Source organism: Chiloscyllium punctatum, chromosome 27, assembly GCF_047496795.1.
Source record: "Chiloscyllium punctatum isolate Juve2018m chromosome 27, sChiPun1.3, whole genome shotgun sequence".
Taxonomy (NCBI): Eukaryota; Metazoa; Chordata; class Chondrichthyes; order Orectolobiformes; family Hemiscylliidae; genus Chiloscyllium; species Chiloscyllium punctatum.
In genome coordinates this window covers 4,223,776-4,495,796 of record NC_092765.1, presented here as the reverse complement: position 1 = coordinate 4,495,796, position 272,021 = coordinate 4,223,776, and the positions used below count along the sequence as shown (strand labels likewise).

At 41.5% G+C, this 272,021-nt stretch overlaps 1 protein-coding gene across 1 annotated transcript; it reads right to left on the bottom strand.

Moving 5' to 3' along the window:
• Positions 1–49,036: 49,036 nt before the first annotated feature.
• Positions 49,037–256,697, bottom strand: ahdc1 (AT hook, DNA binding motif, containing 1). Its single transcript, XM_072547958.1, has 6 exons — positions 256,680–256,697; positions 205,652–205,719; positions 193,999–194,061; positions 96,662–96,699; positions 78,274–82,136; positions 49,037–57,063 (listed from the first exon to the last, which is right to left on the bottom strand). The coding sequence occupies exon 5, from the start codon at positions 82,072–82,074 to the stop codon at positions 78,310–78,312; it is 3,765 nt and encodes a 1,254-aa protein (XP_072404059.1). The 5' UTR covers positions 82,075–82,136; positions 96,662–96,699; positions 193,999–194,061; positions 205,652–205,719; positions 256,680–256,697; the 3' UTR covers positions 49,037–57,063; positions 78,274–78,309.
• Positions 256,698–272,021: the final 15,324 nt, after the last annotated feature.

Below are 272,021 nucleotides of genomic sequence, written 5' to 3'. Positions count from 1 at the left end.
ACAACAGCTCCCAAATCTTTTCATCATGAACTACAGAGCTGTGCATTTTGAACCTGAATTCCCCCATTTTCTAATCATCCTGTTCAGAGATGTTAAGGTGCAGGTGGAACTTAAGCCTGGGCCTCCTTCCTCAGAGGTACAGACACTGCCACCATGCCATAAGACCCCAAGAATGTCCATATTTGCTTTTTAAAACTATTTTTGAACCTCCACATTTAAAATTAGTTTCAGTGATTCCTTTCAGTTGCGTGCATCTAACATTGTCAATGTAAGTCGATCTTTGTGTTCTGATTTAGGACTTATCCAGATAGTGAAGTAACAACTTCACAATCCTCTCTGCCTCCTAATTCAAACTCAACAAACCTGAAGTAGAAACACAAACAAAAATTTGGTTTGAGTTAGTTCTTGGGACAGATTACTTGGCACGCAGATCCATTAATTATCACTTCTACTATTCACTCATCATCTCGTGCATAATGCTAAATTAGGGGGATTGTTCTGAAAATTTCAGGAATAATTATGTTAAGCTGCATTGCAAAAGTAGACATTAACCTTGACAGTGCTGAGTATCTCTGTATACTGTACCTCAAATCAGTATTACTTATTATCATTAAGGATCATTAATTAAACTATTCCTTGAATATTTCCCCAAATATCACTTGTATTTTTGCTTTGTACTGATATGTTACTCCCCCTCCCACAACTATTTAAGAGGTTACTTATCACTGAGAAAATCCAAAACTTTCAGTAGATGATAAGGAATCTGACACAAGTTTTGTATCAAATAAGTAGCACTGCACAGTATTAAGTGACTGTTCTACATTCGCGTTTGATCAGAAACGAAGTTAATTCAATTTACTCTGGTGTCATGATGGACTTAATAGAAGAAGCTGGAAGGTACAAAACCATGGCCCATTCTGAAGAGGGTAACTGAAGTGATGATTGATACTCCTAGAAAGACAAGAGTCATTGGCAAGATGCATCCAAACCTACATCCTGCTTGTATTCTGCTTGTATTTGGGAGTTGAATCTAGATATTATGGATTCCACAGTTAACTACTGTCAAGATAGGCTGTAATATTAACTCTTCGAGAAAAGTTACATAGAACTGAAGAATCAAAATATACTTGCTGAGCTGGAAGGTTTGTTTTCAGATGTTTCACTATACTACGTAACATCCTCAGTGAGCCTCCGAATGAAGCACTAGTGGTGTAGCCTGCTTTCTATTTGTAGGTTTGGGTTTCCTTGGGTTGGTACTGTCATTTCCTATGGTGACATCATTTCCTATGGTGATGTCATTTCCTGTTCTTTTTCTCAGGGGGTGAGAAATGGGATCCAAGTCAATGTGTTTGTTGATAGAGTTTCGGTTGGAATGCCATGCTTCTAGGAATTCTTGTGAATGTTTGAGGCTTGTCCTAAGATGGATGTGTTGTCCTAGTCGAAGTGATGTCTTTCCTCATCTGTATGCAATCAACCCAACATCCACTAATGAAGTTGCATTAGAACATCATTGCAACGAGCCAATGAGCCAACACACACTGCAGCACAGAGGAACTACGCAGAGCAGAGGAAAATCACTTATACAGTGTATTAAAAAAGAACGGATACCCAATGAACACAGTCTGCCATTTCTGAAGAACAAACCCAAACAAGCAGACAAAACATGTCCAGAAACCCCAGCCACTCTCCCCTACATCAAAGGCATCTTTGAAATGACTGCCAGACTACTCAAACCTCTTGGCAACATGGTAGCCCACAAACACACCAACACACTAAAATGGCAGCTAATGAACAGACCCTATACAGACAACAAACAACACTAATATCACATACAAAATACATGGCAAGAACTGTAACAAACACTACATTGGACAAACAAGCCAAAAACTAGCCACCAGGATACATGAACATCAACTGGCCACAAAAAAGACATGACACGCTTTCACGAGTATCCTTACATACAGATGAGGAAGGACACCACTTCGACTGGGACAACACATCCATCCTAAGACAAGCTGGAATTCCTGAAAGCCTGGCATTCCAACCGAAACTCTATCAACAAACACATTGACTTGGATCCCATTTATCACCCCTGAGAAAAAGAACAGCAAGTGGCATCACCATGGGAAATGGTATCACCACAGGAAACTACATCACCAACCTGATGAAACTCAAACATATAAACAGAAAGCAGACTACAATACCAGTGCTTCATCCAGAGACTCACTGAAGATGTTACCTAGTATGGTGAGAGTAGGAGTGGGAGGAGCGACTGTGAAGACCAGTGGCATGACGAGAAGGTAATATTTAAATATATAAACTTACGTCAGGAGTTTCAGGTACATACTTTGGCAGTGACCGAATTCCAAGACACTACCCGCCCTCCTCCTCTAATCAAAAAAAACTCGTGTGTTGCAAAGGTAAGGCACTTCAATTGATATTTCTTGGTGTTTCGTGTGATTGATTAAAAGTTTGCTACTAGTTGGTTAGTTGAATAAGACCATAGAGAAGTACTAACAATTGTTTAAATTAATTAAATAATTGAGATGGCTGGGCAGGTGATGTGCTGTAGCTGTATGATGTGGGAGCTGGCTGATCCCATTGTGAATGGCAGTGACCACATCTACAGCAAGTGTTGGTTGCTGGAAGAACTCCGGCTCAGAGTTGATGATCTGGAATCTGAGCTTCAAACACTGCGGCACATCCGGGAGGGGGAGAGTTACCTGGACGCTTTGTTTCAGGAGGCAGTCACACCTGGGAGATTAAGTAATTCACAATCAGTTAGTGATCAGGGACATCAGAATGTGACTGTAAGTGAGGCAGGTAGGGGATTCTGAGTTCAGGAGTGCAGGAGACTCAGCCCTTGACCTTGTCCAACAGGTATGAGATTTTAGCTCCCTGTATGGATGAGGAGAAGGACAGAATGAGCCAGCTGACCACTGCACCATGGTACAGAAGGCCATTCAAGAGGGCGTGAGCAAAAAGACAACTAGTTGTTATAGAAGATTCTATAATTCGGGGGACAGATATTATCCTTTGTGAGCCGGATTGGGAGTCCCACATGGTGTGCCGCCTACCTGGTGCCAGGGTGCAGGACATTTAGATTAGATTACTTACAGTGTGGAAACAGGCCCTTCAGCCCAACAAGTCCACACCGACCCGCCAAAGTGCAACCCACGCAGACCCATTCCCCTACATTTACCTCTGCACCTAACACTACAGGCAATTTAGCATGGCCAATTCACCTAACCTGCACATCTTTGGACTGTGGGAGGAAACCAGAGCACCCGGAGGAAACCCATGCAGACACGGGGAGAACGTGCAAACTCCACACAGTCAGTCGCCTGAGGCGGGAATTGAACCTGGGTCTCTGGCGCTGTGAGGCAGCAGTGCTAACCACTGTGCCATCGTGCCGCCCACTATTTCTGAACAGCTTGAAAGGATATTGGAGCGGGAGGGAGAGGATCCAGTTGTTGTGGTCAACATTGGCACTAACAACATAGGCAAGGCTAGGAAGGAGGACCTGTTTGGGGATTATCAAGCACTGGGAAGGACATTGAAGAACAGGTCCTCGAGGGTCACCATCTCTGGATTGCTGCCCGAGCCACGTGCCAATTGGCATAGGGATAAGAAAATTAGGGAAGTAAATACGTGGCTCAGAGATTGGTGTGGGAAAGAGGGATTCCACTTCATGGGACATTGGCATCAGTTTTGGAGTTGGGGGTGATCTGTACTGATGGGACGGTCTCCACCTGAACCGATCTGAAACCAGTGTTCTGGCAAAAAGGATAAATAGGGTGATCACTAGGACTTTAAACCTGTGAGTAGGGGGAAAGGGAAGGGAAAAGGAAAGCAACAGAGTATGGAGTCAAGTAGAAGGATAAGCAGCAGGTTAACGTGTGTGCAGGGTTTAAGTGCAAGGCAGACTAGGAACGAAGCAAAAAGGAAGGATAACTTAGGACATATTACTAGAGGTAATGGAAATCATGAGGTTAAGAAGATTAGCATTAAGATGCTTTACCTGAATGCTTGTAGTATTTGTAACAAAGTAGATGAATTAACAGCACAAATCATCGTGAATGATTATAATGTGGTAGACATCACAGAGACATGGTTGCAGGGGGTTCAGGACTGGCAGTTACACATCCAAGGATTTACAACTTATCGAAAAGACAGGGAAGTGGGTAGAGGGGGAGGGGTTGCCTTGTTAGTAAAGAATGAGATTAAATCTATGGCACTGAACGACATGGGGTCAGATGATGTGAAGTCTGTGTGAGTGGAACTGAGGAACCAGAAAGGCGAAAAAATCCATAAAGGGAGTTATGTACAGACCTCCCAGCAGTGGTCAGGACCAGGGGCACAAGTTGTACCAGGAAATAGATGGGCCATGTCGGAAAGGCAAGGTCACGGTGATCATGGGGGACTTCAATATGCAGGTGGACTGGGTGAATAATGTTGCTGGTGGATCCAAAGAAAAGGAATTCATGGAATGCTTACAGGATGGTTTTTTGCACAGGGGAGCAGGCTATTCTGGGCTTAGTGCAATGTAATAAATTGGACTTTATAAAAGATCTTAAAGTCAGGGAACACTTAGGAGGTAGCGATCATAATATGGTAGAGTTCAGTCTGCAGTTCAAAAGAGAGAAGGCAAAATCAGATGTAATGGTGTTACAGTTACATGAAGGTAATTACAGAGGCATGAGAGAGGAACTGACGAAAGTTAACAAGAAGCAGAGCCTAGTGGGAAAGACAGTAGAGCAACAATGGCAGGAGTTTCTGGGTATAATTGAGGACACAGTACAGAGGTACATCCTAAAGAAAAGAAAAATTATCTGGGGTGGTGGTGGTGGTGGTGGTGGGGGGGGGTGCGGGGAAGAAGGTGGTGGGAAGTTGGAATTGACAACCATGGCTGACGAAGGAACTCAGGAAATGTATCACAGAAAAAGAGAGAGCCTAGAGCACTGGGAAATCAGAAGGTTGGGAAGGCTACAAAACAAACAGAAAATAATAAAGAGAGAAATACAGGAGGAGAGAATCAAATATGAAGGTAAGCTAGCCAGTAATATTAGAAATGAGAGTAAAAGTTTCTTTCAATACATAAGAAACAAACGAGAGGCAAAAGTAGACATTGGGCTGCTCCAAATTGATGCTGGAAGGCTAGTGATGGGAGATAAGGAAATAGTTGAAGAACTTAATAAATACTTTGTGTTAGTGTTCACAGTGGAAGACGTGAGTAATATCCCAACAATTAAGAAGAGTCAAGGGGCAAAGTTGAGTATGGTACCCTTACAAAGTAGAAAGTACTTGATAAGCTACAAGGTCTAAAACTTGATAAATCTCCTGGCACCGATGGGCTACATCCTAGAGTTCTGAGGGAAGTGGCTGAGGAAATGGCGGAGGCGTTGGTTGTAATCTTTTGAAAATCACTGGAGTCAGGGAAAGTCCCAGATGATTGGAAAATCGCTGTTGTAACCCCCTTGTTCAAGAAAGGATCAAGACAAAAGATGGAAAATTATAGACCAATTAGCCCAACCTCGGTTGTTGGTAAAATTCTAGAATCCATTGTTAAGGACGAGATTTCTAAATTCTTGGAAGTGAAGGGTTGAATTAGAGGAAGTCAGCATGGATTTAGTAAGGCGAGGTCGTGCCTGACAAACCTGTTAGAATTCTTTGAAGAGGTAACAAGTAGGTTAGACCAGGGAACCCAGTAGATGTTATCTACCTAGATTTCCAAAAGGCCTTTAATAAGGTGCCTCACAGGAGGCTGCTGAGTAAGGTGAGGGCCCATGGTGTTCAAGGTGAGCTGCTGGGATGGATTGAGGATTGGCTGTCTGACAGAAGGCAGAGAGTTGGGATAAAAGGTTCTTTTTCAGAATGGTAGCTAGTGACAAGTGGTGTCCCACAGGATTCAGTGTTGGGGCTGCAGCTGTTCGCTTTATATATTAATGATCTAGATGAAGAGACTGGGGGCATTCTGGCAAAGTTCATCAATATTACAAAATTAGGTGGACAGGCAGTTAGTTCTGAGGAGATGGGGAGGCTGCAGAAAGATTTAGTTTAGGAGAATGGTCCAAGAAATGGCTGATGAAATTCAACGTGAGCAAATGCGAGGTCTTGCACTTTGGAAAAAAGAACACAGGCATGGACTGTTTTATAAACGGTGAGAAAAGTCATAAAGCCAAAGTACAAAGGGATCTGGGAGTGCTAGTACAGGATTCTCTAAAGGTTGACTTGCAGGTTGAGTCTGTGGTTAAGAAAGCAACAGTAATGTTGTCATTTATCTCAAGAGGGTTGGAATGTAAAAGCAGTGATGTGCTTCTGAGAGTTTAGCAAGCTCTAGTTAGGCCCCATTTAGAATACTGTGTCCAGTTTTGAGCCCCACACCTCAGGAAAGACATACCGGCACTGGAGCGTGTACAGTGGAGATTCACACAGATGATCCCCAGAATGGTCGGCCTAACATACGATGAATGGCTGAGGATCCTGGGATTGTATTCGTTAGAGTTTAGAAGGTTGACGGGAGATCTAATTAAAAAAACTTACAAGATAATACATGGCTCAGAAAGGGTGGACGCTGGGAAATTGTTTCTGTCAGGCGGGGATATTAGGACTCATGGGCACAGCCTTAGAACTGGAAGGAGTCAATTTAGAATGGAAATGAGACATTTCTTCAGCCAGAGAGTGGTGGGCCTGTGGAATTCATTGCCACGGAGCACAGTGGTGGCCGGGACGTTAAGTGTCTTCTAGGCAGAGATTGATAAATTCTTAATCTCGCAATGAATTAAGGGATAAGAGGAGAGTGCGGGTAAGTGGCGTCAAAATGCACATCAGCCATGATTGAATGGCAGAGTGGACTCTATGGGCTGAATGGCCTTACTTCCACTCCTATTTCTTATGGCGACGAAACATCTGAAAATAAACCTTCCAGCTCAGCGAGCAAACCTACATTCAGGACCTCAACCTGAGCTACAAATCTTCTTTAAAGTTGCTAATCAAAACATATATTTGTAGAAATGCTAGATAATATATAGATTCATACAACACAGTAAAATGTACATCCCCAAGTATAATGAATATATTTAAACACTTTTTTTGAAGACATACTTGTCTTTATTCTTGATCTGATCAAATCAGACTTGTCATTATAACTGCAATTTTAAGTGATCAAAGGTTTCAATGCTTCTCCTAAGACTGATGTTTTCGCTGATTATTTTTTCTTTTGTGCCTAATTGCCCTTGAACTGAATGGCTTGCTCAGCCATTTGTGGGGGCAGATGATCAACCACATTACTATGGGTCTAGAGTAACAGGTAGGCCAGACCAGGTGACAATGGCAGATTTCCTTCCATAAAGGCAGCACGGTGGCTTGGTGGTTAGCACTGCTGCCTCACAGCACCAGGGACTCGGTATTCCAGTCTCTTCCCCTCGTCCAGAGATCTACAGGTGAGGTGGATTAGCCATGGGAAATGCAGAGTTTACAAGAATAGGGTAGGGGCGGTGGGTTGCTCTTTGAAGGGTCACTGTGAACCCGATAGGCCGAATAGGCTGCTTCCACACTGTAGGGATTCGATAAAGTATAGCTAACCTTCTCAGCTGCTTCATTCATTACTAGCCTGCCTCATCTTTTATTGGAAGATTTGTTTTCATTGTCCTTTTTGACTTTCTCATCGATAGTGTTGCACCTCAGTGACAACAGAAGACAGATATGAGGAGTTTGTTTGCACTTACTGTACCTACTCGTCCTCAGCAGCTCTCAGCTTCTCCACTGCCTCTGTGTTTTTGGGTTTTTTGCCGAGTTCCTGAGCCAGTCATTGCTTCGGACTGAACCACGATTGGACAATCCTACTGGAACTTAGATCACCCACTTCCATCCAATCCTCTCCGTTTCTGTCCATCCTCTGCTGAAAGCCTGGTCCATGTTTCAATTCCCTCCAGAAGTGAAAACTCCAATCCTGCCCTGACCAAACCCATCCTCCACAAACTTGAACTCATTCAAATTTCTGCCACCTATTTCCTGCTCATTCATCAACATTTGAACAATGTTAGCTTTTCAGTCCTTCAAGGTTTCAATTTTAAAATTCTCTCAAGCTCATGCACCAGTTCTTCCATGGCCACGAGTCTCTTGTCTCTGTAATTTCCTTCAGCCCCACAAAAATCACACATCCATGTTCTCCTAATCTGACCACTTATGCATTCTCAAAATTCATCACCTCCACACTGAGTGTCATGTAGCCATCGATCTAAGATCTAAATAGTGGAATTCACTCCTTAAACCTGTCCACCTTTCTTTCTTTATTTAAGATGCTCCTTAAAACATTTTCAAAGAACAAAGAACATTACAGCATAGGAACAGGCCCTTCGGCCCTCCAAGCATGTGCCAATCCAGATCCTCTATCTCAAGCTGCCACCTATTTTATAAGGATCTGTATCCCCCTGCTCCCTGCCCATTCATGTATCTGTCTAGATACATCTTAAATGACACAATCATTCCCGCCTCTACCACCTCCACTGGCAACACATTCCATACATCCAACACCCTCTGCGTAAAGAACTTTCCACATATATCTCCCCTAAACTTTTCGCGTCTCGCTTTGAACTCGTGACCTCTAGTAAATGAGTCTCCACTCTGGGGAAAAAGTTTCTTGCTATCCACCCTGTCTACACTTCTCATGATTTTGTAGGCATCAATCACATCCCTCAATCAGTCATGCTTTGATCACCTTTTTTGACTTGGTGTTTTCTTGTCTGATGACATTCCTGTGAATTATCTTGCAATTTGTTTTTGCTTTTAAGGCACTATATGAATGTAAGTTGTTATTTTCTCTTTCATTCACTTATGATAGTGTTTGCCTTTCATTTTACCATTCCCTTTCTTCAGTAACGTTAGATTCCATCCATGTTGATCTCACACCCAGTTCTAGGCTTCATCTTACTTTGTGACATCTTTCCAAAGTCTTTCTGAAATTCAATTATAATGAATTGTACACTTGCTTCAGCTTCAGCCTGACTGAAAGCAAATGGTTCTGAGGTTGTGCCTAGAGTCCGGCTGAGCTCTGGGTAAGGTAGCTCAATGCCTGAGCTCCAGATTTTGGCTTTCTTCTGTGGTGTAAAGCAGAGCAAGCAGCAACTATCTGATCAGCCTGGCACTGATCCAAGAGCTGGACCCAGAGACTCATAATTAATAAATTATGATTGATATCAACGCAATCCTTGAAGGGATCGGGAAGATGGGAATGGAATTGGACACACAATAAAATATATTCAGAAACTCAGATGATAGCACAAGACCCATCTAGATCTAAGACTAATATTGAGATATAGTGATGAGAGAAATCAAAATCTGATGAGACTAAGAGTATGGGACATCCAACCCATTAGAGTCATACAGAGGTACAGCATGGAAACAGACCTTTTGGTCCAACCCGTCCATGCCGACCAGATATCCCAACCCAGTCTAGTCCCACCTGCCAGCACCCAGCCCATATCCCTCCAAACCCTTCCTATTCATATAACCATCTAGACGCCTTTTAAATGTTGCAATTGTACCAGCCTCCACCACTTCCTCTGGCAACCCGTACATGTACCACCCTCTGCATGAAAAAATTGCCCCTTAGGTCTCTTTTATATCTTTCCTCTCTCACTCTAAATCTATGCCCTCTAGTTCTGGACTCCCTCACCTCAGGGAAAAGATCTTGTCTATTTACCCTATCCATGCCCCTCATGATTTTATAAACGTCTATAAGGTCACCTCTCAGCCTCTGAGGCTCCAGGGAAAACAGCCCCAGCCTATTCAACCTCTCCCTATAGATCAAATCCTTCAATCCTGGCAACATCCTTGTAAATCTTTTCTGAACCCTATCAAGTTTCACAACATCTTTCCGATAGGAAGGAGACCAGAATTGCACATTATAAAAGGGAGAGGGGTAAGGAATTCTTTAGTTTGAGTTTAGATTAGATTAGATTCCTTACAGTATGGAAACAAGCCCTTCGGACTAACAAGTCCACACCGACCCTGCAAAGAGTAACCCACCCAGACTTATTCCCCTACCCCCTATATTTACCCCGACTAATGCACCTATCACTATGGGCAATTTAGCATGGTCAATTCACCTGACCTGCACGTCTTTGGATTGTGGGAGGAAACTGGAGTACCCCACACAGACACGGGGAGAATGTGCAAACTCCACACAGACAGTCGCCCAAGACGGGAATCGAACCCAGCTTCCTGGTGCTGTGAGGCAGCAGTGCTAACCACTGAGCCATCATGCCACCCTACCAATACTAACCAGATTAGATTAGATTCCCTCCAGAGTGGAAACAGGCCCTTCGGCCCAACCAGTCCACACCGACCCTCCGAAGAGTAACCCACCCAGACCCATTTCCCTCTGACTAATGTACCTAATACTATGGGCAAGTGCACCTTTGGGCATCTAAGCACTACGAGCCACCGTGCCACACTTCTTGCCACCATTCTTGGGAAAGAACGAGTTGGAGGTGATAGGTAACGTTGACACAGGGATGATGAAACAAATATGGAATAATGAACTGGTAAAATAACCCATACATGATAGATATTCTTTGCAAAAAGGTGGACACTCAAAAACTATAAAGCGATTGTTTCATGACCCAATGGTCCCAACAACGGACAAAAAGCATCAATAGTAATGGGGAGACCGTGTTTTCTTCAGCTAATTTTTAAATATAGATAATGGATAATAAAACAGAGGCATAACACCGTAGAAACAGATACCTGCTTCTCAACTCACAGTAAGAGGGGGATTGTGTCAGTAAATGGATGACCAAAGGCAATCAGCCTGTGCAATATGAAGTTTCAATCACCTATTAAATCATTGAAAGTACAGAAAACAGAAGAAATATTTATATGCAATAATCAATTAATAACAATTTTAAACACCAAACAGCAATGATTTTAATTCAGACTATACTTAACATTTGTTAAATGTTTCAAGACAAAAGCAATTTTAAAGATACAATATAAATGTTAGTTGGTATTTTAAATTTTCTTTTATGATATTGTATATCTTTCATTTTATGATTTAAAAGAATTTTCTAATATTAAAACCATTCCATTACAATAAAATGTTACTTGGCATATATTTAGTGTAATCACTTAAAGTGCCTCCAATGTAATATGTTGCTTGCAGAATTGCATTTTGCTCCTATAAGAAATTTTGTGTTAATTCACATGATCTTCAAGTCAGCCTTTGTAAGATATTCACAGAGCATAAGGTCAACATTTAATCATTCATGTTTTCTCATAATGCAATACACATGATAAAACATATGGTAAACACTGTAAAAATGTACCTAAAGTAATGACTCCTACAGTTGATCCATTTCATTAAATTCCTAATCAGAAAATTCAAAAAACTGTGATTCTTCTTGAAAATGTCAAACGATTCTTCTGCACTTAAACTCTCTAACCTCATGTAGATTTATAAGTCAACTTATTGATTCTGACATGAATGCTTTAACCTGAATTTGTTCCTTGTTCTTAACTCCAGCCACTGTTCAACCTTCAATTAAAAATAAATTTGGTTTCACTGAGGTTCACACTGTATAGTTGTTACATTTGCTTCACATCACTAATTGCTATTAAGGTGTGCTCAGTGTTCTATCATGTGAAGATGCTATTGTGATGATATTGTGCAAAGTAGGCTACATAGAGATTTCACCTGTTGATCAATCACCCCCCTCACCAAGACCTGCTTTCTTGGTCACAACTAGCCCATACCCTTCACCTCTCTGCAGTAATGTTTCCATTCCCTGGTCTGGTGCAATCCCAATGGTTACCACTGCTTCCAGTGGCACTGTTGTGAATGAACAGCTGCCTCTGATTGGTTAGCAGTTCTTGAAAGTGAGGTATCTTGCCTCAGGGTGGGAAAGGTTTATGGGGTGAGAAGTTACCACAACCTTGGGCAACTGATTGGTCCTTAGTCCCATTTCAAAGTCACAGTTTCCCACTCCCAGATAGTTGTCTCATGTTTCAGCTTTGTCTCCATTTAAAAACTAGTTTGAGGTTTGGATCAGAGTGGTGCTGGAAAAGCACAGCAGGTCAGGCAGAGTCCGAGGAGCAGGAAAATCTACATTTCGGGCAAAAGCCCTTCATCAGGAATAGAGGCAGGAAGCTTCCAGGTACCAGTCCAAGATATAAAAAGGGGTTTCAGTTTTGGGAGATGGCACTGAAAGTGCAAATTCATAGTCAAGACGCTGTCATCATGGAACACTTTGAATTAACACAATAAAAGTGTGTTCTAGTGATGAAAGTAATGTCACTATCTGCTGTGCAATTGCTGAAATTAATAGTTGACAAGAGGGGGGATCCAAGATGGCGGCGTCTGAGTCTATAGGGCTCCTCCCAAGACCTTGGAAAAGTGGGCCACCCACCTCCACCACACTCACCAAATCATTACTTAATTACTTAATGTAATTAGTGGCTCAGTACTAAATTTAAACAGTCTAGTCTCCTGTAAAAATGACTAGGGGGAAAGGAGCCCACAGTTCTCAGCAGGTAGGAACCCCTCCACCACCCTCTCTAGCTGCAGCAGAGACGCCCAGGGGACTTACCTACGATGGCGAGCCTCGTGGAAATAATCTCCAAACTCAATGAGAAGATCGACGCATTCAGCAAAGTGTCCCGGAGCCGATGGGACTCACTCTCGGTCGCGCTGGAAAAGCACGGCTGAGACATCGAAGAAATTGAGTGCCAAGTTGGAGGGGCGGAGCTAAAGGCCACGACCTCCAAGGTCATAGCAGAGTCGGTCATGGATCGGGTCCGGACTCTCCAACAGCGAGTCCGGACCTTACAGAATCACATTGACAACCTCGAGAATCGAGGTCGTCGAAAAAATATTCGTTTGCTGGGCCTTCCCGAACGGGAAGAGGAAGGCCAACTTACAGCGTTTCTCGAACAGTGGCTTCCACAGCTGTTAAATCTGGAGGCTGGATCAGGCCAGGTAAGGGTGGAATAGGGCCTACCGGGTTGCAGTGCAAGGGCCTGGCTCGAACCAGCGCCCCCGCCCGGTCCTGTTCCGGCAACAGAGCGACAAGGAGAGGCAGATGCTCTTGGAAGCTTCCAGAGATCTTGGGAAAGATCCCCAAGCCATGATTTGCAAAGGATCCAAGATTATGTTATTTCAGGACTTTTCCCCAGCTTTGGTCCAAAAGAGGGAGGCGTTTGATGAAGCGAAGAAGTGTTTAAGGGGCTTAAACATTCAATATTCCTTGTGTTACCCAACTACACTATGCTTCAGCCATGAAGGGTCCGTGTATAACTTTGGATCACCGGAGAAGGCCAAGGAATTTTTGGACTCTCTTAGATAAATTATAAGAGTTAATTGATGTTGATTTTCCCTCCCCCCGACCCCGGCTTACCCCCTTTTCTTTCCTTTCATTACCGTATTGTTTAATATTATCTCCGGGGGGGGGGGAAGAAGGATTTATTTATTTACTTAGCGATTTTCTTCCCTTTTTGTATATGTATATAAGCCAGGGGGTCTAGTTAATGTAGATGGGGGGATGATGGTTACCTTATCCTATTTTATCTTTGTCCTTAGGAGCGGGATTGTTTTGCCCTATTATTTTGTATTACTATATTTAATTATTATTTGCTGAGACTGTAATTTTATAGTCATATATGTTCATATATGGTATTAATATTACCAAATATATCCAGGTGTTGGTGTGGGTGGGGGATAGGGTACTCTCTGTTAGTTCTAGCTCAGTAGTGTACTTGAATTTTCTTTATCCTAGCGTGGGGTGCCTGGGTCAAGGGGGGGGCACTGGTTGGGAGAGGTTAGGATGGGTTTTTGGAAAGGAAGTGATGCCCCCTGGGAATAAGGGGGAAGATCTCCATTTAAATACTTTTTTTATTTAGGAATAGTTTTTTATTATATTGATCTGAATGTATTAAAGAGCCTTTATTTTTGTGAATTTTATATGCTCTATGCTTGGGATGTTTTGGATAGGGTTTCTTCTCCATGGGGGGGTCTCAGACTTACCCGGTGATTATGGGTGATCGGTTGATTAAATGGTGCGCCTGGAATGTCACGGGGAGTAATTCATCAATCAAAAGGAGGAGAATATTATCAAACCTCAAGAAAGAAAGGATCGATATAACTCTCCTATAGGAGACACATTTATTGGATAAAGAATACCTGAAATTACGGCAGGGAAGAGATTATTTTCCATTCTCTCTTTCTGTGCAAGGAAAAGCATTTTGGCAAACTGGGTGGCTGAGGGCCCTCATGGACTTTCGAGTTGGCACAGAATAATTATGACCTCCTTACAAATATGATGCACCAGGAGAAAAACCAAATTACTCCATAATTACTCAAGCCTTTCTTGAATTACACAAATGCAGATATCTCAGCCATCCTAACAAGGGCCTTTATTTAATTGAGAGGGTGAACCTGGCTGGTCCGGGGCCCCTTAGGAGAGGAATCCCACACGAATAGGGTTTTGTTGTATCTGATGTTAACACATTCCGAGCATGTATATCACTGCTCAATTTCTGTATTATCTGTTGGGGTTTTTTTTCTCTTGAATAATGTAAGAGTTTTAATCATACACTCTGGTTAGTTGTAGGTTAGATGAGTAGTTAGCTGAGTTTTGTTTTTTTTTCTCTTGGTATTTCTTTTTTTCTTGTTTGATAGATTTTGGTTATTATTTATTTAAGATTTAAGATTTAACTGTATATCAATGTTTATACTTGGGTTTTTTTTAGTTTTCTTTTGTAAATGTGTAAAAACATGTTAAATTTTCAATAAAAATATCTATTAAAAAAAATAGTTAACAAGAGAGTTAGTGACAATAATTGCATACCACGGCCTGAGACTTTGCTGTGATAACACTTGCAGAACTTTCAACCTGCCACTGAGACTGACAGCAATGTTTGGAACTCTGTACATACACGTGGAAATGGCTGTCAGTACTTCTGTGCTTCTCCAATGAAGAGCACTATTGAGGTCCCTTGTTCTGGACTGCAATTCTGAAGCAATCAGTAAAATTTACTGTAAAAATCTTCAAAAAGTCACTTTCAAGAATGAGATCTAACTGAATTTGATGCACCAACTCCACAATCATTGTTGAGTAGCCTTCCTGGTCCTGCAAACTATATCAAATGTTTCAATTATAATGCCATTTTAATAATCTATTTTGCAATCAGAAAGCCAATCAAAAAAAAATTAAATAAATTTAAATTCCTGGTTTGTTGGCTATGTAGTCAACTTTCTGATTTAACAGCTTCTAGGTACTGGATGATCCTCTTCACTTGCTGCTGGATTCAAATAGCTTTCAGGAGAGGGAAAATTCCACCTCAAGATGACCCATTCCTTGAGGAGAGTGTAACTTCTTTGCTGCTGATTACACCCACGGAAATAGACGTTCACTGTCACATGACATGTCCTCAGTGCAGAAAGAACAGTAGATATGGAAACAGTCAGGTGTCAGTTCCTGTGATATTGATCACCATAGCTTTAATTTTGCTGCCATTGTGTTGTGTGCTATATACACCCGAGAAGGAATTCTTCAAAACATCTGTGACCATTTTTATAATTAACAAGCAGCAATCCAGCTGTGACCTTATTTCAGAGTCATGTTCAATTTCTGGTCTTAACAGGGCAATTTTACACTTGTAATTGTGTACTTTGAACATTGATGGTAACAATTAGGTTACCAAGGCAGCACAAGGAAACAGAACTTTGTACTTCAGTGTTGTGCAACAGTTAGTTCTGATAGAGGTTTGCACAATCATTTCTCCTTCTGGTGAATCTTGATTTCTTTTGCTACCGCACATAATAGAGGTGTCAAAATAACCAACAGGGATTTAGGAAAGAAAATAGTACCATCTTGAGCAAGCTTTTGTGTATTTCATAACCTACCACCACCATTGTTCCTGAAAACTAATCGTTGGCCCTTCATATTTGCGGATCTCTCTATCCTGTGCTATTCTTGCAGTATCAATAAATTCCTTTCATTTTAAACTCACTTAACCTTGATATTCTTTTCCCTGGAAATCTTCCTCCTTAAAATGTGGCCCAAACTAGGTTTCCTACTTGAGTCGAACAAATGTAATTGTTCATTCACTTGCCTTAACACCATCATCTGTCCAGCTGATTCTTTCCATCCTTCTCAGCCCCATCATTTCGAAGATATCTTGTAACTGTCTCTGTGTTCTTCACACACATAGCTGAAAATGTGGTGCTGGAAAAGCGCAGCAGGTCAGGCAGCATCCAAGGAGCAGGAGAATTGACGTTTCGGGCACGAGCGAAGAAGGGCTGTCGATTCTCCTGCTCCTTGGATGCTGCCTGACCTGCTGCGCTTTTCCAGCAACACATTTTCAGCTCTGATCTCCAGCATCTGCAGTACTTACTTTCTTCACGTACATACACATGTATCACGTTAAATCATCAGGGAAACATTTACCTAATGGTATTATTGATAGGCTATAAGTTCTGGGGACTTGGTTTTGAATCCTGCCATGAAGAATCTGGAATTAAAAATCTACTGACGACTATGAAAAGCATTGTTGTAAAAAACCCAGCTGGTTCACCGATGTCCTACATGGAAGGAAATCTGCCATCCTGATCAGGTCTACATGTGACTCCAAACCCACAGCAATGTGGTTTGACTCTCCACTGCCCTCTGAAATGGCCAAGCAAGCCACTCAGTTTAAAGGTAACAAGAGATGGGCAATAAATGTTGGCCAACCTGCAACGCTCGCAGGTGAGTTTTTAAAACTAACTTTGTAAGATGACTGGCTACCTGTCTATAGACGAAGCCCCAAAAATGAAAATAAAAAGAGATTAGAGCAGCCAGAACATGGAAGCTTGAGGACAATGTGATAAAGTCCCAATGTGGTTAACCAATTGCCTGCTCTGGTGTTCAATCTCCAGCAAAAACAACAAACACGATGAAATGAATCGATAACCATGAGAGTCAAACAGAACCTGGGATGGAGAGATTGGGAGAGAACTAAATGGAGAGGAATGTTCATCATTATGTGGGTATTTTCCAACAGCCAGCCACATAAGCAACCTAAGCTAGCAATGAACGGTGAATCCTCATTTTTGTCAGAGGTTGCCTTTAGCCATGAGAAATGAGAACTGATAGGAGGACAACTTGAGGATCAATCCACCTTGTCCAAAAATCAAAATATCATAAAATATTTATTCTAATTTTGGAATCCCATGCCAGTGGGATTTTTTTAGAATGGGTTTCTGTAAACCATAATGTACTATTTGAGGAATCTATCAAAAAAATGTGCTTTTTTTGCAACATATTTCATGCTCCAATTACTTTAGCTGCTTTCACTTCATATTTGTGTTTCATTAGAGTACAGTAATAATGAGTTCAAACATTTTATTAACTAGTGGACAATGAAATTCCATAGCAGCTGGCTGGTTTGGGAGTAGCTGACATGTATTTTTTCTGGCAATATATTCAGTTTATCACGAAGCTACAGAAGAAGCTGTTGAAATGATTTTCAATATTTGCAAATTCATTTTGTTTTGTTCCAGTAAGTAAAACAATGCTGCGGAATATTTTGCCACAAGATGTCGGCAGTTTAGACAGTAAATGCTGCACTGCAGATAATTAGGGCATTGAAATTTGGTTAAACAAATTAAAATTTGACTCTAGTACTTTTTAATTCTTGAAGTCATCAATCCTGAAAGTGCTTCACATTGTGATGAAGAACAAATTTCACCGTCTTTAATACTTGCAATCAAACCAAAAAATTGGCATTAATTTTGATCATCTATTGTTTCTATTGCTATTTAATTTCTTGCATAATTTTTGTTTAATGTTGTGTGCTGATTGCACCACGAGGGACTGGCTTGGAAGAAATATTAATCTGTAATTTTGCACCACTGTTTAATGTGACTCATGTTTTTGATTCCTTTATGCCTCAACACATTGTGTTGCATGAAGTCAACCATTCCACTGGAGCAGAATATGACTGCATTAACACAAGATGAACTGTAAAGCTTCTTCATGCCATAGAGTCATGCAGTATAGAAACAGGCCCTTCAACCCACCATTTCTGTGCCAACCAACAAATGCCAAACAACATTAATCCCATTTATCTGCACTTGCTCCATAGCCTACTATGCCCTGGCATTTGAAGTGTTCATTCAGATGCTTCTTCTAGAGTCACGGGGCTGTGCAGCATGGAAACAGACCCTTCAGTCCAACTTGCACATGCTGACCAGATATCCTAAATCAATCTGGTCCCATTTGCCAGCATTTAGTTTAGTCCATATCCCTCTAAGCCTTTCTTATTTATGTATGACAGAGGAGGTAGTGCTGGACATCTTAAAATGCATAAAAGTGGATAAATCCCCAGGACCTGATCAGATATATCCTAGAACTTTGTGGGAAGCTGGGAAGTGATTGTTGGGCCCTTTGTCGAGATATTTGTATCATCAATAGCCACAGGTGAGGTGCCAAGACTGGAGGGTGGCTAATGTGTTGCCATTATTTAAGAAAAATGGTAAGGAAAAGCAAGGAAACTATAGACTGGTGAGCATGGGTCAGTGGTGGGGAAGTTGTTGTAGGGGATTCTGAGGGACAGGATTTACATGTATTTGGAAAGGCAAGGACTGATTAGGGATAGCCAACATGGGGGGAAATCATGTCTAACTTGATTGAGATGTTTTTGAAGAAGTGATAAAGAAGATTGATGAAGGCAGAATGGTGGACATCATCCATTTTGACTTCAGTAAGGTGTTCGACAAGGTTTTGGATGTAGACTGGTTAGCAAGATTAGATCATATAGGATCCAAGGAAAGCTAGCCATTTGGACTAGCTTGAAGGAAGGAGACAGGAGATGCAAGAATGCTTTTCAGCCGAGAGGTCTGTGACCAATGTTGTGCAGCAAGGATCAGTGCTTGGTCCACTGCTTTTTGTCATTTATAGAAATGATTTGGATATGAACATAGGAGGTATAGTTCGTAAGTTTGCAGAAGACAACAAAATTAGAGGTGTAGTGGACAGTGAAGAAGGTTATCTCAGAGCACAATGGGATCTTGATCTGATGGGCCAATGGGCTGAGGAGTGGCAGATGGAGTTCCATTTAGATAAATGTGAGGTGTTACACTTTGGAAAGGCAAATCAGGGCAGGACTGATACACTTAATGGTAAGGTCCTGGGTAATGCTGCCAAACAAAGAGACCTTGGAGTGCAGATTCACTAGATCACAAAAAAAGTTTTTTAAGATGAAATTTGAGCTCATCCTGCATTTTCCCAATCCAGCTTTTAGAATTCATAAATGAGCTGAACCATTGGTAATCCACCTCAGTTTCTGATCACTCACTGTGTAAAGAAATATTGTGTTGTTTATTCCACATTCATCTTTCAGAAGGTGAAGATATACTTGCTTGTCCTTTTTCTTTAGAATTCCTCATAGTTGACTTCACACTGCAAATTTATGTGTCACAATGATAGAAAATGCAGATTGTTAATAGTTAACTTCCATTGACTAATTCAAAAGTCATGGACTTTGAGAGGAAATAATTATAAATGAGATGGGACACATTAAAATTTCCTGACCTGAAAATAGCCAATCTCAACAGGAATCTACAAAGGAATATTTAAATACCATAGCTGAATAAAAAATAATGTGCAAGAGTTTGGGGAAATTGGCCCAGGTAATGATGCTTGTTTGATGAGCCAGTGTAAGCACGATGGGCTGAATGTCCTCCTTTTATGCTGTAATCCTTCCTGTAAAGGTTATCTAAGGTTAATTACCTGCACATTAAAAGTGATCTTCTGGAATGCATTGCTCAGAACAAGACGTTCAAATGTCTCTAGGATGTGAAATTCAACTCTAGTATTGTAAAAATATAAATCTCATACTTACCTGGCAGGGGAGATACCATGATCACCAAGGTGGTTCTCCCAGGTTGAGGCTAGGATCAGGAGTCTGTTCTTATCAGGACAGGTTGCGAGTCATCAGAGCTAGTGAAGAGATCATCGTTGGATCATAATTGGACGTTGGAGGATCGTTTGGCTGTGCTGACCTGCTCTTGGTGGATCTTCATGCTGGCTTCGGCCTAACGCCAATTCAGGGACCAGCCAACCTCAGAGCTATGGCCTCAACAGCTACCCACAGCCCTGGGCAGGGGGTTCGAAACACAGTCAGGGTGACTGTGAAGAAGATTGAGGATCGTACACCACTCGACCGCACCTTGTTTATTAAGAAGGTATTGTTGGGATGCTGTGGGTTCGCTGCAGCGGATGTGTACTGCCTGCAGGATTTCCCTGGGGTAGGCTACTTTGATGTGACCTTCAGAAGCGTGAAGCAGTGTGAACAGCTCCTGAAGGTCTTCAAGGAGAAGGAAGGGGAGCAGCTGTTTTCCATCTTGTCAGCGACCCCATTGTGTGTGCTTCCTGCACAGAGGAATCGGGTTGTTACAATCCATATGTACAACCCCTATGTTTCAGCGGCTGATGTCCTGACCTTCCTGGGAAGGTACGTCCAAGTTGAGGGAGAAGCCACTGATGTGATCGACCCCTTTGGGATCTGGACCAGTAAGCGGCAGGTCAGGGTAACTCTGAGGGCCGATGATAGTGGGAACATCCTCCACCCACCCTCGAGCTTCGCAATTGGAGGGAGCAGAGGCTACCTGACATATGCAGGGCAGCCGAAAGTGTGCCGAACCTGCGGGAAGTCGGGACACGTGGCGGTGGATTGCAAAGAGACCATCTGCAGGAACTGCAAACAGGAGGGTCACTTGACTAAGGACTGTCAGGAAGAAAAGAGCTGCAACCTGTGCGGAGAGGCGGGCCACATGTATAAGACCTGCCCAAGACAGGGGGGCCCCCACTTACGCACAGATGGCTGGAGGTGGCAATGTGAGCCGTGGACCCCCAAAGACCAGTAAGGTCCACCCCGAGAGCAGGGAAACGGAGTCTGGTGGCACCCAGAAAGAAGAACAGGCTGGAGTGGAGGAGGCAGCAACCAGCGGAGAGACACAGCAGCTGATCCTAGCTCTAGCCGAGCAGATGGAAGAAATGGAGGAGGAGGAGGAGGTAATCAAGCAGGCGGAGGAGTGGATACCTGTTAAAAACAGGAAGAGGAAATCTTGCCAGGCTCCCAAAGCCCCCCAGCAAAAGGGGAAAAGACAGCTGCACGAGGGAGGGACGGCCAGCTCTTCGGAGGGGGAAGATGGACGCACAGAAGGCCATCACCACCAGAAGAAGAGACAGAGCGCCGTCGGTAAAGAGGAGGGCATTTCCTCCCAACCAGGAAACAATGGACCCCCCGAAGTCCACCCTCCACCCAGTGCCCCACAACTACAGGCAACCCCCATTGTCAGACACAGAACTGGACAGTAAGGATCCTTGCCTTGGCTCAATGACACCAGAGCGGGTAAATGACCCCAGTGAGGAGCTGGATAGCTACCTCAGCCCAGCGAAGGTCCAGCAGTTCGTGCTCACCATGGGGATGTAGACAAGCTACCCCAGAGACAGGACAGTCAAATGGACAATGGTAACCCCATAAACTGGGGGTTAAAGAAGTTTCATTTGCTTTCATATAACAGGGCACCCACTCAGTAGGTGGGTTCCGCTGAAGCCACAGCCAAATACCAAGAGACTGGATAGTTAATAAAGGTAACTGTTAATAGGATAACTATATATTTGATTGATTCAATCTGTGCTTTGTAATGTTAAGACATGCAACGTATATAACTATGAATGACATGGAAAATTGTACAAGTACCAAAGATTTATTTATAAGAATAAAGTCTATTTTGAAATATAAAAAAAAATCTCAAACTCAATGTACATATGGGAGGATTCACATCCTCAGTCATCACCTCCCAACAAAAACTACATCAAAGTAGAACAGGGAACTCAGACAATAGACCATTGAGATTTAGTTAAAAATGGATTATCCACATTGTGGGCCAATAACCAGCAGTCACATGTAAAACAACTCCCCACCTGATAGAAGACATGATTAATATTTGTGGCATTTGCCACAGAAGACAGTAACATCAAGGACATTTTTGTAAATCTCTATTTAAATGTCGTGCCCACTTCTCCATTGAGAGAAAACCAACTGCAGAATTATTTCAAAATGTGGAGATCTGCTCCAACATGTACACCCAGAACAACTAAACCAGTTCAGGAACACAACACCCAACTAGAACCTCAAGACCAACACCAAAACATGTCATTCCTTCAGCTGGAAACTATTAGCTACTCAATTCCAACTCCCCTTACAAGGTTTCGGATGTAGACTGGTTAGCAAGATTAGATCATATAGGATCCAAGGAAAGCTAGCCATTTGGACTAGCTTGAAGGAAGGAGACAGGAGATGCAAGAATGCTTTTCAGCCGAGAGGTCTGTGACCAGTGTTGTGCAGCAAGGATCAGTGCTTGGTCCACTGCTTTTTGTCATTTATAGAAATGATTTGGATATGAACATAGGAGGTATAGTTCGTAAGTTTGCAGAAGACAACAAAATTAGAGGTGTAGTGGACAGTGAAGAAGGTTATCTCAGAGCACAATGGGATCTTGATCTGATGGGCCAATGGGCTGAGGAGTGGCAGATGGAGTTTCATTTAGATAAATGTGAGGTGTTACACTTTGGAAAGGCAAATCAGGGCAGGACTGATACACTTAATGGCAGATGGAGTTCTGCCATTAAATCTCTATTTAAATGTCGTGCCCACTTCTCCATTGAGAGAAAACCAACTGCAGAATTTGCTCTGTTTGCTTGTATGTGTGTATGTTGTGGGACTCAGGGTAGGTATCACCTTTTCTACAATACTTTACAATGAACAAACTTCCAATAAAACTAACTGTGTAATTGTGGTTACCTCCAGAAGTCTCTTTCTTCATTGTCCTAATTCTTGTCCAAGTGCAGATTGAATCAGTTTAAAATCTATTGCACCAACCTCAAGAGTGGAGAGGGAGGAGTTTCTTTACCCTGCCAGACAAAAATAAAATGTTTTTGACTGGAAGATTTCTGGCTTATTGAACTGTGCTTTCAACTGTTCTCTCTGCTATTAGATAGCCTCATTGTTCTTTGTTATATTGCATCTAAGAGTTGGACACCTTAATTTACCACAAGTAACATCATATATAATTACACAGAAACAGTCGGCCCAATTTTAATTCTTAAGTGAACGAGTTTCAGTGACTGAGATACAATTGGATCCATGCCAAACATTGACTTTGAACACAAGAAATCACAAGTTAATCCAACATGCTACTTGCTTTGATGATTCCCACCTGGAGTTTAGGTTCACAGTTCTCTGAAAGTGGAGTTCCAGGTAGACAGGGCAATGAAGAAGGCTTTTGGCACACTGGTCTTCATCAGTCAGGGCATTGAGTATAGAAGTTGGCATGTTGCAGTTGTACAGGACATTGGTGAGGTCGCACGAGTATTGTGTTCAGTTTTATCACTCTGCTATAGGAAGGATGTTATTAAACCAGAATGAGTGCATTAAAATTTACAAGGATGTTGCCAGGACTCAATGGTCTGAGTTACAGGGAGAGGTTGGACAAGCGAGAACATTTTTCTTTCTAAGGGGGGACCATGTCAAGGTGTATAATATCATGAGAGGAATGGATAAGTTAAACGCACTAAGTCTTTTTCCCAGGGTTGGAGGATCGAGGATTAGAGGGCATCTGCTTAAGGAAATAATAAAAGGGAACCTGAAAAGCAATTTTGTTAACACAGAGGGTGGTTCTTATATGGAATGAGCTGCAGCGGAAATGGTTGAGGTGGGTACGTTAACATTTAAAGGCATTTGGACAAATACATGGATAAGAAAGAATTAGAAGGATATATGCCAAGTGCAAGAAAATGGGGTTATTGTGGATGGGCATTTTGGTCGGCATGGTCCAGTTTGGGCTAAAGGACCTGTCTCCATGCTGTCGGACTCTGACTCTCACAGTTTAGAGGCATGGTGGGGTAGAACTTGAATTTGTCTAGAAGTGTACGTGATGATGGGTTGGTCGCTTGTTCAATACTTTTTCCAATTTTTAGTCACATTTGGATAAAGTAAAAGTCCAACGTGGAGAACAAGATAACTATGATTTGGGTTCGAATTTTATTCCATTCATAAAGTACATGTGAATTTATTGTAATTTTCCAAATTGTTGGTATTAAATTGTACTTGCCAAGGTACAATTCTAAGCTTTCACTGTAAGATCTTAGTTGATTAGTTGATGCACAGTTTCTGTGCAGCAGCACCCTCCTCCCTCTCCCCAGCCAACTGTAAAGGTGTTACATTGATCGATGTTAATGCTCTGCTTCCTAATCACAAGAATGATACTGATCTCAGGCAGAGCCCTGTCCACAGGCCCAATACCACCTCCTTCCCTCCTGACCAATTCATACTCTTGCTCTTTAGCCAATCTTGTGCTTATGACTAAATGCCTCCTTGGACACCCCTCACTCTTCTCAAAGTTCATACCTTCACATTTTAAGCAGTTCATTTATTTCTTCCAAAACTATCCATGCAGATGCTAACATTACTATGTCCCAAAGTTTTCACCCTCCTAATCTTGTCTTTACCTGTTATTTCATTCCCATCTCCCACACTGCTTTCAACAAACTCACTCTTTTCATGAAGCCAATCTCCTGCTCACTTTGTCCTCTCCCCATCAATTGTTGACTGTTCAATTCACTTCCGGGATTCCATTGCTAAATGTTAGTGTCAATGGTCCCACTGAAAACTCCACCCATTTCACCAGTCACAAGTAAAAATTAGACCAAACTTTGAATTCCACATCTTGAGGCTTATTTCCAGCTCTGAAACATTGCTCTGCTACTGAAATTCTTTTCAAAGCATTATTCACCCAAGACACAACTATCCCAATATTCTCTATCACAGGCCTTCCTAGCTCTCACTTCAGAAGTTCCAAAACTGCCCATATTCTCATGATCCTATCTTGTTGATCTATAGTGGTTCCTGTTCCAATTGCATTTGAAACCTGAATTTTTTGCCCACAGTCATGTGATTTACAAGGATGTTGCCAGGGTTGAAGGATTTAAGCTGAATAGGCTTGGGCTGTTTTCCCTGGAATGTTGGAGGCTGAGGGGTGTCTTTATAGAGGTTTATAAAATCATGAGGGGCATGGATAGGGCATATAGTCAAGGTCTTTTCCCAAGGATAGGGGAGTCCAAAACTACAGGTCATAGGTTTAAGGTGAGAAGAGAAAGATTTGAAATGGACCTAATGGGCAACTTTTTCACAAGGGTGGTGTGTGTGTGGAATGAGCTGCTGGAGGAAGTTGTGGAGGCTGGTACAATTACCACATTTTAAAAGGCATCTGGATGGGTATTTGAATAGGAAGGGTTTAGAGGGATATGGGCCAAATGCTGGCAAATGGGACCACATAAATTTAGAATATCTGGTCGGCATGAACAATTTGGACCAAAGGGTCTGTTTCTTTGCTGTACAGCTCTATGACTCTGACTTATTTTCTAGAGTTTCTCCTCTTCTCCCCCTACAGATGTTGCTTCTTCCTTGGAATATAAGTTCAAACCAATTCAATTATTTTTCTGTCAACCCGTCGAATGACTATTAAACAGCTTGGAAAAATGAATGTGGGGATTAACAATGTCAAAAGTCACATGACACCAGGTTTATTTGAAGTCACAAGCTTTCGGAGCACTGCCCCTTCGTCTGGTGAAGTGGAGGGAAATGCTTCCTTCCCTCAAGGACATTAGTGAACCAGATGAGTTTTCCTGATAATCTGCAGTAGTTTTGCGGTCATCAAATTCCACCACGGCAGAATTTGAACCCAGGTTCCCAGGACGTGACTGGGTCTCTGGATTAACAGTCCAGCAATAAGCCCACTAGGCCAAGATATCCTTGTCAATCCAGCTGCAATGAATACACTGGGTATTGAACTGAATAAATTAATTCATCATAGGTAAAGTTATAATCATTTCAGATGATGATAGGGCTGCTCTCTTATTGGACAGAGAGATGACTGGTGGTGGTTTAACCCGAGGGTAACTATGCCTCAGGCAAGGGGAAAGATTGAGAATGTGGGACTTTCATGATGCCCTCAGTCAGTGTGAGATGTTGTTTGTAAAAGGAGGGCCACTACAGAAACACTGAATAGCAAAGTCTTGTATGAAGTTCATGGAACTTGGCAGTTTCAACTCTACTGGATTGGACTAGTGAGACTGAACACTCTTGCATGTACCAGCCTGTGATTGAGTGTTGCTGTGTTGTGAAGGTCACAGTCAAAGAACTATTCTCTAGTTACCCTGTGTGGTAGGTAAAGACCCACTCTCAATTCAAGCACTGCGAAATAATCAAAATGAAATAACAGATTTAATTTCAAATTTGCAAGTATATCTACATAAAGCTCAATTTTAATTATTGTTGTATAACTATGAAGATAATGTAATTTAAGCTTAGAACCCAAACCATTGTAAGTGTGAAATTTTGTATGAGTATACATCAGACCAGAAATTAGGCCATTTGGCCCATCAAATCTGCTTTGCCATTCGATCATTGCTGATAGGTTTTTCAACCTCATTTGTGGTTAGTTGTGAGTTAGCTTCCAGCTATCTGACTCGATATAAATGTAAGTCTCTGTAGGCTTACATGTAGAAAACCACATGACATCAGTTATCTGTCTTAACTGTTTGTGGACAGTTGATAATCTCATTAAGATATTTGAATGTAGTTGTATTTTATGCTCCAAATTCCAAAAAAGTAACATGTTTATTGCCAGGATTACTTGGATAATAATACAATTCTGAATTTTGGCAATTGAACCTTCCAAAAATGTGTAACTATCCTTTTCCACAATGTCATCTTGAGTTATTGGAATCCTACTTACAAAGACCACAAGGAATAACTGGATTTGATGGTGGAACAGGGAACAAAGTTAACTAAAATATGATAGAACTGCAGAATTAGGTAGAAGTGTGTAAGGGTGAATCTGTTTGTTTGGATTGAGAATAAATAGAATGCACTGCCTGAGAATGTTCATAAGTTCACAAGATACAGGAGCAGAATTAGACCATTCGGTCCATCAAGTCTGCTCCACCATTCGATCATGGCCGATATGCTCCTCACCCCCATTTTCCTGCCTTCTCCCCATATCCCTTCAATCCATCACCAATTAAAAATGTCTAACTCCTCCTTAAATTTACTCACTGTCCCAGCATCCACTGCACTTTGGGAGTAGCAAATTCCACCGACTCACAACCCTTTGGGAGAAGTAGTTTCTCAACTCAGTTTTAAATTTGCTGCCCCTTATCCTCAGACTAGGATCTCTCAAACGTGGTGGAGGTACATTAAACAGTGAGTTCGACAGTTGCTTGAAGAGGAACAATGTACAAAAATTGGCAAGTAATTTGCTTTCCCAGTCAGGAACAATGGGCTGAATGGCCTCCTCTTGCACTGTAACAATTCTGTGATTAAAAAAACCTGCAACTGAGAGCTTTAATGTATACTACAATTGTGAACATAATTTGAAATTTATTTTGCAACATTAATTTGTCACTCTTAGATTGTGTGACTTTGCTGATCAATGCAGAGTGTGTGCCCAAAGGTTCAGAGAGAACTTTCACTGGGTTGAAGGGTGTTTGGAACATGTGCTGTAGGTGCAGCACACTCTGTTTTGATGATGGCTAATGTTCCAGACTGACTTTTAACAACTTTCACAGAGATCATTTAGCTCTCAATTTAAGGATAAGTGCCAAATGCTGGTAAACGGGACAATATGTATTTAGAATATCTGGTCGGTATGTAAGGCTCTGTTTCCATGCTGTACATCTCTCTGACTCTTAAATGCCTGAGCTTCACTTTTTAGCACGTGCTGGAACTGTGAGATGTTACAATGTCAAACAGGAAATCGCTGGAGATTATTCAGTGCATAGAAATTGGATTTTGAAAAGATTTGGGCACAGGAAAAATTTACAAACATCACTGGTGAGGCTAGCGTTTACTACGCATTCCTAATTACAACCACATAGGGGGTCTGAAGCCACATGTAGGCCAGACCAGGTTAGGGACATTAATGAATCAGGGGATGTTTTTCACAATTGGCTGTGGTTCCTCTGGGCAAGCTTTTCATTCTAGACTTTTCTTGAGCTGAAATTTCACCACCTGCCCTGGTGGGATTTGAACTCTGTGCCCAAAATGTTAATCTTGGCTTCTGGATTATTCAGTCAATCGTATTATCCCCTTCTATGTGGAATTAATGACTGCTGGTCAGCTAATTTGATAACCCTTTATTATTGGAAGTTACAATGAAGTTTCCATGCTGATCATTTTCTCATTTCGAGCACTTTGACCTTAGAGAGCCATCACAATGACAAATTCCAGAATGGCCTCAGTGCAACAGTCAGAATTTCACCAAACTCACAAAGGCCGCTCACAAACTCTTGGCTAAGTTGAGAAACAAAAAAATGAATAAAAGTTAGGAGTCACATTTCTGGTCAATTTGGACTACAAGAAAAAAGTATGTGGAGTGACTTGGTTGAGAAAAACGCCTCTTGCTTTTATATCATACATAGACCATTCCTGCTGAAGGGCTTTCCCCTGAAATGTTGATTCTCCTGCTCCTCGGAAGCTGCCTGACCTGCGCTGCTTTTCCACCACTACACTCTCACCATAGACCATTAAACGGTGGTACAGCACAGTACAGGCCCTTTGGCCCTCGATGTTGTGCCAACCTTTCATCCTACTCTAAGATCAAACTAAACTACATACCCTTCATTTTATTATCATTCATGTGCCTATCCAAGAGTCGCTTAAATGTCCCTAATGTATCTGTCTCTACTACCACAGCTGACAGTGCATTCCACACACCCACCACCCTCTGCTTAAAGAACCTACCTTTGACAACTCCCCTAAACCTTCCTCCAATAACCTTAAAATTATGCCCCCTCATGTGAGACTGGATAGCAAGGAAATCAAGCCGTCTCTCATCTTTCTTCATTCCAATGAGAAAAGCCCTAGCTCCCTCAACCTTTTTAAGACATGCCCTCCAGTCCAGGCACCATCCTGGTAAATCTCCTCTGCACCTTGTATAAAGCTTCCACCTCCTTCCTATAATGAGGCGACCAGAACTGAACACAATATTCCAATATTCCTGGTCTAACTAGGGCTGTGCAGAGCTGCAGCATTAGCTTGTGGCTCTTAAACCCAATCCCCCTGCAAATGAAAGCCATACACCATACACCTTCTTAACAACTCATCAATTTGGGTGGCAACTTTGAGGGATCTATGGATGTGGACCCCAAGATCCTTGTGTTCCTCCACACTGGCAAGAATCCTGCCTTTAACCCTGTAATCGGCATTCAAATTCAACATTCCAAAATGAATTGCTTCACACTTTTCCAGGTTGAACTCCACCTGCCATTTCTCAGCTCAGCTCTGCATCCTGCCAATGTCCCATTACAACTTACAACAGTCCTCCAGAGTATCCATAACTCCTCTGATCTTTGTGTCATTTGCAAACTGATTAACCCACCCTTCCAGGTCGTCATGCAAGTCATTTATAGAAATCACAAAAAGCAGAGGTCCCAGAACAGATCCCTGCAGAACACCACTGGTCATCCAACTCCAAGCTGAATATTTTCCATCTACTACAACCCTCTGTTTTCTACAGGCCAGCCAATTCTGTATCCAAACAGCCAAGTTTCCCTGTATCCCATGCCTCCTTACTTTCTGAATCATCCTACCATGGGGAACCTCATCAAATGCCTTGCTAAAATCCAAAACACCACATCCACTGCTCTATCTTCATCAATGTGTTTGTCACATCCTTTAATAATTAAATAAGGTTTGTGAGGCATAAACTACTCCTGACAAAGCCATGTTGATGATCTCTAATCAAACTATGGTTATCCAAGTAATCATAAATTCTGTCTCTCAGAATCCTCTACAATAATTTGTCCATCACTGATCTAAGACTGACTGAACTGTAATTCTCAGGATTATCCTTATTCCCTTTCTTGAACAAGGGAATAACATTTGTCACCCTCCAATCATCTGGCACTACTCCAGTGGACATTGAAGGCACAAAGATCATTGCCAAAGGTGCAGTAATCTCTTCCCTCACTTCCTGTACTAACCTTGGGCATATCCCATCTGGCCCTATAATATACCTTTCCCTATAATCAAATTTGGCAAAATGCTCTACAATTAATGCAATACTTTTGAAAAACAGTTAATATTTTAAGAAATTATTTGACTACCACCTGATGAAGGAGCGTCGCTCCGAAAGCTAGTGTGCTTCCAATTAAACCTGTTGGACTATAACCTGATGTTGTGTGATTTTTAACTTTGTTTCAAGAAAGGTGGTGGTTAATTTGCAAGCAAGCTCCCGCAATGTGATAATATCTGTATAATCCATTATTTCTGATGTTATTTGTGAGAGATAATTGTGAAGACCTCTTTGACTGGCTTCAAATAATGCCTGGAAACTTTCACATCCACCTGAGGGAGCAGATGAGACTCAATTTAGTGTCTCATCTGAGAGACAGCCCTTCTGGCAGTGCAGCATTCCCTCAGTACTGCAGTGAATATCAGTCTTGATCGTCATGCTCAGGTCCTGAAGCGGGACTTGACGCTATCATGTCCAACATAGGGCAAGAGCTGATACACCTAAAAGGTGCTGGGGAATTAAAGTCTTGGTCACAGTCCAGCCTCTGGCAGGTACTTGAAAGGGAGAAGGCAACAAGACTGAGATCCTGCAGAAAAGGCATAATTGGTTGAAGCAGCAGCTGCCCATTGGAGGGATTTGGGAATATTCTGTAATCACATATCAGAGGATGGGATGCAGGGCTAGTGCTGGTCACTGCAACTGAGTTGAGAAAAGCCATGGAAGGATTTGAAATTTTCCTCAAAGATCTCATAGCTGTAGAGACAAAGGATAGATGCAACACAAATCAGATTCTACCATCATTAAACAATCAATATGTTATACAATGGCTGGGCTAATTATCCAGAAACTCTACTCTCAACACTGCATCATCAGCATTACAGTAATAAACTATAAATATTGTATAAAAGAAAGATCAATTAAAAATGCCCACAAGATATTTCAACACAAGTGCATATTCTATACAACAGAGAGATACAGAAATTACATGTTAAACTTTCATGTTCCTTCTCTTCCTCCTCCTCTTTGCCACATTCCCCTACTGTCTCTCCCTCTCTCCCAGATTCCGTCTCTCTGCTCTCTCCCCCACATTCCCTCCATCCCACATGAAATATTCCTTTATTTTCCAACTTGTGCAACACTGATGATCCATCCAACCATCTGTCTTTTCCAGGAAGTCAAGATCTTGTTAAAGTTTGTTTTGTATTAGTTTATTTCATAAAGAATTTGAAAAATAGAAACAGACAAAATTGATCTGCCCACTTGGATACAAACCGCTTGTGTAAAGTATAGGTGTATTATGAAAAGAGTGTTGTGCCTGAAGCAGCAGTCCATCCTTACAGCCGGCCTGCTCAGTAGGAGGCATTCTGCTCTGATCCCTGAAGAAGGGTTTATGCCCGAAACGTCGATTCTCCTGCTCCTTTGATGCTGCCTGACCTGCTGCGCTTTTCCAGCAACACATTTTTAAGCCCTGATCCCCAGCATCTGCAGTCCTCACTTTCTCCTAGGCGTTCTGCTCTGGTCAGACACATTAGTTTGTACATGATGTCATCAATGAACCTCTGGAGGCTGAAACAAAAACTCCAGTCAGCGAAAACACAGCAATCTGGGCACACTGTAAACCTTCAGCATTATCGGTGCTAATTTTGACTCCCAGCCAGCATTCTTGTTTAAGTAGTGCAATCATTTTGTTTGTAGCAGTTGTGACCAAATTCACTTTGACAAGCTGCTGACGCTTTCTCTGATGCGGTTTCACCTATTACATAATTGTAAGAAAATGTGGACTACAATTTCTTGATTGTGTTATTTAATTTGCAGTAAAAAGTCCAATTGGCATGTATAATAACTCTGGAAGCCTGGCTGGGAAGGAATATGATTTAACATTGAACACTAAGGGGGGGCACGGTGGCTCAGTGATTAGCACTGCTGCCTCACAGTACCAGGGACCTGGGTTCAGTTCCACCCTCAGGCAACTGTCTGTGTGGAGTTTGCACATTCTCCCAGTCTCTGTGCGAGTCACCTCCAGGTGCTCTGGTTTCCTCCCGTGATCCAAAGATGTACAACTTAGGTGAATTGGCCAAGTTAAATTGCCATAGTGTTCAGCGATATGTAGGTTAGGTGCATTAGTAAGGGGAAAATTTAGGGGAATGAGTTTGGGCGGGAGACTCTCCGGAGGGTTGGTGTGGACCTGTAGGGCTGAAGAGCTTGTTTCCACACTGTAGGGATTATGAAACCAAAATAGAGCCACCAGTCGGGGACAGCTGCTTAGACCCATCTGCAGGTCTGCTTTATAAATTGTAGCATTTTGCCTTATTTCATGAGGCTTTGGAAAAATAGAAACAGAAGTAGGGTCACTTGACCTGAAAATGATAACTCTGCTTTCTCTCCACAGATGCTGCCAGACTGTTGAGTTTCTCCAGCAATTTCTGTTTTTGTTTTACCTTTCACCTTGTTAGATTGCAGAGCACCTTCTCCATGGCTAAGTTAATGATCTGCAGCTTGAATTACATGCAATTGTCAGGGAGGAAGTTTGTGTCTGGATTCATTTCAGGCTGAATAGCTGTCTTCTTGCCCTTGGTGGGAGACACAGCCAGAAAATCCCAACCTACAGGCTACTCTTGAAGAATATGAAAGCCAAGGCTGGGAGTTTGTGTATCCCCCAGGACCGTCACAAGCTTTTAAACTCAGGTCCATTCTCAACGTCATGTCAGATTACAGCTGTACCACTTGATGCTGCCGCTTTGGGATGAGTGTGTGACTATATTTGGCTGAGAAGGGATATTCAGAAGGAGAGTGGGGCTGAGGATCAATGGGGGAGCAATGAGAATCCTGATTTTTGGTGTATATTGGCCTGCACTTGAACAAGCTTCTACTGTCCTGACCAAAAACAAACAGCCAAAGAATAATTCAATAATCTGGCACATTGGTTCACCCACTGGACACTGAATTAACCACAGAGCAAATACAATTCTGTAATGTTGTATTGGATTTTGCTTCCAAAATGATGTCCTTTCCTTTTACTTAGAAGCAGTTTTATTAATGACTGTTGCGATTCATAGGTTGAAAAGTGAATTTTAAATATGCAAACTGCAACAGTAAGCGAGACGAATTAATAGAAACAATTATTTCAGAAAGAAAGAGTATATCCCTGATTTGGCAAAGAAAAATAGATTAATAATTAAGATACGTAGTTTAATAATTAATGCATTAAATAATGAAACAATTTATTGTTTTAAAGGCTTCAGAAGATTTCATTTTATGATATTTGAATTCTTTTTTACCAGTTCATGCCTCTAAATATTCCATTTAGTTTCAAATGTAAGAAATGCAGCTTTTACAATTATAATTAGCAAGAAGATGATGATTTAAGATAACTTGTGTAAATGTGTCTGGGGTAAAATTTCTTTACCCAAGCCCTTCAATTCTGCAGGGCATTCAAATTTGTCAAGATAAAAACATTAGATTCTAAAACTTTGTGCACCAATAAGAAAGATGGATATTCAGTTTATCCACAATCACTATGAAATTTATGAAGACACTTCATGACTGCATTTTTTTGAATGGAACATTTCAGGACATTAGATATACGTCACAGGTCAAACTTATTCTGGTTTTTAAAAAGTTGTTTTTATAAGTTACCATAACTTTGATTAGTTTTTTGTGATGAAGTTTAAAAACATGTCATTCTCCTTTCATAGAAATTGACTTTTTTCTCACAAAGAATCTCTGATCAGTCAATGCTTTGATACGAACTGGACGATAAGTAACTTGGAACAATTGATGTAAAACAGCCACTTCAGGACTGTCATCCAAATTCTTGAATGAATCTATATTCTACAAACGTACAAGCTGCCCAGAGTCAAATGAAAAAAGAAATCCATGATACTTACGTTTCTCCAATGACAGAGGTGCCGCCTGTGATCTTTCTTTCCTTGCAGTGTAATAGTTCAACTTGATGCTTCTCTGGCACAGAACAGCAGGAATCCTATTGGAAAAAGAAACCTCCAGAACACAGAGACATTGTCACATAAACAAAGCTAAATGTCATTTTCACTTTAAAAATGGAATGCCTACATTTTGAAAGGTGGCACATTTCCAAGATGAGGAACTCAAATCCTACAATCTCTGAAGGTAACAGGCTAAGAGCAATAAATGTATTTGAAAAAACACTTATATCTAAAGATGTGCAATTCATCATTTCTTTTGTATTCAATAATACACAGGTGGCCTATATATATGATTGTTTCTGGTGGAATATCTGGACCAGTTTGACTTGAATGATGAGGTAATGTTAGTACTGCAATGCCAAATTGTTGAACAATGAAGTTGTAACAACAATTCTGAATGAATGTGTGCAAATTGATGCATATTGTCAACACAGATACTCATTGCATCTTTGATGGTGCCCCAAATGAATGATTTCTGACTTTATTGGGCAACATAATCCATTAACTCATGTGTCTAACTGCCTGTTTCAAAACGTGAGGGGCTGAGAGCTTGGGAGAAATCCTACAATTATCCATCAGTTTAATAGTCAGTGACATCCGAATCACCCACTCATTGTTGTTATGAAACTTATCAAAAGTGTCCTTAAAATCCACATGTATAATATCAGTGCTATTTTTGTGTTCTTGCTGTGATATGTTTGAAAAAAAAACCTCTGGGCAAGTTAGGCATTGCTGATTCCTTCCAGAACCAAAAACAGACTTTTAAAAAAAAGAATTTTGAGAGGGTTTTGTCCACTAGAATGGCCAAAATCAGGTGATACAAAATAAAAGAAAATACAGAATTAGTAGCTAAGTGATATCTGTTTTAAGACAATCATATTTCAACTTAAAAGGGAATGGAAAAGAGAAACCAGTAATTTATTGCAACAGGCTGCAGTGTGATTTTTTTCTGTTTATTCATCAAACTAATTAGACCTCTGTACATCGTGAACTGCTGTCACAAAAGGGAAGGAGGAAATTGAGAGAAAGGAGATAGGGAGAAAGAGGGATAACAAAATAAGGAGGAAGAGAACTGTCAGACATGATTTATTCCATGCAGACTTTGTGGATGATTTTCTTTTGCTTTTGTGAGTCAGGCAACATCACACAGGGGACTGCAGTGCTCATAGCAACAGCAGGAAGGCTGGTTTCCTTGGCAGTGCACAACACAATTCACTGCATTCTTACAAGTCAGACAGGGTTGGAGGTCATTTCACTGCCTGTACTACTTAATGCAGTCTCAAAACGATGTAACATTCAACCATTCTGCATTGCATCATAAAAGTCTTTAATTAAAGTGCTGGTAAAAGACAGAAGAGTAACATGACCTATGTGTTTGCACATTGCAAAGGAACCACAGCTGAACAGCCATTATCAAACAGGATTGTACTGAATCACTAAAATTGAAGATATAGATTTGTGCCAATGATGTATTGTGGATCTAATATCAACAAACCCTTCAGCACTGGTTCTGTACATTTTTTGCAGCAACACAACAGGGTGCTGCTCATGCCACTGTATCTCCACCGATTCCAGAGCACTTGACCTCAATGCGCCAGTTGCACCCTGTCTACAGTTAGGCCTGAACTTAGTGCAGAGAAACAAGGAACTGCAGATACTGGAATTCTGAAACAAAGACAGAAAATGCTGGAGAAACTCAGCAGGTCTGGCAGCGTCTGTGGAGAGAGAAACAGTTAACATTTTGGGTCCAGTGATCCTTCTTTCACCAGACCTGAAACATTAACTCTGTTTCTCTCTCCACAGAGGCTGTCAGACCTGTTGAGTTTCCCCAGCACTTTCTGTCTTCGCTTTTGAATTTAATACAGCCTCATATGACAGGACGTATGGTGGCCAGGCCTGTGTCATCATGGGGGAGGATTCCATATTGGTCAGCCAGGGGCACTGGAGTCCCCTCTGATTACTGTCAGGTGGAAGAGACTGGTGAGCGACTCCCAGTCTCCGACTCAATGGAGACCTAACAGCCTTGACCCACTTCAAATTGGTGCTGGGCTCAGGGATTAAATGGGGGGTTTCTCACACTCTCTGAAACCCACCCAGCAAACCAATCCCCAGATGGGTGGAGGGATCTCTTACGGGCAGGAAATCTGACACTGGACTGGGGGGCTGGGGCTGGTACATGAAGGTGGGCAACTGTGCACTTACCTCCGCACTCAGTACCCGACTCCTGCCTTCACATCTCTGTCCCATTGTCCCTCAGAGATCCTGGGTCTCTAGTGGACACAGGCTATCTCACACGGTCAGCTCTCAGCATCTCGACCTCTATTGGCTGGGGCACCAATCAGAGGGAAAGAGATGATTCTGTCAGGGTTTCCTCACAGGCTGAGGTGAACTGACTGTGATTTTCCCAGTTGCTCCCTGATGGGTGTGATTGCTATCACCCTAACAGACTCGAGCTTCAGTGTCTCCCTGTGATGTCCATCGGACTGGGGTTTTGGACGAGTTGCTAGGTGTAGATCGGAACACAGAGAGACCGAGGCAGGCCACTAAATTCACAGGAAAGAACTGTAAGGAAAGTTTGAAAAACTTTGGGTTATCAACTTGATCGCATAAACCCTTTATGAGGTAATAAACGTTATGGAAAGGTAAATCTAGGGCAATAATCAAATGGCACTCACTGCAGCATAACCTCACATTAACAACACAAATCTGGAAATGTGCAGCTGAGAGGAGGCCATTCAGCCCACCATGCCTGTGCCAACCTTCTGGCAGAGCTTTCCAATTCATGTCCTGCACTTCACCACAGCCCTGAAATAAGTTTCATTTTCAAATATTTATCCATTTTCTTTTGAAACTTTTAATTAAATCTACTCCCACTGCCTTTCCAAGCAACACACTTCTGATGGTAACAGCTCTCTGTATAATCAAACGTTTCTGCAGCCTCTGGGGTTGAGAAACATATCAGCCATGATTGATGGGCCAAATGGCATAATTCTACTTCCAGATCTTATGGATAACCTTTGTTCCTTTTGCCAATTATCTGAATGTTGTTGCCTCTAATTACCCATCCTTCTATCAGTTGAAACAGTCTTTCCTTGTTTACTCTTAAAATTCTACAAGATCTTTAACAGTTATCAAACCTCCCTTTCATCTTCCCCATTCAAAGGAGAACAAGCTAGTCATTGTTCGTTCCGCCAAGTAACTTACCTGCTCGTCAAATTTCTCTCTTCCTTTCAATTCACTAAAATCTCCTCTTTCAAAACTCTGCATGTCCAAGGCGTGATGGGCATAAACAGAACAAATTCAACCGGGCTAAACCAATGCTTCATGAAGATTTAGCTTAAATTTTCTGACTTTGTACACTATTTAAAAAGTTAAAGGGCTTGCATGCCTTTTTAACAGGCAGGAGGCTGGAAGGACACAGCAAACCAGGCCGCACCAGGAGGTGCAGAAGTCAACGTTTCAGGTGTAGCCCTTCTTCAGGACTCGGAGTGGGTGTAGGGGCAGCTGAAGATGAAGTGGAGATATGGGGTTGGGTGATGAGGTGGGACTAACAGCCTTCTCAACCAGTCCTGCACCTTCACAAACTGTTTGATGTACCGCCCCAAGTTCCTGTTCTTACAACCTCCTTCAAAAATGCACTCATCAGATTATATCGCCACGCCCCAGCTTTTCCACTGAACTGAACGAGGTGGCACCTTACTTTCATCCTGAATTAATTTGCAGGATCTGTACCTACAGGGTTAGTGGGTAAAGTGGGATGCAATCTTTCATTCAGGCCGTCCTTTTGGACTGGGGTGAGTAACTCTGTACCTGAAACAGAAATTGCTGGTAAAGCTCAGCAGGTCTGGCAGCATCTATAGAATAAGGTAAAAACAATGACTGCAGATGCTGAAAATCAAATACTGGATTAGTGGTGCTGGAAGAGCACAGCAGTTCAGGCAGCATCCTCGTTGGATGCTGCCTGAACTGCTGTGCTCTTCCAGCACCACTAATCCAAGCATCTATAGAATCCCTACAGTGTGGAAACTGGCCCTTCAGCCCAACAGGTCCACACTGACCCTCCGAACACTAACCCACCATTCCCCTACCCTATTACTCTACACTTACTCCTGACTAATATACCTAACCTACACATCCCTGAACACTACGGGCAATTTAGCATGGCCAATTCACCTGACCTGCACATCTTTGTGATTGTGGGAGGAAACTGGAGCACCCGAAGGAAACTCCACACAGACACTGGGAGAATGTGCCAACTCCACATGGACAATCACCCGAGGCTGGAATCGAACCTGGGACCCTGGCGCTGTGAGGCAGCAGTGGTAACCACTGAGCCACCATGCCACCTGTGGACAGAAATCAGAATGAACATTTTGGGTTGAGTGACCCTTCGTCAGAACTGATGGTAGCTTGGAAAATGTCAATTTATATGCAGAAGATCGGGTGGGGCAGGGGGTTAAGGTGGGGATAAAGCTCAAAGAGAGAGAAGAGCAGTTGGATTCCCTGCCTGACCTTGGAGGTTCCTCAGAATTTCACTCACTGCAACAATAACTTGCCATTATTAAGACCAATCTGGAAATGTGCAGCAGAGAGGAGACCATTCAGCCCACCATGCCTGTGCCAGCTGTCTGGATTCAGAGGATAAAGGCAGTTACCTCCTGAAGCCGTTAACTAACGACAAATGTCACTAGATCACACTTCATTCAAGATCAAAAGGCATTATTTCTCCACCAAATGCTTATCCCAACTGGATGGTTTTCTTTCACATTCTTATTTTTATTTTGCTTGAAAAAAATGTCTGTTTTTATAAAAGCAAAATGCTGGCAATTTGAAATAAAGGCAGAAAGTATTGATGACTCTCAACAGGTCCACAGTGTCTATGGGGAGAGGAACAGAGTTCTGAAGCAATAGTCATGTCAGGCTGTTTCTCTACCCAGAGGCTGCTAAACCTGAGCAGTTTCCCCAAGACGTTTGGATTTTATTTTAAACAGCTTTTCTTTTGGCAATTTCTCCTTTTTTTCTGTGAGGGTCTAATTATAACTTATTTCTTGTTATAAATCTTCATTTGGGACAACTACAAGATGGTGAGATGGTGCGATTGTGGTAATGTCGCTGGACCATTCATCCAGATCCCTAGAATCAGGCTCTGGGAAAATGGGCCTCAACGCATAGTCAATGGTAATATTTAAATTTCGTACGATCATTGTTGTAAAAACCTATCTGGTTCACTAATGTCTTTCAGAAAAGGAAACTGCCTTCTTTACGTGGGCTCAACTTTGCATGACTCTAGACGCACTACATGGCCTTGACTTACTTGCTTGTCAATTTCTCTCTTCCTTTCAATTCACTGAAATCTCCTCTTTCAAAACTCTGCATGTCCAAGGGCATGCAGATGGGCATAAACATAACAAGTTCAACTGGGCTTTTCGTGAAGATTTAGCTTAAAATTTACCCTTTACTGCCCCGTGAAATGATCTAGCAAGCCACTCAAGGGCAATTAAGGATGGATAACAAATTCTGACCCAGGCACAGGTTCCATGAAAGAATGTTAAAAAAAATGATCAGCCAGTTTGAGAAACATCAGTAATAGTGGAAGGTCTACATACTCCCCCAGGGCTTTGAAAACCAGATTGAAGGCTGGTAAGTTCCAAATGTAGAACCACACTAAGATTCACAGCTCCATTACCGTCTCTTAAGTCTCACCTCAGCTCTTTTGATCAACTGCAACCTCTCCATCTTTGGGATTTATTCATGCCACAAAGGGGTGGGTCAAAGGCAGGGACAGTCTGCGCAACAGATTTCAAAGGATTTAACTCCTTGACTGATCCTAACCTGCCAACTTTATTTTAAAATCTTTAAAAATTCCTCTCAATTACTCTGAACGTCTTCCCATCCACACTGCAAGTTTCCCCTCACAGTGATTGAGATGTAGAATGAACATCAATGTCGGGGAAGGGAAGCAGAATTACTGGAATTATTTTTAAATACTAGTTGGAATTTGCAATGGGAAACGGAGAAAGATTATCTTGCACTGAAATGGATGCGGAGAAGTTCCCTTTCTGTACCTTGTGTTTTGATTCATTGGGAAGACAGAGAAAAAAACATCAATGCAGTCTAATTAGGGAAAATTATATCTCATGCATGAAGGCATAGTCCATAGTTTTTAAACTTTTGATAAGGCCATTCCTAGTTTTCCAATTCAGAAGACAGTTACAGATACAACAAATCTGCATGAATAAAGCTTTCAGCACTCACAAAATAAAAGCGCATTCAGAAAAGGGGGCCTGTAAATTATACAACAAAATTATCTTAGGAATCAAAATCTCCAAATATCATCACCAATCCTACACCTTAAAAAAAATTTGTTAATAAGGTAGGTGAATTTATTTACATAGATGTCGCAAGTCCATGTTAAATGGGCAATGGCCATTCCTGTTCAAATGTCTTCAAGGTAGTGCCTTTACCTACCAATAGATGTCACCAGGGCACATTTTAATCAAGATCAATAAACATCTCAATACAAATGCTAATCAGAAACAAATCTAATGGTCTTCTTTCATATTGCAAATTTTAATTTTGCAAACAACCTCTCTTTACTCTTTTTACATTTCACATCCTCCTGCAATTATCCCGGCTACACACTTTCAACAGGGCAGAGTACACGTTAACATCGTCCAACTGCAAAATGATCAACATTGGTTCCTCTTAGGGGGAATCGAAAATTTCATCCCTTTCCCAACCAAAGATATATAAAAACTTGCTTTACCTCTGAATTTCAATCATGGCACCTCACCAAGAACAAATTAAACCCTGTGATTGAGTAATAGGATCCCTGTGGCAAACTGATAACCGGGTAGCCCACATTCCAACACTTGAGCATTACTTCAGTTTAAACTTGATTTCTTAGATGACATTTCATATATTTGCTCATACAGCTGCTGTTTACATTATCCATAAACTGTTCTGTGGAGTGTATTGTTACACAGTTCAGCTGCTTGACCAGCCCTTTTGGATGACAGGTATTTTTGGCTTCTGTTTTTCACGTCATACTTACAGGTAAACAATATTCCCAGAAAGGGTTCCATTTTCTTACAACTAAGTAAATGTTAAATCATTAACACTATTTACTCTCTCTCTCTGTCTTTCTCTCTCTATATATATTAGGACAAGGAAAGTGAATGTACTATCACCAGGACTGCAGATGACCCAAAGGTAGATGGCAAGTGTTGAGTATGACACATCGAGTCTGCAGAGGGTGACAGACACGTTGAATGAGTAGGAAAAAATGGGGCAGATGAAATATAATGAAAGAAAATCTGACAATGAACACTTTGGCAGGGGTAGAAGAGCTGTGTTTTAATTAAATTGAGAAATAAAGCAAAAAGCCACCGTACGTAGGGATTTGCAGCCCCTTGTGCATTAATTATTAGAAGCTAGCATCCATGTTCAGTGGTTAATAGGGAAGGCTAATGGAATACTGGCTTTTATTTCAAAGGGAGTAGAGTATAAAACCTATCGAAGATACTAGTTAGACCACAGCTGCAATACTGCGAACTGGAATACTGGTCCCATTATGTAAGGAAAGATATCCTGGTATTGAAGGCAACTGAATGAAAGTTAATTAGATTGATCCTAGGTATGGAGGGATTGTCTTATGAGGAGAGGTTGAGTTGGCTGGGCCTGTACTCATTGAGTTTAGAAGAATGAGAAGCGACCTTATTGAAACATATAGGATTTTCAGTGGGACTTGACAAGGGAGATGTGGAAAGGTTCTGAAAGTGAGTCATTGGACCCAAAATGTTAACTCAGCTTTCTCTCCACAGATGCAGCCAGACCCACTGAGTTCTTCCAGCAATTTCTGTCTTGTTTCTGATTTCCAGCATCTGCAGGTCTTTGTTTTATTGTGGAAAGGTAGTTTCCTTTTGGAGGAGACCTTAGGACCAGAATAAGGAGTTGCCCCATTAGGACAGAGATAAGGAGGAATTTCTTCTCTGAGATGATAGTGAATCTGTGGAATTCTTTATGGCAGAGAGCTGTCGAGACTGGGTCAGTAAGTATATGCAAGACTGAAATATCAGATTTTAATCAGTAAGGGAATCAATGGTCATGGGGAAAATGCAGATAAGTGGGATTGAGGATTCAGATCAGTCACGATCTCACTGCATAGCAGAAGACTCGATGGGCTTAATAACCTACTTCGAGTCATACATCGAGAACACTGAGTCTGGACGAACCGATCTAGAGTCATACAGCATGGACACACACCCTTTGTCCAACTTGTCTGCGCTGACCACATATCCTAAATTAATCTAGTCCCATTTGCCAGCATTTGGCCCATATCCTTCTCGACCCTTCCTATTCATATACCCATCCAGATGCCTTTTATATGTCATAATTGTTCCCGCCTCCACTACCTCCTCTGTTCCACACACACACCAACCTCTGTGTGAAAACTGGTCCTCATTCCCTTTTTAAATCATTCCCTCCTCACCTTACAACTTTGCACTCGAGGTTTGGACTCCCCTACCTTGGGAGAAAGACCTTGGCTATTTGCCCTAGCCCTGATTGTATAAACCTCTAGAAGGTCACCCCTCAGCCTCTGACACTCCAGGGAAAACAGCCCCAGCCTATTCAGCCTCTCCCTGTAGCTCAAACCCTCCGATCATGGCAACATAGCATCATAGAGATATATAGCATGGAAACAGATCCTTCAGTCCAACTTGCCCATGCCAACCAGACATCCCAAATTAATGTAGTTCCATTTGCCAGCATTGGCCCATATCCCTCTAAACCTTTTCTCCTCATATACCCATCCAGACGCCTTTTAAATGTTGTAATTGTACCAAGTGCCACCACTTCCTCTGGCAGCTCATTCCATGCATGCATGAAAAAGTTGCCTCTTAGGTCCCTTTTAAATTTTTCCCTAAACCTGTGCCCTCTCGTTCTGGACTCCCCCACACCAGGCAAAAGACCTTGTCTATTTATCCTATTAATGCCTCTCATGATTTTATAATACTCTATAAGGTCACCCCTCAGTCTCCAACACTCCAGGGAAAAAAAGCCCCAGTCTATTCACCCTCTCGCTGTAGCTCAAATCTTCCAAACCTGGCAACATCATTGTAAAGCTTTTCTGAACCCTTTCAAGTTTCACAACATCCTTCCTTCAGGAGAGAGACCAGATTGCACACAATATTCCAAACATGGCCTAACCAATGTCCTGTACACCTGCAACATGACCTCCCAACTCCTGTACTCAATACTCTGACCAATTAAGGAAAGTAAAACAAACGCCTTCTTCACTATCCAGTCTACCTGTGACTCCACTTTAAAGGAACTATGAACCTGCACTCAAAGGTCTCTTTGTTCAGCAACACTGCCCAGGACCTGATCATTAAGTATATAAGTCCTGCTCTGATTTGCCTTTCCAAAACGCAGCACCTCACATTTATCTAAATTAAACTCCAACTCTCAGCCCATTGGCCCATCTGATCAAGAATCTGTTGTGATCTGAAGTAACCTTCTATGCTGTCCACTACACCTCCAATTTTGGTGTCATCTGCAAACTTACTAACTGTACCTTTTATGTTCACATCCAAATCATTTATATAAATGATGAAAAGTAGTGGACCCAGCACCAATCCTTGTGGCAATCCACTGGTCACAGGCCTCCAGTCTGAAAAGCAATCTTCCACCACCACCCTTCTAACCAGTTCTGTATCCAAACAGCTAGTTCTCTCTGTATTCCAGGAGATATAACCTTGTGAACCAGTCTCCCATGAGGAATCTTGTCTAACACCTTACTGAACAGCATCTGAAATCCATATAGATCACATCTACCGCTCTGCCCTCATCAATCCTCTTTGTTACTTCTTCAAAAAACTCAATCAAGTTTGTGAGACATGATTTCCCACGCACAAAGCCATGTTGACTATCCCGAATCAGTCTTTGCCTTTCCAAATGCATGTACATCCTGTTCCTCAGGATTCCCTCCAGCAACTTGCCCACTACTGATGTCAGTGTCATTGGTTATAGTTCCCTGGCTTGTCTTTACCGCCCTTCTTAAAACGTGGCACCACATTAGCCAACCTCCAGTTTCCGGCACCTCACCTGTGAATATCAATGATACAAATATCTCAGCAAGAGGCCCAGCAATCACTTCCCTAGCTTCCCACAGAGTTCTAAGGTACACCTGATCAGGTCCTGGGGATTTATCCACTTTTATGTGTTTCAAGACATCCAGTACCTTCTCCTCTGTAATATTTTTCAAAATGTCACCATCTATTACCCCACATTCTATATTTTCCATGTTCTTCTCCACAGTATACACGAATGCAAAATACTTGTTTAGTAGCTCCCCCATCTACTGTGGTTCCACACATAGGCTGCCTTGCTGATCTTTGAGGAGCCCTATTCTCTCCCTAGTTACCCTTTTGCCCTTAGTATATTTATAAAATCCCTTTGGATTCTTCTTAACCCTATTTGCTGGTGTGTTGGCCATAGGAAATGCAATGCTCCAGGGAAAAGGGTAGGGGGATGGGTCTTGGTCAGATGCTGTTCAGTGTGGACTTGTTGGGCTGAATGACCTGTTTGCACACTATAGAGATTTGATGGATCCCTCTGAGCTTCCTTGAGTCCTGTCAGTACTCCCTTACCTCGTTATTTCTTCGAAAGTTGTCACCACATTCTTTTTTAGGATTAATTTCTATGCACCACTGATCTGTCCATCTGATTTGTGTCTTCCTGTAATTAAGAGCTTCTGTCTCACCCAGCAAATATTTGTGTCATCTGCAAACTTACTCATCATCTCCCCATATTCTCATCCATATAAGGATAGGCACCAACACCTCCTCCACCATAATCCCCAACACCAGTGCTCCACTAGGCTGCGTACTCAGCACCCAATGGTATTCCTTATACACCCGTGACTGAATTCTGCTTTAACTCCATTCACATGTTTGCTGACGACACCATTCAGATTTCAAACAACGACAAAACAAAAAACAGCAAAGAGATTGAATGCTTAACAGCTGGGTGTACAGACAACAATCTCTCTGTCAACATTAGCAAAATGAAGGAGCTGGTCATTGACTTCAGGATGTGGAGTGGAGCGCACACCCCTGTTTGTATCAATGGAGCTGAGGTAGGGGTGGTTGAGAGTTTCAAGTTCTTGGGAGCTGGCAATCTGTCCTGGTTCACCCACATTAATGCTGTGGTCAAGAAAGCACAACAATGTCTCTCTTTCCTCAGGAGACTCAGGTAATTCAGCATGTCCACAAAGATACTTACCAATTTTTGTAGATGCATCACACAAAACATCCTACCTGGGTGCATCACAGCGTAGTTTGGCAACTGTTCCTCTCAAGGCTACAAGAAACTAAAGGGAGTTGTGAACACAGCCCAATCCATCACAGAAACCAGCCTTCCATCCATTGACTCTGTCTGTACTTGTTGCTGCCTCAGGAAAGCAGCCAACATCATCAAAGACCCCTCCCACCCCAGTTCAACTCTCTTCCACCCTCTTTCATCAGGCAGAAAATATACAAGGTTGAATACAGGTAAGAATAGTTTCAAGAGCAGCTTCTTCTCCATTAACAGACTTTTGACCAGACCTCTCAAATGTTAATTCTGATCTGTCTCTCTCTGCAGCTGTAATACTGTATCCTGCACTCTGTGCCGTTACCCTGATGCACTTTGTATGTTATGATCTGCCTGTATAGCACACAAGACAACGCTTTTCACTGGATGTCGATACATGTCACAACAATAAATCAATCAAGTTACATGATTTATATATAATTATGAACCTTGTGGTATCCCACTGCACACAGGGTTTCAGTCACAACTCCTTCGTTTATCTCCCTTTGTATCCTCCCACTAAAGTCAATTTTTGATCCAACTTGCGGAGTTACCTGAATCCCAGGTACTTTTACTTTTGTTGTCAGTCTCTTATGTGGGACCTTATCACATGATTTGCTGAAATCCATACTAACTACATGAACTACTTTATCCTTGGCATACCCACTCAAATAATTATTTCAAATTTGTTAGGCATGACCTCCTTCTGATAAAGACTTGCTGATCATTCCTGATCAAACCTTGCTCCTTCAAGTGGAGATTAATTCTCTCCTTCAGAATTTTCTTCAACAGTTTATCTACCACTGAAGTGAGACTCACTAGTCTGTAATTGTTTGGTCTATCTCTACCATCTTTCTTGAAAAGTGGAACCACACTAGCTGGTTTCCAGTTCTCTGGCACCTCCCCTTTGGCCAGAGAGAAATTAAAACATTGCTCTTATGTCTCATGGTCTTTTGATGAAATCAATAGTTTGCCTCAGTAATGAACACACATCTTGATTCATATTATTTTAACCAATTGTTCCATCTGATGTGTTCAAGGTTCTGTTTATTCTTTTGTAGGTTGCAATATGACATTACACCAGATGTTGTATTAGGATTTAACAACCAAGCAAGTTCATTAAACAATTAAATAATAAGTAAATAGTAACAGTATCAAACCATGCACATTTACAGAAGCCTTTTTAAGCCTGTAATAGAAAATAATAGATTACAACCACACCATTAAACTGAAAGCAGTGTATTTCTTTGACATGGAATGTTTTCCTCTCTTGTAAGTACAGAATTTATCTAGCCTAAACAGGGTCTCTTCAGAGACTTCTGGTAGACTAGATGGTCTGAAAAAGACAGACTAATACATTAACTTAGGATAACAAATGGGACTGCCTGACGATGAACAATATGGAAGGATCAGAAGCACATTTCAATTAATCACATCTAATGTTTATATTTGAATTACTTTACTTATCCATGAAAAACAGACTTCAGACCAACTGACAATACAAATGTATAAAGTTAAGCTCACTCAGAATTTGTGTTAAACTTGCTTTTAAATCCCCAATGCACCTTGTCAGAAGCGAATATTCCACTAAATTGCAAGATAAAAATCTTCATTTTGTCACTGCAGATGCTTGCTAACTTGCTGATGAAATCACCTAACTGGTCCAAGGGACTATTTTAAGAGACATTACTAGCAGCGAAAATAATGTAACAAAAATTGCTGAAGGACTCAGAGGTGCTCAAAAATTCTAATGCAGTGAGATGTCACAATACACAGTAACTAAAAAACAAGAATAGCCCAGATTCATTCAGCTCCTTTTGAACTATTAGATAAAGGAGACATTGACCCAAAACACGGAATCGATTCAAACATAGAGCTTTAAAGTGAAAAAAAATAAGTCTGGTTTCTGCATTTTCATCTGATTCACCAGGCACAGAATAACTAGTTTATTATGTATCTTATGCACATGCTGTAAAATAACCCCTTTTGATTCAGCACTCACAACAGTTAAATTATATCACATGCACGATAGTTCAGTTGTGTCCTTACTAGCAAAGAAGCAAAGATTCTGACGGAAGATCATAAACCAAGTGCAATCAACAATCAAACAATATCTTTCAGTCTGTTTTCAGATTTACCAGTCTTTCGTTATAACAAAAAAATGGTGATTATGGAAGAGTTTATTGATTGTTGTGTGACCATAAAGCCTGTTGATGTTTATCTTGCTGTAACAGGCGAGATAATTTAGTCATTTGCAGTTGGTTTAGCAATATGCAGAAGACAAAACATTCAGCAAACAGGTTTCTTTATTAACATGGTGAACATAATAGACATAAGGTACATATATATGAAGGCTAAACTGAATGATTTTGACCAAGAACAATTTATTGCTGTTTTGAGTTTTTACTTGATTGTCAAAGCATGAAGACTTTTAGCCAAGAATTACTTTTTTCAACAGATACTTATCCCATTTCTCTGATGGCTGGTAAAATGTGAGATTTGGATGGTGCTCATCTAAAACATCAATAATCCAAACCGCTTTGTCTCTAATAGCGAAGGGTTAAAAACAGCAGAGTAAAATGTTATCGTTGACCTCTTGTGTCTCTTTCCTTGTTACTTTTTGTCTGATAAAAAGGTATTCTGTTCTGTGCAAAATGGGATTCCAACCCCATAAATAAATAATATTTACAATTCCAAATCCCACAATGTTTGGCAACTTGCTCTAAGAACAATGATGCCATTTCAGAGATATTTTTAAATTTAGCTTAAAAAACGTTGTTAAATATGACTTGTTTCAATAATTTTGCTCTGTATACGATTAACTGTTTAACTTCAAGTCCTGGATGGCTTTAGAATTTTTATTTATTTTATACATTAAGAATGTAAACCATTTTGTTTTCAGAAAGAATACTTAGTAGCTTTACACTCAAAATTTCCCCATGTTTATTTTCATCGACACTAATCTTTTTATTGCATGGGCTTCCCATGAAATGTATTTTCCAATCCAAGGTACGATTTCTATTGCTGGAAAAGGCAATTCTTTTATCAAACAGAATTCAGCAAGTACAAACACAGAAAATCATTTAGCCATCTTTTCTTGTTTAGCCAGTGTTTTCACATAGAGATTTCTCTCATAGCTGCCACATTAACGTACCTTTACTCCTTTTAAGAGGCTGTTCAAACATTCCATGTTGATGTTCCTTGATGAAATTATGGTATATCTGGTTGAGATAGGGGTAAACTTTGCAGCAGTATCCACACAACATGTAATCAAGCCAATGGGTGACAGCATCTCCAAGAACTTTAAATCCAAAAAAAATTGTTATAACCCAGAGACCAACTTGCACTGTTGAATTTTCTATTCCTCTTGCCAGAAGCTGGAGTGGATTGAATGTTGGAACAGCACAGCAATTCCTCATTTAACTCTGTAGTTGCGTTCCTGGGAAATGCATCTTTAAGTGAAAAAATTTTAAGTGAATCAGATTTTCCCGGTAGAACCAAGGTAAAAGCTGTTAGATTAGTTCAGTAGGCTCTCTAGCCAGAAAAAAAATCAAAACATCGTACCTTGCAGATCTAAGTTGAAATACTTCACATTCCTAAATACCTATGTGAGTAAACAAAATGACATTTAAAATAATTTTTAAAATATAAAACAAATATGCTAGCCCCTTCTACCTACACCTCACTCATGACGTCTGCTGGTCCCTGCCTCCCTTTCCTGAACTCTCGCTGACTGAGGGCTCAGGGGGAGGAGCTGTGAGCATGTGGGTGAGGGAAGATGTGGTGTGGGACAGGAGACTGAGTTGGAAAATGGAACAGCAGTGGTGAACAGGTCATATGTCACTCTGTTGACACCAGACACAATCCACATTGAGGCAAAGGTACTGATGTTCAGTGCATGAACCAGCACTGTTACAGCCGCAAAGCTAGAGTGGAGGGTGGGTGAATGGGGTAACAACACACAACCGGGAGCAACCTTTGGAGCAGGTGTTGCAATGTAGTAATGTCGCTGTGCTAGTTATCCAGAGAGTCAAGTTAATGGGTCTGGAGACATTGGTTTACATTTAACCATGGCAGCAGGAATTTAAATTAAATCAATACAATTCCTTCCCTAAGGGAAGTGAGGGTCTACCTACAGCAGGTGGACTTCAGCGGTTCAAGAAGGCAGCTCACCCCCACCTTCCCAACAGGCAGCTAGGGATAGGCAATAAATACTGGACCCAGCCAGCAACACCCCTGATACACGAGTGAATTTAAGAAAAAGATCTGGAATTAAGAGCTTGTCTTGATTTTGTGAATATTCTCAATTGTCGTAAAAACCCAATTTGTTCACTGAAGCTCTTTAAAGAAGGAAATTTACCATCCTCACCCGGTCTGGCCTACATGTGACTCCAGGCCCAAAGTACTGGCTTTGCAAACAGCTCAGTTCAAGGGATGGGTGACAATGCCAACAATACCAGTGGAGTCTATAGGATACAAAAGAATACATGGAACCTACTGTATCTACATATAAAAAGAGCATTCTGCTGCTGTCTAAGTAATCTTCAGAGAGAATACAAGAGAACTACAGACGGTAGTTAGTGTGTGACGTACAGTTAATTGCATTGTATTATACCTTTGTTCAATGGGTCATTTCACCTGCAGCAAAAATCAGGAATGTGCTTTGTTGAAATAAACTAGTCTGGTGAGTAGACATTTCTCCCAAATGCTGTGAATAGCAGCATGTGTGGGGGACAGCATTAGTATTCTGCAGTATGTTATGCTTGGATTTTGTTAAACAATTTCAAGGGATTATAACTTGGATGTGAATCAAAAGCTGGAACCCTAGAGCACTGGGTCTGGGAGATGCAGGTCCATAGCTCCTTGAAAGTGGAGTCACAGGTAGATAGGATAGTGAAGAAGGCGTTTGGTATGCTTTCCTTTATTGGTCAGAGTACTGAGTACAGGAGTTGGGAGGTCATGTTGCAGCTGCACAGGACATTGATTAGGCCACTGTTGGAATATTGCGTGCAATTCTGGTCTCCTTCCTAACGGAAAGATGTTGTGAAACTTGAAAGGGTTCAGAGAAAACTTACAAGGATGTTGCCAGGGTTGGAGGATTTGAGCTGCAGGGAGAGGGTGAACAGGCTGGGGCTGTTTTCCCTGGAGCATCGGAGGCCGAGGGCTGACGTTATAGAGGTTTATAAAATCATAAGGGTCATGGACAGGATAAATAGACGAAGTCTTTTCCCAGGGGTGGGGGAGTCCAGAACTAGAGGGCATAGGTTTAGGGTGAGAGGGGAAAAATATAAGAGAGACCTACGGGGCAACATTTTTACGCAGAGGGTAGTGTGTGTATGGAATGATTTGCCAGAGGAAGTGGTGGAGGCTGGTACAATTGCAACATTTAAAAGGTGTCTGGATGGGTATATGGATAGGAAGGGTTTGGAGGGATATGGGCCCGATGCTGGCAGGTGGGACTAGATTGGGTTGGGATGTCATGAATAAGTTGGACTGAAGGGTCTGTTTCCGTGCTGAACACGAGTCTGACCCTATGACGTGGGGAGAATGTGCAAGCTCCACACAGTCACTTTGGGTTGCAATCGAACCCAGGTCCCTAGCGCTGAGAGGCAGGAGTGCTAACCACTGAGCTATCCTGCCTTACACAAGTTTATAACATCAGGAGGGGCACAGATAGGGTGAGTAGACAAGGTCTTTTTCCCAGGCTAAGGGAGTCCAAAGCTAACGGGCATAGCTTTAAGGTGAGATGGGGAAAGATTTAAAGGGACCAGAGGGGCAACATTTTCTCACAGTGGGTGGTGCGTGTATGGAATGAGCTGCCAGAGGAAGTGGTGGAGGTGGGTATAATTATAACATTTAAAGGCATCTGGATGTTTACACAAACACGAATGGCGATAAATAGGACTAGGGCAGTTTAGGATATCTGGGTGGCATGGAAGAGTTGGACCAAAGGTTCTGTTTGACTCTATATACACTGCACTCATGTGCAGGATTCATTCTCAATTAAATAAAAACGGGGGAGAATTATCAGTTCTTATCTTCACAGAATCACATTATTATCAGCAAAGCGATTATGTACACTTTCCCTCGATCACATGTGAACCTTAAAATTATGGCTTTTAATTGCAAACAGGAGTAGAGGAAGTTACTTCATTGCATCCACAAAAAAAAAGCAGTCTTCTCATTTAATAAGTTACTGACTGGATCGTGATGTGAATTTCGATTGCTTCCCAACCAAAGGAAGGTCTACGGGTAACAATCTGCATGTCTGAAACTTTACAATGAGTTTTAATAAGTTCTAGAAATGATTTTTAAAAATCGTTAGCCAATTAATACCATGAATAAATTTATAATTGAAATTATTTTCCTCAATTGTGAAATTAAAGAAACTGATTGCGAAAGGGCCTTGGGGTGTTTTAGTACATTCAAGGAGCTGTATAAGTGGCTTTTATTTTTCCTGGAAGTTGTTTTGCACCTGATGTAGAATTTTAAGAATAATTCTGTGCTCCTTTAATCATTAAAGGGAAAGCCATGTGCAGACAGATCCCATACAAATTAGCAATGAAACAAATCTCAACTTTAAAAGAATGTTTCATAGGAATCATGCATCAAAATTGAAGGGAGGACCTTAGTCAATGAAAGGCTGACATTTTCCTAAGTGGGAAACTTAAAAAAAAATCAACGTTATATCCTACAGTAACTCGTGGTGAGCAATGGCCTAACTCGCTCACCAGTCGCCCACAATTCTCTTTGACCCGTGATGAGACACTACTGATGGAGGAGGACTTGAACACAGCTAAATCCATTCCCTTAATTACTTGGCCTTGACCAAATGCAAACACCTTTTAGGAAAGTAACTGGTTCCTATTCCTTTGAGGAAACCAACAAGTTGGAGGTAAAAAGAAATCTGAAAGAAGTGGGATAATCATTGAAATTAATCAATTCAGGAATTGAAACTTGTGCCAATTTGAAAGGGCAAGAAAGAACTTTGTTTTGAAAGCTGAGAAAAAGAAACATTGCAATTCCAAGTGATGTACATTTTACAATCCATCTGTTATCATGATCACTTCTTCATTGCTGGCCCAAATGCAATTTAGATATAAGTTTTTGTGTCCTTAATGTCCAACATTCTTGGAAATCTGACAAGGTAACCAATGATTTTAATTTTTGGATCATGTATGCAGATAAGAAGCAGAAGTCCAAATATTGATCCCTGTCAGATATCACTCAACAGTTTTCATTTGTCGAAGAGTGTGGCGCTGGAAAAGCACAGCCGGTCAGCTAGCATCCAAAGCAGGAGAGCTGACATTTGAGCATAAGCTCTTCATCAGGAATGAGGCTTGTGGCCCAAGGGTGCTGAGTGATAAATGGGAGGGGTGAAGCTGGGGTGAAGGTAGCTGCAATGGGTAGATGAAGTTGGGAGTGATGGTGATAGGTCAGACAGGAGGGAGGAGTGGATAGGTGGGAAGGAAGATGGACAGGTAGAACAGATCAAGAGGGCAGTGCCGAGTTGGAAGGTTGGATTTGGGATAAGGTGTGGGGAGGGGAAATGAGGAAACTGATGAAATCCAAATTAATCCATGTGGCTGAAGGGCCCCAAGGTGGAAGAAGAGGAGTTCTTCCTCCAGGTGTCAGATGTTTAGGGTTTGGTGGTGGAGGAGGCAGAGGAGCTGTATGTCTCTGGGGAGTGGGAGGGGGAATTAAAGTGTTCAGCCACAGGGTAGTGGGGTTGTTTCATGCATGTGTCCAGAGATGTTCTCTGAAACGTTCCACAAATAAGTGTCCTGTCTCGGCAATGTAGAGACCACATCGGGAGCAACAGAGGCAGTAGATGACACGTGTGTGGAAGATTCTGAAACATTCTGCAAGTAGGTTCCATAAGTTATCATTTGTACCTAGTTTACAAGTTTCTAAGACTTTTTTTCTGTACCAAGGATGTTATATAAATGGAAGTTGATAGTTTTGTTGCCATCACCAGTTCCCTGCTCCAGGCAAGTTAAAAGCCTTTCAAATGGAACTTTGTCAAATATCTTCTGAGTCAAAGTTTGTAGCTCCGAAGCATCATATCAGACAAGAAATGTTAAGTTTCCCTCTCCACAGATGTTGCCAGACCTGTTGAATTCCCATTTATATTTCAGATTTCCAACATCTGCGGTATTTTGCTTTTATAAAATTCCACCATCTGGAGTTCCAATAGCCACATTATTTGGAACATCTTCAAAAGATGTTGAACGAGTTTACCTGGTGAGAGGTATTTTTAAATCACATCAATTAGGTTTTCCTTCATAATTACTTCTCCAACTGAATCTTTGGAATGGATTCCATTATTTTGTCTGGAAAGAACTGGCTTTTATATATTTCCATTCACAATCTCAGGATAAATGTTGGGACATCAAAGCAGCTAATTTGCCACAATTATTACTTGGTTGAGGAATAAACATCAGTTTGGACAGAGAAATCTCTTTGTTTCAAATAGTACTGTGGGATATTTTATATTTGTTGGAGATGGCAAATGGAACCTTGGTTTAATGTCTCATTCAAAGATGACATTTTTCACTGTGCAGCCTGCTCCTAGTAATAGACCATACAGTTAGGTTCAATTTTGTGTTCAAATCTCTGGCCTGAGTTTAAACCCAGTGCCTTCGGATTTGGAGGAAAAGTGACAACTATTGATCCAATACCGACACATTAGTTATTGATTTAGGGCTAAAGTTCCTTCATTAACAAATTTTTCACCTTTTTAAAAAATTGTCCGACAGGTTCAGAAGACAAGGTTCTTATGTTTTTAAATCAGCTAATGTACCCACTTTGAAAGTAGTTCAAATCAAAGAAAGTGATTTTGCTACAAGGGAGGTAAGGTACACTTCTCCCAACATTTGATTTTGCTAAGAAACATCAAATCATTAGCAAGAGGTACACAATGCTTGGAGGAGAATGGCCAAGGTGTAACATTTTGCAAACCAATGATTGACTGCCATGAAAAACACCTGCAGACTGCTCTATATCAGCACCAAGTAACAAGACCACAGAACAGTTACCGTCCTCTCAGTCGGCGAAATCTCATTCCCCATTAGTCAGACAGAGTGGCATACAGGTGGGATAATTTATAGTTCAGTAAAATGGAAGAAACATAACCTCCAAAACATTCCAGCAGCTGAGTTTCTGCTGTCACAGGACCAGGGTCTCCTGATTTCCACTTTAGAATCTCTCAATCTTGTAAAATTAAGAGTTCCATGGAGCAGAACTGACCAAGCCAATTGCAGAATTTTTGTCTGCAAACCACAAAAAGCCCTGAAAGTTTGACTCCTATAGATGTCTGTGGAATACTGAGGAATATCTTGCTCATCGAGCCAGTTTCACCATATAACTATAGCACAGCTGATCTTTAATCCTAACTTCATCTCTCCTGCCCTACCTCTTATTCCTCGATACTTTCATTGTCTAGAAATTTAATGAAGATGGTACTGAATAACTGAGCCCTCTCAGACTCTGTGGTGGAGAACTCCAAAGACCCTCTAAACTCTGAGTGAAGTCTTTCCTTCTCCTCTTGGTCCTAAATGGCCTGATCCACAGAGATTATATCCTCTGATTCTAACTAACCCAGCCAGGGGGAAACCCTCCATCTCTCCCCTGTTGAACCCAGAAAGACTTGTGTGGGCTTCAATGAAATCATCTCTCATTCTTATAAACTTAGAGAGTATAGGCTTAGTCTTCATCCTCAGAGGACAGTGGTGCCATTCCAGGGATCAGTATAACTCTTGAGAATTTAGGCTTTTTTTCCCGCCGGATGCTGATAAAGCTAATGATCAGACTTTATCTTAAGTAGGTCACAACAGCTGCAATGGTTTAATGATGAAGACTACTGCACAAGCTCAGTGACTGCAGCAAACACACAAGCCTCATATTCTACACCTGATGATCCTGACTTAGGTAAGCACATTATGTACCAATGAGAAAGCTGGAGAAAGGTGCGCTTCTCATCTTGGGTGCTGTTGGCAGTAGACCATGAATGAAGGTTATTTATTGTGTGTGTGTAAGCAAAAACGTAAATCTGAAAAAGATGAGGGAAGAAGGGGGGTGAAACAAGGAGAAAAGCTCATCTATGGTAATGCTGGTTCTGTATTTTATGTGGACTGAACTAAACACAATCAGGCAGTCACTGAGTACAACTTCAAGAACACGTAATGTGAAGACGATTTGTTTAAAAAATGGTTAAAAATGTTCATATTTTTCACACAAACCACTCAATAAACAGATCAAATCAGGCAAGTCAACAGAAATGACACCCTGAGCTTATTATCATCTGTACTCCAAAATTCATCGTATAATACTGCATCTTACAAATAAAAAGTCCATACGAAATTGTTTTACAAAGATATATCTTTGGGTGCACACTGCATGAAGGCAAAAAAATGTGCTAAAAACCAATCTTGCAACCTCACAACAATTACTACAGGTAGGTACAGAATACAATAAAAACACATCTTAAATAAAACATTATATACATTAAATACGTTATAACCTTTTCTGTCATTCCCCAGGCAAACATTTCAGTGCATATTTGAAGCACTAGCTATATCGATATAAAGAATTTACAGATACGTTTGTACAGTAACATAAACTGCTGGTGCCCTGATGACACATCTACTCCATCCTTGGTTAAATACTGTTTATAAAAACTGTACATTTTAATCTTTTAAAAAAAACATATGTATTTATAATAACACAACATGTATTGTCACTGCATAATGAGGTGACAAAAAATGGATCAAGAGCTGTTGACAGCATTGCAATTTCAGCGATCTTAGCTGACTCCAAGCAATTATAGAGCTGCCAAAATACACACTGTATGGCATATCAGTACCATGTTTCTTGTGCGATTCTTGTACTCTGAAGAAAAAATGAGTGAAGAATTAGTGTGATTCTTTTCCCTAATTATCCCTAATTTTGCCACTGCTGTCATCGAAAATGTACAGTGCATTTTGTTTCCTCCATCCAATACCCCATGTTAAGTACAAACCTTTCAAGTGGCATTTAGAATTTCTAACTTAGAGACAGCAAGCTCACTGATGCTTCATGGTAAAAAGTAAGCTCTAGAGACAATGAACAATGGCATTTTAGCAAAAGAAAATTCAGTGACAATTTTACAGTATCTTAAATGGAATACATGTTAGAAAGCTTTATACAGTGCAGTTTTAAATTTCCAAAGAGGAACCATACTGTTTTGAAAGCAATAAAATGAAATCACAAAATCAGAAGTTATATTTACACTGTACAAACATTATACGTACCAGCTGAGTAAGTGCATCCTAGAACCTCATTTTTGTAGCTGTCTAAAAGATGGATTGTGTATGAGAGAAGAGTCAGCATTTTGCAGCCAGTTTTTCATATTTTTTTTCAAATGTGAATATAGCAACAGCTTCTTCACTGCAGTTTTCAAAGTGCAATTCCTCTGTCTGCATCCTTCTGCTCACCTTCCCACAACTCTTTGTGATTGTCTCTGCAGGAGTCCATCTTAATATTACTCTTTAAAGCCGAAATGCAGTTTTCCTGAATAAGTCAGTTCACAACAAAACTCTCCAATGAATTCATGCAGACTATGTGCGTTCCTAATTGCTCCACAAAACCCTTGATCCAATCATCCTGAAAAAATTAATGATTTTACTGTATAGCATGGTGTCCCATGACAGGAAAAGCAGCAAAGATTAATTTTCAACAATTGCATGCATCCAATGTTGCATGCTACTATCACAATAACAGGCAAAACAGAACAGTAAAGCCAGACTTGCATTTATGTCATTCATGACTACTGGTCTCAGAAGCAGTCTACTAAAGTGCTTCTGATATGCAGCACCCAAATTGCACACAGGAAGCTCCACAAACTGCAACATTATATTAACCAGATGACCTGTTTTTATAATGTTAATAGAGAAATGAATATTGGCCAGGCTACAGGGAGAACTCATCTACTCTTACATGAAGTAGGACCATGGCGTCTTTAAAGACCTCTGGAGGATAAAGCCTGAGCCTTAGCTTAGCATCTCATCTGAAGGGCAACACCTCTGGCAGTGCAGAACTCACTCGGCAATGCAACAAAGAGTGAAACTTGGTTTTGATATTCAAATTCCTCAAGTAGTATTTAAATATGGACCTTTCTGACTGAGAAGTGAGAGTCTCATTAACTGAATCATAGCTGACACTTATTGCAACACACATATTGAACAGAAATACATTGACAGAAGTAACTTGAAATATTTAATGTCTCCTATTCTCTAAATAGGATCTAACTAGACACCAACAGTTCAACCCAAATTGTCTGGAATCACTTCAGGGTCAAGCTACAATTATTCAACATATATTTTTTTACATATTGAGTTAATTTCTGTCTCTCCTCCCATCAAGATTATAGAGATGTTAACTTAAAATCACTTCAACCCAGTAATTTTCCAATAACATTTCCTTGGTTCCAAAAATATACTGTCAACTCTGTGGAGCTCAACCTCACTGTCAACATCAAGTTAAATAGTTCCCAAAATGTCCAATTTTAACTGTCAGCAACAAAGCTGTACTTTATCATGGTTTAAACTAAAATTGCTACATTATTGATTTGAGAAGTTTGGAAATTTTGTTAAGATCGTTCTTGGCTCTACAGAGTGGAAAAAAGGTCATTCAAATAGTCCTAAAATGATGGCATAGCTAGTTACCATTTATTGAAAATATTCTTCTCCATTGGTTCTGAAATGAACTTGTCATTAAAAGAAAAATACATGGAAGCAGGAGGAAATAGATGTCAGAATGGAAAAAAATAGAAACACTAAATTTCCTTTCAGGATATGATTTTCTGTATAGTATCCTGATTTAGAATGTAGCCTCATTAATGTTGTTGCAATGGATGCAGTAATTTATATTCTAATTATAGTTGCCAGAATTCACTTTGCTGCACTTAATAATGACCAATGTTGCCTTACTACAGGCAACTAAAATGCCTGTTGCATAATCTCTTGTCTTTAACAACACACAAATTTTATCAGTCTCTTGTCTACAATAAATGCCCCTTCCTAAACACCCAGGAAAAGCTAGAGATTTACTGCACGGACAAATACAAGTTGTTATAGAAATGCCTTGTCCCTTTTTGATTCTGAATTATGAAGCAGTTTCAGCTTTCCAGCCATGGAGGTATCACTTTAAGAACACATAATTTTCTATTAGGTGTTTCATACCACACAGAAACATAATATGTTTCATTGCCACAGTAAAATTATATTGTCAGTCTTTCTTGAACAATTAAGCACTTTGATAACCGTGCTACACCAAACAAAATCAAGCTTTTATTAGAAATCTTGCTGTGTTCAGACAGCATTATGGAAAATAGTATAATATTATATTTAATAAGAAGTGTTTACTTGTTTATTGATTTAACTTTTGTGTTCAAGACAAATAGTCATATATCTTAATTTTAAAATGCTTAGTCTTTGAGAATTTGCTCAGAAAACTGTCAAGATAATTATTAGTGTAATAATAGACTAATTCTGTATCATGCAAAATTTATGTTTTGTTGTCATTGCTAAACTGAGTCTGTATTCTACCTTTAATCACGTATCAATCCAATTACAGCAGAGATTTAGTTATAAAGTTCTAAATAAATTAACTCTAACAGACAAGGGCTCTATAACATGCCAGCTTGAAAAAAAGAAAAATGGAAGATATTCAGGGACCATCTTTTGTAGTTACTTCAACACAACTGCAAGGTGTCACAGGGAAGGAATTGTATAGATTGTATTTTCCACTGAATGAAGCTGAACAAGAAACATCTGGACAAGAGAAACAGAGCAGGTCTGATGCAGTAATGGGCTTTGCCTTGATCTTGCTGCTAATTTTGGGTCTTGCTCCGATGCAAAAATGTATTTACAAAAATTACCTGAAATGAATGCCCACAGTTAAGAATGGAACCAAAGTTCTGTTCCAAAGTACAGCCACCTATAAGAAAATTCAGCAAGGACTAGCAGCAATTTACTACAGTACTCTCTACAAAGTGAACACTGCGACTATGTTTATGAATGCAAAAAAGGTAAAGTCACTACAGACTTACCAGACCACAGGGCTGCCCTCTTATTAGAGACAACTGGTGGTAGTTTAACCTGAAGGGCACCATGCCTCAGGCACAGAGAGAGATTGAGGAGGAGAATCTTTCATGGTCACCTCAGCTGGTGCAGGAACTGAACCCACACTGTTGTGCAACATTGCATTGCAAACCAGCTGTCCAGTGAATTGAGCTAACTGACCCTATGCCCCTATGAATGCAATCACTTATACACCAAACAGTTGTGCTGCATGCTTTAGTTTTATGTATTATTCTGATATGCAAATCTGCAACCATTATCAGAAAAGGAATGCACATCAAAACACATTTCAGGGGGGTTTAATCTTTGTTCTGGAGCAAGTAAACGTGAACAACTCATCTTGGATAATGGCCTTGTTCCCTGGAAAATACAAGTTAGATAGTGCGCCCAGAGGTGATACTGCTGTCACACAAAGCCCACACTGATGCAATGGATAGGTGATGCAATGAGTAATGCATCAGATATCAGGACTATCTTTGAGGATGGGAAATGTACAATCTGTTCCAGTGAAGCTGTGAAAAACTACAAGAGCATGGACATACTTTACAAACAGTAGATGGACAGAGACCTCATCACAGATTTGAGTATGGAAACACAACCTTGCCAGTGAATGCTGGGAGGGTGAAAATGTGCAAGTACGAGCAGATCTGGATGGATTGAGGCAGACAGCTCAAGAAGGAAACGGATATCATTTTGAAGGAGGTTGTGGGTTCCGACAGCTGCCACCATACTGGATATGTTGATAAACAGGAATCTGCTGGTTCATTTCCCTGTTCAATTTTGAAGAACTATATAATTGCAGTTTGGTCTACGTTTGGGAACAAAAAATAATTTCCTGTACAAGAGATAGAGATGAGATATAACTTTATTCAGTGAAAAAGTGCATGAGCTGTTAACCTCACACGTGTTTTCGGCAATGTTTGCATCTTCTTGGCTGATAATACATCTCTACACCATTTTTCGACATATTCTGCTGCTAACAGTGTAATTGTGGTAGATAGTTGTTCAGTCATTTGGTAAGTTGCCCGAGATTCAGAAAAGCCAGTACTTCTATCTTGGAATATCTCTGACGAATCCACAAGCGTGTCGGGAGTCTCGATGTGAGTTCACTGCTCTCTGAGACAATGCCTGGTGCTATTTCTACAGCTGGTGGCCCAGATCACGGTCATTCTCACCCTGTACTTTTGTCCTCCACATACATTATTGATGTATCCCAATTATTAACCATGTGCTCATGAAATCCCTCTTATAGGATAATCGTTTGTCAAGACATTTATGGATGTTATCTCCACCCCAACATCTACCTCTCTCACCGTTTGAGCTGTAAGGTAAATAAATATCAGTGTGTTCCCTGCTTACTGTCAGTGGAAATTCTTATAAAGACTGGACACTACACGGGCCACAAACTGGACACACTTCACAATGAGGTTTAGGAACTGTGCTGAAGGAGGAATCATCAATGAATGTCGATAAAGAGGAAAATAAAGGATGTGGGAGTTTCATTTTGTGGTGAGGATAAAGAGGAGTTCAAACATTAAAGAGGATAGAGTGAACGTTGTGGATATGGAATGGAGGAAGTGTAGGCTTGACTTAAAGAAAGAATAAGTGCCATCGAGCACTGAGCTGTCGAAGGCTATCAATTTAAATGACAGAAGTAGTGCAGCTTCAACTGGGGAAGGTGAGGAGAGCCAACGGAATTAACAAATGATGAATTTGAACAACGTTTTGAGAGAAAAAAAGAGTTCCAGCTTGAATTGTGAGGGGGAGAAATTCCAGTGAACATTGGAAGGATTGGAGTCAGAGTGTTTCCTGTGGAAGGGGCAGGGTGTTACACTGAGTACTTGCTATCAGACTGCAGGAGGGTTGATTTTAATTCTAACATAAAGCAAAGAACCGGAAATCTGAAACAAAAACAGAAACTGCTGCAGGAACTCAGCAGGTCTGGCACCAACTGTGCAAAGAAAGCAGAGTTAACATTTTGAGTCCGGTGACTTTGGACTGTACTGAACTGTCACCAGGTTCAAAATGTTAACTCTTGTTTCTCCCACAGATGCTGCCAAATCCGAAGAGTTTCACCAGAAATTTCTGATTTTATTTGATTTGAATCTGGCCTATCCAGTTGAAAGTGGGCACTTGGGCAGGTTAAAAGAAAGAGCAGGTAGCTTGCCCATTCCGACCTGAAGTGTATGTGAAACACACTGGGTGCAATAACAACTGATGCGATACTGATGTAACTGTAACGGGGCAATCATTGCGACACTTTGATCTGTAACTTGGGGCAACTCATAACCAGCGTTTTCCCCCAGACTCCAGCCCTGTATGAGCCGACTCCTGAATGACTGATAACTCTCCCCTGCCTACAATGCTAGTGCCTACTGCATCACTCTATACAGCACCCTCATTGCTAAATAATGTCTTAAGATGCTGCTTGGTCCAAGCAGGGATAATGATGCTCAGTTCTGAAGCTGCAGAATTAGATTCTTCACGCTCTGCAAAGACAGCAGATGGGATATTATTAGTAGTCCATTTAATTGGGCATTTTCAATATGGAACACTTGTGCATAGTTTGTATGAACACACCCATGCAACAGCAGATGACAAGTGTAAGATATACATACCTTGGAGCTAGTGATCATCCAATTTCTTGCAAATCATCAGCTTCTGCAGCCTCCCTCCCAGATACTGCCATTTATGTGCAATTAAAGGCTGCCGATGCTGGAATTAGGATCTTCCCTTTGCTGCCCTTCTGTTGTGTGCAAATATTACCTTTAAACATAAGAGCAGTTTAATTCAGAAGTGTTGGGAACCACAGGTCATTTTCCCAGCAGTAAGTTCTCTGCCATTCCGATTGTGAAATGCAATTCACAAAGATCCATTTTTAATTGTACATAACTCTCAACACGGTGAGATTACAGATCCTCCACCCCGCCAAAAAAAAAGTTAAACTGACGTATGTGACACGAACCAAATTATGAGGTGTTTAATGTCAAGGTCATTGATTCTGAAGTTGCTAACAAATCATTAAAATTATAACTGAACAGCTTATTTGATAGTAATTGACATCTTTGCTCAGGAACCAGTTTAGCTCTTGTAAAAGGATGTGTTGGCTTGTATTACCACATGATACCTAAAATGGCGATCAGTGAAAAATAAACACATTGCCACGTAGGAAGGAGAGATACAGGTAGCTCTTCTATAACACGATGGTTGTGTTCACGGGCAACCCCACGTTATAGAAAAATCATGCTTTAGAAACAGCACTTAAAATGTTGGTGATGTAATCGCGTTACATCCAACATGCGTTTTAAAAGGTCACGCTTTCGAAATGGTGTCCCCAATTTGTCAATTGCGTTACAGCGAATGCTCGGCAACGAAATGCGCATTATAGCAGAACGACCTATAATGTAGTTTTTGTACTGTTTTTTTAGAATCGAGAAAAGTGGAAGGACAGGTTTTATTTACTTGCTCCTGGGATGTGGGCATTGATGCTTAAACCAGCATTTATTTCCCATTCCTGCTTACCTGGGAGAAGGTGATAGTGTGCCCCTTTGTGAACTCTAGCAGCCCTTGAGGTGTAGGAATACCTGCAGTGTTGACAGGGAGGAAATTCTCTGATTTTGACTCAGCAACACTGAAGGAACAATGATATATTTCCATGTCAAAATGGCGTGAGCCTTGGAAGTGGACCTTTAGGAGATGGGGTTCCCATGTATGTGCAGCTCTTGTCCTTCTAAATGTTAGGGGTCATGGAAGGAGCACTGGTGGGTTGCTACAGTGCATCTGGCAGATGGCACACACAGGTAGCGATGGTCTAGTGGCATAATCTCCAGAATATTAATTCAGAGACCCAGGCTCAAATCCTGCCTTGGCAGATGGTACAATTTGAATTTAATAACTATCCAAAATTAAGAGTTTAATGACCATCATGAAATCATTATCATTTGTCAGGAAAAACCTATCTGGTTCACTAACGTCTGTTAGGGAATGAAATCTGCCGTCCTTACCTGGTCTGGTCTACATGTGACTCCAGACCCACTGCAATTTGGTTGACATTTAACAGCCCTCTGGGCAATTACAGATGGGCAATAAATGCTGGCCTGGCCAGTGATGCCCACATCTCGTGAGTGACTAAAATCAAAACACAACTGTCAGCGATGAAGAAAGTATATGTTGAAGGTGGCAGATGGGGTGCTCGTCAAGTGTGATGCTTTGTCCTGGTTGGTCATGAGCTTCTTCAGTGTTGCTGGAGATGGAAGACCCTCCTTCAAACGCCTGCCTTTATTGTTTTGAGAAGATTTGTAACTCAGGTTGAGGTTCTGGATGTAAGTTTGCTCGCTGAGCTGGAAGGTTCATTTCCAGACGTTTCATCAACCTACTAGGTAACATCTTCAGTGGGCCTCAGGTGAAGCACTGTACATGATTCCTGCTTCCTTTTTAAATGTCTGGGTTTCTTTGGGTTGGTGTTGTCATTTCCTGTGGTGATGTCACTTCCTGTTCTTTTTTTCAGTGACTAGTAGATGGGGTCTAACTCGATGTGTTTGTTGATAGAGTTCCGGTTGGAATGCCGTGCTTCTAGGAATTCTCGCGCATGTCTCTGTTTGGCTTGTCCTAAGATGGATGTGTTGTCCCAGTCAAAGTGGTGTCCTTCTTTATCTGTATGTCAGGATACTAGTGAGAGAGGGCCATATAGTTTTGTAGCTAGTTGGTGTTCATGTATCCTGATGGCTAGTTTTCTTCCTGTTTGTCTAATGTAGTGTTTGTTACAGTCCTTGCATGGTATTTTGTAAATGACATTTGTTTGGTGTCTGTATAGGGTCTTTCAAGTTCATTAGCTGCTGTTTTAGTGTGTTGGTGGGTTTGTGGGTTACCATGATGCCAAGGGGTCTGAGTAGTCTGGCAGTCATTTCCGAGATGTCTTTGATGTAGGAGAGAGTGGCTAGGGTTTCTGGATGTGTTTTGACTGCTTGTTTGGGTTTGTTGCTGAGAAATCGATATTGTGTTCATTGGGTACCCATTTATTTTTGAATACACGGTATAGGTGATTTTCCTCTGCGCTGCAGTGTGTGGTGGCTCATTGAAATAATGATCTGATGCAACTTCATTTGTGGGTGTTGGGATGATTGCTCCTGTAGTTCAATATTTGGTCTGTATATGTTGTTTTCCTGTATACACTGGTTTGAAGCTCCCCATTGGCTGTTCGCTCTACTGTGACATCTAGGAATGGCAGTTTGTTGTTGTTTTCCTCCTCTTTAGTGAAGTTTATGTCAGTAAGGGTATTATTGATGGTCTTGAAGGTTTCCTCTAATTTATTTTGCTTCGTGATGACAAAGGTGTCATCCACGTACTTGGATCCACAAATCTTGGGTTGGATGGTTGGCAGAGCTGTTTGTTCAAGTCTCTGCATTACTGCCTCTGCTAAGAACCCTGATATCGGAGATCCCATAGGTGTTCCGTTGGTGTGTCTGTAGGTTTTGTTGTTGAAGATGAAATGTGTGGTAAGGCACAGGTCCAGTAGCTTGACGATACTGTCCTTGCTGATGAAGTTAGTGGTGTTTGGTGTGTGTGTCGTTGGGTCTTCTAATAAATAGTCAGTGTTTTCTTGGCTAGGTTAATGTTGATTGATGTAAACAAGGCTGTTACATCAAAGGAGACCATTATTTTATCCTCTTCTATCTTAGTGTCTTTGATAGTCCTCAGGAATTCTTGGGTGGAGTGGATGGAGTGGTGTGAGTCTTCTACTGAATGTTTTAGTCTTTGTTGTAACTCCTTGGCTAATCTGTAAGTTGGTGTTCCAGGTAGCGAGACTATGGGTCTGAGGGGGGCTCCTGGTTTGTGAATTTTGGGTAATCTGTAGAAGCGTGGCGTGTTTGGATCTGTCTGGTTTCATTTTCGGAAGTTTTTTTGAGTAAGGCTCTGATTCGGTTCTCTAGTTGTGGGGTCGGGTCTATTACCACTTGTTGGTAAGTGTTGGTATCTGTAAGTAGTGCATTCACTTTATCAATGTAGTTTCTTCGATTATGAATGACTGTCAAGCGTCCTTTGTCTGCGAGTAGGATAACAATTTTTTTTTTAGTCTTTCCAGTGCTTTCCTTTCTTGTGTATTGAATGTGTTGCCTTCCTTTTTTCTGTGTAATGTTGGTGTGACTACTTGTCTGATGGTTTGCTGGGTTTCTTCTGTGAGTTGGCTGTCTTTTAGTGTTGTTTCTAATGTTGCTAAGAAATCTTTCTTGTCCGCATCCTGGCAGTTGTAATTTAATCCTCTTCCTAAGACGGCTTTTTCAGTATCTGTTAAGGGTCGGTCAGATAAGTTTTTTATCCATGCTTCTGTGTTGCCAGTTTTGTTATTTTATGTAAGTTTGTCTAGTTTCTTCTGCAGGTCTAGTTTTTTTCATTTTCTGTGTTTGTTGCTGTCTAATATCTATGGCTTGTTGTACTGTGCCTATACAACAGGAAATGACAACACCAACCCAAAGAAACCCAAACATCTAAATAGAAAGCAGGAATCATGTACAGTGCTTTGCCTGAGGCCCACTGAAGATGTTACCTAGTAGGGTGACAAAACGTCTGGAAATGAACCTTCCAGCTCAGCGAGCAAATTTACATCAAGAGCCTGACTTTGATCTTGGAGATGAGCTTCTTGCTGTAGAATTCCCAGCCTCTGACCTGTTCTTGAAGTGATAATTTTTATATGACTAGTCCAGTTCTGCCTCTGGTCAGTGGTAATCCCAGGATATTGACAGTAGGTATTTAGTGGTGGCTTTGTCAATGAATGTCAAGGAGACATGGTTAGATTGCCTCTTCCAACATACAGCAGTACAGCAGAAAAGCAGGACCTTCAATCCACCATGTCTGTGCTGATCATGATGTCATTCTGAACTAATCCCAACTGCCTGCACATGGTCCCTGTCTGTCTGTTTCCTGGCTGTTCATGTCCGTCTAAACGCCTCTAAAATATTGCAATTGTGTTTGCTTTTACCACCTTCCCTGGCAGCGCAATCCAAGCAACTTCTGTATATATAAAAAAGTTTCCTCACACATCTCCTTTACGACATTCCCCTCTCAGCTCTTAGTATTTGACATTTCCACCCTCGGGAAACGACTCTAACCACATACCCTATCCATGCCTCGCATAATTTTATATACTGCTTCTATCAGGTTGTCCCTGATAACCTCCAACTCTGCAGCATCTTCTGTGGTGGAGACAATCATTACCTGGTACGTGTGTAACGTGAACATTACTGTCACTTTGTCCCAGTTGGAATTATACCTGGCAGAGTTTTCTCGATGATTCCCATTGACTCGAGGTTTGCAAGGGCTCAATTATACCACACTGGATTAAAAACTGCTTTGAAGGGTGGTCATTATCACATCACCTCTGCAATCCAGTTCCTTCATCCATATTTGCACCAAAGCTGTAATGGCTGTAAACAACGTTGGGCAATTAAACAACTCACGGGAGGAGAAGGTGCTGCAGATATCCCCTTTCTTAACTGTGTGGGCTCAGCAGATTGTGCAAAAAACATGCCTGTAATGCTTGCAACGATCTTCAGCCAGAAACGCTGCGTGGATGGTCCAAGTTAGCCTCCTCCCATGCCAGTCTTCAACCAATTTACTTTGTTCCATGATATCAAGAAATGGCTTAAGGTACTGGATACTGAAAAAGGCTGTAAGTCCTGACAATATTCTGGCAAGAGTACTGAAGATTTTTCTCAAGAGCTAGGTGTACCTCTCCCCAAGCTGTTCTAGTACAATATCAGCAACAGCCTGATAATGTGGAAAACTGTCAAGGTAATGGCCTATCCATAAAATGCACAAATCCAACTCAGCCAATTACTGTCTTACCAGTTTGATCATCAGCAAAGTATTGGCAGGAGTCATTGACAATGCTGTCAATCATGATTGGCAAAGGAATAACCTGCTGACCAGAGCTGTTTGGGTATGTCATGGCTAGTGAACTCCTGATGTTATTTTTAGTTTTAGTTGTTCGTGGCATATAGGCATTGCTGGCTGTGCCAACATTGTTTTATATCCTTTATTACCCTGGAGGTGGCGGTAGTGAGCAGTCTCCTTCACAACTGGAAACCTTGGGGTGCAGTGCTCATGGAGAGGGAGTTCCACATTCTGACCCAGTGACAGGGAAGGGACGGTAATATATTCCCACGTCAGGATGGTGAGTGGCATGGAGTAGAATTTAACAGTGGTGGTATTCCCTTGTAGCCAATACTGTCCTCGTTCTTCTAGGAACCAGAGGCTGGAAGTTTGAAAGGTGCTGTTGGAGTAGCCTTGGTGAACTTCAGCCATGTACCATGTGGATGGTAAGGTAGCCCACTACTATTATTAAGGAGGGAGTGAATGGTCAAGTTGCTGCATGACATTCTAATCAATTGGCCTACTCCAACACTGATGGTGTTGAGCTTCTTGAATGTTGCTGGACCCTCAAGTGGAGAGTATTGGGTGGTAATTTTGCTCAGTGGTTAGTGCTGCTGCCTTACAGCGCCATGGACCTGGGTTCGATTCCACCCTCAGACGCAGACATCCAAGCATGTGGAGAGTATTGAGTGTACCGCTGCATCAGGGGAGCACGTGGGATTCACAGTGGAAGGTGACTGTTTAAATCACTAGCCACCACCACTTCAGTGGGATCTTGGGAACCAAAAAATGTGAAAATTCAGAGTTTACACAGTATAGCAGGTCAGATCTGATCAAAATTATGTGCATTTCTCTGGAGTCACGGTCCGCTTTTCATAGGATACATTTGGAAAAAGCTCAGGTACCCTTTAGGGAGCCCAGGTTCTCTCCAATGGTTTTATGGTGAGCATAAAAATGCACAAACTCAGTGCTGTCAACATGGGTATGAAGGTGATAGCACAGCTACAAAGGTTCATGGGCATGCATGCACAAGCATCCCTTAGTTTAACCATTCTCAATGGGGGCCAAACGGTCCCCTCAGGGGCCCTGGCACATTTGAAGGGGGCCACAGGGTGTTCAATAATAAATTATTTTCTGTCCACCTGTTCATGTTTGAAAGGGGGGCCCTGGAACTTGAGAAGAGTTCCTTAGGGGGCCATGGCTAAAAAAAGAGTTGGGAATCTTTCAAGGGTATGAGGTGCCATGGTTGGTGGAGACCATAGCTGGGCTTGTGGGAGTATGAGAGGCCATTAGGAGGGGTGGTGGAGGGGCACTGGTAAGGGGACAAGGACTGACAACTGAAGGGATATTCCATTTTTTTTATTTCTAAATTTCAGGTAAGGCACTAGACCCCAGGGTATAGCCTTGCATCCGGCCCTTCTCCACAACCAATAGCCCAATTTGGATCTTTCAGGATCTCCCAGTCACAAAACCCAAAGTCCAAGCAGGTATGTTTAAAGGTCCTGTTCATACAGTCAGAGCTCTCCTGTCTCAGCACAGCCAACAGGATTGAAAATCCAGACCAAACAGCTCAGAAGGCACTGGGGCTAGAAGCATGAGTAAATGTGCTGGAGAAATTCAACAGCTCTGGCAGCATCAGAGGAGAAAAAAAAACAGGGCTAATGTTCCAAAGAAAGGTTATGCTGGTCTTGAATCATTACTATGTTTCTCTCTCCACAGATGCTGCCAGACCTGTTGAGTTTCTCCAGCACATTCTTTGTTTCAGATCTCCAGCAGCTGTTGTATTTTGCTTTTACCTTCTAATTTAGAAGGGGTTGGATGGCTCCAGTTCAATTGCAAGGAGCGTTAAGTGACACAACACTAGGAAGACAGGAAAGAAAGTTTTTAACAAATCCGACTCCCTGTACAACTCAAACCAACACTCCTGGTACTCTAATTATCTGGTTTCCCACTAAAGCTGAGCCAACTCCCATTCCTCACATGTAAATAACTTCACTTGAGGTTGCTTTGTTTGTAGTTTGGTGTCACATTTGACCTTTGGGTGAGCATCCAATGACCTATCTGTGCCATCATTAAAACTGACTCGACTTATCCTTGTTAACATTTCCCAGTTTCAATCCTATTTCAGCTCATTGTTTGCTCAAGTTTTTCCTTGTCTCTCTGGCCTTGACTACTGCAATTCACCTCCTAGCAACTCTTCTGTATTTTACCCTCCACAGAATTTTGCATGACTCAAGTTTATGTCTTAATTGGCAGGTAGTCCTGCCTCCTACATCTCCCCCTGTGCTTATCCACCCACATGGCTCCCAGTCAGGTAACAGCTTGAATATAAAATTCTTATCCCTCCATGGCTTTGCCCTTGCATTTTTGTCATCGCCTCCAGTCCTACAAACCTCCTCTAATTCCAGCTTCCTGTGCATTCTCAATCATACACGCTTCACCACTGGTGATCCTGTCCTCAGGTGCCCTGATCCTAAGCTCTGGAATTGCCTCCCTGACTTTCCACATCACTTTCCTCCATTAAGATACTCTTTAAAACCTATATCTTTGACCAATCCGCCCAATATCTCATGAGCTTCGGCAGGACTTTTTCTGTTAATGCTCCTGTAAAATGTCTCAAGATGCTTCAAGAAGTTGAAGACAGTGTCCAAGTATAAGCTATCTGTTTTGCAGGATGCTCAGGAGTTGCAGCAAATGATGGCTCTTTAATCCAACAAGTGGCGCAGCCTGAGGTTCTGAGGAGAGACTAGGAAATATGGAGTTCTGTGTCTGAGGGAGTATGGTAGCTCAGTTGGGAATTGCAATATGAGTTTCAAGATGCAAATACACACAGGAGGCAATTCTAAAGTTGGAACATCTTTGTTAGGGGCTGTCATCGGCAAAATGGAAGGTGCTTTGGCCTAAAGTAGGACTGACGTGCAGTTAAAAACCAAAAGAACCAATCAGAAACAAAAACAGAAATTGCTGGAAAAGCTCAGCAGGTCTGGCAGCATCTGTGGAGAGAAAGCAGAGTTAATGTTTTGGGTCCGGTGACCCTTCCTCAGAACTCACCTGACCTGAAACGTTAACTTTGATTTCTCTTCACGGATGATGTCAGATCTGCTGAGTTTTTCCAGTAAGTAAACTGACAAAGTATCCCAGAGATGGATGCATTGCAAGTCACAGCAGCATAATGCATTTCACTCTCTCAGCTGCAGTCAGTGGAGATTGGGACTGTGGTAACTTTGTCAGGGGCTCAAGATCTGCCAATATGGATGTTGTAGTGAGGGCTTAGGATTTGGGAACACAGTGGACATCTAGATAGAGCAGACCCTCCCACTGTGTTCCCCATACCCTCCCTCCATCCTGATTAATGTCTTCCACATGTACACGTTCTCTTTCCAATCTCTGGCAGTGTCATCCAGAGCAGAACGACAGAATTGAGAATTTGTATTCACAGAGGAGACAGAAAAAGCTGGACAGTGGCAACCAAGTTTGGGAAGGCAGCAGGGAAATATTCTAAAAACTGTTGATTGTGGAAGGAGGTTTGGAGGGGCCACTGCAGTCTGATACTCTCCTTCAGCATCCCTCCACTACAGGGTTCAAACACGCTGAGCTGGGCAGCAAATGTTTGGCTTTTCAGGGTGTACATTATATTGAGATTTTATACATTTTTTAATGGGCCTTATTCTGCATCTTGTAGACAGAAATCAACAAATGGAAATGATCTTTGTCCATTAAAAGAATCACAAAATGGGCTCCAGTGAACCAGATATTAGAATTGAGGATTACGTTTGAGCACTGGGCATGCTGACTGGAAAAGAGCGACTTCCAGATCATTACCAGCTGGGTCAACTCATGGAACTTACATTTCTTCTGTGATGGCAGGATAGATTACTGGTAATTAGTCCACACTGTGGAGGTTACCATTATATAATGTGCACCTGAACCCAAGGACTGAAGGGGAACATAACATTGCAGACTCGAGAAACAGAGTTTATCTTTTTAGTGGCACATTTGGACTGGGACTCACTCTGTGCCAGCCATACCAGAGCAATCAGAGGAGGTCACTGAGCGGGGGCTGAAAACAAAGGGAATTTCACCTTTGCAAAAAGGTGCAAAGGATGTAGATTAGATTACTAACAGTGTGGAAACAGGCCCTTCGGCCCAACAAGTCCACACCGCCCCGCCGAAGCGTAACCCACCCCTACATCTACATCTACCCCTTACCTAACACTACGGGCAATTTAGCATGGCCAATTCACCTGACCTGCACATCTTTGGACTGTGGGAGGAAACCGGAGCACCCGGAGGAAACCCACGCAGACACGGGGAGAATGTGCAAACTCCACACAGTCAGTCGCCTGAGGCGGGAATTGAACCCGGGTCTCCGGCGCTGTGAGGCAACAGTGCTAACCACTGTGCCACCGTGCCGCCCACAGATTTGTACCTTGACAGATTTCTCTTTTACAGAAAACGTGAATTGAAAATGAGAAGGAATGGCAACTGGGAAGCACTTGTGACCTGAAGAGCCCACCTAACTATCATTCTGTGTTCTGCAGCGTGTCTTATCCCATTTCTCAGGTGGGTGGAAAGTAGCCTGATGGGTAACAGCTAAATGCATGAGATTTGTGAATAATATGCAGTTTAAAGATGGCACCTGTCCAGTCAGTCAACACATAGCAGAACTGCTTCTGTTGTCAAATTACCAACTCGAATGAAAAGTATTTGGAAGGGTCACATACAATTCCCTCCATAATCATATATCTTCAAATACAGATTTTACCCTAAATCAGGGCCTATTTTGCCCTTGGTTTGTTTTGCTGCCGATCTTCTAGTCTTCATACTCAAACATGTTTTCTGCCAAAATTTCCGAGTGGCAGAATTTGATTTGCTCCACTCAGAGTGGTGCGTTACCAAATTGTCTGTGTCTCTCAAAACATTATGCGCGGCAAACCATCCACGTGCCATATGGCTCCTGCTCTTTTTGAAGATGCTGTTATTCAGGTCTGTAAGAGTGCAGTGAAAGATGCAAATCCTCTGAAAAACAAGGTGCTGAACAAAACATGTCATCGACAATAATTCAGGAAGGAAACCTATGTAATACAGAAGTGTAATACCAATTTTCATTTATCAAAACTCTACACACAAATAAGATAACTCATTTTCGTAACGTTGGTAGGACATGACATGCTAGAACTCTGCTGTGCTCTCCTACTTTGTAACCAATAGTGCCACAGATTCTAACGCAATAGAGAGAATTGGTATGGACTTTGCTTTAACGTCTTGCCTGAAATGTATCAGCTCTGACCACACAGCACTCTCTCAGCAACGCAGTTGTAGCATCGGGCTAAATTACAAGCTCAGATTTCTGAATTGGGACTTTCAGACCCAGTTTACTGACCTACAGATGAATGTGCTACCACTAAGCAAATGTAAGCAGCTACACTGCTGGAGCAATTGAAAGCTAACATTATTTTTACACACCCATCCACTGGGCAGGTTGCCTTTGTGACTGGAACAGTGTAAGAGTTAGTACAGGGCAACATCATCCACAGCAAAATCATGCACATATGAAGATTTGATTTGATACACCGCAAGTTCAAACAGCTCACAAAAGAGGAAAATAAAGTCCCAAGTTTAATAAAGCCCCTCCCCATGTGGGATGAAAAGAAAGCACAAGTGTTGATTGCCAATTAATGGTCTTCCATTGTCCGTTTTGACAAATGACATTCCTTATCTGTGTCTTTTAAAGTATTTGTTTCCACACAGCTTTAAAAAGGAAAGAATTCAATATTTGGCATAATGCTCTTCAGCCTAAATAGTTAAAATCAACAACTAATACAGAGGAGGGCAGGGGGTTAAATGAGGGTTGTTCCAGGGGAAAGGAGAGAATTCCCAATGGCACACGACTTTAGAATTGTTTGTCCCAGTTAGAAGCAGACACTCCCTCTTATTACTCTCATAGATTTTATTCCAGAGAACACACAATGAACATTATCTTGGGATCAACTTCTTCCCTTTTTCCAGCAATAAAACGAAGAGTTGAAGAGAATTGCCATGACCAAGACATACTTGATCAATTTCAGCCAATTTGTTCACATAATTTACCAACTGATCATCTAGCGATCATTTTGCAATCAAATCATCCTCCATTAGAAGGGTCCTGAAAATGTACCGAGAGCCTCAGAGAAACCTCCCCAAACCATCTGCCAGAGTTCCTTCATTTGTTCACGTAAATCTTCTAAGTTAATCTGTGCCACCTTCAATGGGAGTGCCACCACTCACTTCCCTGTGCCCCCCCCAATCAATCCCACAGCTCCCCCAGCCCCACTCCCCCCTCCAACTCCACTCCCCACCTCCACAACCCTCCCACCCCCACACTCCACCCCCCCCCCCCCCCAACCCTGCTAGGCGTTGCCTTCTTCAAATAATTCTTCATCAGACAGGTGGCCTGGATCGGTCAGAATGTGATTTGATGAGATTATACCAGATACAACAATAATATTACATAGCATGTTTAATGTAACAACACTGCAAGGGACTTTGCGGGGGTTGGTGTGAAGCACATTACACGGGATGGTATCCAGGCAGATGACTAAAAGCTCAGTCAACGCAAGGGTCATAAAGGAGTGTCTGGAAGGAAGAATGGCTGACAGTTGGAGGTGGCCAAGGACAGTATTCCAGAGCTTCTGACCTCCCTCACTGACAGCCCATCACCAACTGGGCAGCAAGTAAAGTCAGGGACGCACACAGAGTTTCTCTACTGCAGAGGGCTGTCAAGGTTGAGTCAATAAGTACACTAGAGGCCAAAATCCATTCTTCATCATGATGGAAATCAAGGGTTATGGGGTAAAGTTGGAAAATGGAGTTGAGGATGATCAGATCAGCCAATGATCTCATTGAATGACAGAAGAAACCTGATGGACTGAATGGCCTACACCTGTTCCTCTGTCTTATGGTCTAAAAGGCAAGGATTAGACAAGTACAGAGATCTCAGAAGTTGAGAAACTAATGAGGATTACAGAGGTGTGGAGGTCTAAGGCCATGAAATGGTCCAGAAACAAAACACTGGACGTTGGTGATCCAGCACAGGTTGACGAGGACAGGGGTGAAAGGGAAGGAAATCAAGGTATGGGCAGCAATGCTCTGGCTAACCTCACGTTTACAGAGAGTAGGGTGTGATAGGCAGGGCAGGAGCACCCTGCAATGGTCAGGCTTACAGGGCAGCAGCATCTTGAGCTGAGACACTGATGAAGTTGGGTAACATTGAAATATTCAGCCTATGCCATGGCTCGAACATGTGGGTGGAATCACGTCAAGGTCAACCTCGTGATGATTGTGAACAGACTGATGTCATCGCGGGTAGGTGAGCTACAGAGGTGGTCACGACACAACAGAGTTCAATCTCAACTAGAGTATTCAGTCCAGTTGTTCAATATGTCATTTCAGCTGCATGACACTGACATCTTTTGCTATAAATGTGGTGTCTTATGATCCTACTCCACAGCAACCTGATGAAGGAGTGGTGCTCCAAAAGCTAGTGCTTCCAAATAAACCTGTTGGGACTATAATCTGGTGGTGTGTGATTCCTAACAGTGCACACCCCGTCCAACACTGGCTCCTCCACATCAGTGTGTCAGGAGGTGAAGGGAGTGAGTGAGTGAGTGTTAAAGAGGGCGGAGGGAGAGAGCATTTAAGGGGGCAGAGGGAGAGCGTTAAAGGTGGCGGAGGAAGAGAGCGTTTAAGGGGGCGGAGGAAGTGAGTGAGTGTTAAGGGGGTGGAGGGAGTGAATGTTAAAGGGGGCTGAGGGAGTGAGTGAGTGTTAAAGTGGGCAGAGGGAGTGAATGAGTGTTAAAGGGGGCTGAAGGAGACAGTATTAAAGGGGGATGAGGGAGTGAGCATTAAAGGGGACGGAGGGAGAGACCGTTAAAGGGGGCGGAGGGAGAGAGCGTTAAAAGGGACGGAGGGAGAGAGTGAGTGTTAAAGGGGACAGAGAGATTGAGTGAGTGGGCTGAGGGAGTGAGTGAGTTTTAAAGGGGGCTGAGGGAGTCAGAGAGTGTTAAAGGAGGTGGAGGGAATGAGTGAGTGTTAAAGGGACTGAGGGAGTGAGTGAGCATTAAAGGGGGCAGAGGGAGTGAGTGAGTGTTAAAGGGGGCTGAGGGTGAGAGTGTTATGGGGGCTGAGGGAGTGTGTGTTATGGGGGGGCAGAGGGAGAGAGCGTTAAAAGGGGCTGAGGGAATGAGTGAGTGTTAAAGGGGACGGAGGGTGTGAGCGCTAAAGGGGCGGAGGGAGTGAGCGTTAAAGGGGCGGAGGGAGTGAGCATTAAAGGGGCGGAGGGAGTGAGCGTTAAAGGGGTGGAGAGAGAGAGTGTTAAAGGGGATTGAGGGAGTGACCGTTAAACGGGACGGAGGGAGACAGCGTTAAAGGGGACGGAGGGAGTGAGTGTTAAAGGAGCCGGAGGGAGAGAGCGTTAATGGGGACAGAGGGAGTGAGCGTTAAAGGGACGGAGGGAATGAGCGACAAAGGGGACGGAGGGAGTGAGCGTTAATGGGGATGGAGGGAGTCACCATTAAAGGGGCGGAGGGAGACAGCGTTAAAGGGGACAGAGGGAGTGAGCATTAAAGGGGACGGAGGGAGTGAGCATTAAAGGGACGGAGGGAATGAGCGACAAAGGGGACGGAGGGAGTGAGCGTTAATGGGGATGGAGGGAGTCACCGTTAAAGGGGCGGAGGGAGACAGCGTTAAAGGGGACAGAGGGAGTGAGCGTTAAAGGGGACGGAGGGAGTGAGCATAAACGGGACGGAGGGAGTGAACGTTAAAGGGGCGGAGGGCGTGAGCGTTAAAGGGGCGGAAGGAGTGACCGTTAAATGGGACGAAGGGAGTGACCGTTAAACGGGACGGAGGGAGTGAGCTTTAAAGGGGGCATAGGGAGTGAGCGTTAAAGGGGACGGAGGGAGTGAGCGTTAATGGGGACGGAGGGAGTGACCGTTAAAGGGGACGGAGGGAGTGACCGTTAAAGGGGACGGAGGGAGTGACCATTAAAGGGGACGGAGGGAGTGACCGTTAAAGGGGACGGAGGGAGTGAGCATTAAAGGGGATGGAGGGAGTGAGCATTAAAGGGGACAGAGGGAGTGATTGTTAAAGGGGATGGAGGGAGTGAGCATTAAAGGGGACAGAGGGAGTGATTGTTAAAGGGGACGGAGGGAGAGAGTGTTGAAGAGGATGGAGGGAGTGAGCGACAAAGGGGACGGAGGGAGTGAGCATTAAAGGGGTGGAGGAAGTGAGCATTAAAGGGGCAGAGGGAGTGAGCATAAATGAGCGGACAGAGTGAGAGTTAAAGGGGACGGAGGGAGAGAGCGTTAAAGGGGCTGAGGGATTGCGTGTTAAAAGGGGTGGAGGGAGTGAGCGAGTGTTTAAGGGGGCAGAGGGTGAGAGTGTTAAAGGGGTTGGAGTGAGTGAGTGTTAAAGGGGCGGAGGGTGAGAGTGTTAAAAGGGGCGGAGTGAGGGAGTGTTCAAGGGGACAGAGGGTGAGAGTGATCATTAAAGGGTGCGGAGGGAGTGAATGTCTACCATCCCCTGGGCCAATTCTTGATTCAATTCAACTTTACAACGACAACTGATGCCAAACATTGTGAAATGACAACTTAACGTCAAGGACAGTTATTCAGAATACACTGTTGAAATTCAGCTCTTTCTTTCTTCCCCCTACGTTTAACTTATAAAGATGATGTGGAGGTGCCGATGTTGGACTTGGGGGGGGGGCAAGGTCAGAATTCACACAATACCAGTCTGCAGTTCAACTGGTTTATCTGAGAAGACAGACCTGACAAAGGGGCAGAGCTCCGACAGCTCATGATTTCAAATAAACCTGGTGGACTATCACCTGGCATCGTGTGACTTTGGACCCTAACTTAGAACCAGTAATCCGTAAAAATGGATGGAATCATTGGAGATGAAATTAATGGTCATTCAACTTATTTTCTTCTTTATTCTTCTTTTAGCATCTAAAATTTGTACCTAGATACTTTGTACTTAAGATGGTGCCTTGAGAGGTGACATTGTAAACATTTTACTGTACTCCTCTTCTTGAAAACACACGAGAATAAACCTTATTCTATTCTAAGTTAAACATTGACATGTCAACAAAAGCTCAGCATTCCTCCCTTAACACAGAGGAAGAGGATTTTCATTGAAGTCCTTTTCTCTTGCACCTTCTTCTTCGGTGGGGAATGAGAGAGCCTGTCTCTCCTTCCACGAAGATGGATGGGAGAATTAAAACAGGGATTCAATTTGGAATCTTCCTTGTAACTCAATTTCATGGTAAAAAAGACGACACTCACATGAACATTTCTTGTCAAGACTGAAAGTATAAGAGATCTTCCAGCTGACACTGATTATTTAGCCAGAATACAGCTCAAGTTGCTGTTTTTGATGGAATATCAAGTTGGAGTCAGTATTTTCCCATTAACTTTGAGAGACAAGAGGAACACAGCTGACAATGGAAGGCAAAATAATTAAAGTCAACAATTTTCTTTTGTTGACACAGTGAATGATTGGTGCTTTGTCAGATCAAGATAATTTCATCCAGATTCCTAAAAGAATGCCATATATATAGGTGATGGGGAAGAAGATAATGATTAGATTATAATTAAAACACATACATATATTCACATTCTGTGCTTAGAAAAAGAGAACTTTGCATCTTAAACTGGAATACAGAAGCATAATTCTTGAGGCATACAATAAACATAACCCCAATGCTAACCAGTAGTACAGTACATCATATATAAAATGTGCTGGCAGAACTGATAAACACTACATGAGCATAATCAGAAACAATTATCATCACTGGCTGAAGCTAGGAGAAGATCAATGTTCTTACCTAATTGCACTGAATGTTTTGCAATGTCATCAGAAGTCACTGTGAAGCATTTCCTGTGTACACCTCATCCTGATTTTGGTCCAGTAGTAAGCCCATTGGTGCCTGTCTACGGTTCCCTTGTTTGTCTGCGTAGTTATTGTCCACATGAATAGAAGAATCACTTGATGCAGGCGAAGCATTTGCTGTAGATAACATTGCATTAGCGTATACCGAACTGCTGTAATCTATCGCCATCTTCTGTGTTTCTTTGTCCATTTGTGCTACCATATTTAGAGGGATCATTTGGGGTGCAGAACTGGGTGGATTATGTCTTCCCTGCATTACAAACAGGGGCATGTCAGCTTCTTTCTTGCTCTCAACTAATGAACTGCAGCTGGTAGAATTCTGCAAATATCTGGTGCTTGTTTCCAGAGGTGGATTATCAGGATCAAACTGGAGCTGTGACACTGATAAATCTCTGTTGGCTGGTGTTGTCCTTGGAGCCACATTTGTTCCTGAGCTGTTTTCCAATGCATCGTAAAAAGCTGAATGTTTTTTCCCTTCACTTGACTCTAGATTGTCCACATACCCAGGGGTGCGCAAACTAAAAAAATCTTGGTTCTCAGACAGAAGCCCTTCATGATCAGGGTTGATTGAATGTTGCAGTGCTTGGGCAGATAGCTGCTGGTGAGGGCTTTGAAATGGTTCAGTTTCTAATGTAGACTGCTTTAGGTCTGAATACAGAGTCTCTTGAACATCACTGCCGGAAAATATTGGGGAATAATTTTCATCAGGCATTGGTGTCGAACAGCCTGAAGAGTATAAGCTACAGTATTCTTTCTGATCATTTTTTTGAACTTGAAAGTTTTGGGTGTTACAAAGTATTGGGGGCATACTGCTATCTGGACTGTAGCCATAATCTAAAGCACAGTCCGCACTTTCAGAGAATATAGGATTGGTTCCTTGAGTTCTCTGTAACAGCTTTGATTTGCGAATAAATTGTTCTCTCTTATTTGAAGCACAAAGTCCCCTGGTGTTCCTCATCTGTCTTGGTAATGCACCTTTTCTAGAAGGAAATGAGGGTGAAGCTGGAAAAATCAACTGAGAAGGGCTGGACATATCAACTCGTTTCCGTCTTCCATACACAGCTCTTGAATCAGTGGGGAATGGGACATGATGGTTCCACTGACGTTTGGAACCAGCTTTCGGTCCAGATCTTTCAATAGGTACTGTTTCGTCCCAGTCCATCATCAATTTTTCTAGACTTGAGAGACTAGATTTCTCTTCACTTGCCATATTACCACAAATGTTAACACCTCCTTCAGAATTCTCAAAAGATGTGTTAAAGTGGGATGAGGATTCACTGTAAGTCTCTGGAAAGGACCTTAGCTTTACTTTCTGGGGTGTATAGTTTGAAATATCCAAGATGTCTTTTGACTCATTCAGGTTGTAATCCAACACTGGTGTGTAATGGTGATTAAAATACGCCATATTCCCATCGCAAAGATTAAAACTGGATTTGCAGCTCAGTTGTAGACCTCTGGAAAACGCCATCCTGGAGGTATCAGCTGATAACTGCAATGAATTTAAATATTTCTGAGATGCGTGGTCCATGGAACAGGCTGCATCAGATTGATTCTCAGAAGTTAAAGACGTTTGTAAAGTCAGAGGACTGTGAACTGGCTTAAAAGCGTTAAATGAAGATGTCTTATTAAAATGTAGATTTGATCCAATTACATGATGACTGTATGTCTCAGTTGAATTGGCTTGTGAAGAAGTAACATTATTGCTTGTATCATAGCCAAACGTGCAATCTCTGTTACCAAGAAAGTCAAGGCCAGAATACTCTCGAGGTTGTGGCAGCACATCTGAATTACTGAAACTTTGAGCTTTCGGTCTGTAGTTACTATACTGAACAAAGCTATCTGCAGTCTGTTGGCATGAGAGTCCAGTCGGTCTCGAAAGAGGTGGCTGAGCAGCAACTCTTTGGAAAGTTTCTGAATCAGAAGGATGATACGAGGAGCCGAAATCAACATTATCTGAATTGTCTGCAATCATTTGTGGATAAGTCTGTCCTGTTTGATTTGTATGTTGCTGGCTGCCAATGCAACTAGGAGAATTAGTTTTATCAAATCCTTCCTGGTAATGAGTTAAGTGTCTTGATGGCTGCGCTGAATTGCTGACACCAAAGCTTCCACTCAGGTTACATGATTCTTGTCCAGTCTGCGAAAATGATAAATCCATCAAGTCTGACGAATCATCCGAATCAAGTAAGGACCGGAAATAGCCAGCAATGCAGCCTGGACTTTGTTGAGCGACACTGCTTTGGTTGGAGGATAAACAACCCATCAAATAGCCATTCCTTGACATAGAACCGGACTCCCAAATAGTATTGGGAAATGATTGTGTAGACATACCAGGGTAAGATGGATACAAACCATTTCTGATTGGTTGCTTCGAAGGATAACCTTGGCCCACAGGCCAAAAGTTTTCATTTTGTCTTGCCCATTCTGAATTTTCAGCATTCATATTCCGAAAAATTCCGTGTTCTGGAAATGGTAGTGCACGCTTATATGGTTTCCTCCTTTGAACAGGCTTCTCTTTCATTTCTGTGCCCCATTTGCATTTTCTGGCATACAGCTTGGTTTCACCCAAGAATATCCGCTTTCTCTTTCCAATGCCCTCAAAGAAATCACTGAAAGTAGAAGACGATTCTGCAAATTGCCCCAGTTGCCTTCCTCGTGAACACCCTGCTTTTCCACCTCTCCTTCGAGTACCTGCCAATGTACGGTAAAACTGAGACATGTCCTGATGCATAGAAGCTGATCTCTGAAATGATCCCGGATCACTAGGTGACCAACACCTGGGTGGTGAGCATCGACCCAGGATCAGACTCTGTTTAGTTAAAAAAGCCAATTTGGACAAAACATCTGCGTAGTCTGTTGTGTTATCATTGGATCCAGCAATATAAGTAGGTTGCGGTGGAGAAAGTTTGTGATGCCTGGGTTTTCTCTTCACATGATTGGTAGCTTCACTGCTACCTTCAGGTAATACTTTCCTTGGCCTACCTCTTTTCCTTTTGATAACGACAGGAATATCACTTGTCGGTAACACCATCACCTTGCTTCTCCTACCTTTCTTCACTGTTGGTAATGCAGCTGTGTTTTGCTCTGGCAGAGTAACGTGATGTGTTTTGACTCCTGCACTCACGTTATTGTGCAGTAAAAGCTTTTGGCACATTTTTGTTTTTCTTTCTGTGTACATCTGGTACTTCTGAGTATTGATTTTTGCTATTTTAACTAACATCTTCCGACTGCCTTTGCATTTAGTTTTTGGGTTCTTATTTAAAAGTGTCCTTTTAAGAGGCAAACGAGAGACTGCTCCATAATCTTGATACGCTTCTGCAGATGCTGAAGGAATGGAAAGACTCTTGCAGTATTTTTCAAACTCGATTTGTTCCAAACTATTTTCGCGATTATACTGAATCATTGGTTTTTTCCTCAAAGCGTATTTTTTACATGTAGTTTCAGTTAAAAGCAGTCCAGCATTTATTTCCTCTTCATTCTGACTGTTGTGTTTCAGAATCCCAGCTTTAGAACTTTCACACTTTACATGGTGTCTATGTTCCGGGACAGTGTACAATGATGACATATTTTCAAAAAAGCTATTGTTGTTCGGTGACACGGCAGATGAGATCAGAGCTTCGATTTTAGAATCTGGGTTGGCTGGATCAAATTTTTCAAATTCAACACGCCTGCATTCGCGATGGTCTGTATTTTCTTTCCTTTGCGTCCTATCCATTTCTTGCCTTCTGCTTGCCATCTGAGATTTAGATCCTATATGCAGGCTTTCTTCTGGACTTCTAATACTGCTAGCAAGCACAACTGAAGAAAAGAAACTATACTGTAATCCTGTCTTTTCATTTTTTGCTACTTTGCTTCCATTACTTTGAAAGGTGCTGGAGTCAATTTTAAATGCACCACAACTGAGCTGGATGCCATTATTTTGCACGTCATTAGACAAGAGATTTAAGTCTTTCATGATATCTCTTAAAGTTACTACAGGGTATAAATTACTTTTGCCATTGCCACATTTGTTTTTCAGCAATGCCACAATGTTGTTAATATTTCTTTTCCCAGTTCCCATTGTAGCATTTGGAAAACTTCTATGGAGTGAATCAGAGGACATTTTTTCTTTTGTAACTTCATTGGTTTCAGCTTTACCAATGCTGGATTTGTCTGATCCTATGTCTGACTTAAGACTTTCCTCGTTATAACAGCTTTTTGTTTTCCTAGTCTGACAAATACCAACTGAATCCATTTGAATCAGAGTATCTGCTTCATTATAAGTGTATGCATTTGAATACTGACCATCTTTTACATCTAGAGACCCATTGGCCAAAGGAACACCTTCGGTTTCTTCAGAGCCATTACAAAGTTCCTTAGGAGCTGACATTTTTATTATGGCTGGTGATTTGGTGATGTGTGTGTTCTCCTTTAGTACAGTTGAAATGGTTTACTCTCTGAATGTTAATGTTAGCAGCATTGGAATAGGTGTTGGGTTGTGAACTCCTACACTTTATAGAAGCACCTATAGTTAAAACAAATTTAAAAAGTAAAAACCATGATGGTTTATTTTAAACTGCCTACATATGATCTTGCTATTTATATCTGTAAACAGGCTTACACATAATATATTGAAGATTATAGTGTCATATAAACATTTGAAATCGGAGAAATGAAAATATTTTGTCAGATTAGCCAAAATAAGAGCACATAGTTAAATTTAAAAAGAAAGCATACTGTTGTTCTACTGAATTTAAGACTTGACGTTTGAAATTAATTTATTCGTTAGGGTGAGGAAAATGTGTAGTATGTTTGATCAAATATGATATTTTAGTTAATATCAAAATAAACCTCTTGTGTTAATTTGATGTGATTAGAGCTTCCATATGAAATATTTAATTTAGTAGAACAATTTTAAATGAATATGATATGTCACAGGTTATCTACCCCAGGCACAGCAATGTTCATTCTCCAAATGATTGTCTCTTTTACATCATGGGTCTATTTTTGATTCTGCCAATAGGGAAGATATGTGTGCTTTACTTATCCATTTTAGTATGAATGGATATTCTTTTGCAAGTTTCTCCAGTGATAAAGCACATAATTTAGTTGACATCATACTGTTTTACACAACTGCTTTACACTGATTTAAATTCTAAAAGTCCTAAAATTTGGAAAATGGGGATTGAGAGACTATTATTCAAAGCAACATCACAATGCCTTAGGTAACCATTCTCGCTTTTTCCTTCACTTCAAGTTTCCTTCACAAAAGGTTGGTCATCCTAGAGTTGTCCTAATAAGGAGGACTGGAGGATCATGACTCAAGTCATGAATTTCATAAAGAAAGGCTTACAGTGGTCTAAGAGTGAAAGGAGAAACCAAAATGTGTAAAGCAGGTTCTGACTTCATCTATCACTTTCCACTCAAAGATCTTGAACACTGACCCCAGAAATTGGGACACCAGCATCATCCAACTCATGATGCCAAGATATGTAGCAAGATAATCCCACCTCCATGAGGTCACTTGTTTTTCAACCATACCAGTGTGGACCAATCACTGCAAACCAACAGGTGCTTATTTAATTTAGGCTTCCTATTCTTTCAAAAGGACATTTCTCAAAACAGCAGTTGGAAGAGGAACTGGAAGAGGTGTTTTAACAAAATATTGGTGTGCTTTTCTCTAAGTTCAGAAGAAAAATCCTTCACTCTTGGGTTTTGTAACTTTTGAAAATTTCTCTCTTGCCCAATTTCTGTATTTTCAATCTCTAACTAGCCATTGGATAAAAGCTATAGATGTTCAGAATTTCAAGAGCAGTTTTTGAAGGGCAGAGAGACTTTGAAATCAGTCAACATCAAAATAAGGTCAATAGAAATGCAAAGGAACTGGGAAAGGGAAGAAACAGTCAAAATGATTCAACATGGCACCCAGCAGTGAGCCTCAAAGGAACATAAATTTGATGGGGATTAGTGAGATTGCCAAAAAATTAAAAATCGACAGTGGGCATTCTGATCACAGAAATGTGTTTGAAATTTATCACACATCTTTGCCTTCTGGGGAGAAACTATCCCTCACCAGATGTTAAAAATATTATAATTTTGCTTCCATTGGCACACAGGTCATATCGGAGTTCGGATCAATGTTTCCTACATCTGCATTTCCAGCTCAGCCAAACTTCTGCATTCAAGATGTCGAATAATCTGTTGTCTTTATTTACCTGTTCTTTTCTGGGTGACTTTCAACTCTGTTCAAAAAAGGAAGAGCATTCAAGAGGCATTTAATAAATGATCTAACTGAGTGATATGGAATCTCTGTCCTGATTTGTCAGCACTTTCAAGTTCAAATAGACACACCATGCTAGATCAGAAATGCAGAATGGAACATAAATCTTTCAAAAGCTTACTTCAAATCTGGGTTCCTAAGTATGCAAAATATAAAGAACAAACTCACTCTAGCTTTGTCAGGAGACCAGAAATGAAAGCTCTGCCTTGGCAAATTGTTTGTTGTGAAAAATACAAGATCTTCCCATTACTCAGAAGAAGGTCACAGCACTGGCAGAAATTAGATACTTCACGCTCGTACAAAACTTCAACAGTGACCCTCAAATTACTTGGGAGTGCAATGTGGGGCATCCAAAATCAAATGACATTTTAACCATTGCTTCCCTCCATTTTTAATCAACTGTTTATCTCCTTCATGTTTGAAAACTGGCTGCTAATCTGTGGAGGGGGTGCTGTGAACAAACATTAGAAGAGACATGACATTAATTGATATCATTTGCTCAGCAACCTTCTGTTCCAGGTGCAATTTCTCATGTATTGCAATTTCTCAGAATTTTAGACAATGCAGAAAGAGAAAGAGGATTTTACAAGATGATTAGAGGGTTAGATAGGGTTGACAGTGAGAACCTTTTTCCACGTATGGAGTCAGCTATTACAAGGGGGCATAGCTTTAAATTAAGGGGGGGTAGATATAGGACTGATGTTAGGGGTAGGTTCTTCACTCAGCGAGTCGTAAGTTCATGGAATGCCCTGCCAGTAGCAGTAGTGGACTCTCCCTCTTTATGGGTATTTAAGCGGGCATTGGATAGGTATATGGAGGATAGTGGGTTAGTGTAGGTTAGGTGGGCTTTGATCGGCGCAACATCGAGGGCCGAAGGGCCTGTACTGCGCTGTATTCTTCTATGTTCTATGATAAGAAGTGGGGAGTTATGGCATTTCCACTTTATAAATAATATCAATCTCTAAATAATAATAACTTCGTGGCTGTGGTGGTACTGTGGCCGTGATTGAAGTGGTGGTGGCTTGTTGGGCATAGTCTGTCCCTTCTGGAGAAAAGCCAGTGATGCAATGGCTTTGGTAGTGACAGCGCTGCCGATACAGTCCGGAAATCCTTGCAATGTTAGCCCTAGGGACAGCTTCAGCAACAGCATCCCATAACTACTCCATAAACCCAGGAGCCATGAAGGGAACAAAAGATGAACTTTGTCCTAACTTCATCTCAATAATTTATTTTAATAATTTCTCATTAAAACAATGCCGAATTGTGGTGACCTATACCCTTGTCTTAAATATAAGTGACAATAAATTGCTATTCTATTCAATCAATTTTCAGGAAATGCTCAAGTCTCATCTGCAGTTCAGTGCAGCAGTTCTGACGACTCAAAATTAGCTCAGAGCAGATACTAGCCTGCAAGAATGTGCTACTAACTCAAAAATCGAGCAAGAGGTCCTGGGTTCAGATCCCGGACGAGCCCCCAAACTGTTACGACAGGAGGTAAATCCTCCTGCTTAATTTAAACCAGCAACACAGAAAAGATTTACCCCGTGCAATAATCTTTGAAAATTCAATAGGCCAAGAACTATTTAAAGTTAAAAATTAACAACTTTATTTCTTAAAGTATAAATAAAGTATAAGAATAATTAACTAACAACTAACAACGACTCCTTCTTCTAACCTATCTTTTACTTTCCCTTTTATAATACTAGTCCGATAAAATCCCTGATTAAGATTTACTGAAAAATTCAAATTTCAAAACCAGCCTGCAGTCGAATCTTCTCTTTGCAGATTTGCAGGTCGGTGTTGATATTTTTCTCTGAGCAAACTCCTTCTCTAGACAGGTACCTCTCAGACAGTTCTGACTAGCAGTCTACATCTTGTGGCAGTTCTCTTCCAACTGTTCAATTTTTCCTGTCTTATACCCCAAATCATTAGACCTTTTCATTGGCTTTTAATATTGTCAATATACTAAATTCAAACTTAATTGGAGGTTGGCATTTTGGGGTATAATGTAAATTGATTGGCTAAACTGAAATCTGTTTTTGTCTCCAGGCAACTGCTGGATGACATACTACATTGTGTCTTGTTGAGAACATATGGCACTGTCAGGTAAGTTCTGCTAGCTTTTAACTTTCTTAAAGGTACTGTACACCCACACCTTCATAATACCAGCACATTCATTCTCTTATATGAGTCAAAACATCAAATAGTATTTGCAACAATTTTCCCTGAATTATTTCAAGGAGTGACTAAACTCTCTATCTTAAAGAAGGATGGTAGAGTTAAAATAGACTACAAAATAATTATGAGGCATTTTGATGCTGAATGATGATATCGGAGAGCAAAGCTTTACAACTGACTACGATTCACTTTTGTTGGAAAACCATACTGTGGACAAGATCAAACAACCTGCTCTTTGTCTCTTTTAGCTTCAGTGACAATGAGGAGCAGTTAGTTCAGTATGGAATGTCTGCCTGGAGGAATGAATACATTATATTACTTTGTTGGGATTCATCTTCCTCATGCAGGAGGTCTCGTTTTGTAGATAAGGGCATTGACCATCTACCCAAGCATTTTTATACATCACTATTGGTGATGTGATCACAGTATTAGCCAGCTCTTTGTAGTAGATTCAGCTCCTCGGAATCCGCCTCCAACTGGAATCTTTGTAAACAAAAACAGTTCATTGTTGCATTAAGTAATTGAAGGCGATTGATCAGGGCAGCATTGTGGCTCAGTGGTTAGCACTGCTGCCTCACAGCGCCAGAGACCTGGGTTCAATTCCAGTCTTGGACAACTGCCTATGTGAAGTTTGCACATTCTGTCTGTGTCTGCGTGGGTTTCATCCAGGTGCTCTGGCTTCCTCCCACAGCCCAAAGATGTGTAGGTTAGGGTGGATTAGCCGTGGGGGTTGCACCGTTAGGATTGGGTAAGGGGGTAAGTCTGGGTGAGATGCTATTCAGGGAGTGGGTGTGAACTTGTTGGGCCGAACGGCCTGTTTCCACACTGTAGGGATTCTAGGTAATGACCACGCCAACACTGCAACTTATTGGAATAGATGGAATAGTCTACTGTGCAAGTCAAAACTAAAAACCTGTATAATCTGAACTGCATGACATTGCTCAATGAATCCAGATTAGTGAGTATTTTCTTAAGTATCTTTGGTATATGAGGAGAGCTGGCAAAGAGGGGAGAAACTGTTCTTGAGGAAATGTGCGCAGGATTCTGGAAAACAGACCATTGGGCATTGTACAGTTATTCAGGGCAATGTCAATGAATGTTATTACCTTCAGGTTAGGCTTGGAGGGTGGTCAAGGGCTGTTCTGAGTTTGTCTCTAAAGGTTTTATTTGACCCAAATTGGTATTTCTATATGAGAATATAGAAAATGGTTAATATGAAGAAAAAAAACTTAGATTTCCACAAGGAATCTGATTCTTTTCTTTTATCTCTCATGATGGTGATAGATGCATTTTATTCCATCAAAAAAAAGTAATGACAAAGGGCCCTGGTGGGACATTGATAGTGCTCTTTCCTCTGAACGAGGAGGCCTGAATTCAAGTTCCACCACATCCACAGGTACACTGTAAGACACAAAAAATATTTATGTCATGAGAAATTCTACAGCAGAGTAGTGACCCATGCTGCTCAGTAAGGAGGCTTGGCTTCAAGACCCATGTGCTCCAGAAGTGTGTAATAAACCATAGAACATAAAACATTACAGCACAATACAGGCCCTTTGGCTGTCAATGCTGCGCCAACCTGTGGAACTAATCTGAAACCTATCTATGCTATACTATTTCATTTTCATCCATATGTTTATCCAATGACCATTTAAATGCCCTTAAAGTTGGCGAGCCTTCTGCTTTTGCCCTAAACGTCGATTTCGCTGCTCGTTGGATGCTGCCTGAACTGCTGTGCTCTTCCAGCACCACTAATCCAGTATTTGCTTTCCAGCATCTGCAGTCATTGTTTTTACCTCATTGATTTTAACCCGACTGCGAATCCTCTTGCAAGGATGCCTGCCTTGAAGAGGTTTTCCTCCTCTCTCTACAAGAATCTCAGGGAGTCCCTCTCCCACTGCAACTCCCAGGTCATTTCCTCTGCTCTGAAACTCTTCAACCATGTCGTCAAACAAACTCGGTACCACAGCCACATTTGCTTCCTCAGTGCCTGCCTCCGTAACCAACTTATTCCACATGGACTCCAGACCACCTTTAAACCAGCAGAGTTCGGACCTGAACAGGACAAACAGTACAGACTACAGATTCAAAAACACCAGCAACAGTTCTCCTTCAAGATCCTCCGCTCCACGCTTGCAGCAATGCGCCGGCACCTAACCTCTCTACAGTCAGCCCTGCCTCAGCTGAGGGCCACACTCTCTCAGAATTGCAAAGGACCCACTCTGTACTACATCCTCAGGAGAATTCATACTCTCAACAATCAGTATTTCAACTCCATCTCAAACATCAAAAACTGTAAGTACAACAAACTTTTATCCACCCACCTCCATAACCAGCGCTCCTCAAACATTCCAGAAGCTTCCCCTGGCCTCGGAAACGCCATTAGCCATGCGGCTGATGCAGCTACCACCCCCACGCTGAGTGATGATGTCACTTCCGCCCCCATCATGGCCACTCCCACAGCCACTTCCGGCCCTCACATCATCGCTGATGCCACACGCTCAGTGACTTCCACCACCCCTACTGCCATGATCACCACCACTTCCGCCCCCACCAGTGCCACTCACCTGCATTCTGCTGACATGCCCCCTACAGACCCCACTGTCACTATCCCCACGCCCCAGAACCCCGAGGGGAACATTACCCCTGCTCATGCCTCCACCCCCATTCCCCTCACCATCACACCCACTCCAGGTACTGGCTCCGACCCCACTCCCAGCTCCACACCCACACCAGATCCCAGCTCCCAGCCCTGCCGAGTTTTCACCATCCCCCAGACCTCCCCCTCACTGAGGACGAACGATCAGTCCTCAGCAAAGGACTCACCTTCATCCCCCTCCGTCCACGCATCAATGAATTTAATACACGACGTGACATCGAACAATTCTTCCGTTGCCTCCGCCTCCGAGCTTACTTTCACAATCAGGACTCCCACCCACCTTCCGAGGACCCCTTCGCCCACCTCCAACACACTGCATCCACCTGGACACCCCGCGCTGGCCTATTACCTGTCCTCGACCTCTTCATTTCCAACTGCCGCCGGGACATTAACCGCCTCAACCTGTCGATCCCCCTCCCCCACTCCAACCTCTCACCCTCACAACGTGCAGCCCTCCAATCCCTCTGCTCCAATCCTGACCTCACCATCAAGCCAGCGGATAAAGGGGGCGCAGTGGTAGTCTGGCGCACTGACCTCCACACCGCTGAAGCCAAACGCCAACTTGAGGACACCTCTTCCTACTGCCCCCTCAACCATGACCCCACCCCCCATCACCAAACCATCATCTCCCAGCCCATACAGAACCTCATCACCTCAGGAGATCTCCCACCCACAGCTTCCAACCTCATAGTCCGGGAACCCCGCACTGCCCGGTTCTACCTCCTTCCCAAGATCCACAAGCCTGACCACCCTGGCCGACCCATTGTCTCAGCATGCTCCTGCCCCACTGAACTCATCTCTACCTACCTTGACACTATCCTATCCCCCCTAGTCCAGAAACTCCCCACATACGTTCGAGACACCACCCACGCCCTCCACCTCCTCCAAGACTTCCATTTCCCCGGCCCCCAACGCCTCATCTTCACCATGGATATCCAATCCCTCTACACCTCCATCCGCCATGACCAGGGCCTCCAAGCCCTCCGTTTTTTCCTCTCTAGACGTCCCCAACAGTACCCTTCCACTGACACACTCATTCATTTGGCCGAACTGGTCCTCACCCTTAACAAGTACAACACCTTTCGTCTTATGTTGACTGCCTCCCTCTCATAGTTATCCCCTTACCTGCTGTGCCTGAAGTTAGATTCCTGACCCATTCCACACACTCTGCACCATTATTTGTTCTAGAAACCTTTATAACCTCTTCCCTGCTTGAACTTTCTCCATAATTTTCTAACCAACTGAACACCATCACCCAACTACCACCTCCCCTCACCCCCTGCCCCCAACCCACCCACCCAGAACTGGCACCAATTGTCTCATGAATTCAAACCCATTTCTCCCACACCAACCTGTGAGCCACATGTTTACCTCTTTCACCTTGTTGACTGTGTGCTGATTTGTTCATGGCTCAGGCAGCAATCCAGAGACTATTCCCTTTTTTGGTTCTGTTGTTGTTTAGCCCCTAAATACTCATTGTCCCTCAGCAGAACCTCTTTCTGCTTTCCGCATTGTTGGTACCTGGTAAATGCACCAGCTCCTACACCATGCAGTTACAACAGGCCACTTGTCTCAGCATACCCATCTTAATTACTTAGTTCATAATTTGATTTTTTTAAAATCATATTGTACTGGTCTTTTAGTTTGCCTGTAAATATTTCCTCTATTAACCTTCAGTCTGAAAGTAACCTATAATAGTCACTTTGTAGTTATCAACCAATGATCTTACAGTTTACCTATGATGTTACACTTTTGTGCTGGCCCCTGATCCTGGGTTTCAAATTATCCAGTTTCTTAAAAAAAGCAAGCAAAAAGCACCTCTTCCCCTGTGCACAGAGTTCCCACACTGCCTCCAAGTTCCTCAAACTATATACTATCTATTCACTCAGGCTATGATTCACTCCTGAAGTGACCTTCCTGACCAAGCGAAGCTTACTTAGTCTGTGGATTAAAGAGCCTACTCCTGTTCGTAAATCTTCTGTTCTCATGTTTTTGCCAAAACAATATAAAGGTAGCTCACCTATGGACATAAGACATTAGATATTTCAGGTGTTCCTTAAAGACACTGAAATCTATTTGGTAGGAAGGGCATTTCTGACCTTTTTTTTAACTGAAGCACAGTATTCAAATTGATATTGCCCAATTTGCATATGGATTAGGATGACTGCAATCAACACAGAGTTAATGTTTGAATTTTGAAATATTTAGTATCCTGCAGAGCTTTACATTCATGTCCCTTGTACAACTTCGAAGTTCAAAATGCTTCATATTTTGCCATCAAATGCCCACCTCATGGCTAACCAACAGAAGTTGCTACAACTCCAACAGTTCAAGACAAAAGCACAGTTTTGTTCATTTTGTTTCTTAGTCTCAAGTCTGTCTTAGGGGAGGTGTTAGTCCACTGGTATTATTGTTAGTCTATTAATCCAGCGACCCAGTATTATTCTGGTGACACAAATTCAAATCCCACCATAGTAAATGGTGGAATTTGAATTTTTTATTTAATTTGGAGTTAAGAGTCTGATGATGACCATGAAACCATTGTCAACTGTCAGAAAAACCCATTTGGTTCACTAATGTCCTTAATGAAGGAAATCTGCCATCCTTATCAAGTCTGATTTACATCCACCTCCACAGCAATGTGGTTGACTCTAACCGCTCTCTGGGCAATTAGGGATGGGCAATAAATGCTGGCCTAGCCAGCGACACCCACATCCCATGAATGACTGAACAAATTAAAGCAATGCCTCTAATTAAAAGTTCTAATTACAGGTTAGTGATGAACAGCTGAAATTTTCTGAAAGTGGAAGATCAAAAGACCATAGGCTGCTCCCTCACTGGAGAGGGGTGATTAGTGGGAAGTTTAACCCAAAAGGTCAGTATGTCTCAGGTGGGCACTTCATGGTAACCTGTGGCATAGCAATTAACCCCTACTGTTGGTGTCACACGACATCACAAACCATTCTACTAGTCAATCCCCCTCCTGATACTCACTCGAATTTAGTAGACAAGCTAACACATTCAACACACCACACAGTCAACTGGTGAGATAGTAAACAGATAAGACAATTTTAAGATCACTTCACATCTGCTGTCTTGGAACGACATTTATATATATACAACTCTAGGAGAAATCAAACAAAGACTGTTTAGAAAGACCCAAGCTCATACAAAATACTGAAAGGGGAGAGTCCTACGTCCTGTACAGAAGATTTTTGTGACTTAAAGTAAAAGTTCATCAGAAAGAGTTTAAATGATAGGATACCAATACATGGAGGAAACCTGAAGTGAAGGACAATAAATCTTCATTTTTATAATTACATTTATATCTTATAGTAAATAGGTATTTGTTGTTAATTTAGAATCATTAGATATTAAATAATAAACAGTTATTGGCCTGGTATAGTATATCTAATTCAAAATAATATTTAATTGTACTTTAGAAAGCTATGACTTGTAACAAAGGAAATCATATTTTAGTATAAAACAAATTAATTTAACTCCACACTACAATATAAAACTTGTGGCATTGTGGTAAGCTATGTACTTATGCCCACACCCAGCCCAATCAGGTACCCATTCTCTGCTATGGTATTATTACCAAGTGCCTAGTCAAAACAAAGCACTTGCCCCTTCTCCAAAGTGGTGGTCTTTCAATGGATTTGCTGTGTGGCTTCAGAGCACTGGCAGGTCCAGTTTACACTCTTCTGGTATAGGCCAAGCCTTCAACTCAAGTCCCACACAAGCCTCTGAAATGTCTGAGCAATTCAAATGTTGCAAAAGTTACTTGAAGGAGACAGCAAACTTCCACCTCCTCCAAGCAACTGGGGACATGCAATACAGACATGTCCACTTTACTCTATAACTGTATTAGCTGGGAGTGTGCATTCTCCTAAAGGCAGTAAGGAAGACATCCTCCATGCCCACACTGCAATGATGATTACTGGCACAGGCAGATAGAGGCCTTCAGGTTCCCATATTCAAATGGACAATCAACACCCCTTACTCTGCTCTCCCATTGCTTTAGTTTACACCACTCTGATTGTTAATGGAAAGTTGAAAAATATTTGGATTATCATGGTGACAGAACAAGAATACACAGCTTGCCACTATGTAGTGTCACCTCAAAGAATAATATATTAATTGGCCAAAATATTAAGTTATATATCATATCCTCCAAATTAGAATGACACAGGGCACTTCCACTCATTTTAATCCACTAGGATTAGGGTTTCCAATTGCCTTACAAGAAGAGTTACTTAAAGGAAAATATCATTTTTAGTATAAATGTAAATGTTTATGAAACCATTATCTATCTCAGTTTACTTGTATTATCTGAAGGATACTGTAAACTATATGTTTGATCTTAAAGAAAAAAACTGAACTAATAATATGAGACATGTATTGTTAAATTTGGTAAATGCAGTAGAAATGAAAGTTGAAATGTTAAACATTTACTTTTCTTAGATCAAAATAGATAGTAAAAATATCATGGATTTTACTCACATGGCTTGGTTATTCTCACATCATCATCACACAGCCCAAATATTACAATGTAGAGATGCCAGTGTTGGACTGGAATGGACAAGATCACAAATCACACAACACCAGGTCAACAGGTTTATTTGAAATCATAAACTTTTGGAGCACTGAGTCCACCTGATGAAGGAGCACCGCTCTAAAAGCTTGTGATTTTAAAAAAAACCTGTTGGACTATAACCTGGTGTTGTGTGACCTTTGACCTTACATATTATAAAATCATAGGGATGTCAAAATGGGTTTGTTATTAAACACTTAATGATTTAAAGTGTTGATCCGCAATGCCAAAGTGTGAAATCATTGTGACTCTTACAGCTGCCACTTGAGTTTTACTTAGAATTGGTTGAAGAAAGAACATACTTCAGAAGTGTAGAATTTGGCACATACAGATTGGACTAGTTCTGTTCGTAATGGCGTGAAGTGTCTGAATTATGATGTTCCTTTAAAATAAATTTTTTAATCCCTTTTCTGGTAAAATGCAAATTATGTCATGGTGACCACTTTCCCCAGCATGGCTGTCACTCACCAGGAAGGTGGCGGGAGGGTGATGTTTGGGAGGAGACATTAGGTAATCCCTCCCCATTGCAAACTTAGACTTTGAGCCCTCACTGTTGAGGACATCCTATCCTGGAGCTACTGGACAATCCAAAAGGCCAGCAGCACTAACTCTATAATGGGCTGCAGGGCAGGCCACTGATCCCAAATCAGCATGGTGGCTCAGTGGTTAGCAATGCTGCCTCACAGTACCAGGGACCCAGGTTCGATTCCTCCCTCTGGATAACTGTGTGTGTACAGTTTGCACATTCTCCCAGTGTTTGTGTGGTTTTCTCTGAGGATGTGCAAGTTAGGTGGATTGGCCATGCTAAATTGCCCACAGTGTCCAGGGGTGTGTAGGCTAGGTGGACTATGGTAAATGCAGGGACAGGATAGAAGGGTGGGTCTGGTTGGATGCTCCTCGTAGAGTTGATGTGGATTCTATGGGCTGAGTGGCCTGCTTCACACTGTATGGATTCTTTGATTCTGTTGAATGGCAGAGCAGGTTTAAGGCGTCTATCCCTTTTTTTTGGTCTTGTCCTGGATTGAGGGAAGTTGGGGCATTCAGAGAGGAGTGTTTGGTCAATTATTTTGTTTTTCGGGGGGAATGGGTTGGTCTTGGAAGGTTTTGGCGCTTGGGAAACAAAATGGTTGTCTACCTCCCACCCAGATCAACTGTTTCAGGGCATTGGGAAACGGGGACCCAGTAAACTGGAGTCAACTGAGCTCTCAAGATACTCAACACAACCCAACAGGATGTATTTCTGCCTAGTATAAATCAGGGTCCCTCACATTCCCTTCTCCCTAACCCTGTCTGTATAACCGCTTCCCATCAGCAGAAAAGAAAGGAAATGATCAGAATTACAGTCCAGACTTGGTAGTATTTCAGCTGACATGACAGCGAGGTCAGATAGAGGCTGGGAAACAAGCAGGGCAGCAGAACAAAGGCGAGTATTAGGAAGAAAGTTTGGCAAGTCAGTCAAAGCCAGACAGAGACCCTCAGTTGAGGGGGGATTGTGTAACTATCACACGGAGATGCTCACACTGTCCTGATACAGCTAACGGAGTCACGATTCCAGATCCAAGAGATATTAGGATGTGCATGCCTGGTGCAGCTCATGTTGGGGACCCCATATTAATTCTTTAATTACTTTATTTTGTTGTTCTCAACACGTGACTGAGTCTAAATGATGCATGCCGGGCTGAATAGCTGCATAGCTCCATTTTCTAGTCCTTCGCTCAAATTATCAACTGCAAAACCAGCATTTATTTTGCAGTTAGAAGGTTCTGCAACCGATTGAAGCCAATAACCACCTGCAATCCTAACCTGGTTACAATATGACTGTCAGAATAAAGAACCGATAACGAAGGGATTTGTTTCCTTGCATTGTTTTGAAGTTAACATTTCAGCCTTTTATTCACTTTCTTTTAACAGGAAGTCAATGGGGAACTCCAATAGTCTCCTTCCTTTTCCTTCTGGAAGTGTCAATACCTTTAATGTAAACACTCAAACTGTAATTGTTTGAAAAGCTTCTGGAATCAACTATTAATAGTAATGACATTTATGATTGAAAGAAAGCATCCCAATTTCACTCAATCTATATTTTGGTCTCTAACTTAATATCTTTCTAAATACAGTCAACTAAGTTAGGTTGTTGTATCTGTCAGAAACATCGCTTGTCTGAATTTACTATTAATATGTCACAAGCTTAGTACTTGACAAATGAAATGAGTGTTAAGTATGTTCATTCGATCTGTCTAAGCACAATTTCAGTAATTGTTTCCATTCGAAAAAAAAATTTAAACAGCAAGCAAGATTTGAGAATGTTCCTAGATTAAAATTCTTGGAAATGGCCTGTGAGTATTTATGTTTATTTTTGTCTTTGAAGTTATTTTACATATGTTGTCAGGTGTCAGGAGATTGCTGATGACAAACCTATAACCCAAATTGTTTTCCATATCATAATTTACCATATTTAATTCTGAACAGATTACATATCCAAATCACAATTTAAAATCAATTGGCATATGCAAATAAATGACTATTACAATCTATTTACCAAAATAAAGAAAACTCCTATGTGGCATTGGACAAATAAATTAAGAAAACTAGCAGTGTTTCAAGGCTTACATAAGTTGTAAAGAGACCCTTACCTTTAACTGTGACATTTCTGCTACTGGTCAGTAAGCTCCTATAAAACAGAAACAAAACAGGGTAGATAGTTTTAGTGCATTGAAACTTAAAATGTCAAAAGGCTATTCCATCAAAGGCTAAATTAACTTTTCCCAATTTACTTAGCCTCATCAGTGTTTTAGATTCGAATTAGATGCATTGTCTTTAGATTGGAAGATTGAAACTTTTCTGTCTCAGGGATGGACAAGTACAGAAATTCTCCAACTTAACTGCATACAATTTCAAATCTGGGCGATACATACACTTCAAAGATCCAAGTGACTAATCATGGCCCACAGTGAATGAAAGCAGAGAAGAGTAAGCAAGGAGGGATGTAAAAAAGATTTCACTTTAAAATAAATCTATTATTTCATGAGACACAGTGGCTCACACTGCTGCCTCACAGTGCCATGTACCTGGGTTCGATTCCAGCCTCAGGCAACTGTCTGTGTGAAATTTCTATGTTTTCCATGTGTCTGCATGGGTTTCCTCCGGGAGCTCTGGTTTCCTTCCATAGTCCAAAAATATGTAGGTTAGGTAGATTGACCATTCTAAATTGCCCTGTACTGTCCAGAAATGTGTAGGCTAGGTGGGTTAGCCATGTTTAATGTAGGGTTACAGGGATAGATCTGGGTGAGATATACTTCATAGCGTCAGTACGGACTCGATGGGCTGAATGGCCTGCTTCCGCACTGTAGGGATTCTATGATTCTAGGATTATCAATGTTATGAAAGATAATTAAATTGAACAAAAAAAAGCTAGCCAGAACATCTAACCCCACCATCCTTTGTAACATGAATTTGCAATTTATGAGAATTTCTGTTTCTGACTACTCTTCTGTTCAGCAAATGCCAGTAAAAAGAGGCAACCTGACCTGCCATAAGTTCCTTTATTATTTATGGCATCAAGCAACACAGGAAATAAGTAACTGCAAACCCCCACAACCCTGCAAACTCCAGCTGTGAAATCACCTGGAAACGATTTCATTAATTTATAACACAGCAACTACATTATTAGGTTTAACTGTCCATTTTCTGCCACATTGGAAAAAGTCTATTAGTTACTATTCCTATACATTTCCATGCTGAATACACATTTCTGAGCTCAACAAGTTAACGTCAAAATTCATCAGCCTCGATTGTTTTACACACTCCATCTCATATCATCTTTTTGTTAACAACCTTCCCACAAACATTCTACTAATGTGGCTGTCATTTTAATGTGCCATGTCTTCACAACAAGAATCGGTAATAACAATCAACACCTATTAGTGAGGTAAGACAAGTGTTCAATCAATGAGAAAAAGCCTTGATATTTGTTAGTCACACCCAGATGTGGTTGCGACGTATACATGAATTAGCTCATGTTCATTATGTTTTAAAGGAACCTCCTAACAAAATTTTTCTTTCATGCTATGACACAGAAACAACACATTACATCAGTGCACAGATAAACCTCTGAACTGCAAACAATTGAGACCCTAAATGACTGGCAGGTGATCTACAAATCTGATAAAAACGGAATAGAATGGAGGAGGAGGAGAATGTGGTTGACAATGAGCAGTATTTGCTTACAAAACTTTTCAAATGAAACCTTCACTTAAATATCACATATAAAACAGTTTAATATCAGTGGGTATAAAGAAAGGCCAACATTTATATAAACCTTTCAAACCAGAGATGGATCAAAGCACTTCACAGCCTATGAGGTACTACATGAAGTGTATAGGTTACTCTGCTGTAACACGCATTTCATCAATTCGCGATTAACGAATTGAGGATGCTATTTTTATGGTGCAAACTTTTAAAACATGGAGTTGGATGTAACGTGTTTACACAACCAACACTTGAAGTGCTGTTTCTAAAGGATGATTTCTCTGTGATGCGGGGTTGACTAAGAATGCAACCATTGAGTTACAGAAGAACTGGCTGTACTCACTTTTATATTGTACGGAATGCAGCAGGCTGTAATCTCCAGCAAACAGCAACGGGGTAACAACTTCATTAGCTAATCTGTACGATTGTTGAGGGATAAACATTGGCCCTGCGGATAATTCTTATCATTTTTTTTCTCAAGACAATGCTGTGGGATATTTCACATGCATGTGAGGGACTAGCTGGATCACTGGTTGAAAGATAGCACCTCTGACAGGGCAGCACTCTGTCAGTACCACACAGGAGTGCCAGCCTTGGGCTTTGAGCTTGTGTGGTGGAGGATGCCTTGCACGAAAACCTTGCGATTTATTAGTGTTGACCCTCAAAATGTTCAGTTTTGAGCTGTGCAGTTATTATGAATCAATAATAAACACTAATATTGGAAGTGAACAGAAACTGATGGTTGCATGATTTTTTTTTAAGGTGTGTCTACAATCTTTGAAAACTATTAGCAATGACAAGTAAATCCTATTACAGAATTTAATCTCATGCTGTTCAGATTATGATGAAAATACTGCACTTTATGTTTGCTTCATATTCTTGGGGCAATAATATTCTGTCTTCCTCAAACTTCAGCCCATCAAGACATCTGCTAACCACATTCTAACATTAACCAATTTCCCTTCATACATCATCCTTTGTGCTAAACTGCCTCCCTGTTAAACAAAGCCTTCATGTTAAAAATTCAATACATTTTCAAATACCTCTATCTCCTCCGTGTTCCCACTTGAATCTCAGCTATTTCTGGCAGTTTGAGTGCACTGATTTTAATTGCCCAATCAATGGCTGTTGTGCCTTTGGTGGCACAGGCCCTAACTTCTACTTCTTGCCTCAATCCTAGTTGACTCTCCACCTCTTTCTTCCTTTAGGGTACTCCATAGAATGCTAATAGGTGTGTTGAGAGATTGGCGCTGGAAAAGCACAGCAGGTCAGGTAGCATTCAAGGATCAGGAGAGTCAACATTTTGGGCCTGATGAAGGACTTGTGCCCAAAACGTCGATTCTCCTGCTCCTCGAATGCTGCCTGACCTGCTGTACTTTTCCAGCACCACTCTCTCGACTCTGATCTCCAGCATCTGCAGTCCTCACTTTCTCCTAGGTGTGGCACAGTGGCTAGTACTGCTGCCTCACAGTACCAGGGACCTACATTCGATTCCAGTTTTGGGATCTTGTCTGCATGGAGTTTGCACATTCTCCCTGTGTCTGTGTGGGTTTCCTCTGGGTACTCTGGCTTCCTCCCACAGTCCAAAGATGTGCAGGTTAAGTGGATTGGCCAGCTAAATTACCCACAGTTTGTAGCGATGTACAAGCTAGGTGAATTAGCCATGAGAAATGCACAGGTGCAGGGGTATGGTGCAGCAAGTCTGAGTGTGATACTCTTTTGAGGGTCAGTATGGGCTGAATGGCCTGATTCCACACAGCAGAGATTCTATGATTCAATAAAAACCCGCATCCTTGACTAAGGTTTTGCTGTAATGTTGCCTGAGACAGATTCAGAGAGTGTGTGCCCTGTATTTAAGAGAGCTCAACTTCAGAAGGACTCCATATGTTGTGTGCATACAACGCTGTGAGTCTGCCTGTCAATTAGTCTGTAACAGGTCTGCAAGCTACAAACACACAAATCAGTGGGTTTGTTAAAACATCTGCTCCAAAAACTTGCATTGTACTGTTTTAAATAAACTAACCCATGGAGTTAATCAGTCACCTATCATAGATTGATTATTAGAGCATTATCACGAGCAGAACATGGTGACCAGCTATGGAAAACAACATGCCGATGTGGTCAATCATAGAATCCCTACAAGTCCACACCAAACCTCCAAAGAGTAACCCATCCCCCTATTACTCTACATTTACCCCGACTAATGTCCCTAACATACACAATCCTGAACACCGTGGATAATTTAGCATGGCCAATTCACCTCACCTGCACATTTTTGGACTGTAGGAGGAAACCAGAGCACATGGAGGAAACCCACGCAGACACAGGGAGAATATGCAAACCCCACACAGACAGTCACCTGAGGCTAGCATTGAACCCGGGTCCCTGGCGCTGTGAGTCAGCAGTACTAACCACTGAGACCCCATGGCTCATGTGCTTGAACAGTTAATTAACTGCAATCAAGTTAATCAATAGGTGAAGTATATGGATAACAATCTTAAATCATGCTGAAGTGCATCAGACAATCCTCAATATCTTTGTTCATTATGACATGGAGAGAGTGGTGGAAACACAGCTTTCTGCTAAGTCGACAGATCACCATTGAGCAGCCAGTTTAACGCACTTGGGCAAGTGATCCAAACACAAGCCAGATGATAATATGCAACAGAAGGTCAAAAGCATGTTCTGAGAATATTCACAAAATTCCCTAGTTTAAATTGGTAAACAGAAAACCTCCTAACAAAATTTAAATTGTTTACGCAACATTCAGAGCAATACTTTATCGATTTGGATATGTATAATGCAGAAAAGCAAGGCATTCAGATTTGCTTAGCAATTGGGAATAAAGGTCTACACAAACCAGAAAACCATAAGACCAGGAGCAGAATTAAGCCATTTAGCCAATCAGGTCTAGTCTACCATTTCTCAACCCCATTCTCCTGCCTTCTCCCTGCAATTTCTCCTTACCAATCAAGGACCTGTCAATCTCAGTCTTAACAATAATCAATCACTTGGTCTCCACAGTGCTCTGAGACAATGGGTTCCACAGATTAAGCACTTTCTGGTTGAAGAAATTCCTCCTCACCTCAGTTCTAAATGGTCATGTCTTCACTCTGAAGCTGGGTCCTTGGATCCAAACCTCTCCTGCTAGTGGAAACATCTTCTCCATGCCCACTCTATCCAGGCCTCTCAGTATTCTGCAAGTTTCAATTAGATGCTTCCTCATCCTTCTAAACTCTGAGTACAGACACAGAGTCCTCAATTGCTCCTGATATGTGCGCATCACTGGCTTGACCAACATTTATTGCCCATGCTTAGTTGCCCTGGAGGTGGTGGTGAGCTGCCTTTTAAACCCCTTCAGTCCATATGCTGTAAGTAGACCCACAATGCCCACTTGGGGGGAATTACACGATTTTGACCCAGCAACAGTGAAGGAACGGTGATATATTTCCAAGTCAGGATGGTGAGTGGCTTGGAGGGGAACCTGCAGGGGATGGTGTTCCCAAGTATCTGCTGCCCTTGTCCTTCTAGTTTGGTTTGGAAGTGGTTTGGAAGGTACTGTCTCAGGATATATAGTGCACATTTCTGTAACTGAAGTGTGGATGCTTGTGGATGTGTGCCAATCAAGCAGGTTAGTTTGTCCTGGATGGTGTCAAGTTTTTTCAGTGTTGTTGGTGCTACACCTCTCCAAACAAGTGGGGAGTACTCCATAACATTCCTAAATTGTACCATGTGGATGGCAGACAGTCTCTGGGGAGTGAGGAAATGAACTACTCACTGGAGAACTTCTAGGGTCTGACCTGCTCTTGTATCCAATGTGTTCATGCGGCAAGTCCAGTTGAGTTTCTGATCAGTGGTAACCCCCAGGATGATGTTAGTGCAGGATTCAGTGATGGTAACATCATTGAATGACAAGGGGTACTGGATAGATTATCTCCTATTGGAGATGGTCGTAGCCTTGCATTTGTGTGGCACGAATGTTATTTGTCACTTGTCAGCCCAAACCTGGATTACTGTTCAGATCTTGTTGCATTTGAGCATGGACCGATTCAGTATTTGAGGTGGGTGAATCGTGCTGATGTTGCGCAATCATCAGCAAACATCCCCACTTCTGACCTTATTATGGAGGGAAGGTCATTGCTGAAACAGTTGAAGGTGGTTGGGCCTAGGTTACTACCCTGAGGAACTCCTACAGAGATGTCCTGGAGCTGAGATCACTGATCTCCACCAACCGCAACCTCTGTGCCAGGTATGACTCCAACCCTATTTCCATGATTCCAATTTTTTCCAGGCTCCTTCATGCCACACTCAATCAATTGTGGCTTTGATGTCAAGGTCTGTCACTCTCACTTCACCTCTGGAATTCAGCTCTTCCACAATCAATGGGGAAATCTTCCATGGGTGGGAGACAAAGAAATTGCCAGTCAAACTAAAGACTTAAAGCAGCAAAGGAGATTGAAGGAACAAACAGAAGTACATAGCAGGTAAAAACAATGATTGCAGATGCTAGAAACCAGATTCTGGATTAGTGATGCTGGAAGAGCACAGCAGTTCAGGCAGCATCCGTGGAGCAGTGAAATCGATGTTTCGGGCTGATGAAGGGCTTTTGCCCGAAACGTCGATTTTACTGCTCCTCGGATGCTGCCTGAACTGCTGTGCTCTTCCAGCACCACTAATCCAGAAGTACATAGCAGGTCAATCAAGCTTACAGCTCTGCAGTACAAAAGCGACATTTGACATAATCAATAGAACACTCAAACATGTGTGACCTTCTGCAAGCACTAAGGAAATGCCCAGTCTTTGATCAATTTTGTGAGACACATGGCAGAAACAGCCATTGGCAAAGTCAGTGCATTGGAACAAAGGCGATTCTGTTACAACGAGCTGTGCACTGACCCAGACTGCACTGACCTCAGGATACAACAAAGACCATCTGCTATCCTGCCATGAAGTAATCAGAGTCGAATAGTGTGGCACGAGAAAAGCACGGCTAGTCAGGAAGCATCTGAGCAGCAGGAGAATCGACGTTTCGGGCATAAGCCCTTCATCATCAAACAGGGACTTGATGATGTACATGGATTAGACAGAGATTCACACTCACAGCCTTCTGGAAAACATCACCATCAACAAATCATCCAAAATATTGATGAAACCTAAGTTATTTCTCCTCAGAAACTGGTGAAATTATTAATTATTGACGAATATTGACACAAGGACATGTGCCAAAATACTACCCCTGCAAATTCTAAAAAAAAATAGAAATGGGAAGCCACGATGAAACCAATGAGTGTGATGCTTTCAATGTACGACAGTTTACCAATTCCACTTGCAGGTCAATAGTATTGGAATGTAAGCACAGTCAATCCTCTCCGATATCGCTGATGCTCTGCATCATAGTCAATGCTGATCCAGCAATTCCAGGCATACAGCATGTTGTGAGCTAACACAAGCTACAATCCATGGGATCAGTGAGGCATCAGCAAAACAACAGAAACTGCAGTAGACCGTTTAAGAATAATTCATTTCTGCAAGTAAGAGGTACTAATATCTCCATGTTCTGATGTGGAGGAAAAGAAATAAAAGTTGAAGCAAAGAAATTGAAAAACTAGCTCAGAATACATTCAGATTTCAGAATACCATTGCAGAGATGAAGTCTTTCAGTGATACCTCTGTTCAGCTCACAAAAGAAATGAAGAGTTGAAAGATAAAGAAAGGAATTCAGATGAACTGTAACCTCTGTATCATCCATCTAATGAAAAGGCTGACTATTTACAGGAAGAGCTACAGATACTGCCTTTCTCCAAGCGATGCTGAAGAGAATGACAGTCCTGCAAAGGCAGCTAAAGATTCACATCCAACATACCAAGGAGCTGCGATTTTTGAGAAGATTTGAAGCTCAGGTTGAAGTTCTAGTTGTAGGTTTGCAGAAGAAAAATACCTACACAGCATATTCAGGAAGAATGGGAACCCAATAAACACAGTCCACCAACTGCTCAACAACAAACAAGCAGACACAATACGCCCAGAAACTCTAGCCACATTAGCATACATCAAAGAAATCTCGGAAATGACTTCCAGACTACTCAGACCCCTTGGCATCATGGTAGCCCACAAACCTACCAACAGCGGCTAATGAACTTAAAGGACCCTATACAAACGACCAGCGAAACAAATGTCATTTACAAAATCCATGCCAGGACTGTAACAAACACTATATTGGACAAACAGGCAGAAACCAAGCCACCAGGATACATGAACAACAACTAGCCACCAAACGACATGGCCCACTATCGCTTGTATCCTTACATGCAGACGAAGAAGGATACCACTTTGACTGGAACAACACATCAATTGTAAACAAGCTAAACAGAAACACGCATATGCATTCCAACCGGAAAGGCATCAATAAACACATCGATTTGGACCCCATCTACCATCCTCTGAGAAAAAGAACAGGAAATGATATCACCCACTTTTAGAAACCAAGACACATAAATAAAAAGTGGGACATAACACCAGCACTTCACTGGAGACTTACTACTGATGTTACCCAGTATGGTGATGCAATGTCTGAAATCAAACCTTCTAGCTCAGTGAGCAAACGTATAACCAGATACCAAGAAGCTACAAATCATTGACATACCTATTAGAAATAAACACAAGCAATGATACTCCAATGGAAGAACTCAAAAAGGGCACAGAGTAAACAAAATAACCACTGAAACAGAAGGAGGGGTTCTGGCTTCAATTAAAAAATTAAAAAGCATTAAGTTGAAACACTGGAGCAGAATGTCAAGGAGAAAAATATACTTGACCAAAAGGCTAAAATGTTGATGGAAAATTTCATGGCGTAAACCCAGAAGCTTCAAAATGAGCGAAACACTCGACGTCAATGCTAAGAGATCTGAACCACTCAAAATAGTTTGAAGAATAAGTGAGTAAGTGACTAAACTGGAACAAAAACCTGGATGCTGCACAAACATAAGCAAAAACAAATGAAAACTGCAGTTCACAGTAGAAAATCTTGAAACGGCAACAGGAATGACAGACAATATCATTGACAACTGTGGAAAGTAACGGAATGTCCAAAGTCAAGATCATGAGATTTGGATGCATCTGCAAATTACTTACAAATCAGATCACCTGCTTTTTTTAAAAAAAAAGTTAAATTATGTTTTGGAAAGGAAGAGAAATATTGTGTGTGCACGTTCCCTTTATTTAAGAGAGAGTTCACCCATAAGGATGGGTTGCATCTGAACTGGAGAAGCATCAATATCCTGGGTGGGAGGTTTGCTCGAGCTCTTTGGGATGGTTTAAACTAGATTAACAGGGCAACCTGAGCTAATGATGATGGAGTAGGTAGTGAACAGCCAGACACAGCATGCAGAGAGTCAGTGAGGAAGGACAGGCACTTGATAGGACAAAGGTGCAGTCAGGGTGATGGGTTGAAGTGTGACTATTTTCATGTAAGAAGTATTAGGAATAAGGGTGACGAACTCGAAGTATGGATCAGTACTTGGTCCTGTGGTGTTAGGCTATTTTGGAGACTTGGATATCACAGGGGCAGGGTGCCCCAGGGGTTGGACATTCCAGGGTTTAGATGTTTCAAAAGGAATGGAGGTGGTGGTGGGGGAATGGTATTGCTAATCAGGGGTAGTATAACAGCTGCAGAAAGGGAGGTTGGCGAAGAGGGTTTGTCTACTGAGTCATTATGGGCGGAAGTCAGGAACAGGAAATGAGCAGTCACACTTTATTGGGAGTTTTCTACAAGCCTCCCAACAGCACCAGAATTGGAGGAGCAGACTGGGAGGCAGATTTTGGAAAGGTGCAGAAATAACAGGGTTGTTGTCATCGGTGACTTTAACTTCCCTAATATCGATTGGAACGTTCTTAGTTCAAATAGTTTGGATGGAGCAGTTTTTGTCAGGTGTGTCCAGGGAAGATTCCTGACAGAATATGTAGATAGACCAACTAGAAGGGAGGCCATATTGGATTTGGTGCTTGGCAACAAACCATGCCAGGTGTCAGATGTCTCCGTGGGAGAGCATTTCAGTGATAGTGATCACAATTCCATGACCTGAACTATACTCATAGAGAGGGATAGGAGCAGACGGTATGAGAAAGTATTTAATTGAGGGAGGGGGAATTACAGTGCTATTAGGCAGGAACTGGGGAGCCTAAATTGGAAACAAATGTTCTCAGAGAAATGCACAACAGAAATATGAAGGTTTTTTAGGAAGCATTTGCTGATAGTGCAAGACAGGTTTGTCCCACTGAGGCAAGGAAGGGATGTTGGGGTAAAGGAACCTTGGGTGACAAGGGATGTAGAACATCTAGTCAAGAGAAAGATGAAAGCTTACTGAAGTTTGAGGAGACAAGGATCATACAGGAAGGAACTGAAGAATAGACTTAGCAGAGCTAGAAGGGGGCATGAAAAAGCTTTAGCGGGTAGGATTAAGGAAATCCCTAAGGCATCCTAGACTTATGTAAGGTACAAGAGGATGGTCAGAGTGAGGTTAGGGCTGATCAGGGATAGCGGAGGGAACTTGTGCCTAGAGTCAGAGGAAGTAGGGGTGGTCCTTAATGAATACTTTGCTTCAGTACTCACTACTGCGAGGGACCTTGAAGTTTCTGGGGACAGCATGAAACAGGCTGATATCCTCGAACAGGCTGATGTTAGGAAGGAGGATGTGCTGAAAACTTTCAAAAACATGAGGATAGGTAAGTCCCCCAAACCAGACAGGATATACCCTCGGTTACCACAGGAGGGAATGATCTTTTCATCCTCACTGTCCACTGGAGTAGTGCCAGATGATTGGAGGGAGGCAAATATTATTCCCTTTTTCAAGAAAGGGAGTAGAGATAATCCTGGGAATTACAGACTCTTACGTCAGTCATAGGCAAAGTATTGGAAAGGATTCTGAGAAAAAGGATTTATGATTGCTTGGAAAACCATAGTTTGATTAAAGATAGTCAGTATGGCTTTGTGAGGGACAAGTCATGCCCCACAAACCTTAATGAATTATTTGAGGGTGCGACAAAACACGTTGATGAAGCCATGATGTGGAGATGCCGGTGTTGGACTGGGGTGTACAAAGTTAGGAATCACACAATACCAGGTTATAGCCCAACAGGTTTATTTGGAAGCACTAGCTTTCAGAGCGCTGCTCCTTCATCAGGTAGCTCATCACAGTGCTCTAAGAGCCAGTGCTTCCAAATAAACCTGTTGGACTATAACCTGGTGTTGTGTGATTCTTCAGGTTGATGAAGATAGAACAGTGGATGTGGTGTACATGGATTTTAGCAAGGCATTTGATAAGGTTCCCCTTTAGAAAGTAAGGAGGCATGGGGTACAGGGAAGCCTGTCTGTCTGGATACGGAATTGACTGGCCCATCGAAGACAGAGGCTGATAGCAAATGGAAAGTATTCAGCCTGGAGCTCAGTGACCAGTGGTGTTCCGCAGGGATCAGTTCAGGGACCTTTGCTCTTTATGACTTTTATAAATGACTCGGATGAGGAAGTGGAAGCGTGGGTTAGTAGGTTTGCCGATGACATGAAGGTTGGTGGAGTTGTGGACAGTGTGGAGGGCTGTTGCAGGTTGCAATGGGACATGGACAGGTTGCAGAGCTGGACTGATAAGTGGCAGATGGAGTTTAACCTCGAAAAGTGTGAAGTGATTCACTTTGGATGGTCGAGTTTGAATGCAGGCTTAAAGACAGGATTCTTGGCAGTGTGGAGGAAGAGAGAGATCTTGAGGTCCATCTCCACAGATCCTTTGAAGTTGCCACCTTGGTTAATAGAGTTATTAAGGCGGCGGATGGGTGCTGGCTTTTACTGGCAGGGGGATTGAGTTTAAGAGCCGTGAAGTTATGCTGCTGCTACAGAGTCCTGGTGAGACCATACTTGGAATATTGTGTTCAGTTTTGGTCGCCTCATTATAGGAAGGACGTGGAAGTTTAGAGAGGAGATTTACTAGGATGAAGAAATGTTGAGGGAGCTATGGCTTTCCACATTGGAGCAAAGAAGGATGACAGGTGACTTGAAAGAGGTGTACAAGATCTTGAGAGGTATCGATAGAGTGGATAGCCAAAGAGTTTTTCCCAGTGTGTAAATGGCTATCATGAGGGGACATAATTTTAAGGTGATGAGAGGAAGGTTTGGGGAGACGTCAGAGATAGGTTCTTTACACAGAGAGTGGAATGTACTGCCAGCAGTGGCAGTAGAGTCAGAAACATTAGTGATTTATAAGCGACTCTTGGATAGGCACATGGAAGCTAGCACAATGAAGGATATGAAGCGGAGTCTGATCTTAGAGTAGAATAGAAGGCCAGCACAACATTGAGGACCAAAGGGCCTGTACTGTGTTGTACTGTTCTATGTTCCAATTCTATGTGTTTTGTCTATACAATTTGTAACTCTCCTTCGCAGTAATTCTACTGAGAGTCTGTGAGCTACTCAGAGATATCTGTTGGTTTGCAGCATTATGTGTTTCATACTTGAAATACATTTCACGGTTTTGAATAATCTAACTCAAAGTTCATTAATTCCTGATGAATCATTAGATCATTAACGTAACATATTTGGTTTGGAATTCTGCTTTATGATGCTCCCATGAAGTACCTTGAGATGTTACAAAATTAGAAACTGCTGGAAAAACTCATCAGGTCAGGCAGCATCTGAGGAGAGAAGGCAGAGTAGTAAGATGTCATGTTGCATGAAAATGCTCTATGAGTATAAATAGTTCGACAAATATGACAAATAATTTTTCCACAGTCAACTATGGACAGCAAGTCAAGCAGAATTGGCTACTTTTCCTTTTTCACAGTTTTTAAAACGTTAACTAAAAGTCTGAAAATTACAGTGGTTTGAATCGAGGTGAAAGAGAGCTTTCTGAGTGAGTCTAAGATTTGCAAGGAGCCACATCAGGGACAGGTAATGTAGCCTTGAGAGTTACACTGAGTAACAACTACTCCCTAATTATATCACAGACATGAGAGGTTGCTTCAGGAAACATGCAATAATAATGTTGAAAGATGTGTCATTTAACAGGCATTAATACACCCCAAAAAAGTGCAGGCAAGCTACAAATTGATAACAGCAATATTTGAAGGTATCAAATTCTCGATGCAGCATTCCAACCAATACATTTCAATATTGTTCAAACTTCACAGTATAAACAGTGCAACAATAGGTATTGAAATGACAGTTGCCATGGTTATATGAACCTTTACAGACTACAATCCTGGGACAAAGCATTGCAATATTATTTATTTTAACAGTTGGATAATTTCAGTTACAAATATAGGAAACAAAGCAATGAAAGCACTCAAGGTTAAATGAAGACTAGAGATGAATGAATTCCGTTTTGCATTACTCAAAGAATGAATTCAACCAATTATGTGTAGGTTTGAGGGCGTATGGCCATAATCACCTGATAACACCGTCACTATTCCAAAATCTCTCAGAATTTCTTGTATTATTCGTTCAAGGGGTGTGGGTGCTGCTGGAAAGTCTAGCATTTGTCATCCATCCTTAAGTACCCTCTGAGATATCTTAGCAAGTCACTCGGTTGATTAAGAATCAACCACACGGTGGTGGTCCTTCAATCACATTTCAAACAGCCTGATAAAATGGCAGATTTGCTTCCCGAAAGGGATTGATTTTACAATAATCTTGTAGTCCTATGGTCAGCATTCTTAATATCAGTTTGTTATTTGAAGTTTTCCATTTGCTGTGGCGGGCTTTGATCTTATGACTTTAGACAATTTAGATTACAAGTCAAGTCACATAACCACAATGCTACCATATCCATAATTCCGTCTCCAACCCCACCAATAAAGAAGTGGTACTGTGAATAAAATCCCAAGGCACCCAAGTTATAGAACATGGTCATGTGATAAAACAGAGAAGAGGAGAAAGAGAGTTCAATGGAGGTTGGTTTATCTCAACAATGTTTAATGTTCTATGCTTCTGGTATCTCTGTGTAAGCACTCTTTGAGACAGGTATCATTCTTCATGGCATTGAAGTTCCATATACCAATAAATGCAAAACAAAAATCCCAGGAACATTTATGACCTTAATTTTAACTAAATTCAAATGATGCATGAATCTTTTGTTCAAAACTGTTTTGTTATCCACCTGCTCCAAAACCAAATGTTTTTCCTGCAAGATCATTCTGTGAATTCTTACCATGGATTTTCATGTGTAATTAGATTGAAGTATCTGTGAGAAGTGATCAAAATGCCTTCCTATTCCTAAAAGGATTGCTTGTGAGCAATCTTACACAAATTACAAAGAAGGGAGTCCCCTACACAGTAACCCAATCTTCCACTAAAGCACGCACAAAAAATTAGGTTATTTTCAATGAATATTGCAAATATACATACTTCCCCCTTGTAATAATGATATACTAATGATGTACTGGAAGAACTGCCTCCTAACACAGGAATAAGCTGTATGTTTACACAGGTTTAAGGGAAATACATCAAAGGGTTAATGACCATACTTTCATAAACAGGTTAGTCAACATTTTCAAGTGTCTCGTGAAGGAAAGGATTCCAATTTCCAGCATGATGCTCTACACAGAATCAATTCTCAATTGAGATAAAAGATTAATTTGAAAAAAGGCAACACTCTTTAAATAATATTTCTGCTGTATGATTTTATATACGTATAACACATGATATATCACATATAAAAACCTATAAAATAAGGCAAATCTCATTTTACTAACCTTCTCTTAGTTGATTACATTTAAAACCTACGAGGGAAAAAAAAATCTAAAAAGAAACCGTGGCATCATACAGCCCGGAGATGAAATTTTTCACTCTGTACTTGCAGTTACTTTAGCTTTTTGCCCATTTTATCCATTTATTAGGTTTTATGTAAGTTCTCTTTGTCCTCTGGTGTACTGTAGGTGGTTCTTGTTATGTAAGTCTTGTCACTACACATTGCAGACATTTTCACAAAATGCAGACCCTATGGTCGAGCTTGCTTCAGTTGTTATTACCTTCTCCCGATCCATTTGTTATGCAAGTTAAAAATCCCAGCTCTGCAATATTTTGTGCCAGGGAACATCTTCTCCATCATCAGTACGGTGCTGGCACACCACAGATCACAAACACTTTCCATCCCTCAGAGCCGATGAATGACACTTTCTTGACTGTTATATCTTTAGGAACGGCACACCACGGAGCAGAGAAGCCTGGTAGGCTTTTTCCTTTGCAGGGAGTAATTTTTACTGAGCATGAAGATTAACAGGCAAACGTATTTGCGAAAATTTCCAGTGCCTACGCTCCTGGATGAGAAGGGTATAGAGGGACCCAATCGAGGGGACAAAAAAAAACCAAATGAAAATTTGGGAGAAATAAAAGACTCAGATGCACACAGAGTTTGGTTTAACAAGGAAATTTGGGAGGAAAAGCATTAATTTCAAGCACATCAGTGTGACATCTGAGATCAATTTCCTGCATTGCCTCACTCACCAAATGTAGAGTAAAATCCATTATTTATCTGTAAGACTACACTGGCCTGTTCTATTTATCCTCTTAACCCCCCACCCCCCCACCCTCACTTTTTGCTTCACAGCTTACACCATGTTTAAATGGCAAGATCCTCTTTACAGACACATCATGAGAATGTAATAATAATGAACTAGGCCCATTAACAAAGATATTGTAAAAATAAAGGTTTCATTACCTTCAGCCCCAGTACCATTTGTTCTCAAAACTGGCACAAAAAGATGCTCATTAAGCTTGAAGCCATCTGGCTGTAAGTGCTGTATTACGAAGGAGAATTCTGTAAAAAGAAGTATATATGATACAGATGGGAACGGCCACTTTTCTGTTTGTGGAGGACATTGTTAAAGCCCTTTCGGTGGAATAGAAAAACTTAAAACAGTGAATCGTTTGCATAAAAGACCAGTCTTTTGCAAATGTAAATTCTGAGTGTGGTGTAAACAAACGAAATCGCACTGCAGTCCTACATTTCAGCTGGAATATAACATTTATAGGTTCACTTGCTTAGCATAAGCCGGGGGCGGGGAAGGGGGTGCTCGTGGAGAGAGAGAGGGAGAGAGCAAGAGAGAGACAGAGAGAGAGATATGAACGTTTGTAATTTTTGTTGTGATCTATAGCCAGACACCAGGCAAAGACTGTACAATTAAGTTTGCCTCATCTTTCTCTCCTCCCCCCTCAGTCTCCCAGAGGTACCGCATGCTTTTAATTTAAGGCACCGAGCTCTGCCAGCATTTTAAACACCACAATTTTCCTGTTATTGTCCTCAGACACAGGGCACTAAAATGCGTGCACGATTAAAACAGACCACACAAATACAGAATCCTGTCTGTCAGTTTTCCCACATTGCAGTGGCATCTCAAGATACCTCTTTCACTATGGAGAGCTGGTTGGTGCTGATGGTGCTTTTTTTGGGATCAAATGCCTTCTAAATAATAAAGCAACTACAACTTGTCATAAAATATTTATTAATAACAAAACACTGATTGATGGAGTTATTTAAAAATTAGACACTTTGATTTACTTGCTGTTTGCAGAGATGAGGTGCTACAGTGTATATTCAAAGCAGCAAGACTGCAGGTCTCGACAAAAATAATTGGGTCAGGAGAGGTTGCACAATATGTCCCCCTAGCCAATTATTGGAAGAGCGTCACCACTTAAATTGAGCACAAGAAAAAAAATGGATGTAGTTAAGACAAACGCACTTAATTATTTGTTTTTCAATGACTGACTTAAACTACTGCAACTCCGAGCTCTTAAAGGAGTCTGCTCACCTCACATTGCAAAGACACAACATTCCAGCAGCCTACTCAAAGTAGTGAAGATTGCAACTGGTTGGGAAGCCTGTTGTAATTTTCAGAATGTTTATGAATAATTTCAAGGTTATGGTTCACTTCCAAAACCTCAATGACAAGTAGAGAAAATATTAGCACCAGCACACCCGATGCCCCAAGAAATTTCTCTTGTGCAATGTTCCTTTCCTCTCAGGCAATTTAACTTTTAGGAAATCATACACAGTAGACAGGACAGCTGTCAGCACTGGCTCTGCTGCCAGCACTCTTACTTGAGCCAGAGGGATGAATCTCTTCAAAATCCCATCAACTCAAGTACTGAGGACAAAAAAAATCGAGGCTGACTAGTCTCCAGCAATGCAGTGTTATGGGAGTGCTGCATTGTCAGAGCAGTCCTCTTTCCAATGCAATGTTAAACTGAGATCCATCTCCCCTCTCAGTGGACTGTAGATGTTGTTGTGAGACTGTTTTGAAGAGCTGGAGATGGGTTTCTCTGCCGATTCATGGCCAATATTTATCCTCAGCCAATATCACTGAACAGATGGTCATTATCGCATTGGTGTTGGTGGGAGATTGCTGTGCACAATTTAACCTATGCATTTCCAGCATCACAACAGTGACTGCACTCACTTCATTGATAACAACATACATTGGGATGTCTTGATGTCTTGAAAGGCATTGAACGAATTTGTATTTTTTGTGCTTTCACGTAACTCATTAATTCCTGGTATTTAACAGCTAAGGTAATACAGAAATCTAGAGCTTCCAGTGTGCAAATGACATCTCTTCACAAATAAACCATTGGTCACAGGATGCTGAGATGAAATATCTTTCATTTATGTTAATAGAGGCTAAAACGTTTTAGAAACATAGAGAACAGGAGCAAGGGTAGACCATTCAGCACATTGTACCTGCTGCACCATTCGATATAATCATGACTGATTCTCCAACTCAATGTCATACACCCAGCGCTGTGCCCCTATTCTCTCGACACCTTTTGGTCAAATACAAATGAGTTGATCAAAGAGGCTGAATTGCACAATACCATGACATCAACCAGGCAAACAAAGTCACAGAAAAATGTGACAAACTTAAGACCTGAATACAATCACTGAGGAACAAAACATCGAAAACTCCATGATCTTCAGCTGAAAGAAATGCCTTTTATCTCCTTTCAGGTATCTATTTCTATTATGAATCATTCGTCCACTTTACTGAATAAGTCTCCCATGATCAATTCAGTAATAGTTCAACAGAAAGAGTCAAAATGATGACAAGGCTTAATGGTGAAAGTTAAACTCAAACGGTAATTTATAAAGATTTATGATACTATGTACATAGTGAACAATCAATGTACCATCACAAACTTCTTTCATTAACAATCCTATAATACAGAAGCAGGAGATGTTGACTACAGGTATCGTAACAACACTGCTGAGATGCTCCCAAGTGTGGCAATCGCACAATTCACACAATGCTTCTGCTTTTCACTGCGATAATGTAGCTACCAAGTGCATCAATTTGTGGTCCCGATTTAGAATTCACTGCCTTGCAATCACATGTGAGAGCTCAAAGCAGTAATGATTGGTGGCCCCTCATCCTCCAGCCTCCAAGCAATGGGAAAGACATGAAATGCCAGTAATGCTAAACTACATTCCAGCAGACAGCTCCAATCCCCACTGCCTGGCTGAAAGCATGGCTGAGTTGATGTCATTGAAAATGACACAGAGAGCACACTGCACACAAAAGCTCAGCTCTCTAGTTGGAAGTGAGAAAACACACATGTTCATGAGCAAACCAATCTATTAATGCCTTAATATCTGTACACTATAAAAATAGCTGTGAATTAGGAACAGAAGTAGTACATTTGACCCTTCCAACCTGCTTGAATTCCATATACCTATCTCAAGTTAACTTTGGATTCTCTTACCTCTCAAGAATCTATTTCCATCTGCCTTAAAAAATATTCAATGACACTACATGAGGTGCAGAGTTCCAAAGTCCCTTAACCCCATGATAGAAAAATAATCTCCTTGTGCCTGTCCTGAAAAGTGCCTTCGAGATTCACCCATAAGAGGAATCATCATTTCCAAATCCATCTCGTCAAGATTATCCAGGGTCTTATACACTTCAATCAATCATTCCTTCACCTTTTGCAAACTGCAGTGGATGCTTGCCCAGTCTGTCTAATCTTCCCTCAAAAGTTACCTGAAATGAGTGGGTTATCAATCTGGTAAATCTCCCCTGAACCAACATAAATACATTTATATCCTTTCTTCAATAAGGAGACCAGAACTGCACAGTCTTAGAGATTTGGTTTCATCAAGCCCTCTACAACGAAAGCATTACGTTCTTACTCTTCAGTTCAATTCCTCTCAATCATAAAGGACAGCATTTCAATGGCCATCTTAGTCATGAGCTGTACCTACAAACTGAGTTTTTGTGACTCATACCAGATCATCTAGATCGCTCTGTCCATCAGAATTCTGCAGTCATTCTCTGTTTAAGTACTACTGTCCTTTATTTTCCTGCTAAAGTTATTAACTTCACATTTTCCCAAATTATACTCCATCTGCTAGATCTTTGCCCAATCATTCAACCTATTTATATCAATCTGCACGCTTGTTGTTATCTCATTCCAGTATGCTTTCCTATCTACCTTTGTGTCATCTGCAAATGTAGGTTCTAGCCTTTGCCCCACTCCAAGTCGTTGAAATAAATGGCAACATGTTGATGGAGCAACATGAACCCCTATAGGATACCACACATCATATATAACCAATCTAAAAAAGGGCTCATTTGTACATATATTCTATTTTCCACCATCCAGCCATGCTCTTATGTTACCAGACTAGATCATAAGCGGCTTTTTGGCACAATAACTTTAAGCACTGAACTTTGGCATATACCTTCTGTAAATCCAAATTTAGTAGGTCAATGGGCTCCCCTTTATCCACAGTGCGCATTACTCCTTCAGAGAGCATCAAAGACTGATTAAATCTAGTTTCCTTTTGTTAAATTTGCTATTCCATACACATTCCACAATACAGTGCAGGGATTCTTTCTTCATTGTTTCTTGTACAGGGAAAGGTGACTTTATTGCATACCTTTTTGCAATTCGTGGCAGAACAACTTGCTTTGTTTGATGGGAAACTTTAAAATTTAATCTAGGCCTTGAGGCTTCATTCATTGCTTTTGGGTTTGGAACTGGAAATTCAGCTTTTGACCCTCCTCTCATTCCCTCGTCATGCCTCCCTGACTCTCACCCTTCCACCTCCAATAAACAGTTACAGTTTTGCTCTCCCCGCTTATGAAATCCTTAACAACCAAATTACGAGCCAAGATTTGGAGATCATTCATTTCACACCTGCAGATTCAAGATAGCAGTGGAGTGGCAGGGCTGCATGTGGGCGCTTGCCTCCGGCTCATTCATACCCCCATCCCATGCTTGCTTTCTTTTTATCATGCTTTTTATTTCTGCCCTCTTTCTGTTGTTTCTCTTTCCTTTGGAGTCTTTTGTGGTGGGTTGGTCAGCAAAGGCAGCATGATGGCTGGAGCGGAATGGTGGCTCCTCCTGGTGGTCAGAGGCAGAGGTGGACACAGCTCCTCATGGCCACTGGAGGTGTTGGCGACGAGGATGTCTTCCCAGTGTTCGGGAAGGTAGCAACAGCACCTGGGCCTCTCCACTGATCGGGCACTGGTGGCACTGGCAGAGTGGCTGGATCAGGATTCTTGGCAAGATGGCAGTTGTAGCCTGGACTGGCAGCACAGCCAGTGACCAGGGGGTCACTGCAGTCGGTCCACAGCCAGGACTCCAGGTATCATCAGAGCAGCAGTGGACTCTGGCTAAGGGGCAAGTGTGGGTTCAGCGTGAGAACCGGTGGCATTGACGACATGTGCTCAGCGGTGAAGTGATGGCGCTTGAAGAGCTGTGACTCCCACGGTGTGGGCAACAACAAGGTGGTGGTGATGCAGGGCGAGCTAACTCAGCACTCTCTTTCAGTTTTATCTTTTATCCTTTTTATTCTTAACCTGTTCAAAATGGCACCGGATCATGATGACCGTTGAAGCTTTTTACTGTAATATTCACTGTAAAGTGCAAGTGACAATAAATAAATAAATAAATAAATACATCATTTCAAAGCTGCTACCCGAGTAAAAACAAATGCTTATTACAGGCTCACTAGATGCAAGATTTTGTAACTGAAAAATACAAAACTGACAAATCAAGAAGATGCTAAAATTCTGAACTCCTTACTAGTAACGTTACATCCCCAGCTACCATGCTGCTCCTTTCACAGGGCAATGTTTCACATTCCTGTCCGTCACTGACACATAACGTCAAACAGAAAAGAGTCAGCTAAAAAGTTAAATGGAGCTTTTTCAGAAACTTTCTCTGCTTCATTTTATAAGAGACTTATGTTTCGCAGGTTAATCAGTTATTGTGACATTAGTACATGCTTAATCCCCAAAGACCGGAAAGGTGCACAGACTGGTTACACCCAGACACGGTGAACCAATTATTTATTGGCACCGCATGGAGGTAGAGGCGCTTGGGCCTCACTGGAACCGTCTGGTGAGAGTCATCTCTGATGCAGTGCAAAACCGGAGGGGAGGAATATGGAATTGCCATTTTCCTGGTCCTTTTATTCATGGTGCTGCACCCTCTCTTGGAAAATTAAATACAATATTTGTTGTATAACAAGGGTACAGAATATCTGCATAAATAACTGCGTATGCCAAGATGCGATTGGCTGAGTAACATTTTCAACACAAGTACACACACAGAGAACTCTCCATGCCACTCACCATCCTGACCTGGATATATATATATATATATATATATATATGGGTGTTCCTTCACTGTTGCTACGTCAAAACCCTGAATCTTCCTCCCAAACAGCATCATGGACGTGCCTAAACCAAACAGACTGCAGCAGCTCTCCACCACCGTCTCAAAGTCAACTAGGGCTGGGCATCAAATAGTGGTCCAGCTTGCAGTACCCACCTCCAGTGAATGAACAAAAAACAATTGATCTATGTCAATTTTAGAATACTGCATATAATTGCGGTCACCCTTTTATAAGCAGAAAACATTTACAAGGGCATTGCCAGGATAGGAGGATTTGAGCTGCAGGGAGAGGCTCAATAGACTGGGGCTACTTTCCCTGCAGTTTCAGAGGCTGGTGGGGGAGGGGGGGGCACCTTATGGAACATTTATAAAATCATGAGAGGCATGGATAGGATGAACAGACAAGGTCTTTTTCCCAGGGTAGGGGAGTCCAAAACTAGACAGCATACATTTAAGGTGAGTGTGTGTATGGAATGAGCTACCAGTGGAAGTGGAGGAGGCTGGTACAATTACAACATTTAAAAGGCATCTGGACGGATATATGAATAGGAAGGGTTTAGAGGGATATGGGCAAAGTGGTGGCAAATGGGACTCGGTCAGGTTGGGATGCCTAGTTGGCGTGGACAAATCAGACCAAAGGCTCTGTTTCCCTGCTGTATGAATCTGTCTATTCTTGAAAACACAGAGTTGAGATAATAGTCTGTCTAAACCACAGGAAACACTAGTCTATCACAACTGCCAGTAACATTTCACAAAGAATCCAGAGTAATTTTCCAAGTGATGGGAACAAGAACACAATACTTTCCATACTGACGAGGGTTCCTGGAATACAGGTACCCCATAAAATGTTAGTTAGGTCTATGTTTGAATAACTTGGATGTATAATTGACATTGAGCAGTGATGGTCTACCCCTGAATGACAGGCTATGTTTGAAGCAGTGTATCCCCTACTCAGAATATTTTAGCAAAACATCCTTTCAGAGCTTTCCCAGGCCAAAAAGAATGGAGGATTTGCAGTTGCAGAAATTGGATTTAGTAAGAATTGTGGTCAGGGACTGAGGAAACTGCTGTTCCCTTGCTGTACATAACAGACAAAGCAACAAAACAAGTTTGATACGTTGCCACCGGGTCAGGACAAAGCTGTAGGTCTCACAACAAATGTGAGTTAACTGTGGCTAAAGCAAGGAAGTTAAAGATGGTACTAAATCGCAGAAGGAAGCTCAAAGTTACCAAAAAAAAAGTAAGCCTGAGGATTGAGTTCATTTTATAATTCAGAGGAAGACTAAGAAACTGATGAAGGTCGGAAGAATTTCATATAAATGTGGAGCAAGATACATAAAAATGGGCTACAAAAGCGTTTACATGTATGCAAAAAGCAAAAGATTAACAAAGCCAAATGTCCATCCATTACAGGTAGAGACAGAGGAATTTATATATGGGAAATACAGAAATAAAATTAGATGATTATTTTCTGTGGTGAAGGTAGACACAATATAAAAAGTCCCTCAGAAATAATAGTCATCCGAGGAACTAGTGAGAAAGTGAAGCAGGAAGAAACATTAGCAAAACAGTAGTTTGGGAGAAATTAATTCGACTGAAAGTTGACGATGTCTAGGTCCAGATGACCTACATAAATGATTATCTTTCAAAATTCTATAGATTCTAAATTCTGTAGACTAAATTTTCAACTTGCATCATCTGATTACAATATTGGAGACATTCAGAAACTAAAATGGTTTGAAAGGGGAGAAAACATGGATCCAAAATGGTTGCAGTGCTCACCTGACCCAGACTGAGGCAAGTTCAATGAACTAATGTGGAATAATCAAAATAATCTGAACTGAAATGACATTTATCTAAAGGCATTAAAACCATCAATGAATCAGGCATCAAGGAACTCTCATCTCCTGCTTCAATTTATACCTTGTGATAAGATGCAGATGCTGGACATAAAAGGTTACCTGCAACAATCTAGATTGGAAAGACACGGAAGCCAGACTTGAGAATGCACGGATCAACCATACTTCTGTAGCTGATTTGTCGAGCAGCAACGTGAGAAAAAAGGTGAATTGGTAAATAGCAAAGAATGGAACACACTCACACTCTCTTGCTCTCTGTGTTTTCCTTTTCAACATCTCAAGAATTTCACAAACATGTTAGAGAAATATCAAATTTCTGAGAACTCAAGGATTCTATAAATTTTGCTATTGCTGAGGAGACAAGACATCTTTACTTGGAATATTGTGTACAGTTCTAGTCCCCATATTACAAGAAGGATGTGGAAGCATTGAAAAAGGTGCAGAGGAGATTTACCAGGATGTTGCCTGGTCTGGAGCGAAGGTCTTATGAGGAAAGGCTGAGAGACTTGAATCTGTTCTCATTGGAAAGAAGGTGGCGAAGAGGGGATTTGATAGAGACATACAAGATGATCAGAGTAGACAGATCAGATAGAGTAGACAGTGAAAGTCTTTTTCCTAGGATGATGATATCAGGTTGTACGAGGGGGCATAACTGCAAATTGAGGGGTGATACATTTACGACAGATGTCAGAGGCAGGTTCTTTACACAGAGTGGTAAGGGCGTGGAATGCCCGACCTGCTAACGTAGTCAACTCAGCCACATTAGGGAGATTTAAACAATCCTTAGATAACACATGGATGATTTTGGGATAGTGGAGGGGGACGAGCTGAGAATAGTTCACAGATTGGCGCAACATCAAGGGCCGAAGGATTTGTTCTACGCTACATTGTTCTATGTTCTATCTAATATATAGCTGTGGTCTCTGGTTGAACTGCAATAGCTCAAGGACTCTGTAGCATTTTAAGCTGTACATTCTTCTGTGCTTCTATTGTACTGTACACTTTCCTTTTTTAAACTTTATTTTTATTTGTGCATTTGAGTTAAGTAACAGGATTCCTTTTTCTTTCACTCAATAAAACCTTGTGATTAGTTTTTTAACAAAATGACTAGTATGGTGTTTTGTTTGAAGTGGGATATAATTGGATATTAGAAAGAAGTAAATTGCAGGTAACTGAGGTGGTTACAAAGAGGAGAGCCAATCTAATTCTTCTCATTTGATTATAATCCAATCTATATTAATAGCTTAAACAGGGGTTGTGGGAACCAAATGTAATATTTCCAAGTTTGTGCATGACACAAAACCAGGTGGCAATGTGTGTTGTGAGGAGAAGATTTCAAGAGGGTTTGGACAGGATTACTGAGTGGGCAAGAACATCACAAATGGAGTAAATCGGAGGTTATTCACTTCAGTAGCAGGAACAGAGATGCAGAGCATTCCTGAAAAGGAGTGTGGAGTATTGTGGTCAAAAGGACCTTGGATGCCCTTGTACATAAACACTGAAAGGTTAACATGAAGATGCAGTTAGCAATTAGAAAAGTGAATAGTATGTTGGCCTTAATCACACAAAATTCAATTCCAGGAATTAAGGCATCTTGCTTCAATCCTACAGAACTTCAGTGAAATAACATCTGGAATGCTGTGTGCAGTTTTGGACCCCTTAGCTAAGGGAGGATATACATGCCATAGAGTGCGCGCAGTGGAGCTTTCACCAAGATTCCTCCGATGACAGACCTATCCTACAAAGAGAGACTGAGGAAACTGAGCCTCTATTCTGCAAAGGTTAGAAGAACAAAATAGGATCTCATTGAAACTTATCAAATTTTTAAGAAGGGACAGTGTTGATGCAAAAAAGGTCTCCCTGGCTGGGAGAAGATCGAGAACCAAGAAACAGAATCTCTGAATATGGGGCAGGATGTCTGGGACAGAGATAAGGAGGAATTTCTTCACCCAGAAGACTGTGAATCTTTGGAATTCTCTACCACAAAGGCTCAGCAATTTAGCATATTAAAGACAGAAATAGATAGGTTTCCAGATACTGATAACATTCAGAGAAATGGAAATTGTACAGACAGGCATGGAGGTAAATGACCAGTCACAATCTAGAATGTAGTCCAACAGGTATATGTGAAATCACAAGTTTTTGGAAAACCTTTGTCACTTCACCTGAAGAATGAGCAGCACTTCAAAAGCTTGTGATTTCAAAAATAATTGGTGGACTATAATCTGGTGCCAGGTGACTTCTGACTTTGTCCACCCGAGTCCAATAGTGACACCTCCACATCATGGTCTAGAATGGCATAGCACGCTCAATGGGCTGAATATTCTCCTCCTACTCCTAAGTCACTAGAAGGCGACCTTGCTAAATCATATCTGAAATTCAAGACCAAACTGCAGTGGGAATCAAAAGTCTGAACAATAAGTTATAAAAGAATATTCATGTATTCACCTGCTAAAACAAAAATTCAATTCTTTCGGATTTTGAGTTTTTAAAAATATATTATCCAATTGCAAAGGCCATTGCAGGAGTTAGTATGAAGTAATGTGTAATAGTCATTGCAGGGGAACAGTGATGTGTTCTTTGTTGCAATGGCAACAGAAACCTTAGCAGATAGAGAGCAGCCTTTGGCAAGATGATTTTTTAAATCATACACCATAATCTAGAATGTCTGAAAAGCAAACAGGGAATAGCCCACATATTTCCAACATTGCAGTGCACCCGAATGCAGTAGGCACACAGAATTAACAAGCTAATCAACATGCAGAGCACTTTTAACTATAAACCATCTTCAAAGTCATTTTGTTAAAATCCAAATATAGCTTTATGTCAGAATGGATTAAGCAGGTAATGTATAGAGCAGCTGTATGTATCCTGAAGGCATCACCTGTCATAATGCCAATGTTTTGAAGATTACAGAAAGAATAACAGATACCTAGAAGCAATTTAATGGTTGTAACCCAATCGAGACATTCAGATAATGTCATAAACTAGGACAGTGAAGGTCTAGCAGTTTATGAACAATATCTGAGGGGCAGAATATGGTTTGAGTATTTAGTTCATTGCTAGATTTTAAAGAAAATTATAAAATTAAAGAAATGACAAAAGGAGGTGTGTCCAGTGGCCTGAATGGAAGAAATGTCTGGTCCAGGACCAATGGGCACCTCGCGTCAGGTGTTCAGCACATGGTCCCCACCCCAAATTGCCTCTCCTCTCAAAGCATCCACATTTCTCATCATCAGAATCTTAAGCTGTCAGGAAAGTGGAGATTGTAGAGCTAGGTGGATATTTGAATTCAGTGTTAAGGGGCTGCAGGGTGCACAAGATGGATTGCCGCTCCTCAAACCCGGTCAATGTAAGATTAGGCCTGACGAACAGTCACGCCAGAAACTGAGAGTGATCTGATCTCTCTGTAAAGGCTGTCATGTGACTCCAGTACTCTTGGCTTTGCATTTGATTTGCCAGATTTCACGATCTTGTCCTTCACCCACCCCCCATCCCCAACAAGTCAATAGAACACTTTATTTTTAAGTCAAAAATCACACAGCACTGTTATAGTCCAACAGGTTTATTTGAAACACAAGCTTTCGGAGTTTTGCTCCTTCTTCAGGTGTTAAGGAGTGAGTTGGACTACAATCCAGTGTCGTATGATTTTTGACTTTATCTACCCCAGTCCAACACCGACACCTCCACCTCAAGACTTTTTTTTGAGAAAAACACTGAGGATCATTCATTCTGTCACATTATGTTATGTTCTTGATCACATCTTCACAATTGCTTGACAATGTGAACATCAGCAAACCTTCTGCATGTCCGTGCAATCTACATCTGAGAAAGTGACAGAAAGAAAGCACAGTTGTCCTTGGCCAGCGTTCTGGGACACTCAGCACAATGTTTCCCATTTCTGGATGCCCACTGGCACTGACGGTTGGATACACATCACAGGGTGTAGGGAACAATGGCTTGCAAACTGGGTTCATACCCAGTCTCCAGAAAAAAGTGTCATTAACACAGCAAGCTCTCCTTCAGATATCTCTAATTAGATTCCAAAATCACAAATATAAAACAACTGAATTTATGCAAATTCATAGTATGCAATGTATTTGGTACAAAGAATCATAGAATCCCTAAAATGTGGAAAGAGCCATTTGGCCCATTGGGTGCACACTGATCCTCTGAAGAGCATCCTACCCAGACCTACCAACCCTGCAACTCTCCCTCCACAACCCCACCCTAGTCCCTAACTCTGCATTTCCCATGGCTAATCAACCAAACTTGCAACTCTCTGGACACTACGGGGCAATTTTGCACAGCCAATCCACCTAACCTGCGCAGCTCTCTATTGTAGAAAGGCACCGAGCTCCTGCAGGAAACCCACGCAGACATGGAGAGAATTTGCAAACTCCACACACAGTCAACTAGAGGCTGGGATCGAACCCAGGTCCCTGGCGCTGTGAGGCTAAAGAACATGAAGAAACAGCATAGAAGTACTATTCTCAGGAGTAAGCAGGAGCGGACAGATCTGTGTGCACATTGTATAAAGCCATTAAAGATGGCAGGACAAGTAAAAAGAGTGCATAACAATGCTTATCATATTACACATTTGATTAATAGGGACAGAGTACTATATCAGGAAAGTTATACAGGGCACTTGTCAGACACCAGCTGGAGTACCGTGTGGAGTTCTTGTCACCACACTTTAGGAAGGATGTGAATGCATTGGAGAAAGTGCATAAGAGGTGTATGAGAATGCTTTCAAGCCAGAGTTATGACGACAGACTGGAGATGTTGGAACTGTTTCTCCTTGAGAGGTGAAGCCAAACAAAAGATCTGACAGATGCTTTCAAAATCATGAGGGGTATGGACAGATTGATTGGGAGAAACTGTTGCCATTCACAAATGGATCGAGAATCAGATGGACTGTTTGAAAGTGCTTTGCAAAAGAAGGGAGTACGAGGTGAGAAAGCGATTAACTCAGGTCTGGAATGCACTGCAATTGTGCGTTGAGGACACAATTGAGACATTCCAGACAGCATTAGGTGGTAATATAAATAGAAACAATGTGCAAACGTTGGGGGCAAAGGCAGAAAATTGGCACTAAGTCATAACGTTCAGAGGGCCAGTGTGGACATGATAGGCTGAATGTTCTCTTCTGCACCATAACAATTTTTTGATTATTCCATTATTGCCATCTATTATCAAAATCTCTCATTATTAATGGGGAAAATCAAGAAATAACAAAGTATTTCTTTATTGACAAAATAGTGTAAATCTAACTCACTACCATGGTTTTGTAGGCCACCTTGCACATCATCACATCAGTGTCACACATTATTCCTGAGCTTACTTCCTGACCTTATTACCTGCCCGAACCAAACTGAGCTGGGCACTGGAATCCTCTTCTCACAATTGTATCATTTAACTGACAGCAGCTAGCTACCCTTGGGCATCATGGATCAAGTGTGATGAAACAAAAAGGAGAACGGAAGAGAGTGACGAAGGTAAATCTCATGCTCGGAAACAACAATGACCAGAGAGAAACCAATGAAAACAGAGAGAAAGGCAAACCAAGAGTTGGTAGAAGGAAAAACAATATGTTTCAAATTAATAAAAGGGGTGCCTCACAAAACTGTGATTGGTTCAACCAACAACTTAGGTCAATTGTTACATGGATTTAGGTGTAGACTATAACGTAGGAGACTCTTTCTTACAAAACCAGTGCATCACACTCACGCCCTTCACATTAAACAGAGTAAGATTAGGGCCAATCAAGGATAGTAGGCGGAGGTTGTACATGGAATCACAGGAAATGGGCAAGTGCTAAATGAATATTTTTCCTCAGTATTCACGCTAGAAAAAGACAATGTTGTCAGGGAGACAGGCAACTAGACTAGATGGGATTGAGGTTCACAAAGAGGAGGTGTTAACAATTCTGGAAAGTGTAGAAATTTATAAGTCCCCTGGGCCAGATGGGATTTATCCTAGGATTCTCTGTGAAGCCAGAAAGGAGATTGCCGAGCCTTTGGCTTTGATCTTTATGTTGACATTGTTTACAGGAATAGTACCAAAAGACTGGAGGATAGCAAATGTTGTTCCCTCGTTTAAGAAGGGGAGCAGAGACAACTCTGGTAATTATAGACCAGTGAGCCTGACTTCGGTTGTGGGTAAAGTGTTGGAAAAGCTTAGATAGTATTTGTAATCATCTAGAGAGGAATAAGTTGATTAGGGATAGTCAATATGGTTTTGTGAAGGTTAGGTCGTGCCTCACAAACTGCATTGAGTTCTTTGAGAAGGTGATGAACCAGGTGGATGGGGGTAAAGCAGTTGATGTGGTGTATATGGACTTCAGTAAGGTGTTTGGTAAGGTTCCCCATGGTAGACTGTTGCACAAAATACGGAGGCATGGGATTGAGGGTAATTTAGCAGTTTGAATCAGAAATTGGCTAGCTGAAAGAAGACAGGGGTGGTGGTTGATGGTAAATGTTCATCCTGGAGTTCAGTTACCAGTGGTGTACCGCTCGGGTCTGTTTTGGGGCCACTGTTGTTTGTCATTTTTATAAACAACCTGGATGAGGATGTAGAAGGATGGGTTAGTAAATTTGCAGATGACACTAAGGTCAGTAGCGTGGCCAACAGTGTAGATGGATGTTCTAGGTTACAGAGAGATATAGATAAGCTGCAGAGCTGGGCTGAGAGGTGGCAAATGGAGTTTAATGTGGAAAAGTGTGAGGTGATTCACTTTGGAAGGAGTAACAGGAATGCAGAGTACTGGGCTAAAGTTAAGATTCTTGGCAGTGGAGATGAACAGAGGGATCTCAGTGTCCATGTACATAGATCAGTGAAAGTTGCCACCCAGGTTGATAGGGTTGTTAAGAAGGCATACGGTGTGTTAGGTTTTATTGGTGGAGGGATTGAGTTTCAGAACCATGAGGTCATGCTGCAGCTGGTGCAGCTGCACTTGGAGAATTGCATACTGTTCTGGTCACCGCATTATAGGAAGGATGTGGAAGCTTTGGAAACGGTGCAGAGGAGATTTACTACGATGATGTCTGGTATGGAGGGAAGGTTTTATGACTAAAGGCTGAGGGACTTGAGGTTATTTTATTTGAAGAGAAGAAGATTGAGAGGGGACTTAATTGAGACATACAAGGCGATCAGAGGGTTAGATAGGGTGGACGGTGAGAGCCTTTTTCCTCAGATGGTGATGGCTGGCGCGAGGGGATAAAGCTTTAAATTGAGGGGTGATAGATAGAGGACAGATGTCAGAGAAAAGACGTTTCTTTACTCAGAGGGTCGTAGAGGCGTGGAACACACTGACTCGCCAACTTTAAGTGCATTTAAATGGTCATTGGATAAATGGTCATATGGATGAGAATGGAATAGTGTAGGTTAGACAGGCTTCAGATTGGTTCCATAGAGCGGCGCAACATTGAGGGCCGAAGGACCTGTACTGCACTGTAATGTTCTATGTTTAATAACAATGGTCAGATGCTAAGAATCTAATACCACGGGCTGGCCTTAATTTCGTCTTTAGGCCCCTAGGAAGCATGCCCTAAACCAGGAGCTTCAATTCAGTCAGCATTCAATCCAAGAGTCCATTAGATAAAAGTAACTGGAAAACTGAGAACCAAGGGATTGCCTGTTAAAAAGTAACTCATGGAGTATGTCCAGGACACACCCAGATCTGCTTACAGCATTATTTCAACAGAATGGGATTATAAAAATGAATTACTGACTAATTAATTGATAGAACTTGAAATAGACTTTCTCCTCAACATTTTCTGAAGGAGATTCCTAATGCTGTGGTACATGACATGTACAAATGCATTTGCTCAATCAAGCACCCATTCTTCTTATGTCAACCTTGCTGCAGCATGCCAGAGGAATATTTGGCAGCAGGAGGTATCACAGCTGAGTATAATGCTGCCCATTTCACTCCACCAGAAACCTTGAAGGAGATCACCCATGTTTTTCTAATAAATCAGAGAATTCTGTTCACAGTGCTCTTGGTTATTCAGCAGAGACCAGTTACCACAGTCCAGTCTTACCTGTTCTGGCTGGTTAAGTACATACCAAAATGTGTTGCTACTCTCCTATCTTGCCATGCTTTTGTTTTCATTCCGTCTTTGAACACACAATTTAGGATCACTAGCAATTTTATCAGGCAGCACCATTAGAGCATGTCTGTAAATATTCACAGTTGCTATCAGTTGCAAATGTGTTCCTGTAAGGATTTGACTACCACCATTGCAATCTACAATCACTTCAGCACAGCATTCACCATAATTTTTTTTATCAATTTCAAAAGAGCATCTCACAATAGAGACTGGGAAAAATTCTCAAAACTGAAATATATTATTCTTCAAATTCAACTCATTTATTCTTACATTTTCAGGGAGTGGATAAATGAAAGTAGATCATGGTTAATATTTCATAAAACAATTAACCATCCTTAAACTAATCGGAAAGATGACTTTAGTAATATAAGCAGCTTAGTCTTTTTACATATCAAGATATTATTTTAATTCTAATCTTTCCATTATACTGGGGGCAAACTACATGCAGTAGAATGTTCAAGTGACATCTGTATCCTATTAAGACTTCAGCTTTAGCAGACTGAACCAGTTCCCCATTTTTTCCCTCTATTCCACACTGCCTACAATAAAATACAGTCAAACACGAATAAATAATTCAGCTTGCAGCTGATGCTTGCTCTGCCATATGTGCTGCCTGCCTACAGTCGTTTGCTGCAAAAATGTTGTAATGCATACCAAAAACTGCACACGCTCCCCTTTTTTTGCTCTGGGCACAGTACAGATTCACAGCTGCGTGATCAGTTTTTGCTGTCTTCACAATGTTTCTCCCTCCCACCTTCAAAAAAAAGGGTCATTTCAGCAAAGATGCACATTTGCCTCCTTCTCATCCTCTCCCCTTTTCCTTCATTCACTGACCTAACAGTAATGACACACACGGATGCATTCATGTGTGACAATGAGTTATGATGCATTAATGTGTATACACAGGCTCCTTCCTACACGAGCTGCTCTCTCTGGAATGCTGAGTTGAAGCTGAGCAGAATGACCCTTTCCTCATTACTTCAAAGAACTTACAATATACATTTGTTTTAAATAAGGAAAGAAAGAAGTTTTTTAAAAATTCCAGGACATGGGGTTCAACTGAGAGACAGATGTACTGGTAAGATGCATTATAACTGGTACGAACTCATAAGGAGCGCAATTGGTTCAATGCACGACAAAACCTCAAATTCCTACAGCACGTTTAGCTAGCTGACTGCATCAGTAAATAACTGTTGTGACAACTCATGAATGAATAAGACTGCATAGGAAGAACATATTTCAAAAATAAGATGAAAATAAAACATGTTCTTTCATGAATTAACTTCAAAACCCTGTAAAACACCATTTCAAAAGGATTTTGAACCTCCACAGTTGTGATGCATGGTGTGCGATTAATATATATTTAAGTTCACTTACTTTAAAGTTTGGGTTTTGAATTAATGGTACATGCATTTTCATTTATGTGCATGAGGGTGCTTAAATGATTAACATGTCAGTACTTCTGAAGCCATGACTTTATTTTAAACCTGCATGAGAAGGAGAACACATGGGTTGATGAATGGGAATTTGTTTGCATTGGGGTTTTGAGTGGACAGAGTAAGCACTAAGGAGTATTAGCTTGCCTTCTGTTTGGAAGGATGAGGAATTGTTTTGTTTTGCTTAATTGAAAAACCCAGAGCTTGAAAAGCTTTCATTTTTCACTTTGCTGAAGTACTAGTTCAAGTTTGATGTAGGAAACAGCTCCTCTAAGAGAAATAAGTGTGTTTAGAACAGTTTACTAATAGATTACACCAGTGTAAGGATCTCAGCTTAAAAGTTCCAGACCAGAAGTGTTTAGTGAGAAACCAGAGGGGTTCATTTTAGGTTGAAAAAGGCCAAGCACAATTCTGTTTTTAATCAAGAATGAAACTACCAACCTCTCAAGACATATGAGGAATGATTGAGGACTCTTGGTCTGCACTCATTGGACATTAGAAGGATAAGGGCAGAATCTAATTGAAACACACAGTATACTGAATGACCTGAATACAGTCGATGTTAGGAATATGTTTCCATTGCTAGGAGAGACTAGGACCCGAGGGCACAGCCTTAGTCTAAAGGGAAGAACTTTTAGAAAGATAAGGAGAAACTCCTTCAGCCAGAGAGTGGGGAATCTATGGAATTAATTGCTACAGAAGGCTGTCGAGGCCAGGTCACTGAGTGTATTTAAGACAGAGATAGATAGGTTCTTGAGTATCAAGAAGATCAAAGGTTATGGGGAGAAAGCAGAAGAATGGGGTTGAGAAACTTGTTAGGCATGGCTGAATGGTGGAACAGACTTGATGGGCTGAATGGCCGAATTTCTGCTCCTATGTCTTATGGTCTAAGACCAGAAATTGAAAGAAACAGCTAAGTTAAACATATAGATTGACAGATAAGCAAACACTCTCTAATGTTTGTATACTGCAATGTGATGATGTTGAGAAGATGGGATTGCATTTTTGTTTTGTTTCAAAATCTTTCAAGTTGTGTTATATGCTAGTAGCTGGGCGTATGCTTTATGTAGGAGCAAATTGCTGCAGATGCTGGAATCTGTACTGAAAACAAAAATGCTGGAGACCACAGCAGGTCAGGCAGCATCAGTTGACAGAAAGCAAGCTAACGTTTTGAGTCAAGATGACTCTTCAGAGTGATGTGAAGTGTGGAAGGGGCTTTATGTTTTACATTTTCTTTTGCATAAAAAAAACCTCTTTCATGCTTAAAGCAAAGCTGCAGAATTCTGTGTTTGTGTTTCAGGGAAAGACCACCTCTTTAAATCAAAGAAAGGTGACTTATCAAGCCAAATTTCAATCTTGAATCCGACATGTCCAATCATAACATCAGCTGGGCTCATACTGCAGTGCAACATTCAGTAAACTTCAGTATGAAATCGAGCATATGGTAGAACTGTATTCCTTTATTGAACTGGAGGAAGGTAGTAATGAATTAATGAGTATGGGAGTGCAAACATCCCTTGTTATTTGGTTGTCAAATAAAGGCCATCAGAATTTGTTAGGGTTAGGATATTGCTGCTAAGCACCTGCTAGGTATTGGTAAGTTATATTTTATTTTCCTACAGTCTGTCTGTCAAATATAGTAGAGGTCAGATGCAATGCAAAACACATTGTTCTCTGCTCCAACAATGCATCTTTATCTCAATTCAGAACAGCAAGCTCCCACTGTGCTCATTGTCACTGTTGCATTTCCCACACTAGCCATCATTCTGCAAAAGCAGTAAATTTGGGACCGAAGGCTGAGAAGCTTTGCACTTGAACTGATGTGCTCCCGAAAATACCTCTATTCAAAACAACGAGAAGCACCTTGAAGGAACTTGGAGGAGGCCGAATCAAAGTCACACTGTAGAAAAACCAGCAGGTCAACCCTGTTGTCATGCCAGGTCACCTTTCACAGAATATGGTTATGATTTAAACTACACATCTACAAATGATAACGGTAAACTTTAAAACCTGTTCTCAAGAGAAGTGGAAACTCAAGTCGATCAAAGTACGTGGTGTCCTGTCCCTATTCTCAGGACTAGCTAATTGAAACATTCATTATGATACAATATTAGTGCTTAGCACCGTACATGAGAATGAAGCAGAAAATACAAAAATGTTAGTTGACAAGCTGAACCATTTGAGGACAGCATGGTGGCTCAATGGTTAGCATTGCTGCCTCACAACACCAGGGGCCTGGGTTTGATTCCCGCCTCGGGTGACCGAGTGGAGTTTGCGCCTTCTCTGCGTGGGTTTCCTCCGGGTGCTCCAGTTTCCTCCCACAATCCAAAAGATGTGCAGTTAGGTGAATTGGTCATGCTAAATTGCCTGTAGTGATAGGTGCATTAGTCAGGGGTAAATACAGGGTAGGGGAATGGGTCTGGGTCGGTTACTCTTTGGAGGGTCAGTGTGGACTTGTTGGGCCGAATGGCCTGTTTCCATACTGTAGGTAATGTAATCTTAATTATACTTTTGATGCTTAAAAGTATTTTAAGAAATGAGCATTAAATATTTCTAGCCTATTACTTTAAAAAGGCCAGATTCTTCACTAAATAAAATAGCCCTTCAACACATGACCACATTCTAACAAAGCATAGCTGGCAATTAACTGTTTAAGTTCAAAACCATAATGAATTCTGTCAAAAGATGGCTTCTCAACTAATTACAGCAAAAATAATGTGGTCTCCTTACCCTAAAAATAATGATGTTCGTTAACTGAAACCTTAAAAAGATAAGGAAGGCTTTCTGTCATCTCCATAAGCTAAGACCGTTGCACTAATTTTTGGTGAACTCATATTTTGAGATATTATCATTTTCTTCTTGTGTCATGCCATACACAAATATGCAGATATTATGAACCACATTGTATATGCTACATGTTAAATGACCAAAACTCTCAAAGACTTCCAAGGATCGCCAGGCATTTTTTGTGGTTTGAGGAAATACCTTATAAATAGAGAGAACAAAGAGGTTATTCTTCCTGAGGTATCTCATTGTGAAATAGGCCAAATGGTAAATAAAACACCTAACAACTTCATTGCCATAAACCTCGAAACTGCTGGGGAAATTCAGCAGGTTTTTGGAGAGAAAGCAGAGTTAACTTCTCAGATTCAGTGAGTTACCTTCTTTACTGGACCCTGAACAGTTGACTCTGTTTTATCCCGTTAGAAATGCAGCAGGTCTGGCAGCATCTAAACAAGCAAAACAGAGTCAACATTTTAGGGTCCAGTAAAGAAGGTAGCTCACTGAACCTGAAAAGTTAGCTCTGCTTTCTCTCCCAAAGACCTGCTGAGATTCTCCAGCAATTTCTGGTTTTGTTTCAGATTTCCAGCATCTGCAGTCTTTCTTTGAGAATGTAACAACTTGACTGCAACGGGTTAGTCTGTCTTTCAAAGAATGGACCAAAAGGTGAGAAAAGCCCAAACCAGACAACTTAGTGGATTCTCCCAAGTCCTTATTTTGACAGAGACTCAATGCAAAGTCACACAGAACACAGAAAAGTACAGCACAGAACAGGCCCTTTGGCCCACGATGTTGTGCCGAGATTTAATCCTAATGTAAAATATAGTAACGTAACCTACACACCCCTCAACTCACTGCTATCCATGTGCATGTCCAGCAGTCGCTTAAATGTCCCCAATGACTCTGCTTCCACCACCACCGCTGGTAATGCATTCATAACTCTGTGTAAAAAAAACCTACCTCTGACGTCTTCTTTATACCTTCCCTCTAATATCTTCAAACTATGACTTCTCGTACCAGTCAATCCTGCCCTGGGGAAAAGTCTCTGGCTATTGACTCTATCTATTCCTCTCGTTATTTTGTACACCTCGATCAGGTCTCCTCTCTTCCTCCTTCTCTCCAGAAAGGTCAGAGTCTATTCAACCTTTCTTCATAAGACAAGCTCTCCAGTCCAGGCAGCATCCTGGTAAACCTTCTTTGCACTCTCTCCAAAGCCTCTGTATCTTTCCTATAGTAGGGCGACCAAAACTGTACACAATATTCCAAGTGTAGTCTCACCAGGGACTTGTAGAGCTACAGCAAAACCTCATGGCTCTTAAAACTCTATCCTCCTGTTGATGTAAGCCAAAACACCATATGCTTTCTTAACAACCTTATCCACTTGGGTGGCAACTTTGAGGGATCTATGTATTTGCACACCCAGATCCCTCTGTTCCTCCACACTGCCAAGAATCCTGTCTTTAATCCTATATTCAGCATTCGAGTTCGACCTTCCAAAATGAATCACTTCGCATTTATCCATCTTAAGATGGCCATCATTGCCGCCATCAAAAGAACTTAACAGCAGAATTTAGCAGCTTTCAAGACAATTTCTATCAGTGAGTCCTCTGTTTTAACACATCAGACAGCTGCATCAGCTAAGCAGCCAAGGTATCTAACTGCGAAGTTTAAACAAGAACAGAGCCTCTCCCCTAATCTGTTCCACATTCAAATTAATGAGCAATTAATCTCTTGGCAATCAATTACTCTGAATGTTCCTCCTTGAGACCTTCTAAACAAAGCATCAACTCAACTAAGAAGCATCTGGCCAGCACCAGATAACAGGGTGAGACAAAATGCATTTTTACAATTCTTGTCTTCCCTTCACCTGTATCTAACTGTGCATGTGGACACTACCAGTCAAGAAATGAACTGTCAAATTTTTGTTAACCTCTAGGGAAGGTGTGTCAGAAATAATATAATTTTCTTCATCTTTAAATTCACAAAAGCTTGCTGCTGAGTTTTGTAAATTGATAGGTCAAAGGGTTAAAAAAAACACATCTAGGTAATAGAACTATATTGATTTTAGGCAAATGAAACTTCAGATTTGATGATGATAGGAGACTAGGGCAGAGCATTGAAATTGCGATCAGTAGAAAGGATACATATTTTGGAATAATACAGAATTATCTCAAACTTCTTGAGTTATTATTGTCATGTAACGAAGCTCCCCAACATGGCAAACTCCCAATATGCCACAGCACTCATTATTGATGCTTAAAACTGGATTAACAACAGAAGCTATTTTTTTAAAAAGTCGCCTGACAAAGGAGCAGTGCTCTGACAGCTCGTGATTTCAAATAAACCTGTTGGACTATAATCTGGTGAGATGTGAATTTTGACTTTAAAAAAGTACAGCAGTTAAACAGATTTCAAAATAATATTGACTCAGTTTTAGGAGAAATGGACAGAATATTTACGCAATAGTGTAAAGTGGCTTCATTACAATTCCAATGTTAATTCAGGTTGAAAATACCAGTGGTCTTAAACATTCTACGATCTGGCCAACGTTGACAGTCCTGTTACAATAAACAACATAGCAATTCTTTCTGTTTTGAATTAGTGAAATTAAGAATACAAAATATCAACATGTGCACAATTAAACATACACAGCATCAGTTTAAAACCAGAATTGGGTATGTCTCCCATTGAAAAACATTACAAATGCTTCACATAACTGCTATTAATGTAACAACACAATTTCTATCACTTGAACAAAATTCATTATCACAAATTTTTAAGAAGTGTTCAACTCCTAAGGTCAGGCATTTGCTTGAAAGATTGGAATCTCCAGTCTGGAAACATTCTGAATCAGCACATATGTTCAGGAAAACAGTCTTTGATTGGCACAACTTTAAGTGTGAGCATGTGCATATGTGCGTACATGTGTCTGTGCATGCATATACACACATGCGTGTATCTGTGTGTACATGTGCCCATGTGAGCATTCTGTGTCGGTGTGCGCACCCATGCATGTCAGTGTCTGTGTGCGCCGTTTGTGCATGTGAGCGTGTATGTCCCTTTGGGTGGGTTGGGGGGGATAGTCAGTGAAAATGGGGAGTGTGTGAGACAGAAAGAGAGAGAGAGAGACAAAAAAAAGAAAAAAATGTGACAGGATGGAGTCAGAACATTATGCCTTGGCACAGAGAGTGTTTAAAAAGCAGAGCTTTTAAAAGCCTCAATTCTCAGTAACTTCATTCCAATTGTTTTGTTAAACATTAGGTCCTCTAGCCCTCACACCCAGTCACAATCCCACTCACTATCGTGCCTATACCAGCTAATGCATGCCCCCAATCATCTTCCTGTCTGCTTATAGCATATGCCAACTCATGCCTCTCCCACTACCTTTCAGTCTTTCATAATCCATGTCAACTCACCTAGTATTAACCACACAAAGACTTCAAGAGCTATGAAAAATTGAAATATAAAATACAATTCTGTTCACAAAAGCCCATTCATATATTTTAAATCTCAAACATTTATAATCCCTTAAAAAATAAAACATCTGTGTTCAGCCTACAAACATTGCTAATGCTTTAATAATCTCTTTACATTGTCAATCAAATTGTGAACTTATATTGCCCCTCCCTATAATGAGAGTTTGTGGAAACCAGCCAAACATTAATAATACTATCATTTAGGATTACATAAACAAACAGCTACTGAAATTGATAGAGATGTTTTTCAATTCTCAGAGTCGGATCATTATTTCTTAATTGGTTAAAGGGCTAACCATCTAAATAACTGGACACCTCGGCAGACATTATCTGCTCTTCAAGACATTTACAACCTTACTAAAGCTTCTCAGCTCTCAACCTTGCAGAAGACGAGTCCAGTGAAAAAAGGGTATGTGGAACTCAGCAGTGAGCTCCAACAGGCTTGCTGAGCCTGGCTTCCCAATCAGCTATCAATACCTCCACATTCTCAAAGTTCCACAACAAAAATAGCACGTGTTTTTTAAAGGATGTTTTTTTTAAAAAGGATCCCAGCATTTCCCCAGCTAGTCAAAAATCCAATTTCTATCATCTCACATTAAACAAGAGCAATGGACAGCCGCACAAGAGAAAGGACACAGGTGGTTGTATTCTCAACGTGAATTTCACACAAACATCTGCGAATATTTCTTTGAAACTCCACACATCAGAAATATCATTCACTTGTCCTGGCTAAATGTATGATTAAAAGGACTCATCTACTTGCAAGTAGAATTACCTCACTTGCAGAAAAATAGAAAATACTCACTGATAATCCAAATAAACTAGAAGTCCCTGTAAACTATGGATTTTAAAACCGGGGACTCAATTATAGCGAGTGCATGGTGGAGGTGTTTACCCATCTTTAATTTCTCTATTTTCTTTCATCCACTGTCTCGGTACCATTTTTATTTACATTGTTCCATGAGCAATAATGGTACATTTTTTCTCTGATGGATACATGCCTATTTTTGTCAAAAGACCAGGCAAGGTGGTCAAAGTGTGACAATGTTCACCCAGAGTCCTCAAGCAGTAACAGCTGAAAGTGACTGCTGTGAAATCACAGCAACACAACGCTGTTGCAGATTTAAAAATTAATTTTAAAATACTTTGAAAATTTGGAATACCTGTTTTTGTTGTGAAATAAATGAAAATGAAACTAAAACTGGTAAATCATCTGGCTTAGAAAAATACACTCGATGAAACCTTTCAGACTGCAGTAGAAATTTCTGTAGCATATGGCAGATTAAAACATGAATCAGATTTCAAATAAAACAATTCTTACCATGTCTCTGTATCATTTAGTGTTAGTACCATAAAGAGCAAAGAATTATGGTCACTTTATCTTCATTAAGCACACAATAGATTTGTTTGTTTTCTCAACATAATTTGTATAATATACCTGTCCAGCCCACAGACACAAGGCCCTGTTGAAAAACATACTTTGAACAGAATTTTCACTGATCACAGATCACAGATGTTAAGGATTTTTGTTTTTTTATAAATGGCGAGTTGTCAAAGTCCCAGCTTTTTACACTGTTGAATACCAACTTTTAATCAGCATTTGTAATAGCATATATTTTACTGTCTCTTCAATAATCGCAATGTACTCCAAACCACAATGTAAATTTTTTGGTGATCAACATTAGCACAATAACCAGCTTATATTTAAATTGCTCCTGACCGGAAGAAACTCACTCAAAACAAACCCAGCCGCTGGTAGTGGGATCTTACCCTAGTCAATATGTTTCTACATTACCAGCTTGTTTGAGAGAAATGACTTCTCACTGCAGTATCGTTATCCAACAAAGCACCTCACAATATTTCACTACATTTGTAGATCCAGAGTACGTGTGCATGTGTTGCAACAGCCACAAGCATGCAATCCAAGCAGATCGGTAACTGCAGAGTTTAAACTGAAGAGAAGTCTCCGAAAAAGACGCACATTACTACAAGTTGATGGTGCCATGGATTGTAACGTCTGCAGCAGCGTGAACTTGCCCCAGCAGCCAAGAGGTTTGGGAGCACGCTGTTCCAGGAACACAGTCTACTCGAAAACTCCCTAATGTTGTGACCCATTATCATTGAAAACATGTGTTACATAGGGCTCTTTTACCCATTTCAAAAGAAGGCAGATGAAAAATGCACAAAGCATTTTGTAGCACATGGAGGTACATAACTGCAGCACAGTGAAAGATTTTAACAACTTTGTTTCAGTTTGCAGAGTATATTTTAATACACGCAACTGCTATATCAAAGCCACGATAAAAGAAATAGTTAGAAGCAATTCTTACAAGTCAGTGGGTGCCGAAAGTACAAACCTGCAAATCCAACTGGAGTAACAAGTAAACCTTTGATAGCAACCGAAAACAATTCGAGTTTAGTGACTAAAATCTCACTGAAACACCATCTCATACTGCACAGCAGTCACTGAGCATTCCAGACAGTAGGCACAATAAAAACCAAATAAACTGTGGATGCAATAACTGTGGACCCAAAACGGTAACACTGATTTCTCTCCACAGATGCTGTCAGACCTGCTGAGCTTTTTCAGCAATAGCTGCTTTTGTATCAAGTTACAATATTTGTATGGAAAAAGAACAGAAATAAACCATTTAATACCATGAGCTTACTCCATCATGGCACAGTGGCTCAGTGGTCAGCAATACTGCCTCAGAGTCCCAGGGAGCCAGGTTCAATTCCACCCTTGGGTGTCTGTATTGAGTTTGCACATTCTTCTCATGTCTGTGTGGGTTTCCCTCGGGTGCTCCGTTTCCCCCCCCAGGTCCAAACACATGCATGCCAGGTGGACTGGCCATGCTAAATTGACCACAGTGTGTAGGAACATGCAGGCTAGGTGGATTAACCATAAGAAATGTAAGGTTACAGGGATGGGGTGGGTCTGGTTGGGATGCTGTTTGCAGGGTTGGTGTAAACTCAATGGCCCGAATGATCTGTTTCTACACTGTAGGGATACTATTCTATCAATCAAAGGAAGAACCAGTAAAACATGAAAATGGTAACTGCTAGTCCAACTTGTCTTGTGTACCTCAAAATGGAGCTCCAGTACCACCAGTATGTTCTGAATAATCTGAGTGAGTATTACCAGCTTCTCCCATTGTCACTTTCTTAATTCCACTTTTCTGCCTTTCCCTTTAGTCCGTGACTTCCTTGACAATCCTGGGTTACAGAATTCTTACAAAAATAACAACCCCCTGAGAAGAATTTCCACACATCTCTGCTGGAAATGGAAGCCTCCCCATCCCCATTCCATTCTGAAACTGCACTGACTTCTAGATTCCTCTATGTTCAAATCAAGAGGACAGAAAGTTCCTTCTGTGAAAACATCACTAATAATAAATACTGAATTGAAGAATATGTGAATCAGGCATATTTATTACAAAATAATATTATTCTGATTACAGAGGCCTAAATGTATTTAATTATGAGATCGACCTTCATTTGAGGAATGTTGCAGAATCTACTTGGAACGTTACTCCATTTATTAGAAAAACGAGGTATAGGAATGCTGCATATAATTATGGCATCCGTTTGTGAGATCACGCTGAGGATAATGCAGCCTCTGCAACCGAAGAAATATTAAACTGTCTCATTGCAAAATGCTCTTGTTTATGGGGAAGGTGATGGGCTTCAATTCATACCACATCTCAGGTCATAAACATCTTTTCAATACAGAGAAAGTGTTTTACTGGTGGAGGTGAGGTCTGCCAAATGCAACATCACATTGAATTCCTTTGCATTGTGGTGCTACAAGTGAATATTCAGGATCATTATTCTCAGAGCAAGGACCTCTCTTGGTGGCTCAGCCAACCTTTCTTTCTCAAGGAATAGAATCAAACCAATTAACCAGCTAATCATTTCATTAAAGGTACTATTTTCAAGAGTGATGCAAACATTATTCTCATATCTATCTGCAAATTATGTTAGGTAAATGTAAATGTAGAAAAGCTTGTAATAATTTTGTGGGATAAGGAGTTATGCATTATTTGATATTTTACTGGAAAGGACACTTTAGTTAATGCTGAGACTGCAGAATAAATACTTATTCTATTTGACACATGAAACATTTAATGTTTGGCATAATAATTAGATCAGAGAAAATGGAAGTTTATAAATTCTATTAAATTAATAAGCTTTGTAGAATAAAAGGAGTAGGTCTGCAAAATAACTAGCCATTAACTAAATGAAAGTGAGAAGGACATTCGACCTGCAAGCAGTTACTAACTTGTCTATAATCTTACTACAGAGAAATAAATACTGTAGGTGTTTACGGTGCTCTGTATTTAGTATAGGGAGTTTGAGTGGTTGACCTGGATAAAACTGGCCCCATTAAGTTCAGGAAAAACAATGGACAGAATTCTCAGAAATGTCACTGATTGTAATTGCTACTAGTTTTACAGCATACTGGATCTGCCAACTGCATCAACAGCTTAAATACAGAGTAATGATTGCTACTACACTCATGGCAGTTAATTTATTGAACTGCACATTTTTAAAAATAGAAAACCCGATCACTTACACATTTGGACCATCAAATTGCACAATTTGTTTTGCCAGGTTATATTGCTCTTTTTTTCTCATGGAATGGCGCTGCAATTTGAAGTTTATTGCAAAGTCGTGTATACTTTTATTTATCAACTGCATCATTGTTGAAAGGGAAGATCCTGAACTACACCGACACTTCACTCACAGCCATTTTCACGTCTTGATTGTGACTGCTGATCAATCAGTGCAAAGAAGCCTCAGACACCTCCTGTAAGAAATATCTGAAGCTTTCATGAGCTTGCAGACATGGAGCTGTACAACGCACAGCAGGCAGTGAGGCCACCCTGCTGATATTCAGATGATCCTGCGTAATTGCTGAGTTCACAATGCAATTCAGGCCCCTATCCTGTGTTTGCAATTTCACACCAACAGGTTTTTGAACAAGCCAGCAACAATGATCATCCAAAAATAAGGGGCAGCTCATACAGACTTAATGAAAAGATCAAACTGTTTCAGTAAGATGCAAACAGATTGTGTTCAGTCGACTATCAAGAAATATTACCAGGTGAGGTCAGTCGTCCCAACCCTTAGAAGGAAAGCTTGATAATTTGCAAACACTGTCGAAAAGTTTAGAAATTATTTTCTATCTCATTTCTCTTGGCTTTAAAGAATCCTTGAACGAACACATGTATTTAACACATATTTAAAAGAAATGTAATTAGTTTTTTCACATTTGACCAGCCCTGCCCTACAAACGAGAAATGATATGTTGTCTAAATGCTGACATTATTGTGGACACTTCATACAAACCTCAAATCACCACACTGATACAGCCAACTGGCCAGTGCTTTTTGTGTGGTGACATTTTTTTTCGGTGTATGCATTATTATTTAATCATTTATTTTAGAAAACAAAAAAGAACAATCTTTCCAGTACTGTTCATTAATCTTAGGGAGGGGCGGGTTAAAAAGAATCAGTGCATTAGATGTGGCAGAATCTTCCCTGATATCTCCCCACTCTAAAGTTTACTGCCTCTTCACATAAAAGAAAATCTGAAACAATATTATTTCAAAAATAAGCTGATAAAGTACGATTTTCATAATGTGGTGTCACAACTTTGGAGGGAAGGTTACAAAGAGATACTTCTTTAAATAGTTGTCCACATTTTTACTATTTATTTCACAAAATATTTACATCAAATACTAAAACAGATTGCAAAAACATGCATCAGAAGCCTGTGGTGAAAGTCTTAATATACTGATATGGTTATAGTATTTTTTTAAAATTGTGTTGGAATATAACAGTAAAAATTCTTACAGTAAGGAATAGAACAAACTGTTTCTTTGTATTTCTTTCAGAATTCCAACAAAGTGCTTTGTTCATCAAAGCCCAATAACTATCTTACGTGTTTACAAGTACCTGTATTGTAAAACATTCTTTAATGTTTATGTGTAGGAGCTAAAATAATGACAATGTGTCAAACACAGACTGTGGACACAACTGACCTGAAAAAAAAGCTATCTTTAGCACAGCTTATAAAACAAACTTATGAACTTCAACTTCATAAAGTTTCTAAGGGGAGTTCATGGATCCAGGAAGGGAAATGGGATTCTGGAAATATTTTTCATATTAGAGCCTCAAATTATTCACACACAGATGCATAAATACACAGGGGAAAATTGCATAGATTGCTGCTGAATCTGGCTTTATTTAGGCCACATCTGGGGCTGTGTGTGTGGGTCGAAGCACAGCTCACCTTGGAGAGCTCTGGAGTCCCAAAACAATGTAAGGTAAATGAATTGGGATAATTCAGGGGATAAGGTTAGCACGAGGCATTGGTAAAGTTCATTCTGCATTTGACAGAACAAAGATGATTGGAGAAAGGCATATTAATAAAAGAAAATTCAAAGATTTTAGAGAGTGAATTGTGAAAGATATTTCCCTTGTTTGGGGAGTTAGTAACAAATGGACAGTATTTATGATAGAAACATGAAAAGAAATGATTTTCACATAAACTGGTAAAAGATTTGTGGAACAATATATTTTAGAGTTGACTAGGAAGAAACCAGAAACAGTGACAAGTGCTGGACCAGAAATAATTAATTTTAATAATGCAATGGTTATGAACCACTTTACTAGAAGTGACTGTGGTTGAATTTAACGTTGGATTTCAGATATACACAAGCAAATTTCAAACCAAGGTTCTAAATCTGTGCAAAGAAAATTGTGAAAGGATGAACTGTATTTCCAACTCAGAAAAATGAGCTGAACTGCATGACTACTTCAATATATTGGGAAAAGCTTACAAAATAATATCTAGCTTGACAATCCATTCAATGGTCTCTGGAGATGCCTCTAACAGTGAACCTTGTGAGCAGGTTAATTCAATGTCCTTCTTGATTTGGTACTCTTGACCTCTTGATTCCTAATGAAGGTCTTTGCCCGAAATGTCGACTCTCCTGCTCCTCGGATGCTGCCTGACCTGCTGTGCTTTTCCAGCATCACACTCTCGACTCTTGGCCACAGCTGCACTTTGGGTCATTCTCATCTTCCATTTACAGAGCATGTGGCTGCGTTTTCCACATCAAGTCATTCAGCTGAGCATGTCTGAAACCTCCGATCACAATTCTGGGGTCAGAGATGTGGTGTTGGTTCTTTGTGCTGCATGTGTCCCATGATGCCATCCAACGGGACAGCGACTGCTTCCCAGGATTGCCGCCATGGCTTAAAGCTCTCGGTGGGGGTTTCACATTCCTGTGATAGGGAACGTTGAGGCTATTTATGATGTTTCTCATCTCATGGAGTGTGAGGGCATCAAGGAGGGGTTATTTTGGACAGCATTGGAATCACTTGGCTGGAGTAAGCTTCAAGCTATCCAGACACCAACCTCACGACAATGCACATCTATACCCCGTGTGTGATAAGTGTAGGACCACGAGGCAGAGCAGGGCAGAGCAATATCCCGCAGTACAGCAGACCAGGACCAATTTTATAGTATGAATTGAGAGCTTGTGATAATCAAAACAAAGCTATTGAGAACTTGCGAGCTAATGTCATCAAGACAATGACCAACTGGCTTACATGTATGAAAAACTTGATATCACTAGCTAAGCTGATGTGTAGGCAGTTACAACAAAATTAAATATACACATATTGGCAGAATGCAGTGCCCTGACTTACATGGGCAAGGTTAATAACAATACAGAAATAGGTCGTCAAGACCCACAGAATCCAATGACAGTATGAGTATTGGTAAACAGCTCACCACTACACTTCCCAGAGGAACAAATCTGGTCCACCCATCAATACCAACATCTCATGAAACTATCAGATTGTTGTAAAAACTCATCTGGTTCACTAATATCTTTTTGGCCACCACCCCTAACCTGCCAGTTATATCTGGTCACACAGCAATGTAGCAGACTCTTTTTTGCCCTGTGAAATGGTCAAGCAAGACACCTTTCACACACCACATTGTTTTCAAGGGTAATTTGAGGCATTGAAAGTTCACCGTGCCAACCCATAATTTGTGAATGAAAGGGTCAGCAGACAGTTATGAAGGCATATCAAGAGAGTGTGTGAGGAAAGAGTGTCCACTCATTAAAGACAAATGCAGAGAAGATTATAAATGTCATTTTGTATCCATTTTCACAGTGGAAGAAAATTATAAACTACTGGTGGTGATACAAGGCAATTTGAAAGTAAGCCAAAGTTATGCTCAATGTATTTAATGCAAATTAAAAATGGAAATGGAGAAAATAATATGACTTAACAACAGCAATATTCCAATGCTTGATGGCTTCTATTTCAGAGTATTATGAGATATAGGTGAGGAAATTGCAAATATTGTAATCATAATTTTCCAAAATCTGAGCTTCAGCAAATACAACATAACTTGGTACCTGTTGGGAATGGAGGAGGCAGCAATAAAGGCTTTGGACTGGGAGGTAAGCTTGCACAGCACAGGCTTCCAATAGGACCACAGCCTTTTACCCATTATACATGTTATAGACATAAACATATATATGGCTGGGATGAAGGGTTAGAGAGAAGAATTTTCAAATCTGCAGGTTATACTTAATTTAGGAAGCAAAGCTGTATAAATGGTAGGAGGAAATCATAAAGGGAGATAGACACACCAAATAAGTGTGCTTAACAACAAACGAGTGGGTCAGTGAGAGACCATCCACTTCATGAGAAGATTTGATTCATAGAACATAGAACATATAGAACATAGAAGAATACAGCGCAGTACAGGCCCTTCGGCCCTCAATGTTGCGCCGATCAAAGCCCACCTAACCTACACTAACCCACTATCCTCCATATACCTATCCAATGCCCGCTTAAATACCCATAAAGAGGGAGAGTCCACCACTGCTACTGGCAGGGCATTCCATGAACTTATGACTCGCTGAGTGAAGAACCTACCCCTAACATCAGTCCTATATCTACCCCCCCTTAATTTAAAGCTATGCCCCCTTGTAATAGCTGACTCCATACGTGGAAAAAGGTTCTCACTGTCAACCCTATCTAACCCCCTAATCATCTTGCACACCTCTATCAAATCACCCCTAAACCTTCTTTTCTCCAATGAAAACAACCCCAAGTGCCTCAGCCTTTCCTCATAGGATCTTCCTACCATACCAGGCAACATCCTGGTAAACTTCCTCTGCACCCGTTCCAGTGCCTCCACATCCTTCCTATAGTATGGCGACCAAAACTGCACACAATATTCCAGATGCAGCCACACCAGAGTCTTATACAACTGCAGCATGACCTCAGGACTCCGGAACTCAATTCCTCTACCAATAAAAGCCAGTACGCCATATGCCTTCTTCACAGCACTATTTACCTGGGTGGCAACTTTCAGAGATCTGTGTACATGGACACCAAGATCCCTCTGCTCTTCCACACTACCAAGTAGTCTACCATTAGCCCAGTAATCCATCTTTTTATTACTCTTACCAAAGTGAATCACTTCACACTTAGCTACATTGAACTCCATTTGCCACCTTTCTGCCCAGCTCTGCAGCTTCTCTATATCCCGCTGTAACCTGCTATATCCTTCCTCACTGTCTACAACTCCTCCGACTTTCGTATCATCCGCAAACTTGCTCACCCAACCTTCTAACCCTTCCTCCAGGTCATTTATAAAAATGACAAACAGCAATGGTCCCAAAACAGATCCTTGCGGAACACCACTAGTGACGGCACTCCAAGATGAACCTTTGCCATCAACTACTACCCTCTGTCTTCTTCCAGAGAGCCAATTCCTAATCCAAACCTCCAACTCACCCTCAATGCCATATCTCTGTATTTTCTGCAGTAGCCTACCATGGGGGACCTTATCAAACGCCTTACTAAAATCCATATATACCACATCTACCGCTTTCCCCTCATCTACCTCCTTAGTCACCTTCTCAAAGAATTCAATAAGGTTTGTGAGGCACGACCTGCCCTTCACAAAACCATGCTGACTATCCTTGATCACATCATTCTTATCCAGATGTGCATAAATCCTATCCCTTACAATTCTCTCTAAGACTTTTCCCACAACAGAAGTGAGACTCACTGGTTTATAGTTACTAGGATTATCCCTACTCCCCTTCTTGAACAAGGGAACCATGTTTGCTAGCCTCCAGTCCTCTGGCACTACTCCTGTCGACAAAGAGGACACAAAAATCAAGGCCAATGGCTCTGCAATCTCCTCCCTTGCTTCCCAGAGAATCCTAGGATAAATGCCATCAGGCCCAGGGGACTTATCTATTTTCACCCTTGCCAGAATTTCCAACACCTCTTCTCTACATATCTCAAAGCCATCCATTCTACTTATTCGTGCCTCAGTATTCATATCGACAACAATGTCCTGTTCCTGAGTGAATACTGACGAAAAGTATTCATTCAGCGCCTCCCCAATCTCTTCAGCCTCCACACGCAACTTCCCATTACTATCCTTGATTGGACCTATTCCTTCCCTCGTCATTCTTTTATTCCTAACATACCTATAGAAAGCCTTAGGGTTTTCCCTAATCCTACCAACTAAGGACCTTTCATGTCCCCTCCTTGCTGCTCTTAGCTCTCTCTTCAGGTCCTTCCGGGCTACCTTATAACTCTCAATCGCCCCTATTGAACCTTCACGCCTCATCTTTACAAAGGCCGCCCTCTTCCATTTAACAAGGGATTCCAACTCCTTATTAATCCACGGCTCCCTCACACGACCCTTTCCTCCCTGCCTGATAGGTACGTACTTATCAAGGACACTCAATAGTTGCTCCTTGAACAAGTTCCACATATCAATTACGCTCTTGCCTTGGAATCTACTTTTCCAATCCGCACATCCTAAGTCACGCCTCAACGCATCATAATTTCCCTGCCCCCAGCTATAACTCTTGCCCTGTAGTACACACTTATCCCTCTCCATCACTAGAGTAAAAATCACCGAATTGTGGTCACTGTCCCCAAAGTGCTCACCTACCTCTAGTTCTAATACCTGGCCTGGTTCGTTACCCAGAACCAAATCCAGTATGGCCTCACCTCTTGTTGGCTTATCTACATATTGTGTCAGGAAAATCTCCTGCACACATTGCACAAACACTGACCCATCTAACGAACTTGAGCTATAGCTTTCCCAATCAATATCAGGAAAGTTAAAGTCTCCCATAACAATCACCCTATTACTGTCACTCTTCTCCTGAATCATCTTCGCAATCCTTTCTTCAACGATTCTAGGACTATTAGGAGGCCTGTAAAAGACTCCTAACAGGGTGACCTCACCTCTCCTATTCCTAACCTCAACCCAAACTACCTCAGATGGCAAATCTTCGTCCATCTTCCTTTCCACCGCTGTAATACTATCTTTGACAAGCAAAGCCACACCCCCCCCCTCTTTTACCCCCACCTCTGACCCTACTAAAACATTTAAACCCTGGAACCTGCAACAGCCAATCCTGTCCCTGATCTAGCCACGTCTCCGTAATAGCCACAACATCGAAGTCCCAGGTACCAACCCACGCTGCGAGTTCACCTACCTTATTTCGTATACTTCTGGCATTAAAGTATACACACTTCAAGCCACTCTTCTGTTTACAGGCACCCTCCTTTAAGATTGATGCCATATTCCTAACCTCCCTACACTCCAGGTCCTGCACCCTAAAGCTACAGTCTGGGTTCCCATGCCCCTGCAGAGTTAGTTTAAACCCCCCCCCCCCAAGAGCACTAGCAAACCTCCCCCCAAGGATACTGGTGCCCCTCAGGTTCAGGTGCAGACCATCCTGTTTATAGAGGTCCCACCTTCCCCAGAAAGAACCCCAGTTATCCAAGTACCGAAATCCCTCCCTCCTGCACCATCCCTGTAGCCACGCATTTAACTGTTCTCTCTCCCTATTCCTCAACCCTCTATCACGTGGCACGGGTAACAAACCAGAGACAACAACTCTGTTCGTTCTAACTCTGAGCTTCCAACCTAGCTCCCTAAAAGCCTGTCTAACATCCTCAGCACTCCTCCTACCTATGTCATTGGTGCCAATATGGACCACGACTTCAGGCTGCTCCCCCTCCCCCTTAAGGACCCGGAAAACACGATCAGAGACATCACGTACCCTTGCACCTGGGAGGCAACATACCAAACGTGAGTCTCTCTCGTTTCCACAAAACTGCCTATCTGTGCCCCGAACTATCGAGTCCCCAATTATTATTGCTCTGCTCTTCTCCACCCTTCCCTTCTGAGTAGCGGGGACAGGCTCCGTGCCAGAGGCCTGAGCCCCGTTACTTACCCCTGGTAAGTCGTCCCCCCCACAAGTATCCAAAACGGTATACTTGTTCTTGAGGGGAACGACCACAGGGGGTCCCTGCACTGGCTGCTTCCTCCTTCGAATATGTCTTTTTCACAATAATAAAAAGCTTTAGGAGCTGTGGAAGAATAAAGGATGTCCACCTACAAAATCAAAGCTAGTGCACATAATTACAAACCGTAATCAAAAATGATGATGGAATGTTTGCGTTTAACTCAAGAGACTCAAAATAGATGTGACATTATTACAGTTCAGTTGTACACAGCCTTAGCTTGGTCTCACCTACAGCACTGCAGACAATTTTGAGCACCATACCTCAGGAAAGATTATAAAAATAATGCAGATGCCGTAAATATGAAATAAAAAATGCCAGAGATATTCAGCAGGACCTATTCAGCAGGTATTCTGGCAGCTAACGTTTTAGGTCAATGACCCCATTCATTCGACTTTCTGAGAAATGGTCAATGCCCTAAGATGTCAAGTCTGCTCGTCTCTCCACAGATCCTGCCTGATACAAGGACTATCTCCCTGGATTTTCTGCTTATATCTCAGGAAGGTTTTGTTGGTCATAGTTAAAAATCACACAACATCAGGTTATAGTCCAACAGGTTTATTTGGAAGCACTAGCTTTCCGAGCGCTGCTCATTCATCAGGTGATTGAGCAGTGCTCCAAAAGCTAGTGCTTCCAAATAAACCTGTTGGACTATAACGTGGCGCTGTGTGATTTTTAACTTTGTCCAGCCCAGTCCAACACCAGCACCTCCAAAACATTATTAGTCATAGGAGGAGTTCCAGCAGGGATTCACCAAAATGATGAGTTAAAAAGGGCCAATTAATGAGGGCAGGTTCTGTAGACATGTAGAGAGTTTGGGAGGTTGAATAGGCCTTGAACAGAGACATTTAAATGATAAAGATTTGATATAGTAGATGTAAGGAAATGCGTCCCTCCTGTGTCTGAGTTCAGTACAATGAAATTATTACCTTAAAATTATGCTACTTAAAAGTGAAATGAAAAGCAACTTTTCATACAAAACGTCTGCAACTCTATTCCCCCCCAAATGATTATGAATGCTCAGTCAAATGAAATGTTCAAGACTGACATCCTTTCATTTTTGATACTTAATGGTGTGAAGTGAAAAGACACAGAGGAGGTAAAATGGAATTCAGGTAGACTCTCACCTTCAAGCTGTAAATGGAACAAGTAATCCAGGTCGAAACTGCACTGAAGTGTAAGTGAATGATTAACAGTTAGATGTGCCATTATCACATTTGAGTATCGAGTCACGGCACTGTTCAGAATAATGTTAAAAAAAAGGTAGCACTAATTCAAGAAGCTCAAGCAGCTCCCAGCTATGTTTCTGATTCAGATTTCTCTTCCGATCAATACCTATGAAGATTGAATCCACTGGCCAGACATATCCTCTGCTCTTTCAGCGAATGCCTTTGAAAGCTGGGGTTGTCCAGTTTGTCGAGACAACAACAGTATGGTGGCTCTTACCATTACGGCAGAAGGTCAGGGTTCAAGTGCAAACTACCCCGAACGTTTTTTTCCTTGAGCACAGGAGGTTGAGGAGTGACCTTAGAGGTTTATAAAACCAGGAGGGATATAGATAATGTGAATAGCAAATGTCTTTTCCCGAGGGTAAGGGAGTTCAAAAGTAGGGGGAGTATTTTTAATATAAGAGGAGAACATTTTAAAGAGGACATGAGGGATAACTTTTTCACACATAGAGTGGTTCGTATGTGGAAGCAACGTCCAGAGGAAGTGATGGATGCAGGTACAGTTACAATGTTTTAAAGACATTTGGATAAGAACATGAGTGGGAGATGTTTGGAGGGAAAGGGGCCAAGCGCAGGTAGGTGGGACTAGTTTAGTTTGGGATTATGGTCAGCACGGACTGAAGGGTCTGTTTCCATGCTATATCTCTCTATGACCATGTCCAAACTGGTTGATTCAAAATAAGGAATACCAGCACTAAATCTCAAAACCAAACAATTGGTTGGGAGGTTTTTTCAAATGCTTCAGTCTGAATGTACAGGAGCAAAGAAAGACCATTCATCGTCTCAAACAGCTCCACCATTCAAAAGGATCACAACCATTCCATTCGAGTTTTGAACTCCACATTCCCAACTACTCTCAATAACCTTTAACTCCCCTGCCTAACAAGAACCTCTCTCTACAGAAAAATCAACACCACTGCGGATGCTGGAAATCAGAAAAAGAAAACAGACATTCTTGGGAAACCTCAGCAGGTTTAGAAGTTCTGAGTTTTGAAGAAGGGTCACTAGACCTGAAAGGTCATCTCTGTTTTCTCTCCACAGATGCTGCCAGCCTTGCTGAGTTTTCCCAAGAATCTCTCTCTGCTTCAACGACCTCACTTCTGCTTTCTGTAGCAGACAATTCCAAAGTCACACAGCTCTCAGGAAATGCTCTCCTCACTTCTGTCCTGAAAACAGATCTGGAAGGTTCATTTCCACACGTTTCGTCACCATACCAGGTAACATTTTCGGTGAGTGTCAGGTGAAGCACTGCTGATAATCCCTGCTTTCTATTTATATGTTTGGGTTTCTTTGGGTTGGTGATGTCATTTCCTGTGGTGATCTCTATCAACAAACACATCAAGTTAGACCCCATTAACCATACCCTGAGAAAAGGAACAGGAAGTGACTTCACCATAGGAAATGACATCACCACAGGAAATGATATCGCCAACCCAAAGAAACCCAAACATATAAATAGAAAGCAGGAATTATCAGCAGTGCTTCGCCGGAGGCCCACTGATGATGTTACCCAGTAGGGTGACGTAACATCTGGAAATGGAAAGTATTCTGCCTGGAGGTTGATGACCAGTGGTGTCCCACAGGAATCTGTTCTTGGGCTTCTGCTCTTTGTAGTTTTTACAAATGACTTGGATGAAGAAGTAGAATGGTGGGTTAGTAAGTTTGCCGATGACAGAAAGGTTGATGGTGTTATAGATAGTGTCGAGGGCTGTTACAGGCGAAAACAGGACATTGACAGGATGCAGAGCTGGGCTGAGAAGTGGCAGATGGAGTTCAACCTCGATAAGTGATTCATTTTAGAAGGTCAAATTTGAATGCTGAATACAGGGTTAAAGAAAGGATACTTGGCAGTGAGGAGGAACCGTGGGATCTTGAGGTCCACATGCATAGATCCTTCAAAGCCGCCAACCAAGTTGATAGGGTTGTTAGGGCAGCGTATGGTGTTTTTGCTTACTTTAACAGGGGGACTGAGTTTAAGAGCTGACAGGTTTTGCTGCAGCTCTAAAAAACCTTGGTTAGACCACACTTGGAAAATTGTGTCCAGTTCTGGTTGCCTCATTATAGGAAGGATGTAGATGCTTTAGACAGGGTGCAGAGATTTACCAGGAAGCTGCCTGGATTGGAGGGCTTGTCTCATGAAGAGAGGTTGAGTGAGCTCAGACTTTTCACACTGGAGAGGAGGAGCAAGAGAGGTGACTTGATAGAGATGTAAAAGTCAATGAGAGGCATAGTTGGAGTAGGGAGCTGGAGACTTTTCCCCAGGGCAGAAATGGCTGTCAGGAGGGGTCATAATTTTAAGGTGATTGGGGGAAGGTATGGGGAGATGTCAGAGGTAGGTTCTTTACACAGAGAGTAGTGGGTGTGTGGAGTGCACTGCCAGCAGTGGTAGTAGTCAGAGACATGAGGGACATCTAAGCAACTACTGGACAAGCACATGGACAGCAGGGTAAATTAAGGGGTGTGGAGGTTAGATTGATCTTAGATAAAGATAAATACTCATCACAACATCGTAGGCTGACGGGTCTGTATTGTGCTGTACTGTTCTATGTTCCATGTTCTAATCTGCATTTCAAATGTATTTCCATGACTATATAATGCTTTGAGTGTTCTGTTGAAAGCAAATCTTTCTTTTCATTCTGTTTAGCATTTGATATTCTGCTAAAAAAAAATTCTACCTGAAAAATTAAAAAGCAAGCATAATGGGCTTGTGAAATGGCAAGCATCTTATTGCAGATTCCTGTAAGGATGTTTCTAACACATTGGAAGGCAACTTATAAGAACAGAAATCTGTGATTAAGAAGTCCACTCCATTTTGTTTGATCTCTACCTGTTACCTTTCCAATGCTTTCAGTAAAACGTGCAACCATTGCCTAAACCTACTCATATTTACGCACTAGTTGATATCCTGGATGAGTTTCCAAGAATTTGAATTGTCCAATACCCTGATATTTATGTCATCAGCCCCCAGTGACTGTTCCAGACTAAACTCAATTGTGATCAGTTCACTGCATGCCCATTCTATTTAACACAGGTTTCTCATCCTGGACACTTGCTCAGATTTGCCACGGCCTCATGAAAGATCTGTACGTTGGCTGCACTGTTTCGCACAATTTGTTGTGCTTTCAGTTTAATCACCTGTAAAATTGAGAAATATTTATTTTGATGACATGTATTTATTATACATATTCTATTACACTTTGTTTTACTTCCCTGCTTTTCTTCAACTCTCTCTGTCCCATGCACTGCTTCCAAGAAGTCTAACATTACCACTTCCGAGCTGGTTGCTAAATGCTGTGGAAACATACCCAAAGATGATCTCTTCCATTCTGTCATTAATGTCCTTCCTGCTGAACTATTGAAAACCAGCAATTAAATGATCTACCTATTTTGCTAATTCTTAAACTCTGGAGTTTAAAAAGCTGTGCGTTACTGAGGTACGGGAGACTTTGGGAAACTGTTTGCTTTTGCGAAAGAGCCCATGGCAACAATTTTCGTTCATCCTGAATGTCTCATTTTAACAACAAAAATTGCAAACTTGATAAAGGGCATTGAGAGTGAGGTTGAATAAAGTAAACTTTTCTTTATGAGGTTTCAGTTCCCTATTGTACAATTATAAGTTGATAATTCCAGGGACAACCTGAGTGATTAAGTCAAAGAATGCTTGGCCTTCACAGGTCAATGCAACTACCATAGATACCAATATACAGGGCAACATGCAAGGCACTGAAAACCCCCTCCGAAAGCTGGGGTTAGTTTGTACGAGGCAACTGAATTGGCGATATGGGTGGCCATTCACCATGTGGAATCTGCTGTGTACAGCAGGGTCTTCAATACTCACACAACTTCCAAACACAGCCTCACCATTTGTTTGATTACTAACACCTAGTCAGAGGGTAACTAAAATATCCACTTTTGGGATGAATAATTGAGGCTGACAACTTAGGAGAGTTTAGCATCCTTTGGGCAGAAGGAGCAGTGGACGTTAGGGGGAGAGACAGAACAGAGACTCATACAGCAAACACATGCAAAACATGATTTCTTGACCTGAAAATATTGAGCTCTCTTCAATGGGGCGACTTATATGCCATGATCCACATTAAGTGCAAGACCTCAGCACGGAACCGTCACTGATCTTTACAGCAAGAATTCCCAACTCAGGTAAAGAGGCTGTGCTGAGGAAGCTGTGCTGCAAGAGCTCCTCTACGCTGGGAGACGGGCATACCTGATGCACTCAGCTAATCTGTGTTCCTGTATGTGCAATGGCCAGCTAAGGAACAGCATTGACAGAAATTTTGAAAAACTACACCCGTGCTAATGGAAGAAACCCAGTGAGTTTGTCCAATGACAATATATAAATGTATCAATGTTATTATCATTGATGGCTTTCTTAGTTTTGTCTTGGCCTGGTATATTGATCTTAATGTGGCTGTCAGAAAGTTTCAAATACAAACAAATATTACACAACTTACATTGTTTTTCTGTGTCCCAGGAGCTGAAAAGGTTAAGAGCCATTTTTTGTGGCAGTTGCATTAAATATATTTTTGATTAGATTCCCTACAATGTGGAAACAGATCCTTCGGACCAACAAGTCCACACCAACCCTCCAAAAAGCAACACATCCAGACCCATTCCCCTACATTTACCTCTGACTAATGCACCTAACACTACGGGCAATTTAGCACGGCCAATTCACCTGACCTGCACATCTTTGGACCATGGGAGGAAACCGGAGCACCCGGAGGAAACCCACACAGACACGGGGAGAACGAGCAAACTCCACACAGACAGTTGCGTGAGACGGGAATTGAACCCAGGTTCTTGGCACTGTGAGGCAGCAGTGCTAACCACTGACCCACCATGACGCCCCACATTGCACGAGGGTCTGGATTTTATTATCCCACTGTACGTGAAATTTGGGCCAGGTGCAAGTTAAACTCTTGGAATTAGCAGCACAGATTTCCACCTTGCTTCCTGACCACGTGGTATTTTTGTACAGTCTTGGGGCACAATCAGGAACCTTTCCTGCGTTGGATTGTCAGTTCTAATGCTAACTTGAATACGTCCCCCTCACTCACCTAAACTATTTTTATTCACTGGTGTTGGTGTGGTGAACCCTAAAATGCAAGCCTTGAACGGTTTGTAGCCATTAGGTGGAACCAGCTAAGGAGTTTGTAATGTCTTTTTAAACACTTTTTATAACATTAAATGTGATAGTATCATCCAGATTAGCTACTGCATCATGGCCATTTATTTAGATGTCACTATTTCCATGTAGGTTTGTTTTAACTGCACTGACTCATTATAGATCTCTGTACAGAATGGGTAAGTTAACTGAAACATGGATGGCTAATGGCTTTGGGATGTATTAGAGTACTTTTCCCATTGGAAAAGGTGCTCTAATGCATTCCAAACTGTAGAAAAATATGCTGCAGGAAAGATATTTCCTCTGGTTTTGGAGTCTAAAAGGGGGAATGCCACTTAGATCAAAAAATGAGGAAAAATATTGTACTGGGAAGATTGTGAATTCTTTGGAATTGTCTATAACAGACAGCTTTGAGTATGGTTAAGGTAATAATTAATAGATTTCTCGTTACCAGCGGTGTACAGAGTAATGGGGATGGCATGAGTGAAAGGATTTAAAATATTCAATTCAACGTGATCATGGGCCTTGAGAGTGTGGTGCTGGAAAAGCACAGTAGTTCAGGCAGCATCCGAGGAGCAGGAGAGTTGAGGTTTCAGGCAAAAGCCCTTCTTCATTAGGAATGCTTATGGGCCTGACTAACTGAATTGCCCACCTTATTCCTGATTCTTTTCTACATTCCAACATCTCTTTCAGGCTCCAATATTTCAAGCTTTACACTACAGTTAAAAAGAATAGTACCGGTTATTTATTTTTAAAAGTCCAAAGTGGATGACCTACATCTGTCTAACTTGACAGTTCATTTTGCCAGTTTTACCCATTCATTTTTTCCACTAATATTTCTTCGTAATTTCACATTTTCTGACAATTTACAGTGCCAACTATTTATAAATGGGGAGTACTTGAGGCTGCAGCATAAATCCACGTAAAACACAACCAGTCACATCTGCTGATTACAGGACCATTATCCTGACTCTGTGAATTTCCTACCCAGGTCAATAATTTGCCTTCAATCCCATGAGCTTGAACTTTAGTAAGTCTCTTATGAGGAACTTTATCAAATACATTTTGCAAATCCATATTGGCAACATGTATAATTATTCCAATATCATATTCTATCAGGTTTGATAGGCATAACCTTTCCTTTACAAATCCATTATTGTTATTACACAGATTCTCAATCCTTTCACACAGATATGCAACTACTTAAACTAATTTAAGTGAAAACCCTTTATCTCAGAGGGTCTGTTATGTTATCAGTCTGCTGTAATTTTTTTCTCTATTTACCGATTATTCACTTTAAAATAAAAATATATCTTCTACATTGCCTGGTAGCTTCTTGAAGTATTGACAGTGTCGTATGAAATGTAGGAAAAGTGGTCACTGAAAATGTTAATAGTTTCAAAAGAGGTTATTCATATAGGAAAGTTTGAAAGCCACTGCAAAACTATGCACATTATGAGTGGTCTATAAAAAGTTACATGGCTAAACTTCTTAACCTACTGAAAAATAAACCATCAGTGAATTGGGCTTCATGCTATACACCCACATATCTCAATAGTTTATTTTTCAACAAACTACTGAGTCAAACATTGAATCCCCTAGATAAAATAAACAACATGGTTCTACATATTTTCAAGTGCCCTGTGTAACTGGTATGTTTACTTAGCAATGGTGAGCTCATACAGTTCAAGCAATTTTGTATAATGGAAGTTCTGACATAACAAAGTACTGTTGTAATGCTAGAATCTTAATGTGATGGGATTATACCATACTCCATCAGTCATGTAACTACACCATACTTGTACTTGCTAACAAAAACAAACATAGAAGAGAATAAAACAGACTTTCAATTTCATTATTTTCAAGGAAAATAGACATTAAAATTTCTCAAAAATACAACTTAAAAAAGAGCAAACTTACATCCACAACACAAAAAAGGTGAGAACTGTATGTCACATAACATGCTACCAAATTCGACAGAATATTTCCAAACAAAATCTTTCCTGGAAGATCAGATTTATTGGTACAGCAATGAACATGCATACAGTCCATCAAAAACTCACTCAATTTGCCAATTCTTATGCCCATGACCCTTTAATATTCCCAGTTTCATGCAAATATTTTGTTCTTCTGAAAAATAATTTTTGCAATGGTTTGTAACAGAATTCTGAGGTTCTGGGTGGAGAAAAGTAGCCTATTTCTTGCTGTGATTACCTTAAATTTATGACCCTTTGTTATTATTGAAAAGCTAAGAAACAATAAGTGGGTGGCACGGTGGCACAGTGGTTAGCACTGCTGCCTCACAGCGCCAGAGACCTGGGTTCAATTCCCGCCTCAGGCGACTGACTGTGTGGAATTTGCACCTTCTCCCCGTGTCTGCGTGGGTTTCCTCCGGGTGCTCCGGTTTCCTCCCACAGTCCAAAGATGTGCAGGTCAGGTAAATTGCCCGTAGTGTTAGGTAAGGGGTAAATGTAGGGGTATGGGTGGGTTGCGCTTCGGCGGGGCAGTGTGGACTTGTTGGGCCGAAGGGCCTGTTTCCACACTGTAAGTATTCTAATCTAATCTAATAATTCATCATTCATTCAAGACATGATTTCATGGCAGATCAACTTCAATAACTAGGAACAGTCTACACATGACCAAATCATTTGGCAATGAAATCTCCAATTTGGAACATACAGACCAAATGAACGACATCTTCAGATTCCCACAGAAAAGCCTCATCATCGAAGGAATGAAAATGGAGCAGCAGCCCGTGTCAGGGAATGTTAACCAACATGCCTTACAGAAGTTAAACTCTCATTCAAAGACTCCAACAGATGAGCAGTAAACATAGAAACTAGCAGGTGTAGGCCATTCAGTCCTTTGTGCCTGGTTCACCATTCAATATGATCGTGACTGATTTTTCAAGTCAATACCCCTGTTCCTGCTTTCTCCCCACACTCTTTGATCAGTTTAGCTCTCAGAACTATATCTAACTTCTTCTTGAAAACTTTCAATGTTAATGGCCTTAAGCACTTTATGTGGCAGAGAGTTTCATGGATAGGTGAGGACCATCAGTAATTGTACTTTATCATTGACCATTATTACGGGTCTTTTGATGCCAGTGGTAGTGTCCATACTTCTGAGCCAAGAGGCTGGGGTTTAAATCCCACTTGTCCTGGGTATGTGTCTTAACATATGACTAAAAATAACTTATACTGACCTTAGGACCCTCAAAACCTTTTAGATCTCCAATAACACACTCCACATTAACAAAATAATTTCAATATTCTCCCTTCACGCTTCAAATCCTTGGTAACATCCTAGTGCATTTTGTTGCAAATGCTCTCACCCTGTACTTCACCGGTCTGCTGAATGTGCGCATATCCTGTAATGCTGGGATTCAAAAAGTGAGGGTACAGACCCCAGGAGGATCAATGAACTGGAAAGCTGAAGCCCTGAGCTCTAGGGCAGCAATGGTCAACGCGGAGTTATAAAAGCTACGCTGCTGCTCGAACAGGCTGCTGCTCTCAGTTCTCCCTGAGGAGTCCTGATAACTTTCAAGATATGGAGTTGCTGTGGGAATAGGTTTTGGAAGCGATGATGTAAAGGGCAACTAATCTTCTCAATTAACAGTCCTATCAGAATTCTCCCACCAAACAAGTCTGTCTTTTCTTTCGCATGTTAATTTAAGTTGACTTGCACTTGCAGCATCTGATTTTTTTTTCAAATTTATCATCTCGACCGATTTTGCAGTTTGAGCTGAAGCACTGACCGTAGGCGAAAGCATCAGATTCAAGTGCAATCTGGCCTGCCCCATGCTTGCAGCACAGCATAACATAGCAGCAGGGACACCAGGCAAGAAGCAGGATAGTGCTGAAAATGTGTTGCTGGAAAAGCGCAGCAGGTCAGGCAGCATCTAAGGAACAGGAGAATCGACATTTCGGGCATGAGCCCTTCTTCACTTTCCCCAAGAAGCAGGATAGTGACCAACTTGTCCCCTCCCGCCACAAGCCAGAACAAGACTTAGTGATTTCTTTAGGAAAAGAAAATTCTAAAACTGAGTATTTTACAACAACACTGGACAGGAAAGAGAAACTCAATTTGATGTCAAATCGCCAAGAAGCAGTTGAAGGTCAGGATGGCGGGAAAACAGAGATGATCACACGTTTTTCCAGTGGGAGGAAATGACAATCACTAATGAGGCTGCACAGCGCTAGAGGGGCCGAATGGCTTACACCTGCGGGATGAATTTGAGACAGCAGAGATGTCAGGCAGTGATATGCCATCAGCAAGAGAAAAAGAAAGCCGTGTATTTATATGATGCCTTTCACACCCTCCGGAATTTCTCTAAAACTTTATGATAATTACACACCTTCTGAATTTCTGCCATTGCTGTATTGTAGGAAACACAACAACAAGTTTCAAAAAAATGGCAGCAGGATAATGACCGTTTCAGGGGGTGTTGGGAAAGGAAGGAGAAATATTGGTCAAGTCACAGGGAAGCACTCCCTGGCTCTTTCCAGCACTGCCCTACAACCTTTGACATCTTCCTGAAAATGCAGTCGGAGCCTCGATATTGTCTCTTCCACAAGATGGCACCTCTGACAGCTGAACGCTTGCTCATGTTTGCAATGGAATGCCAGCCTTAATGTCCGTGCTCACGTTCTGGAGTGCTACCAGTTAAGCCGTGCACAGCTAATGCTCTAAAAGAACATAGACAGGTAACCCATACAAGTGAAGATCACTAACACACGACGGGAATGAGGTTATGGCCGAGTGTGAAAGCCACGACAAAGGACAGCTGAATTTAATTCACAGGGACACAGAAAGCCAGAAGCTTTGGGAGGGTGAGATGATAGTTACACAGGATTTTACCACATGGACAGCTTTGGCGGAGACAGATAAAACTGCTGTTATACAGAGGCTGATAATTCACCTAAATGAAAATGCTTTGAAAATGAGCGATCAGTTCCAGCATTCCACAAAATACCTGAAAATCAAAAGTGGCAATAACCTCTTATCATTTCTTTTTCTGAGTTCACGTGTTTTTAAATTTAAACAACCTATGGCAACTCAAATTTTACAAAGTGACGACAAACTTAATTTAAACTGTTTGATAACATCTGAATGATAAAATGACATTCCAAAGTCATTCACTTAGCCCAAGGGACAATATTTTCCGAATTACAGTCTTTGAACTAATCAATATTGACTTTCCTACATTTTGGAGCTAAAGTTATTTTACACTAGAAAGATTTCATAGCTAAAGTCAATATTTTACAATATACACCGTGGTTTACTGCTTAATGTCACTGTCAATGGAATATCACAAACTGAGGAAATTACTAAATCAGGAAATGAAGCAAACTCTATCAAGGAATGGCCTCTTCAACAACCAAGTCAACTGCCCTCTTTTGCCTACCTTTCTTGAAGGCAACAACTTCTCGGAAACAGGCCATTCAGCCCTTCAAACAATGTGATGGTGGTCAAGCTGTGATGTTACTTTTGCCCCATATCTCTTCACCCATTTGGGAAACACAACTCTATCAACCTTTGAATTAAAATTAACTATTGAGCCTGTATCAATTGTGGAAGAGTGTTTCAAATTTCCACCACCTTTTAATGTCAAGAAACGTTTCCTAATTTAACTCTGGAAAGGTTTGGCTTTAAGGTGGAGTCGTGCTAATGTCATCTAGTTAGTAATCTAGAAGCTGAGATTAATGCTTGGAGCATTCCAAAGAAGCCGTGTTAGATTTGAAACATTAACTCAGTTTTTCTTTCCACAGATACAGCCAGACATGCTGAGTTTCTCCAGCAATTTCTGTTCGATCTCCGATCCCCAGCATCCTAGTATTTTATTTTTATGACAGTACTCAGGACAGGAATTCAAATCTCACCACATTAGCTGGTAGAATTTAAATTCTATTAGTAAATATTGGACAGGTGGTTCCTCTGAATAACAGTAACCATGATACCAATAAGTGTAGTAAAAACCCATTTAATGATCATAAATATCTTTTAGGGAAGGGAAATCTGCCATCCTTAATGACGTGGCCAACATGTGGCTCAAAACCCTCAGAAATTTTGGGGTGGCTCAGTGGTTTGAATTGCTGCCCACAGCACCAGGGACCCTTGTTTGATTCCAGCCTTGGAGACTGTGTGTCGAGTTTGCATGTTCTCTCAGTGTCTGCATGGGTTTCCTCCGGGTGCTCCGATTTACTCCACCATCCAACGATGTGCAGGTTAGGGTGAATTCAGAGATGTGTCGTTTAGGTGCAGTAATCAGAGGTAAATGTAGAGTAATAAGGGAATGAGTCTGGGTGGGATACTCTTCAGAGGATTGGTATGGACTTGTTGGGCTGAAGGGCCTCTTTCCACACTGTAGGGAATCTATAATTCTATTGAATATCCTTGACACTAAACCCCCCCCGTCTGAAATGGCCAAGCAAACCACTTATTTCAATGATCATTAGGGATAGGCAGCAGATGCTGGCCTTGCCAGTGGTGCTCTCATGACACAAAAGAATAAAGGCTATAAAATCTATAGATTATGCCCACTAGTCGTACAAGCTGCAACTTGCAAAGTTAGTTTTTTCCCATCACCTGATTTGTTCTCCTTGTTTGCATCTTGCTCCATTTGCCCTTTAATATTTCACCCAAGCTGCCACAAACCCCATGCTATTTTGAGATCTGTACACATTTTAGAATCAGAGAGTCACAGAAGAGGACCTTTGGCCCATCGGGGCTGCACCGACCGATCTACATTAGTCCCATTCTCCAGCAATTGGTCCACAGCTTTGAAGTTCTCATGTACTTTTTGGAGGTTGTAAGGTTTCCTGCATCTACTACTTACTCATGCAGTGCATTTCCACCATTCTCGAGTGAAAACAGTTTTCCTCCGATCCCATCGAAACCCCCGCGATTCATCTTAAAATCACGTCCCCTTAGTATTAACCCTTCAACTAAGGGGAACAACTGCTTCCTATCCACCATGTCCACACCCCTCAATCAGGTCCTACCCCACCCCCCTTTAGCCTACTCTGCTCTATATAAAGCTACTCAAATGTATCCAGGTAACATCCAGGTGAATCTCCTCTGCACCTCCTTCAGTGCAACCACATCCTTCTAGTAGTGTGGTGACAGAACTGCACACAGTATTCCAGCTGTGGGCTTACCTAAGTCATGTAAAACTCCAAATTTAGCACCTTGTTTTAACGTATGCCATAATTAATTATGGCAGGTGTCCCATATGTCTTCTTCACCACCCGATTAACCTGTCCTGTCATCCCCAAGGACCTGCAGACAAGCACCCCCGATCTCTCTTCTCCTCTGAGCTTCCTGATGTATTGTCTTTCTTTAAGCACATTCTTTCTGCAGGGGTCACTGAATAAATGTCAAGATTTAGAAAAGTCGCACAGTTCCACCCCACCAACTATCCCCCTCCCCACTTTTACTCGATTAACATTTATATTAAACACATCGCCCCACCATTTGAGATTGACCAGCAACACAGATGACAGATGTGTACACCTCGGCTGTTACTAAACTTGCTGAGTATGCAAGGAAGGTACTGGATTCTTAACACGCTCATTCATTCTGAGCTATTATACCTTCCACACACTTGGAGCAGCATGCCTGACCCTGACTTATTTTGTATCAGTGATTTGGCACAAGAAGTTCCAAAATGAAAAAGGAGACTTGAAAGAAGTCAACAGGTGTTAAAATTTAATTTCAACAGCAAACCATTTATTGAGATCGGCAATGTGATAAAACTGAGAACAAAATGAGGCCACCATTAGATCAATAAGTTGAGAAATGTCAGACTGACGAGATCACATCCATGAACCCGATTAACAATCATAATCATCTTTCTGTTCCACTGACACACACCGACACACACAGATACACCCCCACCAACATACACATACACCCCCAGCGACACACACCCCCACCCACCCACTCCCAACACACACCCACACACAATGCTCAATGTACTCTTAAATGGAAAGTAAATCTCCCTCTACCCTTTTAAACTGAAATTAAAGTTTTCTCTGCAGTGTCCTCATCAAACACTCCCAGGACAGGGACCGCACAGAGTTAGATACAATTCATACTTGTCTAATACTCTGCCTAACTATAAACACAGCTGCCAATTCTTGCTTCACTGTCACTGTAAGCTCAATCATAATCTGCACTACTCGATCCACTACAAATCACTCTGGCCTGATTAAAGACTATTTTATAGAGATGAGATGATATATGAACATATACTCCACCCAACAGTGTTAGATCAATTACTAGTTGTTGTCACATCAGGAAAGGAGCCTGGGTGACTGATTTCCCATCAAGGAATTCTGATCAAGCATTAAGGCATGGTTATTCTGAGGCAAGTTACTGATCAGGTATAAAACATACAAATGGACAGCTACGCAAATATTAGGCAGAATTTTCATCCCTGACTATCAACCAACGATTCATGCAGAAACGGACATGGACACTGGTTCTGAATAAGCCGAATGCCCACATGGCAAACAGGATCATGAAAACATGTGCACTGACATGTCACCAAACATCTCCAAAACCAAATGGCAAGGCTAAATCAATGTCTTCAGAAGAGGAGGAAAATAAAGTGGAGGACAAGAAATAAAACTAATTCCTGCAAAACATTTTACAATTGTAAAATAATGAACAAGTACCAACCTGCCGATCCGACTGCACCAGGCAGGAAAGAATGAACTGAAGCACCCACTGTGCTTTGGAGACAATTAAACAAGCAAGGTGCACACAAACAACGGGAACAACTGCCTTTAGCAACTGGTGCAGTAATAACAAGTTAACTCAACCTGCTATTGAGGTGTTAAGACTTCCTATGCCATTAACCCTTTGAATTCTGTAATCTCTTCAACTTTCAATATACAATCCTCTCTCTGCATGACCTGCCTGTGCCTCTCAAAAAAATCTTTGCTAAATTTCTAATACTGAGATTTAAGGTCAGATAAAAATTGAACGAGAATTTAGCTGTGAAAGAAAATGCTGCATTCCTCAAAGGGTTAATTCAGAATGGCCATATACCCATGACGAGTTAACAAGGAAGGAACATTAGACAGAGAAGGGAAAATCTACATTGATGCTGAACGTGATGCATTCTGTTCCTGCAAGCAAAGGCAAGGCACTTTAAATCTTGCCTCCACAGGGCATTGCAACTGCCAGTAAAAAAGGAGACATATGCCATTTTGTGCTTGGTGGAAAAACAGCACAGGGTTTGTTTGTTTATGTGAGATGAATTTAGAAGTTGCAATCGATTAAAACTGCCCTTTCTTCCCATTGCCTTATCATTTTACTTCAGGAAAACTAGCAATTTAACCCAAATGTTCACCTCACCAATGAACTAATCAAATCCAGCAAAGATCAAAAGGTGATCCTCCAATCTGAGTTTCACCCAAGGGAGTGAAAACATATGAGCTATGGTTAGCACGTAAACTAGAAAATTTATGGACCCACGCCCCCGAAAGCAAAAAGTAACCCTCCAAAAGAAAGTGAAAAAATATGATGCAAAAATAATGTACAGCTGTGTCACTGTACAGAATGGTGCAATAAACTCTATTTCCCAAGTCTAGACATTCTGGTTATTATTTTTAAAACAGTATTATACGCAGGCTTTCAATCAATGTTCTGTAAATGCAGCTTTTTTTTTCCTCTGACATCACAGCTCTGCTTTGGATCCTTTTCTCCATGGCAACACAGGTCAGAGTGCTCAAAGGGAAATCAGCTACTCCAGTCAGAATTCAAATATTAAGCTGAAATATAAACAAACACGCAGTCAAATGATGTTCACTCCAGCTGAGGGACTGAGCTTTTGTTAGATGCCAAGTCATGTGGACTAGGGGTTTTCAGCCCTGAAGACTAAAACCTGTCTGTGTTTCTCTTCAGTGTTTAATACTTCAAGTGCATGATTTCAGAAAACTGCTCATTGGCTTTCGGTCTCTTTCTCCCCACCTTACATCCTTCTTACAGATCACGCCAAACAGTTCCTCTGCTCACAATCCAAGTATGCAGGTCAATTAACCAAGCACAGGTCCATGAGAGGTTTGAGAGCACAAAGAAAACCAACTACAACCACATGCTTGATGTGAACTGGTACACAAGGCAAATTGTTGCCAGATGACAGCCTCAGCCCCAGGAAAAACCACCACGTACAAGCAGAAAGTCAAAAGAGAAAATCCAAGCAGTATATTTCTGGCACCCTGCATCTCCTGCAGCCCGCCTAAAAAAATATGGAGAGAATGCTCGGGAAATGGTGGCACTTCTTTAACATGTATGCTAATAGCAACAAGGCAGCCTTTTCTCAAAAAAAGGATTTTACATATTTCTACCGAATAAGTATAACCTTGATACAACTACTGTGCAATACTCTCACACGAACAGCATCAAGTCTGTTTTTTTTCTATAGGGACTGTTCTAGTTGCTAAGATACTACTGGCATTGCAAATGGAAATGGGTCAGTAAACCTGTAGAGATACTGTGCTACTCCAACCATGCAGCTGTTATGACACAGATCTAAATCCCCTTTAATATTTATTGCCTGTAGTGTAAGCTTCACTCTGAGTACTAAGTGTTTACTGAACTTTGCACCATGCACCCTCTCCCCCTGGCCCACTCCCACAAGGTGTTACAACTGGCGCTGTCCTCATGCGATTTTCTATCATTTTCTTCTGTGATTAATCCAAATTAAACTGGAGGCTTCCAGGGTACACTTGCTCCTCGGGATTTTAACTTAATGCATGGGGAAAACTGCAAACAAGTACACAGATATTTACAGAGGTGCAAACAGCCAACGACAATTTACTAAAGTGCCATTTTGCTTTATCCTTCAGAAAATAAATGACTCTTGTGAGACCATTATTCAGTACCTGATCAACATGCTGTCAATATGTAAAGGTTCTCTGCAGCAACATTGACTAAAGGTCATTCATCATTAAATCAATCTGCTGCCCCATTCAGCCACCTTACATTTTGATTACTTTTGACAGTTAGGCCTTCACCTTATTAAGAACTGAGTGCCACAATCTGGACTGCTCATTCCTAGAATTGTGAGGGATGTAGTAATTAGCGCTGCAATACAAAACCTCGAGTCTGGAGAGGCCACATTTCATTTCACTACAGTGCACACTAGTTTGGAATGTCTTTAATGGACGAGAGTTGGATCAATTTCGGACTTGTCCAAATCAGTAACACATCTACTTCACTGGAATCTGAACAAACACATCAAATTATTAGTAATAAAACATGTATACACACTGCCTTCCCAGTCACAAAACAGAAGAGGGACAGAAAGTGGGTAAAGCTACCAAAATCAGTCTGAAAAATCAATTAATAACCAAAAAAATGGATAACACAGAAAAGCAGCACCAAGTTGAATAGGGCAGACTGTGAATGCAATGGATCTGTACCAAACAATTAGAATTGATTTATACTTTAATAAATGCTCAAAAACGAACCAACTAATTTAGGTTCAACCTAATAAAAGCATAATAATGTACTCCTTATTCAGCTCCTTAAGCTTGATTCAGAGGGATCTGCAAGCCAGTTTCCAATCTAACAGAATACGACTCATGGAACATGAGGGCCTTGTGGTAAACTGGCTGAGGGCCAGAAGCTCCAGGTTCTAGACCACCCCAGAGTGGACAGTTAAGGATGGCAATCATTAAACAGGCTGACCATCAACCTGCAAACCCTTCCAATACACACCAATGGCAGGTACAGAATAATTCCTGGTCAGTTGAATGATGTAAGAAAAGTTGGAGCCCCTAGCATCGCTGTCCGCAAGTTTGAGGTCTCAGCGTTAGGGTCAAAGTGCACACTGACACAGCAGCTGCTTGATCTTCCTGACAGATTGATAACTCTCCACCACTACAGTTGGTCAGGAAAGTCAGGAATTACCAAGTGGAATCTCAGAGCCCCTAGGACTATCTGCTATTTTTTTAACCACATGGCAGATGAAAACTAACAAAAAGGTAGCAACGTATCTAGTCCTTTTGAGGCCCTTTACATATTGCTGTACATTGCCATAACTTCATTTTTAAATTATTAACATACTGCCTTCATGGGTGAAATAGAGTTGAAATAGACATATATTCAGCTCATTTCTATGAGGAATAAATACAAACAGATGAAGGAGAAGCCGGTGTAGGCCATTCAGCCCCTCTATCCCACTCCACCATTTAATAAGGTCTTGAATGATCTGACTTCACTCTCCTATCTATCATCAATAACCTTTGATTCTTGCCCAGCAAGGCTGTCAATCAAGAACAATTAAAATTATTCAATGACTCTATGTATTCTACACTCTGGGCAAGAGTTACAAACGTTCTCAATTCTCAGAGAAAAACCATCTCATCTCTGCCTTAAATGGGAGACTCCTCATTTCTGAACTGTATGTCCTAGTCTCTCAAAATGAGAAATACCCTTTCATCATCTATTCCATCAGGTCCTGTCACAACCTTACCTTTCAATTTGATTATGTCTCAATCTTCGAAACTCCAATGAATCCAAGTCGTCAAGCCTTCCCTCACAAGATAACCTACTCACTCTAGTCAGCCAAGTGAACCTTCTCTGAACTGCTTCAAACAGATTTACATCCATTCTTAAATAAAGGAGACCAAAATTCTGCACAGTATTCTATATGTAGCTTCACCAAACTTCTCTACAAATGTAGCAACATCCTTACTTTTATATTTCATTTCCTTGGCAATAAATATGTTCTGATAGCTTTCCTTGCTGTACATGCAATTTTTTTTTCTTTAATCTTTTTTAATTCATGTACCAGGATGGCCAGATCCCTTTGTAATAGAATTCTGCAATTCCTTGACATTTAAACAATACACATTTTTTCTATTCTTCCTGTCAAAGTGGACAAATTCATAATTTCTCACATTATACGCCATCCTTCAAATGTTTGAACCATTTATTTACCTATCTTAATCACTCAGTAGACACTATGGTCTCGACATAACTTATTTTCTCTATGTACCTTTCTATCATTAATAAACTTATTTATCACTTTATTTGGACAATTCAACAAAGTAATTTATAGATTGAGATCTCAAAATTGATTTCTATGGTATGCCACTCATCACACCTTGGAAAAATGACCAATTTATACCTACCCTCTGTTCCCTATTAGCCAACCAATCCTCCACTTCATGTGAATGTTACCCAATACCAGCAGCTTGAGTGGAAATTGTTAAATTTGAGAAGGTGCAGAAGAGATTTATAAAACGTTGCCAGGGATGGAGGGTTTGAGCTCTAGGGATAGTCTGGGGCTGTTTTCACTGGAGGCAGAGGCTGAGGGGTGACCTTATAGAGGCTTATAAAATAATGAGGAGCATGGATAGACATGGATAGAGTGAATAGCCAAGATCTTTTTCCGAGGGTGGGGGAGTCCAACAGGTGAGAGGGAAATGATTTTAAAAAGACGTAAGAGGCATTTTTTTTTACACAGATGGTGGTATATATATATGAAATGAACTGCCAAAGGAGGCTTTAAAAGATATCTGGATGAGCATACAAATAGGAGGGGTTTAGAGGCCCAGCGCTGGCAAATGGGATGTCTGGTTGGCGCAGACTGAAGACTTGGTTTCCATGCTGTACTACTTGATAATACAATCAAATTGCACGGTTAGTGAACAAAATGCTGAAAGTTGAAACAAGATCCACAACCCTCAGAGATGCCTATGCTTTCTCCAATTTTGACTGCATGTGCGTTTCCGATTCTAATTGCTCTACCAATGGTGCCGAGATCTCAAGCTCGGGAATATCCTCCTTGACTTGCTCCCTGTGCATGCTCCATGGCAATGCCTCAACCAGAGACAACATGCAAACCAATCAGCATCACGTGGTGCAAATTGTTGTTCCCTTTGAAATTTAGAATCCTTGTATCTGCCCTGTTGAGTGTAAAATGGAAAGTTTCTCTTACATGTCTCTTCCTGAAGTACTACCCAAGTTTGACATATTAACTATTTGTTTTAGAATGCTCCTCGATTTGCTTTGACACACTGAAGGGGCTATATAATTTATTTTTATTGTTACAGTACAGACACCTGTTATCTGACTGAGTCTTTATTTTGGAGTTACTCTGGATTTTCCAATGACACAAAAATCTCTGATGTTAAGTTGATGAACAGGGACAAGCCTGACAACTTAAAATGAAGACATTAACTCCAAATCTGCAAGTTATGAGAAAATATATTGATACCTGAAACATGACATTATATTTTGCCAGGAAGGGTGGAGAGGAAGGTACTCCAGGGAGTAGGTACTCCAGGAAGGTGCATATTAACCTGTTGCTTCTACCTCAGACTGATATCCTTCTTCGGTTCCATGCATACATCCCCAAGAGTAACATTTCAGCTCTTAAAATTTATTGAAAGTCTGGCTACAATTAAAACAAAACAACCAAGGGAACTAAAAAATTTGAACATGGACTAGCTGTTCCCACAAAATCTGCACTGAAATGTATTCTGGAACTTGCTGTTTGGTTGGATGACATAGTAGGTTAAGAATCAATGGACATAGCTGCTTTATAATATTAAGAACAATTATAAGTTGGTCAACAAGTTGCACTTTTATAACATTTACATATTTGGAACATGCAATAAATTGCATTCTTAGCATCTAGAATGTTCAACTGCCAAAATATATCATCACAGCTAAACTGATATTACTAGACTTCAAATTCCACCTGAAAAGTGGAGCACAAATTTCCAAAGCAATGTCAAGGGTGTACTGCTGAGAATTTGTCCAAGGTTTTTGTCTGAATTTCAGTGGTGAAATTCCAGGAAGGTAGCCCAGAAGTCCCAAAGATGGCAGGTTATATCTACCAACTTATCCCTTATCCATTTGCAACAAGGAAGGTGCTGTCTATACCCAGACAGCCGACACTCAAAACAGTGTTCAACATTAGAAAGAGTTCTGTAATCAGACAGCATTTGTTGAATAATCCTAATTATTCCCATGATATTGAACAAAAACTCTAAATAAAAGGACCCTCTATCTAAATCACAATCTTAGCTGAAGTTAGGTAAAGCACCAATTGTGAAGAAAAGTACACAATTGCATTAGGTGAGCTGTCGGTCAGACAACTGGCTGAAACGTTAGGAATGGCTGAGAATGACTGAAGGGTTAATAAAGAAGGAACTAATTAGAATACAAGGAGAAGCTAGCTTGGAATGCAAAGCAGACAGCGACAGGTATTTAAAAAGGAAATGACTAAATAAACTGAGTTGGTTCTCTAGAGAATGAGAATAGAGAGTTAGAAGGTGATAACAGGAAATGGTGGATAAAATGAACAAATATTTTGTTTCTGCCTTCACTACAGAGAATATAAAAAAACATTTCAGTATTATCTGTAAACCAGGTGATGGGGGTTTGGGTCTTGACCAAATTACAATCATTAGGGAATTGGTACGAAGAAAACAGCCTCCAGATCCAGGTGGACTTCATTCTTGGGTTTTAAAAGAGGTGCTAATGCAGTAGAACACAGTCGGTGTTAATTTTCCATAATTCCCTAGACTCAGGAAAAGGCTCCAATAGATTCGAAACTAGTAAACAGAATCCCTCTATTCAAAGAGAGGGAAGCAGAAAACAAGAAACTGTAGATCAGTTAGCCTGACACCTGTCATAAGGCCAGTGTTAGAATCGATCATTAAAGAGATTACACATGTGCATCCTTTGAAGAACTCAAGACAATTAGGAGTCAGCATGGTTTTGACATGTAATAAAGTGCCACATCAAAGTTATTACAGAAAACTAAAGCTCATGGTCTGTGGCTAACATTGGCACAGAGAGAAGACTGGCTGGCTGGCATAAATCGCTCTTTGATTGGCATGATGTGGTGAGTGGAGTCCCCGCAGAGATCTGTGCTTATACCTCTCCGTTTTCCAACTGACATCAAGAACTTAGATGGCAGGAGTGAAGGCACGGAGGCTAAATTCACAGAGAATGCCAAGTTAAGTTGGGAAGTATGTTGTGAAGACGTAACGAAATTGCAGACAAATATAAACAGGTTAAGTGAGTGGGCAAAAATCTGTTAAGAGTATAATGTGAGAGAACACAAAGTTGTTCACTTTGACAGGGAAAAAAAAGCAAGGTATTACTGAAACAGAGAACAAGTGCAGAATTCCTAGGTGCAGAAGGATTGTGTGTCCTGGTGCATGAGTCACAAAACATAAGTGTGCAGTTACAGCAAGTAAATCAAGGCAGCTAATGAAATGTTATCCTTTATTACGAGAGGAACTGAGCATACATGCAAGGATATTATGCTGTAGTTTGATGAACATTGGCAAGGCCATATCTTGAATACATGTGCAATTTCAATCTCCTTATTTAAGGAAGCACAGAAGTTTACTTGATAGATGCCTGGAATGTCAGAAAGCATCTTATGAGGTTAGTTTCGGTACGATGGGCTTGTTTGACCTGGAGTTCAGATCAATGGCGGGCTAACTTGGTTGAAGTGTATAAGATCTTGAACGATCTGAACAAGATAGACATGGAAAGGGTATTCCCTCTTATGGGTCAGTCCAAAACTGGGGGATGATGGGGTGCACGGTACTCAAACAGTGGGCAGTGTTTCAGGACAGAGATGAGGAGACATCTTTGCTCTCAGAGGGTTGAGAGACTTTGGAACTTTCTGCCGCAGAGGCAGTGAAGGTGATGTCACTGAGTATTTTTAAGACAGAGGTAGATAGATTCTTGTTTAGAAGGGGAATCAAGGGTTATCAGAAGCAGATGGGAATGCAGACTTCAAAACAAAGATCAGCCATGATCTAACTGAATAACATTACAACATAAGAACTAGGAGCAGGAGTAGGCCGTTTGGCCCTTCGATCCTGCCCCACTATCCAATAAAATCATGGCTGATCTTTCCATGGCCTCAGCTCCACTCACCCACCCGCTCACCATATCCCTTAATTCCTTTACTGTTCAAAAAAAACTTAGCCTAGCATTAAAAATGTTTACTGAAGTAGCGTCAACTACTTCCCTGGGCAAAGAATTCCATAAATTTACAACCCTCTGAACAAGTTCCTTCTCAATTCAGTCCTAAATCTATTCCCTCAATCTTGAGGCTATGCCCTCTTGTCCTAGTTTCATCTGACAGTGGAAACATCCTCTCTACTTCTATCTTATCTATTCTCTTCATTATTTGATGTTTTTCTATAAGATTCCCCCTCATTCTTCTGAGCAGGTTTGACAAGCCAAATGGTCTCTTTTGCTCCCAACTTCTTATATAATCATAAATGCGCTAAGAATCAGACAGTAAACTACTTTAGGATTGTCAGGGTCTGTGTGGTACGCATGTGTACACCAGATGATACATAATGTAAACCACAAACTCTTAGCACACAAACACCATGTACACACACTGTGCCTGTTCAAACTCAACAAACCAGGTGACAGCCTTTTTCTGGTTCATGTATCAATCATAGTCAAATGGCCCAGTTTAAAATCGAAAGAAAGCTCGGCTGTTTACTGTCAGTCATCGAAATGGTGCATCCTCGATACCAATGACTCCACCAATCAGAATCCATTTGCCAACATGTATTCTGTATTCGAGTACATGGGTAGTGCAAGTAAAAAGCTTCAACAAAATATACCTTTATTAGCAGTAGTCAAGTTCTGTACTATAGTGCCAAATGATTATTGAGGGAGTGCTGCACTGTTAGAAACAACTGAAATTGCTGGAAAAGCTCAGCAGGTCTGACAGCATCTGTGGAGAGAGAAACGGAGTTAACATTTTGGGTCCAGTGACTTTTCCTCAGAACTGGTGGGTCTGAACTGGAGGCAGTCACTGAGGAACATGTTGTGGCTGTGGAAATGAGTTTTAGCAAATGCCTTTTCAAATAGGGCAGCATGGTGGCTCAGTGGTTAGCACTGCTGCCTCACAGCACTGGGGTCCCAGGTTCAATTCCAACCTTGGGTGACTGTCTGTGTGGAGTTTGCACATTCTCCCCGTGTCTGCGTGGGTTTCCTCTGGGTGCTCTGGTTTCCTCCCATAGTCCAAAGATATGCAGGTCAGGTGAATTGGCCATGCTAAATTGCTGACAGTGTTAGCTGCATTAGTCAGAGGGAAATGGGTCTGGGTGAGTTACGCTTCGGAGGGTCGGTGTGGACTTGTGGCCTGTTCCCACAAATATAATCTAATCTAATGAAATACCAGGAGTGACAAAATTAATGACGGTGAGCAAGAAAAAACGATTGGAACAGAAATCCTGTTGGAGAGAGGAGCAGAATTTCTTCAAGGTGTGTGCCTGAAAGAGATGTGGCAGTGAGCTAAATACTAAATAAAATCTGAAAGAACTGCGGATGCTGAATTTCAGAAATAAAATCAGTAATTGCCGGAAAAGCTCAGCAGGTCTGGCAGCATCTGTGGAGAGAAATTAGAGTTAACATTTTGGGTTCCATGACCCTTCTTCAGAACAATCACTGCAGTGTTAGAGTTGCAGACCTTTGGATAATACATTAAACCAAAGGCTGGCCCATCCTCTCTTGTAGATATAAAAAAACTCCAATGAGATTATTTTGAAAAAAAAAGCAGGGAATTTCTCACTGATGTCCTGGCAAGTATGTAATTCTCAATCAATAGTCACACATAATAAAAAAAAGTTGTTCATTATCACTTCGCTATGTGTGGGAGTTTGATGTATGCAAATTGTCTGCCACAGTGACTGTATTTCAAAAGTACTTCATTGAATGTAAAGAGCTTTGGGACATCCTGAAGTCATGAACGATGCCACATAAATGCGAGTCTTGCTTTTATTTCAGTCAACTGATCTTGTCTTCAAAAAGTCATGCTTCCTTACTACCAAGGGGCTCAGATCTGAATATTTTCTTTAGGTTTATCAACATTACTGTCGTACAAAATGTGCAAATACCAATTCTTGTTAGAATTACAGATAGTCAAAAACACAACACTCTAGTACCAAAAAAATACAGTCAAAAAACTGCAGATGGGAGAATTCCCAGTAAGCTCGCAGAATACCCAACTGATAGAAACATCTAACGAAGCAAGCATAATTTGTAGGCAGCATTTATTTGTCGAATTTAAAGCTAAAGAATATGTACAATTATCCTGATCACAATTAGTAATATGAATATGTCACTGTTGGGGAAATGGAACACATCTTATTTGACACCCAACGACCGCTTTCAGTCGAGTTACAGTGGGTATTCGAGGAACAGAAAGCTAATCGTTCATCTACCCTAGTAACGTGTTTTAACACCAAAGCCCTCAGCACTTCACCCCAGCCACCATCCCCAACCTTTAACCTAATATGACAGCACTCTCTCAAAATATTCATCCATAAGGTCTCTGACTGATCTTGTATAATTTTGGCTGCAAAGAGTCCTTGCTTAAAGTTGTTAAATGGTTCTTGGAAAATGCAACATTATAAAAATAGTGCATCGAGAGCTCATAACCTTCTCCCAGAATTGCCTGCTCCACACCTTATCCAAGAACTAGCTCTCACAAAATCAGCACCGTTCTCCTGCAGGAGTGTACAGGCATACAGGAACAGGAGCACAAAACAGCAATAATACATTCTGCAAGTACAGGGTTCAACTGGAAAGATAACACGAAGCAACGATGTGTGTGACCATGATTTGTAAAGTGTTCCTGTGTTTTTATAGGATAATATAACAGCGAGGGAGGCCACTCTACCCATCACACCTGTGCCAGCTCTTTGAAAGAGCGTATTCTTTATGACATATTCTGATTCTTTTGCCCCAAAAGCAGTGTGAACATTTATCTTCAAACATTTATCCAAATGTCTTCTTGAAAGTTAGTGTTGAATCATCTTCCACCACCCTTTCAGACAGTGCATTCCAGGTTGCAACAACTCACCACATAAACAAATTGTCCTTATCTTCCTTGCTAGCTTTTTATTCTAGAACTGGAGTCATGAAGTTACTTAATAAATCAATTCCTCTTCGACCTTCACAATATCCTGAAGTGGACCATCCAATAAGAATTTGGATAGGCTCATCTAAACTCTTTTCATTTGTGTTCTTACTGCCTAATTCATAGAATCACAGAATCCACAGGCCATTCAGCCCATCAAGTTCACACTGTCTCTTCGAAGAGCATCATACCCAGATCATATCTTTACCCCATTCTTGTTACGCTGCATGACTAACGTATCTAACCTACACATCCCTGAACACTATGGACAACTGCAGCATGGCCAATTCACCTAACCTGCACACTTTTGAACAACGGGAGGAATCTAGAGCACCCAGCAGAAACTCATGCAGACACAGGGAGAACGCGCAAACTCCACACGGATTGAGGCAGGAATCACAACTGAGTCCCTGGTGACAGTGCTAACCATTGAGCCACCATGCCACCAATTTACTTCCCACTTGTACCCAGATCCCAGGAAGGAAAGGACACTATGTGAATCCAGTCACCAGAGAACATATGAAAACAAAACATTTAGTTAATGCATGGAAGCACACAATTGCAAACATGACACAAGAATTTAGGATTTACAGACATTTCAGCTCCCTGAATATCAATACTGAAATCGCTCACATTTTCACCCTTGCCTACGTCATGAAACAACAGGGAAGAAGTGCCAGTCTTGTCTTATAACTCAAACCTTCCAGTCTCTGTAACATCCTCATAAACCTTTTTTGCATACTCTCCAATTAAATAATATCCTTTCTATAGCAGGGCGAGCAGAATTGTACACAATACTCCACATGGATTTACCAATCTCTTGTACAGCTGTAACATAACATCCTAACTCCTGTACTCAATGCTCTGACCGATGAAGACAAGCATGCCAAACACAGTCTTCACCACCCTGTCTACCTGCGATTCCACTTTCAGGGAAGATTTAAAAGGGGCTAAGTTTTCACACATAGGGTGGTGCATACCGAGAATGAGCTGCCAGAGGAAGTGGTCGAGGCAAGTACAATTACAACATTTAAGAGACATTTGGTCAGATACATGGTTAGGAAAGTTTTAGATAGGTATGGGCCAAACACCAGGCAAATGGGACTAATTCATTTAAGAAACCTAGACAGCATTGACAAGTTAGGTCGAAAGCAGTGTTTCCTTGCTGTATGACTCTATAATCCACCTGCCTCCACTTCAAAAATATTCACTGATCAGCTTCCACCACCTTCAAAGGCAGAGAGTTCGAAAGCTGCACAATCCTGAAAGACCATGTTTCCCCTCAGCTCTATCCTGAAGAGCCAGCCCCCTAACTCTCAGTTCTCCCATTAGAGTGAGTATCCTTTACACATTAGCCATATTTCTTCATGGCTTGACAGAGTATTTTGTAATTTTTCTCAAAACAAGGCTTGGCTAACTGAACTAATCACCATTGTTGGCATCAATGTCTGCTTGTTCTTTCAAGCAGCGGCCAAATGAGAATTAAATTCAAGGTGATTTGTCTGAGGCTCCAGTGTGCAATGTCATGGCACACTGTCCTAAGAACAGAACTTGTAGGAAAATACAATAAGATTCTTGGGTGAAACGTTACAGTTTATAAAATTTTGTTCCACATTGTGAATAAAAGTATCAGTTTAAAATTTTTAGTTTACATTTGGAAATCCAACTTCTAACTAGTCACGGTGGCACAGTGGTTAGCACTGCTGCCTCACAGCACCAGAGACCAGGGTTCAATTCCCACCTTGGGCAACTGTCTGTGTGGAGTTTGAACATTCTCCCCGTGTCTGCGTGGGTTTCCTCAGGGTGCTCCGGTTTCCTCCCACAGTCACAAAGATGTACAGGTTAGGTGAATTGGCCATGCCAAATTGCCTGTGTTAGGTGGAGGGGTATATGTAGGGGAATGGGTTTGGGTGGGTTGCTCTTTGGAGGGTCGGTGTGGACTTGTTGGGCCGAAGGCCCTGTTTCCACACTGTAAGTAATCTAATCTAAATCTAGTCATCACTGAGGTCTGTTAACTTCTTAAATGTTCATTAAATTTGCTTCGGCACCTAACATGTTAAAGTGCTATAAAAATAAAATTGCTCTTGTTGCATCACCCAATCACTAATTCTTTATTAAACTCATCACTGGCCCTTTGTTTATTTTTCTCAAAATGGAACAGAATAAAGGTAACAGAGACATGGTGGAGTAACTTAAATAGGGTAAAGCTCCCTTTCAGACACAGAATCAAGCTTTACTTTCAACCTTCTCTTTTTTGGTGAAAAGATGATGAACCATGAACAGATGGTAAGAACAGTTTTCAATCCAGTACTTTTACTTGACACCCAAGCATCACAACTGGAGCCATTTTTACTGAGAAACCTGCCCACAGTGAAGTCAGCTGGCCAAGTAAGATGACAACGCAATGTTGCATACGGACAGAGCCAACAAATCACACATGAAACCAACTTATTGGGCAACTCATCAACGTTTATATAGAAGTCTCAAAATGTCCTAAAGTACTTCAGGGGAGGCTTATCAAATAAAATCAATACCAATCCAAAACAGACAATATTAAGGCCAAGAAGGTCTTTGAAGAGGTAGAATTTAAGGAGTATTACAATGAAAAATAGCAAGGTAGTGAGGCAGGGACCTCCCAGCTTCGAGTCTTGTGTCAGAAAGCACAGGCGTCAATGGAGGAATGATAAAAACCACACTGAATACCACTCACACCATTTGTACTATCTTTTGATACTCTTAATAACCTGAAATTGTCTTGCCATTATCTCTCCACCTATAAATTCTGTGCCTGTGCACTTCCTTCCACTTCATGTGACAAAGTGGCAGTGCTCTAACAGCTTGTGATTTCAAGTAAACCTGTTGGACTATAACCTGGTGTCATTTGACTTTTGACTTTGTCCACTCCAGTCCAACACTGGCACCTCCACATCACGAACCCAGAAATCTTAACTGACAGGGCTGGGGGACAGTACAGAGATAGCAAGGGCTCTGTCCTTGGAACAATATAAAGACAAGGATAGAGATTTTAAAATTGAGCCACTGCCTATCAAAATGGATCAATTTTTAAAATGTGTCCAATTCCTGCTTAAACTTGGTCAAAATCTGAAATTTAACTGCAGTCTATGGTTGTGTGTACTACCTTTCAAATCCTTCACCATAACGGTGAATTGTTCAATTAGGTTTTTTTATATATACACACACTTACATTATGGCTCATAATTTCACATCATGTTTTATCCACAAATGTGCTTATTCCCTCTTTTGCAAAATTGCTCCCTTTTGAAGTTGAGAGGCCTGGACTGGTCAAGTCTAAACTGACAATTGCACGGATATGGGTCTCAAAAGCAAGTGAGGTGAAGCATCGACAGAGATTGGTGGTGTCCCAGGAATCACTGTATTCAAAAATACAATGTCACCTTGATGTTCTTTTGGAAGCTGAACTCGTCAATCTGTTCCCCATTTCGGGTCCCAGAACAATCCTTTACCAAACTTATCTTTGACACAAATTGTGAAATCTGGGCTCAGTTCATATCTGATGAACTGATGAACACGCTTACTGTTCTTTGAATCAACGCATTGTTGAGTCACTCAATGAGTCAGTTGTATTTTCTGAGGGGAAAGCCTGGAGAATTAGTTTTCACTGCATTACTTAACATTTTTATAATCAATAGTTGAGAAACAGCAAAGAGTAAATGAACATGATAATTTTACTGAAACATTGTGTCTGAATGAAGTACAGGCTGATTAGAGTTCTTTTCTCTGCACACTTGGTAAATGTGATAGAATTGTGCAGTCCGAACCCCATTTCTCATAGATATCAACTGACAGCAGGAATCGGCTTAGGAGTTGCTACGTTATTCCTACCTTATTTTGAAAGTAAAACCATATCTACCCTTCAACAGCATCTCTCAAACCTGTACCTCTACCACCTACCATTTGGGGCAGCACAGTGGCTCAGTGGTTAGCACTGCTACCTCACTGCACCAGGGACCCAGGTTCAATTCCAGCCTCTGGCAACTGTCTGTGTGGAGTTTGTACATTCTCCCAGTGTCTGTGTGGGTTTCCTTTGGGTGCTCCGGTTTCCTCCCATAGTCCAAAGATGTGAAGGTTAGGTGGACTGGCAATGCTAAATTGCCCAAAGTGTCCAGGAGGGATGTGTCGGCTAGATGGATAAGCCATGGGAAGTGCACGGTTAGAGAGATAGGGTAGGGGAGTGGGTCTAGGTGGAATGTTCTTCTGAGGGTCAGTGCAGGCTGAACAGCCTGTTCTGCACTGTTGGAATTCTGTGCTCTAGAACGACAAAGAATGAGATCACCACTCATCTGCAAGTTCCCTTCCCAACTACAGACCACCCTGAGAGAGAACTATACTGTCATTTTGTGATGGTCACTAGGTCAAAATTTCTGAACACTCTCCCCAGTAGCAGTGTGAACATGTCTACCATCCAGGGCTGCAGCTTCTTCTTTTCATAGTAAAATTAGACTATAGACTTTCAACTTCCATCATCTGGTTTTAAAACTTGGAACAGGTCACAGGTTTAAAAAAAAACTAAAACATTGACTTACTATCGTCACAGTGATCACCTGACCACAGATCAAGCCTATTCACGAAACTATCAATAAACACAGACATGTCACATTGTTGGACAATGCAGATGGAATTCCATCTGCTTACACTGAAATGAAAATGTCGTAAAATGACTGAAACTAGTCAGTCAATGAGATCAAAATCTTCTGTTTGATTTTTGCATTTCTGGAGTTTCACACATTGGGATGAAAGCTGTGTTCAGACTATCCAGCCCGGGGAAAACAATTAAGCCAGACATGGGAATACAAAGAGGAAATATACTTCAGACGTCAGCTTTCTATTCTTCCCAGAAGTTACCATTCATCCCCCACTAACAACAGAACTGGGAGCTTTCTCTATTTTTCCACTCTCTGCTCCTCAGAAAACAATGCCTAGTAGAAAGCAAACCAAAGAAACATCTATTCACCAAAATCTTGGATAATTAAAAAATCTGCTACTCCAGTAGATACAAGCTATCAATTAAATAACCATAGTCTCAGGTTTAAATGTAATACCTCACTGACTCAATGACTCTTGACACTGCATTCTAATCTTCCTTTTTGTACTAGATGCTTTCCCCTTTCCAAATTTTATACCCAAGTTTGCATTCGAGTGTTTGATGTTACGTTTTTCTGAGGTTTAGTAAATAATAAAATTCATCTATCACTCAAGAAAATCTGTATGGGTTCCTTAGCTGGGAACAATGTTTTCAACTGAATTATGATATAAAAGGTAAAGTTGCCCCAAAAGGTAAATTCCAGCACCGGATAATAGGGCTGTGCTTTCATTAGAGAGAGGGAGGACTGGTGATGGTCCTCATACCTCAGGTGAAAGGAGAGCTCTTCAAGGAAACCTCAGCTGGTGTGGGAATTGAACCCATGCTGTCGGTGTTACTCTGCATCACAAAACAGCCGTCCAGCCAACTGAGCTAACATGCTTAAAAACAATTTGAAATCTTTGTTGCAGCCAACCAAAGGGATTTGAAAGAGGGGAGCCAATCAGAGTTCCTGCTAAATATATGTTCTTCTGTGCAGATCTCCACAGTGATTGCAGAACAGTGATTCTGGAACCAAAAGGTGTTAGCACGCTGATCACTGTGCATGGATCTTCAGAGCAGCTGCATGCAATGTTTACTGAGAATGGTGGAGCCAATTTCCTCCTCTTCATCTGGTCATAACAAGCAGTTCCAGGCAGTTCATCACCGCCTTCTCCAGGGCAAGCAGGCTTACTCAAACAAAAAGCTAGCTGAACCAGTAATAACTACATCCCATGTACAAATAAAAAAAACTACTGATATGGGAAGTGAAGATTTACACTAACAGAATAAGGAGTTTTCAGTTGATGAATTAAGAAAGAGACAGCACGGAACAAGACAGACCATTTGGTCTAATACGTCCTGCTTGCTTTCCTAGACTATGTGCAACCTATGGGATGTTGGAGGACATCCAAACTATCTAACTCAGCTGGGAGAGATTTATCATGTTGTTGGACATTCAAGTGGGAATGTCATCTGCCGACAGAATTACACCACCTCGTGCAGTAGAGTTTAGTGAGATTAGCAAAACAGTATTGATCTTTAACACAAGTAAATGGCTGATAGATAACATAGAAAATTGGGTGCTATCAACATCTCGGGACTCTCAGTGTTGTCATAAACTGACAGAATACTCTTCACTTAATATTATGTGAACACTGACATTACCTGGAGATACTCCTACATTGTTACTGTGTGGGGAACGGTGTAACTACCCTTTGTTGACACCTCCTTAAAGCAACCTACCACATGACCATGATGCCATGAGCTTTGCAAAACTGCAACTTTGCATAACAGACCTCCTTATACATACAATGTGGGAGGGGGAAGATCTTATGGTGAGGGGTCTTATTTACAATGCTCATGTGACATAACTAACATGAGTGAAATATCACACAAAATGTCAAGATGTGGAGAGAAGCTTCTGTAACCAATGAAAAGGGGCGAGGTGTTGGTGTACTGTAACGTCACTGAACCAGTAATCCAGAACCTTAACTTTATGTTCTGGGGCATGGGTTCAAATTCCACCAAGGCAAATGATGAAATTTAAATTCAGTAAAATCTTTCATTAAAGTGCGAATGTTGGCCATGTAACCATTGCCAATTCTCATGTTTAAAAAACAAAACTGCTTGGTTCAAAACATAATTAGCCACTGTCATCTGATTTGGTCTCCATGTGACTCCAGACCCTACCCTCTGAACTGTCCTAGCAAGACAATCAATCAGAGTCTGACAATCAATACCAGTCACACCAGCAATACCTACATCCCATGCAAAAAAAACATGCTCAGAAGAAGGATATATGGGTGTAGATGTCTGAATGATGTTATTTTCTTATATTCTTACAACAGAAAGTAAACGGCAAAGAACCTGAAGGATTCACAGTAACATTCTTGAGTCTTGTTGAAGCAAAGGTATACTGGCCAGGGGAAAGCAGGCCACAGAAGGTTCACTCAGTTGATTCCAGGTATAGTGGGACTGTCTTATATAGAAAGGTTGAGTACGTTGGGCATGTACTCACTGGAGTTCAGAAGAATGCGAAGTAACCGTAATGATGACAAACGCAGAGAGGTTATTTCTTCTGTGGGAGTGTCCAGGACAACAGGGCATACCCTCAGAATAAGGAATCGCTCATCTCAAACAAAATAAGGAGGGCTTTTTTTCTGAGGGTGGTGAATCTGTGGGATTCTTTTTTGTAGAGAGCAGCCAAGGCTGGTTCATTCAGCAAATTCAAGGCTGAGATAGACAGATTGTCAGTAAGTGAATCAAGGGTTATAGCAAAAGAGCAGGAAAGTGGAGTTGAGGATGATCAGATCAGCCATGGACCGAAAGACTTACTTCTGCAACTACTTTCTACAGTCTAGTCCACTGTTTAATGGCGAGATAAGTTGTCTATTAGCTCAATCCTACCAGAAGCTGATGATATTAGGAGACTTTTCTCTTAAAAGAAAACTAACTTTTAACTTGAAATTTTTTAATGGATAATAGAAACTGCCAATGGAGTTACTCTATTCCTTTCACCAACAAATGTAACATGATTGCTTCAACGACAGATGGCACAAGGCGTTTTCTGGCTGGTGGCTTTTTGAATGACTCAACTGTAGCCTTGGAGTCACAGAAAGCTGAGCATAGTCCGTGCATTTTACAGTTGGCTTTGAAGGTGCAAGTGAGTTCCTGCTAACACCAAATATAGCCATCTCAACTTAACAGAAGGAACACTACAAACATCCTGGAGGCAAAAGGACCATTCAGGCCATCAAACCATCCCACCAGCACATTTCCCATTATAGTACACAGCAACATTTTGGATGTTGCACATGTTTGTCCCAATGTACTGAACTGAAATGCATTTTGCTGTAACTTATGAATATTACAGAAAGAGAGTGAATTCACATCAGAACCACTCTGAGCATGCCCCCCCCCCACACACACACACACACGAGTCGCTCTGCAACACATGCCAATGTTCCATTGCTACTAATGTAACAGAAGTATACCATATGAAGTACGCCATTTAAATCATTTCTTTCATTGCAACCTAGTTTCCGAATAGCTCCCAAAAAGTCACAATAAATGAAAAACAGCACAAAACATCAGACAATATTGTAACGTCGGGTTGCTGGAGGCTATCCTGAGTCTGTACCTTATGTCAAATTGAAAAGTGCATTGAAGTTGGGCACTTTTGTGTATATTCTGTAAAATTGTACCACTGTAGGCCGTGGTGAAAAGAAGTTGAGTTTACAAGGCACCATACAAGAGAATTCCAACACCCTCAGTAAAGAATACAGACCTGGACCCAAAGAAGGAATTCTACTTCACCCACTGTATCATGCCCCTGGATTACTTTCAAGAATCGGTAAAAGTCAATCTTCGACAGTCTGATGCCTTGCAGAAACAAAGCTGCACGGGTACATATGTAGCATTTTTTGTGATCATTGTAAAGTTGTGAAGACATACTGTTCATTAAACATGTCCTTAAAGGAGCCAAAAAACTCAGGAAAAGCACATAGAGAAATCTCTAAGTCTTCAGATTTAGCCACTTACCCTTGTTTCTTTCTGTTTCATGAAATGTAACATGTACCAACACACTCAATATTAATCATGCCTCATATAGAGACTGAGGTTCACTGTACCCTGAACTTTAGCTCAACGCGCTGAATATTCAACAGGATGAACTGCATTTGAGCTCAAACACTAGTTTGCAAGATTTCCTCCCACCACCCGTTTTTCATGCCACTCCCCCTTGCTCATGTCAAAATAGTGGGGCAACCAGGAATTTGATTTAGTTTTATCATTTTTGACCACATGAAGATTTCAACATGAATTATAGATCGCTTAATGTCAGAACAAACTTGACACTGAGTGCACGAGAAACAACTTGCTAAATCTACAGCAAATTAATCTGGAAAATATTTATCAGCCATTTTTAGGATAAATTTACTGTAAAACTCTCTCCACTGTATGGAAAGTGTGACACAGCCTGCTGTCGAATATTGTACACGATGGAGCAAACTTGCCCAGTCTGAGTCAACGTTTTATTTTGCAAGATGTCACTATAAATTAAAAGAGAAACATGGGATGGAGAACCACTTTGTTAACACTCAAGTTTTAAATATAAACAAAGCGCACATTTCAGAAACCTTCCCCACCTCAGGACCAGCTTTTTTGGCTTATGATCTGCAGGAAATTCCTAATGATCTTCATCATGTGCTCTGAAAAAAAAAGCCCTTCCTGCCTAGTCTACCCTAAAGGACATATGCTGAACATTCTGCACACATTGAATCTCTTTGCCTCCCTTGAAAATCCTTCATAAATTCCCTCAAAACAGAGACCCCAGTGATGAAGGGCTGAACACGGTCCTAAATGACTACCTCTGCAGGTATCAGTTTTGTTCAGGAAGCCTTTATATTTTTATTACACCAGGTTGTCGTTTAAAGATTTGAACATCGTCCATGTTTGCTGGTTTTTCCTTGGCGAAAAGCCAGGCTGCTAAGCTGTCAGCTTCCTGCTGTGTCTGAATCACGTGACAGGGAATGCAACCACAGTAACACCCAAAATACTTGCTGCTCAATGCTGTTCAGTCTAACAATTCTTCTAACTGCTGAGCAGTGTATGATACTTGGTTTACATTCAGTTAAGTATAGACATGAAATGTTTCAACACAACAACTCCTTACAATTTTTGTGTATGTGCAGCCACATTTAGCAAATCAAGAACAAACTGCCATTAGTGTGGCCTCATCAAAGACACAAAATCTGATTGATCCTGGCCAGAAATAGATGTGTTCCACCCACATCAGCAACCCACGCCCTCTCTCGCAAATTGTGCACAGTTCATTCACAGTGAAATGTTTGATTCAATCTACTATAAAGTCCTGCAAAAAGCTACGATAAAACAAAAGATCCCAAGACTGGGAACACTGTCGACTGCAGGCAGCAGGTATCGCCCACACAGCTTCCAATCCTGTCCTTTGTTATTGTCACTGGTTAAAGACTAGCATGCCACAGGCAATAGTTATTGCCCAGTACCTGGTAAGATCATTTTCTGTATGCGAGACAAGACAGGAAGTATTGACATGGGGAGGAGGAGGGGGGAGCATCACAGCTAAATCTGATCTGTCAACCAACACGCATACATGTGCACACACGGGGGCAGAGAGAGAGAGAGAGAGAGAGAGAGAGAGAGAGAGAGAGAGAGAGAGAGAGAGAGAGAGAGAGAGAGAGAGAGAGAGAGGCAGATGACGACTTGCGTCTACATACTCACACACTGCAGAGGGAGGATGCTTGCTGACATTTCAGAACTGACACCTATTTTGCTGCGGCGGGGGTGTGTGAGGAGGTAGGAGGAGTAAGGGGTGTGTGTGTGTGTGTGTGTGTGTGTGTGAGTGTGTGAGAGAGAGAGAGAGAGAGGCAGAGAGAGTGAAAGAGAGAGCGGGAGAAAGAATGAAAGAGAGAGAGAGAGAGAGAGAGAGAGAGCGCCCCCAGCAAAGTTTACACCACAGCCATAATGTGCTGCAGATGGGCTAAATTATTTAACAGCACACTATCTACAAGATGCAATGCAGAATTTACCAAAGATCCTCAGACAGCACCTTCCAAACCCATGACCACTTCCAGCTAGAAGGACAAGGGCAGTAGATACATGGGCACACCACTCACTGCAAGATCCCCTCTGAGCCACTCACCATCCCAACTTGGAAGTATATCACCATTCCTTCAGTGTCACTGGACCGAAATCCTGGTATTCTCCCCCTAACAGCACTGTGGGTCAGCCTACTGCACATGGACTGCAGCTGTTCAAACAAAAACGGTTCACTAACAACTTCTCAAGGGGCAACTAGAAACAGACAATAAATGCTGGCCCAGCCAGTGATGCCCACATCCCAGAAATAAAAGGAAAAATGGGAACTCCACCAGCTCCTCTCCAGCCAAGGTCCTCCCTCAGGAGATGGCTTGAACTATCCCAGGAGGGCGACAGCAGAGGGCGCTGCTGGCTGTGCAGGAAGAGACTCAAAGAGGACCACGACTGACCCCAAAAGCTGGGGTTTTAAATGAGGAAAGACTCTCGGTTTCAGGGATGGGGGGCTGTTATCTTTTGGGAGGGGTTGGTACACCTGATGAGCTTAGGGTACAATCCCCATGAATCTGGTGACCCCTTCCTTCCATGTAGATGTTTAAAACGTCTGCCCACTCCTTTCCGATTGCTCATGTTGGCCATATTTTGGTGTCATTACTTTAGTCAGTCAAACTTTTAACAAATTCAAATGACCCTTATTTACTTACATCTCTCTCTGGACAGAAGATGTGATTGATGTGATTTTCAAATTCATGAGCAGGCTTTTCAGTCGATAGCTTGTAAAGGGAACACAAACATGAGGGCATGGATTTTAAAGTGATTTACAAACAAAGCAAGGGCAACAGGAGGAGAAATTTGTTGACACAGCAGGTAGATCGGGTTAGTGGCTCAGTTAGCTGGATGCCAACAGCATGGGTTCAAATCCCACACTAGCTGAGGTTGTCCTTCTCAACCTCGTTCCTCGCCTGAAGTGTGGTGACCCTTACCATCCCTTGTGCCTCTCTCTAATGAGACTGGGATTATGGAAAAGAAACAAAATGTGGGTTATGGAATGCACAGCCGAGGACCATGGTGGAGGTAGGTCCAATTGAGGCAAGAGCATGCCGAATGCTTATTTAGACAGAAATAGCGTGCTGGGATGGGTGGGGCGGGGTGGGGGGAGGCTAGAGATTGGCTTAGAAACCAGGCATGATGGGCCAAATGGCATCTTTCTACACTAACAATTCGGTGATTATGGGCTAGCTATCGATTTCCTACCTGCATGGGGGCGTGGGTGGGGAGTGAGTAGGTTACAATGTGGCATGGTAGCTCAGTGGTTAGCACTGCTGCATCACAGCACCAAGGATCCAGGTTCGATTCCAACCTTGGTTAGCTGTGTAGGGTCTGCATACTCCTCCCGGTCTCTGCTCTAGTGTTCTTCCATGGTCCAAAGGTCTGCAGATTGTGGGCAGTGCTGGGGGTGGGACGCTCTTAGGAGGGTCGGTGTGGACTTGATGGGCCAAATGGCCTGTTCCCATGCCAATGGAATTGCATTTGACATGTATAACATTAGCACCAGACCTCCTCCTCCCACCCTCCCACCCTCCCACCCCCCACCACACACAAACAAACACACCCAGCAGGGGTATGTAATATCAAGCCCCTGGATTAGTGTTTCCTTTGGTCCTCTGCAGATGGCAAGTCTGAATTTCCCACTCCAACTACTGCCCTGCCCAAAAACAGTGAACACAGCACAGCCCAAGAATTGAATTTAAAATCTTCTTGGTCTTTGCCAAGTCATGTGCAGGAAATCTGCTTTTAATTGTTCAGTATTATATACATATATATTACAAGAGGGCATAATTATTGTTCCAGAAAAATCGCAACCACAAAATGATATTTTTGTCCATGTCAAACATTGATGAGTTTTGCAAAATGTGGAATTTAATATTAATGTAAATTGAGGGGTCTCACAAATTCATAAGCTCAATGGATATTCAGGGGGCTGGGGGAAATGAAAAAGAAACACAGTCAAATGGATTCTGATAAGTTGCACATTATTTCATAATTGCAACATCTGATATGTTAATACATGAAAGACACGTGGAATGTTTCGGATTTTTTATTTATTATTCTAACGTGGTTACTGTCCTGTATTCTTTCCCAGGGCATGGGCATCACTAGCTCAGCCAGTACTTACTGCCCATCTGAACAATTGTAAATAAACCAGATTACCGAGAGTCTGGAATCACATGGAGGCCAGACCAGGTGAGGACGGCTGATTTCCTTCCCTGAAGGACATTAGTGACCCAGTGGTTATATGGTCACCATTAGGCTAACCTTTAACTCCTGATTTTTATTTAATTCAAAGTTCACCATCCGCAATAACAGGATTCAAGCTCATTTTGCCAGAACATTAACATGGGGTTCCACATTACTCATCCAGTGACTTCACCTTAAACACAGATCAGAGTGGTGCTGAAAAAGCAGAGCAGGTCAGGCAGCATCTAGGAGCAGGAAAATGGACATTTCAGGGAAATGCCCTTTGTCAGGGTTAGAAGATGGTATCCTATGAGCGATCCTGTTTTTGTATTTATTGAGAATATTTCAAAAAAATGGCTATCTGTGGAGCAGATTGTTACAATAACTGTGGTGTTCTCCTTCCAAACCAGAGCATAAATACCATGACCAGAGATCACAATGGTCTCACAAGGTGTGCTCACTCCGACAGCAACAGAACAGTATTAGCAACAGAGTGGACACTGACTGATGAGGATGAATGCAGTGTGCAAAGTCAATATGCCTTATTTCTTCTGTTAACAACAAATCAAAATTACAGTTTTTAATAAGTTCCTAATCGAAGGCACAACTACAAACTTAATAGTGATAACTAAGAACAGAAATTTGCTTTATCCTTTATTTTTCTCAAATTCTTTTCCAAAGCGTTTTTCATTCCATTCACCCCACCCAATCCTTTACCCCCTGTCCCAAGTCCACCCTCACACGGTGCTCCTCCCCAGACTACCACGTTTTCATCCTCCATTAACAGTAGAAGCAGTTAGCTATCCATTACAGGGCTGGAATGTAGTAAACTTTACAATGCTGCAAGCACAAGGTTTCCATTACCACCAGCATGGTAAACAGAGCAGCCAAGGAAATAAAACCACCTGGTTCTGTTCAGGGAATGCTTAGTATCCTGAGTGTGTGTGCCAAGAAAGCACAGAGTGATAAAGCCAAAACCCAACATTTTACTGTTTCCAACCAATGGTATTTCATTTACTCTGCAGTTCCCTTTGACAGGATAGAGTATCTGTTTTACTAATAGGCAGTTTTTTTTTAAAAAAAAAGAAGCAAATGGACTGTAGATGAATTAAGAACGTGAATTAACAAATATACTTTTACTCTGTCATCTTGTTCCACATTTCAATTACTTTGCTTTAAGAGACTAAAGCTCAGTGCCCCATTAAAGCAACAAAACATGCTGCATTAAACATTTCTGCTCAGCAGGATTAACATGACCTCAACCAGATCCATCCATAGATGTGAATTAGATTGAAGTGCATAAGATTTTTTTAAGGAACCAATGTTCCAGGCTGCACTGCCTACACTTATTACAAGACAAACAGATGATTTCTTCCAATGGAGATGTTGTCACTGAACTAGCGATTATGAAGTTTCCTCTCAGTCCACATTAGTAAGATGATAGTGAAGTTCCTTCAAAGTCAATTTGAAGAATACACAGTTTGCATATTCATGTCACTGACCCTCAATCTGTCAATGATGGAGAACCCCAATTCAAGGATCACAGGTTAGTCTGCAATGCAGCTCTAGGTTACTGTTGCATACGAGCAGTCAGAAATGGATTTAAAAAGCTAAAAAACAAAAATACAAACCACACTTGGTGTTTTCTATGTAGCATTTCAAATATCAGATAAGGAACACCAGCCTTCGTACCTATCACCAACTGGCAGGCCTTTGCCAGACAACATTACTGGTTGTTTTGAAAACAAGATAAGAAGCTGCCCCAAATGAAGATGATAACATGGACTATGCTGAACTGCACTGTAACTCAGGAAGCTTCTCATTTCACCCAGAGCGGATAAATATGTCACGCACATTGACCAGTAACAAAACCAGCTTACAACTAGCTTTCTAATGAGGTTGAAAACAAATTCAGTGAATAAACAAAGTTATGGATGCTAGAAATCTGAAATAAGAACAAATGGTACTGCAGATCGAGAACCATAAATGCCTATAAAAGGGAAAAATGTATTAACAAGACCATGCCTCTGGTCTGAACAACAGAAGTTCCCTAGATATTTGTGTTTTAAAATCAATCCAATCAGAGATGTGTGACTCACCTCTACAGCAGGTGAGACTTGAAGCTGTGCCTCCTTGTCCATAGGTATGGACATTACCACTGTATCCCAAGCACCCTCAAGTTGTCTGGATAATGTGATAACTGAGTTGTTTAAATGAAAGTCAAGTCAGCAGACTCAGATTAACTGAGTACAGAAGGAGACCAAGCAGCACTGGCAACGTCTGGTCTGCCATTCAGTAAGATCACAGTTAATATTCATCCAACTCCTTAACTTCCCAACAAAACAAAACGTTAACCTCTTTTTTTCAGTGCAAACTGAGGACTTGTAGGTGCAAGTTCATTTTCACAGCGATCAGCACACCTTCCATCAATGGTGTGATGGTGAAATTCCTATAATTGTTTAAGAACCACCTGGATGATGCAACATGGGGAAGTTTCGATTGGACAAGTTATTGCTTACAAGGTGTCAAACACTGGTCATTAAATGAAACTATTTTGTTCATGAGTCATTAATTCTTTAGGTTCTTCAGATTTTCATGTTTGCTAAATCTCAGAAGATTCCAGAATAAGTCAGTAGTCTGTGATTCACTGACAAAGCTAAGGTCGATCTTTGATTACCATCTAATTTTTTTTTCCAAGTCCTGAGGTCTGACTTTAATTCAGTTGACAAAGAAGCAACATTTTGTAAACTTGGTTCGTGAGCCAGGTCAGTATGTTATGGTCAAGCTCACAATACATTTTCAAAGATTTATTACAGATTACTAAGGTCATTATGTGAAAACCCACTATATGGAGACTGAGAACTAATTTCAGTGTAAAACACCATTCAGGAAGAGGTACTAGATAGACTAAAATGTCTTCAATTCTGCACCAATTAATGTGTTTTCCCCCAGCTTCAGAAGAGGATATCAACAATAACTACATTTATATGGCATCTTCAATGTTGTAAAGATGGCAAGGTGCTCTGCAGCACTAATATAAATTAAAATATGACACCAAGTTGCATAAGACAACAACATTAGGCAAAAGACTATTAATGTGATCAAAAAGTTAGGTATTACAGAGTGTCTTAAAGATGGAAAGGTGGAGAGGTTCAACTGTGAAATTCCATCACTGACAGAGGCAGCTGAAGACACAGCCACCACAATGATGGCACAAATTGGAAATGCACAGAATTAGGAACGCAGATTTGAGAGGGTTGTGGGACTGAAGATGAACATGGAGATAAAGAGGGAGAGTCCAGGGTGGATCTGAAGGCCAGGATCAGAATTTTAAAATTAAGGCACAGCTGAACTGGGAACCTACTCCACCTGCTAGTCGAACTGGCTTCAATTTTCCACATTAGTCATTCTTGTGGTCTCAGAGTGATGGTTAACTTCATTCCAGTTGCGGTGGATTAGAAAAGTACAATCATAAAAAGCCAAGTTCAAACCAGACTGCTTTATTTTTACCTTACAGCCACATGGCCATAAGCTTTTGAAGGTCTGGGCAATTTTCAAAACCAGATCTGAAGGGTGAGCAGGCAACGCCAATCCATAAAGGAGCTTATCCAAATGTCCGAACAATCTCATTACCACTATTTCCCAGCCCCGTAGTACTTGCACACTAAATTCATACTCCCCACTTTAATCCCAGATAAGAATAACAAAGCATTGCACATTTTTGAAACACCACTAAATACGCCAAGGCCTGTCTTTTGTTGGTGATATTTCCACTAAACCAAATAGTTTAAAATTACCATCTAAAAACTGCTTCAGCTTTCACCTGGGAAACAGTGTGATGCAAAAGATAATACAGAAACACAGCGATGTCTTTGTTCTCCATATGAAGGTCTGCCACAATTGAGGTGTCACGATGTGGCAGAGGCTGAACAGTCACCAGCCCATCTCCACTGAGTGCATATTTACATCATGTTCCAGTGACTAATATCTCAGCAGAAATAGAAGTGTTCATGCTAAATTAATTACCACATCCATTGAGTAACTATCTGCATAGCACCAAACAGAACTTTATGCCACTGTCTTTTCTGTTAAGTGCTATTACATTCTCTACATTTTAGTTGTTCAATTTGTAAGAAAATCATCCATGTAGTACCTCACAAATCCGTCAAATTTATCTCTGGGTCAGGAACAGGAGCTAATGAACAATTCATTGGTCACCTCTGTCCCTGTGCCAGGCAATGCTTTGAAAACTAGCTCAGACAGTGGGTACCCAATGTACTTATCCCCTCCTCCATCCTTACTGACAATGACTAGGGTACAATTACATGGTGGTTATATTATTGCTAAACTAGAAACTCTAAAGGCCAGGGCTAACAATCTGGACACCAACCACATTTTATTTAAATATTGAACAAATGTGAAAAAGAAAAATCATTAAAGGCGACCGGCTCATCAAAAAAATCCATCATGCCAACTCGCTCAGTGAAGAGAATCTCCTGTCCTTATCCTGTCTGGCTTGTTAGTGATTTCAGGCACAGCACTGTGGTCCTCTGAAAAACTGCCAAGTAAAAGGCAGTGAGTAGTTTGCAAACATGCTGCTGCCCTCCAGCTTCACAACAGTTGCTGGCTTTGCTTACAACACCCTTACCTCACAAATGAAGTAAAGAAAGGGAACTTGAGAGCAGCACAGTCACTTCACATTTCTTTATTTGATATATTTTTTAAAAACAGATTTAACAAATACATCTGTCAAAGCTAATATTTTTTAAATGGCATCGGTGTAAAACTTTGCTCAATCTTTCCAGAGATCTAGGATTATAGCCATAACTCTGCGACCAGAAGAACATGTTCTGATTGCTGAATTTCCCAACAAATACTGCTCTATAAAGTAATGTCTCTGACATGGTTAATGTTGAAAACTGCATTAAGCTCCACACATTCTGAAGATATCATAAGGACCTGAGTGAGAACATCTTAGGATCTTAGAAGGTGAAGACCTACACACGCTATTTTCCCAATAGTAAAGTTTATTCCTGAAGTGCTGACTCTCCTGCTCCTTGAATGCTGCCTGACCTGCTGTGCAAAGGTTCTGGGGAAAAGGCGAGAAAGGGGAGTTGTGGATTATCAGATCAGCCATGATCTCACTGAATGGCCGAGAAACCGGCTTCCTGTGCATTACAGGAATCAACAACTCAAGCATGTGCTTCAAGGGGAAATGGACTATTTCTGCTTCTGTCTTATGGTCTTACCAAGTAGACCCTCAAATCCAATCAAGGCAGCAAATATACCCTAGTGACTAGCTGGCAGTGTTTGGCATGGTAGCACATACACTACAAAGCATGACCAAACAGGGGAAAATACACTTTATTGTTCAAGCTGCATGGGGAAGAGTCCTACTCCACCCAACAGCCCCAGCACACCAAGCTGGGAGGAAATCTGCTGGCCTTGCCTGGTCTGATCTACATGTGACTCCAGACTCTCAGCAACATAGCCAACTACTAAATGCCCTCAGAAATAGCCAAGTGAGCCACTCAACTGAAGGGTAATTAGGAATGGACCTCACCAGAGATGTCCATATCTCATGTAACAACAATAATACCATACCACACAAGTGCCAGACATCTTAACATTACTTTCATATTGGATATACTAGAGTTTGGTTGATGGGCAGGAGTGGTGGTAGTCAAACGGACAGGGCTACAGAGAGAGAGAGAGAGAGAGAGAGAGAGAGAGAGAGAGCACAAAAGTGAGGGGGGAGAGAGAGAAAAAGAGAACAAAGACAGTAAAAGAAAATGAAGAGAAAGGAGGAGGGAGAGCGAACGGGGGGGTAAGAGGCAGAGGAAGAACAGAAAGAGAGAGAGATCATTCAACATCTGTTTATCTACAGGACGGTCGCAGAGCAGTCAACAAGTCACCAACAACAAATTGCTATTCAGATTCAGTCCCTAACATTCTTACAAGTGAGTTACTGAAGAAATGGGAACAGAGACTGGCCGCTCAGTTCTTGGAATGTGCACCACCATTCACGTGAACTCAGTCTGACCTTCGCATACTATTCCCCACATCGGTTAATGCCTCAGAAATCTATTGAAAATATATCGCTTGTAGAGAATTACTCTGTGACACAACAGTGATCTTGGCGTCGCTTGCATTTATTTTCTGTTAGCTTCAGCCACACAGTTTGCTGCAAGCTGAATTGTTCTTCGAATAACAATCATCGATTTTTCACAATCCTCCTACAATGGGACTCTGCCTGGATTCCCATTTGACATAATGCTGCAACCGGCTTCCTGTGCACTACAGGAATCAACAATTCATGCAGGTGCTTCAAGAGGAAAGAAAAGGAATATTGAACTGGACCCAAAAACGCAGATATTCTGTGCAACAGTCAGTTTATTCTAACCAGGGCATGTGCCGCAGTGCACAATACCAATACTGACTGCAAAACAGCTGTTTGGCTCATCATAACGTGGGAGCAAGCACAGAGACAAATACTCTTGTAACTACCCTTTAGGGTGTGGGAAAAGAAATCAGTACCTTCATCACTGCCTGTATCAATAACATTAACACCATGTTTTTTCTTTTTGTACAGATGCGTTGCATTCACATTTATGCTTGGTCTCATATTAGTTACAGGCTCAATATTAATTCCAACAGCAAATCAAACTGTGTCGGTGGGGGGGGAAATGGTTTGGGGGAGAGAGAGAAACAAACTACAGTTCATTATTACAGGATCGAATAAAAACAAGACAGAAACAAAATAGATTTATATTGCGCCTCTTGACCTGAGGACGTCCCAAAGCCAATGAAGTGCTGTTAAATGTAACAGAACGGCAGATGCTGGAAATCTGAAACAAACAGAAACAGAAATTGTTGGAGGAAGTTAACTTTGAGGGTTAGACTGTTTCTCTCCACACATGCTGCCAGACCTGCTGAGTTTCTCCAGCGATTTCATTGTCTGTTTAAGGAAGTTAGACAGGATGGATGAAGAACAGTTCCCATTAGAGTCATAGAGATGTTCAGCATGGAAAAAGACCCTTCGGCCCAACCCATCCATGCGGACCAGATATCTCAATTCAATCTACTCCCACCTACCAGCACCCAGCCCATATCCCTCCAAAGCCTTCCTATTCATATACCCATCCACATGCCTCTTAAATGTTGCAATTGTACCAGCCTCCACCACATCCTCTGGCAGCTCATTCCACACACGTATCAGCCACTCTCTGCATGAAAAAGTTGCCCCTTAGGTCTCTTTTATATCTTTCCCCCTCACCCTAAACCTATGCCCTCTAGTTCTGGACTCTCCAACCCCAGGGAAAAGACTTTGCCTATTTATCCTATCCATGCTCCTCATAATTTTGTTAACCTCTATAAGGTCACCCCTCAGCCTCTGACGCTCCAGGGAAAACAGCCCCAGCCTGTTCAGACTCTCCCCGTAGCTCAGATCCTCCAACCCTGGCAACATCCTTGTAAATCTTTTCTGAACCCTTTCAAGTTTCACAACATCTTTCCGATGGGAAGGAGACCAAAATTGCATGCAATATTCCAACAGTGGGCTAACCAATGTCCTGTACAGCCGCAACATGACTTCCCAACTCCTGTACTCAATACTCTGATCAATAAAGGAAAGCATACCAAACGCCTTCTTCACTATCCTATCTACCTGCGACTCCACTTTTAAGGAGCTATGAACCTGCACTTCAAGGTCTCTTTGTTCAGCAACACTCCCCAGGACCTTACCATTTAGTGTATAAGTCCTGCTAAGCTCCAGGGAACACAGGTCAAAAGGTTTTCAGCCGGACATGTCATGATTGCTGCTCTCTAGAAGGACAGAGCCAGCAGGGTCATGGGACGTAAAAACTCCGAAAACCATTTATCATCTGACTTGGAAATATATCGTCATTCCTCCAGTGTCACTGGGTCCAAATCCAGGACTCCCTCCTAATGGTATTGTGGGTCTACCTACAGCACATGGACTGCAGCGGTTCAGGAAGGCAGCTCACCCCCACCTTCTCAAGGGGCAACTAGGGATGGGGAATAAATGCTGACCCAGCCAGAAATGGCCACATCCGATAAATTAATGAAAAAAAAATCACTGAGTTGTTAAGATAATTCCTTTTTAATGCAGCAAATGGTAATGACCCAGAATTTGCTGTGGATGACAGGTGTGACTGAATGACTGAGAAGTTAGTAAACTCTTTTCTACTGGAGTCCAGAGGCAGGGGGAGAGAGGGAGAGAGAGAGAGAGAGAGAGAGAGAGAGAGAGAGAGAGAGAGAGAGAGAGAGAGAAAAAGGTGGTGGGGGGGGAGAATGAAGATTAAATGGCCTAAATGGTAGCCTCATGTTCTGAAAGTAACACAATGGCTTTAAGTATAGTTTACTTTTTTATTTCATTATCTCAAGAGATATACTTTACCTGGGTTTACAAAAGGCACTCAATAAAGTGCCTCACAAAAGGTTGATACACAAGATAAGGGCACACAGATTTGGGAGAGAGATAATTTCATGGATAACGGAATAGTTCATGGTCAGGAAGGAGGATTAGGATAAATGGAGCATTTTAAAGTTGTAGACCGGACCAACTGCAGTATCAGTCCTAGGGCCACAGCTGAGACAGAAACAGAGACAGAGAGAGGGAGGGAGGGAGGGAGACAGAGAGAGACAGAGAGAGAGAGAGAGAGAGAGAGAGAGAGAGAGAGAGAGAGAGAGGGAGGGAGGGAGGGAGAAAGAAAAAGAGAGAGAGAGAGACACACACAGAGGGAGAGAATGGAGAGCGCGAGACAGAGACACACAGTTATTTACTTTGTATTGAAATAGAAAAGCAAAACACTTTTTCAAAGTATATATAAATGTCAAAGTTCAGTGTGATATGGATGCACTCATAAAAGGAACATTGAGCCTGCATGCCTCAGTGCTGATGTCACTCCTCGGTATGGGACCATAGCTAGGTAAGCATTTCCAGTCCATCACTAATTACCCTCGAAAGGTTGGTTGCCACCTAGTTTCTTGAACTGCTGCAGTCTTTGGGGTGTAGGGATACCTGCAGTGCTGTTATGGAGGGGGGTCCTCCAATTTGACCCGGTGACAGTGAAGGAACAATGATTTCCAAATCAGGATGGTGGGGTGTTAAGGGTTGCAGGTTTGGTAAATGATGTCAAATGACCTTGGTGAATGTCTGCAGTGCATCTTATAGATGGTACACATTGCTGCGACTGGTGAAGGGAGTGAATGTTTAATTGTCGGGATGGAGTGCCATTCACATGAGTGCTCTGTCCCAGATGGTGTCAGGCCTCTGGAGTGTTGCTGGAGCTGCACTCACCCAAACAACTGGGATCATTCCATCATAAAAATCAAAAGCAAAATACTAAGGATGCTGGAAATCTGAAATAAAAGCAAAGTGCTGGAGAAACTCAGGAGGTCTGGCAGCATGGGGTGAGGGGGCACAAACCAATTGTCTCCTTTTCATGCTTTTCTTTACATCCAATCTTCCCTTCTCCATCTTTACCAACCACTTGGTCTTGGATTGTGAGTAGGCTTCTCCTCCTTCCCTTCCACAGTCTTCAGCATAAAGAAAGTTTCCAATCCCTTTCAGTTCTGAAAAGGTTACATCAGGCTCAAAGCATCAACTCTGTTTCTCTCTCCACAGACACTGAGATATGCCAGCATTTTCTGTTACTTCATCACACTCCTGACAGGTGCCTTGGAGAGAGAGGCATTGAGCGGAGAGCAGGTAAGTTACTCGCTGGAGAATTCCTAGTAGCCAAAGGATTTATATAGTAAGGCCAGTTCAGTTTCTGATCGATGATAACCCGACAAAATAATGGGGGATTCGTTGGTGAAAATGTGTTGGAGATGGTCATTGCCTGGCATTTTGTGTGGCATAGGTATAATTTGCCGTTTACCAGCCCAAACCAGATGTCAATCAGGTTTGACTGTATATGGCCAGTGACTACTTCAGTAACGGAGGAGGCACGAATGGTGCTGAGTGTTGTGCAATTATCACTGAACATCCACACTTGATTTATTATTGTCACATGTACCTGAGTACAGTGAAATATTTTGTTTTCTATGCAGTACAGGCAGATTACAACATATAAAGATCATGGGGTGATAAAACAGAGCGAGGAACACAAAGTTACAGCTGCAGAGAAGGCACACAAAATGCAGGATCAACATGAGATCTGAAATTTGACAGGTCCATTCAAAAATTTAACAACAGTGGGGAGGAAGCTGTTCTTGAACCGACTGGTACATGTGCTTAGGTACTGTATCTTCTGCCTGACAGAAGAGATCGGGAGAGATTATAACTGGGTGGGAGGGTCTTTGATGACGTTGGCTGCCTTTCCGAGGCAATAAGAAGTATAGATGGAGTCAATGGATGAGAGGTCAGCTTCCGTCATGTTCATAACTCTCTGTAGTTTCTTACGGTATTGGAGAGTTGCCATACCAAGCCGTGAAGCATCCAGATAAAATACTTTCTATAGTGCATGTGTAAAAGTTGGGGAGGGTCCTTAACAACATGCCGAATTTCCTCAGCCTTGTAGGAACAGATGTTGTTGTGCCTTTATGACTATTGTATAAACATGGGAGGTCCAGGTCAGATTCTTGGTCATCGTCACTCCTAGGAACTTGATGCTCTTGACCATCTCCACCTCAGTTCCATTGATGTAGATAGTGACATGCCCCCTTCCTTGCTTCCTGAAGTTGATCAGGATCCTTAGTTTTGCTGATGTTGAGGAAGAGAATGCTATCTTTGCATCATGTCTTGAAGCATTCTCTTTGCTGTACTCTTATCTTGTCATTGTTTGATAAGTAAACTTATAGATGACGTTCATATGAAAATTGGCTGCACAGCCATGAGTGTACAGAGAGTACAGCAGGAGGCTAGTGGGTTGGTGTGGAGGGGCTGTTTCCCACCTTCACTGATTGTGGTCTGTGGGTCAGGCATTTCTGACCCTAAGAAGATAAGGCAATTGACAAAGCCAATGAAGATGGTTGGCTCCAGGACACGGTACTGAAGGGTCCTTGTGGCACAGTGATATTGCCCCGACCTCTGGTCCAGGAGACACAGGTTAAAGTGCCACCTGCTCCAAAGGTGTGTAATAACATCTTGGCACAGGCCAATTCTAAATGTAACCTGAGGAACTTTTGCAGAGGTGTCCTAAGTCTGGGATGATTGTCCTCCAATAACCATGAGCATTTCCTTTTGTGTTCCTCCATCAGGGCTGTTTTCCTCCAGGTTTGCAAGGTCTATATGACCAAAAGAAATAGAGTGGAAGTAAGGCCATTCGGCCCATCGAGTCCAGTCCGCCAATCATGGCTGATAGGCATTTTAACGTTACTTACCCGCAATCTCCCTGTAGCCCATAATTCCTTGCGAGATTAAGAATTTATCAATCTCTGCCTTGAAGACATTTAACATCTCTGCCTCCACTGCGCTCCGTGGCAGTGAATTCCAAAGGCCCACCATTCTCTGGCTAATGAAATGTCTTGACGCCCTCTAATTCTAAGTCTGTGCCCACAAATCCTAGTATCCTTGCTTGAAGGAAACAATTTCCCAGCGTCTACCCTTGAATACAATCCCAGAATCATCAGCCGTTCACCGTTTATTAGGCCTACCAATCAAGGGATCATCTGTGTGAATCTCCGCTGGACACGCTCCAGTGCCAATATGTCCTTCCTGAGGTGTGGGGTTCAAATCTGGACACAGTATTCTAAATGGGGCCTAACCAGAGCTTTATAAAGTCTCAGTAGAACATCACTGCTTTATGCCATCTACTTGATGCCATACGTATAACTGCTGCTTTAACATTAAGGGAAATCATTCATAACTCACTTAAATTCAGCTTTTTTTGTCAATATTTAAACCAAGAATGTAATAAGGTTGTGAGGCAAGTGGCCCTGACAGAAGCCAGTGTGTGTGAGTGAGCTGGTTATTTGTTTGCAAATACTGCTCGAAAGCATTGTCAATGACCCTTTCCATCATTTTACTAATGCTTGAATGTACGTAGAGTGATGATGCAGTAAACTATTAGGATCTGTCCTGCTTTTTATACACAGGACATACCTGGACAACTTTTTACATTGTCACATAGGTGCCAGTGTTGAAGCTGTACTGAACACCTTTGATAGGAGCATGGCTAGTTCTGGAATACAATTAGCACTATTACTGGAATATTGTCAGGCCCCACAACCTGTGCAGTATTAGAAATACTAATAGAATAAGGCATATTGGGTTGTTATTCAAGTCAACAAGACTGCAGAAGTTCAATGGTTCAATGGAGAGTGTAGGACAACAAGCCAGGAGCAACACCAGGCACATCTGAAAATGAGGGGGCAACCTGATGAAGCTACAATGCAGGACTGCTCACAATCCAAACAGCATACACAGCAAGTGATACTAATAACTAAGCAGTTACATAACCAATGGATCAGATCCAAGCTCTGTAGTCCTTCAACATCCAGATGTGAAAGTTAACTGACAACTAAACTCCTCACTAGGGCAGGAGACAGCTCCACAAATATTCCTGCCTTCAATGATGGAAGAGCCCAGCGCCATCAGCGCAAACGATAAGGCTGAAGCATTTGCAACAATCTTCAGCCAGAAGTGCTGAGTGGATGATCCATCTCGCATCCTCCAGGAGGTGCCCAGCATCACAGATACCAGTCTTCAGCCAATTCGATTCACTCTATGTGTTAACAATAAACAACTGGCAGTACTGGACACTGCAAAGGCTACAGGCCCTGACAATATTCCAGCAATAGTACTGAAGACCTGAGCTTCAGAACTTACCGCAAACCCCTAGCCATGCTGTTTCAATACAACTACACCACTGACATCTACCCAAACATTGCCCTTTGTCCAGTACACAAAAAGCAGGACAAATCCAACCAGCTAGTTACCATCAGTAATGTACTCTGCAAAGTAACGGAAGGTATCACGAACAGTGCTATTAATCAGTACCTGATCAGCAATAACCTGATCAGTGACGGCCAGTTTGGGTTCCACCAGGGCCACTCAGCTCCTGACCTCATTACAACTTGGTTCAAACATGGACAGAAGAGCTGAATTCCAGAGGGGCTGGCAGAGTGAAGCTCTTGACATCAAGGCCACATTCAAGTGAATAGGGCATCAAGGAGTCTTAGCAAAGCTGGAACCACTGGTTGGAGTCAAACCTGGCACAATGGAAGATGTTTGTGGTTGTTGGAGGTCAGTTACCTCAGTCCCAGGACATCTTTGCAGGAGTTCCTCAGGGTAGTGTTCTAGGCCCAGCCATCTTCAGCTGCTACATCAATGACCTTCTCTCCATCAAAAGGTCAGATGTGGGGATGTTCACCAGTGATTGCACAATGTTCAGCACCATTTGCAACTCCACAGATACTGAAGCTGTCCATGTTGAAATGCAGCAAAAGCTATATTCAGTCTTGCACTGAAATGTGGCTAGTAACATTTGTGTCATTAAATGCCAGTATGGACCATCTCCAAGAGAGAATCTAGCCATCATCACTTGACATTTAGTATTGTTGCCATCATTGAATTACCTATTCTCAACATCCCTGGGCTTAACACTACCCAGTAACTGAGCTGAACTAGCCATATAACTGCAGTGGCTATAAAAGCAGGTCAGCGGCTGAGAATATTGCAGTGAGTTCTCTCCTGGGTTCCTAAAGCATATTCACCATCTACAAGGCACAAGTCAGCAATGCGATAGAATATTCCCCAAGTGTAGCTCCAACACTCAAGAAGCTTGACACAATCCAAGACAAAGCACCGCATACACAAACATCCACTCCCTCCACCACTGACGCTCAGTAGCAGCAGTGTGTACTATTTACAAAATGCACTGCAAACATTCACCAAAGATCTTCAGACAGCACCTTCCAAACCCACGACCACTTCTGTTTCAAAGTGCATGTGCAGCAGATAGACAGGAACACCAGCCCCTCTAAGTTCCCCTCCAAGTCACTCACCATCCTGAGTTGGAAATAAATCTCCGTTCCTTTACTATCTCTGGGTCAAAATTCTGGAATTCTCTGCCTAAGGGCATTATGGTCTACTTCCAACATATGGACTGCAGCAGTTGAAGCAGGCAGCTCAAAAACAATAGGGACAGGCAATAAATGCTGACCCAGCCACCGACGCCGTCATTCCACGAATGAATACATTTCTTAAAAAGTTGTGGTCTGACCATAAATTTATACACTTCCAGAATATACTGTTCTTGTATTCTATGCCATGGGTAATAAAGGTAAGTATCAACCTGTCTTCTTAACCATTTTTTCTGTTGCTTTCTAGAATCTGTGGACATGCCCGTCAAGGTTGTTCTATACTTTCCAGGATCCAATTATTCATAACAGAATCCATTTCCCTGTTAGCCATCCTCAAATGCAAGACCTCACACATTTCCAGGTTGAATTCCATTTGTCACTGCACTGCCCAGCTGACCAGTCCACTAGTGTCCTTCTGCAGTTCACAGCTATACACCTCACTATCCACCACTCCACCAGTTTTTGCATTATCCACAAACATTTTGATCAATCCTGCTCCATTTAAGTCTGATCATTAACGTACACCACAAACAGCAAGGGCCCCAGCTCTGAGTGCTGCAAAACCCTGGAAACAGACTTCCAATCACAGGAACATTCCTCTACCATCACCCCCTGCTTCCTGCCTCTCAGCCAATTTTGGATCCAAGTACTTGAACAATTTGGACGTACACAGACAAACCAATTCACTGCCCCAAATTTGACGTCTTCCCTGAAAAAAGTGCAAGTTTTATTTTAGCTAAATTTTGTGGATTCACAGATGTGCACCACTAATACCATTGAAAGATTGATTATTCGTTGCAAAACATTAAATCCTCAGCCAAAGACAGAAACTCCTGTAGCTTGTAATGGAAGCAAGGTTGAAATAAAGAATTTCTCCAGATATTTTCACTGAAGTAATGCAGACAATGGTGTAAAGCTTCACTCTCCTCACTGCACACTCCAGTGACCAGGCAAGATATACCAGGAACATCCTGTTGTTGGAAAATATTGCCAACTGTTTTTAAAGTAGTTCATGCAGACTCAGCTCAAGGAACATGTAGTGAGCTGCCGACAAAATCTCATCACTCCACCCTGAAAACGCTTGGGGATATTTTTACTCTGGTACTCCCTGAAATTTTGCTTTGATGAGATACCTGACAGCTCTGACAGCTAGACATATGAATGCAGTTCTTGTCCTGGTGTCAGATTCTCATGTGCAGGCATGACTACTAGAGGGTTTGACGATCACAATTCTTAATTTCAAATAAACTTATGAGTTTATTAATAACTTCAGTTTCTTCTATTTTTACCCAACATTGTAATTTCTGCAGCTACATTTTGTTTTGCAAATCACTGCAATCCATTTAAGTTGAGCACAGTGAAACCTGGCTAAAGTGTGTTCACTCACACAAATTATTTCATTAATCGTGAATATAAGTGGATGTAACACTGTGAATAACCCAGTCATAATGAAGTTGACTCTTCGATTTTAGGGGAAACACGAGCTTTTTTTTAAAAAGTGTTGAGCCCTTAAGGAGCTTTCAAATACAACTCAAATATCAGCGTAAGCAGTTGCTTCCAGTAATAAAGGCTACTACAGCCAGCGAGAGATTATATTAGCACTGAGAATTCTCCAGCTCGCCTATCTTTTACACAACAAATATTAAAACCTTGTTTTTTTCCTTAGGGATGTGGGTGGAAGGGTGAGGGGATATTAGAGTCTTTGGCCAAACTAAAATTTAAATAGCTTCCATTTCAGCTGGCACACTCGCTTCACTGCAGTGCTGTGTTTGTGTATTGGTTACTTTGCATTTAGCAGCCAGGACAGATTTTCTCCCTTTCCCTAATTTAACACCCATTTCCTTTCTCCACTATTAATAACCCCTTCATATTTTGCATTAGGCCCTGCCCACCACTTGGCCTCTTGCTCCTCCTCCACCTCTGTCAAAAGTCAGCAGTCACCAGATTATAGTCCTGGTGTCATGTGACTTATTTGAAATCACAAGTTTTCACAGCGCTGCTCCTTCAGCACTTGAAATTTCAAATAAACCTGTTGGACTATAACCTGGTGTCGTGTGATTTCTGACCTTGTCGATCCCAATCCAACACCATCTTGTCTGTCAGGAATACAAAGGAAAACTATTTCCTTACACCATTCTGATCTGAAGACGCATCACTGGACTCAAAATGTTAACTCTACACAGATGCTGCCAGACCTGCCGAATTTCTCCAGCAATTTCTGCGTTGGCATCGATTTCCAGCATCTATACTATTGAGCTTTTGTAAGGAACGCAGTAATGAGACTTCAGTATCACTAACAAGGTGGTCGTCCAAAAATACTTCAATCCCCTCACATCCCCATTTCCAGTCAGGTAATACAAATCATTCTCAAGACCCATTCAACTTGAATGAAGCTCACAAACTGCCCAGCGATACTTTTCAGATTACATCCTCCCAATCAGACTCTAAATCAGTGTCAAGAATTATAACAATCATTGATTACATGATTAATTGAACTGCTATCTTTTATAAAAACTCAGTCATTTATGCTGAGTCATCCAGACCCTGTTGTGATAAAATTCCTCATCATGAAATTTGTTGTGACAAGGCACATGATAAAAATATCTTGTACATACGTGTAAAATACAACTCCATTTATTGATCATTTATAATTCACATACACTGGCGTCTGTTCCCCATCTGATTCTCAAAGGACATCATTTAAAAATATACACTAATACACCTTAAGCTTCTTTCTGTGGAGGGCATTTTTTCCACTGTCAATAATTTAGTAGAAATTTACATTTTTTTATATAGCAGATAATAAAATCTAAAACCTTTCTTCACAGGATTTGAAATATTTATAAGCAAATTTGTACAGTACTGTCTGCTCTAATGCAAGGTAGAGTTGGTGTTACCTTTTTAAGTCTAAATAGACTATATTTTAAGACTACCAAACATCAAAAAATCAAATCAATTCAACAATAGCTGTCAACATCTTCCAGGCTTTTCCAACAGTTCTTAATAGCCCTTCAAAAAGACAGCTTACCTGTCTGAAAACAGATGGATGTTGTTTTAAAAATAAAATGAGCCAGAAACACTCACTAGATAGACCCACAATGGGAGCTTCTGAGAGACAATGTTTCAGTTTTCTGCCAAAATTGAGGAGTTTGGTTGAGAACTGTAATATATAGCCTGTACTAAAACAATTTACCACCACCCACAATGGCACAGCAATACAATTCATGACAATTCCAATTAAGGAGGACAGCTGACTGTAAGTCCCCAATGGGGCAAAACAATAATAAAAAAGAATCCGGGACCTGGATGAGGTCAGAGTTGGGGGCAGGCAGCTCAGAGAGCTGTAGATTCAGAGGGAGGTTTCACAGCAGAGCCACAGAGGGATTTAAATAGAAGGATGGGGATTTTTACAATTGGATGAGTCAATGCAGTTCGGTCAGCATAGGAATGACAGGTAAACAGGGCTTGATACAAGATTCCTTCATTAAGGGGCAGCACTGGCCTAGCGGTATTGTTGCTAGATAATAATTGAGAGATCCAGTAATGATCTAGGGTGCAGATGGTGGAACAAATCCAAGTTCAGGTTGTACGTTTACTCGCTGAGCTGGAAGGTTTGTTTTCAGACGTTTCGACATCATGCTAGGTAATTGTCAGTAGTGAGCCTCCGGTGAAGAGCTGGTGTTATGTCCCATTTTCTATTTGGGTGTCTTGACCTCTTCAGGTGGGTGATATCATTTCCAGTTCTTTTTCTCAGAGGATGGTAAATGGGGTCCAAATCAATGTGTTTACTCATGTAGTTCTGGTTTGGATGTCAGGCCTCTAGGAATTCCTATGCGTGTCAGTGTTTAGCCTGTCCCATGATGGGTGTGTTGTCCCAGTCGAAATGGTGTCTTTCTTTATCTGTATGGAAGGATAGTAGTGAGAGTGTGTCATGTCATTTGGTGGCTAGTTGGTGTTCATGTACCCTGATGGCTAGTTTTCTGTCAGTCTGTCTGATGTAGTGTTTGTTACAGTCCTTGCATGGCATTTTGTAAATTACATTTGTTTTACTAGTTGTTGGTATAGGGTTAAACTGAGAAAAAGAATCGGAAATGCTTTCACCCATTTTAAGAGACTAAGACACATAAATAGAAAGCGGGTCAGAACACTAGTACTTCACCAGAGCCTCACTGGTGATGTTACATAGCATGGTGACAAAGTGTCTGAGAACAAATCTACCAGCTCAGCGAGCAAACTTACAACCTGAACCTCAACCTAAGCTACAAACCTTCTTAAAAATTGCAAACAAATCCAAGTCTAACAATGACTGTGAAAGTGCTGGGGAGTATTATAAAAACCCATCTGGTTCACTAATGTCTTTCAGGGAAGGAAATCTGCCATCCTTACCTGGTCTGGCCTACATGTGACTCCAGGGATGGACAATAAATGCAGGTCTGGCCAGTGATGCCCACATCCTATGAATGAATTAGAAAAAGGTATAAGCTGCCAAGTTAGGAAACACAGGAGTAGGACTAGGCCATTCAGCCCCCTGGGCTGGCTCAGCCCTTTCAGATAGTGGCTGATCATCTACCTCAATGAGGGATATTTCCACACTGTCCCTTAATATTGTTAGTATCTGGAAATCTAATGATCTCTATCCTGAACTTACTTAATGACTGAGTTTCCAGACGCGTCTGGGGTAGAGATCTCCAAAGGTTCATCACCCACCACGTTCTTCTGCATCTCAGTCATCAATGGCTTGCTTTTATTTACATCCTGTGCTGGTTCTAGACTTCCCACTTGTACTCTCTCGATCTGTTTTAGAACTTTAAGAGGATCAATGGAGACTAAGTTTACAGAGGATGGAGGTCAGGTGAAGCAAATCCTCTACCATCACTGAAATTCACAATTTTATGCCACTAAATGGAGAAGTTGATTGATTGATTTATTGTCACATGTACCAAAGTATAGTGACAAGTATACATGGCTCCACCGTCAAGCAGATTGGAGCAATGTTAAAGGTCCATCATGGACAACATGCTACTTCAGGGAAGAACAAATAGTTTAGAGACTGTCCCTCCTTCATCGATACGTCTTTGAAATAATCTATTCCCAAGAATGCTGTTAATTACATTCATGTCAGTTAATGCGTTAATAAAATTAAGGGACATTACATTCTGTGCAACTCCCAGCACCCTTCAAAGAGGCATATTAAGGATCAGCAGGCAAAGTTCCATCTATAAGTGAATGAATGAATGGAAAAAAAAAGCTTTTCTTTTACATCTTCAGTGGTTAGCACGGCTGCCTCACAGTGCCAGGGACCTGGGTTCAATTCCACCCTAAGGCAACTGTCTGTGTGGAGTTTGCATATTCTCGCTGTGTCTGTGTGGGTTTCCTCCGAGTGCTCCACTTTCCTCCCACAATCCAAAGATGTGCAAGTTGGGTGAATTGGCCATGCTAAATTACCCATAGTGTTCAGGGATGTACAGGTTAGCCATGGAAAATGTCGGGTTACAGGGAAAGGGTAGGTAGACGGGTCTGGGTGGGATGGTCCTCAGAGGGTCAGTGGACTGTATGGCCTATTTCCACACTGTAGGAATACTCTGATATTCTATGAATTAAAAAACACTGAATAACATATTCTTTTCTCCTCAGAATTTTATTTAAAGCATTATTCCAAACTTCTAGATGTGATGTGATAATTTCAAAAAAATTAGCTGGCAGCTGATTAAAAGCACCTTTCCAAAGTGGATGAGCACTTTTTTGAATATATGTAAAGACATCCTGCAGTTTATCATACCTTCTTTTGCATATATTAAGTATGAAGGGTTTTTTTAAATTGAAAAAAAAATTAGACAACTGTACAATGGTGTACAATGGAATCAAATGGTGATAGAATCTACAGAATAAAGCTTAATGAAATGCATAAATTCACAATTTTTATGATTCAAAAAAATTACATAGGAAGCATTGAAATACATCATGTTACTATTAAGATTTTACTGAGATTCAATATTAAGAATCAGGTCTGCCATTAGTTTGTTGCATAAACATGGACCCATCAAGTTAATAAGCACTGCAAAAACATTCATACTGCAATGTTGTTGAATATATTAATTCAAATCTAAATTTGCACTTCAATATATCGCTAGCATGGAAGTTCACTACCAGATACAGGTAATTCTTCTATAACACAATGGTTGTGTTCTTGTACACTCCCGTATTACAGAAAAATCATGTTTTAGAAACAGCGCTAAGTGTTGGTGATGTAACTGCATTACATATTTTAAAAGTTCACGCTTTAGCAACAGCATCCCCAGTCAATCGCTTTACAGCGAATTCACGTTAACTAAACGCATGCTATAGCACAGTGACCCGTATGTGAATTATCTTGGGGTTGGTTAACATCTCATCTGTCAACAGGACTGGATTCTTTCCAATGGTGTCTATGTACCCAGACCGTCAGTTAAACATGTGGGAGCCCTGGATGATGACTGAAGCATAGGCTGTGCTTGTACCCGCACTAATTTCCATGACTAGATCATGTGGTGCCTGCCCAGCTGTCTGCATTCGAGCACCAGAGACAACTGTTTCCCTTTAAACAGGATCTACTTAAACTCTGGGTTTGTCCCTCTCTGCAGGTAGCAGGCAAGAAAAATGATGAAACAAGTTGGCCCTCACAGAAACTCAACCCCTCTCCTTTATCACCACCTCCAAATAAGTTTTGGGAAAGAAGGTCTGTGAATGACCTTGCTGATGCATCATTAAGGTCCTTAAATGATGGATTAGCGATTAGTTAAGAATGTCAACTCACCACCTGCCTCCCCGTGGTTGGGAAGGATAGTGAGTTTCCCAAGTGGGGGATGGCACCTCCAGTTATCCCCAGTTAATGGTTCCTAAAGGCAAGTGTCCTTGACACTGACTCCCACTGAATTTTGCATTTTCATCATGGAATCCAATCCAATCCAACACAACCACCCACCCACACCCCGCCAAAAAAAAAAGTGTGCTTCAACCAGCAGAGTTGAAGACACTTGACTGGCCAATAGTTTCTGGGTGGTCCGGATACCAATAACGAAGCCTGTGACTCACTGATGCACCTATACTCCACCCATCAAGCTCTAAATTCAGCAAGTTTCCATTTCAGTGGGGGTGGCATGTTTTCTGTGGTGACTAACATGTGCCTACACACTTCAACAAAACAAACTGGGAAATTCCACCCACCATGTCAAATAGAGAAACAATCTCTGCTTTGTAAACATCACAAAATGATACCACAAGTTCAATGTGATGGTTGAGGGGGGCTGGGGGGGGGGTGACCAGTAGACATGGCATGTTTACATGAATAGTACCACAGCAAGGCAGGAGCTGTACAGGAATGTACTGAACACAGACATGCACTGCATAAAGCCCAAGGTGATTTCCTCGTCCATGACAAGAAACTATTAAGGAAACCCTCAAACTGCTGTTTTAAATACTCCTGAAGTACAGATTACTTAATCTATAGTGATGGTAAACACTTAAAGCTGAACAGTTCAGAGAAATCTTATGGGTGAAGAATACTCTTAATTTTCATCATGAAAATCCAAAAATGAGTTGGCACCAAAATCTATTTTATCTTAAAATTTAAAATTAAATTTAATCCTAGTCTCTTGAACATGCCTGGTTTTAACTGCCCCACCACTGGCAGCTGTGCATTTAGCTGCTGAGACCTTAAGCCCAGAATCCCACCCCACAACTTCCTCCCTCCCTCAGTTGCTTCCTTTACGATGCAGCTTAAAAGCCACCCCTTTCACCAAACCTTTGGTGATCTGCCTGAATATCTCCTTATCTGGCTTGGTATTAAATTCTATTTGATCATCTTCCTTGGTAAAGCACCTTGGGTGGTTTTATCACATAACGGTGCTATGTAAACGCAAGGTGCTACTGATAGTGTTAAATTTCCTCTGAGTCAATATTAGGTGTGAGATTAAAAATCAAGTGCCTGAGAAATTTCAATTACCTACACTCCAAATATACAAACTCTCCAGTTCTCATGCAAAGTTTACAAAATCCTTTTGTTATACGTACAGTAAATCCCTGCTCATCAAAATCTCTTTTTTGACAAAAACAACCAGATATTTCAAGAAAAATTTCATTCAAACTATCTTACCGATGAAGTACTTCCCTTCATTCTTTTGTTAAATTACCAAGGCTAGATTTCAGGAATTTTCAATCAATTTCCATCACCAACTATTTAGACCCCTGTGCTATAGTGGATATTTAAATGTCATAATTTATAAAAGTAGGAGAATAAACATCTGAACAGTCATTTAGCTTTAACAGATCATTTAAAGATGAGGATTTGCATAACTACGGTCCCATGAATTTGAAAGGTGTTGACACTGGTGCTAACATGAACTCATCCAGTATCATAACATACAGCAATAGGAGCATTTTTTGAGAAGATTTGTAGCTCAGGTTGATGATAAGTATGTAAGTTAGCTCGCTGAGCTGGGAGATTGGTTTTCAGACGTTTCGTCACCATATTGGGAATCATCATCAGTGAGAGGCTCTGCTGAAGTGCTGGTGGTATGTCCTGCCTCTCTATTTATCGGTCTTGGTTTCTTAAGGTGGGTGATGACATTTCCAGTTTTTTTCAGCAAGCTAACTTACATACTTATATGTTCAATTGTTATCCCAGTTGGAACCAGCTTTAAGAGAGAATAGCCTTTGCCGAGCTAGTGAATCAGTGAACTCAGACAGCTACAACACTGACATGGGTTACACCCGAAACATCAACACCTCCACCTCCTGATGCTGCCTGGCTTGCTGTGTTCTTCCAGCCTCCTGCCTGTCTACTGCACTGGCATCTACCCAACAAAGATTGTTCAGGTATACCCTGTACACAAAACTACCCGATCTGTCAGTCCACTCAATCGACAAGAGCCCGTTAACCAGAGTATCAAATACCAGTTGCTCAGATACATTGCTCATTGATGTTCAGTTCCAGTTCTGCCAGAACCACTCAGCTCCTGTCCTTACTATAGGCTTGGCCCAAAAGACCAGACAGAAGATCTGAATTCCAGAGGTGAGATCTAAGCCACTGTCCTTGACATCAAGGCAACTTCTGATGGAATGGGGAGGCAGTCAGAAAAATGGTCTGCAGATGCTGGAGATCAGAGATGAGAGCATGTTGCTGGATTCTCCTGCTCCTTGGATGCTGCCTGACCTGCTGTGCTTGTCCAGCAACACACTCTCAAGTCAGAAAAATGGAGTCAATGGAAACCATGTGGAAAATAGTTATGGTTATTGAAGCTAAGTATCTCAACTCTAGGACATCTCTGTAGGAGTTCCACAAGGTAGTGGCCTTGGTCTAACCTTATGAGCTGCATCATAAAAAAATCTATACTGAGGAGTGCACAATGTTCAGTGCCATTTGCAACTCCTAACACATTAAAAAAAAACTCATAACACATTCATATGCAGCAAGACCTTGGTAATCTTCAAGTTTGGACTAACAAGTGGTAAATAACATCAATACCACAAATACCAGGCAATGACTATCTCAAACAAGGGATCATCTAACCATTGCTCACTGAAACTCAATGACATTACCATTATCGAATCCTCACTCTCAACATCATGCAAGTTCCCACTGACCAGCCACAAATGCTGTGGCTCCAAGAGCAAGTCAAAGGCTAGGAATTCTGCAAATAACTCACCTCCTGATTTCTCAAAGGCTCTCCACCAACAACAAGGCAAAGGTCAAGAGTGTAATGGAATACTCCTCAGTTTCCTGGATGGGTGCAGCTACAACACTCAAGAAGCTTGATTAGTAACCTTTTTGTCAGCTTCAACGTTGTCCCTCAACAGCAGCAGCAGTGTGGAACATCATAAAGATGCAAACCCATCATCTCTACCATCTGAAAGGACGAAGGCAGCAGGTACATGGGAACACCACCAGCTGGAAATTCCCATCTAAGTCACTCACTACCCTCACGTGGAAATACATCACTGTTCCTTCAGTGTCACTGGGTCAAAATTCTGGAGAATCTTCATAACAACCTACACCCGAAAAACTGCAGCGATTCAAGGCAGCTCATCACCACCCACCCAATGGCAATGAAGGGTGAGCAATAAACGTTAATCTAGCCAGCAACATAGGCATACAAACACCTGCGAATGAATTTTTAAAAATGTATTCTTCTGCACTCCAAATTTTAATCATTTCCTCACTGCAGTTAGAAGCCAAGCTTTCATTTGCCCTAACTTCTGGATACCCTCCTTAAATCTCGCTTTTCTCCTTAAAACTCACCTCTTTAAACAGGTTTTTGAACATTTGCCTAACATTGCCTTGTACAGTTTACTGTTAAACTCTGTATGACAAAACAGCCTGCAAAGCTTCATAGGAGTGCTATGATATTAAGAGAACCACATAAGTACAAATTTTTTTTTGTAAATCTACCCGGCTGGCTTGTGAACAATATTGAGCTTTATGGTTGGCTGGAATATTAAAATCGCACCTAGCAGCTGAAAAGCTGTCTAGACAAGACCCTCCTACAGGGAGCGGACTGACTGAGATAACAGGGAACACCAGATGCCAGTGAGACTGAACTCTAAGCCACAGTAACCGTCTTCAAGAGAGAGTAGGCTAGTTACAAGAGAGATGGGGAACATACAAACTCAATTGACTGTGCTTTCAAAGACTGAGATAAAAAATTCCATTACTATAGACCTCACAATTAGCAAAATGTGAAGCCAGGCATTTGACCCTATAATAATTTATAAACTTTCTGGTGATCATAATGACATTTAAATAACACTTAATAACAGAATATCTGAACTCATTCACTCCTCTCCTACTTAAAGTGGAATAACTCGATGTTTTTTGCAATGCTACTTAGTTAGCAGCAAGGAAGTAGTAAATATCTCCAGTATTCAAAGGGTCAGATTACAAACCAGAGATATTAGGCAAATAGATCGCAGAAAATATCAAACATAAATCCATACAGTATACAAATCTACTGTACCCTGGCTAATTATTTTTCAAGGAGAAAGTGAGGACTGCAGATGCTGGAGATCAGAGCTGAAAATGTGTTGCTGGAAAAGCGCAGGTCAGGCAGCATCCAAGGAGCAGGAGAATCGATGTTTCGAGCATGAGCCCTTCTTCAGGGAGAAGGGCTTCTTTCCTGAAGAAGGGCTCATGCCCGAAACGTCGATTTTCCTGCTCCTTGGATGCTGCCTGACCTGCGCTTTTCCAGCAACACATTTTCAGCTCTAATTATTTTTCAAGTCAGTTTTTACTGTGGTACATCCATAAATAGTAAAACTGATGTATATTTAAAAGCCTGCTCAAGGGATGGCACAATTCGCTCGAACATGCCTCTGTGAAACTTCTATGCACCCACTCTTAGCAATTTAAATGCACATTTCAGGCATTAAAATGCTTACTCAATGAATTTAGCCTCACCTTTGAGCTCGTCACCGGCACTACAGATAATTAGTGCAATGCAGTGTATTCCTGCTACCTGTCGTACACCAACTGTCTTCTCTGTTGGTAATCACTGCATTGAAGAATCATCAGTCTCTACTTTTGAGAGCTTGCATAGTCATTTCTTTTTGTGAATAACATGCTAATAATACAGCACAGGCAGCCAGCACCAGGAAGATATTTTTTCCCTCGACAATCCAAGGTTTTGAAAACATTCCCCAAGATGGCAATGCCATGCAACATCAATCCAGACCACGTCGTGAATCTTGTAAAATATGAAACTAGCCGTACAGGACTATGCAGCCGCTCAACGTGAAACACAGCCAAAAGGCAGAATCTAATCATCAGTTACACCGATCAGACAGCCTTGCACACACAGAAACAGGGCAGCAGCTCACTGCTCAGCAAAATGGCTGCTGCACTGATACCAAACAAATATTAAAGCCCATGGAATCTGAAAGCCATTCAGCCCATTGAGGCCACGCCAGCTCCACAGGGAGCAATCCAGTCCAGTCCTACTCCACAGCACTCCCTCCCACACAACAACACCACAGCTTTGCAGGTTTTACTTTCAAGTCTCCAGCCAATTACTCTTTGAAAGTGAAGACGTAAACAGAATCCAACCTGCGTATATGGTCTCAGGTTATGATGTCCTTGGAGGGAATGAAAACTAAGTCAGCCTAGCATACTGATCCTTTAAAACAGTTTCAGTACCTGACAAACAGTGCGTTATACCCAAAATATCAGACTTCGCCACCTCCTGATGCTGCCTGGGTTACTGTGCTCTTCAAGCCTCCTGCTTCTTTACTTTGGATTCCAGTATCGGCAATTTTTTTTTGTCTCAAACAGTAGAACTAACTTTTTGATGTAAATTACAAAGCAGCTCACACATTTAACAAAAATAAACAGCTTGAAATAAGTAGAAACACCTTTCTCCCATTGACAAGAAGATCAAGTTAAGACCTTCACCTGGGTTATGATCATTTACTGTGAGATTCTTTGTCATTTTCACTAACAGCTCGAACAAAATACTTGGATCTTAGTTTGTACTTTGAGACTTAGCTGCTTCTAAAACATGTGGAGGTTTTGCTTTAAATGAATTTCACCCACTCCACCAATGTGCAAAAATCAGAGGCAAAGTTCAGTTGGAAGCAGTTTATGAGGTTCTGGTTATCTGTCCTACTGACACAAATCCATCATCTCTCCATCACGGTAATAGTCTTCTGCCTCATTTACACTCTCCTCTCCTCTAAACAGGCAGGCAAGAAAGACAAGGTGTCCACACCATGCCCATCGTTTTAGCATCTTCACATCGTCCTGAAGTAATCCATGTCCAAATGCAGCAAGACCTTGGCAACATCCAGATTGACAAGTCACACGTAACATACATGTCATACAAGTGCCAAGCAATGACCATCTCCAGCAAGACAGAATCTAACCATCTAACCAGCCGCTTGACATTCAATAGTGTTACCGTCATAGAATCCCCTGCTATCAACAACCCAGGGGTTATCATTGATTAGAAACTAAACTTGATCAGCCAAATAAATGTTATGGCTACAAGAACAGGCCATCAGTAAGTAATTCACCTCCTGACTCCCCAGAGCTTGGCCACCATCTACATGTGATGGAGTGTTCCCCAATTACCTGGATGGGTGTACCTCCAACAACACTCAAGATGCTTGACACCATTCAGAACAAAGCAGCCCATTTAATTAGCACCATATCCACAAACATGCAGTCCCTTCACCTCTGACACTCAGTAGTACAAGACTCCCAATCCAGAAATTCACTTCAGCTCAAAAGAATCCAAAACCACTACCATCTAGAAGAATGAGGGCAGCAGCTGCATGGGAACCCCCCACCTTCCACACCCCCCCCCCCCCCCCAACCGCCCCAAAAAAGGACAAGTCAATAACTAGGGAAAAAGAGATGTATCCATTAAGGACTGCAGAGATAATGTGTGTGTGGATCTGAAGGCATGGGCATAATCTTCCAAAAGTACTTTGCATCAGTCTTCACAACAGTAAAGGATGACCAGGAACAGAAATCAGTGTGGGGGACCCTGAAATTTAGAAGAAATTAAAAGGAGAAAAGGTACTCGTAGATGTAGCAGCCTTCAAAGGGGATAAATCAATATGCCCAGAGATGTATCCCAGGCTGTTGATGGAGGTAGGAAGATATCATCAATCCTGGCAGTCAATTTCAAATTATCTCTGGCCAGAGGTGAAGTTCCAGAGAACTGCTAAACACATGCCACTAATTTTAAAAAAAGGAAGCAAAGGACAGACCAAAAAAATTACAAGTCATTCAACCAACCTTATTATTAGAATGAATTCTGAGAGACAGAATATGTCTACACTTGTGAAACACAGAATAATTATATCTCTTTTTAAAATCAGACTCTGTTTTCACAGCATTGAAAATGGCCCTTCAGCCTATGGTGCCTGGACTGGTCATCAGGCAGCTATCCATTCTAATCCAGTCTCCAGCACTCTGGCCCATAGCTTTGTATGCTATGCTGTTTCAAGTGCTCATGTAAGTAGCTCTTGAGGGCTCCCTGCCTCTACCACCCTCGGAGGCAGAGTGTTCCAGATAAAGGTTTTCCTTCAACCCCTGTCTCAACCTGCAGCTCCTTGCCTGAAACCTGTGCCCTCTGGTTCTTGTCACAATCCCCCTATTCTACCGGACAGCCTTCATAACTTTGTAAACCTCAATCAGGTCCCAACCCCACATCCCCCTACTACCTTCTTTTCTCTGAGAAAAGCATTCTCAGTCTATGTTGCCTTTCTTTCCTGTAATCAGTCCAGACCAGGCAACTTCCTGGTTAATCTCTTCTGTACCTTCTCTGGTGGAATGCAGCCTTCCTGTAGTGTGGCAATCAGAACTGCACACAGTATTCCAGCTTAAGGAACATTCGACATAGCTCCACCACAGCCTCCTTAGTCTTATATTCAAGAACTTGGTCAAGGGCAAGTAAAACATGGTTCATTTCCCTGTCCTACTACCTTCAAGATTTAATCTTAACGACCCACCCACCCCCAAGGTCGTACTGATCTTCCATACTTCCTAAGATCCTAACATTCAATTGTGAACTCTCATTGCCTTGCTTGCCTTTCCAAACTGCAATACCTCTCACTTTTCAGGATTAAATTCCATTTGTCACCGTTCAACTCATCCGACCAGCCTTCTATAGCATCCCATACTCTATTTACTGCAGCACCAACTTGCATTATCTGCAAACTAAATGATCATACTTCCAATATTCATGTCTAAATCATTAATGTACAATAAATAGAAAATAACCCACCAAACTCTGTGATATGCCAATGGACACAGGCTTCCAATGATTAAAAACATCCTCCAACCATCACCCTCTCCTTCCTGCCAATAAAACCAAATTGAGATCCAATGGACCAAATTGTTCAGGATCCCATGTGCTTTTAGCTTCTTAACCAGTCTACCATGTGAGACTGCTTAAGTATTGTGGAGGGATCTTCTAGATGTATACAAGATCATGAAAGGCATGGATAAGGTGAATGCACTCTGCCTTTTTCCCAGGGTTGGGGAATCGAGGACTCGGGGGCATTGGTTTAAGGTTAGAAGGGAAAGAATAAAAGGGAATCTGAGGGGCAATGTTTTTACACAGAGGGTGGTTTGCACAAGGAATGAGCTGCCAGTGGAAGTGGTTGAGCCGTGTGCATTAACAACATTTAAAAGGCATTTGAACAAATACATAGATCGGCAAGGATTAGAAGGATATGGACCAAGTGCAGGGAAAAGCAGCTAGTGTGGATGGACATTTTGGACAACATGGACCAGTTTGGGCCAAAGGGCCTGTTTCCATACTGTTGGACTCTATGACTCTCTAAAAGCCTTACTGAGGTCCGTGTATATAAGAACAACTGCAAATTCTTCATCTACACACCAGGTCACCTCTTTGAAAAATTCTTCAAATTTGCTAGACGTGATCTCCCTTTTACAAAGTCATGCTGTCTGAAGTCAATTAATCCTCGCCTCTCCAAGTGGAGATTAATTCCATCCCTCAGAATTTTTTCCAATATTTTTCCCTACCACAAACGTTAGACTCGCTGGCCAGCTGTTTCCTGGTTAATCTCTACACTGTTTCTTGAATATCAACTGTCCTCCGGTCCTTCGGCACTCCCGTGGCTAGAGAGGATTTGAAGATTAATGTTAGAGCTCTTCTTTGTCTTCTCCCACAGCAGCCCAAGATCCACCACAACTGGGCCTAACAATTTATTTAAAGCCTTCTAAAACAGCTTGAACCTCCTCCCTCTCCATGTTAACTTGCTCAAGCATATCAAAGACTCTCCTTGATTTCTACACCAATGTTATCCTTCTCTATAGCAAATACAGATGCAAAGTACACATTTAAAACCTCAGGTGTGTATTCCAGTTTCACACATAGATTGTCATTTTGGCCCCTAATGGGCGCGACCCTATCCCCAGTTATTCTCTCGCCGAGAGCTAAACTGCACTGATTTGTTAAGGAAATGCAATGTTTGATTTAATTTTTTTGAGGAGGTAACCAGGAGTATTGATGAGTATAATTCACGTGTTATGGTCTAAGTACACTTGAGCATATCTTTTAAGAAGGTACTTATGGCAGATTGGTCAATACAGTGAGAACCATTGGGATCTAATGCAAAATGGCACGTGGGACCAAAAATTAAAGGAGAGGTAGGAAATATAAAACATTGGTTAGGCTGCCATGGCAGTGCTGTGTGGCATTCTGCTGATATTACAGGAAGGATGCACTTGCAGTAGCCAGGATGCAGAAAAGATAACCAGGATATTGCCTAGTCTGGACAGTCAGTTATAAGGAAAGTTTGGATAGGTTGAGGTTGATTTCCTTAGAGTGGTGAAGTTTGAAGGGAATTCAGTTGGAGATGTATAAGACTGAGGGCCATAGATAGTGCATTCCTAACCATTTAGTTTCCATTAGCAGAAGGTTTAATAACCAGGAGATATAGATTTAAGGAAAGTGGAGGAAGGCTACAAAGGAATTTGGGGAGAAATACTTTCACCCACAAGGTGGTTGGAGTCTAGAACTCACTGCCTGAAAGGATAGCTGAGTCAGAAATTGTTGAACCATTTAAGCAAGTTTTAGATATTAGCCTGATTTGCCATATCTCCCCACTCAAGATCTATTGGTGAAGAGTTGGAAAATGGGATTAGTGTAGTCTGTTGACCGGCACAAGCATGATGGATCGAATGGCCTCCTTTGAGCTGTAAGCATCCACAAATCTGCTTTCAATCTCTGCTCCAAGCCACTCACCAGCTTGACTTGGAAATATATTGCCATTCCTTCACTGTCTTTGGATAAAATCCTGGAATTCCCTAACACTATAAATCTACCTTCAGTGCTTCAAGGCAGCAGCTCACGACCACCTTCACCAGGCAAGAAAGAACACAATAAATAGCGGCCAAGCCAGTGATGTTATAATGAGAAAAAAATATAATTCTGGTCAGCTACCACATCCTGCTTTGACATCAGTGGAAGAGTCTTGAGATGTGGTCCCAATGCGCATGTTTTTATTAACCCACAATGCCTTTCAGTTCTCTGAAGTCATCTGAAATTCTACTTTGCCATAATTTACTCTGTTCTAAATTCTCTTAAACTTGCTTTTCACTCCTGCACAATGAAGATTGGGCTGTTATTATGTGAAGGTTTTTGTGTCTGTGCACATTGTTTTATCTATGATGGTTACTGTCTGTGGCTGAAATACAGAAATAAGGCCAGGAGTACGCCATTTTGCTTATTCAGTGTGATTACAGCTGATCATTCAACTCAATACTCTATTCCCATAGCCTCAGCATACCTTTTGACCCCTTTAGCCCTCAGAACAACTTCTGTCTCCTTGAAAACATTCCATTTTTTATTCGTGCCTAACGAATCTTATTGAGTTTTTTGGCAAAGTGACCAAACAGGTAGATGAGAGTAAACCAGTTGATGTAGTGTATATGGATCTCAGCAAAGCATTCGATAAGGTTCCCCACAGTAGACTGTTATACAAAATGCAGAGGAATGGGTTTGTGGGAGACATAGCAGTTTGGATCAGTAATTGGTTTGCTGAAAGAAAACGGAGGGTTGTAGTTGATGGAACATGTTTATCTTGGTGTCCAGTTGCTAGCGGCGTACCGCAAGGGTCGGTGTTGGGTCCACTGCTGTTCGTCATTTTTATAAATGACCTGGATGAGGGTGTAGAAGGGTGGGTTAGCAAATTTGTGGATGACAATAAGGTCGGTGGAATTGTGAATAGTGACGAAGGATGTAGTAGGTTGCAGAGTGACATAGATAGGATGCAGAGCTGGGCTGAGAGGCGGCAAATGGAGTTTAGTGTGGAGAAATGTGAGATGATACACTTTGGATGGAGTAATCGGAATGCAAAGTACTTGGCTAATGGTAAGATTCTTGGGAGTGCAGATGAGCAGAGAGATCTCGGTGTCCATGTACACAGATCCCTGAAAGTTGCCACCCAGATTGACAGGGTTGTTAAGAAGGTATACTGTGTTTTGGCCTTTATTAATAGAGGGATTGAGTTCCGCAACCAGGAGGTTATGCTGCAGCTGTACAAAGCTCTGGTACGGCCACAATTGCGAGTATTGTGTACAGTTCTGGTCACTGCATTATAAGAAGGATGTGGAAGCTTTGGAAAGGGTGCAGAGGAGATTTACTAGGATGTTGCCTGGTATGGAAGGAATGTCTTACGAGGAAAGGCTGAGAGCCTTGAGGCTGTTCTCGTTAGAGAGAAGAAGGTTGAGAGGTGACTTAATAGAGACACACAAGATAATCAGTGGGTTAGATAGGGTGGACAGGGAGAGCCTTTTTCCAAGTATGGGGACGGCAAACATGAGGGGACACAACTTTAAAGTGAGGGGAGATAGGTATAAGACAGATGTCAGAGGTAGTTTCTTTACTCAGAGAGTAGTAAGGGTGTGGAATGCTTTGCCTGCAACGGTAGTAGATTTGCCAAGTTTAATTGCATTTAAGTCGTCATTGGACAGGCATATGGACATACATGGAATAGCATAGGTGGGATGGGCTTCAGATTAGTATGACAGGGCGGCACAACATCGAGGGCTGAAGGCCTGTACTGTGCTGTTATGTTCTATGTTTTATCCGTCACTTTTTTATGGTAGAAAATTCCACAGGTTCACCACTCCCCAGATGAAGAAATTTCTCATCTCAGTCTATAGACTGAGGGGACATTATTTAAGACAGTGTCCCCTGAGTCTGGACTCCCCTGACATTGGGAACATCTTTCTGCACTAACCCAGTCTAGTCCCGTTAGAACTTTTTACATTTCTACGAGATTGCCTCTCATTCTTCTAAACTCCAGTCCTATCTAATCCACTATCTCTTCATACGATAGTCTTGTCTTGCCAGGAATCAGTCTGTTCTGTTGCCCTCTCTCCAGAACATCTTTCCTTGGATAAGGTGACCAAAACTGCATTTGAGATTCCAGATTTTGTCTTACTAAGGTCCTGTCTGTCTGCCACACCTGCACAAACTTCAGAGTAACAAGACGATTGCCAATTTGTGAACACCATTCAGTTATACAGCCACAGAATGTCAAGTACAACACCAGAGATCCTAGCATACATTTAGTGTTTAAACAGGACATTGCAAAAAAGACCATTATGTTAGGAGATTTCAATTACCTCCAGATGTTCTTTGCATTAATGATAAAATGGCATGAAGAACTAAGAAATAATCTATCTCCATTCTTTGGGAGCCATAAAAAACTCATGATAATGTGGAACAAATACTACTCTCTTGGGACAAAAGAGAACTTGTGATCACAAAACTCCAGATAATTTAAAAGGACAAAAACACATATCACAATTATTGCTCGAGTTCCACATACTGATGAATATTTATTTTGCATTGAAACATTTTGGCACCATTTTCACACCAAAGGAATGATTTTTGCCATTCCAGGAAAAGGGAAGTGTGCAGTAGTCAAAAAAAGTGCACTTCCTACTCTGGTCCTGACAGGTTCATGCTTACCTCCAAGAGGCAACCTCAACACTTCATGGGTATTAACATATTCAGGTCCATTAATGCATTTAGACCCTAATGTGACTTTAACAGCTGATTACCGTACTCAATACTGGACCCAGCGGTAAGAGCTCATTTTAAGCTGGAACAGAACTTGTAAAGGTAAGTAACCTTTTTTCTTAAACAAAAACTATTGTTCTTTGCAAACTGGGGGTGGGCAGAAGTAGTGAGGATTATTCTCTGGGGTGATGAGGCAGTAACCTATGTCTGGATTCCCGCCTCCCTCTGCCAACCAGGTAGCAGTCACTGCTGTGCTCAGGTGCAAGTCTCGGTTGAGTTCATTTCTGTCTCTTGACCCTAGAAAGTCAGTGTCACACTCAACTTAAAGTCAGTCCTCAAAACCTTAAATTACCAGGATGCTTTAAACTTCAAGACCTGTCACCTGTTTCTGAATAACTTAGACAGTGAGTTTGTATTGGTAATGTTCAGTAAATCTGCCTAGTCCAATAAATTAGGTGACAGATGGGTCATTAGAAGATTCATTGCTTTGTGGTTCTGTTAGGTAAACTGAGCCAAATGATTATATTCATTACAAACAAATCTTAAAGAACAGCATTCAAAACAATTTTTAAACCATTATCCAGTCCAAGGTAGTGCAACAGCGTGGCAACAGTGATAATACAATCTAAACCTCCCAGAAAATAAAACAGACCCTTCACAGATTAATATTTTGGCAACAAAAACCCAGTATACTGTAGTAAGACAGCATCCTCACCCTGTGTGTGACTGTACCTGCTCTTACATTAGAGTCAACAATTACTCGACAACACACACTGCTGTTTGTGAAGTTCTTTCTTCCAGGGGAGGTTGTGGTATCTGGTAAACTCAGAACTTACTATAGTTTCGACAAAAACGTAACCATTTTCTTCCTATGCTAGGATCCTTCATGAGCTCTGCACTATTAGATTACAAAAAAGTCAAGAAAAATGCTAGAGATACCAAGATCAGACAGTAAAGATAAATGTTAATGTTTCAGGTCAATAGCCTTTCAATGGACCTGGAAGAAATTAGACGCAGCCAGTTCTGAGTGAGGAGTGGGTGGGTCAACGACATAAGGCAGGTCTGTGGAAGGGTGGAGGGCAGAAGAGATCAAATAACAGAAGAGTTCAGCTTCTCAGAGCTTGCCACAAACAACACTATCTCCTCAGACATTAGCATCTGTGGTAAAATACTACACTGGAACAGCAGCAGACCATTCACTCCCTCCAGTGTGTTCCTCCATCCAATAAGATCATGACTGCTCTGTGACTTAACTCCATAGTCCTGCCTAGGCCCAAATCCCTTAGTACCTTTGCTTAACAAAAATTTATCAATCTCAGATTAAACATAACATCTGATCCTGCATCCACTAACATTTGTAAAAGAGTGCTCCAAATACTTGCCACCCTTTGTGTGCAGAAGTGCATCTAATGGCCTGGCCCTCATTATCAGACTATGTCTCCTAGTTCTAGGATCCCAACCAGTGGAAATAATTTATCTTTATCTAACCCATGTTTTCCTATTAATGTCATGAAGACTTCAATCAAATCATCCCTTAAGCTTCAAAATTCTAGAGAAAACAGTATCAAATCGTATAGTCTCTCTCCTTGACCATGGGGTGCATGCATTACTCTTGTAAGCCGACACTGTACTCTCTCCAAGGCCAATATATCCATCCGTTTTTTTTGGGGGGGGGAGGGGATGCTCACAGTACTCAGAACCTAACCAGGGTTTTGTATAACTGCAGCACAATTGTGCATCCTTGTACCCCACTCCTTTCGATATAAAGGTCAGCATTCCATTAACTTTCCTGATTATTTTGTACATTTTAAATATTTGTGCACCTGAACTCTGAAGTATCCACTGTATTTAACCATCATACCATCGAGAAGGTCCAAAGTAGATAACCTCACACTTGCTTACATTGAACTCCATCTGCCACAGTTTTGCCCATTCAGCCACTCGATCAATCATAGAGATGTACAGCATGGAAACAGACCCTTCCATCCAACTCGTCCATGATTAGATTAGATTAGATTAGATTAGATTCCCTACAGTGTGGAAACAGGCCTTTCGGCCCAACCAGTCCACGCCGGCCCACCGAAGAGTAACCCACCCAGACCCATTTTCCTCTGACTAATCACTATTTAGCATGGCTAATTCACCTGACCTGCACATGTTTGGACTGTGGGAGGAAACCGGAGTACCCGGAGGAAACCCATGCAGACACGGGGAGAATGTGCAAACTCCATACAGGCAGACGCCCGAGGCTGGAATTGAACCTGGGACCCTGGTGCTGTGAGGCAGCAGTGCTAACCACTGAGCCATCGTGCCGCTCCGATATCCTAAATTAATCTAGTCCCGTTTACCAGTACTTGGCCCACATCCCTCTAACCCCTTACTTCTCATATATCCATCCAGATGCCTTTAAATGTTGTGATTGTATCAGCCTCCACCACTTCCTCTGGCAGCTCATTACACTTCTGCACGTGCACACACACACACACACACACACACACAACCACCATTTGCATGTTAAAGTTGCCCCTTAGGTCCCTTTTAAATCTTTCCCCTCTAGTTTTGGACTCCCCTACCCTGGGGAAACAACTTTGTTGATTCACCCTATCCATGCCCCTCATGGTTTTATGAGCTTCTATAAGGTAACCCCCCACCCCCTCCCCCAGCTTCCATGCTCCAGGGAAAATAGCTCTAGCATATTCAGTCTCTCCCTATAGCTCAAACCCATCAGTCCTGGCAACATCCTTGTCAATCTTTTCTGAACCCTTTCAATTTTAACAACATCCTTCCTAAAGCAGGGAGTCCTTTTGTAATTTTATTCTATCATCCACACTAACTACAATGCTGCCTAATTCTGTCATCAGCACATTTGGATATGAGTTTCTAAGTCATTATCCACATCGTTAATAAATAATGTGAATAATTGAGGCCCTAATACAGATCCTCATGGGACACCACTGGTCACATGTTGCCCATTTGAGTACCTACCCACGATCCCTACCTTCTGCTGCCTGCCACTCAACCAATTTCCCAGCTATGTCAGTAATTTTCATTCAATTCCATGACCTTCTATCTTAGTTAACAGTCTGTTATGTGGGATTTTATCAAATGATCTGTTAAGACCATATAAACAACATGGATAGACATCGTCCTCTCCTCTATCTGTCACCTCTTCAAATTATTCAATGATATTTGTCAGGTATTACCTACATATCACAAATTCACGTTAGCTCTCCATAATTAACTTAAAATGTTCAAGGTGTTCTTGATTATCGACTCACACAATTGCCCATCACTGATGTTAAGCTAAATGGTCAGTCATTCCCTGGTTTTCCTCTTTCGTCCTTCTTAAAAGGCAGAGTGATACGTTCGAAAATAAAGTTGTAATATTGAAGCTAACTTTCTAGCTTCCACTCCATGGACTTAAAACAATTTTTATTTATATAGCACTTTAAAGAAAATCCCAAGGCAATTTACAGGGATGCTTAAAACAACATATTGTATGGCCCACTGGAATCGTGCCTGAGGACTGGAGAGAGGCAAATGTAATTCCTCTCTTCAAGAAAGGAAATAGGGAAATCCCCGACAATTACAGACCAGTAAGTCTTATGTCTGTCGTCTGCAAGGTGTTAGAGAGGATTCTGAGGGATAGGATTTATGACCATCCGGAAAAGCATGGCTTGATTAAATGCAGTCAACACGGCTTTGTGAGGGGCAGGTCATGCCTCACAAACCTTATCGAGTTCTTTGAGAATGTGACTAGAAACGTTGATGAGAGTTGAGCTGTGGATGTAGTGTATATGAACTTCAGCAAGGCATTTGATAAGGTTCCCCATGGTAGGCTCATTCAGAAGGTTAGGAGGAATGGGATACAGGGGAACTTAGCTGTCCAGATACAGAATTGGCTGGCCAAAAGTGCGAGTAGAAGGAAAATATTCATCCTGGAAGTCTGTGGTGAGTGGTGTTCCACAGGGCTCTGTCCTTGGGCCTCTACTGTTTGTAATTTTTATTAATGATTTGGATGAGGGGATTGAAGGATTGGTCAGCAAGTTTGCAGACGATACAAAGGTTGGAGGTGTCATTGACAGTATAGAGGGCTATTGTAGGCTGCAGCGGGACATTGACAGGATGCAGAGATGGGCTGAGAGATGGCAGATGGAGTTCAACCTGGATAAATGCAAGGTGGTACATTTTGGAAGGTCGAATTTGAAAGCTGAGTACAGGATTAAGGATAGGACTCTTGGCAGTGTGGAGGAACAGAGGGATCTTGGAGTGCAGGTACATAGATCCCTTAAAATGGCCACCCAAGTGGACAGGGTTGTTAAGAAAGCTTATGGTGTTTTGGCTTTCATTAACAGGGGGATTGAGTTTAAGAGTCGTGAGATCTTGTTGCAGCTCTATAAAACTTTGGTTAGACCGCACTTGGAATACTGCGTCCAGTTCTGGTCGCCCTATTATAGGAAAGACATGGATGCTTTGGAGAGGGTTCAGAGGAGGTTTACCAGGATGCTGCCTGGACTGGAGGGCTTATCTTATGAAGAGAGGTTGACAAGGCTCAGACTTTTTTCATTGGCGAAGAGGAGGAGGAGAGGGGACCTAATTGAGGTATACAAGATAATAGGAGGCACAGACAGAGTTGATAGCCAGAGACTATTTCCCAGGGCAGAAATGACTAACACGGGGGTCATAGTTTTAAGCTGGTTGGAGGACCGTATAGAGGGGATGTCAGAGGCGGGTTCTTTACACAGAGAGTTGAGAGCATGGAATGCGTTGCCAGCAGCAGTTGTGGAAGCAAGGTCATTAGGGACATTTAAGAGACTACTGGACATGCATATGGTCACAGAAATTTGAGGGTGTATACATGAGGACCAGTGGTCGGCACAACATCGTGGGCTGAAGGACCTGTTCTGTGCTGTACTGTTCTATGTTCTAAGCTGAAATTAGTGCAGATGGCCAAAGCATTGGTGAAAGAGAGTTGGAAAGAAAGGAAGGAAGAGGAACTTTGAGATGCAATTCCAAACCTTAGGGCCCCACAGTAATGCACAGCTATCAATGTGCAGCAGGAATCACAATTGAGGGATGCTCGAGAAGCCAGAATTAGATTTACTGAATAAACATACTTTGATTACTCTGCTACAACCGGTTTTACATCTGTCAGAAGTCACACAATACCAGGTTATAGTCCAACAGGCTTACTTGGACTCACCAACTGCTCCTTTGTCAGGCAAAGTGTGAGCATGGTGTCATGTGACTTCTGACTTTATCCACCTCAGTGCAATACTGGCACCTCCACATCATGTTCCATCTGTGACCCAACACAATTAACGTACATTTGCTGTTTTCTGAAACGTGTAATGGAAATGGGCCAAGGTTCCAAAGTTGGGGATTGAATAGCAGGGACATGACTTATTGTTAGACTGATTCACATTTATGTTGCATCTGTGATAATCTCAAAGTGCATTACAGCTAATGGAATAGCTTTGAGGTGTTGTCGCTGTTATAATGTCAGAATTGTATAAAATTGTTTGATATTTAGTGCATTGATTAATTCAAAATTTGTGGTTACTTTTTTCTGATAGTGGCTAAGGACCGATTATATAATCCCCAAAGTTTACAGGTAGAATACAGAAATGGGTTATGAGCTGGTAATCAACGGGAAATGAAGGGAAGTTGAGGATGTTAATGTCTTTATAAACAGGATGATCTATCTATTCAACTTATCATTAGTGTTCCTGGGACAAACAAAATGAATTTTCAGTTTCAATTTGAACCACAGCAAGAGCACATTCACCAGGACTGTGGTGATGTAGTAGGCACATCTACTGCACCAGTGTTTAAAGATCCAAATCAACTGAACTCGAATACATTCTCTTGTTAATTCAGTGCAATTTTTTTTTCAGTGTGTCTCAAATTATTCCCAATGGGCAACAAACACCTGATATACCTCTAAAGCTAGTCAAATTGTTGCAACTGTTTCCTGAATACAAAGGGAAACTAGAACATGAACATGAATTCAAATGACTCCACTGAGTCATATAAATACAAGTACTTTGGTGTACATCTGCTTAATACAGGTTTCTGCTGTTCACGAGGCTGAAGACTACAATACAATCACCTTAGGCTTAAATATCAATCTTTTTCAGAAAATAAAAAGACCAGATTGTCACAGCACCAAAGTGTTGCTGACACTGCAGTCCACCGCACCTCATTTGATTTGAACTGTGTTAAAACACAGCAGTGCATAAAAAAAGCTTTAAAGCTGTGAAGCCATTAAGTTTTCCATTGCAGCGAAATAATAAATGCTCCGCACATAATTTAAGCTAAAAAAAAAAGCAAGCTTGTTTTGAAGACACACAATAAGAGGCATCTCTACCTTATTTGCCATTTGGAAAGAATGATTTGCATTTCTATAGCACCTGCAGGACCTCAATGTTGCAATGATGGATTTTTGAGATGGACACTGTTCTGAAGGAGAAAATGTAGCAGTACCCAAAACCTTGGTTCAGTCTGAACCCTGGTTGCCCTATTGAAGTGTGTTCGGAAATGCCCTTGATGCTGTTTCCTGAACACGTTGCGCTGGCAAGGATCCTATGTCTGGTGGAACCCACCTGCACATGCCAGAATGCAAGGCCATTTTCAGTTCTTGAGATGGCTAAACATTTCTATTTTATATTACGAATTGACTAGATTAGAGTATATTAGATTAGATTACTTACAGCATGGAAACAGGCCCTTCAGCCCAACAAGTCCACACCGACCCGCCGAAGCACAACCCACCCAGACCCATTCCCCTACATTTATCCCTTCACCTAATACTACGGGCAATTTAGCATGGCCAATTCACCTAACTTGCACATTTTTGGATTGTGGGAGGAAACCAGAGCACCCGGAGGAAACCCACGCAGACACAGGGAGAATGTGCAAACTCCACAAAGAGTGTCACCTGAGGCGAGAATTGAATCTGGGTCTCTGGCACTGTGAGGCAACAGCGCTAACCACTGTGCCACCATGCCGCCGACAAAAGTCTCGTAGTGATACCACTAGGCCATCACCTCCTCTGATAACTACATTAACGAATTCAGCATCTCCACAGAGGAATTTATTTTATAATAATTTTGTCAAATTTATTGAAGTTACTTTGTTAATGGATATTGGCACTCGATCTCTGATATAAAGATAGATATGTTTGGCCATATCAGGAATTGGGTAAAACAATGAAATTTATATTGTGACCCATGTCACTGGGGCTAGAGAAAGGCAGTGCACCCCTCCCATGTCAGTCACAAAAAAATATAAAATACCACATGCACTAGACCAAGGGCTATGTGGAAGATTACCAAAGCCTTTCTTTTCCTGCAACCCTTTCCCCATTCACACACCAAGCCATAGATTTACTCAGGAAAATGAGGTACATGAATCTAAATTTAAAAACTTTCTCTTAAAAGATAGAAATGCACAAAATGTTCACCTTTATTCAGGTAGTGTGGTGCTGGAAGGTTATGGTCGGCCTTTCTGATGAAGGGCTTATGTCCGAAACGTCGATTCTCCTGTTCCTTGGATGCTGCCTGACCTGCGTTTTTCCAGCACCACGCTCCGATTTGGAACTCCAGCATCTGCAGTCCTCACTTTCTCCCACCTTTAGTTAAGTAGTCCATCAATGATTGTATACCCTTGTCATGCCCCCACCACAGCTGTCAGCTCTGCCCATTATGTTTATACTTTACTTGTTTGGTCTAAGTTTAAATAATTCATGTTTTGAAGGATCATAATCACATCCTCCAAATGCTCATACCTCCTACCTTGCTTTGATTTAATTTTGCTTTAATTCAGGGTAGACTGATAATACAAAAACCTAACTAATCAGGAAGAGTATTGAAGTGTGAGGTGCAAGTTGTTCAGACTGAGTTCTGGCAGCCTTCAAACTTAATGACAAAGGTCAACAACTGGGCCACGTATCTGGTACCTTGCAATGTTTCACTCTGTTCTGCACCATTTAATATTACAATGCTTTATATGCTGTTACTTTTTGCACTCTGAGGGAACAGCCATTGTCATAGCCAACTGGTGTCCACCCTACTGTGTGCCAAGGAAGGCATAAAACAGCTCAATTTCTGTCAGGTATTAACAAACCCCACAGCAGCAGGTTATACTGAATACAAAAAGCAAAATCCTATTTTGAAAACAGAGCATAATTTGCAGTACACTGATGCCAAAGGAAAAACAATCAAAACAGTTATTCTCTGGAAAATACCACACTCCAATTTTGTTAAATCTGTGTGATCCAAACCACAGTTGCCAGAATTCTTTCTCCAAAATATGTGGAGAGATGTTCAAAGATGTGGATCACTGGAGTGCTTTCCTGGGAAGGTAGGGTCTGTACAAGAGGGATGGGTTGCATCTAAACTGGAGTGGCACCAATATTCTGGCAGGGTGGTTTGCTATGGTCACTCAGGAGGGTTTAAACTACATGACAGGAGGTTAGGAGGTCAGTCAGTCGAGAGACCAGGAAAGAGCTTGAGACTTAGGCAAATATAGATAAGATTTTGGATTAGAGTGGCACCAGAAAAGCACAGCAGTTCAGACAGCATCTGAGGAGCAGGAAAATCAACGTTTCGGGCAGAAGCCCTTCATCAGGAACAGAGCTAAGAGGAAGAGCAAACTGGGAGAGATTGCTGAGCTCAGCAAACCCGAAGGCTTCAATGCAAGTAGTATAACAGGTAAAACGGATGAAATTAGAGCCTGGATTAATGCATGCATTTATGACATTGCAGATATCACAGAGTCATAGTTGAAACAGGGCCAGGATTGGCAAATTAAAGTTCCAGGTTATTGATATCTTTCAGACGAGACAGAGGAGGAAGCAAGAGTTAGGGGAGTTGCATTACTGGTTAAAGAGCATATCACAGCTGTGTTAAGGGAGGACACTGTGGAGGGGTCTTGCAGCGAGGTATAATGGGCTTAGTTCACAATAGAAAGGTTGCAGCCACAATGTTGGGATTCTACTACAGACTTCCCAGCTGCCAATGGGAGAGAGAGGAAGAGATGTGCGGTCAGATTCTGGAAAAGTGTGAAAATAACAGGGTTGTTGTGGTGGGTGATTCTAACTTCCCCATATTGACCGGTACTCCCTTAGTGCTGACAGTTTGATTAGATTAGATTAGATTAGATTACTTACAGTGTGGAAACAGGCCCTTCGGCCCAACAAGTCCACACCGCCCTGCCGAAGCGCAACCCACCCATACCCCTACATCTACCCCTTACCTAACACTACGGGCAATTTAGCATGGCCAATTCACCTGACCTGCACATCTTTGGACTGTGGGAGGAAACCGGAGCACCCGGAGGAAACCCACGCAGACACGGGGAGAATGTGCAAACTCCACACAGAGAATCGCCTGAGGCGGGAATTGAACCCGGGTCTCTGGCGCTGTGAGGCAGCAGTGCTAACCACTGTGCCACCATGCCGCCCAAATGGGATGGGAAGCAACTGGTTTTGGGTATCCAGAAGGGTTTATTTTTAAACAGTGTGTGGATAGTCCAATAAGGAGGGGGCCAATACTGGACCTGGTATCAGGAAATGAGCCCAGTCAGGTGATCAAAGTTTTAGTGGGGGAGCATTTTTGGAATAGTGAACATAATTACATCAGTGTTCAGATAGTTATCTGTAACATATAAGACAAGAGTGGACCTCGGATGAAGATGTTAAGTTGGGGAAAGGCCAACCATAACCAAATTAGGCCAGACTTGGAGAATGTGGATTGGGAATGACTGTTTGAGGGCAAAGCCACATCTGACCTGTGGGAGTCTTTTAAAGACCGGTTGATTAGAGTGCAGGAAGGCATGTTCCTGTGAAAGTGAAGGACAGCAATGGCAGGATTCGGAAATCTTGAATGGCAGAGGAAGCTATCAACTTAGTCAAAAAATAAAAGGAAGCATACCGAAGGTTTAGGCAACTAAAAACAGACAAAGTCCTTGAACATAGAGAAAGTAGGAAGAAGCTCAAACAGGGAATTAGGAAGGCTAAAGGGGGTATGAAATGTCCTTGGTCAGCAGGGTTAAGGAGAATCCCAAGGCATTTTATACATACATTAGGAGCAAGAGGGTAGCTAGGGAAAGAGTAGGCCCACTCAAAGATAAAGAAGGGAGGCTATGTGTCAATCAAGGGGAAATGGGTGAGATCCTTAATGAGTAGTTTACATCAGTATTCATCAAAGATAGGGATGTGAGAGATATTAAGGTCAGGGGAAAATGTGTGAATATGCTCAGGCAGGACAACGTAATGAAGGAGGAAGTGTTGGATGTCTCGAAATACATTAAGGGAGACAAATCCCCAGGGCCAGATGGGATACTGTGGAAGGCAAGGGAGGAAACAGCTGGGGATTTTACAGATATCTTTGCATCCTCTTTGGCCTCAGGTGAGGTTCCAGAGAAGTGGAACATAGCCAATGTTGTTCCTTTACTTAAAAAGGGAAACACAGATAATCCAGGCAACTACAGCCCAGTAAGCCTGATGTCAGTGGTACGGAAGCTGTTGGACAAGATTTTAAGACACAGAATTTATTCACAGTTGGACGCGAATGGACTTGTTAGTGATAGGCAGCATAGGTTTGTACAGGGAAGGCTATGTCTCACCAACTTGACTGAGCTTTTTGAGGTAGTAATTAGAGAAGGGCAGTGGATATTGTCTACATGAACTTGAGTAATGCATTTGATAAGGTACCTCATGGCAGGCTGGTACAGAAGGTAGTGTCTCATAGAATCCAGGATGAGCTGGCTAAGTGGATATAAAACTAGCTCAATCCTAGAAAAGTCAGAGTAGCAGTGGAAAGGTGCTTTTTGGAATAGAGATCAGTAACTAATGATGTTACGCAGGGAGCTTTGTTATTTATAATGTATATGAATGAGGAAATGTAGGTGATCTGATTAGTGATGACAGATGACACCAAAATTGACAGAGTTGCATATAAATGGGGAGGTCTGTCAAAGGATATAGTGGGACACAGACGTGGTAGATGGAGTTTAATCCAGACAAATGCAAGGTGATGCATTTTGGAAGATCAAATTCAGGTGTGACTTATACAAAAAAATGGCAGAACCATGCAGAAGATTGACACACCGAGGGATCTAGGCATACAGGTCCATGGATCTCTGAACATGGCACCACAGGTGGACAAGATAGTCAAGAGGCATACAGTAAACTTACCTTCATCAGCCGGGACTTCGAACATTAAAGTTGGCCAAGTTATGTTACAGTTGTACAAAACTTTAGTCAGGCCACATTTGGAATGTACCACGCAGTCCTGGTTGCTTCACTACCAGAAGGACGTGGATGCTTTGGAGAGGGTGCAGGGAAGGTTTACCTGGTGTGGAGTGTTATGAGTAGAGGCTGGATAAATTGGATTGTTTTCACTGGAAAGACGGAGGCTGAGGGGTGACCTGACAGAGGTCTATAAAATTATGAGAGGTAAAGGTAGGTTGGATAGTCAGAAGTTTTTCCCCAGGGCGGAAAGGTCAACAACAAGAGGACATAGGTTCACAGTGAGAGGTGGAAGGTTTAGGGAACAAGTGCAGGGCAAAATATTTCACCCAGAGGGTGGTGGGTGCCTGGGACACACTGCCAGTGGAGGTGGTAGAAACAGGTTAATTAGCAAAGTTTAAGGTGTATCTTAATAGACACATGAACAGAGGGATAGAAGCCATGTGTGGGCAATAGGTAGCGGGTCCAAGTAAGGAGCAGAGTTGGCACAGGTTTGGTGGGCCAAAGGACCTGATCCTGCATTGTATTGTATTGTATGAAATCGGTATAATTCATTTAGTGACACAGTGCAATATGAAACCCCTTATTTACCGAACACTGGTTGTTCTGCTATAACGCGTGTTTCATCAGCACGAATCGGCTATAACGCGATTGACAGATTGTGGCTGCTGTTTGGATAATGCGAGCTTTCTACTGAATGGGTGAAGCGATTTTCTATTAGCGATCTTCGACAGTGCAATTTTCACGAGCATGAGGTTGCAGAAGAACACATCTGTCGCGTTATAGCGGATCAACCTGTATGAATATCAATTACATTTTCAAACAATCCATTGTTGATGAAATGCTGTGGAACATTTTTGAGCAATGTGACATTCTAAGATAATGTGTGCTTGTAAGTACCTCCCTCGGGTGTCATCACCAAAGACGACTCCAGTTCCAGTTATACCAAGAATTTGTAACCAAGCTTGAAATGATTTTCGCGAGATGGTATCTTTGTGCTGCTGCCACACTTAAAACCTCAAAATTGACTGTATAGGAAAATTCAATCTAAATACACCTTAAGTAGAACTGACTGACAAAAGTGGACTGGTTAATATTGCTGGCATTTCCCCACTTTTCAACAGACTGTCCACAAAAACTAAAAAGGTTTCCAAAGATTTCTTGATAAATAAACAAATGAAGCACATGGCTCAGCCTACCACAAAGGACAAAATGTGGTGAGAATGAATAATTAATAGCAAAGGATAGAAACCTGGGCACAATATATGAATGTGGAGGCGCTGACGTAAGTGTTAATGCTACTAATAGCAAAGGTTGAGGGAAATGGGCCAAATGTAGGCAAATGGGACTTGTTTACCTTAGGAAAACTCGTCAGAAAGGATAAGTTGGACTGAAAGGTCTGTTTCCATATGTATAAGTATGACTTTCTAACTGTAATTCAGAATGCAAAACTTACACTCATGGGTGTGGGTTTGAGTATCACCATTCTAGATGATGTAATTTTATTTCGATCAGAATGTAGAATGAAAGAGCTGGCGTAAGGTTCATTGTGTAATCACTGTCAATTGTCAGGATAAAACTACTGGAATCACTAATGTCATGCAGGGAAGGAAATCTACCATCCCAAAATCAAACAAAAAAAACTGCAGATGCTGGGGATCTGAAACAAAAACAGAAATTGCTGGAGAAATTCAGCAAATAAGTCTAATAGTATAGTGCAGTAAGAACAAAGCTAACATTTAGAGTCCAGTGACCCTTCTCTGAAAAAGATGCAACCAGACCTGCTGAGTTTCTCTAGCAATTTGTCTTTTTGTTTGAAATCTGCCATCAATGCCTGGTCTGGTCTTTATATGGCTGCAGAAGTACAACAAGGTGGCTAGTTCTTAGAGGCACTATGGGCATGAAAGGATAAGTAATAACCCCTGGGCGAGCCAGAGCTGCCCACATCCCATGAACAAAAGGGAACAACTCTGCACAAACCACAACTGAGCTTAAACCTCCAGGCAGATATTGTATCTTTTCTTAATCTCCATACAGGATAGGATTTTATACTTTTCTCAAATCTTCAATTGAATTGGATGATCAGGATGGAGTGTGGTGCTGGAAAAGCACAGCAGGTCAGGCAGCAACCGAGGAACAGGAGAATTGAGGTTTCAGGCAAAAGCCTTTCATCAGGAATGAGTATTCCTGATAAAGAGCTTTTGCCCTAAACGTTGCTTCTCCTGCTCCTTGGATGCTGCCTGACCTGCTGTGCTGTTCCAGCACCACATTCTTGCCTCGGAGAGAGGAAAGGCCTACTCCTGCTCCTATTTTTTACGAATAATTGCATTTAGACAGCAAACTTCATAAAGTGTTCCAAGATGCTTCACAAAAGTATTAATAACTGATACCAAACCAAGATATCAACACCAATGACCAAACACTCGGTCACAGAAGTTAACTTTTAAGCAGCATTTTAAAAAGTAGGGGGAAGGGAATTCCAGAGCCTAGGACCAAGACGATTGAAAACGAGAGGGCAAAGGAAATGGCTAATAGAGAAGACACCAGGAGTTCAAAGGTAGAGAGGGCGGTGCTCACAAAATATTGAACAATGAAGGCCAGAAAGGTTCCAAAATGAAAAGACCAGCTTTAAAATCTAGGCACAGGTACACTGGGAGCCAGCACAGACCAAAGAAACAACAAGGGCAAGGAGGAAACAAGACTCTGTAGAACTGGACACAGCAGGCAGAGGGTTTGGAGGAACACATTTTTGGACAGGGAGGTTAACTAAGAGAAATTCAACAGTCAAATACAGTTAATTAACTATAAAAGAACTAACTGCATGAAATCCTTATTCCCTTTAGTTGGTAAATAATTAATGAAAATGTTACAAGCTCTTTCAGTACTCTCTGTAATGATTCACTTTAACGGCCTATGCATGATTTTGGTGGTACAGTGTAAAGTGTCTTCTGTAGTGAGCATCAGGGAATGTACCACCTGATTTTCCTGGAGTTTAGTCACTACGTATCCAAAATCTTTCGTTTCCCTCAATGGCATTAATAATCTACACATAACCAAATGTTCCACGGGGAGTTTCCTCAAGTGGCAATGGCTGGGCACTTTCAAATTTAGAGGTGAACATTGAGAATTAATGGACAAATTTCACCTGAACAAGTACTTAATAAAGAGAAGCCTAACTTTTTTTTAAGAAAATGTGATAAAATTCCTGACATGCTCATGGTAAAGCTAACAGGGATAACACAAGACGCAAAATAAATGTTTTTGGAAGTCTCTCTCTGGCATTTTTTTTCAACCAGCAATGGTCAAAATAGGAACAGGGTGATCACCAACTCCAGTGCTAGACTCATAGTAATGTGGACAACTGTTCACTGTCCCCTGGGCAAATTTGGAATCAGCAACACATGTTGGCTCAGCCAGCTACATCCACACTCTGTGAATGAATGTAAAAAAACACTCCCTTAGCAACATTTTACCTGGAGACCCTGGTATTAATGGGGCTAGAGTTAACTGGAGCTTGATTGAAAATGTAATTCTGTTTTAATTAAGGGGACTGGTTAATTCCTGTGAGAGGTTCAAACACACCTGGTTCCCACTTAAGGCAAATTATATTTTGGCGTTCAATCAGACACCTGAATATTTGCCCCTAGAGGAAATGAAGGATTTGGGATTATTAAAATTACAAAACTATACAGTTTCTGAACAAAAAAATATCAGACAAATCTTTACAACCATTTCTTAAATATCCTGTTTGGTCTTAACTGACTGAGATTGGTCAGGAGGAGGTGAGGACTGCAGGTGCTGGAGATCAGAGTGGAGAGTGTAATGCTGGAAAAACACAGCAGATCAGGCAGCAAACGAGGAACAGGAAATGGAGCCCTTGAGACTGCTCATCATTAGAAATATGGAGTAACGTGTTGTCATCGCAAAAGTGAGGAAGGACATCAGCAAACAAAGTACAATTTCAAAAGGAATAGGGAGAGAGGGAGTGTGGTCTAGGCATATAAATGCATGAATTGTTGAATGTGGTGAGACATAAGAAAGCAATCAAACAGAAGGACAGGATCCTGGGCTTTAGAAACAGAGCCATGCAGTACAAAAGCAAGGATTTTCAAAAACAGTGCTTCGAGATCCAGTGGGGCATCATATCCAATTCTGGGCAACATATCCATAGAACGACATGAAAAGATATCATGGGAAAGATTTACAATTACTGTTCTAGACATGAGACACAAACTTTACATGAACAGATTAGGGCAGCTTGAATCTTCTTGGAAATTAGCAGGCTGTAAGGTGATTTGTTTGAAATGTTCAAAATCTGAACAGTAATAGTTGATGGAGAGAAACTGTTCCCATTGGTGTTGAGGTTCAGAATCAGAGGGTGCAGACTTTGGTTGGCTGAAGGATCAAAAGGAACAGGAGGAAAAATGCAGGAAGTGTTACACCTGGAACACCAGCCAGAAAAGTGAAGGGAGATTCAATTCAGAAAGAGAATCAAATAAACACCTGAAGGGAAACATTTACAAGGCTACAGAGGAAGGATTTAGCAAGTGGAACAAGTTAAATTGTTCTTACACAGAGCCAACATGGGATTGATGGGTTAAGTGGAATCCTGAGCCACACTGTTCAATGCTTCTGTGACCATTTATTTGGAGTGAAGTATCATCTGCAGGAATCACAGATCCAAGATCCAGATGGTGATCAAGACTGGGAACTCAATATTAAGAGTATTCGACATTCTGGAAAAGCAGGCAAAAAGGAAAGGAGTGGGGTAACTTTGTTAATGAAGAAGTGGGTCAGGGTAGCGATCAATAGCAATATCAGTGTAAGAGATCAATGTGGGATTAACTTGGTGGAAGTAAAGAACAGCAAGGGAAACAAGTCATGTGTGGAAGTCTTCTATAGGCCCCCAAAGAGGTGCCTCACTGTCAGAAAGAATAAAAATCAGAAAACAATGGAGGCATTTAAGAATGACATTAAAATTGTTAGGAGTGATTTTGATCTACATATTGACTGAGCATATTAGATGGCATGGGTACAGTACAGATGAACCATGCATTGCACATTCCTAACTTGGAGCAGGTTGTTTTAGGTCTGGTTAATATGTAATGAGGTAGAATTAATAGGAGATTGTGTCGTTATGAATGCAAGTGGTAGCAATCACAACATGGTAGAATTCCAAATTCAGTTTGAAGGAGAGTCACTCCAGGTCACAAACCAATGTCCTCAACTTAAATAAGGACATTACAGAGGGATGAAAGAGGAGTTATCCAAAGCATGTTGGGAATATTATCTAAGGGGGAAGTTAGCAGATGAGGAGCGGAAGTCAATACTCTTCCATTTTGGAAGAACAAATAAGAATGCGGAATACAGGGTTAATGGTAGGGTTCTTGGTCAGGTGGAGGAACAGAGGGATCTTGGGGTCTATGTACATAGATCTTTGAAGGTTGCCACTCAGGTGGATAGAGTTTGTAAGAAGGCCTATGGAGTATTATCGTTCATTAGCAGAGGGATTGAATTCAAGAGTCGTGAGGTGATGTTGCAGCTGTACAGGACTTTGGTTAGGCCACATTTGGAGTACTGTGTGCAGTTCTGGTCGCCTCACTTTAGGAAAGATGTGGAAGCTTTGGAGAGGGTGCAGAGAAGATTTACCAGGATGTTGCCTGGAATGGAGAGTAGGTCGTACGAGGATAGGTTGAGAGTTCTCGGCCTTTTCTCGTTGGAACGGCGAAGGATGAGGGGTGACTTGATAGAGGTTTATAAGATGATCAGCGGAATAGATAGAGTAGACAGTCAGAAACTTTTTCCCCGGGTACAACAGAGTGTTACAAGGGGACATAAATTTAAGGTGAAGGGTGGAAGGTATAGGGGAGATGTCAGGGGTGGGTTCTTTACCCAGAGAGTGGTGGGGGCATGGAATGCGCTGCCCGAGGGAGTGGTAGAGTCAGATTCATTGGCGACCTTTAAGCGGCATTTGGATAGGTACATGGATGGGTGCTTAATCTAGGATAGAAGTTCGGCACAACATCGTGGGCCAAAGGGCCTGTTCTGTGCTGTATTGTTCTATGTTCTATGTTTATAATACTCATCAAAAAACGTATTCTGCTCAAAAAGGAGAACTCAATAAGAATGAACCACCTGTGGCATACAATTGTAGTCAAGGGGAGTATCCAGTCAAAAGCTAAGGCATACAAAGCAACAGAAACTACTGCAGGATAAACATTTTTTTTAAAAGAAGTAACAGTGGATGACCGAAAAGCTAATAAATGCAAAAAAAATTAAGAAAGTAAATTGTCAAGAAACAAAAACAAACAGCAAAAGCTTCGACAAGTATATAAAACGTGGAATCCTTGGAGGATACAACTGTGGAACTAATAACATGGAAGTGAAATGGTAGATAACTTAAACCAATATGTTGTATCAGTCTTCATGAAGGCTACTATAAATATTTCCAAGATAACAGATCAGCAAGTTACTCATGGAAGGAAAGATCATAGAATAGTCTCTATCATAAAGAACGAGGCATTTGTCAAACTAATGGGACTAAAGGCAGACAAGTTGCCAGGCCCCAACTGCCTACATCCAAGGTTTTAAAAGGAATTGGCTGCTGAGATAGTGGAGGCATTGGTTAAAATATTTTAGAACGCGATGAATTCCGGGAGTGTACTGGGATTGGAAAACCGCTACTGTGACACCCCTGTTGAAACAGGCAGAGAACCAGAATGTAGGAAACTAGTAACTCTTTAGCCCATTATCTATCATTGGGAAAATACTAGAATCCACTAATTAAGGAAGAAATAGCAGGATATTTAGAAAAGTTTAATGCAACCAAACATAATCAACATAGTTTTGTGAAAGGGAAATCAAAATTTGACTAGTTTACTGGAGTTCTTTGAGGTTATAACAAGCAGAGTTGATAAATAAAAAGGAATTGGGTGACATAATGTGTCGAATTTCTAGAAGGTATTTGATAAGGTGGCGCACAAAATGTTATTATACAAGGAGGTCATACTATTGAGGTAATATTACCATGGCTTGAAGATTGGTTAAAACAGAAGTCAGAGTCAGAATGATTGGGTCTATTTCAGGTTAGAAAGATTTAACTGGTAGAGTACCAGTCCTAATATCTCAATTATTTACTATCAGTATCAATGACATGGCATTAGAAGCAGACTGTAATGTACCCAAATTTGCAGATAATATAAAAATAAATGGGAGAGCATGTTATAATAAGGACATAGGAATCTGCAAAGGGACAGAGATAGGTTAAGTGAGTGCACAAAAACTTGGCATATAGAGTTTAATAAGGAAAATACAATATCATACACATTGGCAGACTAACACTGAAATGGAGAAAAACCTGAAAGAATTGCAACATAAATGGTTCTGGGTGTTCTTGTGCATGAAACACAAAATGCTAGCATGCAAGTGTAGCAAGACATTGAGAAAGAAAATGGAATGTTGGTCTTAATTACCAGGGGGTTTGAGTTTAAAAATAAGCAAGTCTTGTTCCAACTATACTGGGTGAGGCTACACCTGGAGGATGGTGTCTAGATTTGGTTCCTATATTTGAGAAAGAATGTAGTAACATTGTGAGCAGTTCAAAAGAGGTTCAGTTTGCAGCTTCCTGGGATAAAGCGAGTATCGGGTCAAGAACGGCAAAACAGGCTTTTATTTATTTGAGCTTTGGAGATTGAGGACTGATCTTATTGAAAAATACAAGATTCTGAGGGGCTCTTAAGGGTAGACATGGAGGTGGTGTTTGGGACAATCTTGAATGAGGAGACACGGTTACAGAGTAAAAGGTACATTCATTTAAAATGGAGATGTGAAGGAATTTCTTCTCTTAGAGGGTAACAAATGTCTGGATTCTCTATCCCAAAGAGCTGTGGAGGCTGGATCATTAAGTGTTTAAAGAGGTTGACAGACTTTTGAAATACTGGGGAATTAAAAACTTGAAGAATTAATGAAATTTGAATTAACATAAATGAGGAGTTGGAGACTAGGGCAGATCAGCCATGATCCTACTGAATGGTGGGGCAAGTTAGAGGGGCTGAATGGCCAACACTCACTTCTATTTCTCATGTCCTTGCAACTGCGGATTTTGCATTGCTGTGAAACTGTACAGCAGGAGATATGTATTATAATTGAAAACAAACTTGCCTCACTTTGGAGCTGGGTGTCCAGTTTCAGACCACACACAGCCTCACTGTGTATCCTTCATACTAACTGCATTAAGTTGCAACTGATGCTGAGCCTACGTTTTAATCTTTCAAATTGAAGTTTTTTTTCAAAGAAAAGTTCCCATGTGATCCACTGGGCTGCTGTTAAATTTTTAATGCTTAAAAAGAGCCTACTGCCCTGTCAGTTTTTTGCTAAGATCAAAACTCTCACCAGCTTTCAGGCTGCAGTTAGCATTGCTAGGAGCTTGTGTTTAAGTATGCAGACAGAGTCTTCAGCTGTCTCAGTCCTGTTCTCTGGCTCTTCATCCCTAAACTACTCAACTTTCCTCTTTGCACTTTGTAATTTTAAAAGCCCTATCAAAGATCTATAACTCCTGTCATCTGTTAACTCTTCTTGCACAGCTCCACGTCTATTGTTCCTGTGGAATGCTGCTTTGCTAGTCCAAGCTAATGCTGCGTTTTTCTGTCCAATGTGGAAAGGAATTAGAGGCAGCAGTATACTTGAGTGCTGTAAAACAGGCCATCGTGTCAAATCTATACCCAGGATATAAAAACAGCTTTAGAAGTTTATTAGCAAATCCCAATGACTACATACATTGCAAGCATCGATCTTTCAGTGGATCAAACCCCAATAATCCACACCCAAATATTTGATCGATACATGGCAACAAATCAAAAAAGTGTGAGGTACTTTCAAGGCCATAACAAAAAAAAAATCAAGATTTTCACACTAAAATAGGTTAATGTAGCATAATGACGATGAAGTTTTTTTTACATACCCACAAATTATAACTCCATGAAGTGTACATGGATTTTAGTAAGGCATTTGATAAGGTTCCCCATGGTAGGCTTATGCGGAAAGTCAGGAGGCATGGGATAGAGGGAAATTTGGCCAATTGGATAGAAAACTGGCTAACCGGTCGAAGTCAGAGAGTGGTGGTAGATGGTAAATATTCAGCATGGAGTCCAGTTACAAGTGGAGTTCCGCAGGGATCAGTTCTGGGCCCTCTGCTGTTTGTAATTTTTATTAATGACTTAGATGAGGGAGTCGAAGGGTGGGTCAGTAAATTTGCAGATGATACAAAGATAGGTGGAGTTGTGGACAGTGAGGAGGGCTGTTGTCGGCTGCAGAGGGACTTAGATATGATGCAGAGCTGGGCTGAGGAGTGGCAGATGGAGTTCAACCCTGCCAAGTGTGAAGTTGTCCATTTTGGAAGAACAAATAAGAATGCGGAATACAGGGTTAATGGTAGGGTTCTTGGTCAGGTGGAGGAACAGAGGGATCTTGGGGTCTATGTACATAGATCTTTGAAGGTTGCCACTCAGGTGGATAGAGTTTGTAAGAAGGCCTATGGAGTATTATCGTTCATTAGCAGAGGGATTGAATTCAAGAGTCGTGAGGTGATGTTGCAGCTGTACAGGACTTTGGTTAGGCCACATTTGGAGTACTGTGTGCAGTTCTGGTCGCCTCACTTTAGGAAAGATGTGGAAGCTTTGGAGAGGGTGCAGAGAAGATTTACCAGGATGTTGCCTGGAATGGAGAGTAGGTCATACGAGGATAGGTTGAGAGTTCTCGGCCTTTTCTCGTTGGAACGGCGAAGGATGAGGGGTGACTTGATAGAGGTTTATAAGATGATCAGAGGAATAGATAGAGTAGACAGTCAGAAACTTTTTCCCCGGGTACAACAGAGTGTTACAAGGGGACATAAATTTAAGGTGAAGGGTGGAAGGTATAGGGGAGATGTCAGGGGTGGGTTCTTCACCCAGAGAGTGGTGGGGGCATGGAATGCGCTGCCCGTGGGAGTGGTAGAGTCAGATTCATTGGCGACCTTTAAGCGGCATTTGGATAGGTACATGGATGGGTGCTTAATCTAGGATAGAAGTTCGGCACAACATCGTGGGCCGAAGGGCCTGTTCTGTGCTGTATTGTTCTATGTTCTATGTTCTATGTTCTATCTCTGATCTCAGCCAGTCATTGTTTTGTTAGTCTGTTTGTTACTGAAACTCTCTGTGGCAGTTAAAGGCATGCAAATTTGAGGTATCAATTTTGCCGTTAATTTTTTTAAAAGCCCATATTAGCAATGGATATCCTCAGCACTGACAGTTTGGATTTCCCAATGGCCAAGCAGTTATGCCACATGGGCACCCTTTGAACTCTGTAGGAATTTCCTGGCAAGTTTCAGATTTTCTGGGTAATTCCTGTATGCCTGAAATCTCCCAAAGTATCTGTTTATACCTTAGAGTCATAGAGATGTGCAGCACAGAAAGTGACCCTTTGGTCCAACTCGTCCATTCTGACCAGATATCATAAACTAATCTAGTCCCATTTGCCAGCACTTGACCCATATCCTATTCATATACCCATCCAAATTCCTCTTAAATATTGCAATTGTACTAGCCTCCACCACTTCCTCTGGCAGCTCGTTCCATACACGTACCACCCTCTGCGTGAAAAAGTTACCCTTAGATCCCTTTTAAACCTTTCCCCTCTCACCCTAAACCAATGTCCTCTGGTTCTGGACTTGGATTGGAGGGTTCCGATTAAGTGAAGCAAATAGTCACTTAAATTATCAAATACAGTCTGAGTATCTATTCAACTGACTCTATACCTCCCTCTCACATCCCCGATTACAATGTCCAATGGGAGGTGAAGCACATTCTCAGACTTGAGCCCCATTCCCTTCTACCCATCCCCACAACCCGATAACCCTATGCTCAGCCAGTCATACCTAACACAAACCCTTTACCCTGAACTCTTATCTGGCCACCTTGCGTTTACCCACATGAGCCCATACTCCCTTCTTAGCATCCTGCACTGTTCCCATTCTGCCCCTGACAGCTGACACCATAGTTTGCTGGTACCCTAGCTCTCCCCCATTTGGCACAGACCCTCCAATCACCCTAACTTTATTTTTGCCTCATGGAATTACAGTCTGACAGCAGCTGTCAAAGTGGGTGTCAGGACCCTTAAATTTCAGAATACAGCAACTCACTGCCATGAAAAGGGGACACGTTTACCTTCCCCTGACAGTCCTGCATTACAACAGAACTGTCAGAATGAAAGTGTGACTCCCCTTTTCAGGGTGCCCTGACTGGAATCCCCTGTCAGAATTATGGAGCTTCCGTCTTTCGTTAAGAAACGGCCTGATTGGGAATCTGAGAGATTTCCATTCCTCAGAAAATCCAGCCCCATGTCTCCTGGGAAACTGAGCAAGTTCCTCTGCTCATGACAATATTTGCTGCTTTTACTGCTGAAAGATCTAAGCAACAGCTGAGTGTCAGAGCCCAGTGACTGGTTGCAGCATTTTGCTGGCCATAAACACAGGAATGTTTAAAAATAGTAACATATTTGAACCTGATGAAGCATTGAGTAATTTATGGTGTATATAACCATACCCCTTCCAACACCTGAACCACTTTTCAAGAGAACATAAAGCAGAAGAACAGCTCAATTAAGTTTGCTTCACTACTAGGAAACATCTAGAAAATATAATTCGGGACACATTTACCAGATCTCATGGACCAAGTTATAATGTAACTAAAGATGTCCACATAGATTTCTTCAGGAAAAAGCTTGTTTAATTAACTTGCATAAGTTTTTGGAAAGTGGGACCAGAGAGGATTGTAGAGGTTAATGTAACTAAAGTGGTGTATGTAGGCTTCCAGAAGGTACTTGCTACAGTGTGACACAACAGCCTTGAGTAAGGTTTAAACTCAGGGAATTAAAGGGATAGTAACAGCATGGGTATGGAATTGGCAAAGTGACAGCAAACAGTGTGCAGCTTTATGGATATTACTCAGGATGGGGAAAGGTTTGTATGGAGTTTGTCAGCAGGGGTCACTATTGGGACTCATACTTTTCCTGATATATATTAACGGCACAGACTTTGATCTACAGGACACAATTTCAATGACTGCAGATAATATGAAACTTGAACTGAGGGGAAGATAATGAAAGGACATAGACAAATTGGTAGAATGGGTGAGAATCAGTAGATGAATTTCAATGGAGTAATGTGTAAAATGATTCACTTTATTAGGTAGAACACAGAGACAGTATAAATCAGAGCACAATTCTAAAAGAAGATGCCGGAACAGAGGCACCTGGAATTATATACAGTATGTGTGAATAATTGAAAGGAATTGGACAGGTTTGGACAGGCCTGAAGAAGGGCTTAGGTCTGAAACATTGATTCCCTTGTTCCTCGATGCTGTCTGACCAGCTATGTTTTTCCAGCACCACACTCTCGACTCTGATCTCCAGCATCTGCAGTCTTCGCTTTCTCCCAGGTTTGGAGAACAATTAAAGCACACAGTACCCTAGGCTTTATTAATAGAGCCATATAGTACAACAGCATGGAGGCTCTGGTGAACTTGGTTCGGACTACAGTTCAAGTCTGTTTGGATATCACGCAGAGTTCTGGGCCCAGTTAGGAAGGATGGTGGGGGGGGCATTACAGAGTGTGCCGAATATATTCACAAGAATGTCACTAGGGATAAGTAACTTCGGTAATGAATATGGATTGGTTAAGTTTTTTGCCTATTTTCCTTGGAAAGGAAAAGGTGGAGAGAATATTTGACATAGAAATTCAAAATAATGTGGAATCCAAAGTCAGTAGGTAAGGAAAAACTGTTTCCACTCATGAAAGGATTGAGAATCAGAGGACTTCGAATTAATGGAATTGGTAAAAGAAGCATAAAAGTGATAGAAGAAAACATACACATTTTCACACAACAAGTGGTTAAGGTCTGGAATGCATTGCCGAGTGAGTAGGAGATTCAATTAAAACTTTGAAAAGTGAATCAAATGGTTACCTAAAAAGGAAAATTGTGCAGAGTTTTGGGGGAAAGGGAGAAGAATGACTCAAAAGTAAACTGATCAAAGAGTTGGTGCAGATATGATGGGCTGAATGACCTCATTCTTCATTGTAACAATTCTGAGATTCTTTCAGCAGGGCAAATAAAACCAGTAAAAAGGAAGAGTCATGAAAGGGGACGAACAAAATCCCCAAACGGTCAGCATGTTACTGATCCATGCACTCAGATTCCCCTACTGAACCCCACAGTAACAAAAGCAAACAGCTTAATAACTTAAATACTCACTGCTTCCAGCACAGTGCAATCTGCCAAGAAACTCAGTACATCAATTTACTCCTCCTGTAAGCACCATATAATTAAACCACACAATGACTTCATCAAACATTTCTGTGAATGTTGACTCTTGAAAAGGTACAATAAAAATAAATTTAAAAATGCATTTTATTGTGGCAACACCTTTTAATTAATACTGTTTTGCAAAGATTTAACACAATAGAATTTCTGTAACATGCTGTAAATTCAATAAAAGCCTGGGTTAAGAAATTCACAATATATCAGATTTAAATGCCTTAGGGTAAACCCAGGGATTCTTGCTTATCAGTAACCACCCAGGTACTGCAAAGAACTTACTTCCTCAGATTATGTTTTGCAATCATGTTTCGTGTGGAACTCTTTTTAAAAAAAATAAGTAATTAAACTACCTTAAACGTAGCAGAACATTGACAAAAAAAATGTTACAACATGCAGGAAGTTGCTATTTTCTTCCGTAATCAATGTTCCTGTGGCACGTCAAGGATGAACCATAACTGGGAGCTCCCAACAGGGTTCAAAACAAAGCTTCGAAAATGCAAAATCGGCAAATCTTTTGTATAATATTTTCAGTTTTGGAAGTAGTGAGAAATATAATGATATAAAAATTGTGTTTAATTCCAGAGATTGCAAATTAAAGTTGTGCAATTGCACAATTTGTATCATAAAGCCCAGAAGTGCTAATGAATTACAGTAAGGGAGCTGCCACACTGTGGTTCTAAGTACTTGTTATACCTGTTGAATTTTCCCCATTCAATATAATAGGTTCACTTCCTGGTTGCTTATTGCAGTGCGGCACAGAAAGGGGGGGGGGGGGGGGGGGGGGGGGGAGGTGGTGGAAGCAACCCAAGGAAAAAAAAAATTGTCCAGGAGATTGGAATAGCATCAAAACATTTCAAATGTAAGGTGAGCATTAAGGAAAATCAACAACATTACAATCTATCCATAAGTTGGTGTCACTTAGCACCAACAGCCAACCTCTAGTTCTGATCATTCGAATGAGCCATGTACTGTTTTGCCAAGCCCCTTTACAGTGCTGGTGGTTTCACTAACTCGAAGGGTTGAATACATGGAGCTGTTACTATCACAATTGTTCCTGATCTCCTATAACAGGTTCAGCCTCTCATCCAGCCTTGCTATCATGCCACCTCCTGCTGCTCAAAACTGACCTAGTTTTCTTAAATGCACATACCCCCTTTTCAAGATTGAAAAGGCTGAAGCTATCAGGGCAGAGAATTTAGATGTTCAATTCACCTTAGTGTTTACCCTGGTCAAGTGTCACATTTCTGTACTATTACAGGTTTGAAACAAACTCACGGGGAGTGCTGCTGAACAAACTGACGTGGAATGCAGGTTCATAGCTCCTTGAAAGTAGAGTCATAGATAGAGGATAGTGAAGGAGGCAATTTGACATACGTTCCTTTATTGGTCAGAGTATTGAGTGTAGGAGTTGGTAGGTCATGTTGGGGCAATACAGGATTGATTAGGCCACTTTTGGAATATTGAGTGAAATTCTGGTCTACTACCTATTGGAAGGATGTTGTGAAACTTGAAAGGTTTCAGAAAAGATTTACAAGGATGTTGCCAGGGTTGGAGGATTTGAGCTATGGGGAGAGGCAGAGTACGCTAGGACTGTTTTCCCTGGAGCGTCGGAGGCTGAGGGGTGACCTTATAGAGGTTTATAAAGTCATGAGGAGCATGGATAGGGTAAATAGGTAAAGTCTTTTCCCTGGAGTGGGTGAGTCCAGAACTGGAAGGCATAGGTTTAGGGTGAGAGAGGAAAAAGAAAAGGGACCTAAGGGGCAACATTTTTCCCACAGAGGTTGTGACGTGTATGGAATGAACTGCCAGAGGAAGTAGGCTGGTACAATTACAGCATTTAAAAGGCATCTGGATGGGTATATGAATAGGAAGGGTTTAGAGGAATATGGACCAGGTACTGGCAAATGGAGCTAGATTAGATTGGGATATCTGGTCGGCATGGACAAGTTGGACCAAAGGGTCTGTTTTCGTGCTGTATATTTCTATGACTCTATCAGAAATTTTTTGCCAACCCAAAGCCAATTCCAAAAAGGCAATTTATTATCAAATCCTCAGTGGATTTAACACCTCAATTTTACCAGAGACTGGGATGACAGATAATAATATATGCCATTTGTAAAAACGTTATGTTAAACAATAAACAGCGAGTTCCGGGAATTGGATAATGCAAACTGTTAATAATATTTTTTTTAAGTCCTGAAATTGAGTATCAATCCCACTCTGGCTAGTATGATTTGAAGGTGCTGGTGCTGGACTGGGATGCACAAAGTTAAAAATTACATAACACCAGGTTATAGTCCAACAGGTTTATTTAGAAGCACTAGCTTTTGGAGCACCGCTCCTTCATCAGGTGGTTCATCACAACCACGTGATGAAGGAAAAACGCTCCGAACACTAGTGCTGCCAAACAACTATAACCTGGTGTTGTGCGATTTTTAACTCTGGCTAACAGAATTCACATTGTTCTATTTTTCCAAGCTTCTAAAGTAAAAGAGATATTGATAAGTCTTAATCTGATCCTGATCGACACGGGGGCACGATATGCAAGTGCTGACCACAGGAAGCCAAAACAAAATTCAGCACTTTAAAAAGGATGGCTTGGTTGAGAGCCATACATTGTAACAGTGTAGGGAAAGAACCAATCATCTTCTTAGATCAGATGCTACAAAGATTTACTGAGCCCACAACATAAACTGGCCCGTCAGACCAACTGGTATGTGTTTCACACAAGCCTCCTCTCACTCCTCATTTAATGCAATCTCCTGAAGCACGAGGCCATATGCAGTGTGGCTCTACTCTGTTAAAGGGAGTCTTAAACACAAACCTCACTCAATTCAAATGTTAAAACCACAAGCAAGAATATTGCCATATTAAACTGAGAATCATGTTTCAAACTTCAGATAAAATAACGAAATAAAAATATTGCCTGGGTTTAGAAATAAATGAATGAAATTAAGTCCTGGTCAAAAGTGACTATGATACCATAACATAACACTGGGCCTATTGGGCAAAAGTAATGAAGGGCTTTTGCCCGAAATGTCGATTTTCCTGCTCCTCGGATGCTGCCTGACCTGCTGTGTTTTACCAGCACAACTCTAACCTTGACTCTGGGCCTACTGGGTGATATTTAAACTTTCAGGACAGACAAGACAGTAGCTTAAAAATGTGTTGCTGGAAAAGCACAGGAGGTCAGGTAGCATCAAAGGAAAAGGAGAATCGACATTTTGGGCATAAGCCCGGCAAAAGTAATGAAGGGCTTATGCCCGAAACGTTGATTCTCCTGTTCCTTTGATGCTGCCTGACCTGCTGTGCTTTTCCAGCAACACATTTTTAAGCTCTGATCTCCAGCATATGCAGTCCTTACTTTCTCCTAGACAAGACAGTAGATAGTGCTAAAGATTTCATGTTAGTACAGGCAGCAATGCTCCCACTCCTCAGTTTAGAAACCACTTTGATTCAAGGGCTATTTGTGCAACTCAGGAATTTTCTACCTTTTTGAAAGAGTTTGGAGGCACCACATAAATATGCTTCTGTTTGCTATCAGATGAACAAATACAGGTATTTAATGAGATTCTAGTTTTGTTACATTATTGACTACACTAAGTCACTATTATGAAAGAGTGACAATTTGTACTCAAATAGCATAACAAAATCCTGGCTTGAAATAAATATTTAAATTAGCCAACTATTTCTATGCCTCAAAATAAAAAGAAACAGACTAGAAAGCACAGATGTTTTGTACCTGGCTCGCAAAGCCTCAAAGAATACTGAAATCTCCCATGGCAACAGCATTACTAAAACTGGATCACCAGAATGTGTGTCTGAAGTGCCACCATGAAAAGAAGCCACCACACAGATCTGATATGATTCATATTTAAGCAGAAATATTACAAAGAAACATCCAGACACAAAAGAAAATTCACTGTCCTTCAATCTTGGGTTGAAGTTTTCTCTTTTCAACTTTAGAAACCAAAATATAAATCCAGCCTAAACCGAATGAATAGATGTGTCAGCAAAGGCAACCAGTTTCTAAGTAACAATGTCTGTAATCATTAAAGAGAACTGGTGTGAAAAACAGAAAATATTAACAATATAGCCTGATGCACCCAGGTCAAAGTCAACCTACAATGTCAAGGCAAAAATAGAATCAATTCCATATGCAGCTATGATTACTGGGGAAAACTACAACTCTCTGCCGTTTCTTATCATCCCCCAGACTAAATACATCCTTAACAATCAAATTAGTTTTGGTTTTAAATGTTACCAGTCTTCCTTTCAGAAAAAGTAAAGCCAAACACTGGGAAGGACAGGGACTAGCAAGCTTCTTTCTACATGCATCATGACAGTCATTGCTGGTCTGCCACCAGGCACAGCTAGCATAATAAAAGTCAATCTGTCTTTCGATTAGCAAGGCATCTAATTAACACTGTGCCCAGTGAAACTGAGAGAAGTCAGTCTGCTTCCTACAATTCAGACCCAGCCCTCTTGGTCGATGAGATATTATACAAATATGCTGCATCACTGTGCATGAAATAAATGTGATGTATTTATTTATACTCCATTAAGGTACAAGCTGACTAAAGGTATCAAAGCATCAGAAACACTAGAGAATATGTGTCAGCTGAACAGCCAAAGTAAATCAGTATTTGTGCTACTTCTAAACTGTAATCATTTAATTATCCAAACGTATACTGCACAATGAGAATGGTGCCTGTATGACTTTACACACAAACACAGGCAAAAAGCAATGCAATTCAAGTCTGCAAGGTATCACACCCTGATACTAATCATATGGCCATACACACATGCTGAGGATGAAAGAGGTGACAATTTGCTGCAGTGTGCAGGTAGTTTCTCCAGTTACTGCTCCAGAACAGGCCCTCATACAAAAATGTACAAGTTAGGTGTCTTTATAGACAACACTTAGTCCCTGTGAACTACTTGGACTCGTTCGTTTCACTCAATTTGAGACAGCAGTTCTCACAAAGATTATTTCTTCCCTTATTAACCCCATTTTCAAAGTTGAGATGACAGATCTGTCAAGGAGACCGGTGTGAAGTGCTGGTAAGGCTGGGGGTGGGAAGAGAACATAGAACATTACAGTGCAGTACAGGCCCTTCCGCCCTCGATGTTGCGCCGACCTGTCATACAATCTGATGCCCATCTAACCCATACTATTCCATGTACATCCATATGTTTGCCCAATGACGACTTAAATGTACTTTAAATTGGCGAATCTACTACCATTGCAGGCAAAGCATTCCATACCATTACTTCTCTCTGAGTAAAGAAACTACCTTTTGACATCTGTTCTATATCTATCACCCCTCAATTTAAAGCCTTGCCCCCTCATGCTCGCTATCACCATACTTGGAAAAAGGCTCTCCCTGTTCACCCTATCTAACCCTCTGATTATCTTATATGTCTCTATTAAGTCACCTCTCAACCTTCTTCTCTCCAACGAAAACAGCCTCAAATCCCTCAGCCTTTCCACATAAGACTTTCCCTCCATACTAGGCAATATCCTAGGAAATCTCCTCTACACACTTTCCAAAGCTTCCACATCTTTCTTATTATGCGGTGACCAGAACTGTACACAATACTCCAAGTGCGGCCGCACCAGAGTTTTGTACAGCTGTAGCGTAACCTCATGGTTCCGGAACTCGATCCCTCTATTAATAAAAGCTAAAACACTGTGTGCCTTCTTAACAACCCTGTCAACCCTGGGTGGCAACTTTCAAGGATCTGTGTACCTGGACACCGAGATCTCTTACCATTACACCGAATCTTACCATTGGCCCAGTACTTCGCATTCCGGTTACTCCAACCAAAGTGAATCACCTCACACTTGTCCGCATTAAACTCCATTTGCCACCTCTCAGCCCAGCTCTGCAGCTTACGTATGTTCAGACGAGGAGGTTAGGAAACAGAACAAGTGCTCGGATATGATGTTTCTGCTGCTAGGTGGGAAGATAGCCCGACAGACCACATTAGATGTTCCCTAGCCTTCAATTTCTGCTCATTCATTGGGGAAATCCACAGGGTGGGAAAGACAAAACATGCCATTGGACAAGCAGTTAAATACATCTAGATGCACGGTGAACAGGAGGATCAATTAAAACTCAAATCTTAACATGCTCTGTCCCTCTTTTCCAATTCCCTTGTACAATTTCAAAGCAAAAAGGAAGAAGGAAGGAAAAAGGGGGTTATATTTACAACGTTAGGACAACTAGAAATAAATGTGAATTGAAACTGGCTGAACAAGATTCGGTTAACAATTAGAATCATATCCCAAAAACTAATGCATGTGAATGGATTTCCTTCAAAAATGCATAAAATTCAAAACATGACATTAGTAAAGAAACAAAAAGATTTCTTTCACCTGCACCTTGCTTTCTGCAGGGTTGATGTAATGTCAGACAAACACACTGCATGAGATTCATGTGGGAGAGATGCAGCAGTTTGGTCCCTGGCTGCTGCTGACGTGCCTAGTCAGTGGGAGCATTAAAAGGAACAGTTTGTTCCCACATATTTTCTCAACTCACAGGAGAACATTTTTACTTGAATACGACTGCAATACAAAACCACAAACTAACATGCAAATTCATTGGGATGGGACTACTTCTGAAAAATTAAAAACACATACAGAAATCCAAGCAGGTAAACAGCCCCCCTAACATGGGCTACTGCAAGTATTTCTATAGCCATAAGAATACTTCTCCAAATTCCTCATTCCATAGGAACAGCATCATTTGCTGCTCATATTAAGAAAGGATAATAAAACAACTCTTTAAAGAAAGGCTTTTACAATTTTCCTCCCACCTTTTGATCGATCCCATGTATCATATCCTACATGAGATGATACATGAGCAATGTGACACAGCCCTCCCTGTCAAAACCATCTTCTAACTTTCCAATATTAAGACTGATTAAAACATTTCAACTTTAGTCTAGGGTCTGTGTATTACTGCACAGAACAGAAACACGAAATGGAGAAATCCCAGATATGAACTATGCCTCAATATTTGTAAAAGGACAGATTAAAAACCATCAACCAGAAGACAATATCTTGCCATAAGCTAGTTTACATAATATATTACACATGAGATATATGTACATATATATCATACATACATCATTTTCAGAAGGATTTTGAGATTTGGAACAACAACACCTGCAAGTTCCCCTCTAAGGCTCTCACTATCCTGACATGGAAATATATCACCATTCCTCTACTATCACTGGGTGAAAATTCTGCAACTCCCTCCCCAGGGGCTTGGAGGGTCAACCTACATCACTGCAGCAGTTCAAGACAGCAACTCACCACTTCTCAAGGGCAACTAGGACAGGCAGTAAATGTCCACATACCAGGAGTGAATAAAAAGAATCCGCTGAAATGCAAACACATGAGTTAGAAGCAGGTGATGACCATTCGGTGCCTCCAAGCTATAACTACTATTTAATAATTGTCAGACAGCACAGAAACAGACCTTTCATCCAACTCATCCTTGCTAAGCAAGTTTCCCAAACTAAACCAGTTCCATTTGTCTGCGTTTGGCCCATCTCTCTCTAAATTTGCCTATTCATTGATTTATTCAAATAGCTTTTGAACATTGTAACCTTACCTGTATCTACCACGTCCCCTGGCAGTTCATACCACACAGGAACCACTGTGTTTGAAAAGTTGTCCCTTAGGTCCCATTTAAATCATTCTCCTCTTCCCTTAAAAATATGCCCTCTAGATTTGAAGTCACCCAGCCTAGGGAAAAGACCCTTATCTACGCCCCTCATGATTTTATAAACCTCTATAAGGTCCCCCCCCCCCCCCCCCCCCCCCTCAGCCCCCTCCACTCCAGGGAAAATAGCCTCTCCTAATAACCCAAACCCTCCAGTCCCAGCAATAATCTGGTAAATCTTTTCTGAACCCTCACCTACTTAATAATATCTTTCCATAGCACAGTGACCAGACTGTAAACAGTACTTCAAAGTGGCCTCAATGTCCTGGACAACCTCAACATGAAGTTCCTATACTCAATGAATTGAGCGATGGAGGCAAGCATGCTAAATGCCTTCTTCACCACCCTGTCTATCTGTGATGCAACTTCCAAAGAACTATGTACCTGAACCCCCAAGGTCTCTCTGTTCAACAACACGACACAGAGCCTTACAATTAACTGTACAAATCCTATGCTTGTTTGTTTAACCAAAATGCAATACCTCACATTTATCCAAATTTAACTCCACCTGCCGCTCCTCAGCTCACTTGCCCAATTGATCAAGATCCCTTTGTCATGTTAAATAACCATCTTCACTATTGACTAAACCACCAAAAGAACATACCTACCTCTACCTTGAAGTAATTCAACAAACCGTCTCCACCTGGGATAAAGGGTTCCACAGACTCAAGAGCCTTAAAGAAAAACATTCTCCACATTTCACCTTAAATGGGAGATATCTGTTTCAAAACGGTGCCCCTCAAGCATCTCCCACAAGGGAAACGTGCTCTCAGCATCCACCCTGTAAAGTTCCCACTGGATTCAATAAGATCACCTCTCAATCTTATGAAACATAATGGATACAGGTCCAATCTACCCACCTTTCTTCATAAGAAAACCCTTTTCAGTAGGGAGCATAGTAATCTATAAAGGGAGGGATATACAGCACAGGGGAGAGACAGAGAGAGAGAGAGACGCACGACTGGTGCTGATTTAACCTAAGAGTTATCATGTCTCAAGCAAGGTAAGAGGTTGAGAAGAAGAATCCTTCCTAGTAACTTCAGCCAATGTCACAAACCAACTGCCCAGCCAACTGAGCTAGGTGGCTCCCAGTAATCTACATTAGTAATAAAAGAATGTTTATATTATCAAATATATATGTGCATGTCAGATTCACTCTGCAGTATATGGAAGAAAGTAAACAAGATATAATTGGTCAGATGCATATTTAAAGCCTTGCCTATTAGCTGTTGCATGTGGATATAGGATTTTCTTTTCAACTAAATTATTTAAATGTCCCCTAGGTCCATCATGTTTTCTCCAGCTATTCAACACTGAAGTCTCAAGGCAGTGGCAGGTACCTCATCACTGCCAATGTCAAATACTGTGTCTAGGTGAACTTGTGCAGACAGTCTCCTCTCAGAATTATGATCAGAATATATAACATTTTTAAGAAATGATTGACATGCCGTATGCAAAAAAGAATTCCTGCTACACTACATTCATCATGATAGATAAAGGAGTGTTGATTGAAAAGTGGAAATGGGTGTGTTAAAAGCTGATGCTTCAATGCAAACATTTGCTCTTCTCGCTCAGCCCTCTTACCTGAGCACATGATAATAAAGTCAAGCTTTCCATAGTCTTTCCAGAATGGACACCAATTCGTATTTAAAGTTGCATTTCTCAGTAAACCCTTAAGAATCAAAACTAATTGTGATTTTATGCAGATGCTAATTATACTTAAAATTTTTTAAAAAGTATAACCATTAACTGAAGCCAGCAGAAATACATATATTGGAGTGACATTCACTAAAAACTGCTTGGAAACTACACAGTTAACTAAATATGTTCCTCTACAGTTTACAATTCCAACAATTATGGTACGCCAGTCTGCAGGAAAGATTATACAGGACTAAATCAGCACCAAATGCAGACAAAGATCTTTGTGCAGACAGATCATGTGGAACTCAGAGACTTAATATAGGCTAATGGCAGAATATTTCAACCCACATAAGCATTGTCATCATTTTTGCATGAATGCTGTAGACCGTTTCAGATCCTGTGGTGGTCACCCTGAATAATGCAACCTTCAGTAACCTACCTGGAAGCGAGATGTGTACACTGCCATTGCAGCCTTACTGGTGTCATGTAAAGTAATGTCAGGACAACATTGTGTTCCTGCTGGTGCTGACATATTAAAATGAGTACAGACGGAAACAGGACAGAAAATACAAATATTCTGTTTTAAAAAATTATCAATATTGCTTTATGTATCATGTACACTGTATACACTAATTGACTGTGTACCGAAGTCACAGCATAATCAAAGATTCTAATGGGGCACAGGACTAGAACAAAATTGATTTAAGGGCATCACAGCAAAGCTGCAATCTATTCTCACAGTTGCTCCATAATTTTTCCAAGTGATTCGCACTGTGCAGGTTCAAATTTTAAACTAGATTTTCTTCAGACAGCTGTACATCTCTCACAGGAGCATTCTCAGTCTGTGATCACCACCTAAGGTTTCTACCTTCCACTGCCATCGCTGCGTTTCTGCCAATCTGATGAGACAAATGCTTGGATCTAGGTAAGATTGGAATAGCGATGTGGCCAAAGCAGAGGCTATACCGTCTGCCTGCCTGCTGTCCGGGTACGGAGACAGACACAGGGTTACTGTTTGCAGCATTTCACCAGCTCCATTGGTGATGACAACAACAGCCAAGAGTAACATCTTAATCCTGCAGGCTGACCGAGATTAAAAACAACCCGACAATTGACTCCAATCCGTTTTGCAAAACAAAATAAAACGCACTTAATTTGGAAAAGCCAATCGTGTCAGACTCCCGTCAGCCGTTTTATTGGTGTTTTTTTGGGGGGTTAAAAATCGTGAAGCAAAAGTTGTTTTCGTTTTAAATTTAAGCTAAACACATATCGCAATTGAAGAGCTTCTGCGAGATGGAATTTGCAATGTTTTTGCTTCATTGTATCCGCCTCCGAGTAGGAAAATCAATCCCCAAAACTGTGGTCAGAGCCACGGAGAGGGCCAGCCAACGCACTGACAGCGCAACGCCTGGGAAACACCGTCGGAAGTTCGGCGCAATTCGAGCTGCGAATCGGATCCCAATGCATTAGACAGCTCTGCGTTATTTTTTCTCCCCCCCCACCCCTTGTTTTTTTTTTAAATTTTTAATTAAAAAATGAAAAGGTCCGGCCTGCATCATGCATTTTTTTTTTCGGAAAGCAGAATGCTGCATTCCAGCAAAATAAAGGAAATACGAAAGGCATGGCGTTTTTAAAATTTAAAAAAAAACCCCAAAAAAAGAGAGACTCCAGCATCGCATTTCATTGAGAACTCAGCCCCCACCTTGCAAAAAAAAACCAATCTAAAATCCTCAGCAAATATCTCTAGATGAGACACACACATGCTGCCTGAGGTTTGCAACATTCCCCCCCCCCCCCCCCCCCCCCGGTTGCAATGGATATTTTGAAGCAGAGGAGTTGCAGGGGTTTGCTCTAGGAATGAATGAATGAACGAGGAGAAAGGTGAGCCGCCTTTACCTGCAGCCTCCGCCCGGCTCGCGCACCTCCGACTAGTGCTCCTGGCTGCCGGCACCGCGCATGCGCCAGGCCCGGGGCGGCCGCCGGCACCGCTCATGCGCCTCCCCCCTCCCCCGTCTTCGCTGGCTGCATTCCCTCCCGAGCATGCGCAGCAGCCAGCACATGCCAGGAGGTGAGAGTAGGGTTTGTTGTCACATGTTGAGCACAGGGGAAAAGTTTACAAGTTGCCCCCAGTGGCACCATCTCAGGTTCCTAAGTGCAATTAGGAAATTTCTTAGGAAATAAAATTAGAAAAACAAAGAATTAAGAAGTCCAGCATGACAGACCCTCGTGGCATCCTCGGTACAAATGTACAAAATCATAGGAATAAATTAGAAAAGCAAAGAAATAAAACTTACAGAATAACAGGCCTTCCAACCCAGTCCACACTGGCCCTCACCTCCAGACTACACCCAGGCTTAAACTCAAGGCTCTCGAGGCCAGGGGCCCAGCCTGGATTCACCACGAGTCTATGCTGAGGCCGGGAGACCGTGCTGACTTCACTTGAAGCTCAAGGTAGATAGGAAGAAGAAGGACAAACAAAAACATAAAAAAACTGAAAATAAACAAATGGGGCAGATGAACTCCAGCTGAGGAGTCAAACTCAGCCACCATGTTGGATTTGGAATGGTGTAAAGTGGAATTGGAGAGGATAGAGGCAGATGGAGGGGAGTAGGAATGCAGAGCTTAGAAGGAGATGAAGGGGGGTGGGAAGGAGGGACGTGAGAACAGAGACATTGGGAGTGTGAGGTATTGCAGAATACATTTTTTTTTAAATCATTCATTGGATAATGAATGGTAGATGAGTGGTATCATCACCAGGTTACTAATCCATACAAATTCCACCTCCCGGACATACCAGCAAGTTTGGAGATGCAGCTCATGGCCTACTCATCAGCGAGTAATTGTCCACAATGAATCCAGAACATAGGGAATATCGTGAGGACCCAGGTTCAAATCCCGCTGTGTCAGATGTTGAAATTTGATTTCATTAAAAATCTGAAATTACGTGACTAATATCCATGAAACCATTGTCACTTATCAGGAAAAACCTATCTGCTTCAATAATGTCCTTTCCCTGACCTGGTCTGATCTTGATGTGACTCCGTACTCACAGCTATGTGGTTGAACTCTAAACTGCCCTCTAGGCAATTAGAGATGGGCAATAAGTATTGGCAGTGACATCCACATCCCGTGAATGATTTTTTAAAAAAGTATGTACTGTGTTGTGGGGATAGGGTGGGTTAAAGGCATTAAACCTTTCAATGAACCATGATTATATTGAATGGTGAGGCCAGTTTATTGGGGTGAATGGCTTCCTGTTGCTGTGTGAATATCACTGGCTGAGCCAGCAGTTACTGTCCATCCTTAACTGCCTTGAACTGAGTGGCTAGCTGCAGGCCAGACCGGACAAGAATAACAGATTTTTGTATCAAAAACAAAACACTGTGGATGCTGAAGATCTGAAATAAAAACAGGAATTGTTGGAGAAACTCAGCAGGTCTGGCTGCCTCTGTGGAGACAGAAACAAAGTTAATGTTTTGACTTCAATCCTCTAAGGAACTCTGCTTTCTCCCCACAGTTCCCACCAGAATTGTAGAGTTTCACCAGCAATTTGTGTTTTTGTGGCAGATTTTATTATTCGTGTTCAGGCTGGGAGATTGAGATATTACTGTTGGTGACATCAGTGAACCAAGTGGGATTTTATGACAATTGACAATGGTTATGTGGTTGCTGTCAGACTGGCAGTTTGCCATTGAATTCAAATATCACTGTCTGTCACGATAGGATTTAAACTGAATAGATTAGTCTGGGATTCTGGATTACTAGTGCAGTGACATTACCACAATACCATTGCCTCCCTAAACCAAAATCACATTGAATCACAATGTTATGTTGCAAAATGAGGCTATTTGGCCCATCACAGCTGCATCGGCTCACTGAGCATTTTGACTGGATGGGTACACAAATGGGAAGGATTTAGAGGGATATGGGCCAAGGGCTGGCAAATGGACTAAATAAATTTGGGATATCTGACCGGCATGGACGAGTTGGATCAAAGGGTCTGTTTTTGTGTCGTACATCTCTATGACTCTAAGACTTAGTGCCAGTTTTCTGTCTTCACCCATTAACCTGCACATTATTTCTATTTAAATAACTAGCTAATTCCCTCTTGAATCTGCCTTTACCACATCCCAGGCAGTGCATTCCAGACACTAACCACTCAATGTGATTTTTCACACCTCAGATTTTCTTCTTTTGCAAAGCATTTTAATTCTGTCCTCAGGTTCTTGATCCTTCTTTGATTTTTAAAATTTCAATCAAATCTCCTCAGCCTTCATCTCTCCAAGGAAATCTCCCAACTTTTCTAATCTGTCTTCATAAGTGAGGTACCTCATCACAGGAATAGAGGGTGTGGGTGAGGTGAGGCACATACAAGAGGTGAAGGAAGAATAAAGAACAGGAAAAAGAAGTGGATTGAAGGGGAAAGTGTGTTAGAGAGAAAGCTAGGTCTAGGGGCCTGTGTTAAATTTAAGGGATTTGAGACAGATATTGGAGCATTTAGTTCTCACAAAGAGTCATGAGTCTCTTCAACTCTTCCTCAAAATGTAGTGGAAGCAGAGATCCTGAATATTTTTAAGACAGAGGTAGATAGGTCCTTGATATGTGAGAGGGTGAAGGGTTATCAGGGATGAATGTGGAGTAATTAGTATCACAAAATCCCTACAGTGCAGAAAAAGGCCATTTGGTCCACCAAGCCTGCAGCAACCCTCTGATGAGCAGCCCACCTAGACGCACCACACACCCCACCCCATTGCCCTGCATTTTCCCATGGCCAATCCACCAAGCCTGCACATCTTTGGACTGTGGGAGGAAACCAGAGTACACCTACGCAGACAGAGGGAAAATGTATAAATTCCACACAGCCTGAGGCTGGAGTCAAACCCGAGTCTCTGGAGCTGTGAGGCAGCACTGAGCCACTGTGCCATCCCGATTAGATTAGCCAACTAATTTGTTTGTTAAATGACAGGTTGTACCTGTAAAACCCCAGTGCCTCGATACCAGGTCTTTGCCAGAGCAGGGCAACACAGGACATCATAGAACATAGAACAATACAGCGCAGAACAGGGCCTTCATCCCTCGATGTTGCGCCAACCTGTGAACTATTCTCAGCTCGTCCCACTACACTCTTGCAAAATCATCCATATGCTTATCTAAGGATTGTTTAAATCTCCCTAATGTGGCTGAGTTGACTACATTAGCAGGTAGGGCATTCCACGCCCTTACCACCCTCTGAGTAAAGAACCTGCCTCTGACATCTGTCTTAAATCCATCACCCCTCAATTTGTAGTTATACCCCCTCGTACAAGCTGACGTCATCATCCTAGGAAAAAGACTTTCACTGTCTACACTATCTAATCCTCTGATCATCTTGCATGTCTCATGTGCTCCGAGTCCTGGCCTGTAACATCCCTCACAGTGAGAGCAAAGCCCAGCCTTTGGCCTGTCCACCTGCTGTATCTGGTCGTGAGGAGAATGAGGTGTTGGTGCTAAAGAAAGACAACTCTCCGAAGGTTCTTTGGAATACCAGCCCCTCCTGGTAGAGCTCTGTGAGCCACAGGGAGTAAGAGATCTAATCAGGATACTAACTAGTAAACTAGGTGCTAACATTTTAAGAGGAACCTCAATATTGCACAGTGGGGAATGTGACGGCAGGTAGAAATAATGACAGCAGATGCTGGAAACCAGATTCTGGATTAGAGTGGTGCTGGAAAAGCACAGCAGTTCAGGCAGCATCCGAAGAGCAGGAAAATCGATGTTTTGGGCAAAAGCCCTTCATCAGGAATACAGGCAGAGTGCCTGAAGAGTGGAGAGATAAATGAGAGGAGGGTGGGGGAGGAGAGAAAGTAGCATAGAGTACAATAGGTGAGTAGGGGTGGGGATGAAGGTGATAGGTCAGGGAGGAGGGTGGGGGAAGGTAGCAAAGAGTACAATGGGTGAATGGGGGTGGAATGAAAGTGATAGGTCAGAGAGGAGGGTGGAGTGGATAGGTGGAAAGGAAGATAGGCAGGTAGGACAGGTCATGAGGATGGTGCTGAGCTGGAAGGTTGGAGCTGGGGTGAGGTGGAGGAAGGGGAAATGAGCAAACTGGTGAAGTCCACATTGATGCCCTGGGGTTGCAGTGTTCTGAGGCGGAAGATGAGGCGTTCTTCCTCCAGGCGTCGGTTGGTGAGGGAGCGGCGGTGAAGGAGGCCCAGGACCTCTTCAGGCACTCTGCCTCTATTCCTGATGAAGGGCTTTTGCCTGAAACGTCGATTTTCCTGCTCCTCGGATGCTGCCTGAACTGCTGTGCTTTTTCAGCACCACTCTAATCCAGGATGTGACGGGAGGGGAAGCACTGTGCTTGCCAGAATAGATAGTGCCAAGTTAGGGAGGTATCAGCTTTTTGTGTGTGATCATATTCATTCAGTCTGAGCTTGCTGAGTGTAGGAATGCACTTGTCCTGCATGCTAGCTATAAAGTTTAATATATGATATATAAATGCCGGAGGAAACATCACAGAAGCGCTTCACAGGAGGTTCCCAAGCACTGAGGATGTCACCTAGACAGGGGACGAAACGTCTGCAACACAAATTCCCAGCTCGGCAAACAGAACCACAACATGCTAGCTATAATCCCAAAATTCCCTTATTCACACTCAATTGAGACCTGGCAAGATCTGTTTTCAATGAATGAGTGTCGATGTACCCAGGGGTACTGAGCAGGGAGAGGGCTGGGGAAGGAGGGGACATGTAGAAAGAAAAGGGAAGGAACATTGTGAAGGAAAGCAGTGGGGAGATGAAGGGGTTCGAGGGGTTCTGAGAGAACAGCCCACACTGAGCAGTTGAATGATCAGTATCTAAAAGATGAATGGAGAATAGGATCACAGACAGTCTCAGAAGCAATGATGAAAGTTTCTTTTCACTACATTAAAGATAATTGAAGACCAAACGGATCTCCAGGGTGAGTTTGAGTGCGCATTCTAAAAATGACTGTGGTATGAAATTATTAGCTTCCATCAGTCTTTATTTATGAAGATTATGCTGGGCTACTGGTAATATTGCTTTCTTAAGATAATAATTGAAATTAAAACAGATGAGGATCCCAACCCAGAGAGAATAAGAACCATTAGTGTTGGCTAGGATGCTGTTTAAATGATAGTCCCCAGTGATCCTTGGAAAAATAAGTCATATGCATTGAAAGCACCTTTCACACCATGTCTAGGGACCTAGAATTGCACCCAAATGGAGACTAGTGTCTGTTACACAGTGAAGTCTTAACCAATGCTGTGGAGTTCCTTGGAAACCAGTTTCCAAGGTTGTTGCATTGGTGTTAGCATTAGGACTATTGATACTTAAATTTTATTTATGGTCTAACTCCAGGGTGTTGGGAGAAATAGTTTGCAAATCCATGGATGAAAAAGGAGCAAAGAAGTCCTGCTTCAATTGTATCGAGGACTGGGAAGACTGCACCTAGACTATTGTGTGCGGTTCTAGTCTCCTTGCCATGGAGGGAGTGCAGCAGAAGTTCATGAGACCGATTCCTGGCACGGTGGGGCTATTCTGTGAGGAGAGATTGGGAAGTTTGGACCCATATTCTCCAGTGTTTAGAAGATCTCATAAAAACTTGCAAAATTCATAAAGGCATAGATGGAGTAGAAGCAGGATGAATGTTTTCCTGGCTGTGGTGTCTAGAACTAGGACAACAGTGTCAGGATAAAAAGACTGAAATGAGGAGGAACTCACTCAAAGAATGGAGAACATTTGGAATTCTCTACCCCAGAGAGTGACGGAGGCTCAATCATTTGAGATTGTTCAAGATGGAGGTTAACAGGTATCTACTTACTAATGACATCAGGTGATTGGGAATAGTGTGTGAGTATGGTTTTGCGGTAGATGATCTGTCAAGATCTAGAATGATCTGAATAAGGGCTGAATGGCCTACATCTGCTCCTATGTTGTTTAATCAAAGAATTTTCAGACTGTATAAGACAGTAAACAACTTCAAGCAAATCTCAAACTGTCAGGGAAACAGACTTGTCTTTGACAAATGGCATTTAGCTTTTGACAAGTGCAGGGTTATGCACATGGAATTAGAATTTTAGGATTAGCTTTATTGTCACATTTACTCAAATGAGGACAGTGAAAAGTTTAAAAATTGCCACTTACAGTGGCAGACCATAAAAATTGCCATCTTAGGTACAACGGTGCCTAGGTACAGACTTATAAATGCAAACTCTTAGGGGGAAAAAAAGAAAATAAATAAATAAAAGGTACAGCATTGCGGGTCATAGGAATAAATTTGAAAAAGAACGAAAGAAACAGTTCAGAATAACAGTCCTTCCAACCCAGTCCATGCTGGCACCTAGCCTCTACTCCAGAATAACTGAATGCTGCAAAGGAAGAAAAAGACCTTCATGATTCTAGACATTCATCTGCAAAATGCTGTAACTAAACCAAACAGGAAACTGGCCTGCATTCACTGATTGTTTTAATTTATATTGAAGGACATAATTTTGTCCTTGCCCAAGACCTTAGTTCAGTCTCATTTAAAATACACTATCCATCTTTTTTTAATTCTCCCACATGATGGGTGATTCTGAAACTTTGGTAACAGCTTTAGTCAACAATAGATTCTAATGTCAAGGTACCTTTTGTGTCCAAACAGGGCATCAGTGTGGTTTAGCAGAAAAGAAACTGTCCAATATGATTGAAGTCTGTAAAATATTGAAAAAAACCTGGTTTATGTTGGCATTGGCAAATTGTGTCCACTAGAAATAAAGCTGTCATGATTATTGTGCACTCCTGCATTGGTTTTGATCTTGTTTCTAGATTGTTAATGGGAAATTGTCTTCTTGCCTCTTCCAGATTATTTGGCACTTGGTGAGTAGGATTCATAAGGCACCTTAACTATATAGGTCCAGCTAAATGACCAGAATTCTATTGACGTATTCAGTATTATCCCAAGGCTTATAACTAAATTGTGCTTTCAGAAGTTTCTATGATGACCTCTATTTCAGGATGGAAGTGAAAGACAGATGTGAGAGAGGGCTGTGGGTATGGGCTGGGATTATACTAAAGCATTTGATGTAGTTGATCAGTCATAGTCTAGAATGGTAGAGCAGGCTGTAATCAGACACCAAATAAATGTGATAACCCACGCATCCAAAGATGTGCAGGTTAGGTGGATTGGCCATGCTAAATTGCCCATAGTATCCAAGGATCTGCACACTAGGTGGGTTAGCCATGGGAAATAGACCATAGAACATAGAACGTAGAACAGTACAGCACACCCATGTGGGCAGCACGGTGGCACAATGGTAAGCACTGCTGCCTCACAGCACCAGAGACCCGGGTTCAATTCCCGCCTCAGGCGACTGACTGTGTGGAGTTTGCACGTTCTCCCCGTGTCTGCGTGGGTTTCCTCCGGGTGCTCCGGTTTCCTCCCACAGTCCAAAGATGTGCAGGTCAGGTGAATTGGCCATGCTAAATTGCCTGTAGTGTTAGGTAAGGAGTAAATGTTGGGGTATGGGTGGGTTACACTTCGGCGGGTCGGTGTGGACTTGTTGGGCCAAAGGGCCTGTTTCCACACTGTAATGTAATCTGTAATGTAATCTAAATCTAAAAGAACAGGCCCTTCAGCCCACGATGTTGTGCCGAAATGAAGGGTTACAGGGATAGGGTGGGTCTGGGTGGGAAGCTCCTTGAAGGGTAGTGTGTACTTGATGGTTTGAATGACCTGCTTCCTCTCTGTCAGGATTCTATGAATTTGTGCTCTCATTGTTGTTGAGAGATATTCGTAAATTTCAGCATGGATTAGACAGAGGAAAGTAACGAAGTTTAAGAATAGTGAGTAGATGAATGGAACATAATTAAAAACAATGCAAGGTCATGAACTTAAAAACAAAATTAGGGAATGTTTTAAATAAAAAAAAGAAACACGGTGTCATTGTAGAAGGTAATCTCTTGAAATGCCTTAAAATGTTATTTTCAGGATTTTGATCTGGGAATTCCAACTTTCATCCTATATACCCATGACTTGGATGAAGGATTCCGGAGTTGTATATCCACATTTGCTGATGACACTAAATTAGCAGGGACAGTAAGCAGTGCAAGTGGGAATAGGAAGCTGTAAAGGGATGCAGACAAATTCACTGAGTGTGTGGAAGCATAACAGGTGAAGTTCAGTGTGAGCAATGAGAGGTCATTCACCTTAGACCTAAGAAAAATAAATCAGAGTACTTTATAAGTGAGAGAAACTGGAGACTGTAGAGGAGCACGAAGATTTAAGTTAAAAAACAGAAAATACTGGAAATACTCAGCAGATCTGGCAGCATTAATGGAGAAACAAGCAGAGTTAGTATTTCAGGTTGATAACGTTTTTTTCTGAAACTTGGGAGTCCAGTTCACCAATCACTACAAGCCAGAACAAAGGTACAAAAGACGGTCAGAAAGTCGGATTTTTATCTCCAAAGAACTGGATTACAAGTGGGAGCCAGGTGTGCTTTGGTTGTGTTCAAATTTGGTCAGATACCATCTGATGTACTGCATTCAGTTTTAGCAAGAAATTATATCGGGGCTGTGGCAGAGGTTAACCAGAATGGAAGAAGAGTATAGGGGTTAAAATGTGACACCTATTTGAAACTGAGTAGCTTATATTCCCTAGAGAGCAGAAGATCAAAGGCGATCCATCTAAGATGCTTAGAATGTTAAAAAGGAAATAGCAGGGTTAGAACAAAGAGATTATTTTCACTGATGTAGTAATTTTGAAGTAAATGGACAGTTATTGGACTGGGATCTGGCATGGGCGGTCAGTGGCTTACAAGACTGGTTAGATGATGTATAGAAGCCTATACACTACACTACTGCAATGTAATGTTTATCTGTAATTTGGTTGTAATATATAACCTTTTAATAATGTCTTATTTCAAACTTATATTATGAATCACTGTAAGGCAAAGCAACTCCTTTTCATGTTATTCCTCTTTTTTATTTTCTAAGATTTGTAATCAGGTACTTTGTGCCAAAGATGGTGCCAAGAGAGGTGACACTGTAAACTTTTCACTGTATCCCTGTACTGCTGAACTTGAGTACACATGACAATAAAGGGTATTCAATATTCAATTCTGCATTCTATAACCTTTAAAATTAGTAAGGGATTTCAGGAGCTGTACACTTTATTGTGCAGAGGGTGGAAGGATTCTGAAAAGCTCTGGATGCTGGGAAAATAGGCAGTTTTGAGATGGAGATGGAGAGACATATTTAAGTTAAAGTACCAAGGGATATGCAGCAATGCAGATAGAAGGAGTAGAGGTTCAGATTGCCCAGGATTTAATTGAATGGCCAAGCAGGTTTAAACATTTGAATCAGTCATTACTGTACCTATATTCCAAGATATAATTGGGAGCTAAGACCAAAGATAAAAATATTGATGATACATAGTTAGTGCTAGCTGTGACTCAGCTGGTTGCACTTTTCCCTCTCAATCACAATGTAATGGGTTGAAATCCCACTTCCAGAGACTTACGCACAAAACCGTTGATTGGCACTCCAGTGCTGTGCCTCATTGTTAAAGGTGCTGCCTTTGGGCAAAGCATTAAAACAAGAGGCATGTTAGCACTATCTAATGGACACAAAATATCTGATGGCATCTTTGGGATATCGGGAGAGTGGTTGGGAAGGAGGGGATGGGGTGGGACTTTTGGCAGCAGGGTGTAGAAATGGATACCTGGTGTCCTGCTTGGTATTATCCCTCAATCAGGATCACCGTAAGAGGTTATCTGGTCATTCAGCAGGTCCAACAGCATTTGTGGTGAGAGTTAACATTTCAAATCCACTGTCCACAGGTGGTGCCTGGTCCACTGAATTTCTCCGGCAATTTCTGTTTTTGTTTCAGACTTCCAGTATCTGCAGTTCTTAATTTTATTACCTGGTAACTACGGTATTACTGTTTATGGAGCTTTCTGTGCACAAATTGGTTACTACATTTTCCACTTTACAACAGTGTATATATTCCATTTGATTTGGAACATTCTGAATTCATGAACAGTACAATACAAATATATGGCTTCATTTTAGTATTAAAAGAGAATTTTGTCATACATTAAAACTAGAGTAGTGGCAGAAGCTCAGATGGTTGTTGAGTGGTAACATCACTAGATGAGAATACCAAGGCTTAGGCTAATTGGGTAGTGGTATCATCACTGGACTGTTAATCAAGACATCCAGGTAATAAACAAGTTCAATTCACTCCATGGCAAATGGTGCAGTTTGAATTTAACTTTTAAAAACTCTGGGATAAAGAGTCTAATGGTGACCATGAACCTATTGTCAATTGTCAGAAAAACCCATCTATTCACTAATGTCCTTTAGCGAGGGAAACTGCCTTCTTACCTGATGTGGGTGACACATGACTCCAGACCCCACAACAATGTGGTTTATTCTTACCCTCTGGATGACTGGGAAGGGCAATAAGTACTGACCTAGCCAGTGATGTCCCGTGAATGAATTTTTAAAAAATGTTCTGGGAGCAAGAATTCATAATTCAGCTGCTTGAAGCTGAATTTGATTTTAAATCTGTAATAGAAAATTAGTCTCAGAGATGGCAATCATGACAAAATGATTGTTTGTAAGAAGCCAGCTGGTTCACCAGTACCTTTCAGAAAAGGAATTCTGCCAGCTTAACCTGAAGACAGTAAGAACTGCAAAAGTCAGAGTCCATAGATATGAAGCTGGAAGAGCACAGCAGGTCAGGCAGTATCTGAGGAGCAGGAAAATCAATGTTTTGGGTCACAACATTGACTGGCCTGGTTAACCTGGCCTGGCCGACATGTGACTCCAGACCCACAGCAATATGGCTGACTCTTAATTGTAGTCTGGAATGGCCCAGCAAGACACTTAGATCGAAAGCAATTAGAGCTGGCCAGCCAACATGGACATGCGAGGTTCATGGCTGGCAGGGGCTTCTGGAGGTCAATGCTGCAATCTGCATCAGCATTCCAATCGCCATGTTTCAAATGTTGGGGCAGACACAGGTTAAAGGGAAAACTGGGTGATGTGAGAAAACCTCTTTAGCCAACAAATGATAAATGTGGTGGATTCAGGTTCGATTGAAGCATTCACAAGGGCACTGGATGGGTTATTGGATAGAAATGGGGTGCAAAGCTATTGGGAGAAAGCAGGAGAGTGGCACAAGGTGATCCTTGCCTGACAAACCAAGGTGGGCACGATGGGCTGAATGGCCTTCTGCACTGTAACAACTCTATGATTCTGAAAAGGAATTGAACAAAGAAAGGGTTTGAAAGGTCACGTCAAAACATATTGATAATTGACTGTGACATGCCTTTGTAAAACAAAAGATGGCTGTTGTGAATCGAAACATTCTAACCCAGACATAGCCTGCCACTGTGCAGAGACAGAAATTCCTTCACTCCAAAAAATGCATTTCTGAAGTGAACGTTTACAGAAATTCAGATAGGGCCTGTAAAAGAGACTTAATTCACTGAGAATTATGGTGGGTGGTTTACACAAAACAGACACTAAAATCATTAACTCCCAAGTACATTAATCTCAAATGTGCCAAACAAAACAACAGGAGTTCCTGGCACTTCCAGCAAGGACAACATGGAATAAGATGAACTACAAAACAACATAGAACAACATGGAGGAATCAAAGCAGGAACACCAAGGTACTTCTGTTTTATTTTTAACTGCAGGCACATTTTTGGGATAGAAAAGCGTCTCCATAAAATCTCCATCCAGATTTTTAAAACTTGAAAGGGAAATGGGAAACAAAGCTACAAGCTCCAAAGAATGTGCAGTTAGGAATGTGCACAGTCGTCTGAAGCATGTCTGGGTTAAATTTTCACTGCTTGACATCAGGCTTCAATTCTTGAAGCTGATCCCATGATATCACCTTGTGTAGTTGAGTAAAGTTTCACCATATTTTTCGATCTTAAGCGGTTCAGTGCAACAATTCTTTAAAATGGTTGCTTTAACTTGATTGAAAATAAATGTAACTTTTCTTTTTCAGGCCTTGTGACATCTCCATTCAAGAACGCAGACAGGCCCCTTAAATGGCCCCATCCCAAGAATTACCTAAGAGCAATGACAAAGGAAGAATTTCGGCCGAATGGTCAGAGGAGAGGGGTGAAGGTGGAAGGGTCAGAGTAATTGGATAATGACAGAACCTGGGGAGCTGGGGTGGGGGGGTTGGGGGTGGTGGGGAGTGGGGGTTAGATAGAATGGAGGTTCAGGCTCAAGCAAACGAGTCTGAGTCTGCAGGGGATGTGGAGGGGACAGTGAATGGGCAAGGAGGAGTTTTTATTTTATTCATTCATGAGGATTGGGAATCACTGGCTGGGCCAGTATTTGCAGTATTTGCCCTTGAGAATGTGGTAGTGATCTTGCTCTTGAAACAGCTGAAGTCCATGTGTTGTAGGTTGACCCAGAATGCCCTTAGGGTGGGAATTCCAGGATTTTGACCAAGTGACACTGAAGGAATGATAATATATTTCCAAGTTGGGATGGTGAGTGGCTTGGAGGGGAACTTGCAGATGGTGGTGTTCCCGTGTACCTGCTGCCCTTGTCCGTCTAGATGGAAGTGGTCGTAGGTTTGGAAGGTGCTGTCTCAGGATGTTCGGTGAGTTGCTGCAATACACCTTTAAGATGGTGCACATCGCTGTTTGCCATTTCCCCTGCTTGCTCCATGACATTATGGCATTGGTGTTATATCACCTTGCCAAGCTACCCTGCTGAAAGCACCAGGATAGACTTAATGTCAAGAGATAATGTAGGTCCTGCTGTGAGCCTAAAGCAACATTTGAATTTTTAAATGCAATGGGCTATCAATCTCAGAAGGATGGATTTCTGCTGCTACAAGGGTGCTACCTCACTGGAGGGCAAAGAGTTAAAACAAGCTCCTTTGGATTTTGTGTGTAAGCTATTGCTTCCTCTCTTTCCCAGACCAAAGATTTGTCCTCCAACCATAAATCTCATCATGCCAGATCTGAAACAGTTATTTTTGGATAATATTATTCAGCAAAAGTAACAACTTCAGAATGTTATACACTGAGAAAATCATCTTTAACGTTTATCTCAAAATTTTAGAAATTGAGGGGTGTGTGCGCGTGTGTGTGTGTGTTGGGGGAAGGGAATGGGTACAATATAATTGCAGCAGTTTTACTTTATGTGAAGTTGAATTGTAAGCAACACTAGCCACAAACTAAAATTAGCTTGAGGAATAATGAATGAGTAGACTGCCATCTAGTGCAGTAAGTAATTAGCTTGGAGTAAGCATTTAAAAATGGATTAGGTCAATTTATGATTTATCCAGCAATGAAAGGTTTAACAATCAGATGTCTGCCTTATCCTGACTCATGACCTGGCTGAGTACCTGATATGAACTAAACAATCTTTAGCTCCTGCATTTTCACATGGGGTCTGTCTGGGAAATGGTTGAAACAAAGAAATAACATTTTTTGTGTTGTGATGATTTTTAACAGTCTTATAAGTGCAGTACAAATTGCCGATATTAGTTTCTGGAATTCCTGTTCATCATATGATGTCCTTGATTATATCAAGGCAGCATTTGGTTGAATGGGACATCAAGAAGCTCTTGCAACATTGGGCTCCATGTGAATTGAAGAGAATTTGTCCCAGTAATGCCTAGCACAAAGAAAGATAAGTGACAGTGGAGGCCAATCGTCTTAGTCCCAGAACATCAATGAAGAAATTATAGAATCATAGAGTCATACAGCATGGAAACAGACCCTTCCATCCAACTAGTCACACGAACCATATTCTTAAACTAAACTAGTCACACCTGCCTGTGCTAGGCCCATATCCCTCCAAACATTCCCTCTTCATGAACTTACCTGAATGTCTTTTAGTCACTGTAACTGTACCTGCATCCACCACTTCCTCTGGCAGTTCATTCAACATATGAACCACTCTCTGTGTAAAAACATTGTCCCTCATGTCCTTTTAAATCTTTCTTCTCTCATCTTAAAACTATGCCCCCTAGTTTTGAACTCTCACACCTGAGGGAAAATACCTTTGTCATTCACCTTATCTATGCCTCTCATGATTTTATAAACCTCAATAAGGTCACCCCTCAACCACCTATGCTTCTATGAAAAGAGTTCCAGTCTTTTTTATCTCAAACCCTCTCCAATTTAATAATATCCTTCCTATAACTGGGTGACCAGAACTGCACACAGTACTCCAGAAGAGGACTCACCAAAGTCCTGTAAAGCCTCAACATGACATCGCAAATCCTATACTTGATGGTCTGAGCAATGAAAGCAAGCATGCTAAACGCCTTGTTAACCACCCTGTCTACCTGCGACAGAAATTTCAAAGAATTAGATACCTGAACTGCTAGGTCTCTCTGATCTACCATGCTACCCAAGGCTCTCCATTAATTGTATAAGTCCTGTCCTTGTTTGTTTTCCCAAAATCCAATACCTCACATGAATCCATATTAAACTCCATCTGCCAATCCACAGCCCATTGACCCAATTGATCAAGATCTCTTTGTAATGTTAGATAACCTTTTTCACTGTCCACTATACTTCAAATCTTGGTGTCATCTGCAAACTTATTAGCCATGCCTCCTATATTCTCATCCAAATCATTTATATAAATGACAAATCAAAGTGGACCCAGTATTGATCCCTGTGACACATCACTGGTCACAGGCCTCCAGTCTGAAAAACAGCTCTCCACCTGTCTCTGTCTCCTATCTTCAGGGTAAAAACAATGACTGCAGATGCTGGAAACCAGATTCTGGATTAGAGTGGTGTTGGAAAAGCACAGCAGTTCAGGCAGCATCCGAGGAGCAGGAAAATCGACGTTTCGGGCAAAAGCCCTTCGTCAGGTATAGAGCTCTATTCCTGATGAAGGGCTTTTGCCCAAAACGTCGATTTTCCTCCTCCTCGGATGCTGCCTGAACTGTTCCCCTCCTATCTTCAAGCCAATTTTGTATCCAGTAGGCAAGCTCATCCTGAATCTCATGTGATCCAACTTTACTAATTAGTCTACCATGTGGAACCTTGTCAAAGGCTTTATTAAAGTCCAAGTGAACAATGTGTACTGCTCTGCCCTCCTCATTCTTGGTTGCTTCATTAAAAAACTCAAGTCAAATTGGTGAGACATGATTTTCCTCACATATCCCCAATCAATCCTTGCCTCTCCAAATGCATAGAAATCCTATCTTTCAGAATCCCTTCCTAGAGCTTCACTACTGTAGTCAGACTCACAG

Excerpts from the sequence above, each read along its gene's own strand:
- ahdc1 (XM_072547958.1), bottom strand. The coding sequence starts at position 82,074 with ATGGCAAGCAGAAGGCAAGAAATGGATAGGACGCAAAGGAAAGAAAAT.